General features: G+C 44.4%; 2 protein-coding genes, 1 non-coding gene and 1 pseudogene across 3 annotated transcripts; 2 read left to right on the top strand and 2 right to left on the bottom strand.

Annotated features, from left to right (window-relative positions):
• Positions 1-9922: 9922 nt before the first annotated feature.
• Positions 9923-10031, bottom strand: LOC123952375. Its single transcript, XR_006820627.1, has one exon. It is a non-coding gene; the product is annotated as a U6 spliceosomal RNA (small nuclear RNA).
• A 37976-nt stretch (positions 10032-48007) lies between these two features.
• LOC123952258 lies at positions 48008-49220 on the top strand (annotated as a pseudogene).
• A 64757-nt stretch (positions 49221-113977) lies between these two features.
• On the top strand, positions 113978-139569 carry SYPL1 (synaptophysin like 1). Its single transcript, XM_046021565.1, has 5 exons — positions 113978-114165; positions 130020-130141; positions 131364-131571; positions 136318-136503; positions 138122-139569. Exons 1-5 carry the CDS (start codon positions 114097-114099, stop codon positions 138248-138250), a joined length of 714 nt encoding a protein of 237 aa, XP_045877521.1. The 5' UTR covers positions 113978-114096; the 3' UTR covers positions 138251-139569.
• A 25222-nt stretch (positions 139570-164791) lies between these two features.
• CDHR3 (cadherin related family member 3) lies at positions 164792-254821 on the bottom strand. The gene is made up of 20 exons (XM_046020262.1): positions 254776-254821; positions 246651-246853; positions 242267-242432; positions 239264-239361; positions 229328-229422; positions 228835-228939; positions 224156-224304; positions 222186-222375; positions 216708-216879; positions 215371-215473; positions 214373-214471; positions 212759-212985; positions 210622-210793; positions 208640-208890; positions 206749-206930; positions 204670-204683; positions 202965-202996; positions 201160-201208; positions 199356-199511; positions 164792-164880 (listed from the first exon to the last, which is right to left on the bottom strand). Exons 1-20 carry the CDS (start codon positions 254819-254821, stop codon positions 164792-164794), a joined length of 2598 nt encoding a protein of 865 aa, XP_045876218.1.
• Between the last annotated feature and the right edge of the window lie 33537 nt (positions 254822-288358).

Genomic DNA, 288358 nt, shown 5'->3' with positions numbered 1-288358 from the left:
TCCAAGAAGCACAGAAAATTCCCATGAAATTCAACAAAAGCCATCCATCACCAAGGGATATCATAGCCAAATTCACAAAATACACAGACAAGGAAAGAATCCTGAAAGCAGCAAGGGAAAAAAAGGTCCTTAACATATAAGGAAAGACAAGTTAGCTTTATAACAGATCTGTCCACAGAGACCTGGCAGGCCAGAAAGGACTAGGAGGAAATATTCAATGTTCAGAATGGGAAAAATATGCAATCAAGAAATCTTTATTTAACAAGGCTGTCATTCAGAATTGAAAGACAGATAAAGAGTATCCAAGAAAAGCAAAAACTAAAGGAGTTCATGATCACTGAACCAGCTCTGCAAGATATTTTAAGGGGGGCTCTTTGAGTGGGGGAAAGAAAAAAAAAGCAGCAAAGACTAGAAAAGACCAGAGAACATCAACAGAAACACCAAACTATAGGTAACACAATGACACTAATTCATATCTTTGACTGAATATAAATGAACTAAATGCACCCATCAGAAGATACACGGTACCAGAATGGATTAAAAACAAGATCCATCAATATGCTGCCTACAAGAGACTCAAAGAGACTTAAAGACACCTGTAGATTGAAAGTGAGGGATGGAGAACCATCTATCATGCCAATGGGTGTCAAAAGAAATCCACAGTAGCCATACTTCTATCAGACAAACTAGATTTTAAACCAAAGTCTGTAACAACAAATGAAGAAGGGCATTATACCATAACTAAGGGGTCCACCCATCAAGAAGACCTAACAATTATAAATATTCATGCCCCCAACTTGGGTGCACCTCACATATAAATCAATTAATAAACATAAAAAATTCATTGATAATAATACAGTAGTAGAAGATAATTTTAACACCCCACTTACAAGAATGAACAGCTCATCTAAACAGAGAATCAACAAGGAAATAATGGCTTTGAGTGACACACTGGATGGACTTAAGAGATCTATTCAGATCATGTCATCCTAACGCAGAATACACATTCTTCTCCAGTGTACATGGAACATTCTCCAGAACAAATCACAGACTTGGTTATAAATCAGCCCTCAACAAGTACAAAATGATTGAGATCATACCATGCATATTTTCAGACCACAATCCTATAAAACTGGAAGTCAAGCACAAGAAAAAATTGGGAAAGACCTCAAGTATCTGGAAGTTAAAGAACATCCTACTAAGGAATGAATGAGTTAACCAAGAATTAAAGAAGAACTTAAAAAATACATGGAAGCAAATGAAAATGAAAGCATGACATCCCAAAACCTTTGGGAGGCAACAAAAGCAGTCCTAAGAGGTAAATATATTGCTATACACGCTTACCTGAAGAAGCAAGAAAAGTCTCAAGTACACAACCTAACTTTACACCTAAAGAAGCTAGAAAAGGTAAAGCAAATAAAATCTAAAGCCAGCAGAAAGGAAATTATAAAGATTTGAGCAGAAATAAATGATACAGAAATAAACAAACAGCAACAACAACAACAACAACAAAAAACAGGGCACCTGGGTGGCTCAGTTGGTTAAGCATCTGCCTTCATCTCAGATCATGATCCGAGAGTCTCAGGACTGAGCCCCACATAGGCCCTGCTTCTTCCTCTGCCCCTGACCCTGCTCATGCTCACTCACTCTCTCTCACACACACATAAATAACTAAAATATTTTTTAAAAAGAAAAACAGAACAGATTAATGAAACTAAGAGCTAGCTTTTCAAAAAATTAACAAAATTGATAAACCCCTAGCAAGACTTATTTAAAAAAAAAACTCAAATAGATAAATCATGAATGATAGGAGAAATCACAAAACAATATCACAGAAATACAAACAATTATAAAAGAATATTATGAAAAATTATATGCCAACAAACTGCACAACCTAGAAAAAATGGACAAATTCCTACAAACTTACAAACTACCAAAATTGAAACAGGAAGAAATAGAAAACTTGAACAGACCCATAACCTGCAAAGCAATTGAATCAGTAATACAAAAATCTCCCAACAAACAAAAGACCAGGGTAAATGTCCCTGGGAATGTCCCAGGGGAATCCTACCAGACATTTAAAGAAAAGTTAATACCTATTGTTCTCAAACTGTTCCCAAAAATAGAAATGGAAAGAAAACTTCCAAACTCATTCTACAGAGCCAATATTACCTTGACTCTAAAACCAGACTAAGACCCCGCTAAAAAGGAGAAATACAGGCCAATATGCCCAATGCACTTGGATGCAACAATTCTCAATAAAATAATAACAAATCGAATTCAATAGTACATTAAAAGAATTATTCACCACAATCAAGTGGGATTTATTCCTGGGCTGCAAAGGTGGTTCAATATCCACAAATCAATCAACATGATCACCATATTAATAAAAGGAAGGATAAGAACCATATGATCCTATCAATAGAAACATAAAAAGCATTTGACAAAACACAGCATTTTTTCCTGATAAAATCCCTCAACAAAGTAGGAATAGATGGAACATTCCTCAACATCACAAAGGCCATATACAAAAGACCCACAGCTAATGTCATTCTTATTGGGGAAAAAAAGAGAGCCTTTCCCCTCCAGTGAAAAACAAGACAAGTATATCCACTTGCATCATTACTATTTAGCATAGTACTGGAAGTCTGAGCCTCAGCAATCAGGCGACAAAAAGGAATGAAAAACATCCAGATTGGCAAGAAGGAAGTCAAACTTTCACTCTTTGCAGACAACATGATACTCTAGGTAGAAAACCTGAAATAATCAACCAAAAAATTGCCAGAACTCACAAATGAATTCAGCATAGTCACAGGATATAAAACCAATGAATAGAAATCTATTGCATTTCTATATACTAATAACGAAGCAGCAGAAAAAGAAATCAAGGAATCAATCCTATTTGCAATTGTACAAATAAGACACTGGCATAAATCTAACAAAAGAAGTAAAAGGTCTATACTCTGAAAACTATACAATAGTTATGAAAGAAATTTAAGAGGACACAAAGAAAGGGAAACACATTCCATGTTCATGGGTTGGAAGAACATTGTTAAAATGTCTATAGTACCCAAAGCAATCTACACATTTAATGTAATCCCCATCAAAATACCACCAACATTTTTTGCAGAGCAAGAACAAACAATCCTAAAATTTGTATGGAATCACAAAAGACCCTGAATAGCCAAAGAAGTTTCAAAAAAGAAAAACAAAACTTTTTTTTTTCTTTTTTGAAAGAAAGGCATCACAGTTCTGGATTTTAAGCTACATTAAAATGCTCTAGTCATCAAAACAGTATGGTACTGGCACAAAAACAGATACATGGGTCAATGGAACAGAATAGAGAACCCAGAAATGGACAACTACACAGTCAATCTTCAACAAAGTAGGAAAGAATCTCCAATGGAAAAAAGACTGTCTCTTCAACAAATAGCGTTTGCAAAACTGAGCAACATGCAGAAAAATGAAACTGGACCACTTTCTTAAACATACATAAAAATAAATTCAAAATGGATGCAAGACCTTAAAGTGAGACAGGAAACCATCAAAATCCTAGAGGAGAATATAAGCAGAAACCTCTTTGACCTCAACTCTAGCAACTTCTTACTAGACACATCACCACAAGCAAGGAAAACATAAGAAATATGAACTACTGGGACTTCATCAAGATAAAAGTCTTCTGTACAGCAAAGGAAACAATCAACAAAAGTAAAAGGCAGCCTACAGAATAGAATGGGAGAATATATTTGCAAATGATATAGTTGTTAAAGTGTTAGTATCCAAATCTACAAAGAACTAATCAAACTCAACACGCACACCCCAAAAAATAACCCAGTTAAGAAGTGCACAGATACAAAAAGATACTTTACCAAAAAAGACATTTGGATATCTAACAGACATATGAAAATATCCTTAACATCACTCATCATCAGGGAAATACAAAGCAAAACCATGTACCATCTCACACCTGTCAAAATAGCTAAAATTAACAAGATAGGTGTTGGTGAGGATGCATAGAAAGGGGACACTGCTGGTTGCCCTGTTGGTGGGAGTGCAAAATGGTAGAGCTACTATGGAGAACAGTATGGCAGTTTCTTGAAAAGCTAAAAATAGAACTACCCTTTGATCCAAAAATTACACTACTAGGTATTTACCCAAAGAATACAAACATAACAGATTCTAACGGATACATGAACTCTGATGTTTATAGCAGAATTATCAATAACAGCCAAACTACAGAGAGAGCCCAAATGTCCACCAAATGACTGATGAATGGATAAAGATGATGTGGTATGTGGTATGTGTGTATATGGTACATATATATAATTGAATATTACTCAACCATCAAAAAGAATGAAATCTTGCCATTTGCAATGACATGGATGGAGCTAAAATGTATTATGCTAAGTGAAATGAGTCGTTCAGAGAAAGACAAATACCAAATGATCTCACTCATATGTGGAATATAAGAAAGAAAAAGCGAGACAGAGAGGAAAACAAGCCATAAGAGACTCTTAATGATAGAGAACAAACTTAGGACTGATGGGGGGGGGGGGGGAGATTGGCTAGATGAGTGATGGATGTTAAGGAGGGCACTTGTTATGATTAGCACTGGGTATTGTATGTAAGAGATAAATCTCTGAATTCTACGCTAGAAACCAATATTGTACTGTATGTTAACTACCTAAAATTTAAATTAAAAAATATATATATAAGGAGAGATATATATATATCTCTCCCCCCCAAAAAAAAATCCACCTGTATTCTGCCTATAAGAAACTCACTTCAGATTGAGAGTGAACGGATGAAAAACATATACTATACAAATGGATGCATACACACTCGCACACGTGCGCGCACACACACACCACACACACACGCACACAAAGCCATGGTAGCAATACTTCTATCAGACAAAGTGGACTTTAAAATAAAGACTGTAACAAGAGACAAAGAAGGGTACTTTGTAATGATAAAGGGATCAATCTAACAAAAGGATATGACAATTGTAAATACCTATGCACCACATTGGGGCATCTAATCACATAAAGCAAATATTAATAGACATAAAGGAAAAAATTGATAGTAATACATTAATAGTTGGGGACTTTAACACCCCACCTGTAACAATGAATAGATCATCCAGAAAGAAAATCAACAAGGAAAGAGTGGCTTTACAACACAACAGACCAGATGGTTTTAACATATATACAGAACATTCCATCCAAAAACAGAATACACACTCTTTTCAAGTGCAAATGCAAAACATTCTCTGAGATAGATCATATGTTAGGCCACAAAATAATTCTCAAAAACTTTCAGAGGACTAAAAACATATCAAGCACCCTCTGACTACATCAGTATGAAACTAGAAATCAGTTAAAAAAAAAAAAAGGAAAAAATACAAATACATGGAGGCTAAACAACATGCTCCTAAACAACCAATGGATCAATGAAGATATCAAAGAGAAATAAAAAAATAACTGGAGACAATTGAAAATGGAAATGCTACAGTTCAAAACCTTTGGGAGGCCCCAAAAAAACAGTTCTCGGAAGGAAGTTAATAGCAATACAGGCCTACATCAAGAAACTAAAAATATGAAATAAACAATCTTACCTTACACCTAAAGGAACTAGAAAAAGACAAAGTTCAAAGTTAAAAGAAAGGAAATAATAAGGATCCGAGCATAAATAAATACAATAAATAAATAAAAAGAGAAGGAATAATAGAAAAAGATCAATGAATCCAAGAACTGGTTCTTTGAAATAATAAACAACAATGATAAACCTTTAGCAAGGCTCATAAAGGAAAAAAAAAAACCCTCAAAACTGGAAAGTAAGACAAATTATACCTACACCACAGAAATACAAAGTATTATAAGCGATTCCTAGGAAAAAATCATAGGCCAACAAACTGGACAACCTAGAAAACAGATAAATTCCTAGAAATACACAATCTTCTAAGACTGAATCAAGAAGAAAGAGAAAATCTGAATAGACCAATCACTAGTAACAAAATTGAATCAGTAATAAATAAAACTCCCAATACACAAAATCTGGGACAAGATGGCTTCACAGGTGAAATATACCTAACATTTAAATAAGAGTCAATACCTATCCCTCCCAAACTACTCCAAAAAGTAGAAGAGAAAGGAAAGCTTCCCAATACATTCCACAAGGCCAGCATTACCCTGATACCAAAATCAGACAGACACTACAAAAATAAAAAAACTTAGATGTCAATATCCCTGATGAGTATAGATCCAAAAATCTCCAACAAAATATTAGAAAGTCAAATCCATTACCAAATACATTTAAAGGATTATTCACCATGATCAAATGTGATTTATTCCAGGGATGCAAGGATGGTTCCATTCCGAACAATCCACACATCAATTCACATGATGCACCACATTAACAAAATGAATGATAAAAATGATGATCATCTCAATAGATGCAGAAAAGGCATCTGACAAAATTCAATATCCATGGTAAAAACTCGACAAAGAGAGTGCTGAAAAAACATTTCAACATAATAAAGGCCATATATGACAAGCCCACAACTAACATTATACTTAATGGTCAAAGGCTGGAAGTTTTTTCTCTAAGATGAGGAACAAAAACAAGGATGTCCATTCTTTCCACTTTCATTCAACACAGTAAGTCCTAGACAGAACAATCAGGTAAGAAACAAAAGACATCCAAATTGATAAGTAAGAAGTAAACTGTCACTATTTGCAGATGACATGATATTTTACGTAGAAAACCCTAAAGACTCTCCAAGAAACTATTAGAATAAGTGCATTCCGTAAAGTTTCAAGAAATGAAATTAATGTACAGAAACCTATTGTGTTTCTATACACTCACAGCAAAGTTGCAGAAAGAGAAAATAAAAAAACAATTCATTAACAATGCATCAAAAATAATAATATAAGAATAAATTGAACCAAGGAGGTGATACACCAGTAGTATGAAAATTATAAGACACCAATTAAAGAAATTGAAGACAACAAAAATAAATAGAAAGACACTTTCTTTACCCCACTGTATATTCTTTTTTCCTTTATTATAGATTAATTGACCATGTCAGCTTGAGCTTTATTCAGGACTCTGTTCCATTGATCCTATATGTCTGTTTCTATATTACTGCCATACTTTTTTGATTACTATAGCTTTGTCCTATAGTTTGAAATCTGGGACTGTCATACTTCCAGCTGTTTTGTTCTTCTTCAAGGTTGCTTTGGTTCTTTGGGGTCTTTTGTGGTTACACACAGTTTTTTAGGATTATTTGTTCTAGTTCTATGAAAAATAGTATTGATATTTTGGTACGGATTACACGAAATCTATAGATCAGTGCGGGTAGCACGGACATTTTAACAATATTAATTCTTTCGGTTCATGGTCAGAAATCACTTTTACCCCCTCTCTCCCATTTGTTAGAAAGTAAACAGATGACCAGAGCAATTTAGTACTTTACTCAGGGTGACCCAGACAATAACGGGCCAAACTGGGATTCAAACCCAGGAAGTCCTGCTCCAAAGGTTACAGCCTTAACCACCATCCCATCTCGGCACTCCATTAGTTATACTGCCTCTCCAAATTGCCACTTGTATCAGGTTATTAGGCCGGCTCCAGATTTGGGAAACCACACAAAGAAAAAAGAGAACTAGAGCTATTTAGCAAAGAGCAGAGAAAGCCAAAAAGGAGACGTAATTATTGTATTCAGATACCAGTCTCCTTCCCAAATTCCTTCCCTAACTCCATTTTTAATTAGAGAACATCAAGCTATCAAAGATACTGGGAGCAACGTGAAGGATAAAAAGAGTCTGAGATTCTGGGAGACAGGGGCTGAGAGAGGTGTGTAGCATGAGCCAAGGGCAATCCACAGCAGAGGACAGCCATGAATTAGAGGCCACCTCCCAACAGCCTCAGATTTTTATTTTCTAGCTAATTCATTTACCAAACACTCACAGGGTACCTACCCTGTGCGCACTGTTTTGAGCACTAGGAAATGCCAGAGAACAAAGCGCTCTTGCCTTCCTTCCTGGTCTTATATCCTCCCTTCCTCTCCTGCTAAATCCACACTGGCCCTTCTGTATCACAGATCTTTCCCCCATCAGGACCTCTGCACCTGCAGTTCCCCATTCCTGGCGTGTTCTATCTCCTGTTCTTCAAATGGTTCAGCTTCTACATCATTTCCCCAGCAAGGGCGTCCCTAACCATCCCATCTAAATAAACATCTGGTTGCTTGTTCTTCTATCCTATAATTTTAATCTTTGCACTTTTTGGTATCAAATTTTTTTCAACTTTTGTTTACTTTCTCCCCCTATTGAATTTAGCTTAATGACATTTGTTTTGGTTTTTCATTTTAAATGGGCTCCCCACCCAACATGAGGTTTGACCTCATGACCCTGAGACAGAGTCACAGGTTCTACCAGTTGAGTCAACTTTAGCTTAATGAAACCAGGAACTTCTGTTTTGCAGTTTTCTGTATTTGTGATGTTCGGGATAGTACTTATAGAAGGAGTCTGTAAACATTTACTGAATGAATTAATAAGCAAGAAATTGTGCTTCCATTTTGGGGAAGGTGTTAGCTTTGTTATTTTGACAGCCAGTGGTTGCAAACTAGAGAAAATATAATGTGCGTTATGTGGTTGAAATGGCTAAGCGTAAGCGACATTCAAACTCCTCTTCTTAGTAATAGGACTCTGGCCGGAGTTTACTTCTCCTGGCATCCTTTACAGCAAGGATTTGGTCAATGTGGTGTGGGTGGGAAAATGTGGTGTGTCATTTCTAAGTCATGCCCTTAAAAAGGAAGGTAGATGTCACCACTGGCCCTTCCTCCCAACTCCTTCCGCTACCCAGATGATGTCAGGATCTAAAGAAACCACTTTGGATCTGGTGATGGAAATCTTGTGTGTTGAGAATGACAGTGCTGTTTTGTCAACCTTAAATAGCTAACTTCTGGAGTATTATTTAGAGAAAAATAAGCTTCCATCTTACTTCAGGCACTGTATTGGAGGGGGGCAGTTACTTAGTTACAACAGCTAGGTCAGTACTCTAATAACACTGTTTTAAGTCTTCTTCAGCAGTTGAAAGGGTCCTTTCAATTTCAATTTCCTGCCTCTTTCAGGAACTATTGCCCAAATACTATCTCCATATATTTTCATTTTTTAAAAATTTTATCCTTACCATCTTTCAAGTTAGGTTGTGTGTCCCGCAACACATTGCGTTTGCAACCTTCCACGTGCTTAAAGGGAAAGGAAACACAGTGTGAATGGCTCCTCGTACGAGCCATTTACTATGTTAAATGTCTCGCCCGTAATACCTTAATTCTCCCAATATGTCTGTGAGTCCAATGTCATTTCACTATTTTAAGCAAGAAACAAGGTCAAGGACATTAGGTGTTTTGTCCAAGGTCACATGTCTAATAAGTGCCAGAGTGAGACTTTCAATCAGGTAATAGCCAAGTTGGCTCTTTCCACTACTCTATGCTGATACCATGGTAGCAGAATGGCTGAGGGCCTGCATTTGTGTTTTTAGATTTCTTTTGGCTCTAATTTCTTTTGTTAATTGCATGACTTCTACTTGTTGATTGTTTCTTATGACATCTTTATCCACCCCTTAGGGCCATATTTGTTTTTTTGTAAATTGTGGTGAAATACAAGATAAAATTTAATATTCAGCTATTTTTTTAACTTCCCTTTTTTAGTTTTTTTAATTTAAATTCAACTAGCCAGCTTATAGTACATCATTAGTTTTTGATGTAGTGTTCAATGATTCCTTAGTTGTGTATAACACCCAGTGCTCATCACATTCAGCTATCTTTAAGTGTATAGATAGCTTAGTAACATTAAGTGCATTCGTGTTGTTGTACAACCATCCAACACCATCTACCTCCAGAACGTTTCCATCATCCCGGAAAAAATACGGGATCTTCATGAGTTTGTGTGTCACCCTTGCACAGGGGACATGCTGATCTTCTCTGCATTGTTCCAATCTTAGTACCCATGTGGGCCAAGGGAGCACAGGGAGCTTAAGTCACTGGTTTTCTAATTCTTGGCTCCCTTCCTCCTTTTCTTTCTTTCTTCCCCTTGGTGACCTGCCGCCTGCAGCTTCGTAATGAACTGGAGTGTCCTAGTGATAGATGTGCCTGTTTAAAGTCATGAGTAAGAGGAAAGAGAAATAAACATAAAAGGGCCTGGCTTGGGTCCTATTTTCATCGTCTGCCCCAACCAATCCCCAGGGGTCTGAGCAAGGAAACAGGAGATTCACAAACTGCCTAATTTAAAACGGAATCATTTTGAAGTTGCTCAGCCCTTCAACCAGTAAGTTAGCAACTCTGACCCGCTCCACCCCACATGACTCACTGTCCAGTTTCAAGCACTGCCTGTCTCTCAGAGTTTCAGCCTCATCTCGAGCTCCCAGGCCCTATCCTCCCTTCTTCTTTCCTTCTGCCTACTCTCTCTCCTCTGGAGGTCTTCTTTGTCTGCAGGAAAGCATGGCAGGGAGAAGGGTCCATGGTTTCAGGGGAGGAAACAAACTTTCTGCAATTTTCTGTGTTCCATGAAAGGCTTTTTCCATGAGAACACCAGCATTTGAGCATTTCCTGTGTTCACTGTCCCCTCACTCCCTCGTGTCCATTCCCTACATCTCTACAAACACGGTAGTGCCCACTTCTTCAAAAATGTTTTGTCCCCACAAATCCTGTTCATGGGAAGAGGCTCTGAGTTTAGTCTGTTCCTACCATTTGATTATTTGTTTATTGCTCTGATTCAACACGTAAGCAAGCATTTGGGCTTCTAAGTTATACCCTGTGCAATTGTGAAGTGGAGAACTGGAAGCTTTCGCCTCGTGGATTCCATTACCATGCTTGCATGAGCCTGCACCGACCGCCTTCCCTTCTCCTCCACCCCATAAGGGCCTCTGGGAAAGAACTTGGGGTGCTGGTCTAGTAGCTCTGCCTCTACCCAGGATGCCTTCCAGGACCCAGTGGGAGCACGCTGAGGCTGTGCTGAGACCATCAGGAGATGGTGTGGATACCCAGGCCTAGTCTTTGAGAAACCAAAAATCTTAACAGGCAGGAGCAGTCAGTATGCAAAGCTATACCTGCTCTCAGTAAAAAGGTGAGCTCTCTTCAACACTGAGTTTGCAGAGTGATAGTAATGATTAGTGGAAAGTGAGCCATCAAGAAGGTCTTCCTTACTAGAAAAAGTCTGCTAAGGTAGTTCCAGTAGAAATAATAATTCTTATAAAATTGTATGGGGTAAAATGAACTATTGGGACGTCATCAAGATCAAAAGCTTTTGCACAGCAAAGGAAACAGTTAACAAAACCAAAAGACCACTGACAGAATAGGAGAAGATATTTGCAAAGGACATATCTTATCAGATAAAGGACTAGTATCCAAAATCTATAAAGAGCTTAGCAAACTCAACACCCAAAGAACAAATAATCCAATCAAGAAATGGGCAGAGGACATGAACAGACATTTCTGCAAAGAAAACATCCAGATGGCCAAAGGACACATGAAAAAGTGCTCCACATCAGTCGGCATCAGGAAAACACAAATCAAAACCACAATGAGATACCACCTCACAGCAGTCAGAAAAGACAGATGTTGGAGAGGATGCAGAGAAAGGGGAACCCTCCTACACTGTTGGTGGGAATGCAAGCTGGTGCAGCCACTCTGGAAAACAGTAGAGAGGTTCCTCAAAAAGTTGAAAATAGAGCTACCCTGCGACCCAGCAATTGCACTACAGGGTATTTACCCTAAAGATACAAACTTAGAGATCTGAAGGGGCTCGTGCACCTGAATGTTTATAGCAGCAATGTCCACAATAGCCAAATTATGGAAAGAACCTAGATGTCCATCAACAGATGAATGGATAAAGAAGATATGGTATATATATATACAGTGGAATACTGTGCAGCCATCAAAAGAAATGAAAATGCCATTTGCGACGACGTGGATGGAACTAGAGAATATTATGCTTAGCAAAATAAGTCAATTGGAGAAAGACAACTATCATATGATCTCCCTGATATGAGGAAGTGGAGGTGCAATGTGGGGGGTTTAGGGGGTAGGAAAAGAATAAATAAAACAAGATGGGATCCGGAGGGAGAAAAACCATAAGAGACTCTTAATCTCACAAAACAAACTGAGGGTTGCTGGGGGGAGGTGGGGTCGGGAGAGGATGGTGGGGTTATGGACATTGGGGAGGGTATGTGCTATGGTGAATGCTGTGAAGTGTGTAAACCTGGCGATTCACAGACCTGTACCCCTGGGGCTAATAATACATTATATGTTTATAAAAAAAATAATAAATTATTAAAAAATTGTATGGGGTGTTCTCATATTAACAGCAATACATATTCTTGGTAGGAAAGTCAGGAAAATTGTATATATATTCAAATCTTTCCAATCCCACAATACAGAGATAACTGTGTAAATATTTCTTAACCATGAGAGACTGTGGACTCTGAAAAACAATCTGAGGGTTTTGGAAGGGCGGCGGGGAGGGGTGGTGGGAGGTTGGGTGAGCCTGGTGGTGGATATTAGGGAGGGCATGTATTGCATGGAGCACTGGGTGTGGTGCAAAAACAATGAATTCTGGAACACTGAAAAGAAATTTAAAAAAATAAAAATTAAAAAATTATCCCATTTAATTTTACTTGGATTTTAGCAGGAAAAAAAGGGGAGTGAAACTAAAGGAGCTGAATTTTATGTACATTTCTTCAAAACTAGCTATTAGTTACTAAAAACTCTTCAAATAAATGACTAGAACTCAAGGCTGTGACAGTAACGTTAATGCATATTATTTAAAGCTTACGCTTCCTACTGGCCGCAACTTTGTTTCCAAATATTCAGGTTTAGATGACTAACTGGTCAAAATCCAAGGTCACCTTTGCTATGCTAACAACAACAAAATTATATTTTTTTTTTTCCTGACCGAAAGAGAAAATGGGAACAAATTTATATCTAAGTGTACTCCCTGGGTGATTCTTCAAAAGAATTACTGGGAAAAATCTGACCTGTACAGACTTCTGTGCTATAAAAATAGCGATCCAGTTTCAAGAGTAGAAGAACGACACTCGACACGGGACTGTTTATACCCTTTACCCATTACAAATTCAAATGCATTTAATTCTGAGAGTCCATCGCTTTGTTTTACACCAACTGCTCAAAATCCGACTTGATTCATATTTAGACCATGCCTTTCCTGTAGAGTGTTTCATTCTATTTCCCAGATGATCTAGTGGCCATTCTTTCTCTTGTTGAAAAAAGACAGACTGACACCAGTGTGTCATTGAAAGCAAGCTATAGTGACACTTCTAGATCCTAATCACAAGATCTGTGTAGTGTTCCCCACTGTCCTTCTTAAGACTCATTCCACGGAGCCTTCTGATCTCCGGTTCTAATTTGGACTAACTACTGTCTAAGCATGTGAAGCAACGGTCATCGTCCTAGGACATCCTCCTAGATTGCAGTCTTGGATCCTGCATTTTCCTCTTTCTGGGGCTCTGTTTCTGCGTGGCTCTAGTATAGCTGTAAGTAACTCTCCTAGAAAAAAGGATTTAAAAGACAATCTTTCTGAGTCCTTCCCAGCATCTCAAAATATTTTTACGCTTTGTCTAGCTGGGATATATTTTGAGGTTCAAATCATTTCCCTCCAAATGTGGAACTCTTCAGCCCATCGTCTTTCAAAATCCAGCATTGTTGATGCCTGGGGGGCTCAGTCGTTAAGCCTCTGCCTTCGGCCCAGGTCATGATTGCAGAGTCCTGGGATCAAGCCCCACATGGGGCTCCCTGCTCAGCAGGAAGCTTGCTTCTCCCTCTCCCATTCCCCCTGTTTGTGCTCCCTCGTTGTGTCTCTATCTAATAAATAAATGACTAAAGAAAGAAAGAAATAGATAAATAAATAAATAAATAAATAAATAAATAGAACCTTAAAAAAAAAAAAAATCCAGCATTGCTGATGGGAGTCTGAGCCAGTCTGAGTGGAATCCCTTCACAGGCAAGCTTGTGCTTGCTCTGCAGGACAGAAATTTCACCACTGTGCATCTAGATGGACCCTTCCCTTCTCAAGACCCAAATCATTTCTCTATTTTGAAAAAAGTTACGTCCTCCATCTGTGTTCTTTTCGTCCTGAGACTCCTGCTGGAGCACACAGAGGGGAAACTGCGTGGCTCTCTTCTCAGCCTCCTCCTCTTTCTCATCTCCTTTTACATCACATACCTACGTTTTGGAATATTTTTTTTTCAATTTATCAATTAATTTTTTTTCCACTTATCTTCCAGATTACTAATTCAGTCCTTGGCTGCTTCTATTTTTTAGGCTTCCGTGAAATTTCAAAGTCGATTTTGGTAATCATACTTTCAAGATTTCACTTGGAGGAATTCTGGTTTTCTGATTATTCCTTTCAATGACAACATGTTTTCAATTTCTCCACAGCTTTGGTTTTTTTGTTTTTTAAGATTTTAAGTAATCTCCACACCCAAAACTGACAACCCTCAGATCAAGAATCCCATACTCTACTGCCTGAGCCAGCCGGGTGGCCCTCTCAGTGGGTTCTAATGAGACGGTAAAAGTTCCCCTCCTTCCCGCCTTATCTCCATTTACCCAAGGGGTCAGCTGTTCTATTTATTTGACTCCTTTATGCTGATGGGTTTTCTTTAACTCTCTAGTTATCTTTGTCCTTAGATCAGGACCAGTTTGCCCTGGGCTTCCCTGAGACTGCATTTTGAACAGTATTTTGAGAGGTGAGGATTAGAGATGAGCAAAGTCTGAGCAAGGCATTCCAGGTTGACTGTTTTGTGCTTATTGAGGGGGTCAGAAGTAAGTAAATCACCATCAAGGCCAAGAATTTTATCAGACTAGGAAAAAAGTATTGTGCTGGGGGTAAAAAAGAGAGAGATAAAATTTGAAGGCTTAGGGTAAGTTTAAGATGGTGACTAACAAAGGATTTTTACTGGGGGAGGGGGTGGCTATGCCAGTATGATAGGAAATGGGAACACTTCCAATTTACTGGTCACCAAAGACCCTGCCGCTATCCACACCTGCTGCTGTCGTCCCAGAGAGACATGTACGCTGATTTCTATTTTTTTGTTGTTGCCTCCCCAAGAAACAGAAATATCTGCTCCTGCCTCTCCATGGGATCCTACAGAACTGAGAAGTCACAAAGAGTTCTGAAAGAGGAGAGGCCCTGTTGTTCAGGGTCCCAGGGTACAGCACAGTCCTGGCAGGCCACTCAGGTTCTGGCTCAGCTCCCACTCCGGGCGGCCTGCCTTATTGCTCAACACCACCATGACAAGGCCATGTCCCTTCCTAGTTGGCCTTGCAGGTGGATTTAACACATAACATCTCTGCTACTTTGCCAGCTCTGATTAGTACAGTAATTTTTTTTCCCCATTTTATTTATTTTTTCAGCGTAACAGTATTCATTGTTTTTGCACCACACCCAGTGCTCCATGTAATACGTGCCCTCCCTATTACCCACCACCTGTTCCCCCATCCTCCCACCCCTGACCCTTCAAAACCCTCAGGTTGTTTTTCAGAGTCCATAGTCTCTTATGGTTCACCTCCCCTTCCAAATTTTTTTTTTTAATAAACATATAATGTATTTTTATCCCCAGGGGTACAGGTCTGTGAATCGCCAGGTTTACGACGACGTGGATGGAACTAGAGCGTATCATGCTTAGTGAAATAAGTCAATCGGAGAAAGACAACTATCATATGATCTCCCTGATAGTACAGCAATTTTGATGTGCTTTGCATGCTATCAGAACTTTTTCTTTTAAAGCTACTACTTACAAAAATTTTCAAACACATTTAGAAGTAAAGAGAACAGTATAATGAGCCCACATGTGCCTGTCACCCAGCGTCTTAGTCCATCTGGGTTGCTATAACAGAATACCACAGACTGGGCGGCCTATCAACAACCAAAATTTGTTTCTCACAACTCTGGAGGCCAAGATCAGGGGTGTAACCATGGCCAGATTCTTGCAAAAGCCCTCTTGCTGGTGCACGGACAACCATCTTCTCCCTGTGTCCTCACACAGGAGAAGGGGTGAAGGAACCCTCTTGGGTATCTTTTATGGGAGTACTAATTCCACTCAGGAAGAATCCATCCTCACAACAGAATCACGTCCCCAAGGCCCAGTCTCCTAAAAACCATCACACTGGGGGGGGGGGGGGGGGTGTTAGGATTTCAACATATCAGTTTGAGGTAGACATAAACATTCCAGCTTCAACAACTACATCAGTGTTTTGGCAATTTAAAAACCTACTTTTAAGCAGCACTCATTTTTCAAAACGAGATTTTCCTTTTCAATGGACATGTGGCTAAGCCCCACCTCCAGAAATTCTGTGATCTAAACCCCTAAAAACATAGTTTTAAAAAGTTTCACAAGGAATTCTGATGCCCACAGAAAACTGAGAGCCCCTGCTGCAACAAAATGAAAACAGAAACATGACTCTAGCACATACATAACATTCGAAAGGGTTTAAGAGCAGAATACCCAGAAGACATAAAGAAAAACTGGTTATATTGGTCTATATGAAAAATGGAAATGGCAGTAGACCAAAAGACCACAAAAGAAAACGAATACAAATAATACAATTTATATAATATCCTCAATTCATGGCAAATTTTTATAAATTAGCTATATTTACTCAAAATAGCAATATTTGTAGAACCCCAACAGACAAAAGCTATGAACAGACATAGCCTGTTCAGACTCTAATAAAAACCTGAAAATGACCAAAAAGCTATATACAGATGCTAATTCTCTTTAGAGGTCAGTAAATTATAAGTTAAAATGATAAAGAAACCATATCTAGCCATCATATTAGCCAAAACTGAAATTATTTCTAATCTCTCTTGCTGGTAAGATTTGGGAAGAAGGCCACTCCCATTCAGTCACAGTAGGACCGTAAACTTTTCAGATACTAATTAGGCACCATGTATAAAATTTTTTTTTAAGATTTTATTTCTTTATTTGACCGAGAGAGAGAGATCACAAGCAGGCAGAGAGGCAGACAGAGAGAAAGGGGAAAGCAGGCCTCCCGCTGAGAAGAGACCCCCCCAATGCAGGGCTCGACCGGGACCCCGAGACCTCGACCTGAGCCGAAGGCAGAGGCCCAACCCTCTGAGCCACCCAGGTGCCCCATCCATGTATAAAAAATTTAACCCACACACTCTGGGACCCAAAATCTTACTTCATCTAGTCAGGAGAAAGAAAAGTCTAGATTTATTAAGATATGTAATAGTAATTATATATATTTCATACTAATATCATAATATCATGTTTCATAAAATCAGCAATGAACATTTACTGAATGCTTACTATGTGCCAAGAGCTGTGCTGAATGTGCTACAAAGGGCGTCTGAATTAATCCTTGCGACAACTTTAGGAGGTAGTTACCAACAATTTGTTTTGAAATGTGCTAGTCAATGTTGGAGTTGGAACTTGAAACTGTCAATATGACTGTGGAGTTCATGCTGCTGGTCATTGCAATGTGCTGCCAAACTAAAGACAAATAACGAAAAAGAAAACTAACCCAAATGCCCTTGATAAAGGAATACCTTTACAATGAAATCAACTACGAGAAACACAAAACACCCAGCCCCCCCTTGGTGTCACAATTAAAATCCACCTTGCGGAAAGGGAAGTTGGAATACCTATGACTTCCATAGAAACAGAAAGAGGAAGTCATGATGGGGAGAGACAAGTATGAAAATCTTTGCTGGATGGATAGTTTGGGAAGAGATTTCTCTTCTAAACAACCTCAAGATTTTTCTGCAAATTCCTGGTGAGAAGAGTTCTTACCAAGCCACGGACAAGATAAGGTTCCCCAAGCTTCCAATCAGAAGCAGCTTTCTGGCTTCACCCCAACTGACCCTTCCTAGGAAGAGCACTGATGGTATGAGCAACTTTTTTAATTGGCAGAGGAGTGGTGCTTATGAGGATTCTAAGGGCGCTGGAAACACGGCCTCAATTTTCCTGAGAAATCATCACTTACATGTTTTATCTCCTTAGAATTTGGAGAGCATGTCATGAATCCTATGTTCTCACCAAGTCTGTGGCTGACTCTGCTCTGAAGTCTTATTAACTCCTGGTGGAAAGCAGAGAAGTTCCCTATCAATGACACGATCACTTGCCCCCATGTTCTCGGCTTCAGGGTAGACTCTCCAAAGCCATCTCACTCTAGGTTTTATGCGTGAAGTGTGAGAAAAGATTCCACAGATAAACCACATGCCAGAGCTGGAGCTCTGGGAGCACATACCAGAATAGCTTCTCAATTTGCTTTAAAATAGATTTAAATCTATAGTCAGTATAAACAAGTCACAAGGACCAGTGTAGACATTGTGTAATAAAGACTATTAATCTAACTGTGTGTGCCGGAAATTAATACAAAATAAACAAGGAGCAAGTATTATCCCAATAATACTTATCCCAATAATCTATTTAGGAAACCGTGACAGTCACAGTCTCAAAATTATTTTTTCTTATCATCAACTGTTACTAATAGCTACTTAACCTAACCTCGTTCTCTTTTCAGACTCATGGGAGTAAACACACTTCTAACTTGTGCAAACCTCTGCCTTACAGTAAAATCTTTGAAGCATATTTACTGCTAAAGCACAAAAATGTGGTATTTCCAGATGATTCTTCATGCCAAGTCCTTATCGAAAGCTCCTATTAAACTGTTTTCTTTTAGGAAAAGTTTGCTTATTACCAGCTAATCCCAGAAGACAAAGTTGCTCCCTTGACATGCCCAAGAACCCTGAGCAATCACACATCTTCCCAGCTTTGACCACAACAGAATGAGAAAAGACGGAGTTGAAGCATCATATAGATGAGAAGCGCTTGGGTTCTGGGCAGATTATTATTTGGATTCAGATCCAAACTGTCATTTATGAACAAAATACTTCACCTCTCTGTAAACTGTCTTCCCTGTAAACTGTCTGTAAAGTGGGAACAATAACTGTTCTTCCTTCACAGGTTTAAGAAGCAAATGAGATACCACATATAAAACATAGCACTGGGTCTACACAGAGGAAACACTCAGTAAACATGATCTGTGTTTTGTGTGTCATGGAAAAAACATCTTGAGGGATCCTCCTTGACAGTTGAAAGAGTGGTTAAGTCCTTAGCTCTGGCATCTAAAACACTGGGTTTCAAATACAGTTCTGATATTCCCTGGCGACGTTACCTTTGATTTTTTCTTAACCTTTATGAGCCCTCTCTTTAACTTACAAAAATAGAACTACAGTAACCCACTTCTTAGGGTTGTTGGGAGGATTAAATGAGATAATGCATGGCCTCTCCAGTGCCTAGCACATTAGTAAGTGTTCAATAAATGTTAGTGGCTTTTTTTTTTTAACTTTCATTTTATACTTATTATTTCAATTTCTGGTTAAATCAAATACAGTTGACCCTTGAACAACACAGGGTTCAACTATGCAGGCCTACTTACAGATTTTTTCAATAAATACAGTATAGTACTTTTTAAAGATTTTTATTTATTTATTTGACAGAGAGAGATACAGTGAGAGAGGGAACACAAGCAGGGGAAGGGGGAGAGGGAGAAGAAGGCATCCTGCCCAGCAGGGAGCCCGATGCAGCGCTCAATCCCAGGACCCTGAGATCATGACCTGAGATGAAGGCAGACGCTTAACAACTGAGCCGCCCACGCACTGTAGTACTCTTAATGTATTTTCTCTTCGTTATGACTGAGAGGGAAAGAGAAAGAGGTGGGGGGAGCAGCAAAGGGAAAGAAAGAATCTTAAACAGGCTGCATGCCCAGCACAGAGCCAGAACAGGGCTGGATCTCACAACGCTGAGATCATGACCTGAGCTGAAATCAAGAATCAGACTCTTAAAAAAAAAAAAAAAGTCAGATGCTTAAAGGACTGAACCACCCTGGTTCCCCCTTATGAGAATACAATATGTAATACATAAATCATATAAAATATGTGCTAATTGACTATCTTATCAGTAAGTCTTTCAGTCAAGAGTAGGCTATTGGTATTAAGTTTTGGGGAAATCCCGGGCACCTGGGTGGCTCAATGGTTTAAAGCCTCTGCCTTCAGCTCAGATCCTGATCTCAGGGTCCTGGGATCGGGCCCCACATTGGGCTCTCTGCTCAGCAGGGAGCCTGCATCCCCCTCTCTCTCTTTTTCTGCCTGTCTCTCTGCCTACTTGTGATCTCTGCCAAATAAATAAATAAATAAAATCTTTAAAGAAAAAAAAGTTTTAGGGGAATGCATAGTTAAACAGGAATTTTCAACTACATGGAAGTCAGCTCCCCTAACCCCTCTACTACCCAAGGGTCAACTATACTTAGTAATTAGAACACAATTGAGTCCCCCGTTTAAAAAATGCAGTAAGCCCGCAAATCTTGTCAGTCCATTTTTGGGAGGAAATCCTGGCTTACAAGTCAGAATATAAAGACTCTGTCAAGTGCTAGCCAAGTGATCTCAGAAATATCAGAATATCAGAAGCTTGTGTTTCTTAAACTATAAAATCAAATAAAAATGTCTTCTCTTATACAGTAGTAAGATTTTCATACGGAGTATTGGATGAAACATGCTTTATTTGTTATTTAAATAGATGCAGAAAAAGCATTTGGTGAAGTACAACAATTTATGATAAAAAAAAAAACACACACAGCAAAGGAAGTCTAGAGGGAACACACCTCAATGTAATAAAGGCCTTGTGTGGAAAACCAACAGCAAATATCATCCTCAATGTGGAAAAACTGAGAGCTTGTTCCCTAAAGTCAGGAACAAGACAAGGATGTCCATTCTTACCACTCTTATTTAACATAGTACTAGAAGTCCATGCCACAGCAATCAGACAAGGAAAAGGAATAAAAGGCATCCAAATTCATAAGGAAGAAGTGAAGCTTCCCCTATTTGCAGATGACATGATGCTATATACAGAAAACACTAAAGACTCCACCAAAAAAACTAACAGAACTGATAAATGAATTCAGTAAGATCACCAGATATAAAATCAACATACAGGAATCTGTTGCATTTCTATATACTAATAGTGAAGCATCAAAAAGAGAAATTAAATTCCATTTACAACTGCACCAAAAAATAATAATAATAATAAAGTATGTAGGAATAAATTTAACCAAAGAGGTAAAAGACCTGTACTCTGAGAACTATAAAACACTGATAAAAGAAACTGAAGAGGACACAAAGAAATAGAAAGACATTCCATGTTCATGGATTGGAAGACCAAATATTGTTAAAATGTCTATACTATCCAAAGCAACTCACACACCTAAGGCAATCTCTATCAAAATACCAACAGCATTTTTCACAGAAGCAGAACAATCAATGTTAAAATTTGTACGGAACCACAAAAGACCCCAAATAGCCAAAGCAATCTTGAAAAAGAAAAGTAAAGCTGAAGGCATCATGACAGCAGACCTCAAGTTATATTACAAAGTTGTAGTAATCAAAACAGTATAGTACTGATACAAAAAACAGATACATAAATCAATAGAACAAAACATAAAATCTAGAAATAAACATACAATTATATGATCAATTAATCTTCAACAAAGCAGGAAGGAATATCCAATGGGAAAAAGATAGGCTCTTCAACATATGGTACTGCAGAAACTGAACCACAGATGAATGAACCTAGACCGCAGTCTTTAACCAAACAAAAAAATAAATTCAAAGTGGATTAAAGACTTAATCTGAGACTTGAAACTATGAAATTCCCACAAGAGAGCACAGACAGTAATTTCTCAAACATTGGCCATAACAACATTTTTCTCGACATGTCTCCTGAGACAAGAAAAATAAAAGCAAAAATAAACTATTAGCATGACATCAAAATAAAAAGCTTCTGCGCAGTGACAGAAACAATCAACAAAACTAAAAGACAGCCTACTGAATGGGAGAAGATATTTGCAAATGACATATTCTATAAAGGGATAGTATCCAAAATACATAAAGAACTTATACAACACCCAAAGACAAATAATCTAATTAAGAGTGAGCAGAAGACAGGAGGAAGCACTTCTCAAAGAAGACATACAAATGGTCAACAGATGTAAAGATGCCAACATCACTCATCATCAGGGAAATGCAAATCAAAACCACAATGAGGTATCAACTCACACCTGTGAGAGTGGCTGCAATTAAAAAAAAAAATTAAGTGTTGGCAAGGATTTGGAGAAAAAGGAACACTTGTGCACTATTGGTGGGAATGCAAACTGGTGTAGCTACTTTGGAAGACAGTATGAAAGTTCCTCAAAAAATTAAAAACTGAACTACCCAGTGTGTAATCACACGGCTGGGTATTTACCCCAAGAATACAAGAACACTAAATCAAAGGGATACACATGCCCCCTATGTTTACTGCAGCATTATTTACAAAAGTCGATCTATGCAAGTGGCCCAAGTGCACAGCGATGGATGAATGGAGAAAGAAGCTGTGGTGTATATATACGACAGGCCACAGAAAAGAATGAAGCCTGGCCATTCACAATACCATCGATGGAGCTAAAGAGTATAATGCTAAGCCAAATAAGTCAGGCAAACACATGGTTTCACTCATACATGGAGATTAAGACACAAAACAAACAAGGAAAGGAAAAAGAGAGAGAAAACTAAGAAACACTCTCAACTATAGAGAACACACTGACGGTTGCCAGAGGAAAGTGGGGTAGGGAAGGAACAGGTGAAACAGGGGAGGAGATGAAGGAGTGCTCTTGCCAGGATGAGCACTGAGTGATGCACAGAATACCCTATATTGTAAACTAATATAACATGGCACGTTAACTATATTGGAATTAAGACAAAAACTTAAGAAAAGGGGCACCTGGGTGGCTCAGTGAGTTAAGCCTCTGCTTTCAGCTCAGGTCATGATCTCAGGGTCCTGGGATCAAGCCCCGCATCAGGCTCTCTGCTCAAGCGGGGAGCCTGCTTTCCCCTCTCTCTGTGCCTGTCTCTCTGCTTACTTGTGATCTCTCTCTGTCAAATAAATAAATAAAATCTTTTTTAAAAAAAAAGAAATAAAAGAAAAGTTTAAAAATAAGAATATGCTTTTTTCTACTGAATTTGTGAATTGTTTTATGGCTGAGAAAACGGAAAGAGATCCAGGATGCCAGCAAATGCATCTGCTTTCCCTTTTCCCGCGCTGCAGGCTGGAGCACTGGCATCCCTAATACCTGGCCATATGGATCTCTGTGTTAATCTATTCCTAAAATGGGTTGTCATGAGGACCATGCATGTGTTCTGACCAGGAAGATGCTTGGAGCAGTCAAAATTTTGATAAAACTTGTGAAAGAGGAAGAAGAGGAAAGGCTTTCATCTTACAGTGAGTAAATCAATGTGCAAAGAACCCAAAGCATGCCATCCACAACTACTTGCAACCGGCAGTAAGTGCGAGATCAGAGTACTTCCTCCCAGTATCAGAACCTATTCCTCATTCCCTACTTAAAAGAAAATATCCAAGAAAAAAAGAGAGAGAAATAACTTGGCGTGTACACACGTGGGTGTATGTATCAACTCTTATCAGCGTATGTACAGAGCATCTAAGCTTAGCCCAGCCTGGCAGACAAAGCTAAGTGAGAGATGGCCAGGTGCGGGCAGACGTCTCCTTCTAGGAAAGCAGATCGGACCGGACCAGACGGTAGGCTAGGATTCCCTCCCACCCACCACCACATCGCTGCTGACCATCATCCGAAGTGGGTCATGCATCTCCTCCTTAAAACCTTTCCCTAAGTGTTACCAAGTCCTCCTCATTTCATCCCAGCTCTTCAGACTGGGGTTTCATCCTGCATTTCCATCCTTGCCCGGGCACTCCCTGCTCACCTCCAGTGTGTGGCGCTCCCCCAAATGTCCTAAACAAGGTGTGACTTCACCCTGCCCATGGATTGAGCTCTCCCTGCAGCAAGAACAGCTTTTCCCTTCCCCGCCCCTAACACAGCACGGGCCCAGCCCACCCTGGACTTCACCTCCTGGAGAGTCTTCGCCCCTTCCCCCTCGTGCAGACCAACTCATCCCACCCTCCTTGCAGCCCACTTTGGTTTTGTGGCCCGGCTGGTCAGCCCCGCCGGGAGAAGCAATCTCCATGGGTGTTAGGTCCGCTCAGCATTCTGATGCAGCCATGGCTCTCTGGCTCCACAACAAGCCCGAAAGGCAAAGACCAAGTCTTTAGCTCTTTTACTTCTATGCCCTTAAGCAGAGCAGAGATATTTAAGAAATCTGCTGGCTTGACTTTTTTTTTTTTAAATATTTTATTTATTTATTTGACAGGGAGAGAGATCACAAGCAGGCAGAGAGGCAGGCAGAGAGGCAGGCAGAGAGAGAGGGAGAAACAGGCTCCCCACTGAGCAGAGAGCCCGATGCGGGGCTCGATCCCAGGACCCTGAGATCATGACCTGAGCCGAAGGCAGAGGCTTAAACCGCTGAGCCACCCAGGCGCCCCCCCTCTGCTGGCTTGACTTAAATAGAATACCATAAGGGAGCATATGCAACCCATCTTCAGAGCAACGCCATGCTAAGTGTCTTCAGACGGCCCCCTAAGTGTTTGTAAAGTCCAGTGGTGGAGGAAAGGGTCTTTGAAGTCACAATTCCTTCAACAGCTTTTACAAAGTTGCAAAGCCAACTAATCAGAGTCTAAAATCTCAGAAACATACAGGCCTAAGAGCACCACAGGCTCCTGCAAGTGCCAAGGGAAACTAAAAGTTAAAAGAACATGGATGGGGGGGGACATTTTTGAGCTCTAGGGATTCTGTTGAGGTGACTCATGGACCAAGTTCTGGAAAATGTTAGGGTGTCTTCTTTCCTTCCAATATCCCAGCCACCTGAACAACATTTACTTGATTTTTCAAACCATCCAGGAAACTACACCCTCCTTCAAAATACTCAGGACGTAGGGCAAAGTGGCACTGCACAAATCATGGTGGTGACACTCGTTGCAAGCACATGTGACTTGCTTTTCCACGGTGGAGAATCTGATCGCTGGTTTTGCTCCATTTCTAGCAGTGGCAAGATGTTAGCACAGTAGGGAAGTGGACCCGGCATGGTCCCAAGTCCTTGCACATTCGTGACCTTTTCCTTAAATGTGATTCACCCAAATGCCGCATGCCTTCATGTTGTTCCAGACCCCTTCGATCACAGAATAAAATAATTTGGAAAACTTGTTCACAGTAAAGCGCTCGTGGCGCAAATGTTACTTTTCCCAAAGTTAACCTGGGAGAGACGACAACGATTAAACAAAGGGATTACTCTCTTATGGTGGTTTCAGACAATGTAGCAGACAGGAGGAAGGAACTCTTGGTATCTCAGGGTGAGTGACCCACAGTTTACCCCGTACAAGACTTGTTGTGACTCCCTGTGCTGACCATGCATGAAAGTAACTGGCTACCCCCAGAGCATGCCTCCCCGATCTATGACTGCAGGGAGCGTAACTACCTGTGTGGAAGTAAACCCCCCACCCCCCGCATGTGCACTGGACACAAGGGAAGGCCCATTCACGTGACACCCAGAACCTGTTCAATGGAAGGCTTGAGGCATCCACATCAGCCTTTCTTAGAACTGCACCACAATCTGAGATTCTTTCTACCCAAATTTCCACGTTCCTTTCCCCTCCCCAGGTCAGACTTAACTCTCTGACAGTTCTCCCAGCCTCTTCCAGCGCTCTCTCCATTTTCCTCAAGCCACGTTCCCCAAATTTCTTGCACTTCTAATCCTGTCTGAACATTTGCTTCTTGGCGGAGCTGAGCTAACACACCTGCCTGAGGGCCATCTCCTGTAAGCCAGTGTCTACATCACATCCCTTAGCCTACCCGTGTGAGCACACACTCACCAGGTCCTGACATCATCCTGCATCCGGCAAGTGAAGGTTTCCACTGTATCTCAGACCCTTCCCCACCACCACAGGGTCCCGTGATCCAGAGGCAAGCACAGATCTGACATGTAGGGGATGCTTACCTCCCAGCTGAGAACGCTCAGTCACTGGGGGGTGGGAGCTAGTGCATAAATGTCTCGGCCTCCTTTCCTTCTGTGCCGTCTGAGCAGACCCCAGAGGAATGAAGTCCATACTGGTCATAGCAGCCCCCCCACAATGCACCCTTACACAGGCTTTCCCTTCTTCCCTGCGCCACTGTTTCCACTTCCCTCTCCCGCTTCCTGGGATCACCTTCCAAACGAACTCTCTCTACCCAAGTCCTTGTCTCATGTTCTGCTTTCAGGAGAACCCAGACCAAAATGCCTGTTATGTGAGTTATAGCAATGCAATCATGGAAACAAAATTCTCCTTTGAGAAAACAATGCTGAGTATCTCTATGGACTACACAGTTTAAAAATATTCTATCTTTAAGTATGCAGACCCAATGCTTCCTTGAAGGGAATAGTATCCAGCCTCCAAGATGGCCCCACTGTGGGTCACCTCCTGGTGCTTATGCCCTTACGTAGCCCCTCCCACAATGAATATGAACGGGACAAAGGAGAAGTGATGGTGAGGGACTTCCAAAGCCAGGTTAGAAAAGCCATCACAGTTCCATCTTTGTCTCTTAGATGGCTCTTTCTAGGGGAAGCCCACAGCCATGCCATGAGGCCACTCAAGCAGTCCTGCGGAGAGGCCCACGTGGAAGTGAGGGAGAGCTCCCGCCACTTGTGTACAAGTGGGTCCTCCAGCCGGAATCAGACCCTCCGATGACCACAGCCCCAACAGATATCTGACTACAACTTCACAAGAAACTGCAGGCCCGAAGCACCCAGCTACGCTGTCCCAGAATTCTAGACCCTCAGAAACTGGGAAAGCAAGTTAATGGTTCTTGTTTTAAGCTAAGTGTTGGGATTTGCTATGCAACAATACATAAATAATAAGAAGGAAGATTCGGAGCAGTCTCACAGCTTCGCATATAGAAACTCATTAACACTCATACCAATCCTGTGAGTAAGCACGATTTAGTAGCTCTGCGTATTTTTCTTTCCTATTCCCGCAGGGAAAATCTTCGCTCCAACGCCCCGGCATGATGTAGTAAGATAAGTACAGTCTGTCAACAGCCTTGAGAATGTTTAGAGAGCAAACCTTCCTGAGCTTCCATTCATTTATCTGTAACACTTGAGCTGGGTGACAAGCAGGGCTCCCTCCCATGTTCACATTCTATTATTGTGCATCTATCTATTTAACTAAGTAGGATCTGCCTCCACTTTAAAAAGCAAAACAAAGAAATAAAAAATGAAGACTGAGCCAAACTTTGGAAGTTAGGGTGTTTAATGTTAGGACAGGAAGAGCAGGCTGCTGGTTAAACGTTAGCTCGAGGGACGTAAGAGAACAGACGTGGATACTGACAGGCCAAAACAAATATTTAGTAAGTGGCTATCAGGCATCTCTCTTTAAAAGCAAAATATCATCTCTTATACTTGAAGAATAATTCAGGATATAAAAGGAGTCAGGTGAGGGGTGACTTGGATAAATGGATTCTAAGCCACATCTTAACTGCTTTTCCTATGTTCTGGTCTTTGGGCTCACAGAGAAGGGTGCAGAGTGTGCCTCACCCAATATAAACTCAGGTTCCAGAGACAGAGGCAACCTCTGGCCCTGCTTTAAGTCATTCCTAGTACACCAGCTTTTCAGTTTGGAAATTGCCAGGGTGGTTTTATGCTTTCTGCACAATAGAATCTCCCGTGCTCCTCTCCTGGGGGTCCCCCATGGTAATGCTGCCCTTTCTGCTCCATCCTCTGGTGGCCTGGCATTTTGTATTGTCTTTGGATCAATGAATCAGTCATCTGTGTCCCTGGAAGCATTTACCTCACTTACTGATTTGGTTCCCAGGTTACCCCAAGAGGAAACTGAGCTCCCTTGTCCAACATTTAAATGCATTTCAGTTGATTTATTAATCTGGGTATTACTTATGAAATAATTTGCCACCAAAAGCACCTCAATTACACCATTTTTCTAAAGCAACTGGACCCACACTAGCACAACCATTGGTAAAAAAAAATAATAATAATACATACACCTATCATATACCTCTGTAATTTCCATGTTCCTGATTTCTTACTCTTAGGGTCTATTTAAAGATTCTAAACATGACCCAGGATTTTCTGAAAAAAATGTACAAAGATAGATTCTAGACTGTCCTGTCATCTGGATTTTTTCTTTTTCTTTAATTCTGATCAACATTCAGAGACAATCTAGGTGGCCACTAAATGCACATATAATCAGTATGACTAGTGTAAATGACCACAAGCTGGCCCGCCCTCCCTCCCTTTAGAGCCTTGGGAATATTTCCCAGCTCTTGTGCAGTTGACTCACAGTGGATTCCAGTTACTCATTAGAACTTGAACTCAAGGAACTTCATTCTACCAGCTACAGTTTTGCTCATCCTTGCTTTCTACTGTTGTGCGTGCATTAAAGCATGAACACATTTATTGAGCACCTGCCATCCCTGGTACATAGGTACCACTGAATTTCACCATCACCGCAACTGGGAATTAGTAATTAGTTGGGAATTAGCAGCAGCATTCATCAGGTAAGAAACCAAGACTCAGAAGTTGTATCACTTGTCTGGGGCCACACAGCAGGTGAGAGGTGAAGTTGAGTTCAAACACAAGTTTTGTTTTGTTTTTTTACTCCTAAAGTTAGTGTTTGCCTAACTTCCCTCTTCCCATCTGGTAAAAATATCAAATTCATTAACTGTACTCTTCTATTCAGAGTACAGTTGATGAACAGGAATTTGATGTAGAGCTTCACATTTGATTATTTCCCCATCCTAACATGTTTTTTTAATTGAGGTATCATAACATTGACATCTGATGTTACATTAGTTTCACGTGTACAACACAGTGATTACACAATCCTATATATTATGTTACACTTGCCATGAACATAGTTGCCATCTGTCACCACACAACACTATCACAGGACAACTGACTATACTCCCTATGATGTACCTTTCATCCCTGTGATTTACTCATTCCATAACTGAAAGCTTGTACCTCTCACTCCCTTTACACATTTTGCCTGACCCCTCAACCCCTGCCCCTCCGGCAACCATCAGTTTGCTTTCAGTCTTTATGGGTCAACTTGTGTTTTTCTTTGTTCATTTGTTTTGTGTTTTAGATTCTACATATAAGTAAAATCATGTGGCATTTGTCTTTCTCTGACTTATTTCACTTAACAGGATACCCTCTAGGTCCGTCCATGCTGTCATAAATAGCAAGAGCTTATCCTTTTTTATGGCTTAATAATATTCCTCTGCCGGGGCTACTGATGGATACTTAGGTTGCTTCCAAATCGTGGTTATTATAAATAAGACTGCAATAAACACAGGTATGTAGATATCTTTTCAAATTAGTGCTATTGTTTTCTTTGGAGAAATGCCCAATAGTGAAATTGTTGGATCATGTGGTATTTCTATTTTTAACTTTTTGAGGAACCTCCATACTGTTTCCACAGTGCTGTACCAGTTTGCATTCCCACCAACAGAGCATGAAGTTTCCTTTTTCTCCACATCTTCACCAACACTAGTTATTTTTTTTCATCTTTTTAATTCTAGCCATTCTGACAGGTGTCATGTGATATCTCCTTGTGGTTTTGATTTACATTTCCCTGATGGTGAGTGATGCCAAGCATCTTTTTAAGTGTCTGTTGACCATCAATATGCCTTCTTTGGAAAAATGTTTATTCAGGTCCTCCGCTCATTTTTTATTTGGATTATTTGGTTTTCTGCTATTGAGTTGTATAAGTTCTTTACATATTTTAGATACTAACCCCTCATCAGATATATCATTTGCAAATATCTTTTCCCATGCAGTAGGCTGCCTTTTTGTTTTGTTGATGGTTTCCATTGCTGTGTAGAGCTTTTTATTTTGGTATAGCCCCAAAAGTTTACTTTGCTTTTGTTTTCCTTGCTTGAGGAGACATATCTGGAAAAATGTTACAAAGGCCAATGTCAAAGGGATTACTGCCAGGGATTTCTTTAGTAGCCCCGTGTTTAAAACAAAAGAAAACAAGGCAATGAGAAGTAAAGTACTTAGCCAGGGCCACTCACTCAGTAAGTACAAGAGCAAGGATGGAAGCAAGGCAACCTGGCTTCAGTGTCTGTGCTCTCAGCCACCACACTGCCCTGCCCTGCTTGTGGGAGTTGCCTTCAGAAGAAAGTATTTATATTTTTCAACTTACTCAGAATAATACTTTGGTACCCTAAAAAATTTCCTCTCCTCTTTGGCACTTAAGCATAGGTCTTTTTTAGAAGTTGACTCTGGTTCAGGACATGATTTCTGACATGGAGTAAACATGACTTTCTTCCAGGAAACACACTTCTAACATTATAAAATATCATTGGGAAAAAGTTTTCAGTGATCACAATTTCACTGCCAAGCTCTTCGGAGGCCCACAGACTCTTCAAAACAAGGCACTTCTTTCAGCCCATCGGCAATGTTTATTTGTCCTCCGGGGATGCATATGCAAACAGCTGGTGGTCAATCTTCCTGGAACTCCCACCACTGTAGTTAATCTGCATAATTTGGCATTTGTTGATACTATCTTGCATTTTTGACCTTTTCTGTTAACCATCACCCTAGTTCAATGATCAGCTCTTTGAGCAAAAGACTAATGGCTTACATCTCCTCTACCCTCCGCAGTGCCTTGCACATAAGAAGCCTCCTCAATGTTTGCTTATTTAAGACATTTCAGACCTTCCAAAATAAAAATTGTTCTATTTGTTCTCTGAACTGCTCCAAATTCCACAAGCTTCTCTTGCCTCTGGCACCCATCATTTCTGTGCTGAGAGCTGATTAGCCCACCCTGTCAGGCTGGAAATAGACAGAACGATAGTGTTCCAAGGGCTCTAACTGTGCCCAGTGGAACCAAGCCAAAAACCACTGTAGGACTACTATACTCAGTGCTCAACCCCACGCTTCAGGAGGGACTTTAGCAAACGGGAGCTGCTCAGAGAAGGGCGACCAGGGAGAGAAAGGTCTGAAAACCTAACCATGCACAAGTGGGAGGACACAGTTTGGAGAAGACTACACTTGGAGCACATGCTTAGGATCTGAAAAGCCATCCTGGAGAGGAGGACAGTGCTCATTCTAACTGAGGGACACCAGAGCCTTACTCACCGCCCCCCCCCCAAGCCATTTCCAATGGGATATTAATATGTGGCTATCAAGAAAAGAGTTGGGTGGGTGAATACATTTGGAAAATGCTACAAGGCAGTCCCCCTCTGAGATGCACAAGGCATGTTAGCATACAAAAGATTCTGAGGTAATCCTTTCAGAGAGAAATCTTTGTCAGAGTTTATTTACCTCCTTGCTGTGTACTACGATGCTCTTTCATTTCTCCACATAAGGCCTACTAGCATCTCATACACAGAACACTGGGAAAACCTGCCCTAAGAAACCACACGAGGGCTGGTTTTCAGAAATTACCAGGAGGTAGGCTTGGATACAATACATAATATCTCCCAGCATTCAGGCCAGCCAAAGACAAGGAGCTGTCTTGTGAGGTCAGGATTGCTGTGCCACCGAAGTTGTTCAAAACAGGCCAGATGCTGTGAAAAGTCATATATCAGGCCTAAAATTCTGGATTCTGTGATAATTGGCAGGAAAAAGAAGGAATTCCCACATTGAAGTTTCCATGCTCAGTTGGTCCTCCATCTGGAATCGGGGATCTCCACTTCGTCACTATGCTTATGTTCCAATTACAGCATTATAGTTATTTATAAACATGTCTGTCCTAGACAATGACTCAGTCTGGAGAACACAGTCCACCTGCTCCTCAGCTACGCAATGGGAATTATCAGAGTACTTACACCATAAAGTTACTGTCAATATTATAATAGTCAATTTACGTAGTCACTGTGGACTGTGTCTGGCACAGCTCAATAGATCCAGCAATACTTACATATGTTGGGACAAGAGCAACTCTGAGAACTCCAACACTAGACATTAGATTCTTTGAGATCACCATCCATTTCTTATTTTTGTCCTTACCACTTACTACTATCTTAGATATGCAGGAGGCACTTAACAAAGTCTTATACAGCACGTGGATGGGTTGAGGAAGGGATAGAGGGATGGTCTTGTCTCCATTTCAGTAGCTCTCGGTGTCTCCATGGGTCTAGTCCATCAATATCTCTCTGCAAGTCCACTGCACGACTCCAGTTCTTCCAGAAGGGGCACCTCTCCCCTTCCCTTCTCTTGGGGGCTCTATAATTTCAGACCAAGGCCTTCTCAATTTTTTCCACTGAAGAACCCCTTTCCATGCAGGAGAATGGTCAGAACTTCCCTTACCGTCCAGAGTCTAAGGGCATGGCCTAAGATAACCCAAGCTCAGTATTTTTTCTAAGTCTGATTTTTATCTTAAAATTGAAGAAAATTTGAAGTTTAAAATATGTCTGTGCACTTTTAAACAATGTTTTACATTTTCGCCAACAGGTAATATTGATGTTCTATAATACTTTGTGTTCATCCTGTAGCTCCCAGCCCCTCTGACACTCTGATGTGTACTTTAAAGAGATCCACGGCCCTCCAGTTCCAGAAATCTGAAACTTCTCTTCACCCAAATCCACTAACTCTATTTTGTTTGTTCTGTGTGTAGACTTATACCCGGGAATTTGATGTTTCAGATCCATTTCTGTTTCTGCCAATAATACATCTCTAGCAACATTCTGGAAGGCAGGGAGTTTGTCACATTTATTGGTATATTTGCTTTGAGGCATAAAAGGAGAAGACGCAGACATGGAGTCTAAGGATATTCTGTCAGACAAAGAAAAACGACCATTCATACAACTTTTAAAGTAGCAGTTCTCAATTTAAATACCACTACCCCTGAAGACCAATTAGCATAAAAAGTATTCAGAGGCTTTTAAAGAATATTACATAGAAGAGAAATGTTGGAAATCTAATTGGCTCAAAGAATTTTTTTTAACTCACAAAAATGTTATGATTTCAAAATATTATGATTTCAAAATACAGGCCAAGACTTCACCCTGCTAAATGGTTTCTGTTTCCAAGCTTATCTGAAAAGTTGCTAATTAGCTGTACTGTTTCGCTTACCAACCCCTCAGGCAATCCTCTAATCTACCCAGAGTTCCCTCTGCCTCGGACTTCCTAATTGAGAAGCAGCATTTCACTTGCAAGTAAGCCAGGGCCTAAAGACATGATAGACTTAATAAGAGAAAAAAGAAAGTAAGTTTTTAGGGGCACCTGGCTGGCCCAGTCTGTTAAGCATCCAACTCTTGATTTCAGCTCAGGTCATGATCTCAGGGTTGTGGGACTGAGTCCCACATCAGGCTCTGCATTCAGCGTGGAGTCTGCCTGAGATCTGTCTCTCCCTCTTCCTCTGGCCATCTCCCCACTCATGTGTACTCTTTCAGTGGATTAAGCCGCTGCCTTCGGCTCAGGTCATGATCTCGGGGTCCTGGGATCGAGTCCCGCATCGGGCTCTCTGCTCGGCAGGGAGCCTGCTTCCCTCTCACTCTCTCTGCCTGCCTCTCTGCCTACTTGTGATCTCTCTCTGTCAAATAAATAAATAAATCTTAAAAAAAAAAAAAAGTAATTTTTTAAAGAAAAAAATTGTACCTAGACTCTCAGACCCTCTCTCACCTGGAACATAAATAAATCGCACCCTTCTTACCCCACAGGAAGGGCTGGCTCTCCAACACCTCACCCCAAGCCCAGTCCCAAGACCCCAGCAGAGTCAAAGCCCCAGACCCTCCCAATCAGCAAGAAGGGAAGATGGTAGGACGACCCTCCATCTGAAGTTGAATACAAGGAGTCATTTTCCCCAGTATTTCGTCAAGGCCTTGACTTTAATGACAGAATTTGGGAACTTCTGCTTCTCACCAAGATGCAGTGACAGGGGATGTATTTATTCTTACTCTAGAAACTACTTTAAATATATATACACACACACACACACACACACACACACACACACACACACACACAAATATATACGAAACTCTGGTTTACAAGACACTGGACACCGGGCAGCAAAGAAAGTGACCCTTTAAAGAAAGGAGACGAACAAGAAATAAATCCAGGTAAGACTGACAGATTCTGAGTTAAAGAAACACAGCTGAAAAGCCAAGCAGACCATGGCTGCTTGGGAGGCCCACGATCTGGGCACAGGGCAGAACACCATTAAGGAGAGAACTGCACAGAGACAGAAAAACAGAGCAAGCGCATGCTCCAGAGATGGCAGAGGACGTCCCCCGAGTGCTCGGCAGAGTACTAATCAGAGGATGCACGTGAGAACTGCTTGCGGGGTCAGAGGGAACAGCACCTGACACATGCACACACCCAGGACTAGTGCCTGCTCCTGCCAACCAGACCAGAAAACATGTTAATTCACAGGCTGCATGGCGGACACTCAAAAGTACTGAGCATCAGTACTGAGGAATAATTAACCCTAAAGACAGTTCTAGCTCTGCCTAACAATCTTAAAGGCAAGCCCTGAAAGGACCCAACTGTTCCAAGTAAATTAACTGCATCCCAGAACAAAGCCCGGGAGTATTTATCAAAAATATATAAATATCCAGTGACCAACAAGGTAAAAGTTATAATGACCCATCAAAAGTCACTGCACATGCAAAGAAGCAGAAAACTACAATCCATAAGGAGAAAAAAACAATCAGTTGAAGCAAACCCAGAATGGATACACTTGCTAGAACTGTAGAAAAGTAGTTTATGTGGGCGCCTGGGTGGCTCAGCGGGTTAAGCCTCTGCCTTCAGCTCAGGTCATGATCTCAGGGTCCTGGGATCGAGCCCCGCATCGGGCTCTCTGCTCAGCGGGGAGCCTGCTTCTCCCTCTCTTACTTGTGATCTCTCTCTCAAATAAATAAATAAAATCTTTTAAAAAAGGAAAGAAAGAAAGAAAAGTCGTTTACAACAGTTCCCATACCTATACTGCAATGTTCAGAAAGCTGGAGGACATGCTGGACGTGCTAATGGAGAGACATGAAGATTTTTTTTAAAAACTCACCTTCCAGAGATTAAAATTACATCTGTGACAAATAAAAATACATCAGATGTGATTTAAAGCATATTAAACATTACAGAAAACTAAAGATTTGTAAATTTTAAAACATTTCAGAAGAAGCTATTCAAAATAAAACAGAGAATAAAGACTCAAACATAAATGAACAGAGCATCATTAAACTGTAGGAAAACGTCAAGGAGCCTAATATACATCTAATTAGAGTCTCCAAAGGAGACAAAAGAGAGAGAGAGAGAGAAAATGTGCAAATAAATCATACCTGCAACTTTTCAAATTATCCAAATTTCCTAATTTTTCAAAATTCCAGAAGTTCAACAAACTTCTACACAAACCTGAGACAGATAAATAGAACTATACCAAGGCATATTGGTACATCAAATTCCTGAAAGCCAGTGTTAAAGGCAAATCTTTTTTTTTTTTAAGATTTTATTTATTTATTTGACAGATAGAGATCACAAGTAGGGAGTGAGGCAGGCAGAGAGAGAGAGAGGAGGAAGCAGGCTCCCTGCCAAGCAGAGAGCCCGATGCGGGGCTCGATCCCAGGACCCTGGGATCATGACCTGAGCTGAAGGCAGAGGCTTTAACCCGCTGAGCCACCCAGGCGCCCCTAAAGGCAAATCTTAAAACCAGTTAGAGAAAAAAGATACCTTACATTCAGAGGAACAAAGATTAAAATGAATTTTTTTTTTGTAAGAAACAATACAGGAGGTTAACAACAAAGCAACATCTTCAAGTACTGAAAGTAGAGAACATTCTACACTCCATGAGAATCTCTTTTAAGAATGTAAGTGAAATAGACATTGAGACATAGAAAAGATAAAGGAAGTCCGTCAGGAAGGCGAGAATGAGGAAGGGAAGAAATGGAAATGAAATGATGCCACTTAGAAACGTGAATCCATACTAAAGACTGAACACCATGGGAAATGTTAAATATGTTGGTAAGATCTTTTTTTTTTTTTTTGATTACTGTTTAACTCTTTAAAAGTCAACTCCCTGTTTAAAATGGGTAATATTTCATGACCCAGAGGAGTGGAGTTTAACCCCAAGAATGCAAGGTTAATTTAACATTGAAGAATCAACCATTTTAGGGCGCCTGGGTGGCTCAGTGGGTTAAGCCGCTGCCTTCGGCTCAGGCCATGATCTCAGGGTCCTGGGATCGAGTCCAGCATCCGGCTCTCTGCTCAGCAGGGAGCCTGCTTCCCTCTCTCTCTCTCTCTCTGCCTGCCTTTCTGTCTACTTATGATCTCTCTCTGTCAAATAGATAAATAAAATCTTTAAAAAAAAAAAAAAGAATCAACCATTTTATAAATATAATTCACCATATTAGCAAATTAAAATGAAAACCACATGAACAACTCAATAAATGCAGAAGAAACACCTAACAAAATCCAACATTACTTCTGATAAAAACTCTAGGCAAAGTAGAAACAGAAGGGAACTTTCTTAGTCAACTAGAGAGCACCTGTGAAAAACTTATCATTAGAGGGGAAAGACTGAATTCATACAGAAATGCAAGGGGCACAGAAGAGACAACCTTGAAAAAGAAAAATCGAAGGATTAATATCACCTGATTTCAAGGTTTAATATAAAATTACAGATATCAAGGCAGTGTGATATTAAAGATAGACAAATAGATCAATGGAAGACCATAGAGAGTCCAGAAATCAAATCACACATTTGTGGACAGCTGATTTTTGATGAAGGTACAAAAGCAATTAGAGGAGAAAGGATGGTCTTCTCAATAAATTATGTTGAAAAAACTTTACGCACACACACACACACACACACACACACACACACACACTCTTTAATCCATATATCATACAAATTCAAAAATTAACTCAAAACTGGAATGCCTGGGAGGCTCAGTGTGTTCAGTATCCCAACTCTTGATTTCAGCTCAGGTCATGATCTCAGAATTGTGAGATGGAGCCCTGTGTCAGGCCCCCTACACAGCGGGGAGATTAAGATTTTCTTTCTCAGCCCCTCCCCCGCCACCCTCTCTCCCATTTTAAAAAAGAAAGAAAGAAAGAAAGAAAGAAAGAAACATAAAAAACAAATCAGGGTCATCTGGGTGACTCAGTCTGTCAGTCTATCAGTTAAGCAACTGTCTTCGGCTTGGCTCATGATCCCAGGGTCCTGGGACTGAGCCCTGCATCAGGCTTCCTGCTCAGTGGAGAGCCTGCTTCTCCCTTTGCCTCTGCCTGCTGCTCTGCCTGCTTGTGCTCTCTCTGTCAAATATATAAATAAAATCTTTTTTTTTAAAAAAGAATCATATCTAAATATAAACCTGAAACTGTAACACTTCTAGAAGGAAACCTAGGAGGACATTTTTGTGACATTGTGTTAGGTGGAGATTTCTTAGTTATAATACTAACGCACAATCTATAAATGGAAAAAATAAATCAGACTTCATTAAAAATAAAAACTTTTCTTTGAAAGATGCTTTTTTAAAAAGATTTCATTTACTTATTTGAGAGAGACAGAGAGAGCATGGGGTGGGGAGGGCGTAGGGAACCAAGGAGGAGGGAGAAGCCAACTCCTTCTGAGTTGGTCAGATGCTTAACCAACTGAGCCATCCAGGCACCCGTCTCTGAAAGATACTCTTAAGAATGAAAAGACAAACCCCAGGCTTAGAAAAATTATTTACAAATCAAATATGTGATAAAGGACTTATAACCAGAATATGTGATGAACTCCAAAAACTCAACAAGTAAACAACAAACCATGAAAAATTTGACAAAAGATTTGAATGGACATTTCAAAGAAGATACAAAGATGGCAAACAAACATATTTTTTAAAGAAATGCTTGACATCATTAGGCATGAAACTCAAATTCAAGTCACAATGAGACACCCTTATATACCAACTGGAATTGGTTAAATATTTAAAAAGTAAACATATGAGCTTGGAGAGGTGTAAAGGAATTAATCTCATGCACGGAATGCAAAATAGAGCAACTGCTTTACAAAATAATATTGGTCCTTTCTGGCTAACTAACAATATTAGTTAGTTTCTTAAAGTGTTAAACATTCTCGGACATATGACCCAACCATTCGCTCCTACTGTTTTGCCAAGAAATGAGAGCACACATCCAGGGCGCAGACGTGTTCACAGCAGCTCAATGTGTACAAGCCACCACTGTTCATCAGCAATAGAAAGGAACGAGCTATTGATATGCACAACACTGGTGAATCTCAAAATAAAAATGCTGACTGAAAGAAGTAAAAAAAAAAAAAAAAAAACCCACATATAAACTGTATGGTTCCATTTCTATAAAATTCTTGAAAGTGCCGATGGTTGGTGTTAGTTTCATGGGCATATATACATGTGACAAAACATCAAACTGTATGCTTTAAAATGCATAGTTTATTCTACGCCCTTTATACCTCAGTGGAGCTCGTTAAAAAAAAAAATTAACAAAGGCAAAAAGAAAATAAATGTTAACTTGATTAAACCAGTAAAAGAAAGAAAAGGGATAAAGAGGAACCAGCAAAATAAAACTAATCCTCTTACACTGTTGGTGGGTGCAGCCACTTTGGAAAACAGTATGGAGGTTCCTCAAAAAAAAGTAAAAATAAAAGATCTGAGCTGAAAAAAAAAAAATTAAAAATAGAGCTACCCTATGACCCTGTGATTGCACTACTGGGTATTTACCCCAAAGATACAGATGCATTGAAAAGAAGGGCCATAAGCACCCTAATGTTCCAAGCAATGTCCACAATTGCTAAACTGTGGAAAGAGCCAAGATGCCCGTCAATAGAAGAATAAAGAAGACACAGTCCATACATACAATGGAATATTACTCAGCCATCAAAAAGGGATGAATACCCAACTTTTGTATCAACATGGACGGGACTGGTGGAGATTATGCTGAGTGAAATAAGTCAAGCAGAGAGAATCAAGTATCATATGGTTTCACTTACTTGTGGAGCATAAGGAACAACAGGGAGGACATTAGGAGAAGGAAAGGAAAAGTGAGTTGGGGTACATTAGAGGGGAAGATGAACCATGAGAGACTGTGGACTCTGAGAAATAAACTGAGGGTTTTGGAGGGGAGAGGAGTAGGGGGATGGTGAGCCTGGTGGTGGGAATTAAGGAGGACCCGGATTGCATGGAGCACGGGGTGTGCTGCATGAAGAATGAATCTTGGAACACTGAAAAAAATATATAGATCATTGATTTAACAGAGAAAATGAATAAATAAATAATAACTGTTGCCAGTATATTAAATAAATAAACAAACATAAGTTTGCAGAAGATGAGCATGATCAATTGTCATTAAACGTACATAAACTGAATTAACTTGTTAAAAGACAGAGATTGTCAAATTGCCTTAAAAACAAATCCAAAGGGGCCTGAGTGGCTCAGTTGGTTAAACATGTGGTTTGGCTCTCATGAGACTGAGCCCCATGTCGGGCTCTGCACTCAGCAGGGAATCAGATTGAGTTTCTCTCTCCCTCTGCCTCTGCCCCTCCCTCCCACTCTCTCACTAAAATAAATATATAAATCTTAAAAAAAAAAAAAGTCACATACTATATTTAAAAAAACAGATGCGGGGCGCCTGGGTGGCTCAGCGGGTTAAAGCCTCTGCCTTCAGCTCAGGTCATGATCTCAGGGTCCTGCCTCTCTGCCTACTCGTGATCTTTCTCTGTCAAATAAATAAATAAAATCTTAAAAAAAAAACAGATGCAAAACAATAAACTGGAAAACTCATAATGTCAGTAAATCAGTGATCTGCCTTGAACAGATACAAGGTAAAACTTGGGATACTCACTGATATAATTTTACATAAATGATGATCCAAGAGAGGATTCAGTGTTGATTTTTAAATTAATAATCTAAACTAAGAGTTTTTTAAATAAGCATCTTGTCCTACTTGGAGGTTCTTGGAATGAAACTACTTGCTTGAGGTACTCGTTGAATGATACAATGTGCTAGCCTATAATCTTTTACACCCAAGGCTTCTAAATTGTTGCTTTTAAGTAACTATGTGTATTGAGACTTGAGGGGAAGGGGCAATTTGTAATTTAACCCATGAGTTAGTAGCTTTTTGTCATTTGGAAGAAGACAGGAGGACTCGGGTTTAATGTATTCGTCCTTTGCTAAACATCGGCAGCCAACAGATGTGACTCATCTTGGATAAGAAACATCTCTTGTGATTCCCCTTAAATGGGCCATGTAACAACTGGCTCTGTATTCTGTCCCTCATTAATGCTCTCGTCACCAGTCCAGAGAGTCCATCAGAGTGGAGGAGAGGCAAACAAGGCCTGGGTCCAATCGATGACATGCCTGATTGGCTCTCTACGAAGGACCAGAACTCGGTACATACTGAAGTCCTGAGTTGGTTCTGCCAAAGAGAGTCTGGAATGGTGGTTCTCAAGCTTTTGTCTGCAGCAGAATCACCCGAGGGTACTTAAAACAGATTTCTGGGTCCCAGTGGCCCCAGAGTGGCTGATTCAGGATGCCTGGGGGGGGGAGGGTGCTGAAGACGTGTGTCTCTAACAAGCTCCCAGGCCCTGCTGATATGATCGGGGTGGGGGGGGGGAAACCACACCTTGCACACCATGTCTGTTTCACCTCTTTCTGCTTCTCAGACACGGCTTCAGGCTTTAATCACTTCTCTCGCCATTTTGGGGTGAAAAACATCTGGTGGCCTGTGTGGTGGTGCCTCCCTCGGGTCCCTCTTTAAGACCCAGCACCTTTAGCCCTCATTCCCTGGCTGCAGGTATGTCGGGCACATGCGCGCGTACAAGCGCGCCACGCACGCACACACACACACAGCTTAGCCTCACAACACTGGACAATCAGAGACCACCTGTGTGGCACTTGGGCATCAAGAATGAAGCAAACAGGGGCGCCTGGGTGGCTCAGTGGGTTAAAGCCTCTGCCTTCAGATCAAGTCGTGATCCCAGGGTTCTGGGATCGAGCCCCGATTTGGGCTCTCTGCTCAGCGGCAAGCCTGCTTCCCTTCTTCTCTCTCTGCCTGCCTCTCTGCCTACTTGGGATCTCTGTCAAATAAATGAATAAAATCTTAAAAAGAAAAAAAAAAAGAATGAAGCAAACACACACAATTTTCTGAGGCTCTGGAGAGGTAAGGAAGCAAGGAAGCAGGAGGCCTTTACCAAAGCCTTCCCTGCCTCTGGCTCATCACCGCACAGGCTGCAGCCACCACCACCAGGGATTGTCAGCGGGATGCCCGGCGTGCTCGTCAGCCTGCACGCTATCTCCGGAACAATCAGTCTGTGTGTTTCCTCTGCAGCAGAAAACCAGAAGCACTCAGGTATGCCCAGCCACACAGGCAGGTGGGGGAGGAGGGAGCAGCTGGGGAGGAAACGGGGGTAGAACCTGGAGGGTTCCTAGCCAAGTAAGGGTTGCTAGGATCTCCAGCCTGCCCCCGCCCCCGCCAGAAGGCTAGAGTTTCCCACTCCGTACTTGCAAACCCCTCAGAGACATTAAGTCTATGAAATGCTGGGCAAGAAACAGTGGTTTAAATGGCACTTTGGTTCTTTCATTTATTCAACAAATATCTGTTTGAGGTTTTAGTGTGCCGGGCTCTGGGTTAGATCGATCAAAAGAGATTAAAACACAATCTCTTTCATCGAGGTGTTCACAATCAGGGGTAGGAGACAGACAAAAGACAGGCAGTCCCAGTGAAGCATGATACAAGGCAGTATACACTGGGGGTAAAAGCTCTGGGGCCAGAACACCCATCTTCAATTCCTGTGTGACTCTGGGCAAGTCACTTAACTTCTCTGGGTCTCCATGTCCTTATCTGTAAAAGGGGAACAATGGCAGTGTGTGTCTCATGGACAGGTCTGATGGAAGGTCTAAATGAGTTAATATATGCAAAGTGTTTAGAACTTGCCAGGTGCAGAGTCCTGATTGCTAGTTCTTGTTCAAACTCCCATGGCAAAGAGAAAGGTGCAGAGGACATCGGGGAGAGGTCAGGAAGCCAGAGAGAAAACCGCCTCTGAGAGCTGCAGCTCATGTTTTGTAACATGAGCAGATCAAAACAGAGGATCTCAGGGCGGTTTCTAGTAGGAGAGCGGCGGGCTAGAGGTGCCTTCTAGTGGACACCTACTATATACCCCGAGGGCCAGACGCTGAGCACACAAAGTACTCAGAATTTACCCTGCCATGGACATGTGTGAGTTAGAGAGAGAGGGAGGATACGGTTTCACTTGGATCCACAGGAGGAAGGACATCTCACGGCCAAGGGCACCAGCTGAGAACAGCCAGGGTGGTTCCCGCAATCTGGCAAGCCTCCCTTGCCCAGGCCTCAGCACAGAGAAGCCACATACTCCGTTTCTGGGCATCTCTCCTCCCCACACCCTCAAAGCCACCAGCTCCATCTCTGGGCCCATTTTCCTCTTCCAGTTGTAACTGCCATGAAAAGCCTGTGATTTTGCTCATACATCTGCTCTCTTGGCATGAGGGACTACCAACCACACAGCACACGCTGGCTGGGAACTTCCAGAGGGCCATGGGCCAAGACTTTCGGGAAAGTACCCTCCGTCCAACACCACTCAGGTCAGGAAAGGACATAGGATGACATGAAGAACACTGAAGCAAGGCTGGCGGTTCCCTGGACAGTGACTCAGGACTAGCCGGCAGGGAAAAAACCGGCCTGCAGGAAGTCCGTCATTGCGCAATGCAGGCCATCTCCTCCTCTTGGCCACCAACCAGGAGTGGCTCTGGCCACGTCCATCAGCTTCACTGGGCTCAGCTTGAAAGGGGGATGTCCAGCTCACAGCCTCCCAGCTCTCACATGTCCTAACAGCGACAGTTATGAAGAACAGAGAAATGACCAAGCAAATTCAGAGGGTCCCCAGGGTTTATCTTGTATTGTCTTACTCTCTACCACTTCTTGCCTTCTCTTTTCTTCTCAAGTCCAATTAACAAAAAAAGGAAAAAAAAAGCAGCGGTGGAGAACCAAGGCCTTGGAACAACCCGGATGCTAATTTCAATCCAAAACAGTGGGTTCGGTGAGGGCTGGCCAGCAGCCCTCAGCAACTTCCAGCCCAGCCGCCCCGTGTTCCACAGGCTGAAAATACCAGAGCCTCTGATGGAGCAGCTGCAGTTAAATTTAGCCCCAGCAAACCCAAGCAGCCTGGAAGCTAGAAGCAGCAGAGTGGACCCACAAACGCACCCATCACAGGTGTGAGAACCTCCAGCTACGGGCAACCGCCAGTGTGAAGGAGAGCAAGGGAAGGGAGATGGAGTGGGGAGAGGTTCGAGGCCCAAAGACAGCAGTTCTCTTGCGTAGCCCTCCCAAGGCCCATCAGCCCGGTGCTGCCATCAACATGTACGGGGCAGGTATCATAGGTGAGTGAGGCATAAAAATGGAAAGAAAAGAAGATGACGGGGACGGTGATGAACTGCAGCGTGACGTCCCCTCCAAATCCACTGACATTTAGCTACGCTAGCCAAATAAAACCCCGCATTAGGTCTGCAGACTTTCAGCGTGACTCCGTCATTTACTTGCGTGGAGTGCGCAACCCTATGGCCATTCATTCTTTCCTTAGTCTCCCATTAAATGCCAACAAACCATGAGCTTTAGTATCTCTTAGCTAACTAAGTTATTCTGACTGATCCCTTTGTTTCAAAAAGAAAGAAGAAATGATCAGCACATATGAATAAATTAATTGGTAAATAAGCCTTTATTAATATGTTCAGAATGAATTAAATGTTAACTGTATAAAGTAGCAATTGCTGAATGCAAAGAACATTTGGCTTAGACTCAGCCTTGAGTCTAAACCCTGGCTTTGACACCCACTAGGAAATTAATTAACTTCCTTCCCTAAGCTGCAGGTTCCTCTTTGGTAGAATGGAAATAATACGCCTACCCTGGACTGCTATGGAGATTAAATAACCCCAGACAGTGTTGAACGTGAGATCTCTCATACACAGTAAATGTTATACGAACTTTAATCATCACCAGGTTCTGTAGGACAGGGACAAAGAGTTGGAGGGAAGAAGGTGGTGGGATAGCCTTTCACCCACCAGAGCTTTCCTGGAACTGGGAACTTGCCCAGCTTTGAGTTAGAGGGCTTCTGAGCCCATGGGGCCACACTGCCCCCCAGTGTCCATTTGCCACACTGCAACCACCCATAAGCTGAATTGTCAGGGTTATCATCTCTCCTGCCATTTGAGACTGTAGAACAGGAGGCTAGCAGAACTTCTTCATTTTTTCTACTTCACGTGAGCCCCTCATGCCATCTTGTGCTGAACTGGGGGGTTGTTGAGGGTAATCTGAGACTGCAACGCCCTCGCTTGTCCCATCACCCAAGCAAGCTGCCTGCACCGGAGGGCATTTTTCTAGCCTCTCTGACTCAGCGTTTACAGATTGCTAGCCCTGAGAGTGTACTGGAGTACCCTGGAAGGGGTTTAAAATAAATGCTATTTGTACATCACACCCTACTCCAGACCTACAGAATCCGTTTCTCAGAGGACAGACTGGAAAATCCATATGGAAAAAAAAACCTCAAGGGATCCCAAATTCAGCCGATTTTGAAAACACATTGCTTTATCCTGTATTGTTCTGGTCACCCCCTGGGTCTATAGTGGCTTTCTAAACAACACAAGCAAGAAAAAGTGCTCTCTGCACTGAAAATCAGTGTTCATGCGGAGCTGAAAAAGTGAGGGGTAAACAGGGGAGAGAGACGGAGGACGAGAGAAAAAGAGAGACTAAGAAACACACAGAAAGGCAGAAAGAAGGGAAGGAAACAGAGGCATGTGATGTTCGTGCACACACAGAGAGAAAAATTGGGGAGATACAGAGAGATGGGGAAGGAAGACACATTCTCATGACTGGGCCAACTTTGCGGTACGACAAGAGATAACCTAAACCAAATCAATGGAAGAGTCCCAAGTAAACAAAAAAAACTTTTCAATCTAGACACAGGGTTATTATCTATAATATGCAAAAGCTCTCAGATACTGGCAATGATACAACCTATACAAACAACACAATAGAGAAATGAGCAAAGATATGAAGAGACAACCTAAACAGCCAACACATGAAAAGGTGGGTGAGTTCACTAGTGGTTTGGGAAATGCAGATTATTACTTTATACCCATGAGGCTGGCAAAAATCAGAAAACCATGTATGCACTTGGCAGGAGGTAGGGAAAATGATTTTTTTAAGTCTTGATGGTAAAAATGTAAATTGTCATAGAACTTTGAAAAGCTATGATAGCATCTAACAAAATTCACCCACTCCTCATTCGATCCACCTGTTCCATTCCTGGGCCTTGATGCCCTAGGGATTAAAAACAGCAGTACATGATGCTGTAGGTTCAGGAATGTGTGGTATGGCATTGTTCATGGTAACAAAAACATCGGTAACAAAGGGAAAGTCTGATACATCTAGCCCACCTAATGATTTAATGATTTTATACAGCACGTAGGAAGAATGAATAAAAGCCGTGTCACAGTTGGAATTTTAGGGATTAGGTATTGTATAAAAAACAAGGCAGGGCACCTAGGTGGTTTGGTGGGTCGGGCCTCTGCCTTTGGCTCGGGTCATGGTCTCGGGGTCCTGGGATTGGTCCCCGCGTCAGGCTCTCTGCTCGGCATGGAGCCTGCTTCCCTTCCTCTCTCTCTGCCGGCCTCTCTGCCTACTTGTGGTCTCTGTCTGTCCGTCAAATAAATAAATAAAATCTTTTTTTAAAAAAAAGGCAAAAATTGTTTTTAGTATTGCTGTTTTTGTTTAAAAAAGTAAAAAATGGTGACAGAAACTTCTGGCTCACAAGCGTGGGCAGAGCTAACATTTGGCCAGTCTACACCGACAGAGTCACGCTAAGTGTTGATCTGTACTGGGCTATACTGCTTGCTACAGATTTCGAATGGACTGCTGCATACGTGTGCTCATGTTATTGTGTAGGAGTACATAAGAAATGAAGAGAAAGACCCAGATAGGTACAAACTAGCTGTCAACGTGGATTACCTGGGAAGGAAAAGGGGGCATCTTGGGGTAGAGTTGAGGGAGAACAAGAGGGGTAACCAACCTAATAAGGGCAACAACAAAAAAAAGTGAAACACTCATAATTATGCTATGCATTTATGTAAAATTATATATGTGTTTATATGTATACAGAATTTCACAAAATAAAACAGTTAAGGGATGCCTGAGCGGCTCAGTCCATTGAGCGTCTGACTTTTGGTTTCTGCATGGGTTGTGGTCGCAGGGTCGTAAGATCGAGAGCACCACATCAGGCACTGTGCTCGGCATGGAGTCGGCTTGTCCCCCTCCCTCTGCTGTTCCCCTACTTGTGCTCTCTCTAAAATAAACGAATAAAATCTTTAAAAAATATAGAATAGTTAAGAGCTTCTTAGTCAAATATTGTTGTAATAATGCTATGTAACAAACCAAACCCAAAATCTCAATGACATACAAAAAAGGCATCTTCTTCTCACTCACGGATCTATGGATAGGCAGGTAGGACTCCTCCGGGCTGCAGCTCAGCTCCCTGTGACTCTCATTCTGGAACCAGAACTATCTGGGGCACATTGTTCTCATGGATAAGGACAGTGGCACAAGAGGTCAAACCCACCCGGGCAAGCACATTTAAATCTGTTTATGGTCAGTTGTCACCATCATGACGGCGTAAGATATCCTCTTTTTCTGGTCCCACTTCTCAACAACTCATTAGGCATCTATCCATGAAGAAAAGTGCCTCTGTGGGAACTGTGGGTGCCAGCACCTGTGGGAGCCAGCCCCTTATGTCAAGGGACCTAGAAGAAATCTCACCACCTGTGCAGCCAGACACTGGCACAGACTGCAAAACCAGCAGGAGCCAGTGAGTCTGCCCCAACCTCTCTAGGATGTGGTCTGGAAAACCTAGAAAGTGCTGACTTGGACAGAAACCCACAACAAAAGAAACTTTGTAGAAGTCCAGCTTTCCCAAGGGGATCGCAGCATGCCTTTGGGGGTAAAAATACAAGTTCTGCCACACTGAAGAACGGAAGAGGAGTTGCACCAGCAGTCCCCCTCCTCCCACGCAACACAGTGCCGGGCTGACCTAGAGAGCCCTTGCCCCCTCTCCCACCCGATAGGGGAAGAACAGTGAGTGAGGGCTCCGCATCCTCAGCCCTGCTGGAACCCTTTGTAGCAGCACCCAGAGTGCTGAGGTGTGGGGGGGGGGGGTCCAGAAAAGAGGCAGGTAAAAATCCCAAAGGACATGAATTAAAGGGATGTGATTCCTGCTGACAGTGCTCAGGGCTTGAGCAGGAAGTCTGCCCACGGCCTCTGGGAGAACCTGACCTGAGGACCTGCCCAGCAGCCCAGGGACACCTCCAGCACTCTGAGTGCTACACCCACACTCTCCCTAACTCTGAGGCCAACTCCTTGTGTGTGCTCTAGAGTGCATGGCAAGAATCCAGTGAATGGTGTGCTCTCAGAAAAACAGACTTGGTAAGCAAGGAAGAAACCACAAACCTGACCTACAGCACCACCTTCTGGAAAACTAAAGAGCTTTCCAGCTGCCAGTCTGGTGAATTCTAAGAATCAGGAAGATATACATGCTCAAGAATTCTGTCACAAACAAGAAGTATGAGGCAGGTGTATTGACACAAGATTGAGGAACACCCCAGAGTTAACAGAACCAATGAATAATATATCCCACCTGGAAGCAGCTAGTACAGATCTGAGAAGACACTGGACAGGTACCTCAAATGCAGAAGAAGCACCACAAAATAAGGAACATGAAGAATCATGAAAGCATGTCATCACCAAAGATAATAATCAAAAGGCACAGAATTTTCTGATCTAGTGGTTAGTGAATTAAAGATTTTTTTTTTTGAGGAAACTCAAGCTACAAAGAAACAGATAATTCAGGAAACAGACAACATCAGGAAACAATACATGAATAAAACAAGAAATTTAACAAAGAGATAGAAATCATAAAAAAAGAACCAAACAGAGATACGTTCGTTAGATTACTCCTTTCTGCCCGTGGACGCTGCCGAGTAAGCATCGTTAAAGTCTCCCCTCCCGCCGCCGTCATGTCTAAGTCAGAGTCTCCCAAAGAGCCTGAACAGCTGCGGAAGAGCTTCGTCGGAGGTCTGAGCTTTGAAACAACCGATGAGAGTCTGAGGAGCCGTTTTGAGCAGTGGGGAACACTTACGGACTGTGTGGTCAGGAGAGATCCAAACACCAAGCGCTCCAGAGGCTTTGGGTTTGTCCCATATGCCGTTGTGGAGGAGGCGGATGCAGCCATGGATGCAAGGCCACACAAGGTGGATGGAAGAGTTGTGGAACCAAAGAGGGCCGTCTCAAGAGAAGATTCTCAAAGACCTGGTGCCCACTTAACTGTGAAAAAGATTTTTGTTGGTGGCATTAAAGAAGACACTGAAGAACATCATCTAAGAGATTATTTCAAACAGTATGGGAAACTCGAAGTGATTGAGATCATGACTGACCGAGGCAGTGGCAAAAAGAGGGGTTTTGCTTTTGTAACATTTGATGACCATGATTCTGTAGACAAGACTGTCATTCAAAAATCCCATACTGTGAATGGCCACAACTGTGAAGTAAGGAAAGCGCTCTCTAAGCAAGAGATGGCTAGTGCTTCACCCAGCCAAAGAGGTCGAAGCGGTTCTGGAAACTTTGGTGGTGGTCGTGGAGGTGGTTTTGGTGACAACTTTGGTTGCAGAGGAAACTTCAGTGGTCGAGGTGGCTTTGGTGGCAGTTGAGGTGGCGGTGGATATGGTGGCAGTGGGGATGGCTAGAACGGATTTGGTAACGATGGAAGCAACTTTGGAGGTGGCGGAAGCTATAATGATTTTGGCAATTACAACAATCAAACCTCAAATTTTGGACCCATGAAAGGAGGCAATTTTGGAGGCAGAAGCTCTGGCCCTTATGGTGGTGGAGGCCAATACTTCGCCAAACCACGAAACTAAGGTGGCTGTGGTGGTTCCAGCAGCAGCAGTAGCTACGGCAGTGGCAGAAGGTTTTAATTCCTGCCAGGAAACAAAGCTTAGCAGGAGAGGAGAGCCAGAGAAGGGACAGGGAAGCTACAGGTTACAACAGATTTATGATCTCAGCCAAGCACAGTGGTGGCAGGGCCTGGCTGCTACAAAGAAGATGTGTTTTAGACAATACTCATGTGTATGGGAAAAAAAACTCGAGGACTGTATTTGTGACTAACTGTATCACAGGTTATTTTAGTTTCTGTTCTGTGGAAAGTGTAAAGCATTCCAACAAAGGGATTTAATGTAGATTTTTTTTTTGCACCCACGCTGTTGATTGCTAAATGTAATAGTCTGATCGTGATGCTGAATAAATGTGTCTTTTAAAAAAAAAAAAAAAGAACCAAACAAATTCTGGAGCTGAGGAATTCAATGACTGAAGTGAGAAGGGCAGTGCAGCAGAGGGCATCTGCAGAAGAGCAGACCGAGTGCGAGACAGAGTAAAGCAAGCTAGAGAACAGGCAGTGTTACACAGCCCGTCAGGAACACAGGTGTGGGTCACACGGTTAAGCGGCTGCCTTTGCCTCAGGTCATGATCCTGGGGTCCTGGGATTGAGGCCCACCTCGGGCTCCCTGCTCAATGGAGAGCCCATCTCTCCCTCTTCCTCTACCCCTACTCCCTGCTTGTGAGTGCAATCACGCTCTCTCTCTCTCTCACAAATAAATAAAATCTTTTTTAAAAAAATCCATCAGAGAAGACAAATGAAAGAACAAGAGAAACTACATGACATATGGGACTTCATCAAACACGGATATTAGAATAACTGGGGTTCTAGAAGGAGTGGAGAGGGGAAAGGGACAGAACATTTAAAGACATGGACATTCAAGTTCATGAAGCTAATAGATTACCCTAGTATCTCAATGCATGAAGGCCTTCTCCAAGGCACATTATAATGAGAATATCAAAAATCAAAGGTAAAGAGAATCCTTAAAGGCAGGCAGAGGGAAAAAAAGATTGTAACTTAACAAAAAAAAAAAAAAGAAGAAGAAGAAGAAGAAGAAGAAAGAAAAACCATTAGCCTGTCAGTGGATTTTTCAGCAGAAACTCCTATAGGCCAGGAGAGTGGAATGACATATTCAAAGTGCTGAAAGAAAAAACTGCCAACCAACAATAATTTATCCAGAGTTATCCATTACATATTTTGTACACAACATACAAAAATAATAAAAATGCAAATATTATATTATACACACACACATATATATATTTGTGTATTTTAAATACTTTCCCAAACAACAAAAGTTGAAGGAGTTCTTCAAACTGGAAGAGAAAGATGCTAAATAGCGATATGAAAACATGAGCTTATGCAACACATTGGCAAAGGTAAACATATAGTCAGATTTAGAAAACTATTTCTATAATAGGATAATATGTTAACCACTTAACTAGAGTATAAAGGTTAAAGAGAATATTAAAAAAATAAAGAGAATATTAAAAAATATTAAAGAGAATATTTAAAAAAAGTTACTAGAACTTGAAAATAAATACACAATATAAAAAGTACATTATGACATCAAATACATAAAAGGGGAGAGTAAAACGGTGACTTTTTGTATGCAAAGTTACTATCAGCTTAAAATGGACTATTTTATCTATAAAATGTTTCATGTAAGATACTGGATAGGTACCTCAAATGCAGAAGAAGCAACACAAAACATTAAGGAACATGAAAAATCATGTTCCTTATGTTAACTACAAATCAAAAACCCAGACTACATTCATAAAAGATAAAGAAAGGGGAAACAGAGCATACCACCACAAAAACACCACCACCAATTTACAAAGGTAGACAAACAGAAAAATGGAAGAGAACTACGAAACGACAGTAAGATGGTAGGAATAAGTTCATATATATCAGAACTTACTCTAAATATAAATGGATTGAATTCACCAATCAAAACACACTGAATGGCTAGATGGATTTAAAAACAAGCCCCAACTATAAGCTGCTTACAAGAGACTCACTTCTGATTTACAGATACACATGGGCTCAAAGTGAAATGTTGGAAAAATTTATACTACGCAAGTGGAAGGCAAAATAGAGCAGGGTAGCTTTATTTATATGAGATAAAACATACCTTAAGCCAAAAAACATAGTGACGAGAGACAAAGAAGTTCATTATATAATGATAAAGGAGTCAATTCTTCAATAAGACATAATGATCATAAATATATACGCACCTAACAGCACTTAAATATAAAAAGCAAATACCAACAGATCTGAAGGGAGAAATATAATATAATACAATAATATCAAGGGACTGTAATACCTCACTTTCATCAATGGACAGAGCATCCAGACAGAAAATCAAGGAACACTGGACTAGAACCATACATTAAACGAAATGGACCTGACCGATGTTTACAGAACACTCCACCCAACAACAGCAGAACACACATTCTTCTCAAGGGCACACTGAACATTCTCCAGGATAGATCATACAAAAGGTAATAAAACAAGTCTTAACAAATTTAAGAAGACTGAAATCATACCAAGTATCTTTTCTAACCACAATGTTATAAACTACAAATTGACAAGAGAAAAGCAAGAAATTGTATAAGAATGTAGAAACTAAACAACACACTCCCAAACCACCAAGGGGTCAAAGAAGATATAAAAAAACTTAAAATTATCTCAAAACAAATGAAAATGGAAATACAACATGCCAAAACTTCTGGAATGCTACAAAAGCAGTTCAAAGGGGAAAGCTGATACCAATAAATGGATCAGGGAAATGGAAAAATCTTTATCTAACTTTCCGCCTTAAGAAATTAGAAAGTTAGGAGAAGGAAGGAAATAAAAAAGATCAGAGCAGAAATAAATGAAACGGAGACCAGAAAAATAACAAAAAAGAACAAAACTAAGAGCTAGGGTTTTTTGATAAATAAATTTGGCTAGACTAACAAAATAAAACAAAGGAGAGAAGACTCAAAATCAGAAAGGAAAGGAGATATTACAACTACAGAAATACACAGGATCCTAAGAACTTAAGACAGTTAAATGCCAACAAATTGGACAACTAGAAGAAACGGATAAAATCTTAAAAACAATACAAACTACCAAGACTTAATGAAGAGGAAATAAAAAATACAAATTGACAAATAATGAATAACGAGACTGAATCAGTAATCAAAAAAAGTCCAAGACCAGATGGTTTCACTGGCAAATTCTACCAAGTATTTAATGAAGAATTAATGCCAGTCCTTCCCAAACTCTTCCAAAAAATATTTTTGAAAAAGAGGGAACAATCTCAATTCAGTTTGCAGCGCCAGTATTACCCTGATACCAAAGCCAGATAAGGACACTCCAAGAAGAGACACTATAGACCAATATTCCTGATGAACGTAAGATGCAAAAATTCTCAACAAAATATTTGCAAACAAAATCCAACAGCATATAAAAAGAGCATACACCATGACCAAGTGGGATTTATCCCTGGGATGCAAGGTTCAATATATACAAATCAATAAATGTGATATACCACATTAATAGAATGAAAGATAAAAATCATATGATTATCTATAGATGCAGAAAAGGCATCTGAGAAAATACAAAATCGTTTCGTTTTATTAAAGCCTCAATAGGGTGCCTGGGTGGCTCAGTTGGTTAAGGTTAAGCATCTGCCTTTGGCTCAGGTCATGATCAAGCCCTCCTCAGGCTCTCTCCTCCCTGCTCAATGCGCAGTCTGCTTATTATCCCTCTCCCTCTGCCTCTCTCCCTCCCCCCCTCACACTCCCACACCCTTCCTCCCTCAGATAAATAAATAAAATCTTTAAAAAATAAATTTAAAAAACCTTCAACAAATTGGGTATGGAAGGAATATACCTCAACATAATAAAGACCATGTACAACAAACCTACAACTAACATCACACTCAATGGTGAAAGAGTGAAAACATTTTCTCTAAGATCAGGCACAAGACAAGGATACCCACTCTCACCACTTTTACTCAACATAGTACTGGAAGTCCTAGCCAGAGCAAATAAGACAAGGGAAAAAAAGGGGGGGCATCCAAACTGGAGAAAAAGATATAAAATTGTCATTATTTGTAGTTGATGTGATCCTATATAGAAAAAAATCCTAGAGACTCAACCAAAACACTGTTGCAACTAATCAAATTCAGTAAAGTTGGATATAACAACCAGCATGCAGAAATCAAATGCATTTCTATACACTACTAATGAAACACATTTTTTTAAAACCATCCCATTCACAATTGTATCATAAACAATGAAATACTTAGGAATAAATTTAACCAGAGGTAAAAGATGTGTATAATGAAAATTATAAGACTGATGAAAGAAACTGAAGATGACACAAATAAGTGGAAAGATATGTTCACGTTTTGTAAAAATATTGTTCAAACGTCTATACTACCTAAAACCACCTATAAAGTCAATATAATCCCTATCAAAATTTCAATGGCACTTATAACAGAAATAGAAAAAAATCCTAAAATTTGTGTAGAATCACAAAAGACCCCCAACAGCCAAAGAATCCTGGCAAAGAACAAAGCCAAAAGCACCATTCTTCCTGATTCCAAACTATATTACAAAGCTAGAGTAATTAAAACAGCATGGTACTGGCATAAAAACAGACACTTGGACCAATGGAATAAAATAGAGAGCCCAGAAATACACCCACATACATGTAGTCAACTAATATTTGACAAGGGAGCCAAGAACATTCAATGGGGAAAGGATACTCTCTTCAACAAATGATGTTTGAAAAACTGGATAACATATAGAAAAATGAAACTGGGCCCCTATCTTATACCACTCGCAAAAATTAACTCAAAATGGATTAAAAATTCAAACATAAGACCTGAAACCACAAAACTAGAAGAAAACAAAGGGAAGATCTCCTTAACGTTGGTCTTAACAATGATTTTTTGATCACACCAAAAATACAAGCAACAAAAGCAAAAATAAACAACTGGGACTGCATGAAACTAAAAAGCTTCTGCATAGCAAAATCAACAAAATCAAAAAGTCAACCTACAGAATGGAAGAAAATATTTGTGATTCATGTGTCAGATAATAAGTTAATACCCAAAATATGTAATGAACTCATAGAACTTAATAACAAGAAGAAACAATCCTATTTAAAAAAAGGGGTAAGGACACCTGGGTGGCTCAGTTGGTTAAGCAACCGACGTTGATCTCAGCTTAGATTTTGATCTCAGGGTCATGAGTTCAAGCCCCACACTGGGTTCCATGCTGGGCCTGGAGCCTCCTTAAAAAATAAAAACAAAGCAAAACAAACCGGGCAGAGGAAGTGGGTAGATTAGCACAAATGCCAACAGACACATGAAAAGGTGCTCAACATCACTAACCATCAGGGAAATGAGAACCAAAACCACAATGAGATAACACCTCATGCTTGTTAGAATGCTTATCATCGAGAAGACATGAGATAGCAAGCATTGGCCAGGATGTGAAGAAAAGAAAACTTCTGTGCACTGTTGATAGGAATGTAAATTGGCACAGCCGCTGTGGAAAGCATTAGGAATGTTCCTCAAACAATTAAAAATAAAACTGCCGTATGACCCAGCAATCCCATTTCTGGATGTATACCCAGAGAAGATGAAAACAGGACATCAAACAGGTACCTGCACCCCATGTTCACTGCAGAATTATTCACAATAGCCAAAATACAGAAACAACCCCAGGTGTCCATCAATGGCCAGAGGGATAAAGAAGAGGTAATATATGTGTGTGTGTATTAGACATATACACATGTGTACGTGCATATATACATATATGGCTAATATATATACACACAGTGCAATGTTATTCAACCATGAGAAAAAAGGAAATCCTGCTATGTGTGACAACATGGATGAACTTGAAGGCATTATGCTAAGTGAGATAATTCAGAGAGAGAAAGACACATACTGCATGATCTCATGTGGAATCTGAAAAACAAACTCATAGAAATAGAAGAATGGTGGTTTAGTATAAACCCTGGGGCGCCTGGGTGGTTCAGTGGTTAGAGCCTCTGCCTTCGGCTCAGGTCATGATCTCAGGGTCCTGGGATCGAGCCCCGCATCGGGCTCTCTGCTCGGCGGGGAACCTGCTCCCCGCCCTCTCTCTGCCAGCTTCTCTGCCTACTTGTGATCTCTCTCTCTCTGCCAAATAAATAAATAAAATCTTTAAAAAAAAAAAAAAAAAACAAGTGCTTAACAAGTTTTGATGGCCAACTCCTCCGCTCAAACACACTGCCAGACTTTGGACTAGATAAAGAGACAGGCCACCTCCCCACACTGAGGCTCCTTTGTTTTAGAGTTCCTGATTGATTTTTAAAAATTATGTGGGGGCTCTTTTTTAATATTATTTATTTATTTGACAGAGAGAGATACAGCAAGAGAGGGAACACAAGCAGAGGGAGTGGGAGAGGGAGGAGCAAACTCCCATGCTGAACAGAGAGCCCGATTCGGGGCTCGATCCCAGAACCCTGGGATCATGACCTTAGCCGAAGTCAGACACTTAACAACTGAGCCACCCAGGCACCCCTATTTTTCCTCTTCTTGCACCTTAAATTCACCAATAAAAAGTGAGCCCATATAACCCTAGACCCCCACCCTCCACCTCTAATAAAACCAGAACCCTGTGCCTATGTGCTTGCACTGTGTGTGTTTGTGTGTGTGTGTGTGTGTGTGTGTGTGTGTGTGTGTAGCCCCAGGTATGCTGTGCAAAGTTCAGGTCCTGTAAGTAATAAACCTCTTTTTCCTAAGTTTCCTGATTGTTTATTGCTGAAGGGCATCTTGCAATGAGAAGAACCACAAAAGCTAATCCAGCCACCACACCAGTTAGTGACGGGCTGACAACACCACAAAATACCTGCTTCACTCAGCAGGAATGCATAACTGCCCTTCCCATTCACCACGGGCATGCCCTTTAGCTGCAGCTCGCTGCCTCAGCACCTAACTCAGGTGGTACCACCACCTGGGAAATGAGCACGACTTGTCGGGGGTCTGCGGCACTGCCTCTGTGACGTGTTGCCTGCAGAATCCACCCAAAAGGTCGTGGCTGCCATCATAGTCCAGCAATCTCCCCTGAGCCAGCATGATCAAGGGTATATAGTCCCAACAAGGTGATGAGGCCACTGATTATGGAGGCCTTAACTGGTACTGATGTGCATGAGGGCCCTTCGCTCCTCAAGGCCAAGAACAGCTAAGGAGGGTGGACTAGACTGTAAAGCTACTGTCACAGTGCCAAGGTGAGGCTCTGGGCTAAAGGCCTGAGGAAAAGATTCCCGTAGGTGAGGAGGCTGAGAGACCGCTGCCTCCCATCACTGCGTCAGTGGGTCATGCCCTGACTACATGTCCTAACCCGGAAGAGTGGAATAACCACCGGAGAAAAAATACTACAGAAGCCTAGGGTCCGTGTCACCCCTTCACTCCCTGCTGTCACTCTCCGTCCCCTGACCCAATGGGATATTATGGGTCCAATCCCTGGTGTGATATCGCTAAAAAAAGTTGATGGACAAATACAAATGTCCTGAATGTCCGACGCCAACCTCCTAAGAACCCTGAAGAGGTACTCCAGCTTCTTGATTAAGTGCAAACCCATGAAGCCCCCTGGGCATTGCTCTGTGCCATACATTCAATGCCAAGACTCTAGTTCATGCTCCTAAGAGTTTTTCCCCAAGACCCTGTGCGTAGCACACTGGCAGAGTTCCAGAGAGGTCTCTTGGGACACCCTGGAAAGGAAAGTGACCACCAACGAAGAAGGCTCCCAGTGACATCACCTCAAATTTTCCAGTAACAACACGTAAGATTAACAGGAGAAAATCAAGAAGTTGAAACAGATCAAAAACTGTCTTACCGGAAATTCAAAGCTTTCTTAAAGATTTCATGCAGCAGGAAGGACAGAGGGGGTCTAACTGGCTATTGCAGGGTTTTTTGTTTGCTTGCTTGTTTGAAATGGGCTCTGAAGTGTCCATGGCAGGCTGCAAAACCTATCAACTGGCTGGTATGTCTACAGCCCCTAAAATCCATTATTTTCATAAAGCCCCACTTGGGCAATGTGCTCATTTCCTCTGAGATACCACAGATCCTGAGCCCCCCGGCTTTCTCATGACTGGGGCAGAACGAAAAAATACGCCTCACAAGATGTCCCTGCCACCAAAGGAAAACTTGAGAGGGTAATCAAGGCCTCCAGGAGGATGAAGAGGGGGAAAGGAAGGTGAAGGCCACCAGAGTCACCACTATTTGGACCAGGACCCTCCCCCTTAACCTGAATATTTATTGTCTGGGGCTGTGCCCATCTTTCCATCATAATGATCACTACTAAGGCTCACAGTAAGTGGGAAACATTAGACGAGGCCCATCTCCTGCTGCACAAAACTGGCATGGTTCAATGGCTTGATCATTTCCATGACCATAGTGACCTAAATGACCCCCTCTTCGTCTTCAACCCCGAAGAGACCCCATTTGACCTCGAGTCCAGAGAATTATTCTTTATAAGGTTCTCCCCCAATTACTGTCAGGCACTAGCACATTTTAACTGGGACTGCCAGAATCATCCAAAAGACACCAAAACTCCTAGGAAGAAATTTTCTGTCCCTTGAAGGTATAAATCTTGCCATGTCTCTGAAATGTAAACACCCAGGCAGTAATTAAAACTGCCCACAATCCTCAGACTAAAGAACAACAATGGATGGAGAACACTTTTAAAATACAAAGTGCTATAAAAGACCTCTTGCCCAAGATCCAGTCCACCTTAATCTAGCCTCCTAAGGTTACTTGTCAAGGACAAATGGAAATCTTAAAAATCTTCTCCGCAAGTATTACTAAAAAGTCTTAGCCATTGGATTAGGTAACCTTAACTTGTTCCGTCTGCTGGACACAATTTGGATTAAAAAGTTATTTATAAATTACTGAGTTTTATGTTGTCATACCTGATTCACAATTAAAAATTTTAAATGAAAGCTACAGGGTCTGTGAGTCTGTCTGCATGTTTATGTATATGTATAAACTTGTACTGTGTATAGGCGATTTTTTTTTCCTATCTCTGGATGGTACTGCCAAATTTAATTTGTAAAACAGCTCTATCTAACTGGCTTAAAGAAAAATAAACACTTATTAAATTAAATATTCCTAAACTCTCAGAAATGTAATAGCAACTAACCCAAATGTTTTTCAACTTTATAGGACCTAGGAAAATCTTTGGTAGATAAAAGCTGAAGTTTGTTAATTTAATTAAAATAGGCATGTCTTTGGAGTTATCAGCATCAACAACAAGTGGACACACTTTTATTTCTACCTAGGTTTATAAGCCAAATAAGCTCATGTTATCTCTTTTGCAAAAAAATTTTGTCAGCAAGAAAAATAAGCTGATGGATAGTTCTTTTAATGTCTCACAAGATTTTCATGAGCAATCTAAATATAATTGTTAATAACAAGTACATTAAATAAGTGTAAGTGAAATAAAAGCTGTTAAGTAAACTTTTCAACAATTATGTGTTATGATATGTCTACTTAAATAGGTTCCCAAATCTCTTTGGTAATTTATACCCCCAGTGTTTTGCTACATTAAATGATGGAAATTCATGAAATGTCTAGATCATTTCCAAATAAGATAAAATGCTGAAACATTAATCGCTAAGCAAACTTATCTACTTTGAATCTCTTATTCAGAGGAAGTAAAAGTATTTAGGTCTATTAGTAAACAGGTTTGAGCCATACTGAAAAATTCAACCATGATTCTACCATGAGGAAATGTGCTTTCCCAGAAATTTTGAAATGTATTCATAAATTTGCCATTCTAAAAAAAATGTTGGCCTGATAGTTCACAATTGCTTGCACTTCTTAGTTTTCATTAGAAATTAAGGTATTAAGGGTTAAGAATTCTAATAATAAATGTAATTAAAGGTACTAGAAATAAGGGGGAAAAACTCTGTATGCAAGGAAAATAGGATGTAATTTTGATTAAGAAAATGTATGAGGTATGCAGATGCATGTTTGTTAAGGGAAAAGAAAGTAAATTTGTCCTAAAGTAAAACGGGTTACATCGGAATGGGATAGAGGAAAATAAAGTACAAAATGGTAGAGCAAGTTGGGGAACGACAGAAAGGGGAAAGAAGAATTTCATCTTCTGTAATCAAGCTAACTGAAATTGAATTATTATTATAAGGATTTTTTTAAATGACTTTTATTATCAACAGAATACTTATATAAACAAAAATCTAATTTTCTTTCCTATGCTACAAGAGCAATGTTTTCTTGGACCACTGGTCTACTTATAAGAATGTAAAAAGGTTTTCTTTACCTGTTAAGTAATCTGCCTAGAAAACAAAGATACTATGTTTAATCAAAATAATTCCCTATGCTTCACGCTGTCTTTATCAGGTCTTTGATGACTTAAGAAAACGAAGTCTTCAATTAAGAGCTAAAGTGGTTGGTTTGGTTTGGTTTTATAGCTATGTAACTTTCTGCATTTACCTGAGAAGTCTGTCACTTTGGTTAAAAGGATAAGCATTGTTTCAGTGACCTATGATCCTATTTAATCAAGTGTATTAAAATCATTTTGATATTTTTGACAAACTTCTCAAAAATCGAATTCTAAATGAAGTCTTTCTGAACTCGGATTAGCTTTAGGATTTTTCAGAAGGTCCCTGATATGTCTAAAAATATTTGTTCTCATAAAATTAGGTTTATTTGAGAGAAATGAAAAATTAGGTTTATTTGACATTTTAAATTACGTAGGAAGCACTATCAAATAAGAAGTGACATCATAACTGTACACGTGTCTAAAGGAGATAGAAGAACAAACAAAACCCAAAACCAAGCAGAAGGAAGGATATAATGAAGATCAGAGCAGAAATAAATCTACAAGAAACCAAAATATCTAATAGAATAGATCGAGAAAATAGGAGCTGGTTCTTGGAAAAGATTAACAAAACTGGGGCACCTGGCTGGTTCAGTTAGAGCATGCAACTCTTGATTTCGGGTTGTAAGTTTGAGCCCCAGGTTGGCTATAGATTTCTTAAAAATAAAATCTTTAAAAATATATTTTAAAAAAATTTTTATTTATTTTATTTAACTTCAATTAACTAATACATTGTGTATTATTAGTTTCAGAGGTAGAGTTCAGTGATTTAAAAAAAAAGAAATTCTTAAAAAAAAATCAACAAAATTGATAAACCTTTAGCCAGACTCACAAAAAAATAAAGAAATAAATAAAAGACGGAGGGCGGAGTGGGATCTCAAACAAAATCACAAATGAAGGAGGAGGAATAACAACTGACACCACAGACGACACTAAGGGCTTGTGGTACAAACAGCCTAGTCAGCTGACGAGCACAGACAGCATGTTCCTGATCCCAGTGGAATGGTCTTATTGAAGGAAGAATATAAACTGGGGCAACATTTTTGGAAGATTGTTCAGCAATATTCACTGAAATACAAAATGCAGGGGCACCTGGGTGGCACGGTCAGTTAAGTGTCTGACTCTTGGTTTCAGCTCAGGTCATGATCCCAGGGTCATGGGATCGGGCCCCATGTCAGGCTCCACACTCAGGAAGGAGTCTGCTTAAGTTTCTTCCTCCTTCTCCTTCTGCCCCTCCCCCTTGCACTCTCTCTCTCTCTCTCCTCGCTCTGTCAAATAAATAAATCTTTAAAAAAAAAAACAAAAACAAAAACAAAAACAAAATGCACATTCTTTGGGTTTTTGGGGGTTTTTTTGGCACATTCTTTTTGATCGATGATTTATCTCCTAGAATTGTATCTGTGAATATACTAAGCAAATCACAACAAGTAGAGCAGTATTTATGGCAGGAAACAAAAATGGGTAATAACGAGGGCACCTGGGTGGCTCAGTCTGTTAAGATTCTGACTGTTGATTTTGACTCCAGTCATGATCTCATGGTCATGGGACTGAGCCCCACATCAGACTCCATGCTCAGTGTGGAGTCTGTTTCAGATTCTTTTTCCTTCCCCCTCTGCCCTTCCCCACTCACATGCTCGTTCTCTCAAATAAAATTTTTTTTAAAATAGGTAATAACCTAAATATTAGGACATTGTTAAATAAATCATGCTCTATCCATGAAATGAGAATTTTGCAATTGTTAAAATACACTCTACACACGCACATATATAGGACGATCTCCAAGACATATTAAATTTTTTAAAAAATCAAAGTTCAGAAAAATGACAAAAAATACAAAACGGAAAAAAAAAATAGGAAAGAAACCCCAACTGCCAATATGAAAGCATGCTCAATCTCAGCAGTAATGAAGGGCTGCTAATGATAATAAGAAACCGTTTCCCCTTCAGAAAATTGACAAAAATGACTTCTGATAATATGTGTTGGCAAAAAAAAAAAAAAAAAAGGAATAGCAGGAACTCTTAGACATCAGCAGTAGTATTATTCACAAGTAAAAAAGGGACCTGCCTCTCAGGGCTTCGGCCTGACCAAGAGACTGATGATGATATAAAAGTGAAGAGACCTTTCATTTTCTTTTTTGATAAAGGTATAAAAATGTAGATCACACATAGGCTATGACATTAACAAAGTATTATAAAAAGACTTTCATGACCTCCAGGAGGAGAATCTGAAGCTATGTGGGTTGATAATTAGAACAATTGGGAGCACTCACAGCTAGCTAAACAAAAAGTTCGTATTGATTAATCAGCCAATACCAGCCAAACCCAGGAGACTGGGTTTTTTCAATGCCTTGAGTGACAGAAGACACGGCCTGTTCACCCAGGGGGTAAATCTATCACCCAACACAGTGCATATCCAACTGATCTATTGGACGAAGCAAAAGATTCAAAAAGACTGGGCAGGTAAAAGTACAACAAAACAATATTACAGGCATCAATATGAAACCAAATGTTTAAGTACAATTTTCAGTGGGATGAGTACAGAATAGGAGGGCTGTGGTTTATTAGCAGTTCATGTCAAAAAGAACTGGGAGGATATTTTTCATTAGAAGACCAACTCAAATGAACAGTATGATGTGGCGACCCCTCCACCCTTGAAAAAAGATTTATTATAGACTAAGAGATATTATTACAAGAGTTCAGAAGATGATGAGCTAATTAGGCTATCTGAAGAACCATGTTCAGGACTGGTTTCCACATTTGAAGAAGGACATTTTAACATTAGTGTTCTTATGAGGCAGGTACTAAAAGCTCCACTTTATAAGAAACTACAATTCGGAGAAAACATGGCAGCACAGCTTGTAAACAGCCAAGCAAGGACTCAAACCAAGGTCTCTAAATGTAAGGCCCTGGCCCTTGATTATGACATTCTACCACTCCCAAATGGAGGGCAGCCAAAGAAAGACCAAACTGGAGAAGAATGTTCCAACAGTGAGAAGCACTGGGAACAGAACTCCTGCAGAAAACAACACGTGGCACATTCCTATGATTTCAGAAGTTGAACTGGGCCCAGAAGGCTGATATAAACAAGTCGACAATTGGTTATGAAGATAGAAAATAAAAATGAGAACTTGAGGGTTGCAGAAGGAGAGGTGGGTGGGGAGATAGAGTAGCTGGGTGATGGGTATTAAGGAGAGCACGTCATGTGATGAGCATGAGCACTGGGTGTTAGACACAACTAATGAATCATTGAACACTACATCAAAAACTAACAACTGTATGTTGGCTAACTGAATTTAAATAAACTTTAAAAAAGAAAAGAAAAATGAGAACGATGAGTGCTTTAACAGTCATATAATGGCTATTAGTAGATATAGTCAATAAACTGACATCTTGAGGAGAAGCTTACCCACTGCCTCATCTGAGTCATCTGTGCCCTCTTCCACCACCTAGGTTATACTGGAAGTTCATCTATGGTAAAAAAAAAAAAAAAAAAAAAAAAAACAAGCGATGAAACTCTGGGTCACCTTTGGTTTAAGGTAGAACTCAAACTCAGAGAGGCTCAAAGTGAGGCAGGTAGGTAGACCAACCTTGAACTCTCCAGTTATAATTACTCAGGTGTTTCCAAACCACCAGAGGGAGCAGCATGAGGAAAAAGTAATGTTAAATGCTCCAGCAGGAAGTGATCCAAGTTCATTTCAGGTGGCTGAATCCCAAGAACTTTTCTTTATCCACTGCAAAGGAGAAAGGCACTTACTACATGAGGGAGCGAGGCTATGAGCCTGGAGCTACCGGTACCATTCTGCTACCACAGGAGGAAGGTCTAACTGGAAATAAAAAACACACAGAGGAAAGCATTGCTGGGAGCCTGAAAGAGTATCCTAGGGTGAATGCTATCTATACAGTTATTTATTGCTATGTAATGAATTACCCCAAAACAAAGCAACGTAAAGCAACCCACTGATTATCTCCCGGGAGCTGACAGGCAAGAACGCAGTGAGATCCAACTGGGTGGTTCTAGTTCAGCAGTTAAGATAATGACCAGGACTACAGTCTTCTCAAAGCTTTACTTGGGGGGAGAGTTGCACTCACATGGCCTGTCCACAGGTCACAGAGAACCCACTTCCAAGCTCACCCACATGACCTTTGACAGGTCTCAGGTTCTTGTTGGCTGGAAACATTCATTTCTTGCCACCTGGGCTTCTCCACAGGGCTACTCACAACATGGCAGCCTGACTCTCCCAGATGAAGAGCTCTAGAACAGTGGGAGCGAGCGACGGCAAGCCAGACAGAAGTCACAGTCCTTTTATAACCTGATCTTGGAAATGACATCCCACTCCCGTAGCCATATTCTACCTGTTCGGAGCAAGTCTCTAGATCCAACCTACACTCTAGGTAAAGGGATTACACAGGGCATGAATACCAGGAGGAAAGGATCATGAGGAGCCATTTTGGAGACACAATATTATTTAAGACTCTGGATGGGAGCCAAGCCATGCCTGAAGACAGATACTTCTGGTCTTTTCAGTTACGAGAGTTACTTTTCTTTGGTGCAATCAGTTTGAGTAGGGGTTCTGTCAACTCACCTGTACCCAAGGGGTCCTTCACTAATATGTTAATATACACACTGAAAACAAACACCGTCACCAATAAAACCAAAGTGGCAATGGTGAGGTCATCAAAACAAGCTTTCCCTGGAGTGGATGTGTAAGCCAACCCATATTCTTAAATGTCCTGTGTGATCTTGGAGGATATTTTTGGATTTACTCTGCCTGGGTTTATTCTGGCATTCTGATATTCTTTTCAGCTAGTTTAGCATGCCTGTGGCATTGCGAGAGCGTGCCAAAGTCAGAATTTCACTGCCAAAAAATGATGGCGAATAGAAATCCACCCTCAGGAGTGCAATTAGTTTGACCTGCTATTAACACTCCAACCATGAACACAGAAAGAAAAGCTTGAAAAAAATGGAAATTTAAAATAAAATTAAGTTTAGCTCAGTTAAAGGCAAACAATAAACTCAAATTTTTTTTTGTTTGTAGTGCCTAAGAAAATATTGACTATACACAAATGATGTGAAAATCTGACAAGCACTTGCATAATTTTAGTAGGAAGATAAGCTATCATGTACCTATGGCTGAGAAATTGTAAAACAGACAATCCTGAGACTTAGGAATCTTTCCTTCTAAACCCATCCTTAAAATGGACCGTAGTCTCCTCTCAACAACAGTGTCACTTTCTTGGTTTCAATTATGTGGTTCAAAAGCAACTGGTCCTGTGACACATGGTCAGAAAGTCAAGGGTAGTCTAACACTACATCCTAGTGCCTACATTGTTCTCACCTCAACTCACAGCACAGGCACTCAATCTCATATCATCACACGTGTGAGCACAGGACCATATTTTAAGAAAGAACACACATAACTTTTATTACAGAATAGTGCTATAATTGTTCAAGTTTATTCTTGTTTATAATTTATAATTAATAAGTTTATAATTATATGATTTATATTTATAACATATTATAATAATAATTTATATAACTTATAATTTAAACCTTTTTCTAGGTATATATGTATAGGAAAAATCATGGTACACGTAGGGTTCAGCACTTTGCATGGTTTCAGGCATGCCCTGGGGGTAAGTGAGGGGCTTGGAACATATCCCCTGTGGTTAAGGTGGGGAGGGTTTCTGTATTCTGTTCAGCAACCAGTCATGGCAGAGGATGTCACTCGACCATGAGAAAAACTGTCAGATTAATCTGTTTGCTTTAGAAAGCATAATGTGTGTAGTACTGCTTATTATTTTTAACAAAAATTTCACTAATTATCTTCTTAACAGCACATATTCACATGCACAGTGGTGTTTTACTTCCTTCTAAATCAGGTATTGTCATACTTGACCATGCTTCCAAATCATCTAGGGGCTTGTTACAATGCAGATGGTTGGGCCTCATCCCCAAAATTTCTGATAAAGTTAGTCTGGGTGATGTCTTAAAACCTGCATTTCTAGCAAATTCCCAGGCAATGCTGCTGGTGGTGACTGGGGACCACCCCAAGTCCCAGGGTCCTCTCACAGCTACTTGCAGGCACAGTGCTGATTCCCACAGCCTCTAGGGCTCCCACATTCTGGGCACTAAAACTCCGAGTTCTTATCCAATAGCCTTCTTTTTCCATTCCTGACACTTCTAGCTTCCATGAAAGGCAACCTGTGGATGCTACTAACTTCCTCAAAGAATTTTAGATTTCTCAGTCAATGAAGGATTTTTACAGTTTCACTTTAAAAAGTGGGGATGCACGAAGAAACAAAGGTATTGATCCAAAGGGGCACCTGTACCCCAATGTTTATAGCAGCAATGTCTACAATAGCCAAACTATGGAAAGAGGCTAGATGTCCATCAACAGATGAATGGATAAAGAATATGTGATACAGGGACACCTGGGTGGCTGAGTCAGTTGGGTGCCTGCTTTCTGCTCAGGTCATGATCCCCGGGTCCAGGGATCGAGTCCCACACATCGGGCTCCTTGCTCAGCAAGGAGGCTGCTTCTGCCTCTGCCTACCGCTCCCCTGCTTGTGCTCTCTTTCTGGCAAATGGATAGATAAAATCTTTAAAGAAAAAAAAAAGATGTGGTACATATACACAATGGAATATCAGCCATCAAAAGTAATGAAATCTTGCCATTTGCAACGATGTGGATGGAACTAGGGGGTATTATGCTAAGCGAAATAAGTCATTATCATATGATTCACTCATACATAGAATTTAAGAAACAAAATGGGAGCATAGAGGATGGAGGAAAATATAACAAAACATAATCAGAGAGGAAGAAACCATAAGAGACTCTTAACCATAGGAAACAAACTGAGGGTTGCTGGAGGGGAGGTGGATAGGGTACCTGGGTGATGGACATTAAGGAGGGCATGTGATGTGATGAGCTCTGGGCGTTATATACAACTGATGAATCACTGAACTCTACTTCTGACACTAATAATAGACTATATGTTAATTAAATTTAAATGTGTTTTTAAAGTGGGGTATGGGTACCATCTGACCTCTTGTTGAAGGAGCAAAATTGGAGCTGGATCTTTAATAAGCTTAAAACACTAGCAAGAGAGTAGAATTTTGATTATATAGCCTAAGAAAATTTTATTTTCTAAAATATCTAAATATTATTTAATATTATTTAATAATTTATTAATTATAAATAATATTTGATATTATTTAATAATAATATCTAAAAGATATTATTTCAATTAAGTTCCAATTTTTTTTATTGTAAGTAAACAACTGCTTGGAAAAAAGTTTAAAAAATTGAACTAGATTTTAGTGCTATTCAGGGACAAGGATTTCTTTTTCTTTTTAAGATTCTATTTATTTATTTGACAGACAGAGATCACAGGTAGGCAGAGAGGCAGGCAGGGAGAGAGGAGGAAACAGACTCCCCACTGAGCAGGGAGCCTGATTCGGGGCTCGATCCCAGGACCCTGATATCATGACCTGAGCCGAAGGCAGAGGCTTTAACCCACTGAGCCACCCAAGTACCCCAGGACAAGGATTTCTTAAGTATATTTTTTCTTTTTGCAATTTGTATTCAAACAGAGCCTAGACATATAATCAGACTTCAAGGAGAAAACATATTCAAAATAGATGAAATGATTTACTTTATTAATTGCACACATTAATGGCTAAGAAAATTTGAAGTTGTCGTCAACTGTAAACGAATAGGAAAAAAAGGGGGGTTTAAAGAGATTCTACATTTCTTTGCCTTTATTCATCAGAGTGCTAAAACAAATTTTTCAGAATCTCTCAGAATGAAAAGACCATAGAGGGTGGTTTCCATGGGTTTCCAGTGAGAACACTACGGTCTTTATTTTTATCTCCATGTGAAATAGAATAGATCTGCTGCTTGGTTCTTTTATTTTCACTTCTTCCTGTTTTAGGGCTTCCCTTCTCTGATGAAGGATTAAATGGGATGACTAAACGGCGCTGGGCGGAATGGCTATGTTTTCCGCTCTGTATACAGTACTTCAGACGTGGTTGAGCATCCCAACTTACCAAGAACCCTAAGTCTCACCAGCTAGCACTTCCTAATTCATTCATTCACACAGACACTTATTAAGTACCTGGTAGGTACGGGGGATGCAAACTTATAATATACCAGCCCTACCTCAAGTCCACAGTCTAGGGAAAGAGACAGCCACAAACGGGTGGTTACAGAGGCCCAGGCTGAGACCCAGCCTCAGGAGTCAGAAGTCAGAGCACAGGAGTGTCAGCTGCCATCATGGGAGTGGATGCCATCGTTCTGGGGCTCTGAGTAGACTGCAAGCTAGGAAAGGACGGGACCTGCGGGAACACCAACCTTCACGAGCAGAGAAACAACAGAGCGGTGGGAGAGGAGATCAGAGCAGGTGAGCAGCAAGGGTTACACCACAGAACCCAAAGGGGTTGTTTCCAGAAGGGAAAGCTCTCAACAGTGTAACACACAGTGGGGAGGGCGAGTGAAATAGCCCAGAAAGAGCTGTTATGACTCAATTTGCTGACAGCCTCACAGAAGTGGTGTCAGGGGACAGATGAGGAAGCTCAAGGCCAGAGCTGGGGAGTACCTGTAGGATTTCAAGGACAGGAAAAAGGGAATTCTTTCCAGATTAAACAGATGATGAAAAAGCATTCCTGGCTGGAAGAAATGGTCCCCGTTAAGGGCAGATAAGGGCAGAGGAGTATTTACTATGAATTAAATCTGGTCTTCAGGCCTCTAACCTGCCTGGATTCTGCCAGGCCCTGGCAGAGGCCCTAGTCATGGGTTGACGTGGGCATGTTTTCATACAATTTGCAAAAGAAAATTGGTTGAGACCACTGTCTCTTCCACTCTGGCTTCCCCTCCTAGTTCTTCTCCCAGTTATGTGTGAGTGAACACTGGCTCTGGGGATCCAACTAAAGAAAAGTTGAGGATATATCTGGTTTGAGTTTAATGGGATATATTTAGGTGGTTTGTAGTTACTTCCATATAGAGCTAAGCTTGTTAACTGTCCCCATGTAAGAATATCTTCCTGGAACATTCCTACCATCTACCCTGACTACTAAACCAGGGTCATGATCTGGGAGCCCAAAGGTCATTTGTTTGACCATATGATCTTGCCTTATGGTGCCCAGCTCTGGAAGAATGTGGATAGTTAGAGAGAAACTAAGTTTGAAATGTAGAGAACCAGAAGCTAGACTATGGACAATTCTTCCAACCATCATAACTTGTACATGAAGAAACTTGTCCAGAGGATTTCCCAGATTTTACAGGTTAATTCTGAAGTTTGAAATTATATTACCGATAATGAGTTATAAAGCTGTAAATAACTTTTTAAACTCATTTTTTAAAGGAATTTTTTTTAAAAAAAGGAATTTTGATCAAACCAGGCTAAAAGGAATGATCTATGCATGTATCTGTCTTAACCTATTCAGGCTATTGCAAAAATAATAATAATAATAATAAATTAAAAAAAACAGAAATGGTGTGGCTTAAAGAACACACATTTATTTCTCACCGTTCTGGAAGCTGAGAAGTCTAAGATTAAGATGCTAACAGAGTCAATGTCCAGTGAAAGCCTGACTCCTGGTTCATAGATGGTCATCTTTTGTGTCCTCACTGGGCAGAAGGGACAAGGGAGCCCTCTGGGGTCTCTTTCATAAGGACACTCATCCCATTCTTGACAGCTCTGCCCTCAGACCTAATCACCTCCTAACACCATCACATTGGGAATTAGTCTTCAACACCTGAACCTAAGGGGACAAAAACACTCCATCCACAGTACCATCCTTCTGTCATCTCTTAGAAACCATAAAGTCTCTTACATATGAAGCTGTGCTCAAAGAGTAAGCAGCCACAAGCATAGGAAAAAAGTACTGTAGAGGGATGTTGGCCATGTAATAAGTGTCTTTTGTTATTTGGCTAGATTTATGTGACATTTCTGTTACTGGCTAGCCTCAAAAAAGGTTTAATCTGTTATGACCTATGTCTCATTCTAAATACTTTTATATCTAACATCTATTCTATTTTGTTTTCCTCAAATTGCACCTCAGACACACACACAATTGATCTAAGTTTCTGGGTCCACAACTCTTAGCAACCATGCTCCCATGGTGTTAGCCTTCATGGGATACTTGCACCTACAACATTTGTTTTGCTGGACAAAACTGAATTTTCTCATTGTACATTTGTTGTGCAAAATTTGGTTTGTGATAAACCTTATATTGTTTATACTATTGTTCTGATCTTATTGCAATTAACCAAGCCAGCACTATAAAAAGTGGCAGGGGGGCCTGGGTGGCTCAGTCAGTTAAGTGTCTGCCTTCCACTTGGGTTATGATCTCAGGCTCCCTGCTCAGTGGGAAGTCCGCTTCTCCCTCTCCCTCTGCTCCTTGCCCCCACTTGTGCTCTCCCTCCCTCTCAAATAAATAAAATCTTAAATAAAAAAAAAAAAAGTGGCACAGAATCATTTAAGGTTAGAAGGGAAAGATGAACTTCTCCTCTTCACATAAGTCATGTAAGTTGTTTGTGGGGGCTTTGTTGTTTAAATGAGGATAATAGTGGAATTGTTTCTGAAATACAATGGAAGACATTTTCTTCCACCTGGATTCTAGTATCCAAGAAGAGTGTGAGTACTTGGTAAATGTTCAGTAAATGTTTGTTGACCGACTTGTTGACTCCTTATTAATATGGAGAGGAAAATATTTGTTAGAATACAGATCAAATGGAGGTAAAACATTAGACTTTTCCTTGGGTTCTCAACAATAATTTTCATTAATTTTCTTCAAACCTTGAATATAAAAGACTGTACATTCTCTAATCACATAAGAGCATTATGAAGGAGGCAGAATCTGGTCTAGGATGAAATGGCAGTCATTAACCACATCCTTTAAAATTGCTGGTCCCAACGACGGCTTTCAGCTTAGAAGAGAGTTAAACATGTCATAAAATAAAGCAGTAAATCAGGAAGCCACTAGGGGGCCACAAAGGGCCAGGAATTTATTGAAGAGGCAGCCAACAAAGTCTAGTGAGGAGATCGGAATGACCTAACTCCTTTTTGGGCCAAGTCTGCATGACCCAGAAGGCCGAGGTAAAAACCTTGTTCCAAAGAACTGAGAAAGAAAGAGCTGGGGACTTAAAAAATGTCAATCCAGAGCGGCAGAGAATAGATAAAGTAGGAAACACATAAAAAGCATGGATACAAGGATCAGAGAATGTGTTCCTAGGAATGTTAAATGCAAAATTGGAAACTTCAAGGACCATAAAGAATATGCAAAAACCAAAGTCATAATTCACTAGAAATTCACAATTCTGAATACAGAAAGCAAAAGGCACATAGTCCAGTAACCCTGGGCTGCTCCACTCAGCCTGAGCTAAGAACAGATCAAACCACCAGTAACGACTACACATACCTGAAATGAGTCCTCCAGTAAAGAAAACACATTTTAGGCAATCAGGACTGCTCTAGCTTTCTGCATTGCCCATCATCCCAGAAGGCAGTAGCCATTTACTGTGCAAACTGTGTGATTTCAACCTGTGCACATCTTAGTTTCCTCATCTGAAGATAAAGACAGCAGTCCAAGGCAGCTGACATCTTCTGTGGTGGATTCAATAGTGGTCTCACATTATGGAAGACTCAGTACTTGAAGGTTGATCCAGATAAGTATCAAACATTTCTGTTGCCTCAAGCTGGCACAGTTCACAATGCATTCAACCAACCAAACTTGATGTTACAGGATTCTTGACAAAAGTTGGTTGGAGCTGAGGAGAGGTGAGGTGACATTGACTTCATTTCAAAGTTTGTTTTTTTTTTTTAATATTTTATTTATTTGACAGAGAGAAATCACAACTAGGCAGAGAGGCAGGCAGAGAGAGAGGAGGAAGCAGGCTCCATGCGGAGCAGAGAGCCTAATGCAGGGCTCGATCCCAGGACGCTGGGATCATGACCTGAGCCGAAGGCAGAGGCTTTAACCCACTGAGCCACCCAGGCGCCCCTCATTTCAAAGTTTTCCACACAAACTGAGACTTTAATATTTTTGCTAAACTGTATCAAAATTCCATTAAATATTAAATAAGTATCATTTAAATTAATCAAATGAGTCTCAGGCACAAAGGACCTAGAATAGACCTTGATCCTTTATCTGTCAGCTATTGCTGTGTAACAAAACACCCAAAACTCAGATGCTTAAAACTACCACCATTTGTTCATTCTCACTCATCTGCCAGTTAAGCAGGGGAGATGGTTAATCTTGGCCAGGCTTGGCTGGACAGTTCTGTTGGTCTCAGCTGAGCTTACTCATGCATCGATAGCCAGCTAAGAACTGAATGGTCCAGCTGAATTTAGCTCTGCTTCCCCATCATTTATCCTTCTCCTGGGATTAGCAAGCCAGTCCAGCATATCCTTCTCATGGAAATAGCAGAAGTATGAGAAAGCAAGTGGAAACACACAAAACTCGAGGCCCAGGCTTAAAACTGGAGCACCATCACTTCCGCCTCATTCCATTGTCCAAACCAAATCACACACTCAAACCCAGATTCCAAGGCAGGGCAACAGATCTGCTATCTGACATATACTATGTGTCTTCTTAAACTGTCTCCCATAACTAAAACGTGAATGCTCTAAAAATAAGGATGCTGTTTGCCTTAACATTTTACTGGTGAGGAGATTAAGGTATAGAGAGGTCACACAGATATGAAATGGTAGAGCCAAGAGTTGAACTAAAAGCCTGGCTCTAAAGTCCATACTATTAATCACTACATTAGATTACCTCCACTAATAAAAGAAATGAAAGTAAATGGATGGGCTGGAAGATTCTGGGCTCTAAATTAGACCTAAATAATAATGACTTTTTTCCTGAAGGCTGAGTGTCTATAATAAGCATCAAATCACTATGTTTATTATTGGATCAGATGGAAATACAGACAAGAAGCATTAAGCAAGCTGCATTTATTATAAAAGCTAACAGCATCCATGAAATAATCCTAAAAGGTCATCTTGTCCATCCCTCTGCCTCCAAGCAGGGTGCACATCAGCCTTATTAGGAACACTACAGTCAGCTGTGATTTTTAGTCTTCAGAGATTATTTCCACAACCACCTCTGGAAAAGCATGTGAGTGTCTCATGATTCAGTCAGTGAGTTTTCTTTGTTAGACCTAAATTGTCCAATTTAATTGCACTGTGACTTGTATCAGCTCTTCTCTGTAAAATTTAGATCAAGGGTTGCGAAGTGGCAGACTATGGGCCAAAACCAGCTTACAGACATATTTTGTTTTGCCTGTACCAACAAAAATGTTTCAGTAGTTGCCAACATTTAAAAATAGGGATAGTTATATTTTAAAAATCCAGCTCTTGCTGAAATAAGTTGAAATAAGTGAAAGGGTTTACTTATAATTGGAATTATCGAGTCTTTGAAAGTTTGAAAAAAGTCACATATAAAACCTTCTGAACTTGATGTTTTCTTTAACGGATTATGTTGACAACTGATTTCAACTTATTTAAGGAACATAAAACTTTTTTCTATTTATTCTTAGGTCAATTTAAGTAAGCTGTATGTTCTATGAATGTAATAATTTAAACTAAGTCTTCAAATGTATCGACAAGAAGTTTTCTGTAGTATCCTTTTCTATCATAATGTCTACAGCATCTACAATTCTATTTCCCTTTTCATTCTTATTATTTGTTTGTATCTCCTTTTTTCCCCCCCTCATATGGGAAAATTTTGCCCAAAGTCTATTTTATTGTTGTGAACCAATTCTTGGTTTAATTTATCTTCTCTGTTGTATCTTCATTTGCTGTGTCAATAATTCTATTATTTCTAAATTGCTATATTTCTTTGGGTAGGATATGATAGTTTATTAAATTTTTCACGCTGGAATCTTAGATCATTGATGTTGATCTTTTCTTACAGACACTGAAGCTGTCAATTTCTGTCTTTTTAATTGCACCTTACAACTTTTGATATTTTATTGTTATATTGTATTTATACTTTTATAAATATATTTATATATTTATTGTTATATTTTTAATATTTTATTGTTCAACACTAAATAATTTAAAATTTACATGATTTACCCATGAGTTTGGAGGACTTGGGAAACCGGCACATCTCATTCATGCCAAACCTTTTTCTAGTTGCCTTCTAATCCAGCAAAGCCTGAAAATATAAAAGCTTCACAGGTCAGATTCCCTTATAGCTGAAAGTGAGCTAAGTTCTTCCACAGGATGCAACTACACATGATTTGAAAGGTGGAACAGAAATAAACATCATCAAATGCAGTCTTCAAGGATGGCAACACAAGAGGGTCCCGAGCTCCGCCCCCCCCCCCCCGACACAATGAATGAACAACTACATGGGGAGCAATTCCCTCTGAAAGAAATCCAGAAACTACCTGAGCAACTCCTACACATTGGGCAAATGGAAACACCACCACATCAAATGGGTAGGAAAGGCTGACACATACTCCGGCCACCAACGCCACTGCAGCACGGTGCCATGCAATCCCAGCTTCTCTCCGATGAGTAAAGTGTTGGCACTCCACAGTTACAGCCCCAACTTTAAGACTCCCATGGGAAGGAGTCTACTCCTGCTTCCACAAGCCAATAGGGTTTGCATCCATGAGACCCCTAAGACCAGTGTAAGCAAAGCAGCAGATAACAGGCATTACCGCTTGCTAATCCCTCAGGGCAGAGGCCACATGCAGAAATGGATACCTCCCAGCTTTTTCCTGAAAGGGGTCTATTTGCATACTTCAATAGCTGCAGTTGAAGTTTAGCATACATTTAGGGACTGTGATTCTCTGGTGAGAGTGGGGAGGTCTGTGGACAGTTCCCTTACTCTTTTTTTTGGGGGGGGGGGGCGCGCCTGGGTGGCTCAGTGGGTTAAGCCGCTGCCTTCGGCTCGGGTCATGATCTCAGGGTCCTGGGATCGAGTCCCGCATAGGGCTCTCTGATCGGCAGGGAACCTGCTTCCTCCTCTCTCCCTCTCTCTGCCTGCCTCTCTATCTACTTGTGATCTCTGTCAAATAAATAAATAAAATCTTTAAAAAAGAAAAAAAGTCAATGGTAAAGGTAAATACCTACTTAAATGCAGAATATGCTAATGTTGTAAAGGTGGTGGGTAAATTACTTATAACTCCAGTATAAACATCAACAAAGGATTAAAAGTAACTAATTAAATAACTTATCCATGGATACACAAAGTAAAAAGATGTAGTTTGTGACTCCCAAAACATAAAATGTAAGGGTACGTACACAGTAAAAATATAGTTTTTGTAGGACTACTAAGTTGTTAACAGATTAAAATAGACTATTGTAAATATGACATGTTTTTATGTAAACATCATGTTAAATACAAAGCAAAAACCTACAGTAGATACACAAGAAAAAGAAAAAGGAATATAAGCATACCACTACAAACATGAGCACATCACAAAGAAGAGAGGAAGAAAGAAAAGAAAGACCAAAACAGGAACTCAATTAAAAAAATGGCAATAGAAAAAAAAAAAATGGCAATAGTAAATCCATACCTAGTGATAATTAGTTGAAATGTAAATGGACTGAATTCTCTACTGAAAAGATAAGAGTAGCTGAATGGATTAAAAATAATAATAATAATAATAAGACTCAACTGTATGCTCCCTAGAAAGAACTCATTTCACAGAAAGAGGAGAAGATGAGGGAGTAGAAAGATCTTGAGCTCACCTCCTCCCACAGACACACAAAGTCTCCAAATATTTTCAGTGCAAGAATGACCTGAATCTACAGCTAAAGATTAAAAAAAAAAAAAAAAAAAAAGTCCCAGAGGCAGAGATGCAGCTGATGCAGCAGTCTACAAGCAAGAGGAATATCACAGTCATGGAAGTTCTCCCTGAGGAGTAAGGGATTTAAGCCACGCATATGACACTCCTGATCCTGGGGATCTGCACCAAGAAGAGGAGCCCCCATAATGTCCAGCTTTGGAAATCAGCAAGGCTTGACTCCAGCAGAGCCAGGGTGCTGAAGAAACCCAAGACTCTACTTTTAAAGGGCCAGCATACACTAACACTTGCTCAGGGACCCAGCACAAAGGCAGCCCTTTGAAAAGCAACTGGACTATATGTGAAAGGAGAGCTATTGAATTTATTTAATTTTCGGGCATGTGCCAGAGAGGCAGGGATCTGTAGGAATTTTTTCCCAGGAATAGAAGTATTATTGGACATCATCTTTCTTGTCTTCAGTCAAACTGGTCCAATGATGAGAAACACCAGCTGACACTCTCTGAGGCAGGCGGACTCAGCCAGCAGCAGGGCCCTTCCCTAGTGACTTGCGGTCCCACCCACCAGCATGCCTGAAATAGCCATAACCAGGCCTCAAGGTCAGCCACACTGGGGACCAATCCCACCTACCTGTATACCCACAATAGTCATACCCAAGTCACAATAGGAGGCTGCATGCTCCCCATACAGGGGAGACCCTAGAGTGCCTGGTTCTGATGAGGAGAGAGGATTTGGCCAGTGGGCCCCACAGGGTGCCTCCTCCATAAGGCCCCTACCTTCTAGAACAGAAGAAGCAGGTGACCTACCTATTATATAGAAACAGAGACAAAATAAGGAGACAGAAGAACAGGCTCCAAATAAAACAACAAAAGACAAAACCTCAGAAAAAGAACTAAGTGAAACAGATAAGCTGTCTACCAAATAAAGAGTTCAAAATAATGGTCATAAAGATGCTCACTGAACTTGGGAGAAGGATAAACTCAGTGAGAGCTTCAGCAAAAACAGAAAATACAAGAAAGAACCAATCACTGCTGAAAAATAACTGAAAACTATACTAAAAGACAATCAAGAGCACATGAGAAGATGTAGAAGAATGAATCAGTTATCTGAAAGAATAGTAGAAATCATCCAAACTGAACAGCAAAAAGGGTAAAAAAGATTTTTAAAAATGAGGGTAAGTTAAGGGACTGTGACATTAAGCATACTAACATTCATATTATGGGGATCCCAGAAGGAGAAGAGAGAGAGAGAACAAGGCAGGAAAGTTACTGGAAAAAGTAACAGTTGAAAAACTTCCCCAATCTGGGGAAGGAAACAGACATCCAGGTCTAGGAATCACAGAGAACTCTGGCAGGGTTATCATTCAGAATTGAAGAAGAAATATTATTTCCTAGACAAACAAAAGTTAAAGGAGTTCATCACTACACTAAACTAGCCTTACAAGAAATTAAGTTAAAGAGATTCTTTAAGCAAAAAAAGAAAAAACCATGACTAAAAGAAGATTAGGCAAGAAAAAGTTTCCTTATTAAAAGCAATCATACAGTAAAGGTAGTAGACCGATCACAAATAACAGTAGTATGAAGGTTAAAAGACAAGAATAGTAAATCGAATTATATCTATGTTAATTAGTTAAGGGATACACAACACTGAAAGTTTTTTTTTTTTTTTTAAAGATCTTATTTATTTATTTGACAGATAGCGATCACAAGTAGGGAGAGAGGCAGGCAGAGAGAGAGAGAGAGAGAGAGAGAGAGAGAGGAGGAAGCAGGCTCCCTGCCAAGCAGAGAGCCCGATGCGGGGCTCGATCCCAGGACCCTGGGATCATGACCTGAGCGAAAGGCAGAGGCCTTAACCCACTGAGCCACCCAGGCGCCCCCAACACTGAAAGTTTTAAATAGGACCTCAAATATATAAAATGTGGGTAGGGAGGTAAAAAATGTGGTACTTTTAAATGTGTTTGAATTTAAACAACTCTCAATTTAAAACATACTGCTATATACATAAGGTGTTACATATGAACCTCGGGCTGGCCACAAACCAAAAACCTGTAAGAATTACAAAAAATAAAAATAAAGAGAAAGAAGTCTAGGCATAACACTAAAGGAAGTCAGCAAACAGGAAAGAAAAAAAAGAAAGAAACAGAAAAAAAAAACTAGAAAAACAACCAGAAAACAATTAACAAATTGTCAATAAGTACATAACTAGCAATAATTACTTTAAATATAAATGGACTAAATACTCCAATCAAAAGATATAGTGACTGGATTTTAAAGAAATCTATATCCTGCCTATGAGAGACTCACATCAGGGGCGCCTGGGTGGCTCAGTGGGTTAAGGCCTCTGCCTTTGGCTTGGGTCATTATCCCAGGGTCCTAGGATTGAGCCCCGTGGCAGGCTCTCTGCTCAGCGAGGAGCTGCTTCCCTTCCTCTCTTACCTGCCTCTCTGCCTACTTGTGACCTCTGTCTGTCAAATAAATAAATAAACAAATCTTTAAAAAAAAAAAAAAAGGAGACTCACATCAGACCTGAAGACATACATGGACTGAAAGCAAAGCAATGGAAAGATATATTCCATGCAAATGGAAGTGAGAAAAAAAGTCAGGATAGCAATACTTATCAGGCAAAATAAACATTAAAACAGACATTAATGAAAGATAAAGAAGATAATGATAAAGGGATCAATCCAACAAAAGAATATAACAATTACAAACATCCATGCACCCAACATAGGAGCACCTAAAGGTACAAAGCAAATATTCACAAAGGAGAGATTGACAGTAATACAGTAACAGTCGGGGATTTTAACACCCCATTTCCATCAATGAATAGATCATCCAGTCAGAAAAATCAACAGGGAAACAGTGACTCTGAATGACACATTAGACCAGATGGATACATAGAGACCATTCAATCTAAAACAGCAGAAAACACATACTCTACAAGTGTACATAGGATAAATCACATAACGGGCCACACAAGTCTCAACAAACTTAAGACTGAAATCTTTTTTTTTTTTTAAGATTTTATTTATTTATCAGAGAGAGGGAGAGGGAGAGTAACAAGCAGGCAGAGTGGCAGGCAGAGGCAAGGAAAGAAGCAGGCTCCCTGCCGAGCAAGGAGCCCAATGCAGGACTCCATCCCAGGACCCTGGGATTATGACCTGAGCTGAAGGCAGTGCCGGCTTAACCGACTGATCCACCCAGGTGTCCCAAGACTGAAATCTTACCAAGCATTTTTTTCCAACCATCAGGGTATGAAACTAAAAATTACAAGGAAAAAAAAACTGGAAAGAACACAAACACATGAAAATTAAACAACGTGCTGCTAAACATCCAATTGGTCAATGAATAAATCAAGTGGAAAATTTTTAAAAATAGCTGGAGATAAATGAAAATATAAACACAACATTCCTAAATCTTTGGCATGCAGCAAAAACAGTTCTAAGAGTTTACCTCAAGAAAAAGAGAAATCTCAAACAAGCCAACCTCACATCTAATGGAACTAGAAAAAGAACAAAGCCCAAATATAGGAGGAAATAAAGATCAGAGCAGAAATAAATGAAATAAAGATTTTTAAAAAATGGAAAATATCAGTGAGCCAAGAGCTGATTCTTTGAAACAAAATTGATAAACCTTTAGCCACACTCAAGTTAACAAAAAAGAACTCAAAATCAGAGGGAAAAAGAAAAGTTAGAATGGACAACACAGAAATACAAAGGACATTCAGATACTACTACAAACAGACACGAACAAAAATCTAGAAGAAACTGATAAATTCTTAGGAGCATACAAACTTCCAAGACTGAATCAGGAATAGAAAATATGAACAGACAAATTACTACTAATGAAATTGAATCAGTAATCAAAAACTCCTAAATTTGCATTAGTCCAAAACCAAACAGCTTCACAGGGGAATTCTACAAAAAATTTAAAGAAGAATTAATACCTATCCTTCTAAAACTATTCCCCAAAACTTGAAGATAAGGAATGGTTCCAAATTGCTTCTCTGAGGCCAATATTACCCTGATATCAAATCCAAACAAAACCCTGAAAAAAGAAAAAGAAAGAAAATTACAGGCCAGTATCCCTGATGAAAAATTCTCAACAAAATATTAGCAAACTGAATTCAACAATAAAGGATCATTCACCACAATCAAACAACATTTATTCCAGGGCAGCAAGGATGGTTCAGTATCCAAGAAATCAATCAATGTGATATACCACATTAACAAAATCAAAGCTAAAAATCTTCAGGTCATCTCAGTAGATGCAGGGAAAAGTACTGGACAATATTCAACATCCATTCATGAAAAAAAAAAAAACTCTCAACAAAGTGGGCACAGAAGAAACACATCTCATGATGTCAAAGGGCTCATATGACAAGCTCACAGCTAACATCATATTTAACAATGAGGAGGTGAGAGCTTTCACTCTAAGATTAAGAACAAAACAAGGATGTCCATTCTCATCCCTGTTATTCAACATGGTCCTACAGGCCTATTCACAGCAATCAGACAAGAAATAAAAGGCATTCAAAAAAAAAAAAAAAAAAGTCATCCAAAATGGTAACAAGTATTTTAAAAGAAGTAAAACTATTATTTACACATTACATGCCATATATAGAAAACCCTAAAAACTCTACCAAAAAAAAAAAAATTAGAACAAATGAATTCAGTAAACGTGCAGGATATAAAAGTCAATATACAACATCAGTTGCATTTTATACAGTAATAACTACCAGAGAAAGAAGGACACAATCCCACTTACAACAAGAACAAAATATCTAAGAATATATTTAACCAAGGAGGTGAAAGACCTACTCCGAAAACTGTAAAAAAATGCTGAAATATACTGAAGACACAAATGAATGGAAAGATATTCCATGTTCATTGGTTGAAGAATGAATATTGTTAAAATTTCCATCCTACCCAAAGCCATTTGGAGATACAACACAATACAACCTCTTTCAAAGGGAGAGGAAGAGGAATCTCAAGCAGACTCCCCTCTGAGCAGGGAGCCCAAAGAGGGTCAATCTCATGACCCTGAGATTGTGACCTGAGCCGAAATCAAGGGTGGGATGCTTAACGAACTGAGCCACCCAGGTGTCCCTTGAGAAGAGTTCTGAGAACTATTCTGAGTATAGAATTCTAGTTTGAATTTTCTACTAACTGAAGCTATTATGCATTGTCTTTGGGCTTCCATTTTTGCTGTTAAGAATCCAGCTTCTCCTGGAGCAAATAATCCTAAAATTTGTATGGAATCAGAAGAGACCCCGAATTGCTAAGCAAATGTTGAAAAACAAAAACAAAACTGGCGGCATCACGTTACCCGATTTCAAGCTTTACTACAAAGCTGTGATCACCAAGACAGCGTGGTACTGGCATAAAAACAGACACATAGACCAGTGGAATAGAGTGGAGAGCCCAGATATGGACCCTCAACTCTATGGTGAAATAATCTTCGACAAAACAGGAAAAAATATTCAATGGAAAAAAGACAGTCTCTTCAATAAATGGTGCTGGGAAAACTGGACAGCGATATGTAGAAGAATGAAACTCGACCATTCTCTTACACCGTACACAAAGATAAACTCGAAATGGATAAAAGACCTCAACGTGAGACAGGAATCTATCAGAATCCTAGAGGAGAACATAGGTAGTAACCTCTTCGATATCAGCCACAGCAACTTCTTTCAAGATATTTCTCCAAAGGCCAAGGAAACAAAAGCGAAAATGAACTTTTGGGACTTCATCAAGATCAAAAGCTTCTGCACAGCAAAGGAAAGAGTCAACAAAACAAAAAGGCAACCCACGGAATGGGAGAAGATATTTGCAAATGACAGTACAGACAAAAGGTTGATATCCAGGATCTATAAAGAACTTCTTAAACTCAACACACACAAAACAGATAATCATATCGAAAAATGGGCAGAAGATATGAACAGACACTTCTCCAACGAAGACATACAAATGGCTATCAGACACATGAAAAAATGTTCATCATCACTAGCCATCAGGGAGATTCAAATTAAAACATTGAGATACCACCTGACACCAGTTAGAATGGCCAAAATTAGCAAGACAGGAAACAACGTGTGTTGGAGAGGATGTGGAGAAAGGGGAACCCTCTTACACTGTTGGTGGGAATGCAAGTTAGTGCAGCCGCTTTGGAGAACAGTGTGGAGACTCCTGAAGAAATTAAGAATAGAGCTTCCCTATGACCCTGCAATTGCACTGCTGGGCATTTACCCCAAAGATACAGATGTAGTGAAAAGAAGGGCCATCTGTACCCCAATGTTTATTGCAGCAATGGCTACGGTCGCCAAACTGTGGAAAGAACCAAGATGCCCTTCAACGGATGAGTGGATAAGGAAGATGTGGTCCATATACACAATGGAGTATTATGCCTCCATCAGAAAGGACGAATACCCAACTTTTGTAGCAACATGGACGGGACTGGAAGAAATTATGCTGAGTGAAATAAGTCAAGCAGAGAGAGTCAAGTATCATATGGTCTCACTTATTTGTGGAGCATAACAAATAACAGGGAGGACATGGGGAGATGGAGAGGAGAGGGAGTTGAGGGAAACTGGAAGGGGAGATGAACCATGAGAGACTATGGACTCTGAAAAACAACCAGAGGGTTTTGAAGGGACGCGGGGTGGGGGGGGGGGGGGCTTTGGAGGCTGAGGAACCAGGTGGTGGGTAATAGGGAGGGCATGTACTACGTGGAGCACTGGGTGTGATGCAAAAACAATGAACACTGTTATACTGTAAATAAAAAAATAAACGAATAAAAAAAAAAAAAAGAATCCAGCTTCTCATGGGATGCCTGGGTGGCTCAATGGGGTAAACCTCTGCCTTCAGCTCAGGTCATGATCTCAGGGTCCTGGGTTCGAGCCCCGCATAGGGCTCTCTGCTCAGCAGGGAGTCTGCTCCTCCAAGCCCTGCTCTCTGCCTGCCTCCCTGCCTCCTTGTGATCGCTCTCTCTGTGTCAAATAAATAAATAAATATTTTTTAAAAAGAACACAGCTTCTCTAATTGCTGTTCCCTTTTGATATAGCTATTTTTTTCTTTGTATAAGTGTTCTGTGGTTTGCCTTTGATGTATCTTGGTAAGTTTCTGTTTATCTGTGCTGGTGGAGATTTCTGGGCTTCCTGAATATGAGGATTGGTTGCTTCCATCAGATTTGGAAAACTCTAAGCCATTGTATGTGAACGTTACCCTCACTGACATCTCTCCCTTCTAGAATTCTGGCTAGAGGATCTGGTAGATCCTCTCTCCAAGTCTTACCTCTCACATTTCTTTTGGTGTTTTTTTTTTGTCCCTCTGATCTGCATTATAGATAACTTCTTTGACTTTATTTTCTAGTTCCCTATTTCTCTTCTTCACCTAAAATCTGATATCTAAACCATCCTTGGAATTTTTATGTTCAATTAATACTTTTTATTGCTAGAAATTCCATTTCTTCAAATTTACTTGGACGTTCCTTAACAGTCTTTTCCAATCATATTTTTAAGCTTTTCTTTGAATATTTAAATATGTCCCTTTTTATCTTTAGGTCGGACAATTCCGGTACCTAACATCTTTAGGGTCTGTTTCTGTTACCTTTTTTTCAACTCGGTCTCAGTCTTGTGTCTTATCCCCCACCCCCAACTTTAAAATGTTTTATCTGAAACTACTCACTCATTTGCAAGTAAAGAAATTCCTACAGAAAGTCTCTGAAGCCATTGCTGAGGTTGCGTTCCATCAGAAAAAGTTGATGTTTGATTCTGCCATTTCCCTGGAGGTACTATGAACTGGGAACCACTCTAAATTTAATGATCTGTTTGAGGTTTTTTTGAACCACACAGGTTACATAAATTTGAACCACAACTAAGAGAGCCAGCTTGTCACTGCAAATTCTCAGGGGAGATTTTTTATCCCTTCCAGCTGGTGTCAAGGTTGCAATAATCAAGTCTCCTTGCTGTCCTCTGCAGCACATCAGGTTTATTTCTTGCTCAAGCTTACCCGCAGATTGCAGTCTGTGGGATCCCCATCCTTATGCAGAATGGTCTCCTGATAGACTTTCACCTTGGGCATGGCCTAGTCTTATCTCCTCTCCCCCAAGCTCACTGCAGCCATCAAAGAGGAAGCTCACGGTCTCCACACTTCAGCAGAAACCGTCTGTGCAGAAGCCAGCTTTGTCATTATAAGGTTCCTGCTTTCCTTTTTCCTTTTTTGAACTCTGCGTATCTTAGAGAAGCTGAACAACACATCTTTACAACCTCTGCCTAGCGTTTTGGCGTTTTTCAACTGGAAGATCACTCAGATGATCTAATCTGCCAGATGAACAGAAATGCCATCCTACTCCACGAGGGGGTCGCCAGAAAGGGTAAGGGCCATTTGATTCTGGGTCTTACAAGTGTCCAATGCCAGAACAAGTGGGCCAATGTCTCTGGGACCAGGTTGGGCTCTGTAAAGTCCTGAGAGAGCGGACTTCTAAGGGGTCAGGCTTAGGACGGTTTGAGTATCCCAGGATTGCACAGGATATTGGCATTACCTTTCTCTAGAGAACTCTTGCCATGAAAAATCATCCCCTTACAGATGTAGTCTAACTAATAAGTGAAATGAAAAGAAAACGATAGTTTTAGAATGTCATCATTTCTCAAAGCCCAGTGAATTAGTAGCTCTAGACATTGAGAATCAATGGCTGCAAACATCATAGTCGGAGGTTATGAGATAAAAGAAGCCTCATCACCTAGCATCTTGCCAAAAGGCTCAAACGAAGTGTGATTCAGCTTTCAGTCTGCAGGAGACACAGGGGAACACAAGAGATGACATGCACATGCACGTACAATCACAAGATCCAAATCACAGGTCAAGTTGCCCACGTCAAGGTGCCCTGGGCTACCAATAAATGTTAAGTAAAAAGGATGGAGGGAGCACCTGTAGAGTGACTCGAAGGAAATGTCAATCATTTTTAAGAGGCTGGGTGAGGGGGATACTGCCAAACTACAGTGTCTAGAATTTAACACCCTCAGATGTTCACTTTTCTGTAATTTTCATATCTGGTATTATTCTACAATTAAAAAGGAAAAAGGCAGGCGAAAAAATGATTCATCTCTCAATTATTGTATCACAGTCTTTACTGATCCAGTTCCACATGGAGCATTTGATAGATCTCGGTATCACTCTCCAAGAAGCCCAAGGAAACCGCATACCACTCTTTTTACTAACATGAGTACAGATCTACACATATATATGTCTTTTATACTTGTGTGTATACACACACACACACACAGTAACAGTAAGTAACTTCCAACAGTATCACAATATAGAATAAAGGGGGGAAAAGACTAAATTCCTACCTACCTTCCCCAGCTTTCCCATGCCAAGCCTTATATGCTCTCATCTCTGCACACACTCGACCATTCCCTGATCCCAAATGCCGTCTCTCTCTTCTTCCCTCCATTCTAGACCTTGTTCCTGCTCTTCCTTTGATGGAGCAGCCTTCCTCACAGCCAGCTGCATTCTCTGCTTTTTGGAAGACTTCCCTGATGGCTAACTGAATCAGAGCTCGCTCTTATCAGAGCCCCATCACTATCTGCTACTCTCTTTGTATGGTTTACCTTAATCCATCTTATTTTATAATTACTGCCCTTCCCATCCTTGATGATAGGATTATAAACTCACTACAGAGGAAAACTGTCTAACTTAGAATGTCACCATTTCTCCTTTCTATGCGTAAAGGATGAGCACAATATTTTAGTGCACTCATCAACAAGCATCCCCCCCTCCAACCGTCGCCTTAAGTACAAGAAATGTCTTTTCTTTCTTGGTTAATAATTAAGTTGACTTGACTATCTTCATCGGTTGCTCTTTACTATTGCTATGTTGCTCATTCTGTGATAATACACCATTGATTGTAACTTAGGGTTCAGTTACAAGTCACTGAAGTCTGCAACTTGCTTGTCAGATTCTCTGAGAGTATCAAGAATTGGGTCCTGGCAGCACCATTCCATCAGAGGGCAGCAGAGAGCCAAAGGAAGGGTTGCAACCTGCAGCGGGGCTCCAAGATGCATTTCTGGTCTAAGTCAGGACAGGTGGACCTGGGAAAATCTCTCATTTCGAAGCAGGTTTTCAGAGTTAGAGACTAAGCAAAGCTAGTATGCTCCACAAGCCTCTTGGATCCCAGAGAGACCACAGCCCCGGTGAGATCTGCACTTGTCCCAAGTTTAGACTGCAGGGGTTGGAGGTAGGGAGTCAGAGGGCTCCATTTCCTTTTATGAAATATCCAGAAGCAACCTTTCTCCTGACACAGAACCAGCACCCTGGAACACCACCTTATTGCTGAATGCTGCTTCCCTCCAGGATTCCCCCCAGAGGGTGCTCGAGAGGCAATTTCCCCTTTTTTCTCTGAGAACAGGGCCAGTTCCGTGAGTTGCCCCCACCTTAACTAATTGTAGTCAGCAGGTCCTTTCTAGTGAGAAGCTGACGCACTCAAGTTTTGGAAGACCATCCTTGCTCCAGGCCCAGCTAACAAATTAGCACAAATTTTATTTCCAACTTTAAAGAGTACATGTTTGAAAAGGTAATTCCACGATATTTTTACTCAAAGCATTTGTCTTAAAAAAAAAAAAAAAAAAAAAAAAAAAGCCCATCTCTGGCCACTGGGGATCTCTGGGTCTCAATGCTCATGGACCTCCTCATCGTCAGAAGGGTACAGTGTTCTCTCTGAAAACTCCAATGCCAAGCATGTCGGTGACTTTAGTGACTACCAAAAGAACCTCAGTGAGCCCAGCCATACAGGGACAGAGAGAAATACGGGGGGTGACAAGAACCTTCTGCTCCGGGGCTCGGTCCCAGGGGTCAACTGTGATGAGACAGCTGTGCACTCCCCACAAGCTGTGGATCTGCTGTACTGAGCCCTCACAGTGAACTGGAGAAGAGCCCGGCCAACCAACTGCAGCAAGAAAACCATGGTGGTTGGTGAGCAGACCTTCCCATAGGAGTCTTTACAGCACCTTTGGTTTTCCAGTTTTTTAAAAATCTAGTGTGATCCAAAATCCTTGAAGCATGTATAGAATTATGAACTTCACAGCAAAAAAAAAAAAAAAAAAAAAAGTAGAGCTTTTAAACAGATTGCTTGTTGCCTGCCCACAATCCTTTCTTTTTTTTTAGTAGCAGAACTCTTAAGCAATGTGCCAGATTCTGTATAGATATACACATAAATGAGTAAATACATAAACATAAATATACATATAAAGAGAAGAAAAATAAACCATATTTAGAGCCTCTTGGGCAGACTGGGTGACACCAAAGAGGAGGGCGAGCCTTGGGTGAGGCTTCTTGGAAGACACATCACCACCTTTCCTCCGACTGCAGCTGAAACAAGGATGAACGGCTGAAGGTCCAGCCATGGTCTTGTGAGCTCAGTGCCAGGAGTCACCCACCAGGAGTGGCAGGGCAGAGACAGGAGGACCCTGAGTACTAACGACCTTCAGGAACCACCATACCAGCTCCGGACTCCTCCCTCCTTCTGGTGCTTGAGAGAATAAATCCCTACTTTTCTTAAGACACGGACATTGATCCCCGTAATAGTGAGAAGCCAACCCTGACCAAGGCTATGTCACTGTGAGACACAAGAATCAGAAAGAAAAATGCCCTCTTGACTCTCTCCAATCCAGACAGAGCTCTTGTGATTTTTCCCCCCATGCTGCTATGGAAAGAACCTCAGCCAGAACCTTTGAGTCGGAGGGCCAAGGGGATCTCTCGGATATGTCCCCAAACTAGAGGGAACCTCACATTTTAGCAACTGGTTAGTGACCAGCATGTGGAGGGTTACATGTTACAGGTGTATAAACACATGATACTTATTATGCGTATGATCATAAATGCTGATTCTAATGGTAATTCATTAATTCACTTCCTTCCCTCTATTTCCGGCTAGTTAGGTTAAGAGAGACAATCCCAGTGACGTTCCTTTTTTAAAATTCTAATTACAAAATACAAAAACTCCTTTAACCAGGAAAATCTGCAGAGAAACAGAGAAAATAGACATAATTTTTTAAAAACAACAATTCTACCCCAAGTACTTTGAATCCCATAGAAGTAACCACCCAGGTCCTTTGTGACAGTCATCTACACACACATGTATGTATTACCAGATGGGATCATACTATAGGTATAGTTACGCAACTGTCATTGCAACCTCTTTAGAACACATCACAGACATCTTTCCATTTCAATGTAGCAAGGGTGGCCTGCCCCTGTCCTGCTCCACGCAGGTACTAGACCTAAGACTGTCCCTCTCATATCCCCACGTTCCTGTTTCTAGAAAGGCTTTTGAGGTGGTGGTGCTGTTCAGAAGATGGCCTTGGGGCCAGGACAGCAGAAGCCACTTCTCTACACTGCTCTCCGTTGGCATGGCTTGGGGCAGTGGCAGGTTGGCTGGCTGTCCCCAGGGGTGCAGACTAGCCTGACACCAACTGTCTCCTGAGGGTCCCCCACCCCAACCCCTCAACTTTCCCACGACCACGTGGCTCAACTCTTCCCCCGACCTTTGCCCCATCCAGTGTGCTCTGGAGGTTCCTCCCTGTCTGGGTGATTCCAGGCCTACTAGAGGCATCAACTCTTGGCTCCACTACACTGGGCTTTTTCATTTTGGTTGCTGAGCTAATAAACCGTAAGTTTCTCCCTGCGATGTACCGCAGCCCTAAGAACCCAACTCTCCTTGGGGCGGTGTGCACACACCCTTCCTGGACCTGAGAGAGGTCCACAGGGTGGTAAAAAGCCCTCTACACCAGTGAATAGGCAAAGGCAGATTTTAAACTGCTGTGGAATGAATCTAGGACAGGACCTTGGGCGTGATTCTGACTCTCCCCAGTTGCAGTATCTGGGACTTCAAAAGTGTTAGGTTCAAAGAACTAAAGGAGTATGAGTGATTTTCAGCCAAGGACACAAATAAATTGTTTTCCCTTCACATTGCTGAGGGGGCAGGTGACAGTATCAGGAACACCCTGTAGAGTGTGCAAGGAGTAAAGCCTTCTGCATCTCAGAAAAGCAAAAGGAATGTTGTTTTTGTCATGCTCCTTGGTGAGTCTCAAAGCCCTTGGAGGGAAGAGGAATTCCTCTCCAGAATAATAATGGCTAACATTTACCAAGCACTTATTCGATGCCAGGCCCCTTTCACATATGATCTCATTTAAGCCCTGTCAACACCATGATGTAGATACTAATAGCCCATTTTACTGATAAGGAAATTGAGGTCAGGGAGGTTCACGTACTTGCCCAGAGACCATGGCTGGTAAGTGATATAGGCTAAAATGATACACCCTAAAACTGAACCCAAAAATCAGACTCCAGAGTTCATTCTCTCTCCAGGATGCAGGCCCCAAAGGAAGAGTTAAAACAGCCACTCCATCACCCATTTCTAAATATCAGGCGATTTCTCTTGGAAAAGTCATAAGCTATTTCAGATTCAATTGCTACATTTCAGGCTATTCCAAGAAACAAAATGTAACAAATATAGGGATTCCAAATACCAGACTTCCATGGGATCAAATCAGATTTTAAGCCACGGATGGGAAAGCCCCTGGGAAGGACCAACTGGGAAGTTGGCAAGTCACTTCCAAGAACACAGCCCCAAAAAGAATCCTAGCCCCATGTTACTCATTCCAAAAGGGAAGCTCCAGGTTTGAGTCAGTCCTTACACAAAATGTCAAAATCTTAGTCCAGTCTTTCTTGAAGTAATACAGAGGAAAACTTGCACAGCTTGATGTCAACACTGTACAAAACTACAATAAGAAAATGTGTTGGTCCAACAATAGCACAATAGACGAATGGAATGGCCATCTTCCAAACACATCCACACAGAGGGGCCCTTGGTTTATGGGTACAGGTAACACTAGACACTCAGGAAAAGACACTCTTTTTTTCCTAACAATTTTATTTATTTGTTTGTTTGTTTGTTTATTTATTTGACAGACAGAGATCACAAGTAGGCAGAGAAGCAGGCAGAGAGAGAGGGAGAAGCAGGGTCCCCGCTGAGCAGAGAGCCCCATGTGGGGCTCGATCCCAGAACCCCGGGATCATGACCTGAGCTGAAGGCAGAGGCTTTAACCCACTGAGCCACCCAGGCGCACCGACACTCTTTTTAATCAATAGTTTTGTGGGGAAGAAATCAAACCTGGCCTATGCCACACACCATACACACAAACCCTTCCAGGAGGATTTTATCCCCTTCAGTTGCCTTTCATAACTGGATCTAATCTACAAGAAAAAAATTTTTTGGACCCCAGTTCAGGAAAGTTTCCTGTAATAAGTCACAGAAACATTGGACAAATCGGATATTAAATTTAGAAACTTCTACTCAAAGCAACTTCACGGAGTAAAAAGGCAAACAACAGAGTGGGAGAACACATTTCCACACATATCTAGAATAAAAAACAAAACTACAAATCAGTAAGAAAAAGAGACAACAGTAAAAAAAAAAAAAAGGGCAAGCTACTTGAATATGCACATTAGAGAAGAAATCTAAACGGGAAATGTATGAAAAAGTGCTCAATCTCATTAGAAATCCAACAGACAGGAATTAAAACCACAAGAAGACTGAGTCCACTAGCCCTAACTTCCAGTTTATAGGAAATAACAAAGAGCAGGTGAAATATCAAGCAGACAGAGCAGACAAATGCAGAATGAGAGCCTTTGAGACGACCGGCCTAGCCTTTTTAAGAGGTCAGGATCATAAAAACAAGAGATGAAAAATACAAGCAAATGTGATGTATAAACTTTGAGTGGGTCCAGATTTCAAAACCCTAGCCATAAAAGACATTTTTGGGTCAACTTGGGAAATTTGACTATGGATTAAAAATTATATATTAACTTTATTGAATAGTGTGATTAAATAGTAAAATATCCCTCTTCTTAGTGAGTTATGTTGAAATATTTAAAAGTATCCTCACAACTGCTGTTTTCATGCAATTCACACCCACAAAACAGATGATAGATATGGATAAAAGAGCAAAAATGCCAAAGTGTTAATAATTATTGACTTAGTGGTAGGTATATGGGTGTTCTTTCATTCTTTATGTTTCAAGTTTTTTTTTACAATTTTATTTATTTGAGAGAGAAAGAGAGAGAAATCACAAGTCGGGGGAGTGGGGCAGGGAGCCTGACACAAAGTTCCCTCCCAGTTTTATTTTATATTTTAAAAAGTTTTTTAAAAGTGTACGTTACAGTTAATATATTTTTCTATATGGGTGTTAGAATTCACAAGAGTTAAAATAAATGTCAAAGACAGGGGCACCTGGGTGGCTCAGGTTAAGCCTCTGCCTTCAGTTCAGGTCATGATTTCAGGGTCCTGGGATTGAGCCCCACTTCGGGCTCTTTGCTAAGTGGGAGCCTGCTTCCCCCTCTCTCTCTGCCTGCCTCTCTACTTGTCATCTCTCTCTCTCTCTGTCAAATAAATAAAATCTTTAAAAATAAAAAATAAATGTCAAAGACAAACTGTGGGAAAAAATAAAAATCTGGCCTGAAATCCCTCATTGTTATCAGGGAGGACTCCTTTCCACCATGTTTGCCTGGGAGAAGAAGTTCTTTGAAATGAAATAGTAGGTTTAAGCCTCTGTGGATTTTCACTGGCCTTGCTGCAAAGGGATGGGGAGTTTTCACCATACCCTGAGCTCCATTGTCCATGAAATAAGCTGCAGTATTTCTTTCTTTCTGGAAATGTGCCCATCCTACCAGAGAGGTAATTCGTATTCTCCCAGCCTGTAAACTACCTGCAGGAGGGCGAAAAATCTCCTGTCCTTGCTATACCCAGGGCTTGGAGTCCGAGGTAGAACATACATACAGGAAATCACAATGAGGGATGGGGTAGGAGGGTTCAGAGCACAGCGTCCTGTCTTGACACTGAGACTTGGGGGTAGGGCAACTGACTCAGGGACACAGGAAAAAAAAACAACAAAAAACAGTTCTGGACCTCAGCCCAGGCCAGAAGCATCATTCCATGCTCCCAGAAGGAAAGTTTCTCCTGTTTCCCCTCCCTTAGAGCTTTTCCTTAATTTTCTCATTCGTCAGTAAGGAATTTCATTCGGGTGTGAGTAATGAACCCAAGAGAGCAAGGTGAGGTTTTCATTTTCTCTCATCTACCAATGAATTTCAAGATGGGTGGTTGCTGGTGTTGATTCAGTGATTGGGAGGGGGTGGGGAGGTGACAGGGAAGAGGCCTGAGACTCCGGGATTCTCTTGGCCTTTTCCTGGTGGTCCCAAACCAGAGCCAGCATTAGGATGGACATGTGGCCCTCTTGCGCAAAGTACAAAAAGACACTCTCCAGAGCAAGTGAAGTCCAACAGGACTCACTCCGCCCCTGGGCGAACAATTTACTAAAAGACATCCCCACCAACAAAATCTAGATTTTATAGTTCTGTCTACATACAAACAGGGGTCAGGACATCTCAAATGAACCTCTGGAGTTTTTCCACAAAGTACTGAAGTCTCAGTTATAGAAAACCTGGGGCCGGAATTCTGCAGTAAAAACCACCACCCCAAACCCATACTGCTGGAAATTAAATAGAGCCCCATCTAGTGGCACCACCTAGACAGTGCATCCAATGGGCTCAGTTCACTAGCAAGTTGGGTACAGGGTAGAAGGGGAGCGTACAGCTAGTGTCCTGGCAGAGGCAAGTGTTGAGCCATTCAGACACAGGTTCAATGCCATGGCAGTTTCAGTGCGGGGGGACGTAGACCCTAGGCTATCCAGGCCCCAGGCTACAGAAATGTTCGCTCTACCGTGGCATCCACTTTTAAGCTCCGGTTAGCTTGCTCTCAGAACTAGGAAAGAGAAAATTGCTTGCACATAAACACACTTCCCCAGCCCGCAGGAAAAAGTGAGAAGGGGAGTGGTTTTCATCACCAACAGGTGGAGAGGAGAGCTAAATTGGGGGAGGGACAGCACACAGCAGGTGAGCATTTGAATCCGGGTTAATAATTACAATTGACAGCGGGCCCAAGCCCTCAAAGGAAATCTGGGTAAGAACAGGTGCAGCAACTACATTTATAAAGTATGAGTCAAACCCCTGCATTTCCCGTTGCCAGATCACGGTCTACACAATTGGCAAACTTGGAGAAAGGCACACTATTTTCTCTCCGAGATCCACACCAATCCCCAAGAAAGTGTTTTTACAGAAGCCCCATTTGGGTCCATTTATGGAAACCAAATGTCCACCCTTTTTGAACTTAGATTTGACCCCACTTTCAAGCTAGTAAGTTGGCCCGGATAGGTCAGAGATGAGAGATTTTACTACTCACAGCCCAACCCCCCCCGCAGGAACATCCGCATCTGCGCGGGTCCTCCTCACCCCCAGTGTCACGCGAGCAGCCAGGCAGCATCACCCAGAAGGATACCCCGCACCCCGCGTGTATGCACCACAGCGCAGGGACACTGAGCTCGGGGGGTCCCACTGCTTTTATAGCAAGCAAGCCTGGTCTTTGTCCGGGGAAGACAGCAGCTTGTCTCCCGAGGTTACCGGCCGCATCAGCAACCCTGACGCCTGCTCGCCAGCACAGAGCCATGAGGACTCTGCCTTTTTGACACACACGCAGGGCATCTAGGAGCTCTCTCTCCCAACAGGGACCACCTCTGTGGCTAGAAAGCCAAACCCGCCTGATTTAACGGCTCCACAGAACCTTCTGGAACGGGAAAGCACTGGTTCCCACCAAAGGGGCCGCAGACATAAAAACAAAGACCGAAAAAGGAAAGCGCAGGTGGGCGACCTTGAACTCTGAGGACCCTGGCATCGGCGGGCTCGCAGTACTCACGTGCGCACGCCGCCAGCCCGCCATCTGGAAACGCAGCACCCCCGCACCGGTTCTGGCTCTGCTCACATCTTCCCGGCGAAGCTGTGGGGACGCCTTGCTGCTGCTGCGGCCAGCGTCTCGGGGTGCCCGCCACGTGCCGGGCCTTCTGAGCAGGCGGCGACCCGAAGGCTCTGGGCCTTCTTAGCGCGGCAGCCCGCTCGACGGGACCAGACCCGGCCCTCATGAGCCTGGCTCCGCAGTCTCGCCCAGAGCGGGTGGCGGCCGTTTTAATCTCCCCTCCCTGCTCCGGGCTGCTGGGTGCGGGGGGGCTTCGGCGCTGGCGCGAGGGGGCGGGACCAGGCAGGCGGGGGCGGGGCCTAACCGCCGGCTCCTCCCCGACCCCCTACTCAGCCCCCCTGCTCAGAGCCCAGCGAAGGCTCGGCTCGGGGGCACTTGATTAAGCTTCAGATTCAACCACCTCTGTATTTCAACACTCAGAATTTCAGAACATCATTACCCCCTCGTTCTGCTTGCCTTTTCTCTTCCCCTCCTTTCGCAGCTCCCACTCCTTATCTCCCTTCCCACTTCCAAAGGCCGAAGCCAAAGCAGAAGGGATAAGGGAGTGTCCTTAGAGTTGGCAATTGTTAGGATCAGCAGAAACTAAAGCCATTTCGGTTCCTGCCCCATCAGCCACCTCAAACCTGAAATTTAAAAAAAAAAAAAAAAAAAAAAAATCCCCTTAAAAAATTCAAACATCTCGGGGCGCCTGGGTGGCTCAGTGGGTTAAGCCGCTGCCTTCGGCTCAGGTCGTGATCTCAGGGTCCTGGGATCGAGTCCCGCATCAGGCTCTCTGCTCAGCAGGGAGCCTGCTTCCCTCTCTCTCTCTGCCTGCCTCTCTGCTACTTGTGATCTCTCTCTGTCAAATAAATAAATAAATAAATAAATAAATTTTAAAAAAATTCAAACATCTCGACACAGATTCCCATACCCCTTTGATGATGGGCAGCATCTTTGCCGCCCTCTAGTCAGGCCGTTGGTATTAACCATGCGCAGAAGCACGCACATCCACCTGGGGGCAAGTCCCAGAGGGGCTGATGAGGGGAGTGGACGCTGCTGACCATACTGGGTGGGACAGTTTCATCTACACCTGCTTCTCTGCGCCCTTGTGGCGGATGGATTAAATCTCTAACAAAGCTAGCGAAGATTAGATAGCCAGGAAAGAAAGCAAGGCCTAACTTGGCCTCCTTGGCACAGAGAACTATTCTCCAAACACTAGCTTAAGTGTAGAGCAGGGATGGCAAACAAGTTGTACCTTTCATTTCCAACACCAAAAAATCAATACTGGCCGCGCAGAGCCTGGGTTGGGTTTCATATTTGTGAAAGGTCAGATAAGTATTTTAGACTTTGGGGACAGAATGGTCTCTGTGGCAGTTACTCAGCTCTGCCACTGGATTATGAAAGCAGCAATGGGCAATGCATAAACAAGTGAGTTGTGGCTGTGTCCCAATGAAACTTTATTTATAAAAATGGGCAGCAGGCCTGAGCATGTGTCTAATATAATCCTTTGAGATATGGGTGGGAGCTGCATTAGAATTTCTCTTATGTTTATCTTATCTGCTTTTATTTTGGACTTGATCTTGCCTACCCCACCATGAATCCATGGAATTTGCAATGAGTCCATCCATTCATGCTAATCAGAGGTCAGGTTTACAAACCTCTGAAAAAAGTTATCACAGAGTATGTGCCCTCGAGTGGCAATATCTGTCATTGACTCTCCCTGTGGTCTGACCTGAGCTATGTACGTCTCCTAGGAACTCTTCTGGGAGGAGAACAGAAGCCCCTAATTACTTGCAGGCAGGTTTGGGGGAGCTATGGTGGACTTGCTCTAAGTCTAAGAGGAGTCTTAGACTCATAATTCTATCTTGAATCTGATCAGCGGCTCAGCTATTGGTCAAAACCCAAAGAAATGGAACACCCCCATCCCTGCACCATGTGCATGCACACACACACACACACACACACACACACACACACATACACACACACACACCATTCACAAGAACACTGAACAAACTGTGCTTTCCTGGCCTCTGGTGGTCTACCTCTCCCTTGATGATTCAGGCCTGCCGTGTAGGGGTGGTCAAGTTGTACGCTGCACAGGAGTGTCATACCTAGGGAGGCATCATTGACATTGTATGCATGTGAGAATTATTGTGACAATATTCTTGTATACAGTAGCATCACGTTCTAAAAAAATCAGTCCATTATGAGAATTTCTGAGCAATGGGTGTAAAGCATCGAGGAATGGGTGCCTTTTTAATTCCGCAAAGGTTAGCCGCAGCCACTACTACATGACACCTGTAAAGAATGAAAAAAAAGGAAAATACACACAATACAATAGATTCACACTCTTCTGGGGCAGAGTTGTCTCATGAGCACCCTTTACAGTTTGGGGATACTTTTCAGTGACCCAGCATTTGAGCACTGAAGCCTTAGAACAAAGCTTTAAGAGTGAGGGTCTGGGGCACCTGAGTGGCTCAGTAGGTTAAAGCCTCTGCCTTCAGCTCAGGTCATGATCTCAGGTCCTGGGATCGAGCCCCGAAACGGGCTCTCTGCTCGGCGGGGAGCCTGCTTCCCCCTCTCCCCCCGCCTGCCTCTCTGCCTACATGTGATCTCTGTCAAATAAATAAATAAAATCTTAAAAAAAAAAAGAGTGAGGGTCTGAAGCTGATGGCCTACCCTCAGATAGTTTAATCTACTCATGATGGAGGTAAAGGAGCAAAGGGACAGAAATTATTTCTTTCCCCATCCCACCTGCTCTCCCTTTCACACAGAGAAGAGGAGCTGAAAGATGAAGTCAAAGCAGAGAGATGTGTTTTGCTGTTAACCCACACAGAAACAAGTGGTGAAGTAAGACTCCTTAAAGAAGAGCCAGCTGTTTGTCTTGTGGCTTCCCAGTATCCATTCCCCTTTCTCCTGGTAATAGCTCCCCAGTTTCCCTTTGGGAAATAAGTTCTGCTCCATTGTGCAAAGTCTCTGGAATTACCCAACAGAACATCTTGCCTTCTACTGGCCAAAGGGATGGTCCTATAATTCAAACTAGGCCAGATGTGCTCGCTCTCACTCTCTCCCCCTCTCTCTGATGGTTAATTTAATGTGTCTACTGGGCAATGGGATGCCCAGCTATTTGCTCAAAAATTATTCTGGAATTTTCTGCAAAGGCAATTTTGGATGAGATTAACATTTTCATCATATGTGGTTGGTGCTTGCCCAATCTGTTGAAGGTCTGAATCTAGCAAAAAGACCAACCCTCCCCTGAGTAGGGGAGAATTATCCAGCAGACTGCCTTTGGGCTTCATCTGCAACAGCAGTTCTTCCTGCCTGATGGCCCTTGAAGTGAAACATCAGCTCTTCCTGGGTCTCCAACTCCAACCCTCCCTGCACGTTGCACTTGCCAGCCTCCATAATTGTGTGAGCCAATGCTTCCTCATAATTCTTTCTCTCTCTCCCTCTCCCCCACCCCTTTCTGTGTATATTCCAATGGTTCTGTTTTTCTCTGAAAAACTCCACTCTCCCTCTCTTCCTCTGGATGTTGATACATGGGTATACACATTCAAAAACATAAGAGTTGCTGGAAAGCATTCATTTCATTCTGCTCCTTTTCTGAAACTGGTTCTCAGTCTTTCCTAAAAATTCTTTGCCCACCCCCTCCCCCATATCTTCTTTCAGGCCACAACCTTCTACTGAACACCTACTAGGTTCAAGATCTGCTCTGCCAGGGAGGCAGCTGTGCACAAGGTAGCCCTGTTCTCATAGAACTTATTTTCTAAAAAAAGTCCTTTTCTTCCTAAGGAGATTCATTCTTTTTTTTTTCTAAGATTTTATTTATTTGACAGAGACACTGGGAGAGAGGAAACACAGCAAGGGGAGTGGAAGAGGGAGAAGCAGGTTTCCCACCAAGCAGGGAGCCCAATGCCAGGTTCACTCCCAGGACCCTAGGATCATGACCTGAGCAGAAGGCAGATGTTCAACGACTGAGCCACCCAGGCGCCCAAGGAGGTTCATTCTTATTAGAGGGTTGGTTTCTATTGCTTGCCACCAAGGAATCCTGACTGATACTAACATTCTCCCTGCAGAGACTGCTGGGAGTCTCTAACCTAGGCCCCGCCCCTTCTCTAGGTCATCTTGGATAAGCCAGATGCCGGTCCTACAAAGGTCAAAGGGTTTTGGAGGGGGGGTGGGGGAGTAAGCCTAGTGATGGGTATTATGGAGGGCACGTATTGCATGGAGCACTGGGTGTGGTGCATAAACAATGAATTTTGGAACACTGAAAAAAAATTAAAAAAAAAAAAAAAAAGAAGTCAGAGGCAAAACCCCAGGCTCTACATAGTTCTCAAAGACCACTTCTCTCTGATTAGCCCAAAGAAAAACAACCTGGGACTTCATCTAACCTACTCCCTTTAGGGTAATGAAAGACTGAACAGGAACCCCTCCATGACAGTGGCTTCTCCACTGGAAGCCCTCCATCTAAACCCCTGTTTCTCCTCTGCTGCTTGCAGCCAGAGGAGACCCCTTACTGTGAGCATTACATTGCTTGCACCTCATTATGATTGCTTTCAAGTTTCATCTTCCCCGGCAGGCTTGTGAAAGCCCTCCCCCACCAAGACCCGTAGGATTTATTCAGAGGTTAGGCAGGAGACAAGAAGAGAGAAGCTGATCGAAGTGGCCAGACAGGACTTTCTCCTCAGGTAGCGCCAAACAGGTCCTAAACATAACTGCAACTCTATTCTGCAGCCCGGAAGCCTGTTGTTTGCATCACCGGGGCAGGGCGGGGCGGAGGGGGGGGGTGTCTAAGTGATTACGGCTGGGAATTGTCACAGTTTAGCTGAGTGCTCCTGGCAAACCCTAGAGCCGGCTTGCATAATGCAGTGTCTAGAGAACATGATTCCAGTGGAACAGAGCACGTTGGCAGTTAAAAATAGAATTCAGTCACATAACAACTCATACATAAACCGGGAGGCTGGGGGAGGAACAAAATTCAATAACACTCCCAGGGGGTTACTGAACACCTGCCCCGGTCACTCAGAGCCCTCACTCTCTGGGAATTGCCAGCTTGGCCCTGAAACTGAATGGCAGAAATAAACAACTGAACTGACCCAGTTAAATCAAGAAACATGAGTGCACCTTTAAGCAAGCAGGAATTCGGGCAGCCTCTCCAGGCCAGGCCCCCTGGGAGACTGAGTTCCATGCTCTTAAAGAATTGACTGCTGTAGATTCAATGGCAGACATGCTGGGTTTACAGCTCCATGGAAAGCTGAGACCGGGGTAGGTCTGAATGCGTTTTCACTGCACGTGCACGTGTTCAGCTCTGTCCAGAATGCACTGAATGTTGTCCCTGGCTCCTCTTAAGCAGATGCAGACATCACATGACCCACTGCTTGGGCTTGCAAAGAGCTGAGGTTTGGAAAAGAAAGATGTGGGTTTTGCTTACCAGGAAAGACATTAAAACAGTGGTATAGTTCTCACTGGAAAGGTCATGCTGGGAAAGGAGTAGACACCTCCTGCCTGCGAACACAGAAAGCAAAGCCGACGGGACTACTGATATTGTAATATACCGCCAGAAAAAAAGGATGTGTGAGAGCAAAAAGAAAAGGAGGCTCCACTTACCCCAGCCCCGCCCTCACCAGCCCTCCATCTTGACAAATTGCTTCTCCTCTCTCTGCCTCTCTTTCCCTCTTTAAAAGTAACTTATGATGACTGTTTCCCTTCCAAACGCACCAGAAGGGTAAAAAGTTTAATTGGACACTTGTGTTGGTTCTTTTGTTTCTGATTGTGGAATTCTAGAGCAGTAATATCCTCTGGGGAGCTTATAAAAATTACAGCACCTGGGTCACACCCCCGGAGATTTTGGGGTGGTGGGTTTCAAGGTCTGGGTAGATTGAAAAAGTCCCCCAGCTGATTCTAATGTGAAGCCAGGGCTGAGAACCATGAGCTTCGGCAGAGAGAAAAATTGCTCTACTGCTTTCCCGGGGGATGGTGGAAGATGGAAGACACACGGATTCTCCGACCTCCTCCAAATCTTCGAAGGGTTTCTTTTCATGGAGTTGGACAAACTGTCTTGTTCCCAGACCTTCTCTCACCAACATTCTCTACCCTTCTGCCAGCATCGTTCAGTGAGGAAACGAGCTAAATAGCTTGAGAAGGTGGCAGGGGACTTGTGATTGTTTTTAACTGAAGCCAAAGCTTAAGTAGCACTTAAGTATATTATGGCCCTTATCTCGAAGTTTCTCTTTCAGCACTTACTCAGTCCTGGAGCATCTGTAAGCAAGCAGGCGGTCTTACAGTCCTAGATCTGGGCTGCCATGTGCAGAACCGGCTGCTGCCTTCAAACCAAGCTGGTGACACTGCCCTTGTGCCTTGCTATGGGCCATTATTAGTAAAGGATGCCTGGGGTTAAGCACCCCATTCTGCTATAAAAAAGGAATGATTCAGGCTAGAGGATCCACAGTGAGTCTCTTAGGGAGGGACTTGATGCCTCTGTGCGGGTTGGTCAGTCCCGTTTCCCCTGTACCCCCCCCCCATGAGCTCCATGCCCATCCGTCCCCCAACGCCCCGCCCGGCAAAGCATCTGTTATTACAGTTTTGCTCCACAGATCTGCTATGTCTCCCACTGGAAGTCCTGGAAGACCCATGGTCCTTTCCTTGTCCTTCTATAGCCTATAATTTGTTCTCTGCCCTCCAAAACACTCTGTGGGCTTCTGCTCTGTTGAATCAGACATTTGGAAGGAGGAGGAAACCTCAAAAGAGCAACCAAAGGAAACCCCAGCAGGGTCATAGTAACAAGCGTGGTTAAGAGCTAGGGAGTCAAACAGGTGTTGATTTGAATCCTGTCCCTATCACGTCGTAGCTATGCACCTGGGATAACATACCTAATCTCTCTGGGCCTCAGTTTACTCAAACGTAAAAGAAGTTGAGTTATAAAATCTATAGCATAGGCTGGGTATGAGGTTGAAATGAGAAGTACCTGGCATCATGTGACCATCCCAAGTGGTAGTCACTATCATCACTGTTATTATTAATAAAGTTAGGAGTGCGGAGTGTGGTGGACCACTGGCGTCTCCTCGGAATCAATGTGAACTGTGGAGCAGCAGACCCCGGAGGAGAAAACCTCAGTTTAGAACCATCCCTTTCTAAGATTTTAAAATTTTTTTTCTTTTTCTTTTTTTTTTTTTTTTACAGATTGAGAGAGAGAGAGAGAGAGAGAGATTACAAGTAGGCAGAGCAGCAGCCAGAGAGGGGAGGAAGCAGGCTCCCTGCCAAGCAGAGAGCCCGATACGGGGCTCGATCCCAGGACCCTGAGATCATGACCTGAGCTGAAGGCAGAGGCTTAACCCACTGAGCCACCCAGGCGCCCCCCTTTCTAAGATTTTAGACCAGTCAGAGAATCTCTGCAGGCTTCTGTTTCCCCAGGAGCAAAATTGTGATAATATAATAATGATGCGGAGTGGTTGGAAGGACTAAATGCAACAATGCATATAAATGTGTTTTGCAAACTGCAAACAACCATATAACATTAGTAATCACAAGTCACACCCAATTCTCAATATTTCCTGGGACTGGTCCTGAAAACTGGTAAAAGCAATAAATGGCTTCTCTAAGATTAGACATGGAACAAAATGGGACTCAACTCTCATGCCTTTAATCCAGCAGCTCAATAAAGTCTGGGCCATTGGGTGAGCCCCACAGAGAATGAGGGATCTGATTAAAAGTGGGCACCCATGCTGGGCTTAATTGCATTCTGGAATGTCCCTTCCTCTGATACAGCAACTGCCTAGTGTTTACTTACCCTATTATCTCCCACTGCCTCAGAAGACATCTCAGCAGTTAGAGTTATTGATTTTCAGAAACAATGACCTTCATAAAAGATGGCCTAATATCACAGGGCAAAAAAAAAGAGAGGACAGAAAATATCATAGCACATGTTTCTGTCTTTCCAAGAGCATTTTTTTCTTGGCTCTCACTTTTTTTTTTTCTTGGTGCCTAACTTCTAAAAAAATAAATTGGATTTTGGGTGACACTTTCCTGGTATTTTTTCTAGGGGGTTTCCAACCCCTGCTGACTTTGCTAACCTAGTCAATTTTCCATTGCTATCATAAATAGACATTTCTAATTTGAAAGTTAAAAGCAGGAGCACCTCTGTTGGCAAGAGAGAGGGAATTTAATGTCAAAATATCACTAGCCGGGGCGCCTGGGTGGCTCAGTGGATTAAGCCGCTGCCTTCGGCTCAGGTCATGATCTCAGGGTCCTGGGATCGAGTCCCGTATCGGGCTCTCTGCTCCGCAGGGAGCCTGCTTCCTCCTCTCTCTCTGCCTGCCTCTCTGCCTGCTTGTGATCTCTGTCTGTCAAATAAATAAATAAACTCTTTAAAAAAAAAAAATCACTAGCCACCTGTAAGTAGGCCCTGGATGGCTGCTATCAAAGTGGAAGCTCTCTTTGGGTCTTGAGCTACATAATTACAGCCTCTCTTCCTCCTCCGTTCTCCAGCTGTCCTCAGTGCCTCCACTGACCCAAGCTGCTCCCCATTCACATTAAAGATAGAAATGACTCAGGACACCTTAAAATGCCAGTCCTTTAATACAATGTTCTTTTAGAAACATTCAAAATGTAGCCAAAGGAAAGAAATTCTAATAGTAGAATTCCAGGATTTGCTCTTGGGGGCCCAAGAGGTACTATGGGAGCAGGCAGAAGGTTATTTCTCCAGTAATACTTGCAGTCTGTGGTATCAAGTCTTTAGATGACTTCCTACTTCCTTGCCCACTGTCCACTAGAAAGAAGTTGGGGCCAACTGATCTGTGGACACTGGTGGGGGGGGGGGGTGCCAAGAAAATTTGCAAAGAGGGCACAGGAATGCCACTCCTCCTGAACTGTTTACATATTTGTGGAGGACAAGAGGCAGTCTAGTGACAGGAATGTTCTCCGTCCTCAAAAGGGCTCCTATGGAGGAGTGTCTTAGAGTTGGGAGAGTGTATAAAATATGCACCACTGATAATAGGGCCCCTTTTGAGAGTTTTCTTCCAATCCCCATATAATTTCATTTTGCCCCCAAATTCGACAACAAATTAAGAGCAAGAAAAGAAAACTTCAAGTCCCTTGTTCAAATCTGCAAAATCGAAGGCCCTGCTTATGCAATACTACACTTCACCAGTCAAAACAGCAGTGTGCATTTATTTTAGGATGTGGCAAGGATTCAAGCACAGGAACCTACGAGGTTAAAACAGGCACTGGCACATAATTGGGTAAGGCAAGGGACCAGGAAATGGATGTTCTGAAAGGACGAAAAAGAAAGAGGATCTCGATTAAAAGGACAGCCACCAGCTACCAAGAGGCCTAGTCACCCTTTGAGGGGCTCTAGATGCGTACAAGAAGGACCAGCTGGGCAGGTTGTAAGTCACCAGCGACCCAACACATCCCTGAAATGAATGGAAATCTGCATCTGTAACCTCCCATCCCCAGGCCCAACGCCTGACACACTGGAAAAAAGGGCCCTCTGTCCTGCCAGGGCCAGCTTTGCCCCAACCAAAGCAACTATTAGACAAATATTTGAAGAATATCATTGCAAGGGGGGTGGGGAATTACTTGCCTGCTCGAAGCACCCATCTTGTTGGGGGGTGCCTCTTCACACCCCATAGCTGCACAAGCCAAGAACACAGGGGAGTGGTACAGGCCAGGACTATCAACATCAGAAAAGGGATAAACATTGTCTTCTCTCTTTCATCCTCTAACATAGGTGCCTCGTGTCCCTGGGCTGCCCAGGGTCAGGACAAGGGTGAGGTGGGACGAGGAGAAGAGAAGGATAATGAAGCCAGGGCTGCCCCCCCACTGGGCGCTGTCTCACTGATGCTTCATGGCCTGGAGTGGCACGAAGGGGAATTCCATTTTTTTGAGGCCTTCTGAGGTGCCAAAGACTACTGGTTGCATTATAGACATCATCTCTTTCAAACCCTCACCACCCACGGTGGTAGCTTTGACCATTCACACATTCCCAGTGAGGCACAAGGGAAATTAAGAAATGTATCCCAACTCACATGGCGGTTCAAAGCTGGGTCTGACCTCCCAAGCCCCCGCTCATACAGGACACATTTGAGGCTCCTCTTCATTTCTTGCGGTGTCCCCTCTGGCCTGGACCGTCAGCCCCCCGTTCTGGCTCTGTGGCCTCTACAGCCCGGGAACTTACTCCCCCTAGGGCCAGCTAGAGTCCTGCCTGGGAGAGTCAGGACCTTCCCCTTGCTGCTGTGGGGCAGCAAGGCCGATCAGCCACACACCTTGACATTGTGGCTTCTCCTACTGCTTCTAGCCTCAGCCAGAATGTCTCACACAGGCTGTGAGAGCTGATTTCCCCAGAAGTGGTGCCCAGGGGTAGTTATCTCTGTGCTGGAGAGACTCAGCCTGACAATTGTCTTCACCCTCCTCCCTTGCAAGGACTACTCCAAGGCACCATCTCTTGAAACATCCCCGCTGAAGACCTGCTATGTGGCTGAGCAGACACTCCTGCCCACCTAGCAGCCCTGTGTCTTCAGAGTTCTTTGTGCAGCAAGCTAAGGCGCCCTAGCGTTATTCCCTGGAACTTTCCCTACCTCCCTTCACTTTCCCTTCATCATCATGGCCCAAAGATTGCGCTTTCTAAATCAAGCAAGCCTGGGACCCAGGCTTTCCAGTTTTGTCTTGACTTACTAATTTTGTTGTTCTTAATCATGTGTTTGGTACCCGCAATCCCAAACAAAAGCTAGAACCTTGACATACCCTTCATCTAACCATGTGGTCCCCCAGCCCACTCCCCTCATGTACCCACCCAAGAAAACCATCCTCCAGAATTCCTTTGTTTCTTTAAATAGATAGTTTTATTGCATCTATATGTATTTCTATAAAGTATATTCTTTTTTTAAGTTATGCTTTTATTTATTTATTTAATCCACTTAATTAACAAGCAATTGTTGAACCCTATTCATCCATGTACCGTGCCAGACCAGGGGGATATAAGGATAAATAACACACAATACCAGCCTTTAGAAAGTTCACGGTCTAGTTGTACTCTTGAGAGTGTCATCTTTATATCCTCTTAGTCACTCAACATATTCCTGCCTCGGTCTACGCTTAATCACACACTGGAACAGATCACTCCATTTCTGTCAATCCAACTCTATTCATGATTCAAGTTTTAACTCTTCTATCAATGCTTCCAATGATTTCAGGCAGTGTTTGGGTGAACTAAGATTTAAGATTATAAAGTATATTCTTATATTAGTTGTTTTCAACTTTATACAAATTATGATACTGTATACTTTTAGGACAGCTACTTTCTTCACTTAGTGTTTTATTGTTTCATCTCTAGGATTTATCCACACTGTAGTGAATTAGTGTAGTTCATTTGTTTTTATCGCCACGTGATCATCAGTTATGTGACTATACTATATTTCACACATCCGCTCTCCTGTTGATGGGCATCTGGGCTGTTCTCAGGTTTTCACACTGTAATCAGTGCAATTATGAACACTCTTGCACATGTTTCCTGTTGCAAATCTGCATGAGTTTCCCTCGGGTCCATCCCTCAGAATGAATTGTTGGATCATATCCACACAAATGTTCAACTTTAGGAGACAGGCCAAACTGTTTTCCAAATTAGTTAGCCAAACTTGTGCTCTTTCTATCATACTCCGACTGTTCTCTAAAATCCAGTGTTTGTGTTTCCTCTTGTTCTGATAGCTGCCAAAAATGAGAATTGCTGGGCTCCTCTTCATTAAGGGCAGTACCTTACGTTTCCTCTGAGTATTTGGATTTTTTAAGAGGATGCTTGGAGAGGCAACACTTCCATCCAAAGCAATGACTTTCTCAGGCTGAATACTGCGGGGCCTCCATCTCTACAGCCCCTTCCAGATTCACCCAAGTTCACTGACATGCTTACTAAGTCCTGGGGCTGTGTAAGACCTTGACCATCCAGGAATGGGAGACACAGCTTTGCTTTCAAACATTCTAAAGACTGATGTCTGAGAAAGACAAGAAGACTAATTATGATGGGTTTGGATGCTATCTCAGCCCTCCTTTTTCTTCCTCATTCTTTTTCCCCTAGGTGAATGGTAACGCAGGTTGATGGAATGCAGCGGGGACGGGGATGAGGACAGGGATTGGTGGAGGGGGGAGGGCAGTGCACAGGAAGGCTTGAGAGAGCAGACAGGTATACACCAAACTTGGTTAGCCCAAGGCAAATAACTTCAAATAGTCTCACCTCATTATTTGCTATCATCAGTCCCCTTCCACGATAAATGTCCTATGAGAAATTGTCCCCTTCTAACAAGGATAGCTGGTTCTACGGTGAATCAGAGAGCAGGTTGCCCCATTCCTAGAGACTGGTAGAAACCTGTCCTTCTACTCAGCTTCACCCACACAAAGATCTTATGGAGTGGATACAGTAGAGGTTAGGACCTCTCCGCCTTCACTCCCTATCCCGTTTGCCTCTGCTTGGTTTCATTTTCAAGCTGACTCTATGCATCAGTCAGTTGGACTCTGGTTACAGCCTATGATCCTGGAGAAAGGGGTATTTTTCTGGATAGCTGGTGAATAAACACAGAGACTTCTGGGGAACTACTCTTTCAGGAACTAATCACTGTGACTAGAATGATGTCATACTCTGATTGACTGAGTCTGGACCACATACCCATCCTTGGGCCAAACCACCTGACCAGGAATACTTCAGAACGTGGGTGGGGGACGTGCTCCCCCAAAAGGATGCCGGGCAGATTTAAAAAAAAAAAAAAAAGGGTGATTGAAGGCTCAAGAAAGTAGCAGTTTTACTTGATTACTCCAGTTCATATTCCTCTTATTACCTCTTTCACTAGTGAGAAGTAAGGCATAACTATATTTCACATTCTATCTCGGCATTCTATCGACTGTAGCACAATGATCCTTGTAGTAGAGAGATAACTTAAGTCCTCTGCCTGACTTCTCCTTGCAGAGGCTTTAGTAATCACATGCATAAAAGAATGTTTAGGACTGCACAGGCAGCCTGGCGTAATATAGATTTATAGTCCCCTCTAACAGTTGAGCAAACAGGGACCTCAAATGGCTCCCCACTCTGCCTTTAAAGTTTAGGAGGACTTCTGTGCCCCACTCTGCTCTTTACCTGGGTTTCTGATCTGGAAGTGTCATGAGTTTACTCTCCTACATGGAACATTTTCCATCAGTTTTCTCAATACCTTTTTTTCTGGGGCTCTGGGTATATCCCTTAAGCCTCTCTCTTCTTATCACTAGCAGCTCCATAACTAACCACCTTTCCATTTTTTCTTGTCCTTAGGCCAGTCTATTAGAATTCTCAACCCTGGAATTTCTGAAGATGCAGCTGAAGGATGGATATTGCATTACAGTAGGGAGAGCAGACAGCAGCTAAATCCTTCCTAAAGTTGAACCTCACAGACAGCAGTTCATTTCACCTACTTCATGATTATAGCTTGCTCTGGGGAGCCCCTCAGTGCTTAGAATGTTAAGTTTAAAGAATTTCCAAGGGTTCTGAGAGTGCCATAAGATTATCCCTAGAAGTCCTCCATGGGATTTCTTACATGGGACCTAAGTCAATAGTAGTTGATGATCTAAATTATGACGATTGTAGTCATTGCCAACTTATCTCTGTTGTACCACAGATTTTGCAAGGTACTCAAATTGTAGAGTGGAAGACAAAAAAATACAATGGTGTAGGTTTTGTATTCTTCACTGCACATATCACAACTTGAAAGTACATTTTCCTTAGTTTTTTATGCTTTTGGCCCTTCCTCTTAGAATATAAATTCTCTGAAGACAAAAATATCTGGTTCTCCTCTGTATGATGAGCACTTAGCAAAGTGCCTGGTCCATATGGGTGATCGATAAATATTGGAAAGAAGTCTCTATTCAGGTCTCTCTTTCTTCCCAAATGGTTGGCAACTACTGAAATTAAATGTGTTGAGAAAACCCAGTGTTCCTTAAATTTAAGTTGTGCAGGAATCCAAGTTTACGTTAGTTCTGCTTCCCATTTTCCTTTTCTTCAATACTGAACAGCTTCTCTAGCATACTTCCCAGGCATTCAGTATCCCTTCTGCAACTTCTTGGCAGCCTGGAACTTTTTCCTTTGGTTAAGTCTGTCTTTCTAAGATGTTGCCCCAGATTCCAAGATTACCCTCTTTTTCCCCCCTACACTCCCACTAAAATTCCCAGGCTTCTCACTGCCAGGAGAAAAATAATCAGATAATTTTCCATTAGAGTGTTATCCTGTAAAGATCATTTAATGCAGTAATTCTCCAGGGTGTTGGTATTTTAAAATGTGAAGCTGTAGGGTAGGGGTGCCTGGCTGGCTCAGTCAGTGGAGGGTGAGACTCTTGATCTCGGGGTTGTGGGTTCAAGCCCCATGTTGGATGAGAGATTACTTAAAACCTTTTTAAAAAATAAAATAAAACGTGACATTGTTAACATAAGTATTAGGGTGGCATTTCAAGATCCCTGTGACAAGGCAGCAGGATGCATATGTATTTCTATAGGCAGGTGGTAGGGTGATTGGGGCTGTCCTCTTCTCAGGGTTTTGCCTTGATTTAAAAAAAAAAGTCAAAGTCAATAAATTCTTAGATTTCTTATCATATGGTCATTCTGGGAAATGAAAAAAAAAAAAATAAATCAGGGGATTTTAACCATGAACAAAACACCTTACTTTTATCTAAAAAAAAAGGCGGGCGAGAAAAGACCAAAGAAATTGTTTCAGAAAGCCAAGACCAATTTATTTAGCTTGTAAGACAATTACAAATAATCGTCGCTTTAGAAAAATGGGATGGGCAAAGAGTACAAAAAATACAAACTATGAAGAATAAAGAATGATCACAGGGAGGTTCTCCAAAAGAATCCTTTAAATGGCTAACTCTTGAAGTGCATTTAAAGTAAAATTCCACTTGCAAAAATAACATCTACGGTTAACTTTCTAGAAACCAAGCTACTGTATAAAATACTTTCTTCTGCCTCCAAGAGAAATTGTAAACAAACTTCCATTGCCAAAAGTTCGTCAGCATCAGAATTTCCCTGGCCAGCTTTTACTCAGGGATTTCTCTATTTACCCTCTTCATATCATGTTAGGAAATTGATTTTTTTGCTGATAAGATACAGACCTCCTGGGCGTGTGACTGATCAGCTTTGAAAGCTGTCCCCTGTGGTAGCCTGTTCTCTCTTAATAAATGCTCAGAAGATCATGGGGGTCCTGACCCAAAGTCCACAGAACCAGAATCAGGAGGGAAGGGCATTTCTTTGGGTTTCCTATGTTGGATACAAAAAGTTCAGGTCCTGGGGCGATCCTGTCCAGCATGTTAAAAACAAAGCACTTCATCTGCTCAGTTTACTGTCCCAGATCTATCACACCCTGTTCTCTCTCTGGCAGGAAGTCAGTTCTCTGCACTTGCAAACAGAATAAACAAACCATCCATAGAGAACTAGTGGACACTTTGTTTTGTTTCCTGGCAGGTTTCAAGAGAGACACCTGGGTGTAATACAGTATTAAGCTTGAAATCTCTGTATCCCTCTCTGGGGCCACTCTACTTTCTAGGGAGACAATAAAACGTGGAAGTCCTTTGAATCATTACTTATGATAGCAGTGGCACAAAACGGGATACTAAACTCTCCATAGCCACCCTGCTACATAGCTTAAGCTGCCTGCTGAACCCTCCAGCCTGGGTAGGATTGGTGAACCAGCCTGAGACATTTTCACATTTGTCTTCATCCCCCAGTCCTGATTTGTTGTTGGAAGTACTCCACCCATGTTAATTGACATACTTCAGTTGATGCTCTACAAATACTACACTCTCATTACACAGAGAGGTAAGCAAAAGGAAATTAAATGGCAATGCTTCAGGAAAATTTCTAAGTCTGATAAAGCCAGAGCAGGAATGAGTGGTTTCTGCACCTCAATCTCCTGCTGTAGTTGCAGGCAGTATTCTGCTGGTGCTCACCTGGCTGGCTGCTCTTGCTCATTGTCACCCGTCTGGGACCTGAGATCCCAGGACCAGCAGGTTTAGAAAATCTCAGTTCTTAGGGACGCCTGGGTGGCTCAGTCAGTTAAGCTTCTGTCTTTGGTTCAAGTCATGATCCCAGGGTTCTGGGATCAAGTCCTACATTAGGCTCCCCACTCAGTGGAGAGCCTGCTTCTCCTTCTCCCTCCCGCTCTGCCTACTGTCTATCCTTCTGTCAAAAAAAAAAAAAAAAGGAAAGAAAAAAGAAAATTCAGCTCTCTTGAACCTACCCGCTAACCATCTTTTTTTTTTAATATTTTATTTATTTATTTGACAGAGGGAGAGAGATCACAAGTAGGCAGAGAGGCAGGCAGAGAGAGAGGGAGGGGGAAGCAGGCTCCCTGCTGAGCAGAGAGCTTGATGCGGGGCTCAATCCCAGGACCCTGAGATCATGACCTGAGCCGAAGGCAGCGGCTTAACCCACTGAGCCATCCAGGCGCCCCTGACCATCTTTTGAGCTTATCCTTTATTCTACTGCCATAGTGATATTCCTAAACTGAAACCTGATCGTGTTATTGTCCTCTGTCTCAAAACAACTCACTGCCAGAGAATCAAGTCTGAACTCCGAGGCGGGCACACAAAGACCAGCCTCTACACTGCTCCCCTTGGTCAAAGCATCAGATATATTGAGGTATTTGGTCCCACAAAAGAACTTCCCTCTCCATTCTCATCATTCCCTACCTTCTGCTGCACCTCTATCTGGACGCCCCTCCCATCTTCCTGGAGAAGCCCCTTCACCTCCCTCAAGCTTTGGTGCTGTGTCACTTCTGCTGTGAGGCCCTTTCCGATATGCTTTCATCCCTCTGAGCTTCTGTCTCTACAAAATGTATATCGTAATTCCAACACCCTCCCTTAGTTCAAGAGTCACATGAAAAAGGGAGTACGAAAATTCTGTGAAAAATGCCAAACACCATGCAAATTCCAAGTTATGTTATTATAAAAGTTATTATGCAATACGCTTTTTTTCTGTAGAAACCTAATCAAAGTGCTCATGACGGTCACTATAAAATTAACCTCTACAAATTAGGGCATCTTTCCTGTTTATTCATTGCTTAAACTTGAGCTAAGCTTAAGATGGTGATGAGAACTGTGCTCACTTCAGCCACAAATATGTTAAAATTGGACCCACACAAAGAGGATTAGTGTGACCTTTGCCCTACATGATTTGCAGTAGTGAACATTTTCATTTTCTTTGCTTTCTAGAATCCTATTACCAAGTTTCATACTTCTTTCCCTTTACCAATGGAATAGTCTTCCTTATGACTCTCATCCTCTTGTGGACAATAAATAAAAGTTTGATTTCCTTGTGCTTTTGCTCTAACATTGAGTCTTGGTTATTTCTTGACCACCCAGTTGGCAGACTGAGCCACCCACGGTTTTTGGAACACAGTGATAATAACAGGTAACATTTACTAAGCGCTTACTCTGTTCCGGGCCCTCTTCCCTATGATCTCTGACAACCATAAAATGTAAACCTCACTACAACACTCATTTCCTCTCTGCAAAAATGGGAATGAGAAAAGAGAAAGCCTTTGCTGAAAGTCACAAAGTAGAGGCAGGGTTTAAACCCAGGAGTCTGACAACCCAGCCCTGTTATTGACAACCAAATTGTAACCACTGCTCTAATGGACTTGGGAGCCTCAAGAGGGCTCCCCTGCGCTCAAGAAACTCACATTTAGTGCAACGAGTGTGGGGCCCACGGCTATGAGAGCAGACACCAGGCTTTAGGTGTACAGCTGGATCAATCATACGCCACAGTGGGTCACTGCCACCTGCTGGGAAATGGACAGTGAAGGGAGACAACCAAGGGGAGGTAGGTGCTAACACCAGGTAGTTAATGAGCAGGACCAAAAGGGGTCAAAGCCATTTGCCATATACCAAATCTTCATGCATTTTGTTCAGTCTTCAACAGAAAGGAAAATGATTTTGTCTTTTTCATTTCCCTCTATTCCTGAACAGCCCTTCATAAAGATCTCAATAGTTTAAATGTGGTATCCTAGATTGGGTCCTGGAGTGGTGTTAAAAAAAAAAAAATTAGTGGACAAGTGCTGAGGTTTGAAAAATTCTGCAGCTTAGTTAATATTAATACACCAACGTTAATTTCCTTGTTTTGACACGTCTCTTGGTAATAGAAGATATTAGAAGAAGCTGGGTGAAGTGTATATAGCAACTTTTCTTGTAAATCGAAAATTATTTTTAAAATTAAAATTTAATTTTAAAAGAATTCAGTTTAATTATTTTGAAATTAATTTACCGGGCCTTTTGAGTTAATCTATTGCACAATTTAATAAGTGTAGAGTGATTTTTACATTTTTCTAAAACAGTGTCTTTAAAAGGTTTTTTATTTATTTATGTGAGAGAGAGAGAGAGAGAGCACAAGCAGGGGGGAGGAGCAGAGAGAGAGGTAGAAGCAGATTCCCCACTGAGCAGGGAACCCGATGTGGAGCTCCATCCTAAGACCCCAAGATCATGACCCGAGCCAAAAGCCAGGCGCTTAACCTGACTGAGCCATGCGAGGACCCCAATTTTTACATCTTCCTAAAATGATTGTTGACTACATCAGTGAAAAGAAAAGAACTGTGTTTATTGATGAAATTCAGGTTTTGAATTCAGCAGTAATAAACACTTTCTTTTCAGGAGAAAGACAATATTGATTGAGAATCAGTTCAAAATCTCATCTGTCCAGTAAAATGACCAGCACTTGGTATTACCATGGAGAAACACAAAGGAAGTTAGCTAACAATGTGATTTCCCTAACACAGGTTCCTTCTCACCTCTTGACATCCTTAAAGCTCAAGTATCATAACCTGGCACATGTTTTATAAGGAGCAAAGAGAAAGTAAAATAATGACAAGTTAGGGAGACAACTCGGCCGTAATTATACTACCACGGATAGGACTCAATAATACTACCCCAGACGGGACAATTTTTCATTACAAGTACTATTTTCCATAACAGCCCCATTAGAGAGTAGAACACACTGTGCCCAGGGCTACTGGCTCTTAGCTCAGATTTGAAGAACAAATCAGAAAATGACCAGTGTTGCAGTCAATGTGATAGTCATCTGAACATTCTTCCCAGATTTTGAACAGTTGTGCCTTCAGTGAAGATGCTATTGTTTAAACACTCTTGTTTTTCCAGGATCAAAAAAATTTACAACTATCTGGTTGCCTAATTAGATCTCACTTGCTCTGCCAGCCACTGCCAGCTCCTTCTCAGGAAAGTGGGCGTTCCTCTGAACTGAGATGACTGGCAAAAGTGGTGCTAAGCTCTACATAATGCAAAGTAACTGTAGTAATTCACTCCTGCTCTGTGTGGCCCAGTCAGATCCTGAGAATTAGTCCCAACAAGTGACCAGATACTGCTCTTCTGCTCACCTTGAGTGGTCTCTACCTTTTCAAAACTAGTGGCACATAGCTAAGGATGAGAATTTCTTAAAGTTCAAGGTACAAACTCTAGCACTAAAGGTTTTCTGGACAGAAACCACCATGCCTTCCACTTCTGGGTGTGAACGAGAAGCAGGAGAGAAAGCAAGGAGGAGCACAAAAGTGAAAACACAAAATCAATTTTCTCAGAAGCTGAGAAAGCCTCTGGCCAATTCTCATTTCTTAGACCTTCAAAAAATGAAAAACTAAATGCCAAAACTGGGTCACTAAATTACAGTATATTTTAGATTTTTAAAGGTAATAAATCAAATTGCAAATCGAACAGCGCTCAGATCTGACAGTGTAGAGCTCATTCGGAAATGTTAAAGTCTAATCTAACACTCAATCTTTGAGACTATGAAACCCAAAAGAGCACCACTATCCACAATCCACTCCCAGGCCTCAGCAAAACGGAAATAAAAGTTTGGAAAAATGGACTAAAGAGAATACAAAGAGTAGAGCATCCGGAGAAGCAGTAAGGAGATCACTTCGTTGGAGCTCCGGTAAGTGAGTGCCAGGAGAAAAAGTGCGGAAACGGAATAGAAAAAGAGAAACAACAAAGGAAGCAGCGGAAGACTTGGCCTACCACTTGCAGTGGTCTCAGGTGCACTCAGGAAGATGCCCAGAAACAGCTGTCAAACCCTCCTACAACGACTTCCAACGACAAGGAACCTAATTCATACGCAAGTGCTTGAAAGGTGGTACTGGAACCCTACTGTGCTAATTCCTTATTTACTAAGTGTTATTCGATGTTAACTATTTTCCCATACACGGCAACAGGCCACCACTCCAGCTCTCCAAGGACCCCAAAATATTGGGGAAGCCGCTAAGGAGGTCACAACAGGGAGTCCGATAACTGGGTGCCGAGGAGAAGCGTCATCTAAGCCAAATCTTGAAAAGGAGCAGGAATTAGGCTTCTGTAGAAAGACACCTAGAGCCGCCCAAGTTGAGGACACGCCGGATAGGGTAGGAAGTAGGCAGGTGAGTCAGGAGGAGGCGGTCCGCCCACGCGTTTCTCTATTCGATATACATCCTTCAACCCTGCCTCCAATGATAATTTTCGCAATGAACTCAATTTCGGTAAGTATGTGTAATGAATAACGCTTTCGAGTTGTTCTGTAGCAACTTCCCATTTTGGCAAAAGGCCCCTAACACCAGCGCTGAAACGTGGCTTCATCTATAACAGTATTTTGTAAGTCCGTCTACAAGTTGGGAACTGTGAACCGAAGCGGCTGGAAGAAAGCCACGGCCGGCGGCCGACCGCGCGGGACTAGCCCCGAGCGAAGGTTCTGCGCGCGGCGGCGGACCGTGCTGCGCAGGTGCGGTGTGGACGCGCACATGCGCGGGAGGAGACGGAGCGCCGGGGGGCTGGGCATCAGGGAAGGGGGCGCGGCGCACGCAGCATGGCGTCCAACATCTACTTGGTTCGCCAGCGGATCAGCCGGCTCGGCCAGGTGCTGCCCGGGGAGGCACCTCCCCTTTCCAGCCCCTGCCCAACCCTCGCCTCCCGCCACCGCCCCTCTTGCGTCCCCGCCTTAGCGCCTCAGCGAGCGGCCCAACCGCCGCCCCGCCCCGAGGCCTCCCGGGCCCACCTCCCCGGGCCGCCCCGCCCCGCCCCACGGTCTCCCGGGCCCACCTCCCAGAGCCCGCCACGCCTGGCCTTCCTCGCGGCCCTGCTGCTCGGTCTCGTCGGTCCCCCTCCTTCTCCACCCCGCAGTCCTGACTCTCTCTCCCTCCTTCCCTCAGAGGATGTCCTCCTTCCAGCTCAACATTAACCCGCTCAAGGAGCCGCTGGGCTTCATCAAGGTCCTCGAGTGGGTGAGTGCAGCCCGCACCAGCGAGGCCTGGAATCGCGCCGCCGTGACCGTGACGGCGCCCGCGCCCGCGCCCGCTCCGGCCCGGCCGGCGCCCTCTGCTGAGAGGCCGGGGGCCCTGGCGGGAGCGAGAGCAGGGACGTCCGACCCCGCGCGGGCCCTGAGACCGCCGCCGCAGCCCTCGGGAGGGTCGGGACAGCGAGGAGGGGACGGGAGGCCGCGGGCTGGGCCTGCGCGGGGCGGGGACGCCACGGTCCGCGTCGAATCACGAGTCCCTCAGCTGCCTCGGTCCCGGCTGAGGCCGCCCTCCCACACCCAGGCTCACCTCTGGGTGCTCCCGCGGGAGTGGGAGTTCAAATTTCTCTTTGGTTGCACGGCTTCCCGCAAGGGAAGAGAAAACTTCCTGTTGCGGTCTAACCGAAACCTGGGGGCCGGCGTCCGACCCGGCCCGCGCTGCCGCCGCTGGTCCTGCAGAAAGGGCCAGCCGGTGCCTTATGCCCGGTGTTGACTGCAGGCCGCGCTCCGTCGAAAGCTGGTTGTGCCTTCTCCAAGTGAGCTGCCGAGCAGTCCGTTCGTAGCTTGCTTTTGAGACGGCTCCAAGTTTAAAATGGACAAAAATAAACTGCGGGTCAGGCAAGCGGGGGACGGGGGGGGTTGTCTTTTACAAAATGCGTTTAAGTCCCGTCCACTCAAACACAGACTAGGAGTCGCCATCAAGTTCGTTTAGGTATTTCCAAACAACGTCCTGCAGTCAGCTTTCCGTCCTTTGCAGGGAACCTCTCAATCATTAACATCAAAAGAGACTTATTAATTCGACCTTGGCAGTGATCAGTCACTTGGAGGAGTTAAGCGAATACACCAGGGACCGCACATTTGCTTCAGATTTCGTGGCCTCTTACATGTTTCAGGGCTCATTATCAGGCCCGGATTAATAGGCAGCTGGCATCTGTCCACTGTGCAAGCAGGTTGTTTTTATAGCCAGCGACATTTACATCCGTAACTCTTTAACCCTATATTTTAGTGATCCAGTGGTGACGAGGAAGAACTTCAGTTGCCTGTGTTAAAAGACTGAGGCTGTTTTTTTAAAGTCACACAGAAACTGAAATTCCCACATGGGTACTCAAGAAGCTGATTTTCAGAAAGATCCCTACCTTTCCTCCAAAGTTCTGCTCGTTCTCTGAAAACTGAAATAGTGCTGATTTCACACAAATGTTTACCTTAAAGACAACATAAATATATGTTTTATATGTATATATATGTATTACACACACACACACACACACACCACTTAGGGTTCTATAAACCCATTTTCAAATAAAAAAATATTTGAGTATATAAAAATACGGAATTGCAGGAGGAAAATCATGTTTAATTGGGCTTATCAAATACAAAGGTTAAGAAAAAGTCTTTGAGGGTTTTAATTACATTTGTAATTAAAGTTTTCACTTAATAAATGAGGCCATTTATGCTGGTGCTTACATTATTTGTCAGTTTTTTGTTAAAACCTAGACATAACTTTTTTCCTTGATATTTTAAAACAGTGATAAGTTTATTAGTGATTGTAGATAGGTCTGATGTATTTTGAAAAATATCCTGTTTAAGCTTTTTGAAAAAATACTTTCAGTGTGAACAACATACCATTACATAAGAGATCCCAATAAATACTTTAAGAAAAGTATAAGTAAAATGAATTAGGTGAAAGAAAGGAGAAATCAGTTGCTTGCAGGAACTAGGGAGGATTTCATAGATGAAAGAACATTTGAAGGATGAGTACTTGTTCACTTAGGACGGATATGGGGAGTGGCTTTCCAGGGAAAAAGAAACTTAGGTTCAGCAGTATGAAAAGTTGAAGCAGCATAGCCCTGTTTGAGAACTTAAAATGGTTGGGATTGGCTTAAACTTATCCTGGAAAGGAGGGTATAGTTTGAGATGATTCTGAAAGGTTTCATAGGGCTTATAGAGAGTTAGGAGTTTATACTATGGGGTTAATCTTTGATAACTTGGGTTCTTTCTTTAGGAAAATACATAGTTGTAGGTACAGAATTTGGAGTTATCAGATAGTTTCTTCTTAAGCCCAGAATTCTACCATTTGGAGTGGGGACTCATTTAAGGGTTTTAAACAAGTAAATAATATAATTAGATTTACTTTTTAGACATTTTCATTTTGTCAGTAGTGTAGAGGATGGATTAGAAAGGTCATAATTGAAGGAAGGGAGATATGTTGCTTGAGAAATTATGAGGGGCTAAAGTTAATTGCAGTGGGAATGGAGAAGAGAGGCATAGAAATTAGAACGTACTTGGACGGTGAAGAAGTGGGAGGACTCTAAGATGACTGCTATATTTCCGACAGGTTGGTAGTGGTATCTCTGTCAAGATACATCACTAAGGAGAAAAGCAAATTTTTGGTTGAAGCTCAGTACAGTTTTGGGTGTATTGAGTTTGTGGTCTCTAGGTCACGGAAAGGAGGTGTCTTTAGGCTGTTAGGTGTATGGCTATAGAGTTTAATAAAAAGGCAAGAATGGGCTGGAAATTCAGTAGATACCTGCCAGCAAGGGAGAGAAGAAATGGTTAAGAAGATGCAAAAAAATAAATAACATCTTGGCATCACTGTTAGAATTTAAAGAAAAGAGTACTATTGAACAATATCAAGAAGTGCAAGAGAGAGGTTAATTAAGTAAAATAAGGACTAAAATGCACACCTTGGTTTTGGTAATTCAGAGGCTATTGGGGGCTCTGTAAGAGCAGCATCAGTAAATTCAGAAACCAGATGGTAATGGGCTACTGGATGTATGGTAAGAAAGTGAAGACAGTGAGAGTAAAGCACTATTTGACCCTGAAGGTGGGAGGGATTTGGGTGGTAACCCATCTGAAAGATGGGAAAAACTGAATGTGTTTGTGGGCTTGAAAGAAGAGACTTCTGAATAGAATCATTGGAGTTGAAAACAGAGGGAGAGAGGGGATGAATGATAAAACAAGGTTCTAGAGGAGAAGGGCCCATCATAGGAATTTTTAAATCTGTTTTGAATGAATTGGTCAAGTTTCATAACGCATTGAGGTGTGACAAGTTACTTCTAAAAACAGTTAATAAATGAGTTTATAAACAAATCTAAAATCTAGATAATGGCTGTTTACCATCTGTATAACTAAAAAAGTAATTCCCTCAGTCAGCTCATCTCTACCAAGTTTCTAGAATATGTTAGATTAAGATATAACCTGATGATATGTAACTTTCAAGGGATTAGATGCCCAGTAAATATTTATTGACAGACTAAAACTATAATCACCAGACCAGAAGCATTTGCACTTTGCTTCTAAACTGCAGCCACCATCTTGTGCGTGTTGTATTCCTTCTCTCTTTTTTTTTTAACTACGCCTGGCACCTAGTTACAGTGCCTGGCAGTGACATTGTCTTACTTCTCTTTGTGTTGTAAGTCCTCAGTAAAGATTGAATTTTTGTTGTACTTGTATGGGAATAACAATACTTTGTAGGGCTATTGGAATGATTGAGTTAATATTTAATTATGTGAATGATTATAATGTACTTGTATAGTTCTTAGTAGGTTCTTCAGGACTGAGATGCTGTGTTTGTAAGACTAGACCCAAACAGTGGATAGACAACTATGAGCTACATATTACTAACTACATATCTCCTGGTCCTTTAAGATTGCTCAGTTCCCTATCACATATTTTAAACTTTAGAAATGATAAGTTGTATGCTTTTCACTTGTCTGATAGGCCTTTAGAAGTCTATCAAGGTGACAGTATAAAATGTAGGTAAGAATAAATGCCCCACGTGTAGAAATAGAACATAGAAGTAAAATTCAAAGATTAATTTTATCAAAGCAGCTTTTTAATGTATTCAATATTTCTGTGGTAAATTTTAACTTGGTTCTTACTTTTAGTCAAATATCCTTAATATTTAGGTAAAAGTTTTTCATTGAAATGATTTTATCTTTTTTTTTTTTTTTTTAAGATTTTATATATTTAGGGGTGCCTGGGTGGCTCAGTGGGTTAAAGCCTCTGCCTTTCGCTCAGGTCGTGATCCCGGGGTCCTGGGATCAAGCCCCGCATCGGGCTCTCTGCTTGGCAGGGAGCCTGCTTCCTCCTCTCTCTCTCTCTCTGCCTGCCTCTCTCCCTACTTGTGATCTCTATCTGTAAAATAAATAAATAAAAAATCTTAAAAAAAAAAAGATTTTATATATTTATTTGATAGAGATCACAAGTAGGCAGAGAGACAGGCAGAGAGGGGGGGAAGCAGGCTCTGTGCTGAGCAGAGAGCCCGATGCGGAGCTCAATCCCAGGACCCCGAGATCATGACCTGAGCTGAAGGCAGAGGCTTTAACCCACTGAGTCACCCAGGTGCCCCAAAATGACTTTATCTTTTTAAAACATTAAACACTGTGTGGGGCATCTGGGTGGCTCAGTGGGTTAAAGCCTCTGCCTTTGGCTCAGGTCATAATCCCGGGGTCCTGGGATTGAGCCCCATTGGGCTCTCCACTCATGGGGGAGCCTGCTTCCCTTCCTCTCTCTCTCTCTGCCTGCCTCTCTACTTACTTGTGATCTCTGTCAAATAAATAAATAAAATCTTTAAAATATATATATATTAAGCACTGTGTTTTGGACTTTCTTGTTGCTATCTTGCATAGAGTGGATGCTGAACAAATATTTAGCCCTTAATGAATGTAAGTAATATGCTTTCCTCATTCCACACACATGGAATTGTGGAAGAGATACTGTTTGGGGAGTATAGAAGGAATTACACACTAAGTTGAATTTTAGGATTATTAACCATCTTTGAATATTTTTGTCTGTGCTAGTCAAATGTGTTAACATATTTATTGAGTAGACATGTATGTACTAGGGGTTTATTTGTGTTTTCTTGTTTAATCCTCCGACAACCTATGAGTGTTGTTATCTCCATGTTAGAGAAATGAAGTAACTTACCAGTGTTCATGATTATGATTACTACATTCAAGACTCTAACACTCTCTTCTTAGTCATTTTGATAACTACCTTTATGTTTCTAATTGTCTTTTAATAAATTAATAAAAAGAGTATCAAAAGCTTAAAAAACAAAAGCCGAAGGTTTTTGAAATGATTTTTTTTCCTTGTTTGTTAGATACCTGTTTATAATAAGATCCTAGGAATTAAAAACAAATAGGATATTCTTGATTCTTTTATTAAGTTTGAATGTTTTTTCTAATTTTATATTTACAATTTACAAACAAATTCAAAAGACACCAAGACATTCCTTTGGGGCAAATTATTGTGAAAAAGATGAAATCAGAAAACCTATAATTCTTTGAGTATTACATATATCAATTTGTTTAAACAACAGACTTTAAAATATACACAATAGTTTTTTAAAAATACTTAAAAATTCAGTCATCTCAAGTAACATAAAATTGTTGCAAATAGAGACCATGTTTTATCCTAATTTTATCATTCAAAAATAGCACAGAGGAGCACCCTAGAAAATACAGATTATTTGTATTGCACAGTGGGAGGGACAGGGCATATTTAGACTGATGTTTTGTCCATTTGCTTTATTTTTACATTTTTAGGCTATCAGTCTATAAGAGACTGCTCTTTAGGAAGCTTACCTTTCTTTCAGCCCTGCCATTTGGGTACACTTCCTCTTCCCACCCCTACTCTGCCCCCATAATGGAAAATATTTCAAATGGCATTTTATGCCTAGTAGGACTCTCTGTACTTAGAGCTTATTGATAAACTTATAGACTTAATTCTATGCCTTTCCTCTCTGGCTTTTCTACCTGATTCTCAATTATTTACCACTCTTTATTTAGCACTCTTGTAGGTAGATCAGATATAGTTTTCATAGACAACATATATATGTTGTAAGTGCTTTGAGAACACGCACACTCATACACACTCACCCCACACATACAAATAGCAATCTCTGATAAAATATAAAAGGGAAATTTAAGGGGAAATTAAGCTAACAGAGCAGTGTCTAATACAATGATTCTCAAACACTTTGGTCTCAGAACCCTTTTATGCTCTTAAATATTGAGGACCTCAAAAGAGTTTTTTGTTCGTGTGGGTTGTATCTATTGATACTTACACATCAGAAATTTAAACAGAGGCTTTTAAGGGAACATTTATTTATTGTAAAACACAGTAATGATTCACTTAAAAACTTCAGTTGCACCAGTGCAACAAATGCTACCGGTTTTCCGATATCTGCCAGATATCCATATCTGAATAACTACTTTTTGTGTATTATTCTTTCAAGTAAGAATGGTGTTTCATGAAAAAAAAAAAAAAAAAAACAAAAACCTAGTTCAGTGTATAACTCAGTTATTTTAAATGCTTTCCCTGGAGACAACCATTATGTGCGGTTAACGTGTTTGCACATCCTGTTTTGTCATACAGAATATTAAGAAGGCTCAAGGGTCAGGATTTCATAAAAATTGTAATTTTTGCTGCTTCATCAAAGACATTCTCAAGTAAAACTTGTCTTTAACTGCAACGGCAGGACAGTGAAATAACCCTGATGTTATGGTTTATTCTTTCTAAAGCCCAACCGTTTCACCCACAAATGCTTTTGCTCAGATCAGTGCAAATGTCAACATGTGTAAAAGGCAAATAATATCTTAATAATACAAAAATATTTTTGACCTCATGGACTTTCTGAAAGAGTCTTAGGTACTCCCAAGGCACCGCAGACCACACATCCCCAGAACTGAGAACCATCACTGGGGACCAGAAATGAAGCAAAATATGGGTAGAAGAAGGAGTGTTCATGATCTGGGTAATATATTCGGAAAAAAGCTTCAACCTATTGTCTGGATTTATAACTCATAGAGAAACAGTTACTTAGGCAGGTGGAAAGAGAGAGATACAGCCTTCTAACTTAAGACCTGAATCAATCTGGCCACTAGCTTGAGATCTGAATTTGTGAACACTTAAGTATTCTCACATGTTGGTAGTTTGGGGGTCCCATTGTAAGATGGGGTATTTGCCCCCATATAGAAATGACTGTAAAACTACTAGACACGGACAGAAAAAGGGGGAAAAAACTGTAAATTCGAGCCTACATTAGATATCTTAAAACACATGAAGAAAACTAGTTTTCACATAAAAGTTCAAAAGTCAGTGGCACAAATGCACTTCTGGACAGCCAGTCAGGTCAACAATCAACATACGGATTTACTCCAAAAAACGTAAAAGTAGTACAGTCTGAAATGATTTTAAAATAAATATATTTAAGTTCCTCAGAGATTTCTAGTTCCTTATTCAGTAGCTTAACAATTATTTAAAGGTGACGGTGACGTAACAGTGCCCGCAACAGGATCACCTGCCTGGCCCAGTGGGTAGAGCGTGCAACTCTTCATCTCGGGGTCGTGATTTTGAGCCCCACGTTGGGCATAGAGATTATTTAAAAATAAAATTTTAAAAAAGATATTTTCAACCCGCCTGGGTGGCTCAGTGGACTGGGCCGCTGCCTTCAGCTCGGGTCGTGGTCTCGGGGTCCTGGGATCGAGCCCCGCATCGGGCTCTCTGCTCTGCGGGGAGCCTGCTTCCTCCTCTCTCTCTGCCTGCCTCTCTGCCTACTTGTGATCTCTCTCTGTCAAATAAATAAATAAAAAATCTTAAAAAAAAAAAAAGAGTTAGCAAAAAAAACACTTCTGTTTCCTCCAGCAGGAACAGTTAATTTCTCATGATCCAAATTCTTAAGAGTTATGGAACCGTACTAGGAGGCTATTTAGAACTTTCTAGGATTGTACAAGCAGAGGGAGATCATGGAAGAATGAAGCTGAAGCAGTTTGTACTGGACTTCGGTGCTTGGTTCATAGAGGGAATAAACTGAAATAGCAGCATCGATAACAAAACATTTTTAAGAATAAATGTGTTTTGGGGCTCCTAGGTAGCTCAGTCGGTTAAGCATCTGTCATCCGCTCAGGTCACGATCCAGGTTCTGGGTTAAGGTTAGGAGCCCCTCGTCAACCTCTCTGATTAGCGAGGAACCTGCTTCTCCCACTCCCTGGTGCTCCCCCTGCTTGTGCATGAGTGCGTGCATGCTCTGTCAAATAAATCTTTTTTATAATTTTTAAAAAAATAAAAATGAATGGGGGCTCTTGGGTTAAGCTTCTGCCTTTGGCTCAGGTCATGGTCTCAGGGTCCTGAGATCGAGCCCCCACATCAGGCGCTCTGCTTGGCAGGGAGCCTGCTTCCCCCTCTCTCTAACTGCCTCTCTGCCTACTTGTGATCTCTCTCTGTCAAATAAATAAATAAAATCTTTAATAAATAAATAAAATGAATGTCTTTACTAAATGCATGAGGACTTTAACTCATAAAAATCAGTGCTTTGGTTCTAAGCATCTACTCTTACTGATTGTAAAGGCAAACATGCCGTGATAGTTCATTTTCATCACTGAGTGGTTCTTTCATTTAGTAAAACAGCATACATTTGATTTGCATATAAACACTCAAATACAATGTACTTTCAGGTCTATTTCTGAAGATGTCAATTATGTCAGTTTCTAGATTAAACCTCGGACAGAAAGAAATTTAAGTAAATGACATCAGATTAATGATGAAACCCAATAGCAGTCAGAAACTTGCAAAAGATACCCATATATAGAGGAGTGCCAGTGTTCTCTGAAGAAGCATTAGCGAGTTGAGCAGGGTCTAGAAATAGGATCGAGGACTGGAACTCTGGCAATAGGCTAAATAACTCACTGAAAATACCAGGGGTCTCCAAACTTCTTTTTATCATGAATCCCTATCTGTAAAACTTTATGCAGAGAGCCCCAATATGCATCCATAACTTAGATGGATATTTTACTATGTCTGTATCTTTTTTTTTTTTTTTTTTTTTTTAGTGAGCTAACTAAGGGCTTGAACTCATGACCCTGAGCTCAAGACCTGAGCTAAGATCAAGACCTGAGCTGAGATCAAGAGTTAGACATTTAACTGACTGAGCCACCCAGGCATCCCAGTATGTCAGTATCTTAAAGGCATATTAAATGCCCGGGGTAAATTTCATTCGTATTTTTAAATCCTTATTCAACACTCATCTGATATATAAATATGTAGGTATATATATGCCATCTTCTTGTGATCTGATTAAGTAGAATCTGTTTTTCCTTGGAATGTGGTTAATGAATATGGCACATATAGGGGGTTAATGCTTCTATTTTCTCTTTTGGGTGTGAGTTTTTGTATGCTTAGTCTATAGTTTCTTTGAAGACATTTTTAAGCCATTGGTCTGGGTTGGTTTGGTTAAAATTAGATAACTTACTCCATAAACTCATTAGGCACATTCACATTATAATACATGAACACTAGAAGGGAAAGAATAGGTGAAGGTATCACTGTCCTTGCAGGTCATGGGACTCCTTCTGCCTTCGGGATACCCAGCGTGTGGTACTGACATGTGACTTGGACCCGCAGATCCAGCATGGGTTGCAGTGATGTATTATCTTTAATAAGGCTTTAATTCCTTAAGTCTAGTGTAAATAGAAGTTCAAATATTTTCTTCTCATATACCAGTTAATTGACTACTGCCGTTTATTTTGGAGAGTAGTTAGTGTTCTAGAGAATCAAGCTGAAATGTTAACTTCAAAGTTACAAACCTCAGAATTCTAGTGTCTGTGTCTGGTATTGGTCTGGTGGGTAGAGTGTTAAGTGGCACTGTTTCTTTGGCAGCTTGAGGCTGTCATAATGAAATATGGAACCGTTTGACCTGAGTAGACACTTGTCCTCCTGTCCTTAGATTCTTACTAGTTACTCTACATATAGAATTTCATGCTAGCAGTTTTAGCCGTTCTTTATGGAATGGAGAGGAATGGAAAAATGCATTTCATAAGTGGTAAGGCAATAGAAATGAGCATGCCAGTACTCCCTTGTTTGGACGAGGAATACAAACTGAAGCGCACATAGGAACCACCCGCATAAAGTGAGTGAAACAAGCTGCTTGGAAGAAAAACAGTAGTATAAGCTCATTGATTCCTGGTAACTAACATGCATCCTGAGGATTGTTGAGACCGTAGAGTGGCAACAGTCTGGAAAAAGCACATGCCCCGTCTTACATGTTATCTGTCACTCAGTTCCACGTGGTTGTTGCTTATGGGAATATGGGTCTGATGCTGCCATATTTTTAGTTTCTCCACAGTAAGGGAAAGCAGTAAATCAAATTTTTATGTGGGGTATGCTGGTATTAAAATAGACAATAAATTTTTTTTTTTTTTTTTTTAATGAATTCTGGGAAGATCACACAAATACTTATCTGTAGGCCAGGTTTCACCCTGGGCCACCAGTATATAACTTCAGATTTAAATCACAACAGCAGTAGAGAAGAGGGAGAAGTGAGACAGGTCCTTTACCCTCAGGTTGTTTTGTAATTCATATAGTAAAAAGTATGTATCTTGTCCCTTTTTCCCAGGAGATAAAGATCAGAATTGCAAAGATGACATTTATTTATCCTTGTAGCAAAAAGATAGCTTTGAAATGACCTGAAATACGATTTTATCTGTATATTATTAGAAATTGGTTTTTTCTTTAAGCAGTTATTTAATGAGCATTTGCTATGTGCCAGACCTCCTTCTAGACAGGCACTGAAAATCTTGAGTAAGACCAAGTGCAAAGACATGACAGTCTACCAAGGAACAGGGAAAGGCATTGGGCTTAAGAGCAGTAAGTACAGTATGCCATTTATTTACTAATTTTTTTAAAGATGTTATTCATTTATTTGACAGAGAGAGATCACAAGTGGGCAGAGAGGCAGGTGGGGGGGGGGGAGCGGGGAGCAGGCAAGCAGGGAGCCTGATGCAGCGCTCGATCCCAGGACCCTGAGAACATGACCTGAGCTGAAGGCAGAGGCTTAACCCACAGAGCCACCCAGGTGCCCCTACTAATTTTTGTGTTTAGTTAGAAACTAGTTTTTATTTTTATTTTGGGTTTTGTTTTTGTTTGTTTTTTTAAATAAGGCAAGACACAAGAAAAATGCCTATAGTGGAGTTAATAAACCCAAGTCTATGGCAACCCAGGAGACAGAATAGTTCTACCATAAGAAACTGGGTAGGGCCTTTAAGGTGAGCTTGTCAGAGAACAATTGAGGAGGGTAGGGGGCACAAATCCTGGCAGAAGAAACAAATACACTGTAAATACAGGATGTGTTTGAAGGGCAGTAGTAAGTAGTAGTACAGTGCAACAGAGTTGTACAGTACCTGGCCGGGAGTATAGTGCATATAAATCTGGAAGGATAAGGTTGAAGATATCTAAGCCATGCCTGTTAGGCCAAAAGAGGAAGTTTGAGCTTTTTTTCTTTTCTTAAATTTAGTTCTCGAAAGTTACTGAGGAAATCCTTTTAAACAGGGGAGTAACGTGAGCAGGTCTTCATTTCAGATCAGTGTGACATCACTCTAAAGTACCTGTTCAATAGAAACAGAATGCAAACTACAAATGCAAGCCACGTAATGATTTTAAGTGTGCTAGCCACACTGAAAACATGAAAAGAAACAGGTAGAAATTAACTTTAATACTATATTTTATTTATAAATCCAAATACTGTTTTAACAGGTAGTCAATATAAAGAGTTATCAATGAGATATTTTACATTTTGTATACTAAATCTTTGTAATTCATTGTCTACTTGACACTTATAGGTATCTTAATTCAGGCAAGCCATTTTTATTTTATTTTTTGAAAGATTTATTTATTTTATTTTAGAGAGGGAGAAGGAGCATGGGGAGGTTTGTGGTTTGCACAGGTGGAGGGAGAATCCCAGGCAAATTCCCTGCTGAACACAGAACCCTACACAGGGCTCAGTCTCACAACCCTGAGATCATGACCTGAGCCAAAATCAAGAGTCGGATGCTTAAAGGACTGAGCAACCCAGGTGCCATAAGACAATCCATTTTTTAAAAAATTTTATTTATTTATTTATTTATTTATTTATTATTTTATTTATTTGACAGAGAGAAATCACAACTAGGCAGAGAGGCAGGCAGAGAGAGAGGAGGAAGCAGGCTCCCCGCGGAGCAGAGAGCCACCCAGGTACCCCAAGACAATCCATTTTTAAAATGCTCTACAGCCACATGAGCCCATGCTACGGAAGAGATTAGAAATGAGAGGAAGAGTCTGTTGGTTAGTCCCTGTGAAAAATAGTGAGGGAGTGGCAGGGGTGGTGTAGATAAGTAACCAAAGCTTTTTAAAGAATGGCATCATACTGTATGAAATGTAAGCAACTTTTTTTTTTCCACTCAGCATTAGGTTTCTAGGTTTCATCCACATTGATGTGGGCTGCTGTAGTTCCTGTATCTTTATTGCTTTAAAACTTCCCATTGTAAGTGTATACTATTATGTTTTATCCATTTTCCTTTTGCTCCACTTCTTCTCTATTTTGATACTATAAACCATGTCACTGTGAACATTCTTATGCATGTTCTGTAGTACACATGGGTGAGAATTGCTCTCAGATCTATATACTAGGAGATACTGATCCTTCATGACATTATGCAAATATTTTGACCTGGTTTGTAGCTTGTTTTATGTTCAAAAGCTGACTTGGTTTCTGAAGTTGTTTTTTTGTGGTTGAATTTAACCATCTTTTATGGTTAGTATGTGTTTTTATTTTTAATCATAAGAAGTTTTTCCTTTCTCTGTGGTCACAAATTTTCTTTTACATTAAAATTTTTTAAAGACTCGCATTTTGCATTTGTCTTTAGCCCATCTGGACCCCCCCCCCCCCATTGTGTTTTGTTTATTAGAGAGAGAAAGAGCAGGGGCAGAGGGAAGAGGGAGAAGCGGGCTCCCCGCAGAGCAGGGAGCTCAGCAAGGGGCTTGATCCCAGGACCTCATGACCTGAGCGGAAGATACTTAACCAACTGAGGCACCCTGGCGCCCCTGGACCATTTATTGAAGTCCTTCTTTGTATTAGTTATCTATTGCTACGTAATAAATTACCCCAACCTTGGCTCTTAAGACTGGGAATCTGGGAGCGGTTTAGCCTGAGGGGTTTCAGCCTAGAGTCTCCCTGTTTGCATTGTAGCTGTTGGCTAGGCTTGAGTCATCTCTAGCGCCCAGCTCACTCACATGGCCTTTGGCAAGCCTAGTTGCAGCAACTTTGGCAAGCAATTTGCAGGCTCACTCACATGGTTGCTGATAGTCTGTAATTCCTCATCACAGGAGTCTCACTGTAAGTTGCCTAAGTATCCTCCCAGTATGGCAGCTGGCTTCCCCCAGAGCCAGTGATTTCAAGAAGAGAAAGGAAGACAAATTGTAGTCTCTTTATCACCTAGTCTTGGAAAGGATGGATGTCTCCCATTCCTTAGACCATATTCAACTTACTAGAAGCCATCCACACTTAAAGGGAGGAAAATTAATCTTTGCCTCTTGCAGGGAGGAGTATCAGAGTTTGTGGACATATCTTTAAAACCACAGAACTGGGGCACCTGGGTGGTTCAGTGGTTAAAGCCTCTGCCTTCGGCTCAGGTCATGATCTCAGGGTCCTGGGATTGAGCCCCGCATCCGGCTCTCTGCTCAGCGGGGAGCCTGCTTCCTCCCTTCTCTCTCTCTGCCTGCCTCTCTGCCCTCTTGTGATCTGTCAAATAAATAAATAAAATCTTTAAAACCACGGAACTCCTTTCCTTGGTGATCTGCAGTGCCAGCTTTGTTAGAATTTATCTAGTTACACATAGGTCTCTTTCTGGCCTCCTTATTGTCCCATTGGTTAAATTTGTATAACCTGTTTCTTTTTTCTGATCCTAAATGGGTATATGCCCAATTTTGTTGCCTCTGTTTTCATTCCTTATACATGAGCATTTATGTGTAGAGAGTATCCATTTTCTGTCTTTACCTATGAACGTTTAACTGAGGATTCCAAACTGTGTACTGGACATTACCTCAGACTCTTCGTATCTGTAACCAGACTCCTTTTCATGTATCTCTGCTTTACAGAAAAAAAAAAAAAAATGATAGTTGTGGTCCTGGTTATGGCCTGATTCAAGGCCCTGTATTAATCCATGAGAAGCATTATATCAGTGTTTAACAGTATAGGCTTTGGAATCAGAGACCTGCACTGAATTTTATCTGTTTGCTAGATGAATGTGACCCTGAGCAAAACAAAGACCCTGCCATTGAGTTTGTGTTCTAGAGAAAAACGGACAAATACTTGAGTACTAATTGGCAGTGGTAATTACAGTGGTGGAAAAATAAAGCAGCATGAATTAAGGAAGTAAATACTGTGGGGTTAGGGCATTATTACTTAAGATAGTGTGGTTAGGAAAGGCCACTCTGATAAAGTTCTTTTGGAACAGGGAGCTGTGAAGTAGGAAGTATTCCAGACAAAAAGAGTAGCCAGTGCAAAGGCTCTGTAGGAGAAGTTTACCCCTTATCTTCAAGGAATAGCAGGGAGACCCTTTTATATAGAGAAATTTGACAAGGGGAGAAGTAGCAGTCTGATCAGAATTATTAAGGGAAGAAAGGATCTGGTAAACCATTATATGAACTTTTATTTTTATTCAGAGAAAACTCAGAAACCGTTAGAGAATTTTGAGCAGAGGATGTAAAGTTTTCTGCCTTATATTTTTAAAAGATCACCCTGGTTGATACACTGACAGTAGACTGAAGGAGGGACAAGGACAGAAGCGGGATTATTTAGAAGGCTGTTGGAATATAATTCAGGCAAAAGGTAATAATGGTGGTTTACATCAGGATGTTGCGATGATGTTGATCAGATTCCAAATATGTTTTTTAAATAGAGCTGTCAGAATTTGCTGAATGGTTGAGCTTTTGGCCATTACACTGTATATAGACTTTTTTGTTTTGTTTTGCAGAAAATGTTGAAGATACAAGTAGAAAAAGGAATTCTTTTTATTTTCTGTTGAGAGGTGACCACTGTTGAAATTTTGATATATTTTTGTAGTGTGCATCATATGCCTAGGCATAGAAACAATGCACAGTGCATGTGTAAATAAACTTTTTAAAATTAAGCTCTACCTCCATTATGGGGCTCGAATTCACAACCCTGAGATCAAGAGTTGCATGGACTACCAAATGAGCCAGCCAGGCACCCCATAAGCAAACTTTATTTGTAATGAATGTTTTTCAGTATCATTAAATATTTCCCAACTTTTTAATGACTGCATAATGTTCCATCCTATGAATGAATTACAGTTTATTTGATTTCATATCAACATTTAGGAAGCTTCCAGTTTTTTCCTGTTACGTATAGCATTTACAAGAACATTGCATTCTTTTTTTTTTTTTTAATATTTTATTTATTTGACAGAGAGAAATCACAACTAGGCAGAGAGGCAGGCAGAGAGAGAGGAGGAAGCAGGCTCCCCACGGAGCAGAGAGCCCGATGTGGGGCTCGATCCCAGGAGCCTGGGATCATGACCTGAGCCGAAGGCAGAGGCTTTAACCCACTGAGCCACCCAGGCGCCCCGAACATTGCATTCTTTTAAGTATATGCATGATCAGGAGAACAAATTTCCAAGTACTTTTGAGACCTGGAAATACTGAAATACTCAAATATGAAATCATACAAACTCATGAAATAGCATCTACTCTTTGCTTAGGAATCTCTTGGCTTAAACAGTTACCATTAAAAAATACTATCAAATCACCCCCTTTTGATTTTGATACTAATAAGACTTCATGTGAATTTCATACTAATATTTTAGTAGGTACACTGCAGTATGAACAGAAGAATTATTATATGGGCTGGTATACTAGCTTCTGTTTTTCAGCATCTGCATTTAATTTGTAATTAAGAATTTCTAGAATGTTAGTGAGCCTGTTTTTAGTACTATATTTAGGTTTTAATGACCCATGTTTTGGGTACAGTAATGCTTCTTCCCCCCTTTTTGGTCTCACTTTGTATAGATTGCTTCTATCTTTGCTTTTGCCACCTGTGGAGGTTTTAAGGGCAAAACAGAAATTCAAGTGACTTGCACTAAACCTCGTGAAAATAAAACGATTACAGCTGCTTTTGGTTATCCATTCAGGTAAGATATTTGTTTGTTTTTATAGTTGAAAATTTTTACTTTCATATTGACTTTTTGAGATTTCCAGCAGTTTGTGTGGGAGGAGAAAATTTTAAATTGCACATATGCTCATTTGTAAGTGGTGATCATTGCTCTTCAGACTGTGGCATGTGGACCAGTGTCTGTCTGCAGACTGTGTTCCAGGCCTGTGAGGAATTAAGGACGGAAAACAAAAGGGAGCATTTAGAAACTTTTATATGACCTTGCCTTGACATTTTTATTCTGTCATCCCACAGTGAATTGAAAATTTAAAAACAAACAGTGACTACTCCATCACCTTACCATGAGAAGCCATGATGTGGAAGCAGTCACAGCTTAAGAAAATTCAAATTTCTCGTGTATTTGCAATTACTAGAAAATAAGCATTCTTTATATCATTTTAAGCCATGTATTTAAAGCAAGGAGTTTGTGTTTCTTTATTTTCTTACTCAGATGAAAATGAGTATTTTGTGAATTCTTCTGTTTAAGTGTTTATAGAAAAGCTTATGGAATATATCCTGTGTTTAAGCCATGGTATAAATTTTCTTCCACATACTACTTACCTGACCTCGCTAGGACTCGAAATCTCTAGCCATTGAGTGAGACTTTTACCTTTTAAGGTTGTTTTGATGATTAAATAAACCCTTACAGTAAAAATATGTCAGATAGCAAGGGCCTGGTAATGAATCATTGCCACTCCGTTTCCCAGCCCTTCACTTAAAAAGTTCCTATATGAGGAACTGTTATGGCACATTTAGTGATAAGTATTTTTGCAGTTTATAGATAAGGAAATTTGAAAACAATCTCAAGTTAGCAGCTAATTAATCTAGGGTTAAAATGTGAATCATAATTGACTCTCCTGGTGCTAGTCACAGAGACTCTGCCTCCTAGAACAGAATATCATGTCTCAAATTGCAGACTATTTTGTTATCAGCTCCTTAACCTGCTAAGTTCTTATTGCAGAAAGATAGTTTCTGGGTGTGAAAGTGTTTAATGGAATCTATAGTCAGTCTGTCATAAACTAGTTATAAGGCATAGTTTATGTGTATTTCTTAGGAAATTTTTAATTTAAATACTTGAATTTTCTCCTTTTTCTCCCCAAAGGAAAATGTCTGTGATATGTTTTGGGAGTGTTTTTTGAAATGTCATTTCAGTATTCTAGTCCCAAGTCATTCACAAATTTATTTGAGCCTTTTCTTAATAGGTTGAATGAAGCATCATTTCAGGCACATCCAGATGTAAACGTGTGTGATGTAAATTGGAAACGCTTTGTGCTTATCGGAGATTACTCTTCCTCCGCACAATTCTATGTGACGTTTGCAGTCTTTGTCTTCCTGTACTGCATTGCCGCTCTTCTGCTCTATCTTGGTTATACGAGCATGTATCGGGATAGTCGAAAACTTCCCATGATTGTAAGTAAACACTTTCTTTGTATACTAAAGTCGTATATACGTTATATTTGGAGTTGATGTAGATTTTCTTATGCTAGAAATGAAAATTTGTGACGTAAACCAGGTAAAAGTGTTTTGATCTGTGTTTACCATGAGGTTGAGCTTTCTCTGGTTGTCACGTTGCGCCTGATGCTTTGCACCAGTTTGCAACACCTTCTCTGTACTCTAGGGCATGCAGAGGTCTGTTTGTTTCTCAGTCTCACTTTAACCTGGAAAGATCTCAAACATACAGAGTTTATTAGGTTGCAGGTAGAGAAATTAAATAGAAATTAATGCCTTTAATTTGAGAAATTGCTGACCATACTAGTAGTCTCATGATGGTGTTCCCACTTCTTACCTTTTTTCTCTTTTCTCAAAGACCTCCTTTATGTCTATGCAATGTTTTATTGAGCTTAATAGTCAACATCGGAAATCAGCAAACTGGCCCACAGCCAAATCTGATTCATTGTGGGTTTTTTGGTTTTTTTTTTTTAGTTAATGAAGTTGGTTTTTTTTGTCTTGTAACACAGCCATACCTAAACATTTCCATGCTGTCTATAACTGCTTTCATAATACAGTGGCAGAGATAAGTAGTTGTGAGAGAGACCAAATGTATTTACTGTCTGGCCCATTTTAGGAAATGTTCGCTGACTCCTGATCTATATTCCTAAATTCCTTAATTTAAAATCTGACTCAGATAATTCTATAAGAATTGGAGAATGCTCACTAGTGATGTTCATGAGCTAATTTGGAATCTTGGAGATGGAAACAAAGGATTCGGATTTGAAGTCCTCTAACATCTTTCTTGGCTTCAGGGTCTTCTGAGCTAGAAATAAAAATAATCTCCGAGATTTAAGTAGTAGAATCTCTTCTGGATTATTGGTGCAAATACACATAAGCCGTTCTTTTAAACTAGAAGTCCGTAACAAGAGAATAACTACAAAGTCAGTATCAAGTGTTACTGACTTGAAGGGAGAATAGGGGTGCTTTTGAGATACCAGTCATTTATATCTTGAGAAAACTCTGTCATCTCCTGATTATTTGTGAATTTACTTTAAAGGGAAGGCTAGTTGGGTATGAAAAATTATTAAATAAGATAACGGGTTTTATTTCTTATTTATTTTTAATTTTTGCTGCCTGGATCATAAGAATACAAATGGTAAGTAAGGAATAAAACAATCTGCTAAAATTCTTATTTATTTTGTTTCTTGTATCTGAGAAAAGATTCTTAAACCTGATGTTTTAATAAAATATTTTCTTGGACGTCTTTCAAAAAGATGGGCATCAACTATTTTAATTTGCAGTGCTTAACCAACAGAAATTACATATGGGGAATCTGTAACTTCTGTAGAATTTCCAAGACTTACTTAAAAAGGAAAGGTAGAGGGGCACCTGAGAGGCTCAGTCAGTTAAGCCTCAGCCTTCAGCTTGGGTCATGATGATCTCAGGGTCCTGAAATCGAGTCCGATCTCAGGCTCTGCACTCAGCAAGGAGTCTGCTTCTCCCTCTCCCTCTGCCCCTTTGCCCCATTTGTGCTTTCTCCCTCTCTCTCTATCAAGTAAATAAAATCTTTTTTAAAAGGGGAGGGGTGGAACTGTGGAGCACCTGGGTGGCTCAGTCAGCTAACTCTTGATCCAACTCTAATGCTGATCCAACTCAGCACCCAACTCTTGATCTCAATTCAGGTCTTGATCTCAGGGTCCTGAGTTCACGCCCTGCACTGGAAGGGTATTCAAGCCCCCTGTGGAGCTTACTTTGGGAAGGGAAAAAAAAAAAGGAATTATGATTATCATATAGATACTATCTTCTGTTAAAATTCCTTACAATTTAAATACTAAATGAAGACAGTTCTTGCCATTTTGTCATTATCTCAAGAAACTTTCACGTTAACTCTAGAGTGAGCCTTTTATTTTTCATATTTTGTTTAGTGAGCTTTTAAAATCACACTTTCTAAGGCAGCATCTGAATCTATTTTTGTAGAGGGTTTTTCTATTAAAACTATAAAACTGATTTGGTGCATCATTCAGAAAATCAAAAGAAATTTTCCATCTTGGAGTGATCAGTTAGTGGTTATAGATAATCCAGAACTAGCCTTTTAAGTGTTTTTTATTGTTGTTGATACAGTATATAAAGGATGCTTGTCTGTAAAAATTCAAGCTTCTAAATTAAATTTTGAATTCTACTTTTAATTTAACCATATAAATGTAAAACAGGTTTTCTTGAGAAACCCAAATTTAAAATATAGCCAAATAGGACATTGTTTTTTTTAAAGTACACTTTGTTAATGAGGACATGCCTTTTTCACAACGTTCTCAATTCTCTACTAAGGTATTTCTAGGAACATTTCAATTGTGACATTTTAACTTCCCTTTTTAAGTAAATGTAGCATTTTTTTGGTTTTAAATAGCAGGAACTTAAGGGTACTAGGCCATGTGGAGAATCAGAAATATCCAAAAACCTGAAACCAAACAAAGATAAAGTACCCCAAATCATAAACACCTGTCATGAATCCTATCCCACCTTGTTGGTGGGACCAGGGCAGCTACCATTGGTGCATTGCAGAACTGTGGATGGGCCGCATCCTAAAAAGAGAGTCCTGAGTAGGACAGAGATGATCTTCAGAGGCCCTCATTTCTCCCACCTCTCCCTCACCCCTAAGGTGACTGTGTGCATCATTTTCAGAAAAGTTCCCGTGCTTTTGAAGTATAAGAATGTCATGCAAGCAGCAAAGAAGGGTTTTGTTTATTTTTTTATTTTTACTTATTTATTTTAAAGATTTTGTTTATTTATTTGTCAGAGAGAGAGAGCGAGTACACAGGCAGACAGAGTGGCAGAGGGAGAAGCAGGCTCCCCAATGAGCAAGGAGCCCAATGTGGGACTCGATCCCAGGACGCTGGGATCATGACCTGAACCGAAGGCAGCTGCGTAACCAACTGAGCCACCCAGGCGTCACGCAGCAAAGGAGGTTTAAAGAGCATAATCAAAAAAACATCAGAGTGTTTTTTAATTAGGAAGCTGGAAGAAAGAAACCTGGAAATTAAAAGGACTTGACATATATGGGCCAAAGCTATGAACTTCAGCCCAGAGAGAACTTGTTTAAGATGTGATAATCCTATACTATTTATCAGTTCTCCAAAAGGCATTGTGTTTCCCGCACAGTTTCTCTTTCTGGAAAATATCTACCTGCAGTGAAAGTACAGCTGAGTGCAGAAGTGAAAAGGAGAGTACTCCCACAGTGCAAAACATGGAGGCCACATTTCTGTCCTTTTTTCTTTGATCTACATTTTTTTAAATGATCGGGAGCAATGGAAAGCTCAAATGCAAAATGCAAATACCTCCTTCTTTGTAAAATTAGTCATTGTTTTGGTTCTCTGATCACAAGCCATTTATTCATTGCCATCTTGACCTGGTGGACAAGCTATATATAGTAGAGTTTCTATATGTCATAAGTGGTTACTCATGTTTGGTCTCAATAAATGACAAAAAGCTGGTTGGAAAAAGTAATTAAAAACCAGTCATATTTATTTAGGGTGGGGGTAGAGAACCACTTTTCTGATAAGCTCCAAAACCCATTTCTGAGCTTGCAGAGATTTTTGCTGCAGATGTGTAAGAACTCGTAGCTCTGGGTGTACCTGAATGCTTAGAATACGTAACATTAAAAGATAGAAATTTTACATTATTCCCACTTTGGTGGTTAATGTAAAGGAAAACCAAACAAGGTAGGACTTAGATTTTTGTAACCAATGCTAGTCAACAAAATTTTAGTTCCCCAGCAGAATAGATTGAGTAAAGAGAATACATTTTTTTTCTTTCTTCATCTTATTCAATAAGAAACTGTCCAGAATATTTAAAACTTTAGTCCTGTTCTTAGAAATGTAATAAATAGCAAAGACTTTAGAAGGAAATTACTAGTGAGAAGATGCCTTGAGAGATTATTAATTTTTTTTCCTTAATATAATGAGTATTCTTAAAATTTTAGGGTCATGAATTTCAAAAGAAACAAGTCATCCTAGATGTGTGCTTTTCACCATTTCATTATCCAGATCATGGACAGCTAGAATTTTTTTTTTTTTTTAAGTTTTTTATTTGAATTCCTTCCAGTCATGGGGAATTGGATTTAACTGAAGTTAGAGTTTTGCCAGAAGTGTATGAGAAAGCAGGAGAAGGTGAGGGAGTTGAGTGTGTGCAGGGAGTTGTAAGAAGGACCTTAGAATAGAAATTAAAGGGGAAATGAGAGCATGAATGAGGTTGAGAGACAGTAAAGTGGTAAAATCAGATTGTAGTCTCAGCGGAATCAAAGGATTTTTGAAGTTGGGGTGCCTAAAGGAGCATGCGCTGGAAAGAGAGATGAGACTGGGAAGTGGGTGAGGTGAAACCGGGATTATGAGGAGATAGAGTTTTCTTGGTGATAACAGGGTGTGAGGTGTGATCCTGGCAGTGAGTGGCTTAGTTAAGGCTGTGGTAAGGGCTATGTGAAATTGAGTTCTAGTGTCAAAATCTTAGACTGCTGAGTAGATGACTGAGTCTTGTTCACTGCTCAGGCAGTATGCTAGTCATGCTAAACAGCTATGTGTCCAATGCTGACTATGGCCTTTTTTGTAAAGTATGTCATGTAGGCCATTTCTCAGTACCATAGAGTTCACTGTGATCTCAATTCCATCATGGATTTGAAGTATAGTATTTTTAAATTAACTCTTCATCATTAACTCATACTTACTTTTACTTTAGGACTTTGTTGTTACTCTTGTTGCCGCTTTTCTATGGTTGGTGAGCACTTCAGCCTGGGCTAAAGCTCTTACAGATATTAAAATAGCTACTGGTCATGGCATTGTCAAGGAACTTGAGCCTTGCCAACAAGAAGTGATGTGTTATTTTGGCTCTGTGACTAGCATGGGATCCTTAAATGTATCTGTGGTACGTATGCGGTTGTTTATAAGATACTTTATTTCACTTAGAAAAACCAAAAACCTTACTAGTGATAAAAGAAAGCAATAGATTTTAATCAATCTCTCGATAAATGTATTGTTTACATGTTTACTAAGATATCAGAACCCTAGCTACCAGATAGTTGTTACCTTTGTAACAGTGAAGAAAAGTTTTTCAGGAAAATTATTACTTGTTAACAGGTTTGAACAAGATCGTGATTGAGTCTTTCTTTTCATTAAAACTGACTAGGCAAGACTTTTACCCGAAAGGACTAATAGTCGTCACTAACATTTATAAAGACTGTGTGTCAGGCATTGTGCTAAGGGCATTACATTACACTCATCTCGTTTAAATTATCCAGTAACCCAAAGAGGAATGTGGGATATAGGATTATTGTCTTCATTTTCCAAGTGGGAAAAAAAGGTAGGTCATGTGTTAATTTGCTGGTAAGTTGGCAAGCCAAGGTGGGGACCAGATCCAGCTTAGAGCCTATTCTCTGGTCTGACCTGCTCTAGGTCTATGAAAGTAGTACTTTTATGGTTTCTTAAGTGATCTAAAAAAAATCGGTATATATAAATTTAAATAATATTTAGTTTGTTTTGCCAAAATACAGATAAATGTATTACTAAATATGTTCTTAATATACAGCATATATTATTTAAGGAAGTCCTCTATCTTTTCAAGAAAATGTTTTTTCATGGATGAAGTCAGCATACCTTGTAAAGCAATTTGGCCAAATTTTTGTGTTACCACTTTGTGATTTAAAAGTCTTTTTTTTTTTTTTTTGCATTTATATTGACCGTGATCTGAGATCGACAGTTTCAGAAATGTTGTTTTTGTATGTGAATATGCAAAAAATATAAAGCATTTGGCCTTCAGTGGTATGATACTACTCTCAAGCTCTTTACCCCAGTCTTACATCATATAAGTCAATGTGTTCTTATATTTGAGAAAAAAAAAATACCAAAAAAGGGTAGCTTCAGCTTACTCATCTTTGAGACTTTTATCTTCTCAGCTTTGTAAAACTGGGAAAACTGATTCCTTTTACGTTGACTAATGTAGGATGTGATGTAAAGATCTTGTGTGACTCCTTTTCTCTTCTGGCTGCAGTTGTTGGAGTAGGAGAGATAGTAAGCAGTAGGGGAGAAAGAAGGGATAAAGGAAAAGATACCCAGGGGCAGGTTATAACCATTCAAATGGAGAAAAGTGAAAGCCCCCAAAGAAGGAACCATGGATTCCTGTTCCTCTTCACCTGAAAGCACTAAAGTCTAATTACAAAGTAATAATAGGGTTTTACTTAACTTTTCTCAAATTTAACCCATCTTCTCGGTAATGTTGAACATGCAAAGATAAGCTTTCTTTTAGTTGTAATTTTATATGTTACAGATTTAGAGATGTTAGCTTTATTTCATTGGGAATAGTCATTAGACAAATTCAGCATTGAAATGGAAAGTCTTTTTTTATTCTACTTTACATGTAGTTTACATTTTAATTGAAATAATGCTATATACTGCCTGGAAATGTTAAATATTTAAAGGAAAACTAAGATGGGTATAAATTTTTAAGTAGATAATAGATTTTCATTGTTTACTTTTCTCTTCCTTAGATCTTTGGCTTTCTGAATCTGATACTTTGGGGAGGAAATGCGTGGTTTGTGTACAAAGAGACCAGTTTACACAGTCCATCAAGCACTTCCGCTTCCCACAGCCAAGGAGGTATTCCACCTCCTTCTTGAATGTAATTAAAAGGAGAAGTACACTGTATGAAATATACGTCTATACTATTACCTGTTGCCAACACCTTGAGAAGCATTATTTGTTTCTAATAAAAGTAATGGCTTTTTCAATAAATTGGTGGGTTTAAAATTTTGCTGCTTTTTTATATAAAGCCTATGCCTTTCCTAGAAATTTAAGATGTAAATGTATTCTCACATGTAAATTTGAAAATTCAGGGGCCTATTATGAGATGATACACATTTTTAAATGACTGGTTTATTTCTTTACTAAGTTGTTTGCCTTCCAAAGTGTTTACACCTTAAGCCTTAACATATATCTTCCACTCAGAAAAGAGTTACATTTTCATATCATAATAGGAAGAAAATCTCTATTTGGAATAGACACTACTGTAAGTTTGTACAGATCATATACCTAAGACCTGTCTTTGTTTAAGAAAGCCTTGATTACGTAAATCATATTTAGAAAAACATATTTAGTTCAGAATTTGTATCTGAACATTGTTTATATGGTATGAAAAATTTTTAATTGCAAAGACTGGTTGTATGTTTTATTTCTGTTTTCCTAAGCGACCTACAGTACTTAATAGGTGTACTAAAACTGTTTTCGGGAATGGGATTTGGAAATTTCTAATAGATGTATAGTTAATTTAGTGATTCTGTCGCATGAGGTGTAAGCTTCCATTATGCTGGTTGTTTAATAGACTCGCTGTATAAGTAGAAAGAACATAGTTCAGCTAGATATTTTCATACGTACGGGCATTACTCTCAGTGGTATTTGTTTGCTGTCCTTCGTTGCTCATCCTACTTAAGTACAGGCTGAGACCTGGTCTCCTTGCAAGTGGAGTAAAATAAACCACCTGTTTTTGCAGACCTTTTCATAGGGTTAAAAAAAATTAAGATTTGCCTTTTACTTTGGAAACATTTAACATTTAGATTCAATGAAGTTGCTGTTTTGAGTGTAGCATTGATATTGTGAAAATAAATGCAATTTGAATTTCATGTTTCTTAATGTTCATTGTTTCACATATAGATCATTAAGGAATTATGCATCATAAAGAGGAATTTAAGTGAGCTGTATTATGGGTGCACTGTCTTTGCACGCACATTTGGGTATATTCTGAATACAGGGATTATTCACATTTTGCTTCCTAATCTTTTTGTTGTACAGGGCCAGATTTCTTGTTCTTACCACATGATTGTTTATATGTGAAGCACATCTTGCTGTTGCCTTATTTTGTTGCTTTTGTTCATGACGAGATTTGTCAATATGAGAATGTATATCTTTTATGCAACAAACTTAATAAAGAAGTTAAAAGAAAGAGTGCACTGATTGTTATATTACAAAGAAACTTTCATCTTAAAGGCAGGAACAATGCAAAATGGAACTGATTTCCAAAGTAGGAATAATTCTTTTAAATGTTTGGCAGGAAATAAAAGAGACAAAAAAAAAATGCTTTGGAGACCCTAGTTCTATCCTTTTTCTTTCAGTCTTGCTTTAAAAATGCTTATTTATAAATTTCAGGTTAAGTTTTCTGATAAACTTTCTCATTGATTGTCCATTAAGCAGCAAAGGTTCTGGATTAAGAGTGTATTCTCTGGAATCAAACTGCCTGAATTTCAATCTTGGCTTCCCCATGTACTAGCTGTTAACTTTAGGCAAATTACTTACCTTTCATGTGCCTCGATTTTCTTATCTGAAAAAGAGGATTAAGTATTGACCTCAAAGATTGTTCTTGAGAATGAATTGAGTTAGTAAATATTAAGTCCTTAGAACAGTGTTCAGCAGTAGGTCCTTTATAAATGTTGGCTATGATTACTAACGTTTGATAGATTCTAATACAGAGATTCTTAACCTGGAGTCTCGAGAGCTGGAGAAGGGAATGTGGTGGTCTTGAGCAGAAAGTCAAGGTAAGCTTCAGGATTATATAGATCTCCCTTTCTATTCCTCAGAGTCCTGGATGTTTTTAGCATTTATTTTTCTGTTGGTGGTAGTTGTACATAAAGTTAATGACATTGAAACTTAATAGCTATTGAGATTACAGCAAATTGAGGAAGGAGTCCATTCTGTTGCTTTTTCACTTTCCAATTTTGATTCTGATTTTGCGTCAACATCACAGGGTTAAGCAGTTTGTAGGATAATTTCCAGGACAGAAGAAGTAAAACGCTTTGGGATGCCTGGCTGGCTCATTTGGTAGAGCGTGCGACTCTTGATCTCAGTGTTGTGAGTTGGAGTCCCACGTTGGGTATAGAGAGTATTTAAAATAAATCTTTTTTTTTTTTTTCTTTAAAGTAAAAGCTTTGACTTACTAGGTGATAGGTTGCGGAGAATTATTTATAAACATCATTACTAATGTTTTTGTGAATTCAGGTCATTTGGATAAGGATACTTAAAGTAATTTTTAACCTGCTATAAATGTTAAGGGCAGTGATGCTTATGTACTTTATGTGTCACACTTAATTTAAAAAATTTTAATTATATAATATTTCAGATAAGTATAAGAAATAAAGTATGACCAAGTCCCCCTACCATTAGATCAAACAAATTATAACATTTTGTTTTATTTGTGTCAGATTTGTTGGTTTTGACTTTTTAAGGAAATCAAACATTATAGATACAGCCTTTTCCTTACTGAAATATAGTTAAATTTTTTGTACTTTCACTATTACAAGATAATACTGAAATAAACATTTTTGTGAGATGTATGAAGACTTCTGTAGGACATACCACTAGGAGTAGAACTGTTGGATTGTGAAATAATTCACATTTTCACATATAACTTAGGTAGTACAACTTGGTCAGTAAAGTGCCTGTACCAGTTTAGTCTCCCTCCAACAATATGTAAGAATCCCTGTTGGCCCATATTCTTACCAATGTGGCATAACCTTGCTACTTGATGTTGTTGGACTGTTGCCAAGTGATGTGATGAGTCTGAAATAGTGTCTTTGGTGTGTTTTTAATCTGTATTTCTCTAATGACTATAGAGGTTCATGATCTTTCTGTATTTAGTGGACATTTAGTTTTCTCCTACTCTGAATTGCGTATTCATATCTTTTGCCAGTTTTTCTATTGTAGTGTTTCTTTTTCCTATAGATTTGAGGTGTTCTTTATTCTGGATACTAATTCCTTGACATTTATATAGATTGCAGCTGTCTTCTCCTTGTATATGGCTTGTATTTTCACTTTATGAATTTTTATCATAGAAAAGTTTTTTTGTTTTGGGGGGGTTATTAATGATTTTGTTTATTTGACAGAGACACAGCGAGAGAGGAAACACAAGCAGGGGGAGTGGGAGAGGGAGAAGCAGGCTTCCCGCCAAGCAGGGAGCCTGATGCGGGGCTTGATCCCGGACCCTGGGATCATGACCTGAGCTGAAGGCAGATGCCCAGCAACTGAGACACCCAGGTACCCCTGTCATACAAAATGTCATCTTAACTCTGATTTAACTTTCTTCATGATTTGTGCTTTTTGTGTCTTAAGAAATTTTCAATATGTTTTCTGAATATGTTAGATTTGTTTTTTACTTTTAGATCTTTAAGACATTGGCACAGTATTTTTGTATATAGTTTGAGGTCAGGATCTAATTTTTGTATTTTTTAATACTCATACCCAATTTTCATACTACCCTGTATTTTAAAGTTCATCTTCTAGGGGGTGCCTGGGTGACTTGGTCAGTTAAGCAGCCAGCTCTTGGTTTTGGCTTAGGTCATGATCTCAATCAGGGTCCTGGGATCGAGCCCTGCCTTGGGCTCCATTCTTAGGGGGGAATCTGCTTAGGGATATTTTCTCTCCCTCCCTCTCTCTTCTCCTCTCCCACTACCTTCCCCCCTTCACTTGTGCTCTCGCTCTCTAAAGTAAATAAATAAATCTTAAACATAATAAGTAAACAAGGGACACCTGAGTGGTGCAGTCGATTAAGTGTCTGACTCTTGGTTTCTGCTCAGGTGGTGATCTCAGGGTGCTCAGGTGGTGATCTCAGGGTCCTCAGGTGGAGCCCCCACATTGGGCTCCATGCTCAGCACAGAGTCTGCTCGAGATTCTCTCCTTCTGCCCCCAGCCCCTGTGCATGTGCATTCTTCTCTCAAATAAGTAAATCTTTAAAAAATAATAATAATAAAGTTCATCTTTTAGTCACCTCTGTTGTGTATCAAGTTTCTGTATTAATTGTAACTCTCTGTGTGCTCTAGACCAGCTCCATATCTAGCCCCGTCTTTCTTTAATAAGAATTACTGTCTGATAGGGTAAGTACCAGAGCACCATCATTGTATTTACTCAGTTGTCTCAGCTCTTGTGAGCCCTGTACTCTTTTGTATAAATTTTAGGATCAGCTGATCAAGTTCCTAAAAACCTTTGTGGGACTCAGTTGAAAAGAGTTGCACTCAATTAATAGATCAGCTTAGGGAAATGATCATATTTATAATACTGAGGCTTCGTATTTATGAACACAGTGTATCTCTCCATTTAGGTCTTCCATATCCTATCAGTTATAATTTTCTACATAAAGATTTAGATTTACATCTATGTGTCTCGTAGCCTTTGTTACTATTATACATCATAACAGTTAAGTTATATTCCATATTATCATTTTCATTGCTGTTGTACAGGGCTTCTGACTTATCCATTGATTTTCTACAAGGTAACCTTTCTAAGCCTAGTTAATTTTAATTTGTAGATTCTCCTACTTTTTATGTGGAAAATGATGCCATGTATAAATAATAATTTCTTCATTTTGTTTGGAAACTAAACCTTTTTTCTCCTATTATCTTTCTCTAATTATAGTTGCATAGTGATTATTATTGAAATCTGTGAAAAATAGGAACTATAAGTTCATTTAAAAATACAGCATTTTGGGGGCGCCTGGGTGGCTCAGTGGATTAAAGCCTCTGCCTTTGGCTCAGATCATGATCCCAGGGTCCTTGGATCGAGCCCCACATCAGGCTCTCTGCTCAGCGGGGAGCCTGCTTCCTCTCTCTCTCTCTCTGCCCGCCTCTCTGCCTACTTGTGATCTCTGTCTGTCAAATAAATAAATAAAAATCTTTAAAGAAAATACAGCATTTTGTTTCACAATAGCAAACATAACACAAATTTATATCACCTTGTATCTTGGTCATACCAGTAATATACAAAATTTGATCAATATCAACAATTCTTACGTTGTGGAGTAAACGAAAGTACCAGTTAAGGGGGGCCTGTGTGGCTCAGTCAGTTAAGTGTCTGCCTTTGGCTCAGGTCATGCTCTCAGAACTCTGGGATCGAGCCCTGCGTTGGGTCCCCTGCTCAGCAGGAAGCCTGCTTCTCCCTCTGTACCCTTTTCCCTGCCCACCCCCCAGCTCGTGCTTGCTCTCACTCTCTCTGTCAAATAAATCTTCAAAAAAAAAACCACAAAAAACAGTTAAATTGACCAAAATAAGATAATACTATTGCATGTTATATTTTGTAACATAGCCATCAGAGTGAATTTCTTATTGTTACAGTTTGGATTTTGCTTGTACAAAAGTGGAACTTTGCTTGCTAGTCAAATTTGAAAAATATAGTTAATACAGTTTCTTAAAAACAGTTTCATTCAAGTATAACTGACATATCATAATTACAAATCTAGAGCATACAATTTAACAAGTCTTTATGTATCTGTGAAACTGTCACCACATCAAGATAATAAATCTATATAAGTCAAACCCAACATGTTCTCATGACCCTTGGTAAGCCCTTTCATCCATCCATCCCACTTAATTCCCAGCAGCCGTGGGATCTTCGTCACCGTTAGTTTGCATTTTCTAGAGTTGTATATAAATGTTGGATTTATATACAGTATTATAAATGTTAGATTCATACAGTATTTATTCTTTTTGTGGGAATTCCTTCACCCAGCAGAATAAGAGATCCATGTTACGTTTATCAACAGCCCATTTCTTTTTAGTGCTGAGTGTTGTTGCATTATACATAATTGGTGTACATGTTCTGGTAGATATTAGGCCTCTTTCCAGTTTGAGGCTAATAGTAAAGTTGCTCTGAAGGTACACATAAATGGCTTTTTATGGACATATGCCACCCTCAGGGGTCAATAGTTAGGAGTGTGATAAATGAATCACATGGTAGGATTATGTTTAACCTTTTAAGAAATGCCACAGTGGTCGTAGCATTCTGAATTCCCACCAGCAATGTATGAGAGTTGAGTTCTTTCACATCTCCATCAACACTTGGTATGGTCAGTCTTTTCATTTTAGCCATTCTAATGGGCGTGGATCTCATTGTGGTTCTAGCTTGCATTTCTGTGATGGCTAATGATGTGGAGCATGTTTTCATGCGCTCATGGGCCATTTGTATATTTATCTGTTCAAAACTCTTGCCCACGGATTGTGTTTTGCTTATTGAGTTTTGAGGCTTCTTAGATAGTCCATTGTTGAACTTGTCATGTCTTTCTCAGTCTTTCAAATAGCACAGATTTTTAATCTGGTTTTTTGTTTGTTTGTTTTTTTAATGTTTTTTTAAGATCTGTTTTGTTGTTGTTAACTAATCTCTACACCCAGCACGGGGCTCAGACTCATAACACTGCAGTCAGAAGGCACATGCTCTACCGACCCAGCCAGCCAGGTACCCCACAGGTTTTTAATTTTGATGAATTCAGATGTATTGTGTTTTCCTTAAAGATTTGCTTTTGGCGTTGCATCTTATTAAAGTCTTTGTTTAACCCAAGGTCATAAATATTTTGTATCTTTTCTCTAGAAGTTTATAGTTTGGGGTTTTACATTTGGACATTTTGGACTATGGCGCATTTTATGAGTGCGTAGTATTGATCAAAGTTACTTTTTTTTGGCCAGTGGTTCTAGCACCATTTGCTGAAAAACTGTCCTTCCTCCAGTGAATTGTTTTTGCACCTTTGTTTAAAAAAAAAAAGTCCATATACGTGTGCCAATTGCACTATATTCTGTTTCACTGACCCATTTGTCTGTGTTGATTGTTGTAACTTTGTAAGTGTTGGAATCAGGTAGTGTGAGTCCTGCAACTTTTTTTTTTCTCTAAGTTGTTTTGGCTGATAGAGGTCTTGCATTTCCATGTGAATGTTAGAATCAGCTCAGTCTCTATAAAAATGCCTGTTGCAGTTTTGACTGGAATTGTGTAGCTATAGATACTGAGCCTTCGACTTGTGAACATGGTGTAACTCTCCATTTATATGTCTTTAATTTCTCTCAGCGGTGTTTTGTAGTTTTCAGTGTACAGAGTCTTACATGGTTTTTCAGATTTATTCCTCATACTTAATATTTTTATGCCATTATAATCATATTTTTAGATAGAAACGTAATTTATTTTTGCATATTAATCTTGTATGCTAAACTGACTTATACTAGTAGATGCAAACTACCTCGTGTTTCCATTCCAAGGTGCAGTCTGACTCCCTGTCACAGTCCCATTAGCCATCATCATAATCCCAGGACATCAAAGATGACAAATTCCTCATTGGTTCTGCAGAAGCTTCTTAGAGAGGAAGATTTTTCATCTGACTCATCCACTGATTAGCAGCTGTCAGGGTCACTTTGGAGCCAGAAGAAATGCAGAATCTCAGGCCACCTTCCAGAGCTGCTGAAGCTGAATCTGCACTGGAACATTCCTCTGATGTTTGCATGCATATTAAAGGTGGAGTAGCATTGCTTCCTGTCAACAGAAGGCACCGTGGCAGATCCTTTACTCCTGGGCTGATCTGAAAAACCGGCTTTGTGTGTAATTTATCGAAAGGAGTCTCAAGCCATTATCCCTTAAAAGGACTATAAAGACTTTTGGGCCCGATGCTAGGTTGTTTGAAGAATAGAGAAATTGATTTACATAAGTTTCAGTCTTTTTTACAGGATGTATTGATCAATCATCAGAGCTGAGAAGGCTGTTAGACCCAGATAGAGGTCTCAGATTAAGTGAATAGGACCTTAATCACAAGAACCAGGGTCTCCTCCATTACACTTCATTCCCTCACCTCCTTAACCCAACTGCACCTTGGAATGGAAACACGAGGTAGTTTGCATCTACTAGTATAAGTCAGTTTAGCATACAAGATTAATATGCAAAAATAAATTAGGTTTCTATCTAAAAATATGATTATAATGGCATAAAAATATTGGCAGAAGCCAATATTCTTGACTTCCTCGCCCAGCAGATTCCCAACCGCATATCACTCTGTCAGCTTTCTCTAGTCCTACCTTCAGACTGCTGAGTTCTGCTGGAAAAATCACCCAGCTGTGCAGACTGATACAACTTTGTCTAGAATTCCTGCTGGGTCTCCTTAGCAGTCCTTCCCAGGCAGCTCTCTCCCACTCTCCATTTGTATGCATTTCCTGAGGCTGCTGGAAGAAATCAACGGCAAACCTGATGACTTGACACAACAGAAATTTGTTCTCTCTGTTCTGGAGGCCAGAAGGCCAAAGTCTGTTTTCCTCTGTGAAATCGCGGTGTCCGCAGAGCTGCACTCCCTCCAGAGGCTCTTGGGGAGAATCCACTCATGGTGGTAATTGCTTCCCTGGGTGGGGTTCCATCTCTCTTAAGTTGTTGCTTTCGGAGTCACATTGCCTTTTCTTACTTGTCTGTGGACTCGGATGATTATGACAGCATTTGGGGCACACTGGATAATCCAAAGTGACCACATCTCAAGATTCTTAATCACAGCCACAAAGACCCTGTTACCAAGGTAATGTTTAACAAACTCCAAGGATTAGGATTTGATATTTTGGGGGGCCATTATTCAATCTACTATACCATTCAGAGATAATTCTGTTATGAAATACAGCCCATATAAAAGTATATGAAAATGCATAGCTGTCCAACCAAGAAACAATGTTACCGATGCCTCTCAAACTCCTTTCACTTCCCCTCCCTGATTGGATCTTCAATTCCAAATGTTATAGTAATTCTTCCCTTCCCCACCCCCCCACCCCCGCCTTTGGTAGCTTTTACATCCTAAATAATACGTGGTTTTGATTGCTGCTTTTGAAGTTTATAAAAAACAAAATGGTTTGGAGTTTTGATTTTGGTTTGTTTGGTTTTGGGGTTTTTGTTGTTTTTTTTTTTTTTTCTTTCTTGGACTTTTTTTTTTTTTTTTGAAATTTATCCCTGTCGATGAATTTAGCTGTAGTTTATTAATCCTCACTGGTATAGTTTCATTATATAAATATACCAAATGGATAGACATTTGGATTGTTTGGAGCTTTTGGTGTTATGAGTGATATAGTGAATTGCTGAGTTGTAGGGTAGATGCCTGTTCAACTTAGGTAATGTAAACCATTTCTCAAAATGGTTATACTAATTTACACTTCCTCCAGTGGTGGATAAGGGAGCCCATTGTTTCATAGTCTTACCAGACACTTGGGGTTGTTTCAATGTTCAATTTTTAACAATTCAGTGAGTATGAAATATTTCACACTGGATTTAATACCCCTGATTATGAATGAGATTGAGCATCCCTTCTTAACATTGATCTTCTTCTTTTTGTGAAATTACTGTATTTTTATTTCTGCCTTTTTTCTTCCTGATTTGTTACAGTTCCTTAACATTCTAGATACTACTCCTTTCGGTTAATAAGTGTCACCAATACTTTTCCCCAGAGACCTGAAATATGTCAAGAAGTGTTTCCTTTATTCTTTATTCTGAAATAATTTGTATAAGATTGGGATTATTCATTCCTTGAATAGTTCATAGAGCTCACCCATAGTAATATCATTGGGGCCTAGAATTCTCTATGTGGGAAGATAATTTTTAGATCACTGTCTCTGTCTTATTTGTGATTATAGGACTGGTCAGGTTTTTAAGTCTTTCTTGATAATATTTTGACGATTTTTCCATTACATCTCAGTTTTCAAATTTATTAGCATGAAATTAGATCCATATTTTTAAAGGATCAATTTTATTGATCCTTGACTTTATTGATCCTTATTAGTTTTCTTTCTTTAATTTCTGTTCTTATCCTCATTAGCCCTTTCCTTCTACTTTCTTTGGATTTACTTTGCTCTGGATTTTTTCCCCCTTTTTTTGAATGGTTACTTAGCTCATTAATTTTTCAAGCTTTTCCCCTAGCACACATGTTTGTGATTTTATGTTTTCCACTATGTAACTGTTTTAGCTTTATCACACAAGTTTTCCATGTCTGGTATTTTTATCATTTTGGTTCTAAATGTATTCACATTTTACATTACAATTCTTCTTTGATCTATTGGTAATTTGGTAATGTATTTCCCAAAATGGCGTTTTCTAACTCTTTTTTTATTGGCTTCTAAGGTGACTGCATTGAGGTCTCTGCAGTGATCAGTCCTCTTTGAAATTTGCTTTGACTTGCTTTTTGACCTAGTTTATGATCAAAAATGTTATTTCATGTGCTTGAAAGGACGTATATTCTATTGAATGTGGTGTTCTATGGTTTGCCTTATATATTAGGTTATTAATTTTACTGTTTAAATCTATATGTTAACTGAAGCACATGTAAATAGGATACATTAAAAATAAAACAATGATTTAAAAAAAGGAGATCAGGAAAAATAAGTTTTATCTGTTTGGGATTTGCTCAGCTTCTTAAATCTATAGATTTATATCCTTTGCCAGATTTGGCAGTTTTCAGCCATTATTTCTTCCAGCCCTTTTTCAGCTCTGCCCCTTTTCTCCTCTTCTAGGACAATAATGACATAAATGTTCGATTTTTTTTGTCGTTGTAGTTCTGTAGGTCTCAGAGATCTCCTCTTGTTTTGCTTTTTATAGTCTATTTTCTCTCCAGAAGTTGTGTAACATCTGTCTTCTAACTCATTGATTCTTTCTTCTGTGTCTTTGATTCTGTGGTTGAGTCCATCCATTGTTCAAGTATTGTATTTTTCAGTTCTAAAGTTTCCATTGAGGAGGGGCTCCTTGTGACTCAGAAGGGTATGTCATTCTTGATCTTTTTTTTTTTTTTCCAGATTTTTTATTTATTTATTTGACAGACAAAGATCACAAGTAAGCAGAGAGGCAGGCAGAGATGGGGGGAAGCAGGCTCCCCGCTGAGCAGAGAGCCCGACACAAGCCTTGATCCCAGGACCCTGAGATCATGACCTGAGCTGAAGGCAGAGGCTTAAGCCACTGAGCCACCCAGGCGCCCATGATTCTTGATCTTGGGGTTGTGAGTTTGAGCCCCACATTGGGTATAAAGATTACTTAAACTTTAAAAGAATAAAATTTCCATTCAGGTCTTTATTTACTGAGACTTACTACTTCTTTGCTGTTTTTTTCATTTGCTTCAAGAATGTTTATAATTGGGGCACCTGGGTGGCTCAGTCATTAAGCATCTGCTTTTGGCTCAGGTCATGATCCCAGGGTCCTGGGATCTAGCCCTGCATCAGGCTCCCTGCTCAGCGGGAAGCCTGCTTCTCCCACTCCCCCTACTTGTGTTCCCTCTCTCACTACGTCTCTGTCAACTAAATAAAATCTTAAAAAAAAAAAAAAAAAAAAGACTGCCTATAAATGCTTGTTGAAGCCTTTGTATTAGAACTGCTTCAAAATTGTAATTCTAACCTATCTTCTGTGTTCTCATTGTCTTTTCTCATTCAGCTGGTTCTTGGTGTGATGAGTGATTTTTACTTGAAACCTGGACATTTTGGGCATCACGTTATGAGACTCTGGTGCTTACATCAGCTTTCTGTTTTAGCAGGCCTCTTTTGACTGTGTTCCAGCAGAAAGAGGTCGGGCCACCTCTAAATCACCTCACATGGATACAACTATAGGCCCCTCATCGTACTTTGTGGGTATTGGCAGGGCCACAGTTTTTTCCTGTGCTGTTTGGCTGGAGTAGAGTGGGTTTATTGTCTGAACATTTTCTTACTAGACTGCCCTTTCTCTTATCCTTTGACTGGAGAGAGTCGGCTTTTGCCAGGACTTTTTTTTTTTTTTTCTGTCTGCACCTATTGGTGTTTCCAGATCACCAGCTTCTTCAGCTCCAAGTCTGATACGTATGAGGTAAATAGAAAATCCAGGGAATCACCACTGCATTGTGTGTTCCTTGGGTCCCAAGGTCCCTGGCTACTGTTTCATCATCTCTCCATCTTTCAGAAACGTATGATTGGTTTATATATGATGTTCCAGGTTTTTAGTTGTTCTTCACTAGAGAAATAGGGAAAAGTACATCTCTATTCCATCTTAAGGGAAGCAGAAATTCTCCTTATTTTCTTATTTGCTGAACTACATATTTAGTGAGATGAGGGAAGATAAGTAGAAAAAATGACTGTTCTAAGTAATTGTTTTCTTCCTGCTTAGCACAATGACCAGACGTGCTGGAACAATCATCAAGGTATGGAAATCGTTTTGACATAGTTTTCCTTTTTCCAGAAACTCAAACGAAATAGTCAGTGTATAATTTCGTTTTAAATCAGAGGTTGTATGTATGCTCCTGATTCTACCCATGATCTGAGAAGAGATCATTTTAAAAACCATTGCTTTAGAAATACAACTTAGTCACTTTATAAGTGGGACGTGAGGTGTAGCGGGCTTGAAGATGGAAATAACATGCACTCTAGTCCCAAAGAGAAAGTAAATCTGGACTCTGAATTCAGTTTTTTCCTCCCACTGTACTATTTGCTTCTAATAAGCTTCTAATAACTGTTTGCTTCTAGGGTTTCTTTTATTGGAATTTTTAAGAAAACTGTATAAATCAGCAAGGAATACATCTGGTTGCAGATAACAGGAACCATCCTTTAGTGATTTAAATAGAGGTGTATCTGTATCATACAGCCAAATGCTTTACCTCTTTGAAAAAATAAATTGTAAGTGACTAAATACACAAACACCATGTATTTACACCTACGTGTATGTGCACGCGCACACATGCACACACACACCCAAGATCAGCTGTCAAATGCTGAGAGATTAAGATGAGGACTGAGAATCAACCTTTGCATTTGACAATGTGGAGTGTATTGTCTTTGACTAAGGCCATTTCAGTGGAGTTCTGGGAATAGCCTGAGTAGTCCAACAGAATGATTTGTGGTGAGAGTGGAAGCTAGCAAGTATAGATGACTCTTTTGGCGTTTTGCGATAGAGTTGGGCAGAGAACTGGAAAAGCCGAAGGTGGATGTGGGGCATTTTTAAGATTGATTTATTTCAGAAAGACAGAGCACGCCAGGGGGAGGGACAGAGGGAGAGGAGAAAGAATCTCAAGCAGACTCCCTGCCAAGTGCAGAGTGGGGACATAAGGCTCGATCCCACAACCCTAACATCATGTTCTGAGCCAAAATCAAGAGTTGGTCCTTCAAATGACTGAGCCACCCAGGCACCTCTACAGCATGTTTTTAAGCTGAGAAGATTGATTCATTTTAGGTCTAAAAAAAATTGATGATGCAAGGAGAGGAGGGATGATTGCAGAACTGAGTCCCTGAGAATGTACGAGAAGGTATCTGATACCCAATGGGAAGGCTGATATTGGTGAGAGCAAACATAGTTCATCCATTATATTAGGGAAGAAAAACAAAATTTTAAAGTTGTGTTTGTAGATTCTGGTGATTAGGCTGAAGAATTTCTTCTTTGCACCTGTTTCTTTTCTTTTCTTTTCTTTTTTTTAAGTTGGCTCCACACCCAACCTGAAGCCCAATGTGGGGCTTAAGCTCATGACTGTGAGATTAAGTCCTGAGCTGAAATCAAGAGTCGGAGGCTTAGCTGACTGAGCCACCCAGGCGCCCCTGCACCTGTTTCTGAACATGAATTAAAAGTAAGGTCACCAACTGAGAATGAGGAGAGAGGAGGTATAGAGGTTTGAATGGAGAGGAGAACATATGACATAGAGTACATAAAAATGAGTTGATATTGTACTGGGGATCCTAGCCAATGCAATAAGACAAGGAAAAAAGTACATATAAGACACCAAGAAATTTTTTTAAAAAGAAGAAAGCAAGAAACTAAGCTGTTATTAATACATAACATGTATCCACATAGAAAATCCAAAATGATCTACCAACTAAGTACTAGAATTAATGAGTTTAGGAAAATAATTGAATATAAGATCATTATACAAAAACTGCATTTCTATGTAGAGTGTCAATTATAAACCATAATTTATGAAAATATATCATCTAAAGTAAAGTTTTAGGAAGTGAGAGATAAAGCTAATATGCAAGATTATCAGTAAGAAAACTATAAAACTTTTCTGTTTAGTAAACAAACATTGTTCCATTATAATAAACATTCCAAAGTTTGTGGAAAATCTTGACAAATGGATTCCTATGGAAGAGCAAAAGCCCTCAGATCATCAAGACACCCCTAGAGAAAATTAAGTAGTAACACTTAGTATGAACCTATTAAAATTGATACAGTAATGATGTGAAGGAAAGACAAAACTCACCAATAGAAGAAATATTTAAGAAACTATGCAAATACGTAAATTTGATACATGATGTAGAAGATATTACAGATTCAGTGTTTACAAAATGCCTAGCACATAATGGTAATCAGTATATATTTATTGAATTAATGTTTAGATAAAGGAGTAGAAAAAGAATGAGCTCTTTAATATCTGATGCTGGGACAATTGGTTATCCATATTTTAAAAAATTGATTCCTCTTTCAGACCGTAATTAAAATAAATTTCAGATCAGTTAAAAACTAGAATGAGAGAGTACCTGGCTGATTCAGTTGGAAAAGCTTGTGACTCTTGATCTCGGGGTTATGAGTTGGAGCCCCACATGGGGTGTAGAGGTGACTTAAATATATAAAACTTAAAAACAAAACAAAACAAAACCCTAAATGTGAAAGGTAAAACTTTAAAAATTTTATAACAGCCTGTGGAACAATATCTTTTAGACTTTAGGGTAGGAATGGATTTCTCACACAGATACAAAAAGTGTTCACTATAAATGAGGTAACTAGCAAATTTAACTGTATTAAAGTTTGGGACTTCACTTCTGTGAAAATGAATAAATTACGTCTGTATACAACAACATGTAGATGTTAGAAACAATGGGAAGTAAAAATAGCAAATCATAGAAGACTATTTGTGATACTATTTTTATATTAAGCTCAGAATATAACAATGCAAACTATTGTGTAGGTATACAGTGATACATGGTTAAACATTTTCTTTCTAAAAAAGCAAGAGAATGATAAACATAAGATTCAAAACACGATTACCTTGGAGGGAGAAAAGAGGGTTGAGATCCAGGAGGAGCACATGGAGGTTTCAAAAGCACTGACAATGTTCTGGTATAAATTGGGTGGTGGGTTCATATGTGTTTGTTGTATTATTATACTTCATAATGAAGAGTGTTGATACAACTTCAGATGTATCAAATACTACATAATAAAAACATTTAAGGGAGAAAAAACAAAAATACTGGTAATGTGCCTAATAAGACTTGTGACGATGGCTGTGAATGGAGGCACCTATGGCTCTTCTCAGTTTGACTCACTGTTTACTGTCTAATCATCAGCATCCCACTCTGCTCCCTCTCTATGTCCACCATCTTGTTCAAGGCGGGGGATCAGCTGTCCTCCTACAGACTTCCTGCCTCTGTCCCACCTTCATCTCAACCTCATTGCTATCAAAACCACTCTGGTTGCTGGCAGTAGGGTTGAGTTACAGTGTTTTTCTCTAGCTGCACTAGTGACCGTGGGAACTTAGTTCTGCCTTCTCTTCCTTCTCATACACATGTAGTAAGTCCTTCTCTGTGGGGGGATTCTTCCCTAAGGGGCAAAGCTTCACGATCACTCCTGTGCCCACCACTCCCCCAGCAAAAAAACAAAAACAAAAAGCCATATGTAATTTACTTTGGAGAAAAAAGGAAGATTAAAAATAAATAAGGGGCGCCTGAGTGGCTCAGTGGGTTAAGCCACTGCCTTCGGCTCAGGTCATGATCTCAGGGTCCTGGAATCGAGTCCCGCATCAGGCTCTCTGCTCAGCAGGGAGTCTGCTTCCCTCTCTCTCTCTCTCTCTCTCTCTGCCTGCCTCTCTATCTACTTGTGATCTCTCTCTGTCAAATAAATAAATAAAATCTTTAAAAATAAATAAATAAATAAATAAATAAATAAAGGAAGATTACTTATACATATGTGTGAGGTTTTAGTCGCAGTTAATTATGCTACCTGGCGGCAAAATCAGATGATTTACCGACATAGAGGAGAAAGTCCTGTATTGGTTTTTTGAACCGTTATTGCCTTTTTTTTCCTTAATTATTTATTTATTATTTTTTTAAATTTTTTATTTATTTATTTATTTTATAAACATATAATGTATTTTTATCCCCAGGGGTGCAGGTCTGTGAATCGCCAGGTTTACACACTTCACAGCACTCACCATACCCTCCCCAATGTCCATAACCCCCTCCCCCTCTCCCAACCCCCCTCCCCCCAGCAACCCTCAGTTTGTTTTGTGAGATTAAGAGTCACTTATGGTTTGTCTCCCTCCCGATCCCATCTTGTTTCCTTTATTCTTCTCCTACCCCCCAAACCCCCCGTGTTACATCTCCACGTCCTCATATCAGGGAGATCATAGGATAGTTGTCTTTCTCCGATTGACTTATTTCACTAAGCATGATACCCTCTAGTTCCATCCACGTCGTCGCAAATGCGTTATTGCCTTCTTTAAGGTGTCATGGCATCTTTTTAAAGTAAAAGACATGTTTTTATGTCCCCCATAATTACTTAAAAATACAAACAATGCTGTAACAATTCATATATTTAACAAATGTTTATTAAGTATTACTTTGTGCCAGGGATGGGTCAGTGAGGCAAACAAAGTGCCTCATGGTGCTTACATTTTAGAGGGAAGGACAAACAATAAAGGATACACATGAGCTCGGTAAATTAAAAAGAGATGTGTTACCAACCAATTAGGTAAAATGTGGTGACAGAAACAAAAGAGCAAAGAGAAAGCTGATTCAAAACTTTGAGGGAGATTTGGAGACTAGAGACTAAAGTATTTTCTCTGCAAATGTGGAGGAAATGCTTGAAGGAAGCGAGGGTGTTGATCCTGAGATTTTCAGGGAACAGGTCGGGCAAAGGACTGAGGTGGAAACACGTCTCGTGTGCAAACATACCGGAGTTCAAAGGGATTTGTTCAAAGGGTTGGGCCTCGCGCAATCCAGGGAGCTGGTGACAAGGCCTGGGGAAGAAGGTGGCTTCTGCATCTGGTGGTATGAGGAAGTCATGGTAGACCAGGAGGACCAGCAGTCGGGAAGGAAAGCTGAGTGGGAAGGAGAGGAGAATAGGAAACAGAAGAACAACCAGAGGGGACACCTGGGTGGCTCAGTGGTTTAAGCCTCTGCCTTCAGCTCAGGTCATGATCTCAGGGTCCTGGGATCGAGCCCCGCATCAGGCTCTCTGCTCAGTGGGGAGCCTGTTTCTCCCTCTCTCGCTGCCTACCTCTCTGCCTGCTTGTGACCTCTCTCTCTGTCAAATAAATAAATAAAATATTAAAAAAAAAAAAAAAAAAAGAACAACCAGAATCCGTGAAACCAGACCCACCTCAACTGCAGAGGTGAGCTTCAGAGCTGCACACACCTGGCTCAGAACCGGGAGAAGACGAAGATCTGGCAGCAGTTGGCAGATCTGCCCCTCATGAACAAAGGAGCCAGCAGATCCGAGACAGCACGCATGCACTGGGCCCCCTGGCACTGGGCCGCCTGTTCCCACCTTCGCAGCACAGTGGCTGCTGCTCCACCGCTGCCTTCCAGGCCTCACACCAGGTTCTCCTGAGGCCATTGCAAACAGGAAAGAGAAGTGCATCCTGAGACATCGATTTCCTGCTTAGCAAAGATGACAAACTTTAAAATTCCGAGGAACCGCAAGGAGGCCAAGGTCGCCAGACTGGGCTGAGCACGGACAGGGCAAACTAGTAAGGGATGAGGACAGAGATGTATACTGGAGTCCAGGTCATTGGGGGTCTTATAGGCCATTGTAAGGACGTGGGCTTTTACTCTCAGTGAAATGAGGACCCTTTGCTGGGTTTTGAGCTGAGGAGTAATCATTCCTTTTAAAAGAAATAACTAAGCGGTTTATTAATAATGTAGCTGTGCAATAGTTAACCCTGAAATATACCATCTTATAAATAATGATTTATACTAAAAGGAAATGTCAAAAACCAATGGAAGATAGAAACATCATTCAATAACTGACATTGAGAAAGTTAAACATATAGGGGAAAAGCAAGTTAGATTCTGTTATTCCCCCAGATAGATTTCAGATTGATTAAATAAGTAGATGCATACCATTTATATAAATGGCTAATAACCTTTCTGGAAAATGATTTCATCCAACAGATATTGATTAAAGTATCCAGTAAGTGCTAGGCAGCTCTTATTAGGTACAGGGGAGAAAATATAATGAATCTATCATTCCGGCAGTTGAGGAGCCCATATTCTGCTGGGCTATTTTGCAATACATGCCTGGAGTCTTGAAATTGCAAAAGGTAAAATATTTTCTCACTACACAGGTATTTAAAAATGTAACCTGTTTATTTTTTATAGCTTATATCCATTTTGAGGCTTTATTAATATAATCTTAGATAATTTCTGGTAAACTCATTAAACTCGGTTAATTTGACTTTTAAATTCCCCCCTCCTCCCCTCCAAGATGGCATTTTGATTCTGGGGAGCTTGCATATTATGATTGCCCTAAAAGGCACCATCTGCCTCTCATGCCCTTGTCCCCCATCTGCTCTAGGGTGAAGCCACGCCCACCCCCATAACAAATATACTGAGATGCTCCAGGAGCCAGCAGCTGGTCCTGGGAGCTGGGTCTTCCTCAGCCTCACCCCTATGGCCCCTTCAGATCTGCCTGCTTGCTCTCGGTCACTTTCTCACCACTTCCCTCTGGGTGTTCCTATACTGCTCGGAAGCCTGAGAGTCTAAAAATGATCCCAAGCTCCCTCAGCCCACACACACTTTGCCATTATTTCCAACCCACTGCCCCACCCAGGAAGCAGACATGGGTGCTCTCTGATCTCAGATCCTCAAAACTGTCTGGCGTTCTGTCATCTCTTACCCAATATGTCCATACCCGGGGCTATGGTCATCAACTGTAGCTCCAGCCTCCTGGACACTCCCAGGTGCATCTGACTTTCTTTCCTCCTCTCCCTCAGCCCTAGAAATCTTACTCTGATTTATTGTCCTATATCTTTTTTTTTTCAAATATCATGACCTTGACCCAATATGCTCAAAGACCCAAGCTCTTTAAGCCTTTACTCTACCGAAGACTGCAAAAAAATATTTTTTGAATATACAGTACCTGTGCATTAACTCATTTGATTCCCACTACATTTCTTCGGGAACAACCTACCAAGTGTAGTGTCTTAGCTCCCTGGGCTGGTGAAGTACCTTTCAGAGTTTAAGGAAGCCAGGGTAGTAGGGTGAGAAGTGGCCCTGGGAATGAAAACTGGTTAAGACTTCAAATTTTCATTCTACCATGAAGATTTTCCTTTGGCCCCAGTAATTCCACTTTGAACATTTTACTTTTATTTTTTTATTTTTATTTTTTTTAAAGTAAGCTCTATGCCCAACATGGGGCTTGAACTCATGACCCTGAGATCAAGAATCATACGTTCCACCGACTGAGCCAGCTAGGCACTCCCACTTTGAGCATTTTAAAATAAATGAACAATAAAAACAAGTAAGTAAATAATAAAAAATAAATAAATGAACAGTGATAGGCTTTCTATTCTTCCCTTTCTGACAAGAGATGAATCTTGGGTTTGCCCCAGATTGGAGCTCTGAAATCAGGAAGTAGATTAGGTTGACCCATGGGTTAAAGAAATAGCTTGCAGCTTTTTTGTAGTGTTGTTATTTGTTTTTATTATTTCATGGAAAGACATTTCTAGAAGACTTTTTTTTTAAGAAGACATTTTTTTTTTGTCTTGCAAGATATCCATGTGATACTAGCCTAACTGCCCACCTTGGTTTCTGGACAACATCCCCAAGATGTGGTAAAGACCAAATATCCATTCCTTCCTTTCTATGTTAAATTAACAGAACTCCATTTGCTCCATGCCACCCAACTAAAAGACTATATCCCAGGCTCTCTTGCAGCCATGTGTAGTTTGATGGCTAAATTCTGGCCAATGGAATGAAAACAGAATGTTCTATGAGACTTCAAGAGTTTCATTAAAGTCTGATCTTTGGGGCACCTGGTGGCTCAGTCAGTTAAGCTTCCTACTCTTGGTTTCAGCTCAGGTCATGATCTCATGGGTTGTGAGATGGAGCCCTACACTGGGCTCCATGCTCAGTGGGGAGTCTGGTTGGAGATTCTCTCCCTCTGACCCTCCCTATACTCTCCCTCTCTCTCTAAAATAAGGAAATCTTTAAAAACAAAACAAAAAAAAAAAAAACTTTTAAAACATCCAATCTTAAACAAAACCTTAAACAAAACAAAACAAAACAAAACCTTAAACAAAACAAATCTACAACAAAAAATCATGTTAAATAGGAAAACATTGGAAATTTTCCTTTGAAAGTCAGGAATGAACTAAAGGTGCCTGCTTTTATCTCTTTAGTTCATCTGTAGAGATCCTGTGCAACACAAAAGGTCACAAAAAAGAAATTAAACGCATAAGGATTGAGGAGGAAATAAAACTGTTATTATTTGCAAATGGTATGATTGTCTAGATAAAAATCCCCTAAAGAATTTAAAAATAAATTATTAGACATAATAGAAAACTTTGATATGATAACAAATTCAATTTCGTTTCCATATACCAGACAGTTTAAAAATGTATTTTAAAAGATCAATATTATTGATTTATAATACTATAAAACTATAAAAATTCTAGGGGAAAAATTAACAAAAGATGTGCAAGATCCATACATAGAAAATTAGAAAATTTTGGCAAAAGAACATGAAAGGATACCTAAATGGAGAAATATCCCATCTCTATGGATAGGAAGATTTTTATCATAAATATGCCAGTTCTCTCCAAATTGATCTCCACATGTACTGCAAATCACAGTCAAAAATCTCAACAAGGTTTTTCATAGAACATGAGAAGTTGATTCTAATATATGTAAAGGAACAAAAGGCCAAGGATAGATTTTTTTTAAATATAACATTTTATTTTTTTTATTAACATATAATGTATTACTAGCCCCAGGGATACAGGTCTGTGAATCACCAGGCTTACACACTTCACAGCACTCACCATAGCACATTAGACAAGATACTTTTTTTTTTAAGATTTTTATTTATTTATTTGATAGAGATCACAAGTAGATAGAGAGGCAGGCAGAGAGAGAGAGAGCGAAGCAGGCTCTCTGCTGAGCAGAGAGCCCGATGCGGGACTCGATCCCAGGACCCTGAGATCATGACCTGAGCCGAAGGCAGCGGCTTAACCCACTGAGCCACCCAGGCGCCCTAGACAAGATACTTTTGAAGGAGAAAAATAATGGAGAGAATTATCCTGCCGATATAATGATTTATTGTAAAGTTATAATAATGAAGGCAGTGTGTTAATGAGGGAGGAACAAACAAACTCACCAATGGGTAGAAGAGAGAGCCCGCAATCAGAGCCATGCATATTTGAATTTTTAAGACATGTTGGAAGTAGAAAGTGGGAAAAAGAAACACTGAATCACAAATGGGGCCAAAAAAATGAAATCTGAGCTTATTTCACATCTTATACAAAAATCAAACCTAGAAGCATAAAAAGCTTAAATGTCAAAAGGGAACTTGAGCCCTTAGAAGAAAATGTAGGTGAAAATCTTTCCGAGCTTAAGATAGGGAAGAGTTTCTAAACAAATGACAAAAGCACGCTAATATGAAAGGTGTTATTAACAAATCCAGACACATTAAAATGAATCATCCAAACATGCCATCAGCACACTGTAAAGAAACCAAAATTTACAAGTAGAAGAATTAGCATGCAAAATATATAAAGATTCCTACCAGCAACTAAGAAAAAGAAGAGTAACCTGATAGAAAACTATGCTATAGATTCAAACAGGCCTTCCTTTCACTGAAGAGGAAACAGACATAGGGGATAAGCGTGAAACACTCTTGACCTCCTTCCTGGGGAAATGTAAGTCAAAACCACGTAGAGGTGTCATTGTACAAGTGCAGATAAGAATGACAAAGTCTGGCAACACCACGTTTGAAGGGAGTGTGAACCAATGTGATCACACTGCTGGTAGAAATGTAAATTTAATATAACACTTGGAAAATTAGTTTGTCATCTGGTAGAGTTGTTCATGCTTTAAGACCCGGTAATACCACGTCTGGGTATTTGCCCCCACACAAAATGAGCACCTGTGCGATGTAACATAGAAAGGAGAAGGTTCATAGACAGAAAGTTTGTATTAGGAAAAGAAATTTAGGGGCGCCTGGGTGGCTCAGCAGGTTAAAGCCTCTGACTTCGACTCAGGTCATGATCTCAGGGTCCTGGGATCGAGCCCGGAATCGGGCTCTCTGCTCAGCAGCGGGGAGCCTGCTTCCTCCTCTCTCTCTCTGCCTGCCTCTCTGCCTAGTTGTGATCTCTGTCTGTCAAATAAATAAATAAAATCTTTTTTAAAAAAAATAGAAAAAGAAATATAAACAACCCAATTCTCTATTGGCAGAAGAAAACATGAATACAATTTGGTAGAGTCACACAATGAATGATAATACGGAGGTGAAAATAAATGAACTGCAGTTTGACTAACCACATGGACGTCTCAGAAACACCATTAAGTAAAAATAGGCTAGAGAAGAGTAAATAGAGTGCGATACTAATTTTATTAACCAAGCAAGCCTAATTATGTCTTTATTTCAGATATACGAGCATATTTGGTAAAATTCCTTTTCAAAAGGCAAAGGAACGGCACACCGAATTTAGGAGAGGAATAACCTGGGTAAGAAGCAGAGAGCGGGGACAGGGGGTCGCCATTTCTTGGGTCAAAGGGAAATGCTGGTGATAGGCTAGTTCTTGGTTGGCATTAGTTCCAGCAGGTGTAGATTAGCAGAGAAAAATAACATGAAGCAAAATAGGGTCATGCTTGAGCCCATGATGAGAGCGTGCCATGAATCAAGAATTTTAATTGCATTCTGCACATTGGAAACCCATGTCTTAAATCATTTTTTTTATGAAGGCCATGAAAACTGTACAAGAAATTTTCCTTAATCCCACTACCCAAATGCTGCAAGCAACTCCTCTTAAAAGTCTCAATTAATGACCTGGAACATGCTTTTATGGCTTTCCAATGAAGTGTGAAGTGTTGCTGTTCTTGTCAACCAACTGTCAAACTGCATTTCCAGCAGCTCAAAGGTCAGGGGACTGATTTTGAAAACCTTGGCTGGGAATTTCAGGAAAGAAACAAAAAAAGGTGTCAGCGAAGGCTCCCTAGGGACAGTTTACAGTTTATTTTAAAAATCTGGTTCCAAAAGCCTCATTTAAATTCTAGAAAAAACAAATAGGAGTATTGCAAAGTAAATGTTTATTTTAAATGTCACTTTCAGATCACATTTATAGTGTAACATGCCTTGCACTTTCCTTCTGTGTGAGTCATTATTAAAAGTATCTTTATAACTTTGTATAGTCCTCGGTTTCCTCATAAAAACATAGAAAGGCGTTTTGATTTAAAAGCAGCAACTAGAGGCACCTGGCTAGCTCCATTTGCACAACATGGGACTTGATCTCAGGGTCATGAGTTTGAGCCCCACACCGGGCATAAAGCTTACTTAAAAAAAAAAAAAAAAAAATTGGAGGTAGCAACAAAATGGAGTTTGGGGCACTAGAACAGGGTGCATTTAAAGCAGCACCCCACTCCCCAAGAGGGCAAAGAAGCAAATACACACTGTCCACCATCTCCCGGGAACTCTATGCTATGGTTCAAAATGACTACACTTAGGAAAAGAAAGGAACCCCTTCTGGTCTGTAAGTCTCTGCTGTGGTTCCAACCAGCTGCTCGTTTAGAATCCCACTTCCCCATCTGTTGAACTCAAGAACCAACACCTGCCTTCCATACCTCACGGTCAGTGTGACGATGTCCTACACGGTTCTACACGGTTCTATGCGCTGACAGTCAGTTGTCAAGGAGGAATAACGGGAGACCCCCGGGACGCATATAGTCCCTTTACACCCACTTTATCGTGCGTGGAGCATGATGGTACTAGGTATGATGACCACGGAGTTCAAAGTTAATTTACTTTTGCATCTCTAACAGAACTCATCAAATCATATCTGATGTGTTTGATGTCTAACCTGGGTCCCGTGGTAAAAGGTAGAATCCACTCTGCAGAAACCTGTTTCGTGATGATCCCATTTACGTGGTGGCTTCTAGAAAAGTGTTTTGGGGACCACCAAGGGTTGCTGGTCACCTAAATATTAATTATACAGTCAATGTAGACCAATACGTGCGGGCTTCCCTTGACACTGTGGAGGGTAGATGGGTGCCTTTGATACAAACGCTTGTCCCCATTACTTTACATTATCATTTCAAAAGCACTTTATCTTTCTTTCTGCTTGATCGCTCTTTGAGAGCCACACTCCCAAAATGTCAGTTCCAAATTTCTCTGCCCTTCAGCTTCCCCGACAAGTAAGTTAACGATCTGTAAATAAATCCTTAAATATCCTCATGGATCCGCGGGTGAAGGAATCCTATCAGAAACCCAAGAAACCTCCCGAAATGCAAATATCTTCCTTGTTCCTGAGCTGGCCTGGAGTTTTATACAAGGGACTCTCGGGGGGCTTTGGGAGGCAGCAAACCCCTCACAGGCCTCCCCCCCCCCTCTTTCTTTTAGTTGATCTCATTGTCTTTCGGGGAAGACAAGGGAAGAAGCATCCTAGAAAATCTTTATCTCTTATTTTTTTCAAGAGGAGTAGGAGGAAGATCGAAAATAGTTAGGTCTGGCAGCTTAATCTGGGTTGGCTGTTTTTTGCCAGCAATCTGTAAAATGTGTTTTTCAAGGATAAGAAGTTTGGGCCCCAGGCCAAAGCTCATGTCTGTCAGCGGCAGGAAGAGAAAAGATCCCTTTAACCCACTGCTCTGTTCTGTTTACCTTTGTGCTTGACCGTGAGCACCAGGCCTGCAATCGGCCTGGAGCTACTCAGGGGTGACCCTCTCCTCCCTCCAAACAGAGCCTTCGTGCCCTCCAGTCCGGTGAGCAGGGCCCACCTTTGGTTGGGGAGACCAAACCAGCACCTGTTCCTGGATTGGTCTTTAGATTTTCATGCTCCTTAAGAGGCTCCGAAAGGGGGGCGCCTGGGTGGCTCAGTGGGTTAAAGCCTCTGCCTTCAGCTCAGGTCATGATCCCAGAGTCCTGGGATCGAGCCCCACATCGGGCTGTCTGCTCTGCAGGGAGCCTGCTTCCTCCTCTCTCTCTGCCTGCCTCTCTGCCTAGTTGTGATTTCTCTCTGTCAAATAAATAAAAAATATTAAAAAAAAAAAAAAACCATTAAAGAGGCTCCGAAAGGGGGTGCGGGGGCCGGCGCCTGGGTGGCTCAGTCCTTGAGCCTCTGCCTTCGAATCAGGTCATGATCCCCGGAGTCGTGGGATGGGGTCCCGGGATTCGAGCCCCACATCGGGCTCTCTGCTCAGAGGGGTGCCTGCTTCTCACTCTCCCACTCCCCCTGCTTGTGTTCCCTCTCTCGCTGTGTTCTGTCAAATAAATATAAAATCTCTTGAAAAATTAAAAAAAAAAAAAGAGGCTCAAAAAGGGAACTTGAAGTACTCTTGCTTTTTTAATGCTCCCAAAGGGCATTTCCTAAGAAGTCAGAAGAGTGTACACGTGCCCTCAGGGTACCAGTGGCTGCCAACCACCGAGAGTCTCTGGGGCAAGAACTCTCTGGCGGAACCCGGTGTTCATTCATTATGCAAAACTTCATTCTAGCCGGTAGCTAACAGGCACACACTCCCGGGGGCTTGAGGGGACGGCTGCTAAACCGGGTTTCCTGTTTCCTGCAGAACCCACCACAGCAGTGCGGAAGGTGTCTCCGAGCCAGGCAGGCTAAGGCTCCAAAAAGAGAGAAAAGACTGGCAGCACCGCAGGGGCTCAACCCCTCCCTCCTCGACCTCCCTCCTTTCCCGGGAAAGCTGCCTCCTCAGGGATGGAAAGGGGGGTGCGGGTCCCAGCTCCCTGGGGAGCTGCTCAAGGCCATGTTTCCCAGGAGACCAGACATGGGTGGATTTCCCTCCCTCCTGTTCCCCACCTGGCCCTGGAGCTTCTTACGCCCCTTTTCCTTTCCCTGGAAGGCCAAGTGGACCAGCCCCACTGAGAACGGACAGAGAGAGAAAGGGAGAGGCTCTGACCAACAGGCAGTGAACAAATGGTGGCGTGAGCAGGTCCCATGCTCAGCCCGGCTTCCCCACACCTGCTCCTCCAGCTGGGGTACTGGGTGGTGAGGAGGACAGACTGTGGGGCTGGAGGACGAGGTGCGGTGGGAAGGATGAAGTAGCATAATCTTGTTTTTTTTCCCCTGAAGTTGGGTCCAGCGGAAGTCCCCAACGTCTGCGTTGAAGAAGCAATGGCCCAGTGACCCTGCTGGCCTTCCTGGGCCGCCTTGCAGCGTCCAGCCTTCTCCAGGCCCTTTCTTCAGGCACTCACGGAGCTCCTCCTTGCACTGGGAAAGAAAGCTGGGGTCCTCTGCTCGGGGAGCCCGCAGGCTAGCTAGGAGGAGCCAAGTTCTCAGCGTCCTTCCGTGGGAAAGGCTGGGGCTCCGGCTGGCCGGGGTCTGCAGGGACCTCCGGAAGAGCTGGAAAGAGGGAGCAGAGCGCGACACTGGGCAGGGGAGAGCTTGCTCACTAAGCAGTTAGACTACCCCGGTCAGGAGCCCTGCCCTCCCTGGGCCTCCATTCCTTCACTGCCAGGTGAAGGACTTACAGGCTCCGGGGATCTCAGGGCTCCAAGCCTTTGCTGGCTTGCCATGTGGCCCTTTCCCCCACCCCTGCACAGGGCTGTTTGCTCTCAGAAGACAGAGCCCAGCCCCGGGGCAGTTCAGGTGGTGTGTTGTAGAGGATGAGCCTGGCCTTCCTGACTCTCTAGGAACCCCTGCGGCCCCCGCTGGCCTCAGACCACCCGAGATTGCCTTGCAGGGAGGGGGTTGGGCAGCGGTAGTCTGTAGGCAGTGCTGATGCTGAAATCCTGCCAACTGGGGTGGTGAGCAGGCCTGGTGGAATTCGGGGCATGTTCTCACCAGAAAAACCCGAGTCGATTCTGTCTGTGCCAAAGGTGCTAAAGATGTGTCCCGGGGTGGTGAGCACGACAGCCAAAGCCAGCCTAGAGAGCAGGCCCCCCGCTGCCCCCAGCCCCGCCACCCTCTCTTCCCATTCCTTGCTAGGCAGTCCCGGAACAGACTGTCACCTCATCTGGGCAGCTAGAGGTGGACACATGACACCCTGCCCTCCCCCAACACATGCACTGTTTTGCATAGATGTGAAACGTAAGGAACTCGGGCTTCAGAAACGCACCTCTCCTCCTCCCACAGGCAATGCCATTTTCAAGGCCAGTATTCAAGTCCTGAGGAGTTCCTGCCCATCTGCTCAAGATTTAGCCGCAGTGGCTTCCTCCTATCCAACCTGTGGGCTTCCAGAATCCTCTGTGCGGATCTCCACTGAGCTTGAGAGCTCAGCCTGGCCCTTCTCCCCACCACATCCCCGAGCAGGTTCTCAATCAAGGGCAGGAACGGTTCAGTGCAGGGCATCCATCTCCTGACACTGAGGCCTCTACCAATACCCAAGTACTGGGAATGTTGTAATCAATTCCAAGTATTCCATTCTCAACTATTCTCATATTACTTTGTATGATCTCAATTCCTCCCACAGCCGTGGACTGACTTATGTAGACCTCATCTATCTTATTAAATGGTGATGTTGGGTCATCTGGGGTGAGAAAGCTGGGTGGGGGGGAAATGCTGAGACTCTGGCTACTACTATTTATTTCTAGGAGTAACAAACTGTCTTTCTGTGGCCCAGGAGTCTCATGTCTTCCACCAACATCGATGACATTGTGGCACCCTGATCTTTAGCCTATACAGAGGACAAAATCCCAGGCACTTCGCAGTTCTTGACAGCATGGGGCATTGCAGGTAGAAGAAGCAGTATATGCAAAGGCCCTGAGGCCGAGGGAGCACAGCCTATTCTAGGAATTGCCAGATCAGAATGACTATGGCATACATTTGGGATGTGGGGTGGCAAGTGATTTCTTCCTTCAAGCTTTTGCTCGATTATCACCTCAGTAGAGTGATCTTCCTTGACTATCCTATCTATGACCATCCTATCCATCTGGGAGCCAAGATCCTTTAAAGCATTTTGTGTTTGCATTTTAGAGTAATGAGGTCGCAGTAAAGGTAGCAATGTGAGGAGTTCATTGAAAGAGAGCAAGACCCCTGGAGGCTGAAAGACCAGATAGGAGGTTGGTGCATATTCTAGAAGGATGATGCTGATCTGGATTGAGGACATTAGGAGTGGAGAGAAATGGACGAGTGTGAAAGCTATGAGGGATGTAGAATTGACAGGACTTGGTGATTCACTGGGTGTGGAGAGCAGGTGAGTGAAGGTCACCGGTGGCCACTGTGGTAATGAAGCGATTGGTTCAGGGTGTTCAGGGGAAATGGGGCATACCTCAGCGGAGAGTTTCAAAGTGCAAAATTTTGGCTTAATATTATCTGCAAAACTCTGGGGAAAGCCTGGAAACATTGTTTGAGGTAAATCCAATGACTAATGGTTTGTTGCTGGCTCCAGGGTCAGAATGTGACTCCACCAGGGAAACCCCAAGGAGAAGTGGGTTACAGGGCTTTCTGGAGACTGAGGCCAGCACCAAGTCAGACAGTCCCCATTCAACTTGACCTTCTCACACCTTCTCCAATTACTCTTTTTCTTCTCAATACTTTTATTGATGGGGAGCCTGGGTGGCTCAGTCAGTTAAGCAACTGCCTTCAGCTCAGGTTATGATCACAGAGTCCTGGGATCGAGCCCTGCATCAGGCTCCCTGCTCAGCGGGGAGCCTGCTTCCCCCTCTTCGTCTACTGCTCCACCTGCTTGTGCTCTCTGGCTCTTCTATCTCTTCGTCAGATAAATAAATAAAATCTTTAAAAAAATATTTTCCTTGACTTAAAAGATGTTTGAAATTTTATTTACATGCACTAAAATGCCCAGTTCTTGAGTACATGTCTCCATGAATTATTAGCTATGCATACGCTCATGTAACCACGCCTCAGACCAAGATACAGAATGTCCCATCTCCCCAGAAAGTTTTCTGTGCCTCTTCTAAATCCAAGGTCACAATCCACCCCAAGGTCAGCATGTTTCAGAAATTTGCTCTTTTTTATAGCTGTGGGATATTCCATTATGTAAGTATACCACAATTTGTTTTCCATTCTCCTGTTGGGGGGCATTTGGGTTATTTGGAATAAAGCTGTAAGCACTTTCTTGTTCAAGTCTTTTTGTGCCCATTCTCACGTGACCATTTCAGGGAAACCCGTGTTTCCTATGTATGCGTGGGTGTTAACAAAGGAAACCCTTCTTGACAAGGCCTTGAACTTGCTGTGGATCTCTGCCTAGGGTAGCCTTAGGGATCAGCAGGTCCAAGAAACACTGGACAAGAACTCTATTCTCCATGACAGAGGGTAATGTCATTTTACCTCAACTGTTTGTTTCATCAAAGATCAAGAGGTTTGGGGGGAAATATACCAGTGGTCTTGAGCAACGATTTTCATGTGCTTAGGAAACTTTTACATACTTCACAAGGACTAGAGCTGGGGAAGGAGATGGAATCAGGATACAGGATGGGCCGTATGGACCTGGAGAGTAGCACTGAGCTACCTACAGCCTGTGGCCCTAAGTCAAGGAGATGGTTTTCCTATGTCATCAATGAAAAATGCTTTCACTTCTGTATAATCACACTCATCGTGTAAGCAGCCATCACGAGGATGGCTTCCCATACAGAAGAGGTAACCTCATTTCTGCTAAAGGACTTCTCACACCCCTGATTCCTGGTGGCAACATGACATACTCATAGGCCCCATTTCCCTTCTAAGGCCCTTCCCAAACACTTCTGATTTCCTGGCCGGCTCCCCCAGTAAATGCTGAGACTTCTAATGCTAGACTCCTTCTCAGGCATCCCAGGTTTTAGAAGAGAAAGGGATTTCTCCATGACCCAGCCTGGCTGTGTGCCAGGTGCTATAGGGGGGGGAGTTGCAATCCCTTTTCTTATTCAATCTTCACAGCAACACAGGGAGATGGGGGTTATGGCTCCCCTTTGACAGATGAGGAAACAGAAGTACAGAGAAGCTAATTAACTTGCCCAAAGTCACACACCAGAGCCAGGACTGATCTCAGACACGTTTGCCTCTTTCTTGTCCAACACATGGCCCCTTAGGGACTGTGTGTGTCTGATCAGACCTCCTAACCTGGCTCACACTGTTTCTGGGTCTAAAAAAAATGCCGTTCTTTCAAATGACTCTGTGGAATTCCACTGTCCTTTTATAACTTTATTACATGGAAAATAATCATAGGTCTTGAGGTTAAAGGAAGGCCAACCCAGAATCACATGTGGCCCGATGTTCAAAAGCTTAAGGTGACACCCGTGCGTGAGGGGGACTTCCACAGATCTGCAGGCCAAAGGGGGTTCCCTTTGGGGGAATTCTGTTCAAAGCATAGAAATGCCCAGAGCTGGCTTCTCTGGCCTTCCTCTCACACTTCTTAACCCTCAGAGGGGTCTAGGGCACGAGTTAGTGCCTGTTTACAGCAAGGGAAACCTGCGTTCTGGAGGTGGGCCGGGGTGGGGGGAGATTCAAGGGGTCTGCCCAGCAGCCAGGAATGTGTGGAAGGGCCCCATCCAGCTAGAGCCTGACCCCACAGACTGCTGACAGCCCCACAGGGCTGTGATTAGTGCCTCTCACACACCCCAGGAGCCCTGCAGTAGCAGAGCCTGCATAATTTCATGCTTCCTAATTTCTGAGGTTAGTGAATCCATCTCCCTGTTTGCCTAGAACAAGAGCTTATGTAGATAAAAGCCTCCTGGGAAAGTCAGAGAAAATCACTCAAGAAAATAAAAGACTTGTAAACGAACATTTGAACGTTCTGTGTAGTCCGCATGAGACACCCTAGGGTTGTGAGAAGCCTTCCAGAGGCGTGAACAAATAGTCCCCAAAGGAACCCCAGGGCACTGACTTCAAAGAGCAGCAGTGAGCCCTGGAGACAGAGGAGGAGGGTGCTTCAGACTCGGCTCTCAGACATACTTCAGAATGTGTCAGGTCAAGTCACCCACGTCACCATGGTCAGCAGGCCCTGTCCGGGAACAGTCTACCAGGAGGCCCCCGTCCACTCGAGGTATCAGCCTGCTTTAAGGAACAAAGGACACGGGGGTTAGGACTGGGAAGAGAGAGCTCCATGAGTAGAGGCAGCCCCGGATAGTGGATTCCAGCTGCCATCGGAGGGGAAGCCCCCACATGGCCAGACCCAGAGAGGAAGGGGCTTCCAAGAGGCCTCGGCCCTCCAGTCCAGCCAAGAGGTGGGCACCGCACCCCGAGCAAGCTGCTGCCTCTGGCAACCCTCAGCAGTTTTCCCTTCTACAGAAAGGAAAAGGAGGGGAAATGCTGTGAATGCTGGCCTGGCTCCCAGAAGCCGGGCTGCCGCGGAAGTGGAAAAAGCCGCTCACCCAGGCTAGTGGGCTTGGCAAAGCTCAGGTCAGTGCAGGGGCAAGAGCCAGAGGCCGAGCCCCCCGCCCTGGTCCCCTCCGGGCCTGTCCCTCAGTGGCCACAAGCACGCCCACTCCACCCCTCAAAGGCCCAGCAAGAGCACGGGGTGGGGAGTGGAAGTCCCAGCTGAAGGCACCAGCTTCCTCCCGCGAGGCCCCCGGAGGGGTCCGGCTGGACTGCAGGCTTGCCCCCTCCCCGGGACGCCCGGCCAGGCCTCCTGCGCAGCTCATGCCCTCAGCATTCCGGGACCATCAGGTCCTTGGAGGTATTCACCGCCTGGTTAATAAGGAGCCGCGTCGGAGCCCACGATGCGAGCTGCAGCGCATTGGGGTTCCCGTGGCGCCGAGAAGCGGGGATGAACGCCTCCGCCAGTCCCAGGCTCAGCTTCCTCACCCCGAATGCAGCTCGTACTTCACATGATGATGGGTGGGTTCAACTAACTAACATATGGGAAGCAGGAGAGGGAGCCCAGTAAATAAACGAGAGCTCTCTTTTTCCAAGCAGCTGGAATCCGTGACCACTTCCTTCCCTCTAGAGAGGGGGTGAGAAGCCGGTGAGCCTGGTCGGAGCAAGGGCCTCGCTGGTTTCAGGGTGACATCTGTCACTCTGGAGAGCAGATGATACGCGTCTGCCGCGCCCCCAGTTAGCGTGGGAAGAGGCTTCCTGCTGAGGCCGGGGCCCCACAGGGGAGACATGTGCAGCAGGGCCCTGTTTAAACACAGCGGGTTGTGGGCACAGCCCCCACCCCCCACCTTGGCCCGTGGAAGGGCCTCCTGCAACCCAATCCCCGAGACAGACATCTGCCTTCTCTGAAGCTCACTGATTCCTCCTGCCTCCCCAGCCTCACACCTGCTGGCGCAGTGCAGAAGGAGAGGGACAGGTCTTCCCTAATGCTTCGGAACAGCTTTCAGGGTTTCCAAACCTGGTGTTAACCCGGATGGTCCTACCCCTAAACAAGCCTCCTGGTCCTTCCTGCTGCTGCTGGCACTCCCTGTGTCCGTGGCTTCCAGGCTGATGGCTGTGCCTATCACTTTCCCAGTGTGATGACAAAGCACGCTCAGTCCCCGATCTCCTGTGCTCCTCACTATGGGCAGGAAAAGAGTCAAGGCATCCCATCCCAGAGAGGTCACAGGGCTTATCAACAGGAGGACTGGAAAACGCGTTCCCCTGTGCAGACCTGGCCCGTAACGGCAGGGAGGAGGGAGCCCTGCTGTTCAGCCTCATGCACTGAGCTCTGGCAAGAGGTTGGCAAGCACACACGCGGCTCACGCACACACACGTGCTCGGTTTCTTCCCAGGTTCCGCTTCCTGTCGCCAAGGGCAGGGAAGGGACCTGGAGACGACCCTCCCCGGTACCGTACCCTCTGCTTGGGAGAAACAGAACGCAGGGGCTGGGGCGGTGGTGGCTTCTCTAGATTCGGAGACCGCCGTTAGTCTGGCCCCAGGCACAATCGGGCTGTCGCCTCCGAGCCAGGGTCTCCCTTGGGCCCTGCTTGGTGAGCTGCTGGCCGATGGGGCCACAGGAGACCCCTGTGACTGGTGGTCTGTCTCCCGTCGGTGCAAGCTGGGGCCCAAGCCACGCATCTGGCGGGGACCCCCGGGCACCTGGCGGGGACCCCGAGCAGCCACTGCCGAGACCAGGAGAGGCCTCTTCTTTGCGGAAGGCGGAGAGCGGTCATTTCAGACCCGCCCAACTCTCATTGCCCACAGCCCCCTCCTCACTGCGCTAGGCCCAGGGGCCGCAGGGTATGGAGGAGAGTCAGGGCAGAGTGGAGAGGCATAAACACAGAGACATCGGAGTCCCGTGGTTTTAGATTCAAATCCTGACCCCCTTTCTTCGCAGTGTGGTGATCTTGGGAAGTCACTGATTCTCCCTCTTTGCCAGTTTCCTTATTTGGAAAATGGGGATAATAACAGCATCAACCAGGGGAGCCTGGGTGGCTCAATCAGTCAAGCATCTGCTTTTGGCTCAGGTCACAATTTCAGGGTGCTGGGATCGAGCCCCACATCAGGATCCCTGCCCAGCTGGGAATCTGCTTCTCCCCCTCTCTGATCCTTTCCCTGCTCGTGCTCTCTCTCTCTCAAATAAAAAAAAAATCTTCAAAAAAAAAAAAAAATAATGATAGCACCTAACCACATGAGCTGTTAAGCCATTTAAATGAGATAATGCCCCTGAGTCACTGGACAGGGTGCAGCTATGACAATTGCTGAGGCCCGGTTCCCTGTCACTCAAAGGTCAGCAAAGTTAACTCTCTTCACAGCCGTTGTGTGGTGCAAACAGAAGCTGTTCTCAGAGCTGCTCCTCACGTAATGTGTCCTAGGCTTCACCTTTTACTTTATGTCTGGTCTCTCCCGCTGGAGTAGCATTTCCATGAGGGCAGGGACTCGTGGCTGTTCACCGATGATCCTCGGTGCCTACAAGACCATCTGGTGCAAAATGAAAGCTCGATTTGTTGGCTGAGAGAAAGAAAAAAAAGAGAGAGAGGGAGAGAGACTGAAAGGAAGAAGTAAAATCTCTTTAGGAATGCAGCGATCAAGGACGGTCCAGGGGAACCACTGCAGATCCAAGACATACCCTGCCTGTTGGTTTTGTTTTCTGGTTTGGGGACTTTGTTATTTGGCTTGAAAAAAAAAAAATCATCATTATTAGACAGAAGAACTAATGATGTATTTAGAAACATTTGCAGTTGGAATAAAAATCGGATGATTTGCCGCCTGTTTGCTCTGTTGCGATCCCGCTGGTAAAAATACTTGCATCAAATGAAGCTGTCAAGTTATAGATTTTTTTGTTCTTTCTGCTTGAGGTTGAAGGCCATCTCACTTCCTCTTCACTCGGGGATGCTGACTCTGTCACCGTCCGTGTACATCTTCTTCAGGTGGCGTTATGTCTTGTTGCCCTGTAAGGGGCTTGAATTTGCAATCCTGGCCAAGCCAAAGCGGTCGGTCACTGGGGCTGTACTCCTGATGTTGAACTAGAGCTGACCTTCTCTGAGCTGCCTCCTGAGTCACCAGTGTAGTATAAAGGGATAAAACTCAGGAATCCCTAGAGGGAAGGGATGGGCCGGCCTAGCTATGGGGCAAGGGTCCGGAGCTCTGGTGCCCCTCCAAGGTTACCATTCCCCCCAAATCTCTATGCATTCACCACCCCCCACCAAAAGCTCCCGTTTTACAGAGGCCGTGGCAGCTAGGGTGGCCTGAGCTGGCTTGACACCCCCATGGGGTGGGGCTGAGGGAGGCAAAGGAACCATGACCCGGATTTCTGAGAGCAGAGCAGCAAGGAAAGCAGAAGGTGACCAGAGCCATCCCTCAGTCACACTGGACCAAAGGGTCTCACCGGGCGAGGCTGGAAGCGGTGCCCAAACCCCATTACTTAGTGTTTATTTGTTGGGCACGAAATTATGCAGAAATTCCCGACAGGCTCAGCGGCAGCTAGGTCTCATTCCGAGCGTGGACTCAGTCGTTTCAGGATATTCTTTCAGAGGCCTGTTTGGTTCTTCAAGGCTTCTGAACCAGGTAAGCCCCAAAGGAAAAGGGTCAGCAGGATTTTGCGTGGGCAGAGCTGGGGAGCCGCCCGTCGGGGTGGGACTCCTCCAGGCAGGCCCCAGGCTGCACGTGCTCCTTGTCCCGCGCACGAGGCACCCACTGCAGCCAGCGGCATGACCCAGCTGCCCACGGGGAGGAAGGGGGATTTGGGGCCAGTTGGGGAAGGCCCTCCTTCCCCTGGACTTGGTCCAGAAGGTACTCATTGTCAGCAGATTTACCTTGTCATAAACAGTCACCGTGAGTTCCCCATGGGCTCGTGAGGTGACATGGACTGGTTTCTGGTTTCCGAAGATCTCCCTGCAGTCCCGCTGGCCAGACTGAAGCCTGAGAGAAGAGCCAAGGGACGGCCCTGAGAGTGGGGGTGGGGCAGGGATCCCCCCTCCCCCGCCGCGGCGAGAGGAAGGGAAAGCTCAGGGAACCCAGCAGGCTCTGGATGGAAGGGTGCTTAGGGCAAGAACTTAACAAAGGCTCTGCCGAACCCAGCAGGCCAGGCTACAGGGGAAGGCTCAGGGTCACTGAAAACCATCCCAGAAGAACTCCCCAGACACGGTGGGTCCAGAATGTGCACCTGCGCTGGGAGAAACACAGCTCATCGTGGTCTGGGATGGCATTTTCCGGGATACGCCGAGGTTAGCATTTCCATATATGTACTTAGCCCTCTGTGTTTCTTCTGTGAAATGCCTGTGTATCATTTTTGCCCATTTTTGCCCATTTTTCTATCGAACTGCTGATCTCTTTCCCCACTGCCTGCATCCCCCCTGGAGTCCCCAGACCCTTGATCTTTTCTTGATTCTCTCCTTTGTCACTTCTGTGTTACACGTCTCTTCTCCCAGTTTGTGGCTTATCTTTTGAAATTCCTGAAAGCCCCTGTGATAAATTGAGATTCTTAAACCTAATGTACTCGAAAGTGTGAATCTTTTATGGCTTGCGATTGCCTGTGTGCGTCTTGTTCTGGTAGGATGTCCCTCCCCCCGACCTGGGAAGCTGCTGCCACTTGGGGACCCGTGCCCAGGCCCCACGGTGGGGGCTCTCAGCATGCCTTGATGTCAGGAAGGGCCCCGCACAACAACCTTAATGGTGCTGCCGCTGTCTACTTGCACAACGATGGGCTCTGGGCACAGACTACTCCTCTGTGCATTTGGAATCCATAGGCACCCACGGGGAGGTAGAGGCAACACATCGTGGACAGTTTGGATGCCGCATCCAACGGCGGGTGCTGGAAATACCGTGACCGGCACCGAGCTGTCTGCTCACCACATGCCAGGATCTGCCAGGGACCATCTCACAGCTAATGACAAACCTTCCTGTCAAGGCCACAAAGCAAGGCTTTGTGATGCCGTGGTAGCCTGCATCCTCCCAGGGCAAGGCTCCAGGCCAGGCTGGTCAGTTCAGGCCACGGTGGACAATGGAGCCATAGTCGGGTCTGCGCAGGCAATGGAGGTCAGCGCGGAGAGCGGCCACAAGACGCCAGCTGGCCGGCAGCGGCCAGGTCCACACATGCCTCCCGAGCAGGGTGGCAGGCCGAGCGTGATTCCCTCAGAGATAACTGGACAACATGAACCTTGCAAGTCTGCCCAGCACCCAAGCAGGCTCCACAGACACGGACCTGCGCCTGGCCTGCCTGCTCTCAGTCCTCAGCCTTTCCCTTTTGCTCAGGCTTTGGTTTCAGAGCCTCCCCGGGGAACTACCCACCTGCAGGTCTGACCACCTGAGGTCCATAGGTCGGGGCTGGGGTTCTCTGAGCCCCACTCTCAGGGGAGGAGGCCAAGTCGGGCTTCCAGCAGGGACTTTGGTTCACGTGGTATTTAATTGGTATTTTAAAACACCAGTAACAAATAGAGAAGAATCAGGGTTTGGGGAGACTTTTTTTGCTTTTTTAAAAAAACCAAGATGCTGAATTAAAAATTTGCATCTTTCCTATCAGACGAGCGAGGAGGGAGCCTCAGCTCTGTCTGTGGCCCCATCTGGGCAGTTCCCAGGGCCGGATCTCACTTCTGTCTTCACGCTCTGCTGCTGCCCACTGCGGCCGCCCGCCGGGGGGCCATCCCCTGCCCACCCCATGCTTATCACAGTCCTCCGCCCCTCCTCTCCCTGGCCACACACCGTGGTTCCGACCCCTTTGAATAGTTTCCCAGTTAGCTGAAAATATTCGACCTACACCCCCCACCCCATTACAATGGACTTAAATGGAATCTAATATATGTTAGTTAGACTGATCATAGATGAGGCTTAAACAGAGCATCCAGTGGGTAAGAAACTACATACTGATGAAAGTGGCTGTGAATTCAGTAACCCCACTAAGTGCAATGATGTTTTCTTTATCAAAGGAGCATCCAGGCACCTTGGAAAAGCAACAGCCCAGTAGGTTTGCTGTCTGTTCCATCTAAGGACAGTGGGGAGTCTGCCTGTGAGTTTGCAGCTGCTTACAAAAGCTCGGGTTTCTGGGAGGGAACCCCAGTGTCCCCCCACCTCAAGGTTCAGGGCACTCTCTGGGTTCCTCCACCGGAGAGGACAGGCATACAGATCTGGGTCTCCAGGTCGACCAGTACAACGTAGATTCGGCCCAGGCTGCCTGCCAAGTCTGTTACAGTCTGGTCTTGGGTGGAGAACTGGTTAGATCAGAAGTTCTTTGCCTCCCACCCCCTTTTCCTTTTCTTGGATCCTAGAACTCCTGGCTGAAGCTTTGGAGATTTCCTCTGAAAAGTGCATCCTACAATTTTACAATTCAAGGGATTCCCAGAATCCTGGAGTCCCTCCACAGGCATCATGGACCCCACATGGCAATCAACTAGATCAAGAGATCTCAAAAGTTCTTGTTCTAAGAGTCTGTGGTTGATGATTTGCTTAGCGCCTGCTGGACTTTGATTCCCTGGCAGAAGGCGTTGAGCTGGGACAGTGGTCTTTGCCTCCTCCTCTCCTTTCAGCTTGTATGGGGACCCGTGACTATGAGGAGTAATATAAAGTCACCGTCTTGTGTTCTGACTTCATTTCTTACAACTCTCCCACTTGCCTGCTTTGATCCAACCATACCGGGCTCCTTACATTACTGCCTCAGGGCCTTTGCATTACCCGTTCCTACTGCCTGGAGGTCTGATTTTTTTTTTTTTAATATTTTATTTATTTGACAGAGAGAAATCACAACTAGGCAGAGAGGCAGGCAGAGAGAGAGGAGGAAGCAGGCTCCCTGCGGAGCAGAGAGCCCGATGCGGGGCTCGATCCCAGGACCCTGAGATCATGACCTGAGCCGAAGGCAGAGGCTTTAACCCACTGAGCCACCCAGGCGCCCCTGGAGGTCTGATTTTTAAAACCATTTATGCAAATGCAGTTTGCACTGTCAAATTGTGAGTCCGAAGATTGCAAATTTTTATGAAGAGGCTTTCGTTCTCATTTGGCCTTAGACTGAGAAAATATCACATGAGCACATTAAGGAATGTTTTGTAATTCAAGGCAGCTTTAATGCAAATAATAGAGAGCGTACTAGTCAGTTTTCATTACATTTGGTGGCAGTAACAAACAACCTCAGAGTCTCAGTGGCTAACAGCAACAGAAGTATTTACCCCCAAGTTATTTATTCCCTGGAAATCAGCGATGGCTCTGCCCCTGGCTTTTTCGTGGCAGGATGAGGACCTGAAGAGCTGCTGCCTAGTTTTCTCCCTCACCCCCTTCAAGGAGAGGATGACGCTGAACAAAGGAGCCAGGAGACCAGCCCCCCAACTTCCTTCACATTAACGACCTTCATGAGGAAAGAAGTCTGCAGGGTCATGGAGTAGAAACTTCCTCCGGCTGTAAGGATACTAAGGCGCTGTCTCCCCCACCCCACAGTGGTGGGACTGAAACCGTCACTGCCCCAAAGCAGACATGAGCTGTGGCTGTCGGGAGGGACGGGAGTCCTGGGCACTGGGGGGTCCCAGCCAACATCCACCTAGACCCCAAAGTGCCTAAGATAGCACAACTGTCCAAAAGGGAGTAAGGGGGCTTTTGGGTGCCATTAGAAAGTTTCGGGCAAAGGCAAAGAGAAGGGGGACGGGAAGAATCATCAGGGAAGCGGAGGCCAGGAAGAGAGAGGGAAAGAGGGGCATGGCACACGGGTGCTCCAAGACCCCACACTCCTGCAGCTCAGAACCATCCGGACCTGCACTGCCAGCCCCGGGGTGGGTGTGGGGGTTGGGAGAGACTCTCTTCCTAAAAGAAGTGCCAGGAGCCTGCAGTTAACCCCAAACCTCTGGCTGGCGCTCACACGGGAAAGGAATGGACAAGGAGCAGCCCACCTAGAAAAGCTCTGGGAGATTCGTTTCCTTCTCTTGAAAGATCTCTTTTCCCAGCCCCAGGAAAACAAGTTTCAAAGTGGATTGGGGAAGGGGGGGTTGGGATACAGATATGGAAAGAATGAGGAGGGAACAGATGGTGCCTGCTAAGGCGACCAGATTTTTTCCCCCAGTTAATCTGGGAATGACCTAATTTACATAGCATTTGCATAAATTTCCATTTCAAATTAAAGCTGTCCTAACTTCAAGTATACAGGAGAAAATAAATGAGATCAGGCGATCTACTGTAATTGAACTCAAGCAGACTTCTGTGAAATGCAGGTCAAGCTTTTGCCTACTGTCCGTTAGAGGGAGCAGGGCAGAGAAGGCTCTCTGACTCTCAAATTACAAAAAGCTATCACAGGTGGGGCCAGAGAAGTGGTGAGATGAGGAAATTCAACGTCTTCTTTGGGAAGAACCAACAGTAAGAATAGAGCAGAAAAGCAGGGACCCCAGCACCCCCAGACCCAGCAGACGACACTTGTATGGAGAACGGGTATCCTTTCTACTCCTCCCTGGCACGTTCCGGGCTACTTGTCTCTCCATCCATTCATTCTCATCCTCCCCCAAGTCCCGTATCCCACCACAGACCCTCATGGACACACAAACCCATGTGAGTGCACAGGTACCCTCACACACACACACACAAACACACACACACACACACATCCAGTCCCAAATCTGGCAATAGGAACTGTGAAGCCATGGGACATGAAGTCCCCGTGATACACCAAGAATTTTCCCAGTGGGATAAGGCTCTCAGGTTGACTCTGGCCCACTAAATATCCAGGGCCCACTAAATGTCCAGGCCCCCTTCTCTGTATCGGGGACTAAATCTGATCTGGAAGGTGAGTTCCTAGGGCAGGTGAGATGGACACAGAGCCACAGTGGAGGCTGGGAAGGTGTTTGCACTGTAGGGATGAGCCGGGGGCTGAAGTCATTCCCACCCAGGTGAGCGAAGGCCAGCCAGTGGCCCTGAGCGGTGCTTGTTTCTGTGAAGGCTTAAGGTCAAGGCGGCCTTCTGCTGACAAACCCAGATGCTTTCCTCAGGGGCCATGTCTCCCCGATGTCTCAGCACACAGCATCCCAGTCTACTTCGCACCAGAGAACAGAGGTGGGGGAGCCTTGCTGGCTCCCTTCCTTTCTTTTTTTTTTTTTTTTTTAAGATTTTATTTATTTATTTGACACAGAGAGATCACAAGTAGGCAGAGAGGCAGGCAGAGAGAGAGAGGAGGAAGCAGGGTCCCTGCGGAGCAGAGAGCCCGATGCGGGGCTGGCTCCCTTCCTTTCCCCTGAAGCAGATTTTGCTGAGAGTTTTCAATGCCTCCCCATCCTTGAAGTTAAAGTCCCTGTCCCCCCGCCCCCAACTCTCTTGAGACAAGAACAGAGAACAGCCTGGCTCCTGGGGGTGGCAGGGAGCTTGAGGAGAGGAGGGTTTATTAAAAACAAAAAATGAACAAGGGGAATCAGGCAACTATGAATATTTTAAACAATTGACTTTGCCCCATACTTTGTTAGGAAGCAGTGACCTAGAAGTCAGAGAAGCTCAAAGTAAGATAGAGCCAGAGTAGAAGGAAGTGTTGCTAGGAAGGCAAAGAGGGAAGAGAAAGGTCAAGTGGAGAAGTCAGGGTCCGGCGCTGGCTAATTTTTCAAAGGCCGCTCTCTCTGAGCCCCAGTGCAGCCCCAGCTCCAGGCCCGGCCGCTCGGTGCCTGAGAGTCAGGAGTCTCTGAGCGGCTGCCAGATGGTTGCTGCCCAGGCCGTCATGTGGTTCAAGTTCACCCGCCACGCCAGCCTGGTGCTCCCGCTGGCCAGCAAGCGGGCTCAGCCAGGGGCACCCCAGCAAAGCCAGATGTTCTCAGCCAGATGGCCTTTTAAGGGCCCCAAAGCAACAGAACTATTCCTCTTGCGGTCACCCTCTCGCTAGCATAAGAAACGCCACGCTTTAAGCCCAGGATGGCTAAACCTGGTAAAGGGCCCCGGAGCAAATGTTTCGGGCTTTGCTGGCCATGCCCAGGTCTGCTGCTGCGGCGTGGAAGCTGCCATAGACGACAGGCAAACGAGCGAGGGCGGCTGTGAGCCAATAATTAGAGACACTGAGATTTGAATTTCATATCCTTCTCACATGTCGTGAAAGTATTCTTATTTTGATCCCCCCCCCCCACCACCACCCCTTTAAAATCATTCTTAGCTCACAGACCTACGAAAACAGGCAGAGGGCTGGATTTGACTGGCAGGCCATACTTTGCTTCAAGCAAAGCCCAAAGCAGAAGGTTGGGGCTTCATAAATGCAAATTAAGAGGAGGTTGATTTGATTTATAGAAGAATCTAAGTGGAGGATGTCTTGAGTGTATTTCAAATAAGACTCAATTGCACACCTTCTTCCTGCCACACTCACGACTACCTTCCCTCCCTTCCCTCCTTTGGTGTTTCTCATACTGCCATTTGTCATCCATCAGTGGGATGCAAAATTCATGAATGGCATTTTGGAAAACACGGGATAGGATAGGACAGAATAGAAAATAGAGCAGAGTCCATTGCATGTAACAAAGGTTATATCTTCTAAAATGTTACCAGAAGTACATATATTCATTTATCTACACATATATGCCTATGTGCGTACTGGATTGTAATGTGACACGTATTCCTGACAGTGGGTCATGGTTAAAAAGACCACGCTCTGATGAATACTGGGAAAGAGAGAGCTTGAATTTCCAGCCCTCTGAGTCTGACATTTCTCTCTCCACCCCTGTGTCCCTGTGGGTTCCTTTGCTGTCCGACCCTGAGAACCACTGGTCAGATGTCCTCACATGATGCTCTGGTACACGGGGTACCCGTGATGAAGAAGGCACAGGCCAGCCCACCACGACACTGCATTGCTCACTCAGCACATTGGAGATGGAGTGCCTGATGCCTAGGAGAAGCTCCACAAGTGTGTGCGAGCTTGCGGCCAGCCCCCTCCCCCGGCTGGGGGCGCAAGGGAGCCTGGTCCACAGTCAGCTCCCATCCAAGCAATGCAGAGAGAGCTCCAGGCATTCCTTCCGATGCTCCCGCCCTTTGCTCTGCACCCCCAGGGGAAACCACATGCTCCTCAGCGTTTGGGTCTGCCCCGCCCAGCCTTCTGAATAGCCCGCCAACTCCTTGAGGCCTTCCATGTGCAAGGACCTTCTGAGTCTTTCAAGATTTCAGAGGATCTGTTGTGCGTGTGCTGATGGCTTGAGCCCTGACCACGTCCTACAAAGAGCTGGGACCCGTGACTGTCTACAGCCCACTGCTGGGCAGATCAGCAGTGGCCCCCCAGGGTGGACTTGCAGTGGACCCCAAGGAGACCCAAAGTTACCCTTCCTGCTGTCAGAGTCACAGTGTTTGGTTGCAGTGTTGTGTTCTGTCTTGTTTTATTATTTTATTTTCTTCGGGTGAAACAAACATCTGGTACACAGATCGTCATACATCTTAAAGGTCTCTCCAACCTCCTTTGGGTGTTGAAAGCCCGCCCCTCTCCGATCCCTGCCTGTTCATTTGAATGTGAACTTAACGGACACTAAGTAAGTCAGCAAAGATGCTGTTTTCATGCAGCGGGTCAGATGTGTATCTGAAGAGACGGGCTCATATACAGGCAACACAGCCCAAAAGGCACCTCCAGTCAGTTCCCTGCCACCCGGCGGGGCCCCAAGACAGGGGTTGGCTTAGCCAACCTGGGAACGTGCACCCTGGAGGAAGCTCTTGGGGGAACTGAATGTGCAAATGCCACCTGTCTCTGTCCCCTGCTCGTGGCACCAAGGACAGCCCCTGAGCTCGAGTGGCACATACCAGTCCAGTGCTGGGAAAATAGCCCATGCTTAACAATCCTGATGGGTTCAAACCGGGGCTAAATCTTTCAAGTTCAGCCAAATGAAAGTTCCAGCACTTTCGGGGATTCTGGGGAAAGCAGGATAGGCCAAGGAAGGCTCTCTTGAAGCCCGGGCTGACTCATCCTCAGGGTTGAAGAACGCTTGCCTGACGCAGCGCCAGTTCAGGATTTGCCTAGAATCCAGCAGAAGGCTGGAGCAGGACAGCTTTGGCCCCGATCCCCACCGTCCCAGTGAAGGACAGGGGTGTTGGGCTAAGGTACAAAGCAGTCCAAATGTTCTCATGTGTTTTCAGGGTAGTTGTCTCTTCCAGCAAAGCACCAGCCTCCCTGGCTCAGGTACCACGTGATGTGGCAGAAGGACAGAAGTCCCAGTGCTGGGTCTAGTAACTGGCTCAGTCACTGGCTCTCTCTGTGCTTCCCTCTCTTTATTTGCATAGCAAAGGGGTCGCTGCAGATGACCTCAAACCTTTTTGTAGATTTAAAGCTCCGTGGACAGGGTGCCTGGGTGGCTCAATGGGTTAAGCATCTGCCTTTGACTCAGATCATGATCTCAGGGTCCTGGGATCGAGCCCCACATTGGACTCTCTGCTCAGCAGTGAGTCTGCTTCTCCCTCTGCCTCTGTGATCTCCCCCACTTTCACTGCCTCTCAAATAAATTCATAAATCTTTAAAACTAAAAAATAAACTAAAATAAAAAACACAACATGGACAGTTGCATCTTCTCTAAACTCTAGTGCAGGGGCTTGTTCCAAGATCAGTACTGCGTGTGTGAACGCCTCCTGCAAATAGAAAGGCACCTGGCACATCAGTCCTTTTAAACGACCTCTGAGCCCTGGATCTGCCTGGGCCATCACCTCACAGATACCCTTCTTAATGGATTTGTCAGCTCCTTAGATCAGAGATTGAACAAAAGCCTGGCTGAGCCCAGATTAGGTTTCTCAGAGACTGGACTTGGGGTCTGTTGTGTTGAAACACTTTGTCAGGGTCAGGTGACAGCCACAGACCAGGGTGGATGGCAGCGGTGGGGGCTCCTCCCCCGTGTCCATCCTGTAAGGAAAGTCCTGTGCCCAGTGACGTCAAGCAGCAAGCACTATGCACTAAAAGAAAACCCCCAACTGAAGAGTGGTGGGTCATTCAGGGCTTAGCACACTTTTTGCTCAGTGAACGGCCCAAGTCCACACTTGCATGTTCCAAGTCAGCCATTGTCTTGATCATCTTCTCTGGGACCAGTGACTTTGGCCTGAGGTCCTTAGACAGGCAGGAGGAACTGAGCCAGGAGGAAGACGGAGGACCCCACAGCACCCAGCTATGATGTTTCTGTCACCTGCACCTGAAAGGGCCCCAAAGGGTACAAGCCCCAGCAGGGACTCTAGGGAAAAAGAGCTGATGCTGCCCAGGGAAACCCCACCCAGCTAGAAAAAAAGGAATGTTTACTGCTTATTATGTACATGATCTCCTTTAACATACACACACCACTAGGGGGCAGACTCATGCCACTATGGTCCTCACCATCACCATCCTCGAAATGGAGGCACAAAGATGTTAAATAACTTTATTCAAGGTCACGAAGCACCAATACTTGACCCCCAGTAAGTCTACTATGAGAGTCAACACTCTTCACCACTAAGCTGTGTCTTCGCCAGAGTAGGGACAGGTCAGCTTGGTGAGGCCACCATGTAGACTAGAGATCATGTTTTGTCTTGAGCCACTATTCGGCAGTAAAGTCCAAAGAGTCACCAGAATTTGGTGGGTTCAATAAATAAAACTCAAGCAAAGACCTGGCATCTTTGGAGACATGAGCTACTGAGGTTTGAGAAGTCATGTCTCTAGGATCCTAGGAGGCTTCAAGGAGGAATTAGACCTTAGGGACAGCATTTGAAGCCAGGGCGGAAGTCAGTCGGGGCAGAGAGGTGGCTTTCTTTCCCAGGTTAATGCTCTGGCTGAACCAAGGACTGTGCCAGACCAAGGGAAACTCCAAGTTGAAAGAGGGACCTCCTTACCAGATTGTCTCCCACTCTCAACCGTGGTGGTTATGGTTATTTTATCAAAAGTGGAAGCATTCTGGTGCCTTTCAATTCATTGAAAAAATCATGGCGGGATAATGGCAGAGCTTCCAATGAGCCATATGAGTGGCTGGTCTGAAACAGGCCTCCTAGGTATGAACCTCCTGTTTTATGTTTTTCTCTGTGTCTTTTTGTGGTGTTATTTTTAAAAAAGATTTTATTTTTGAGTAATCTCTACACCCAATGTGGGGCTTGAACTGACAGCCCTGAGATCAATAAACATATGCTCCACCAGTCCACTGACTGAGCCAGCCAGGTGCCCCTTTCCTGCTTCTTTTGAAAACATTTTGGCTTGTAGTTGGAGGCTCTGGAGTTGGCCTTTAGAGGGGGATACAACACTACATAAACCAGGTGGCAGCTGGGTGCCCTGTGTCAGGGAAAAGGAGTATTAAAATGATGCTCAGCAAATCCTTAGAAAAAAATAAATTAAAAAAAAAAAAAAATCATGCTCAGCAATCTCTCTCTCCCCAGAGTCCCTCAAAGGGCACGAGCCCAGGCAGCCTTTGGCTTATAGGAAAATAAAAATGGGTAATAGTCACAGAAATAGCCAGGAGGTGAGATGCAGGAAGAACAGAGGTGTTGAAGGTGCAGACAACCCTTGACAATTATGAACATCCCCACTCCAATCACCATCGCAATTTTAGGAAAGGAGAAGGTACTAGACAAAATGATCATGGAATCTATCACACCCATGATGCCTGGCTAAGAAAAACTGCCCCAGTCGTAACCCCCAAGGAGAGAGGTGCCCCCAGCTGTTCTTCATCCAACGTTTGAGTGTTTTTACCATATGCCTCTCTCTTGGCCAAGTGTGATTGGCCAGGAGGGGATGCCTTGCACAGGATCCTCCACGCATGGGGCACTGCCTGCTATTGTCTGATGAAGCCCAAGTCAATGGATCCTGCCCAAATGAGAATTAGAATTAACAAGTAGATGGATCAAATTCCATCTTTCTCTCTTACGGAATTGATTTTGGAAATAAAGAGAAAACGAGCCAAATGGCAGCAGGACAAGAATCATGCAGGTACACTTAGAAGAGGGGAGTTAGGGGTGCAGTCACCAAGTCATTGACGCCGGGGAGCACCAGGACCAGCGGTTCTGAGCACAAGTGTCTCCGAGCACGGGCTGGCGACGTGCCCTCACAGGGGGCCATCACGTTGTGCACAAGGTGGAGGACGTAGCTTTTGTTGCACCTGAAGGTGTGTGTGTTGTTAAACGGCGCTTGTCAGACAGAATGCTGAGAGCAGAGCTTCCTGCAGAACGGAGAACGTAAGCGGGCACCTCGGCGGGGAGAGCTAGAGCGTAAGGAGGAAGGGTGCGACGGAGCTGTGCTTTGCACGGGTGTGCAGTTTGGTCCTGTGCTATAGAAGGCAGCTGCGGCCGTACTACTCATCCTCAAATAGAAGATACTTGAGAGCTCGGAGGAACCAAGTGAATGGGGTGGCAGGCAGGGATGGGATTTAATTCCTTTAAAGGCTTGACAAAAGTTCTAGTATTTGGAGTGCACCACTGTATTCGCGCCCTTTTGGTTTCAAGTGACTGACACTTTCCAAGGAACTAGATGGCTGGCATAATTGAAAAACGTAAAGATAGAACTGACTTAGGCATGGCTGGATCCACGTTTGCAAAATGAGGAGCTGACCCTTCTCTCTTACTCTGCTTTCCCTGCACTGGTTTTCTGCTTTGGTGGTTAGGCTCTTCCCATTCCTGACAAAGTGGTCAACACAGGCCTCACGGGCACGCTTCCCTCCCTCCAGCCCAGCAGCCTCGGTAGGCCACTAGCGATGCCAAGAAGTAGTGCTCAAGTCCCGTGGACAGCTCTCATTGGTCCACGTTAGGACACAGATTGCTTTCTGAACCAATCACTGGGACCAGGGAGAAGCAGCAATCTGATTGGCCTGGGTAGGATCACGTGTCCAGCTCTGACTCTAGAGCATGATGTCATCACCACTGGAATGTTAGGGCCAATTTAATGTTAAAACCTGTTTAACTATTAGGGCCTGCTTAGCCAGAGCAATTCCATATTGCCTAGGTAGCCATATTGTTGTTTATATCCATGGACTTCATTCCGGGAATAAACGCCCCAGTAATTCCTGGTATGGTTCCATGTATCGATTCCGGGAATAAATGGCTTAACAATAGAAGTCATGTACCTTGGGCCTGCGGTTATGCCCTATAAAACCAGCCTGTGAGATCCGGAGGAGGTCGCTCTCTTCGGAGGCGGCCCTGGCCGGTCAGTCTGACTTCTAATGCTTGGCATAGAATAAAGCTTCACATAACTTTCACTTTGTCTCAGTCTCGTTCCCCTGGCTGGTCAGTCTAACTTCTTTTTTTTTTTTTTTTTTTTTTTTAAGGTCTTATTTATTTATTTGACAGATAGAGATCACAAGTAGGGAGAGAGGCAGGCAGAGAGAGAGAGAGAGGAGGAAGCAGGCTCCTCTCTCGGCTGAGCAGAGAGCCCGATGCGGGGCTCGATCCCAGGATCCTGGGATCATGACCTGAGCGAAAGGCAGAGGCTTTAACCCACTGAGCCACCCAGGCGCCCCCGGTCAGTCTAACTTCTAACGCTTGGCATAGAATAAGGCTTTGCATAACTTTCACTTTGTCTCAGTCTCGTTCCTTTGATAACGGACCCCAACATGGAACACTGAGCCTGGGGCAGAAAATGGTTGTTACTGGAGGGATGGATGTTGAAGAGGCAATAAACAGATAATCCACCTTAGCCCCAAACAAAATGGCTGAGCGCAATCTCTCCAGAGTAATGATCCTTGAACTCTGGATGTTAACCTCTTATAGCTAATGCTCAATGACTTTCTGTTCCCAGCTCCATGGGGGAGCTATATTTTGGGTTTATTAATCAGGTTTCTGACCTACCAACAAAATCCACTCTGATTTGTTTACACAGATAAACCAAATGTCTTAAGGGGTATTAGTGGTTCCCACAATCTCTGACAGAATCAGAAAATGGGGGTTGAGTCTCTGCAACCATGAACAATACCCAACTCCCCACTCGTCCAGGCCCAGGCTCAAACCCACCACCCTTGTCTCAGTCTCCTGGGAATCTCTCTGCTCCTCCTGCCTCCAGGGGCTCCACATCCCCTGCCACCATCTGTTCCCATCACCAAGAGACAAGCCCATGCAGCAGCTGCTTCCTTGCTGTCCATTCTTCCTGAAGTCTCCTGTTGCTACATCCCATTGGCAGAGCCCAGGACACGTGCCTGCGTCCTAGCTGCGGCCTGAGTCTGGGAAATTGAGTACGGATCTCCACCCTGGTGAAGTAATGCGAGTAACATGGCCTACTTTCCTAACTTAGAAAGGCCATTCAAATGATGCTGGGCTGGCACAAACATGACCCACAGCCACAGGCCACACTTCAAACAGTTTGGGTCTTCTCTGTCTTCTGGGTTCCAGAGAGCTCAAGTCATGGGGCCAAGACTCTTTGTTTCCACATGGGTCCTTCCAATGAATCTGTGAGTCTCTGTTCTTTGCAACCAATGGAAGGCAGTTAACACAAGTAATTTGGCCAAGGCAATTTGGAGAACATTTAGCCTGGGGGAGTGTTTCCTTCCCAGCCAGACCGCATCACAAAAGCTTGAGATTTCTTCTTCAAAAGGAAAGTCTTCAGTGGAGCTTTCGAAGGTGCCCGGAAAGCTCGGCCACACGGAGCCCTCCCAGGGGTACCAACCCACAGACATTTAACAGGCCTTCTTATAGAGCTCTATGAACGCCACAACGGGCCGCTGTTTAACCACAGACCATCCCCAGCCATTGGTAAGAAGCCACGTTGCCAGGGGAGGGGGGGTGCTCCCTGGCAAGGCCTTCCCCTTGTGATAAGTTTCCTTCAAAGTTTGGAGTCGTACTTTCCAGGAGACTGGATTCTCTGCCCTCCCTCCTGTGGCTCCCCACTGCTCTGAGGAACTCAAGTGATTCAATTAAGAAAGATTTTGAGGGGTGCCTGACTGGCTCAGTGGGTGGAGCGTGTGACTCTCGATCTCAGGGGTGTGAGTTCGAGCCCCACATTGTGTGTGGAGATTACTTAATTAAACTTAAAAAAAAATAGATTTTGAGTATCAACTATGTCCCAGGCATTCATTGTATGATTGTACACTGAACGTATACTGAACGTACTGATTGTACACTGGACGTCCTCGGACAAGTATTTCAGCCAAAGCTTACCTGAGCGAGAATGAAGATGTTCAAGCACCTTTATCCAGAAAGAGATGTATGGTTTTCATTTTTACAGACTTATTGATCAGGGTCATTTCAGAAGCTGAGGTCTTTGACTTAATAATATAGGAGCATAGGGGTGCCTGGGTAGCTCACTCAGTTGAGCATCTGACTCTTGATTTTGCTCTGGTCATGATCTCAGGCTTGTGAGATCGAGCCCTGTGTGGAAGTCTGCACTGGACACGGAGTCTGCTTAAGATTCTCTTTCTCTCCTCTCCCTTTGCCCCTCCCCTCTCTCTAAAAATAATAATAATACAGGAATATCATCATTATACTTTCCAAACATGGAGTCTAACAAAGAAATTTCTCTGATCGGATCCTTCATTTGTGTAAAAGTCTTTCAAAGATCTCACCATTAAATCTAATTACATGTGATAAATGAAAAGTATAAACTTGGAGCGAACAATGAGCACCTCAGAAAATCCAGTCAGTGCAGTCAGTTGGATATACATAACTGGCTGCCCACCCTGGGGATGTGTGGAAACCACCCCCCTCAGAGTATTGAAATGTTCCACAAAGCAGCAAGCGAAATATTTGCTCTGGACCCCAAATACTCTCTTCCCACCACAGACCTGGACGTTCCCACGGAGGCGGCAGGTGCCCACGACGACCGCTAGGTGTCGCTGTGAGCCCGCGAGAGCCGCGCCTCACGCGGCGGGCGCTCTTGAGCCCAGTCTGTTTTCAATCAACACGTTGTCAGTTTTCCTCCCCGAGGCCCCAGGGGTGTGCTAGGAATTTTTATTTCTTGAGAAATCCTGTGATTCAGCTGCCCTTTGTTGGCCCTGCTTGAGAAAATGAAGACTGTGCTTGCTCTCCCAGCCCCCCAGGCAGGGGCTCCCTGGCAAGGGTCTTTGGACCACCAGCTACAGGGCCACTCCTTCCCCTTTCCTCCTGAGAACAGCCCTCGCTCTCCCCCTCCCTTTTTGCCTCTACTCCTCTTTTTATCTTCTCTCCTGGCGCCCGGTGACACTAATGAGCCCTCAGGGGTTCTCTGCCATGCTAGAAGCCTTGGCCCGGTGAATTTCAAGGCAACCCAACAAGCTCCCACACCAACCAGCTTGCAGATTCCGTCCTCACCTTCCACCTTCCCCTTCTGATTCTGCCCCTGGCCTTGTCCCCTTTCTCCAGCGCAGCCACAAAACTAAGGCCATGTTGGGGTGGGAACAGCACGAGGCTGAGCCATCTTACCCTAGTCCTGGCACAAAGGGGTTAGGAGCCGCAGAGGCTTTCAGACCCCCACCTCCCTCTACCACTCACTAAACCGTGAGACCTCTGGCCTTACTTAGCTGTGAAAGCTTTCCGAGTTTCGATTCTTCAGAGGTAAATTAAATAGTACCTCCAGATGCATCCATTAAGTAAAATTATTAAGCACAAAGGACCCCATGGGATCTTACACATTGCACGCATTCTATAAATGCAAAGTGATTTTAATTGTTATTACATGGACATTTAGGCAGGCACGTTAGCACACACTCAGCCAAAGGTACAGACCTTAGGCCCTCGTTTCTCCTGAAGCCCGTGGTAAGGCAGTGTGTTAAGGAAAGAGCGTCTGGGGGCACTCGGTCAGACAAGCCAAGCAGCACCGCTGATGCGAACCCTCTCTACTCATGTCTGCAGTGATGAAGCCGTTCTGAGCCCAGCTGGGCGCTGTCTTGGTCAATAGCAGTAGCTTGCTTGGCAAACCGCCCTGCGAGTTGTCCTTGGGCCTTCTGGGAAAAGGCCACTGTGGGCGGAGCCGACCCGCACTCCCTCCTCCCAAAGGTTCAGCACACCGCTCCCTGGTTTCCAGCTACCACAAGGCTCCTGTGGGTTTTTGTGGGTGACCACGCGGCTGAATCCTGACTGTGGGTGCCCTGCGGATGCCCTGCAGGCCCCGAGGCCTCACACCTTGGAGAGCTTGGGGAAAGGTGGGAAGAAGGCAGAGTCCTCTGTCTTTTACCGAGGCGGTTCTGGACTACTAGGTAGAAGAAGCTAAATGGTAACTAGAGCCCCTGCTAGTCGGGACTAGTAACTGCAGCCGCGTCCATCTGCCTTTAGAAGAGGGGGCTGATTGGGCGCCTGGGTGGCTCAGTGGTTTAAGCCGCTGCCTTCGGCTCAGGTCATGATCTCGGGGTCCTGGGATTGAGTCCCACATCGGGCTCTCTGCTCGGCAGGGAGCCTGCTTCCCTCTCACTCTCTCTGCCTGCCTCTTTGCCTACTTATGATCTCTCTCTGTCAAATAAATACATAAAATCTTTAAAAAAAAAAAAAAAAAGAAGAGGGGGCTGATTCCCGGTGACCCAGATCTTAATCTACCATCTTTGGAAGGCACTTGGATACTCTGGATACTCATGGCCAAGACGAGCCTGCTTTTTTTGAGCAGCAGACAGGTAGGGGGTGGGTACAGAACGGGGGAAAGAATAGACTGCTTTTTATGCCACCCAAAGCCCAGGGCTCTGGGAGGTCAGTAGCCATTTCAGATCCCAATTCAAGCCTGACGGGAAAGGGCAGACACTCTTGGGGCGTATCTGCTGGTCCAGAAGCTGGTATTGACGCTGTACCTGTGAAAGCTTGATTACTGCAGCCGACAGAAACCTTGGACTTTCAGGGAAGAGAGTGATTCTGTCAGAGGCCACTTGAGTGTTCGGTGGTCCCACACCTGTCCCCACTAGAATGCAGATCAAGGGCCATTGCAGAACCCTTGCTGCTGAGGCTCAGAGCAGGCACCCTCAGGTTCCTGTCCTGGCCCTGTGACCTTTGGGCAGGTCCCCTCGTCTCTCCAGCCGTCAGCTTTCTCAACCGCGAAATGCAGGTGACGGGACCATCCGCAAAGGAATGCTGAGAGGATGAGGTCACGCAAAGCAGCGTGCCCAGCACATCTCAGACACACAAGTCACCATCCTGAGGTTGGTAGAGACCTAGCCACGGACCACCCCGGGGCAGAGGAAGCTGCCATGGAGAAACTCGGGGAGGTCCACCTGCACTCCAGACCACCCCTAGACTCCTCCTGCCACAGTGGCCAGGATCTGGGAAGGGCTGAACTCCCCACACCACAACCCAGACTGGGGGTGCCTCCCTTTCTTTTAACAATTTGGGAAACCCTCATGCCTCGCTGGTGAGAAGGCAAAATGGTACAGCCACTTTGGGAAAATCTGGCAGTTTCTCAGAATGATCTAGAATTATTACATGACCCAGCAATTCCACTCTTAGAGACGGTCAAAGAGGAATTAGAACATAGGCCTGCAAAAGAACGTGTACGTGAGTGTTCATTGCAACATCATTCCTAATAGCCAAGAGGTGCAAACAACCCAAATATCCAGCAACTGATGAATGGCTAAACACAATACGGTGTGCTCGTCCAGGAGACCATCGCTCAGCCAGAGAAGGGAAGGAAGTACTAGTATCTGCTGTACCAGAAATAGATCTTGATAACATTATGCTAAATGAAATAAGCCAAGTCACAAAAGGACAAATACTCTATGGTTCTATTTCTGTGAAATGTCCAGAATAGGCAAATCCATAGAGACAGATGGTGCCAGGGCCTGGGGATGGGGAATGACCATTTATGGGATCCGGGTTTATTTGGAGGGAGATGAAAATATTTTAGAATTAGGTAATGGTGGTGACCATACCACTCTGCACATATCCTAAAAACCCACTGAATTTTATGGTATGTGAATTAAATCACATTACGAATAATAAAATTGTTACCAAAAAAAAAAAAAAAAGGCGGTTTCACATGCCAGCTGGAGAATGCTCTTACTGGGGATGGAGAAAGGAGATGGGCAGTGTGGGGAGGGGCGGGGAGCCTTGTCTATAAATCAGATTAACTAGCTTCCCTCCCTCCACGGTTCCTGGCTCGGAAGAGGCTGGGGCTTCCTCCCCATTTTCTCAAAGCCAAAGCCGCAGAAATCAAAGTGCTGCGGGGATGCTGAGGCTCAGCGTGTGGGCGACAGGGATGCGGGCCTGCAGGCACTGGGCCAGCCCCACCCAGCGGGAAACACAGAGGAAGAAAGCAGGGCTCCTGAGTGTGCTTCGCCTTGGTCTTAAGATTTACAAGGACCGTGTTTTCCAAACCCCAAATCAGGACTGATAATTACGGTTTGTGCTCATGGGGACAGTGGGACATACCACTATCTCCCCAAATCTGATCATAAGGGTTCAGTTTTCCTGGACACATCCCTCTAAGAGCTAAGACTTTTGGGAGAGTCCCAGGGAACAATTTTTTTCCTACAACTCAGGCCTCCTGGTGAAAGGTATTTAATCAGAGCTGGACAGTGGTCAACCCTGATCTGTGATTTCGCTTTCAGAGATTTTCATTAAGTGCGGTCGACTGACCATGTTCTAGAAGCAGTGATCCTCCTTCTGGCATGGGGTCAGAAGGTTGATGGTACCTCAGTGTCACCAAGCTCACGCCGTTCATCTCCTCATCTCACATCATCACAAGGAGAAGAGTGAGTACAGGACAATACGAAATTTTAAGAGATAGAGACCACATTCCCATAATTTTTAGTGAGGTGTATATTGATAAAATTGTCCCATTTTCTTATTAGTTATTGTTAGTAATCTCTGACAATGCCTATTTTATAAATGAAGATTTATCATAAACTTTAGGTACATATAGGAAAAAATAATAGTACTTATAACGTTCGGTACTATCTGCCATTTCAGGTATCCAAGTATTTCAGGTTTCGGGGGTCTTAGAATGTACTCCCCCCATGGATGAGGGGGAACTACTGTACATTTCAGACTGAGAGCAAATCTAATGCAGTTCTTGGGTCGAATGAAGTGCCTATAACCTTTTCTGTGTCTGGGCACAGACTCCAGACCTAGACAATCGATGCGTGTTTCCTCTGTTTCCTCAAAGCCTGTTTGGGACATTGACAGGAAGTTCAATGCAGCAGAAACGCCGAGGGGTTATCTTTACTTCCCCAACACATGCGTGACCACCAGCCCCTGAGAGCAACAGATGTCACAGACCAGGCAGGGGGGCAGTTGCATTTGGGAGGAACTGTCGGGTGTTCTCTAAAACAGCCGGTAGCTTCCACTGACCGAGTGCCCAACCCTGCTGGGGCGTCTTTTTCTTTCTATCTCTCTCTTTTTTTTAAAGATTTTATTTATTTATTTGACAGAGATCACAACTAGGCAGAGAGGCAGACAGAGAGAGAGGGGGAAGCAGGTTCCAAACTGAGCAGAGAGCCCCATGTGGGGCTCGATTCCAGGACCCTGAGATCATGACCTGAGCCGAAGGCAGAGGCTTTAACCCACTGAGCCACCCAGGCGCCCCAGGGGGCACCTTTTGCTAATATGGAATAGGGCCCAAGAGAATTCCGGACTTCCTTCCTCTCTGAGACACTCACTCAAAAAAGTCTCCTTATACCCACCATCCCCCACCTCTGCCACCTTGGACCAAACCACCGACATTCATATCTGGATTCATCCAGGAGCTGCTTAACTGGACTCTACTTCCAGCCCTGTTCCCTGCCCCCCAGTCTATTCTCCAGTCAGCAGAGAGATGCTTTTTTTTTCCCCTAAGATTTTATTTATTTATTTAAGCAGGGTGGAGGGGAGTGGGACAAGCAGATCCTACCCAGATCCACTGCGGAGTTTGGTCCCATGACCCAGAGATCACCACCTGAGCCGAAACCAAGAGTCGGCCGCTTAACCAACTATGCCCCCCAGGCGCCCCCAGAGAGATGTTTATTAAAATATAAGTGATATCACCCCTCAAACACTGTCATGGCTCCCATCATACTTGGAGTAAAAGCCAAAGTCCTTACTAGGATCCCCAAAGCCCTACATGATGATCACATTATCTCCCGACTCCTCACCCTACACGCCCCACAGACGCACATGCGCAGCCTGTCCCCACAGAGACAGGCCCCCTCCCCCACAAGCCCCTCTGCGGTCACCTCCAGTCCTCCCGCTCCTCACCCTGTTCTTCCCACTGAGCCTCGGCTTGTCCCTGCCTTTGTATTCCCAGCCCGGAGGCTCTTCCCACTTGCAGCAATTGCTTCTCAGCTCACCATGGGGCCATTCCTGGAGCCACCCTCATTGACGTGGCCATCCCCACCCTCCACCAGCCTGACCCCATTCACTTTTCTCAGTGGCATTTACCACCCTTAACCCGTCATGCATCTGTAGGTGGATTATATATATACAGAGACATATGTAATATGTCTGATCCATTTGTCTGTCCTTCCTGTGGAGATAAGCCAAGACCAACCATATGAGAAAAGCAAAGGCTACTACTTAGATGGCGAGAGAGGGCACATAATAAGCATGGGCAGGGGAAGAGGGAGATGCAGGCTCCCTATTGATCAGCGAGCCCGATGCAGGACTTGATCCCAGGACCCTGGGATCATGACCTGAGTCGAAGGCAGACGCTTAATGATTGAGCCCACTCCCCCCACCCCCCACCCCCCACCACACCACTTGAATTCTTGCAGACCCTCAAAGGGAAGCTGAGGAGCAGGAGTGAAGGAAGGGCTTCAGGCATGGTCTGCCTAGGGGCTGTGGGCTTGGGGAGGCTGGAGGTGGGCTCACTGGAGCGGGGCACAGCTTCTGTGACTGGTGAAGAGTGGATGTTTGGCTCTCTGTGGTTGGTGCCCAGCTGGAAGTGGACATAAAGTTAGCTGTCAGTAACTCGTCAAGCCCTGGACCTTCTGGGAGGATTGTTAGAGAGTTTACTGCTTGCCTTCCTGGAGTGTCTCTGGAGGTAGCAATCTGGCTCCCTGCGAGCCTGACTTACAGAAGGCTGGCGTCCCGTGCCGCTCGCTCGGTGTAGATCGGGGCGTGGTTTCCCCGGGGTTGTGGGTCAGAGTGCTGTTTTTATCTATGGTCCGACCACCATTGTTCCTCTGTCTTCTCAGTCTCTCATCCTTCCCTAGGATATAAATGGTAAGAATGTTGTTTTATTTAGTGCTCGGACCCCAGAGCCTAAAATAGCGTCTGGAGCCTCGTAGGCACACGGTGACTGTTTGCCACCGATTATCATAATGTTTGTCCAGATCTAGTGAGACGCGCCATGGTTCTGCCGCTGGACCCGGGCAGCAAACCCACCGCAAGCTCGCAGGATGCAGTCCGAGTCTACCGATGTTTGTTGAGCGCTCGCTGCGTACCCAGGAGGCTCTGTTTGGGGCTGTGTTACTCAGTCAGGTGACGCAGGAAGCATCGGCTGAAAATGGATTGAAGACTGGGATTCTGTGTGTTTTCATCTTTGCTCAAAATTTCTCTTCTCTCGCAGTTTGAACTCATCTCCACCTTTAAGGGCTCACAGGTTCTGGGTCCCGCGTTAGACTCAGAGACTGCTGGGGCCTACACCTGCTTTCTCCAGCACCCACTAGCCATGAAGCTCGTTTATCCCCCACAAAAGGCCTGTGTGGGAGTTGGTCGTCTTTTTAATGAGCTGGTTATCTTCTCAGTTGGATTATTCCCTTTTAGAGCAGGAGCCGCCTCTTACCCCCAAAACAGGTGGTCTGAGCTTCTCTCCATTCCCCCTCCCCTGCTATGTTTGTATGTTTGACCTTTTCCCTGATCACACGTCTCCCGATCACATGTCTCACGGGCCCCGGGATCCTGCCATTTTCTGCACACGGAAGTCCCACCTGGCTCAGCACTACCGTTGGGAGACGGATGCCCGCCTGACAGCCTAAGCCCGGGACCCCCTCCTCAGGCATCTTAATTATTTTCTGAGACGGGCTCCCCATTAAGTCTTCTACAAAAATATTTGAATAGTTCTGAGTTATCTGTTCTTCCAGAAAGATTTGGGTTAATTTATCTTTCAGATAGAACATTCCAGGGAGGGGGCGCCTGGGTGGCTCAGTAGGTTAAGCGTCCTGACTCTTGGCTTCAGCTCAGGTCATGATCTTAGGGTTGTGAGATCGAGCCCTGAGTCAGGGTCAGCACTCAGTGGGGAGTCTGCTTTGGGATTCTCTCTCCCCCTCTGCCCTTCCTTCCGCTCTCACTCTCTCTCTCAAATAAATAAATGAGTCTTAAACACACACACGCGCGCACACACACACACGCACTCGCTCTCTCAAGGAACCAACAAATGAACAGGCCAGGACGGTACGAGGAGTTGAATCTTCGGGGAGGGCTTATCAGCAGGCTAAGGTCAACCGTAGCAGACGGAACAGAAGCTCCTCAAGGGCAGGGATTTGGGGCAGCTGTGTTTACTCAGGAATCGACACCTGGCGCACAGTAGATGCTCCAGAAATATTTACTGAATGAATGGGAGTTATAAACACACACATTAATTTGAAACAAGAAACAGCAAGTTTGAGGAGCTATCGTTTTCAGTAGTCACTCGTTTTGTTGCCTTGACTGCCTCAGCCACCACAAAGCACATTACATTTAAAAAAAAGAAAGGCAAAGATAGGAGCATAGATGCAGAAGAGGGCTCCGAGGAGTGAAAGCGTCCGTGCCCGGTTTCCGTTCCAGAGCCACACACGCTCGAAATGCCCTGCGTCCCACGGAGCGCGACGGAAAGCTTGAACTCCGGGATTCAGCACGTGCTTTCAGATCCCTCAGCGAGGACAGGTCCCCCTGTGGTCTATTCCCTGAACACCTCTGCCCCAGTTTTATGACGCAGAAGCAGGCAACTGATCGTCAGTTACAGAAGTCCATATGTGTTGGGACGCCTGGGTGGCTCAGTTGGTTGGGCGGCTGCCTTCGGCTCAGGTCACGATCCCAGCGTCCTGGAATCGAGTCCCACATCGGGCTCCTTGCTCGGCAGGGAGCCTGTTTCTCCCTCTGCCTCTGCCTGCCACTCTGTCTGCCTGTGCTTGCTCGCTCTCTTTCCCTCTCTCTCTCTCTGACAAATAAAGAAATAAAATCTTAAAATAAAATAAAATAAAGAAGAAGTCCATATGTGTTTAAGGCCTTGAAAGGGAAACGTGAGAAATGTTTTCACAAGATCCATAGCACTCCCTGGCTTTATTTTATTCAGATAATGCCCCCACCCCCGCAAGCCCCAAACCTGGTGAATGTTAGAAAACAAATGACCTCTGCCTTGGACCTCAGACTTCCGATTTCCCCTCACCCAGGAGCCAAATGTGCAAAGGAAAAAGCAGATTTTCTCTTGGCCAAAGAAAGCCTGTCCTGGTGCCGCTCTTAACGTGCCTTGGCTTCCTCCAGGCTCTCCTCTTGGGGCTTGGAGGGCAAGCGGCTCTTCCTGCCCGACACCAGGGAAGACACCCAGCTCCTCCAGCAGACCGCAACCTTCAGGAAGTCCCTCCCTGTGCCTAGCTTAAATCTCTCCTGGCGGAGAAGCCCAGCTCCCGCTTGCCCTGTCATCTCCGGAGAAGGGGGGCACAGCTGCTCACTGCTCTCCTTTTAATCATCCTTAATGGGCTCATAAACAGTTACGAGGTCCCCCTTCAGCCTTCTCTGAGCCTCATTTTACTTGCATTGAGGCTGAGAGCTTCTGAGGAAGGCATTCTACTCAGAGCTCCCCAGACTTGTGGAGTCTTAAATGGGTAATCAGCCTCTTCACCCACTTTAACCTCCGCAAATGAACAGCTCTGCCTCCCTTTGCGAAATTTAAATCTATTCAGGGGAGTTCCCTGGCAACCAACCCTTATTAATAAATCACGCCTGCTCTAGGCCAGGACAGGGCATTTTTTTAAATGTTTCTTTCTCTTGAGAAGTCACACTGATGTGCAGGCACACAGTAAACACACAGCTGCTCCCTCAAGGCTCTGCGTTTGCGGGATTGTGAGCCTGGGGAGTTCGCATCTGGCTCCCCAGGTGAGAAGGCGGTGTATTGCTCTAATAGACTCTCGCCTGGGCCTTTCTTGTGGTTATTGGACTAGGAGCATAGCAGCTGGGTGGGGGGCAGCAGGACATAGAGTTATGGCAAGACCTGCTCAGCCTCCACTAGGCACATACTGGAAAGTTCCATTTTCTGCTCCATCCTGCTGTGGTTCATGCCCACTGGGGAAAGTCCCAGTTGTATGGTTGGTTCGAGCTTCCCATTGTGTCTCCACTCTGGGTCCTGTGGTTCCCTCCTGTGGCAGGAGGTAGGGGAGGAACAGGGCAGGGAGGTGGGGACAGTGGGCATTGTTTCAGCTTTGAAAAAGAGTGATTTCATTTCAAGAGAAGTTTTAACCGGGATGGCTAAGACGAAAATGACCGACAACACCAAGTGTGGGCAAGGAAGTACAGCCATTGGAACTCTCAGTCATTGCTGATGGAAGTGTACATCGGAGCCACCAACTTTGGGATTCTGGGCCAATTCCAGCAACAGCTCTGACAATTCCACTTGTCAAGAGTATGCTCAGAAGGAACAGGGATTTATGAGCTGTGAAAAGCATGCACAAGAAATTTCATTAAAATGGGATATATAATAGTAAAATAGCAGAAGCAGCCACCCAAGTGCAGAATGGATAAACAAACTGAGGCGTGGTCCTGCCATGAAAGAGGACACACAGCGGAGAGAACTGAGTTACTAATCTACAGTGTCACGTGGGTGATTCTCACAGATGTGATGCCCAGCAAAAGCAGCAGACATAGGAGGACCTGGGCGGCTCAGTCGGGTAAGCATCGACTCTTGGTTTCTGCCCAGTCATGATCTCAGGGTTGTGGGATCGAACCCCAAGTCCGGCTCTGAGCTCAGTGGGGCATCTGCTTGAGATTCTCTGTCTCCCTCTGCTCCTCACCCCCCCCAAATAAATAAATAAATCTTAAAAAAAAAAGCCACACAAAAGAGCATATTCTGTGTGATTGCATTTATATGAAATTCAGAAAAGGCAAAAACTAATCTATGATGATAAAGATCGGAATAGCGGCTGCCTCAGAGGGGAGCCTATTATGAGTGGAATGGCTTAGACTGTGCACTTGACTGACTATAAGTTATACCTCCATAAAAAAAGAATACAAGAAGGCGTCCATTGTGTTTTCTTCTTCCCAGATGAATATCTCATTATTTATGCATCCATTTTTTTTTCACTGCTCTGTTTCTTTTGAAACAGGTTTGAGGTGACTTAGGAAGGTGTGTGGCTTTGGGTGTGTTCATCAGGGAAGCCATCGGAGGGGTGTTACACTAAGGGCAGGGGATCGTGATGAAACCCACTGGGAGGGGAGCCCTCCGTGTTCTCATCAGGAGTCCCGAGTGGAGCGCTTCCTACAGAGCTTCCCAGCAGGCAACATGAAGAAGAAACACGATTCCACATCCAAAAGTTAACAGTTTATCTGATCAGAAGACAGAGACCCAAAAGCAATTTCTCCCGTGCTCTCTCAGAAAAGGGCAACTACATGTGTTTTAAACATCCCACTTGGGGCCCTGGCTCTCCGAGTCTTTCAGCCCATGTTTTCATCCCCGGTGCTCCCACCCCTGCCCACATGGGAATTAGGGTGAGGCAGTCTCCTTGGAACACTCAAGTCCCCTCCCCCATGCTGTGATGTGGGGCCTGCACCCGGATATCCCTTACTTTCCCAGGTGCAGGTTGGGGGAAGACCAGATCGTGAGGGTTGGGTTTCTGCTCTTTCAGGTGCTGGGCTTGCCATCCTGATTTCTGGAACTGGGTTGTCCTCAGCCGGGGCTTTGCTGCTCAGCCCATGTCGCTCACCGGTGCTCCTCGGTGGCCTGGCCCCTTCCCCAGTGACAGCTCTATTGGGAACAGCTCCCTGGGGGCCAGGCTCTTTCCATCTTGGCATTTGGGTTGAGGGATCTTTCCACTTTCTGGCTCCCGTGTTTGAGTTGAATTCATATACTGCCCCAGTAACTAGGAGAAAAAAATATATAACCACCACATAAATGAGGGAATTCAAATGCTGTCCTCTCCCATGTCCACCCCACTCCCTTCTAACCCCGGGGAAAGAGGAAAGGCACGAGGAGGGGTGAGTCATGGAGAGAGGAAGCAGGCCCATGAATGGCACAATCTTCACCAGCCTGCCCCTTCTATGAGCTTTAGGACTCTGACCACATGGGTAGCAAATATCATGCCTCCCTGGATACATGGGCTTAGGACAGGCTCTTGGTTGCAGGGTTAGAAAGCCACATAAATCTTGAATTCCATGTTCACATTGGATAAATTCAGTTCAGTTTCTAATGGGGTTCCCCATTATGTTCTGATTTTTTAAAAAAGATTTTATTTATTTATTTTTTTTGGAGAGAGAGAGAGAGAGAGAGCAAGAGAGCCTGAGCTGGGGGGAGGGGGGCACAGAGGGAGAAGCAGGCTCCCCGGTGAGCAGGAAGCCAGAAGTGGGGCTCCATCCCAGGACCCCAGGATCATGACCTGAGCCGAGGGCAGATGCTTCACCGTAGGAGCCACCCAGGCGTCCCTGATGGGTTTGTTTTAAAAGCTCCATGAATCCCAGGTATAGGAAGGAAGTCCCGGGGTAAGGAGAATGGGACTCTGATTTTGATGTCTGTTGGGTTAGCGGGGATCTGGAGGCACAGACACGGAGCTGGTGCAGAGAAGCCATCTTGGCGGAGTCAGAGCGGCAGACACTAACTGGTGTGCCTGTTCACATAGTGCACTTGGCGCCTCTTTTCCTTGTCCCCTTCTCTCAAGCTCACACATGTAGATAACAGCCGTGGGCTCCCGGGCTTCCGCCCCAGGAGACGGAGTCTCAGGCCACCCCCGGCTCTTGTCATTTCCGTGCGGCATGAGTGGCCTCTCGGGCAGAGGATCCCACCAGCACTTATGCTAATGTGGGCACATTATGGTAACAAGTACCTAATAATAGAGGGAAATTTAATTCCAGCAGCAGCAGCAGCCTCTCCTGGAGAGGAGCCATCCTTCCGAGAAGGACCGAGCGGTTTGTGTGTGAGGATGGCAACGTGCCAACACCCTTGCCTCCCGAGTTTGGTTTCCTTCCCTTTATTCACATCTATAATTGAGCCTTTGTGAGTGGAGGGATGTGTGTAAAGGAGCTAAATTTGGAGCTGATTTCCTGGGGGTGAGGGGAGCACTAGGGGCCGGCTTTACCTTATGTTCATCTTGCCGACCGAGAAGAAATTCTTGGCCCTGATCTAGGGGGAGAGGGAGCCAAGCGTGCCATTGCTCTATCTCTCGCCGCCCACGGGACGGGGCTAGGAGCATTCAGAAAGGACTGGGGAGGAGGTTGCGCCAAAGGGCAGGCAGAAGGCACCAGTCTCCTGAGCTGGTTTGCCATTTAGGAAGGGAGGACAGCCGGGGCGGGGAGCTTTCCATGGAAATCCACAGAAGACATCACCCATAGTCGGGCATCTGCCAGCTCCAAGGCCATCTCCCCCCGGGGTGATGGCCAGAAGGGTCAGGCAACATCATCAAAAGGAGGGACAAACTGAGTCAAGGGCAGGACCTTGGATAGGGTCCCTCTACGACTCTACCCACCGGTATTATGGAAAACACCTTTTGGATGGATGGCATTACCACTTTACATTACCTGGGTCGATGGCTTCTCCATCAAAGACAGAGTTCATCTGGATTGTTTCCTAAGGAGGAGAAAGAAAGAGACAGCTTGAAGCCCAACTCTACACACACCCCGCCAGGCCAGGCTGCTCATCATCACAGCTGGCTGCTTTCTGTACCCAGGGCCTTCTTGACCCTTGTCTACTTGCTATGCTCCGTGCTCGATGCTGGGGACCCAGCAGTGAACATGACAGGTGTGGGGGCTGTGTGCACAAAGCTTGCAATCAGGGGAGCCCCTGCCAACAGGTGCACAGCATAGGGTGATAAAGTGGACCGTGGGACTCTGATGTGCTGGGGAGGGGGGCACAGGAGGACATCGAATCCAACTTGGGAGGCAGGAAAGCATCCCAAGTAAATATTATCTAAGCTGCACAGAAAGAAGAGCAGAAATGCCACACAACCTTGGCTGAGACCCCCTTTGCCTCAGTGGGATCTGTCAGACAATCAGGCAAGGCAGGCAGAATGGAAAACTCACGTGATCCCGCCTATGGGTTCTGACTGTGTCCCCTTGCCTAGGCCAACACAGTGTTGCATCTGGGCCTGGCCTGCCTTCCCTATGCCCTGGGCTCCAGCTCCCTGCCTTCCCCCCTTCTCTGTGCCACCCTCCCAGGACTCGACCTCTGTCCCATGGAAACACCCCCTTCCCTCACAATGTGCCCTCTGGAGATGCCCCTCTCTAGCATGCTAATGAGGATGGTGTTTGGCATCTAGGGGGCCTTTCCACACCAGTTCTCATCCTTCCAGCCATCATCTACGTACTGGCCCACAGCTCCCCAACTCCAACGACAGAGGAAATGGAGACCATCTGGGTGTTATTCATGCAAAGAGTTCAACACTTTTATGGTCATGGAGATTTACTTATTTAATTGATTAATTTAATAGCACATATTTCTAAGGTGCTCTCTGAGTGACATCACCAAGGGGACTTAAGAGATCCCCCTCTTCCTCCCGAGTGTAGACAGGCTCATCTGGATAAGCACTTAGGTGCCGGACCTGAAGCAGAAATCCTGGAGCACAGAATAGCATTCATCATTGTGCATCTCATTCCCCCCATTTATGGGTCTCGGATCATAACAGAATCTTATTATCAGGGGGTGAGGGAGACTGGCGGGGGGTCACCTTCAAGTTCTGTCACTTCCCAGTGGGCAGATCAGGTTCAGTAAAGGAAAGCAAGGAGGTTAGCGTGGGGGGCGGCGGGAGACTCTCCAGCTATCTTGTAAACCTTGGCATTTGTGTGAGTCCCAGCAGCTCACAAGGTAGTTCCTCACCTGCGACCCCAGGGTGGGTGTTCTCACTCCCCCATTACAGATGAGGAGTCCAAGGTTTAAACAGGCGGAGGGAGACCGCAAGGTCATACAGCCAAGCCGGTCGAGAGGACCTGTGGCCCAAGCACTGCCCCATCTCCCTCGCTCTTCCACGAGGTTGTGGAACAGCAAAGAAAAAAAATCAATCCCACTGAAGGCTGAGGCTCCCGTTCTGGTCTTAAGCTCTTCTCCCCCCAACTCACTCTCCTGGGGAGCTGGTGTAGGTAATAAACACCACGATTCAATATTTATGAAATCCACTTCTTCTGCAAATATATCAGCAGACATGTTCAGTGGAGGGAACAAATTCTATCAGGGGCCCGCCACACAGCCATCTGTTCCAGTGGCCAAATGCAGGCATCTCCCTGAATGATAAACACGCCCGGGAGGCTGGGGCTGGGTCTGCCCGAGAGGGGGCGGGAACGGCCCACCTCGTGTCACCCAAGCCAGGGGCCCCGCGGCCACCCACACTTACCACCAAAACCTCTGGCTTCGTATCCTTCATTTCTGCAGGGAGGAGAACAGGTAGAAGTGAAGCTCCTTGGACACTAAATTGACCTTAAAATTCTACCTCCACAATGGGATTTCTCTTCAACAGGCTTTGAACCTAGTATTGCAGACCCGGCAAGGAATTCTCTGTAGAAATGTTTCTGTTTGTTTGTTTTTTTTTTTTTAAGATTTTATTTATTTATTTGACAGAGAGAGAGAGAAATCACAAGCAGGCAGAGCAGCGGGCAGAGAAAGAGGGGAAAGCAGGCTCCCTGCTAAGCAGAGAGCCCGATGTGGGGTCGATCCCAGGCCTCTGAGATCATGACCCGAGCCGAAGGCAGAGGCTTAACCCACTGAGCCACCCAGGCGCCCTGTCTGTAGAAATGTTTGACAGTTTTCTACTTTCTCAGAAAAATACACACACACACACACACACACACACACACATGCACACTCACATAGTAATGTACAGAATTTTTTTTTTGGAATGTTACTCTTTTCCCAATTTCCTCCTATTACTGGACCTGGGTAATAAGCTTTTCACAGAAAGATAAGAAAGAAAGATCCAGTTCATACATTTGTTCATAATGTGAGGATTCTTTGCATCTGTTTCCCATGCCCTTTTTAGAAAGTAACTAGGGTGGGTGACAGTCTGTGAAGACCTCATTAAAATCTTTTCATTTGATGTGATCAATAACCATTATAGTCAAATTTCTAACCCCACTTAGTGCCTTGTGCATATCAACCAGGCATGCCTATGAATTGAGTGATTAAAGCAATCTTCTTGGGGATGCCTGGGTGGCTCAGTCGCTTAAGCAACTGCCTTTAGCTCAGGTCGTGATCCTGTAGTCCCGGATCGGGTCCCACACCAGGCTTCCTGCTCAGTGGGGAGTCTGCTTTGTCCTCTGACCCTACCCCTCTTGTGCATGCTCTCTCACTCTCTCTCAAGTAAGTAAATACAATCTTTAAAAAAAAAGCTTTTTTTTTTTTTTTTTTTTTTTTTTTTAAGAAATCACTTCCCAGTTCTCTGTCCTGTCTCTCCCCATAGTCTGGGTTCCCCTCAAGGCAGCAACTTTCGGGGCTGGGTCTGTCATCCCTCTAGGCTTGGTGTCCTTATTCAGGTGGGAACTTGCTCAACTCACCAGCATCCCAGCTCTCCCCCCCAATCTAGCTGTACGCCGCCCCCCTTTCCCACTCGCCTGACCCAAATAACTTGTGAAAATGATCAAATCTGTTACAATCTGGGAATAAAGTGTTATTTGTTCTTGCAAAAGAGGCATCTGTCCAATACGGAGCATTCGCTGTCCTCCGGCGCCGTCCCACCCCTCCATGTGCAGCAGCCAGTAGATACTGTCTGTGTCTCACTCATGCAGAATTCTTCACTCCTGGCCCGCTTGGCAGGGAACAGACCTCTATGTGCCTCCGTTCTGCTGGAAAGAGGCAATCCTGGGTAGGGACCAGGCAGGACTCAGAGGAGAGATCTGAGTGCGCAAATGGCACCGGGCGCCCTGCCCTGCCCTTTCTCTGGCTACATCTGACCTCTGCGTAGAAGATGTGACGGAAAATGCACTGAGACAGAACTACACCCCGATTCTCTGCTGAGTTGGAATCCTTCTGTTTAGTTCAAGAGAACAGGCAAAAACCCAATAACAACGGCAGCCATAGTCAAAGGGAATTGGCATGGTACTTACCTCCTTTCTTCACCCTATGGGGAAAAACGAGAGATGGACAAGAATGAGCCCGAGAGTATTCTGCTCTGGTTCACATGGAATAACTTGGGGCCTTTGGGCAACTGTGTTCTTTGGGATTCAGGGACTGATTAAAAGAGGGGCCAGGCTTGGGGACTAAAGTGAAGGCTGGGCTCCCACCCCTGCTCCAAACAGAGCATTTCCATTACTGCTGGTGTGGGAACTAAAGAGGTTCTGGGAGTTGGCTAAGTTTGAAAACTATTGCCTTATCGAACTCAAGGGAATGTATTTCCTCCGACAGCACAGGTGAGGAGGGCATGACCAGCGCGCCCGGTAATTCTTCCTGCCTCCTTTATCTCCCCAGGAGCCAGCTTGAGCAGAAGGCTTGACTCACAGCAGAAGCTTCCAGGCTGGCATAAACCCTGTTTTCCTATAACAGGAAGACCTGGACTAAGATGCTAAGCGTCTTCTTGGGATAACCTTGGGTTCCATAATTTTGCAACTCTCTTTTCTTCTTTGCTGTTGGACAAATTTGGCTACCACATAGTTCACCTAATTTCCGGAGAGGCCAGGCCCGAGTCTGTATTACTAGCTAGTTTTTCTTCTTTAAGTCAACCCTGTCGGAAACAATTAATATTTAGGATGTAAAGTAAGGCAACCAGGTTCAAGGTACACGTAACCACAAATGACGTGAGAGTTGTGGTGTCTAGTGGATGACTTCCGTTAAGGACTTCTGTCCAAAACCCCGTTATGGAGCACCAGCCATCCTTACAGGCTTAAGTATCACTCGTTTGGAGCCAATTTTTTCTTCCAAATCAATTTGTGAGTAGAGCCCAAACAAAAATGTCTCTTTTAATTTCAGCAGATGCTCACGGATTTCTTACCTTAAAGTCAAGGTTGCCAATAGCAACGAAATTCCCCAATAAATATGGCAAAATGCAATGCACATCTTTATGCTAATGCCTTATACTTTTGAACAGGCTTTTCGTCCATAGATTTTAAATTATTCGACAGTACCTGGTAATCGGCAAAATAACTTTAAAAGGTATAGGAAGTCTCACCTCTCCCTTGTTGTGCCAAAACTCGGGTTCCAACTGCCCGAGATACCTGAGCATAGAGCTAAACTTGGAATCTAGAATCCTGAGCTCACTGGGATTCAGCCACAAAAAATAATGCAACAAGACCCAACAAACACTATATTAAGCATTTACTCCACATCAGGAACAGTGCTAAGTGCTTCCTTTGACTTTGCTCATTTGATTGTCTACTTTTCAAATAAGGAACTGAAATTCACAGAGGTCGCCACAGATCTGAGGCCATATAGAAAATGGTGAGCTCAGATCCAAGCTGGTCCTTGTCCCTCTCCAAAGCCCAGGCTCAGAACCATCATGCTGTCATGGTGGGAGCTTCTGAGACTCAAGAAACTGGGTCTTGGGGAAGCCTGGAACAACGACGCGCTCTCTCTCCATTTCACTCTGGTGGCTCACTTCAGCCAGGAAAAGACACTCCACGGGGCACCAGGTAAGAGGCACGTGAGTGAGCAGGAGAGAACAAGAGGGAGGGGAAAGGGCCGCTGCTTCCAGCCCTGGAGAGTGAGAGATTGGGGTCACATGCAAACGAACGATGATGGTTTAGTCACGCAAAAGCCCAATGAGTCACTGGAGCCAAAAGCTTAAATCCCTTATCAGTTTTCTGTGCTTCCTCTAATTCCCTCCCATCCTTTAGATATTCTGCAAATACCAGCATAGCATATCCTATCACTACTCACAACCAGGCTTTTTTTCCCTGACGCTTTTACCCAGGGCAAGGCCACTGCATGATGAAGCCCGGTTTCACTGGGAATGTATCAGGGACAGAGCAGGGAAAACCAAAGGAGCCATTTTCTGGCCCCGCAGGTGATGAAGAGGGAATCAGGACTGAGGGGATCTGGGGTTCCTTCCCCCCACCCACTTCTTCCTTCACTCCAGGCTCCCTCCCTACCCTGGAGAGAAATCCCAATTCCTTCCATTCCCTCTCCTGGCATCGCTGGAAACAGTGCCCTAAAGGAAGTGGTGGAAAGGGCCCAGCCAGCTGACAACTTACGCAAGTTTCCTGTGCTTCCCAGTCTGGTGGAGACAGTGTCTGTGGATGACTTTGGCCAACAGGACGAACAGGGACCCCAGGAGTCCCAAAAGCAATATGGAGCCCAAAGTGATGACAAAAGGCACGTACCACGCTGATGGAGAATAGACGTTTTTTCTCAGGACCTGGTAGATGACCCTGGGCTTGAATGACAGAGGAGGGGCGTGAGCAGAGGGTGGGTTTTAGAGCCATCTCTGACATCAGCCCTCTCTCACGTCAAGTGTCTGGGGCATCCAAGTGCTCCCAGATCTTGCTGCTTCAACCCGTCCCCTTTTTTATAGTCTTTCCAAGCACCCAGGAGATCAAAACCCAGAAAATTTAGGGAACTGAAAAGCAACACCAGGCCTATTTTTACTCTCTTTCTTCCCCTTCCCAAATGCTAAAAATCCCATTGGCTTTTTTTCCCTGCCAAATCATGGCATAACCCTGGGACGAATATAGCCATTGTCTCTCACTGGGAAGGCATGCGCCACAAAAGTTGTTCTCTTTAACACTTTGTAGACTTTGCCGTGTTCCCTTGCTGCAAGCTGCACTGCCAGATAACACAGGGCTAATGGCACAGGGAGGCCTCAAGCTTGGCATCTGCTTTCTAGAGAGGGAGACAGGACCCAAACAAGGTATGGAGATCCGGGGGCTGGAGATGTCACCATCGGGTCATGCAAGCCCCAGAAGGGTGGCAGCTCCTTACTCATGGGAGATGAACATGGACCAGCTCATGGTAGGACTCTGACAAGCAGAAATTGACCACTGGTCATGGGTAGCTAGGTTCTGATGACTTTTCCTCTAGCACATTGCAAGTGTGGAGCTGCCTGCTAAGGGCACATCTTTCCTAGGAACAGGAGTTAGAGTCCCTCCCGGGAGAGGGAGGAGAGAATCCTATTGTCAGACTCCAAGCCTCTCCCTTCCTTCATCACACTGGTTTTGCTACGGCACCTGCTTTCTTGCTTCCTACTATCTACTATGATCCACAGTGAGTGAATGAATTTGGATACCCGTCATCTGTCTCCCTCTCTAGATCGGCAGCTCTCAAACTTTAGAGCACGTTGGAATCCCCTTGGAGCCTTATTAAAATCCCAGACTGCTGGGCCCCCACTCCCGGAGCTTCTGATCCAGTGGTTCTGGGGACGTGGCTGAGGACTCCAGGTTCCAGTATCTTTCCCTAGAGGTCACGGTGATCATCGCAAGGACAACATTCTGGGGGTGGGCCTAAGAATTTGCATTCCTAACAGGTTTCCAAGTGATGCTGTTGCTGATGGTCTAGGGGCCACTGATCTGTTGGAAGCTCATGACAGCCGAGATCATTTTTGGCTTGTTCACCAAAGAGCGTGGCATATTATAGGTGTTGAATTGATATTTGTAGATTGAACCAGTGAATTTTTTTGGAGTGGGGGTGGGCAGTAGGGTACAGGTTGGTGCATAGGGACCAACCTATGGAGAAGAGCTCTATGGAGAAGAGCATACAAGCAGCTGTGTTTATGGACGTTGACTCACAGTGGCTCTTAAGAGCAAGCCCAGAAGTGATTGAGACAGTAGCTGCTGGCCACATGTCCGTGAAAATTGATTCCTGTGCCAACCATACACAGTCAATACCTGATCTGTCACAAGTCGGTGTGGACGTGCACATTCTTCTTTAACAACACAGGGAATGCTAATGGTTCTACGAATCTGAGGTCCCACTCTGAACTTTGTCTACCACACAGTGATGACTCCAGTTCAGCCCATAGTTGGCGCTCCTTGCAACATCCTAGCACCTCAAGTCTTTTCAGCCCATCCTATCTTTCTCCTGGGTCAAGGGGCTCCATCCATGTGCATCACAAGATGCTCCAAGGATGCTCCATCCCAGAGCCCTTACCCTGGGGGTGGTGGTGACAATCGTGGTGGGGTGAGGAATGACGCTAATACTCAGCGTGACCGTCCCTGTTTCAACGCGAGCCTGAGCTTTCTTCCTGCCAGACAGCAAGTTGTCATCAGTTACATAGACAAGTAGTTTGTAGTCCCAGATCTTGTCAAGCCCACTGGCATAGTCGAAGCGTGTCGCAAGGAGCAGGCTTGTAACGTTGGACCCAGCGTTGGGAGAGAAGGTGAAATGACTGTTGATGTTGCCTAAAGGCGGTGTGATACAAGGATTTGGGGAAAAGAAAGAAAAGAGAGTGAGAAAAGGGTTTAGATGAAAACCGCATTCCATCGTTTCCTCAAACATCCACGCCTCAGGTGTCGGCTGAGTTTCTGACACAACAGAGGCAGGTCAGTGATGTGACGGGGGCCATAATGACTCCAGAGATCTCATGGGAACAGAAGAGCTCTTGTAGGGTGTCTGGGTGGCTCAGCTGGTTAAGTATCTGTCTTCAGCTCAGGTCATAATCCTGGGGTCCTGGGATGGAGGCCCTCGTCGGACTCTCTGCTTCTCCCTCCCCCTCTGCCTCTCTCCCTGCTCATGCTTGCTTCTCTCTCTCTCTCACATGCTCTCTCTCAAATAAATAAAATCTTAAAACAAAACCAAACCAAACTAAACCAAAACCAAAAACTCTTGCTCACAGTGAGGCTGCAGCAAGAATGAGGTAGAAAAGAATAGCAGCATGCCTGTCCCAGGAGAATGGCTGTCATCTTTCTGGGCGTCAAGTGGAGATGTAATAGTCCTGGGGCAGCCTCTCTAGCCAACCCTCAATGCCAGCATTTGTTTGGTAAGAGTGTGTAACTCACACTCAGACCCGCGGGGTTGGGGCAGCAGGGAGAAGATAGAGGAGGCTGCGTCTCCAGCCTTAGGTCAAATTCACTCCATTGTCTTGAGTGGAACCACAGCGGTGGTACCTCCTGGCTCGCAGGGGGTCATGGTCCCAGGTCCTCCTGTGTCCACCCCGGACCCGCCTCCCCCACAGCGCGGCTGGGGCTCAAGCCTCCCAGCTCAGAGCGCCTGGGGCAGAAAGGCTCCCACCCAAGCAGTCCCTGCTCAGTCCTCTGGTGGCTCCAGACTCATTACCGACGGCAAACCCATAAATGAAGCAGGAGGTGATGCAATTTTTACTCCCTTAGCAGCGAGGAGCTTCATAAAGGCCTGAGGGTTCTCAGCATGGGTTATTTCCATCTTCGGTGACTGCCGTCAGAGGCAGTCTCTGCCCCTGGGTTTTATGTCACAGCCTGCTCACGAGGCTCCCTACCCTCGGAGGTCCTGCTCTGCTGGGGCTAGGCGGCAGCCGGGATGGATTTGTACTCTTCTCCACGGAATTGCTCTGCTTATTGGGTTTCAATCTCTGGCCCCAGCCCTTCATTAGATGAGCTATTTTGTTCCCATTTCCATCGAGGGGTGCTTTTTTTTTTTTTCCTCCCCACGGTGGTATATTTTTAAAGAGAGAAAGTGAATGGAGCAAAAGAGAATTCCTGAGGACATGTTTCAGAACGCATTTAATCTATTTAATCTATTATTATGCAGAAAGAGGACTGGGATTCCCTGCCCCCACGGCAGGCTGGCAGGAAAGGAGGTGGTAGAGGAGGGGGACCCCCCAAATTTAAACTATACTAATATGGTTCATGCACCGTGGTGGGTGGGAATCGTGAAGGGTGGGGGGTGCCATTCGTGGGGCTCACTCTTCCTGGGTCCTTTGCGCAACCACGAATGGGAGTCTGGGGAGACTTAGGTGAGATGGGGAAGCCAGAGGACTTGGAGGTCCGGGACCATTATGCTCCTCAACCTTGCTTCCCTCATTCAAAATACCCACCCCCAACACACATACACACACACACACACACTGTGCTCCATTCAGTGTGCGAGCACAAAGCCCCTTCTCCCTAAACAGCTGCTGAGGCCTCTAACATCGAGAGCCCCTGGAAACTGTGTACCTGGGCCCATGGAGTAACGAAACGACCTGGGGCTAGAGTCCAGGTCAGTACACGTCAGCTTGAAATTCTGAATGTTCGTGCCAACTTTCAGATCCACTGGGATGGCCAAGAAATAAGAGTCTGGCATACAAACTGGCTTTTCATCATTTTCTTCAAGGATGTTCACAGTTACCTAGAACAGCAAGAAAGCGGACATGATTACCAGCCAACGCTCACGGAGAATTTAGGGTACTGTGGTGCCCTGCCCTGGCTCTCATGGAGCCTCCCCTGAGCTGGACGATGTGATTATTCCCATTCTCCGGATGTGGAAGCTGAGGCTTAGGGAGATTAGGTGGTGGACCTCAGGGCGTCCCATTTGGTGGGTTCAAGCAATTTGATCTCGGGTCAGTCCTATTCCAAGTCCTGGGCTATTAACCTCTGTTCTGCGAGTGTCTGTGCTCTCAAGTACCTAATAAATATGCACGCTCACTTACCACCCCACCCACAGGTATCTAAGAAACATGGGCTCATCCCCCCCAGGATGCAGAATTGTATTTCCAGTAATGATGATGAATTCACGGTGACCGCCTGTCGTCCCTTGTCCCTTTCGAATTGGAAGTTCTGTCTTTAACTTAGGCATATAGAACACCGGTTCCCTGCTTTTGTAGGCTCACTCCAGACCAGGTGAATTGGACTCCCAGGAGGGTAGGGCCCAGGCACGTTGGTAAATGTTCTCCAGCTGATCCTAATATGCAGCTAGGGTCGAGAAGCACTGGGATGGAAGGAGTCGACCTGGCTAAGCCGGGATCTCATCTGTGACCTGGGCTATGAGCACCGCACGATGCCGGTGGCCTAGCCTGCCACGAGCAGGAGCCAGCCTCTTCTGTTTCCTCATCGTCTTTTGTGCCTGGTGAATCGCAATATGGACTAGGATACCTGCCAGCACGGAATCCTAGAACATCAGCCCTGAAAGGGACTTATGTGATCATCACCCTTTTTAAAGGCTTATGAATTTTGAGTCGTATTCATTCTACCTTTGAAATTTGGGGATTTCAGCTATTTCTGAGCCCGGGAATAAATTGAAATGTTCACTCCAGTTAGCTCCCAAAGTGGACTCCATTCATTTTTTCCAAAAAACCCAGCCGAACAAATACGACAATTATCTGCGACTTAGCACGTCCTTTGCTCAGGAACACCGAGCCTTGCACATCGTTAAAAACATGTCCCGTTAACTCAAAGCCAGTCATCAGAGGACCTGGACTGCTCAGGTGATGGGTTATCAGGTGACTCTCCATTTAAGAGAGAGAGAAACTGGGACACAAAGATAAGCCTTGCTCAGACCCCCTTGGAAAATCGGGATCAAAGTTGAGAAATGAACTCCGTCTCCCGACTGAACAGTCATTCTCTGGATCATACGGAGCTGCCTGCCGCCAGCCAAGAGTTCATTTTGCCTCATGTTCCTTCACCTTACTAATGGGAAAGACCAAGAAACAGTTTCGTCCTTGCGGCCATCATATTACCTCCAGATAATTTTAACCACGGACAGCACAGACTATTAAACCCTTGTTACTCAAAGAGTGGCCCTGGACCAGCTGCATCAGTGGAAGTGTGGAAATGTGTTAAAAATGCAGATTCCGAGGCCCACTGAGACCCACTGACTCAGCGTCTACATTTAAGCAGATACGCAACACCACCGTTGAGAAGCAGCTCAGCTCTGGGTCAAGCCACATCCTGTGAAGGTCTATTCCATCTGATGTGATGGGGGGGGTGGTAGGAACACGGCAGAACTATTAGCAATAGAACCACATCACCCTTCTGGAAGCATGCATCTCACCACCAGCCCACTGCCAGAGCCAAGAGAGATCTAAGGGGTAATGGGAGGAAGCCGGCCACGCAGTGGTCGGTCATTGATCTTGACATGCCTCCCAGCCACCCACAAACTTGGACCTATGGATGGCCCATGGATGCACTCTTTATTTCCTAGTCCTGCTAGTTGTGTCCAAGTGTGGCATCTTGGACACCACGAGTCACTTCCCCTCACATCTGCAGGATGCTTCCTGCTAAGATTCCTTATCACTACAGCTGCACCTGGAAGGTGCCAGAAGGATCCTAAGTCAACGGGTCGGGCAGGTGCGAACACACCCAAGGCCCCACTCACAGTGACCGAGCTGCTGTCCTCGCCGTTGGTGGCCTGGATTCTGAGAATATAGATGGGGGTCGTTTCGTAGTCTGCTCTCGTCACCAGCTGGAGTTCTCCTGTCTGGGGGTCGATCCAAAATATGTTTGGGTACTGGAGGCCGGCTCCTCCCGTGGAGATGGAATACACGACCCTGCTCTGGGGGAAGTCTTGATCGGTGGCACGCACCAGTCCAACCTGGGTTCGAGCTGGAAGAATAAAGAACCTGAGATTAGTCCCGCTTGGGCCAGGGGGAGGGGAAACAACAGGAACCCACACTCCTACCGCCACGGGCAGACAGAATTTTGGAGGTCTCTCTCCTGTTCAAATTCTGTATATGTCTTCAATTCTATTAAAATCAAATTACGCTAATGAATACACACCAGGTAACTGGCTCTATGAGCCAAGCCTTTATACAGACTCCAAGCAAGCCAGTTATCACGTGATCATAAGCAACACCGCAGAGAACATCCTCACACCTGCTCGGGTCGCAGCAGCGTTCGTCTAATGCCATGCTGTCTCTTTCAAATGTTCTGTAATGAGTGTGAATTACTCTTACGAACAAGATGACAAAGAAAGTTTTTAAAAGGGTTTAGCAGCGATGACTATAGACTTTTAGAGGCTATTCCATTTTGCTTATTTGACAATGTATGTTGGTGGGGCTGCTGGAGTTCGGGCCGGCCCCTTCTGTAGATCTTTCTTGTACATTGCACTCCTCAAGGGCAGAAACCTCTTATTTAACTGTGTAGCCCCAGCGCTCGACCCCAAGTAGGTGATCGATAATCGTGGTATGATCTGTGAAGCACGAGAAGTCAATGACTTCTGCATCTCGTAGCCACTGGGTAAGGCATAAGGAACAAAAAGCATTCTCTTCAGAGACTTTTTGCACTTTGTTTAAAACTTGACTCCAGGAATTGGAGACCATCCTCAAGACAGATAATAATATGGAGAAGAGATCACTGTGGAGGGAGTGTTTGGGTTGGTTGGCTGAACAGAGAAGAAGAGGAAGTATCCATGAGTAAAGGATCAACAAGCAGGGCTGAAGTGGGATTATACCGGAGGTAACGTTCCGCCTTTGAAGTCAGGGGAGATGGGGACTCACGGAAGCTGGAAGAGAGGAAGGACCTTCAGAAACCGAGATGTCGACAGAAGGCACAAAAGAGTCCCCCAGGGTTTCCCGTTATGGGCGAGAATCTTTATGTTGTTTTAAATGAAGGAAATCTACAAATGGGAAATCTGTTCTCTATTTTTACAATTCAATTCTCTGCTCGAGCAGGATAAAAATCACAGTAGAGACCGAGGGAGAACTTAGACTGCAAAAAGGGAAGATGAGAGGAATCAGGCACGCAGACAAGGAAGCAATCAGGGATTCGGAGAAACACGGCTTAAACAATAGTTTTCAAAATCTAGGTTTCATCTGAAGAGCTCCTCAGCAGTGAAGACAATTTAAAAAGAAACAAGAGATGCAATAAACACGAATGAGCTGTGAGTTGCCGTGCGCAAGCCCACTCAGGGCCCCTGAGCTGAAGGCAGTTTCCACTCCATGGAAGGTGTGTGTGGATGACAGTCCGTGGAGAGCACTGGTCGCCTCCTTACCTGGCCTTAATTCTGACACCTCAAATACGTAGGACGGCCTGTCAAAGGCAAGAGGAAACTCGTCTTCGGGCTTTGTGAAGATATAAATGTAGATGTTGTCTGAAAGCAGACACAGGAAAAAAATTGAATTGCAACATCTCCCTCTCACACATTTATTTATTCACCATTTTAAAAGAACCTTCTGTGTCCCAGGCTCTGTGCAAAACGGAGGGGATACAAGGTGAAGAAGACCCATGGGTCCTGCCTTCACGATGCTTAGAGTAGTTAGCACCTTTGGCTGAACATGGGTGCAGGTCACCGCGGACACCGGAGGAAGGGCAAGAAGCTGGCTCATAGGGATGTTTAGGGTTACACACGTGGGTCAGGGTGGCGCGAGGTAGGTCTGGGCATGTGCAAGGATTCTGAGGTCCAGAACTGCGGGATTGTCTCAGGGAAATTGCGGTTCGGGAAAAGGGGAGCTTAGAGATGGGCAACCAGAGCTGAAGCCAGAGAGTTAGGCAGGGGCCAGACAGGAGAGCCCTTGTGTGCCAAGCCAGAGTTTGGACTTGAACTTGACAGCTGCGGGGAGACACTCGGAGGGCTTCCAGAGAAGAAGTAATATAATGTTATTTGCATTTCCCGAAAATCACTATCAGCACGTGGAGGGTGCCCTGGAAAGGGACAAGACAAAAGCCAGACGGAAAGATCCTTAAAAGGCTCTTAGTGTTGTAATTGAGCCAAGAAAGGGAGGTTCTGCGTTTGAGCACTACTAGGGGAGGGGGGTGGGGCAGGAGGGCAGCAGATCCTTGCAATTTTAGGTGACACCGAAGAAAGGACTCAGAGACAGATCAAAAGTGTCTGGCAAAGGACAGGAGAAGGTGGGACTGATTCCTAAGTGTTCGGGTTTTTGAAGTCTGCTTTTGAACACAAATGCCTAGCCCAATACCGAGTGCTGCCTGGCACAGTTTAGCTGTTGCTACTCAAAGAGGCTTCATGAAATAAATCAAAACGATACTTGCTTTTATAGTAAGGAAGGGCAACGTCCTGCACCTGGATTATCACGGTGTACTTATTGCCAGCTGCTAGATTACTTGGATTTTCATAATCTAGGTCACCAATCAACTAGATTAAAACAGAGATATCATATTACCCAGAATAAACAATCCTTTTAATTAACTGACAGAGACACTTACTTGGACTGTTCGTGGATGTGTAAATTGCAAAACCTTTCCTATGATGCATTTTGCCCGTAAGAGGAGTTTAAACAAGTTACATCCATACCTTTCCCCACTGTTAGAGAATTTATTCAAAAGAATTCACCAGGAGAGAGAATCTATGTTTAAAGATGTTCATCAGGCACTATTACCTAACAGCATAGGCTCCAGACTTCAGGTTAAGTGAAGAGAAGCATGATATAGAATCCTATAGGCAGGATATTTCCGTCCTTTAAAATATTTATGCATATGTGTATGGAATATGCATAAAAATCTATGCATCGGGAAGAAGACAAGAGGTAACGTATCAAAATGTTAATAACGGTTAACATTGAGTGGTAACGCTGTTCTGTGTTTTCTACATTCTGCAGTGAAGATGTATTAATTTCCTAAACAGAAAAAATAGAAATTATTTTTTAGTTGACCCGTGTGCATAAAATTGTTAAGACTTTCTTGGGGGCGGAAGAAGGGCTTGAGATGGGAGGTGTGGAGAGAATGCCTAGTGGGTTGCTTGTTATCCCTGCGGCTCTCTATCCCTGATGCGAAGACCTCCCCCCACCTCCCATACCGCTCTGCCCTTCCTCTTCCCTCTCCTCCTTCCCCAACGGCCTCCAGCAGGAGCCCTGTAGGTAAGGGTCTTGCACAGCTCACTGTGACCTACCTTTCATGCCCCTCAGTCTTCCAATTCTGCTCTTGTGCCCCTGTGGAGATGCTGCGGAGGGGGGCATCTACACACCCCAACTCCCTCAGGTCCCACAGTCAAGGCGCTGGGCGTTCTCTCCCCTCACACCCCTCTGGGCCAGAGACGAGCACTCAAGTAAACCAAAGGGCTAGAGCCCAGAGTGCTAACGTGACCGTGACCGCAAAGGGCACACGGAACAGGCACGCCAGCTGCAAGCTTTGCAGGAAAACATCCACGCCTTAGCACCCCAGGCACAACTATGCATAACAAATGATTCCGGGAACGTGGGTAAAATAAAGAGCGAATGGGGAAAACCGAAGTCACTATTAAGTTTGTCAATTACAGTCGCTTTGAGAGGGAGTTACCTTGGAAATTTCCCTCTATGGGGCAGCAAAAGCGTTATGCATGTTACACCAGCTTCCCTGATGCCCTTTCAATGACGCAATGACCATTCACTGACCACGATTTTCCCAGAGCCAGCTGGATCCTGTGAAAATCTGCCACTGCTCCCCACTCCAGATGGCGTGGTGAAGTTGAATTGGTTGTTTGGTGCTTTGCTGTCATCATCAAAGCAGAACTTGTTCAGGTCCAGAAGCAACGTCCCCTTGGCTGCTCTTTCAGGCACCATAATGCTGGCAAAAAGACACGATTCAATATTTCCCCCAACAAATGGTGATTGAGTGTTCCTCCTGACATAGGCCCTAGGCTAGACACCTCTCCTTTTAATTTCAGTTCAGAGCTAGTCCATGGGGACGGCAGTCATCACCTAATGGGTTCCCTGCTTTGTCCTTGCCTCTTTTCAGACTCTTCTTAACACAGCAGAGGGATCCCGTTAAAACGTTGTCGGGTCACACCACTCCTCTGCTCCTAAATCCCAAATGGCTGCTACTTCACTCCAAGTCCTCGCTTTGATCTAGAGGCTCTTCAGGATGCCCGCCCTGCCTCGCCTCCCCTGTCTGTACTCCTCGTTCGCTATTGGCTCCCACCACCGGGCTTGCGGGTGCTTCTAGAATTCTTCCCCGGTGCTCCTGGAAGTCTGGGCTCAAGCCATCCCACTAGCTGTGCAAGGTTCTCCCCGCAAACGCCCACCCGGCTTGCTCATCCACTGTCTTGAGTCTCAATCAATGTTGCCTTCTCAGGCAGCCAGGCTGGGGTCCCTCTCTCAAATGTCAGCCGCTCCTGCCCCTTGCTCCTTCTCGGGTTCCCCCCGGTTTATTTTAAATTCCTAGAACGTATCCTTTTCCCATCTACTACATAGTTACTCATTTATCCTGTTTGTTTCCTGCTTCCCCCCCGGAATGTAAGTTCCATGAGGACAGAAATCTGTCTGCTCTCTTCTTGGCACGCTCGCTACTGTCCACCCATTGAGTGAATGGTGACTTAGGAGACTAGGACAGCCATGAAGAAGGATAAAAGAGAAACGGAAAACCTGCCCTGCCTGCCAGGGGTTTAGGACCTGGTTAGGGAAAATCGCTGGGTGCCTACCCACCTCACCTCCCATGCTTTGCAACTCGGGATTTCTGCCCCTTGTGTTTTAATGCCTTTGACATCATAAAAGGGCCCCCTAACATGTTAGTGTCATTCACCCAAGAGAGTTTCATTAAGGGTGGAATTCGGGGGTCCCAACCTCAGCTGACTCCAGTAGCACAAATGAGGAAAGTTGCCCACACCCCGGAGCCATCTGGTCCAGCCACGCGTGCGGGGGTGGGGACGGGGTGGGGGACGGTAAGGGTGGGAGTGGGGCGAGGAAGTGTGATTAATCCCTTCACGTTTCTGTTCATTCAGGGACTTGACTGGGCCTCCAAGTTTCAGGTTTCCCATCTATAATCTAGACATAAATCATGTCACCTTTGCTTCGTAACAAACCGGCCTAAAATGTAGTGGCTTAAAACGGGGCACTTGTTATTTCTTGCAGTACTAAGGGCTATCCATGAGTTCTTTGGGTTCTAGTCTCACTTGGTTCTAGTCTCTGTTTTCTGGCCGTTCGGCTGGGGCTGGCTGGTCTAGGATGGCTTTGGTCACATGTCTGGTGGCGGGTCGGCAGTAGGCGTCTGCTTCCTGCTGCCGATAACCCTCCATGAGATGGGTCCAGGCTCTTTGCATGGACATCTCAGGTTCCCAAAAGTAGCAAAAGAAGGCAAGTCCCATGTACACACACCATTCGAGCCTGGGCTGCATCCAATCTGTGAATGTTCCAGCGGCCAAAGCAACTGACGCGGTCAGGTCCAGATCCAAGGAGTAGAAAGAGAAACCCATCTCTTGATGGGAGGAACAGTGTGGCTGAGGAATTTGTGGCTGCTGTGGTTTGGTTTTTGCTGTCTACCGCAATGAAAATGTGTTGTGGCTGCCATGAGAATGTGTCAGAAGACCCTCAAACAAGGAACGTAGCTGACCACAGACCCTAGGCTGCTGTGCTCTGAAATCCGTTGCTTCATAGGCAGTGAGCCCACGTGCCTGCGACCAGGCGTCACAGATGCTAAGGCAGGCTCATTCCCCTCCAAGGACAGCTGGCTCTGGCACTAGGACTCCTTGATGCCTAGCCGAACCTTCCACAGCCTACACAGCAGGCTAGAACATTTCTGCCCACCCTCCTTCCTACTTCCCTTCGCTGAGCCCAGACTTGTGTTGTGGTCTCATGACTCTCCCAGCCTTGTCTAGCTCTCCCCCATTTTCTCCCCAAGAAGTGCCCCCTGAATAAAACACAGTATTATTTATTATATCAGATGGTTTGGGGGATCCAGACCCTGGCTCTGACTCTGGAAGCCAGAGTGCTCCATCCTCCCAAGAATCCCACATCCTGCAGCCTGATGTTCCAGGCACTGCGTCTCTCCAGGCTGCCTAGCACGTTCTTCTCATTCTTTCCTCCCTGACGCTTGGTATTTTCCCCCCAAATGCATGACTTGGAAAACCACTCCCCCTCATTCATCAAGGCCTGCCTCAAAGGCCGGCCGCCCTCGCTCCCAGCCATCTGACCACGTTCCCTCCCTGCGCACAGGTGACTGGCCCAGCCGCAGTCTGAGCCCACTGACCTTCTCCGCCTCTGGCTCACAAACAGCTTGCCAAGCGCTTTCAGCCAAGCGCAGGGCAATTTACAACCAGAGCAGGGGCTGTCTCGGCGCCTTTGATGCCTCCATCAGGCCCTGGGCTCATTCATCACCAGCCTGGGAAAGCTGCAGGGTCCTCTGTGCTGGGGGCTGTCTCCGTCTCCAGGCTGGCCTGAGTGCCTGCAGGACCCGCGTGACCCACGGGGGCAGGTGGGGGCCGGCACGCAGCCACCTGCCTCCAACCCACTGGGTACAGGCGCCCTCCCCCTCTCTTCCACCTGCTCTCCAAACTCCCCAGCAGGGACCATGCCGAAAGCCCTGGAGAAGGAATAAATATGCAGGGATGTGTCGTCAGAGCTGCTGTCAGTCCTCTTCTGTTTGGTTTGGACCCACCTGTGGGCTCCAGCATGGTGGGAATGGGGAAGGTGGTAAGGATCGAGGGGTGGGTGATGCTGGGTCAGGTTTTCCAGCCAGTGGAGTTTGCAAACAAGGCTGGGTTTCTGGAATAAAGATTTCCACCTCCAGAGACTGCAGAGGAAGGAGCCCCTGCAGAGGATCCGCCCCTGCTCAGATCCTGGTTTTCACAGGATGCCTGCAAGTTGGAAACGCCCAGAAGCAGGTCTTGAACACTGTTCAACACCTTCACTGATCAGTGCAATTAGTTTCTGCCTGGCATTGACCTTCAGGGCTAATTTGGAGAGATTATCAAGAGCGGGACTCTGCAAGGGGTAGCCTGGACAGCTCAGATCATCAGACGGTAGTTTTCCAACCAACATGGAATGCAGTCTGCAGGCCACACGTCAGGGGAGCAGGGACCATGCCGGAAGTGCACCGGGCGGGGAGGAAACGGACAAGGAAGCTTGGAGACAGCACGGTCCTCACCAGTCACTTCTTCCCAGAGTTCTTACCCCTCAACCCACGCCCTCCACCTCTTAGGGCAGGAGGACAAGGAAGAGCAGGAGGGCCTAGAAGGGCAGAGCACCAGGACAGGAAATGCCCCCAGGCCCTAGAACCACCCAAGAATGCTAGGTTTAGATTTTCAAAGAAAGTAGCAGTGGGACTCTGCACAGCGTCTCGACTCCATCCCCAGGGCCCAGGCTCCTTCGGTTAACGGAGGTGGGTTGCACTGATGGGGGAATAGTGTAGAAGTCACAGCCTGAACGACCCCATGGCAACGAGCCCCACTCACCAAACAGACTCTGAGGTTAGGGTTGGGATAGAAACCTATCGCATGGTCAAGACTCTTCCTGACTTGATCGGGGCCGCAGCAGGAAGCAGATGACAATTTCGGATGAGTCTAGGAAGGCTTTGGTAAAGGGCTGTTACAAAGGTGGACACAGGGTATTTATGGAAATCCCCAGGGATGGTGCAGTGTCTCAGAGCTCCGCAGGGCCGAGTTCCCTTACCTCCTCCTGGCCCAGAGGAGCCCCAGGAGGGAGCAGTTCCTGAAGCCAGAACAGAGACTGCTGTGTGCAATCTGGAACTTTAGGAGCTGGAGGGACTTCTCCAGCTGACGGGCAGGGAGCCAGGGGAGTAAATACCCTGACTTATGCTCCCCTTCGCTCTAGGGCTTCCCAATGACCAAGCAGAAGCTTCAGGGCAAGGGAGCCAATTCATATCCGTGTAGGTCGTTTCGTATGGAAACGAAACGAAACGTGGGGAAGTCTGGAAGCTGGATCTGAAGGGGGCAAATAGGGTCTGTCGAAACCTGGGTTTAAACTGTTTCGCTGCCAGACTCCAGGCCACACTGACTTTTAGCATCGTGCTGGGCTCGCCAATTGAGACAATCATAAGCGTAATAAAGGAATTCATAGTTCTATTGCCAACCCTCAACAATCTTTGTTCTTTGTCCTACGGTCCTTTGCATGGCCACACTGTGGATTAGATCTGTGTCCAAAGTCTCCTGGAGCTTAAAAAGTGACCTTGCAGGACCTACCAAAGGTCACCTCAGAGGAAGACTCTCCATGAGGACGTCTTAAAGGGGGACATGCTCTGGTCTTGAGCCTTGTTTCAGACGCAGGGAACACTCCAGCCAGCATCACTGTGGGGTGCCTTCCCACCCCCACGAGGAGCCACCTTCATGGTCCCGAGAAGCTGGAGACTAGCAAGTAGGAAGCCTCAGAGATGAAGCCAACCCTGGGAGCGACTTGGGTGGCATTTAGACAAAAGAGCTAGTAGAGAGAAAGTGCTGTTCGCCAAAAGGCATATTAACACAGAATCACGAGGGACTTTATTTTTAAATAACACCCAAGCGGTGTGACACGAAGAATAGGTCAACATGTACAAAAGAACTTGTTTCTGTATTTTTCCCCCTTTCCGTTGCCTTTGGTTTACCAGCATTTACGTTGTGTAAGGTGAATTCGAGGCTTTGTTTTAAGTAAATACATGGTATGATTTATTCCTATTACTGGCAATGTGTTGCTTGGGAAGCTCCTAGCTACTAATCCTAAGTCTCAGGTCTCTATTATAACCGCTAACTAACAGCACTGTCTGGCCACCAGCGGCAATAAAAAAAGAAAAGGCAGCCCAGGGAGTCTCTGTGGTACATTTCGCCAACAAAGATGAACATGCTGTAGGAGGGAGCAAAAAAAAAAAAAAAAAAAAATATATATATATATATATATATATATACACACACACACACATATATATATTGCCAAAGTACGAAGGTGCAGAAGGGAAACAAGGAAAAAGAAAGAAAATGAAGAGAGGGAAGAGAAAAGGATCAAGACAGGAAAACCTGTCTCCGAAATCGGACACCTCAGGTGGGCTTCTGTTATTGAGACATGTCCCAAGTGCCCCTGATTCTTCAGTTCCTGCCAGAGAAGCCGAGGAGTTGGGGCCCCACGGAGCACCAGGGCAGGGGAGGGGCGGCACCCAGCGCGTGAGTATACCTGAAGGAGGTCTTGGAGCACGTGGCCGGGTTGTCATTAATGTCCTCCACGATGAAGGTTATCTGCATGCGATTCTCTTGACCCCCCACGGGTCTGTCCTTCACCAGAACTTCCAGAGAAATGGAGGGATTTTGTCTTAATTCACCTGCGTCTCGGTCTAGCCTGTGGGCCACGTGGATCGTACCCGTCACTGAGAAGGCAAAGGTGAGAACACGACTCTTGGGAGACTTGGAGACAATTGGAAAGATCATTCTGGTGTGAGGACTGGCTTGCAGGGAAAATACCCTCTCTACGAACACATTTTTAAAAACTCAGGTAACTTCCTGTATTAGACTTCAATTGGGATGCCCGGCCTGACCCTTCTAGAACCTATTGCCTCAAACTTCAGGGTTGGGCCCTGGCAGAGCACCTTGCCCGCTATAGGACTGGCAGACAGCTGACTGCAGCTCGACCCACTGCACTCTCTCACTGGAGAACAGGTCACCAAGACCCACCAGGCAGGTTACCAGTGGAGCTACAGATCGGGGGCCAGACTCTTTCCACCGTGGTGGACAGGGCAGCGCCAGCCCCCACCCTTCCAGTGACCCACGCATTTGTTCTCACGGGATCGCCAGGATCCTCTTGGTAGGTCTCCCCTATCTGTTTTTTCTCCTCTCATGTCTGGTTTGGCTTGCCTTCATTTTTGTTACTTGCAACCAGAGGCTTAAGAAAGATGCCCCCCCAAACCACCGCATTTCTTAAAAGTTGCATTTTCCGTACTAGTGTGAACAGAATTCTAAACCATGGTTGTCCACGCTTACACCATTAGCTGAGTGAGGTCTTTGATGACAGGACTAGACAGTGCTCAGAGATAGAGCACGATTATTGCCTAAGCCTGCCTCTCCTGGGACCAGGCATCCTTCACCGTAAAGCGGATGGGGCAAATAATACATCGTCTTTCTGGGACTGTCCAGTGTTTGCCTCCACAAAGTCATCATGTAAAGCGAAGTCCTTTGGAAGAATGTGATAGGAACTTACGAGGTGGTATTGCGTAGGAGTGGTCCCTTGGGTCACAATCTTTGGTCTGAATCCGCTTCGTACCCTGAAGACAAGTCACTGTCTTGGACAAGTCATTTATCCTGTCCAACTCTCTCTCTTAGCCTTAGTTCCCTCATCTATAAAGTGTGGGTTATGATATTTCATTGGGTTGCTGTGCTGAGTTGAATACTTACCATGGAATATATGCGGGTTGCTTAAGATAGTACCTAGTCTATGGGAAGACCCCAATAGAAGATGGCTGTCCTCGGAGGGAGAGCTCTCCTCTGCACTGACATACTTAGTTGGGAAGATAACTCCCCACAGCCCGGCGGATGGCTCTAGAATGACGCAGTCCAATCTGGTAACCACTAGCCCCACGTTTCAGCGCTTGAGATGTAGCTAGTCCAAACGGAGATGTGTGCTCACTATAACATACACAGCGAACTTACAGACTTGGTACAGTAAGTGATAATGTCAAATATGTCATTAATAACTTTAAGATATTTGTTACACTTCATGACAATATTTTGGATATGTGGGGGTAACTCAGCTGCCTTATTGAAGATAATTTCACCTGTTTCTTGTTACTTTTGAAAAATGCGGCTTCTGGACTTTAAACTTACACACATGGCTTCTGTCCTGTTTATTTGTGGACAGTGTTGGTCAGGATCTTCTTTTCAGGAGACTCCCAGCTTAGTGAACTCACCCATTCTTACACCTGCTTCAAAGGTGAAGGAGGGACATAGCTGGTCACCTTAGGACCTGTTCAGTTTCCCTGATCCCTATCCCAGCTGCTTTTAATGCTTCCGTTCCCCTGATGTGTTACGATACTCTCCACAGAAGGGCATGCCCCAGAACAGAAGACAGATGAAATATTTGTGAAAAAATCCAAATGGCTGAATGAAAGGGTGCACAGGAGGGTGAGTGTGTGTGTGTGTGTGTGTGTGACTTACACTGGTTGATCACGAAATAGCGGTTAGCAGTCGTGATGCTGTAGAGCAGGAAGCCGGTGAAACCCTTATCGTCGGGGTCCTCCGCGGTGACATTGGCCACGATGGTGCCTGAAGCCAGCTCCTCCGCGATCGTGTACACTCGCGCCAGGCTGAGCAGAAATACAGCAGACGCAGCTCGTTTTCAGGGGCACGGGAGGGTGGAGTCTGCGGGGTGGGTATTTTGGTTTGCACTAAATATAGCCCCGAGCTTCTGAAGCTACATCCGCAGGCTCTGAGAAAGCAGTCACCGCTGAAAGGAGGGGGGACAGGCTTTTGCGTTTCCAAAGATCACATCCCCGCGGCTGCCACCATGGACAGTGGCCTCGACCTCTGACGCCGCACATGCCTGACGCCGATTCACAACGGCCTGGGCGTTAAGGTCTTTTATAATCGGGATGCTTGGCCGATCCGGCCACCTTCTTTCCCTCTCTGATTCTTGTGCAAAAGCTCCCTGAGTGATTTTAAAAATCCATCTGGACACAGGTTCCTGGCTCATCCCCTGACTGCTACCAGAAGCGATGGTCAATAAACGATAAGTACTTTTATTTCTTCTTTATCTTCTTCGTTTTTTTTTCTGTCTTGCCTGCAGAAGCAGAATTGACGCACAGAACCTGCACACCTCCCTGAGTTGCATTTCTGGTAAGGTCAGTTCTCTGAACAGAGACGCCAAGGTCACTGCCCTCCAACCGTGACTTCTTACGAGATAACCCCAAATTGCCAACTTACCCATCTTCCTCAGGTCTCCACTGCTTTGGGGACAGGATGATAGTGAGGCAGATAGGTTCCAAGTTTTAACTACACGACTTGGGTAAATTGAGTGATTTTGAAGGCACCAAGGGAGGCTTATTGTTTAGAATAATCCTGCAGGAAATCCTTCTGCTGAGGGAAAGTCATTTCAGTGGGACAAATGATCACCCCCCAATTTACCAGTTTCCTAAGTTTGGATTTTCCCTTCCTTAAGAGGGAAACGTTATATCTCAGGTCTAAATGATCGCATTCATTTGGTGAGATCGGGATTTTTCTGCAGTTCTGTCTCATCCTCCTCGTAGGGTAGATGGGACCAAAGGGAAGAGAAAGGAGAGGGAGAGGGAATGCCCAGGTAATGTCAGACCGAGGCAGGCCGAGAGAGGCTGCGACCAGGCCTTCCCTCACCGGGGTTCCTGCCTGGGTTCTGGGTCTTGAGGTGGCCCATTCTTGAGGTGACCTCCCGTCGGTGCACTCCAGTGTGGGGGACAGTAATCTTGTTCAGGCCAAGATGCCACCCAGCACCCCCCTGACGCGCCCATTGATCCACTTACTTGCCTGACACCTTTCTGGGTGAATCTGGGCTGCAGCCCATTATGGGGCAGGAGCAGACAAAGGGGAGTGGGACCAACGAGGCGGGGGTGGCAGGAGCCAAACGCAGAGTGGGAGGAGAGAGGGAAGTAGCCCCAGCTCCCCGAGCTGTACTAAGCCCTTGTGTTCCTGATGTGAGAGCCTCTGTTTCTAATGCGTCCTATGTTCTCTTTGGTTACTCTGAGTGGCTTCCGTTGACTTTGAACACAGAGACCGCTACGGCTACTGGGCCACCTTCACCCCTTGGCCCCGCTACTCCCAGTGTGGTCCCCGCACGTCTCACAGGTCCCCCTGGAGATTCCGGATCTGAACGCAGAACTCAGGCCCGCTCCGGACTGCAGAATCAAGGGCCGTGTTTTCCCAAGACAACCGAGGGACCTGTCTGCACTTCAAAGTTTGAGAAGGGCTCTTACAAGAAATCACCAGCGGTCACAACCCCAGACACCCAGGCTGTCCTAGGACAAAGGACACCTTGGAAGGAGACTCTCCTTATTCCAAGACAGTGGTTCTCAGTTGGGAGTGACTGTGCTGTTTGTCACAAGCGGAGGCAGGGGCTGCTACTGGCCTCCAGGGAGGGGGGGCCCAGGGGTGCAGCTGCGCCCCATACAGTGTGTGGGTCAGCACCCACCGCCCACCGCAGGGAATGTCCTCAGAGCCGCTGCTTAAGGCACGCCGTTCTGCAGGCTCCTCTGCCCCCAACCTGGCACTCCGGGAAATCAGGTCCTGTGAAGGGGACTGGTCAGGCTATCTCTTAGGTACACCATTCTCTCCTTGCCTCACCTGATAGTGAGCCTGGCAGAAGGAAAAAATCTTTGGTTTGTTTGGTCTGGGGACCCAAGACCCAAGTGTGTATAAAATTACATTTAACATAAAGGGAGGACTCTCAGCCCACAGTTAAGACCTATATAGCCAGGGCCCCTGCGGTCAGCCAACAGCATCAAGCTCTGATACCATTACATCCCCATCCCCCCACCTTCTTCCTACTGCTCATCCCCCCATAACACCGGGCTACCAGGGCCCAGGGGAGGGGGAGACAAGGGCCAGTGGCCACACGCACGCGGAAGGGCATGAATCCCAGAGGATGGCTTCAGTGTTACAAATGCGTATGCAGTAGGTGCATAAAAGTGCGTGTGCACTGCGAGGCACCAGGTTGAAAACAATGGTGGGGAGATACGGAAGAAACAGGCAGTGGGAGAGAGACGGCTGGAGTCTAAGTTAAAGTGCTCTGCCAAAGCGGCAAGCACGGTGCTTGCTCCGTAGAGGGCAAATAGAAGTCAAGTACTTTTACAAAAAGGTGCTCGACTGTAATAACAGCAGGATCCGCCAGTACACAGCGGGAGGCCACAGAACATTCAGGGGTTTGCCCCCACCCAGGGGTAAGATGGTGAGCTCTCTGTCACAGAAAGGGCATTCCCTTTGGCTGTATTCAGTGCGGGGCTTTACCAGCTAGTAAAGATGGGAGGGTTGTTTCCACGTTCCGCAGCTGAATCAGTCTGAGGGTTTAATTGTGTTAATTCTGAATTAAAGAACTCATGGCTCGTCCTGGCACTGGTTTGGAAGGGAAAGAAGGATCACGGCTCCAGGGAACCAGGAAAGCCCTCCATGTCAGTACCTACTTTGAAACCAAGCAGACTCTTGCAAACCGTGGATGGCTGAGGGACAAGGTCGACTCTGATGAGCCCGTGGGTGAAGTCAGGGCAGCCCCTCCGCCCCAGTCCTTCCAGGGACAGGCTCTTGCAGGCCTATCCCTGCCAACACCCGCAGTTAACTGTTTGACCTAAAGCCCAATGACTTGTTACAAAATGGTTAAATGGTCACACAGACCTTTTGTCTGGCATGGAGCCTAACAGGATCATTTCTCAAACCAAAAAGGAGAGCCAGAGTTCCAGACCCATCTCTGGGGTCCCAGCCACCAGCCAAGGCCACGTTCTCCATCTTTTGGAAGACGTCGTCCAAACCAGACATCTGCCCCTTGGGAGAACTTACTTCTCCCTTTGCAGCCCTGTTAGCCTGCTTCCCCATGTCACAGATTGGAGCGGGGGTGGGGTGGGGGTGGGGCGACTGGGCAGACCGCCTGCCCCTGGGGGTTACTGATGAGTCGGTATTGCTGTGCCGGCGAGTGCTGGAGTCTGCATCCAGGTGGGGATGTCACAGCTCGTTATGAGCTGCCTGTGCTGGGCTCCCGGAGGAACCCGTCGGCAGAAACGGATCACGTCATCCTGAGCTTCACGGGGCCATGGGCGTCGCTGGGAAGCCTGACGCCGGTGTGTCTGCCGCTCTTCCCTCCACATGGACCCCTGGCCCCTAGGCTGCAGACTGCTCACATCCAGCCTGTTCACATCCAGAAGGCTCACAACTGTGCTGTGTTTTGCCAAACGGGACCGGCTTAGCTGGTGCGTAGGGCGGCCTTATACCTGCCGGTCACAGAAGACTTTTGCAAGCGTTCTATGTAGTTCTGGGGCCCGGGGCCTTTCTGTCGGTGGAGTCTCCCCAACTTTCCATATTTTACTCACAGCCACGAGAGCGGTTACTCTCACTTACCAGGCTGGTGATTTCACCGTTCCCTCGGGCTGGTTCCTGAGCCCAGCTCAGCAACGGGGATGGGGCGAGTCTGGCAAGCAGTAAGCCGGGTGCTTTGCAAGTTGTTTTCCAGCTCAGAATCCCAGCTTCCCTCTGACATCCCAATCTATAACAGGCTTGACTGTCCCCCTTGGGCCTGGGCAGGTGCCAGGCCCGTACCCCCAGGCTGCCGGCCCCAGACTCGCTTCCTTACCTCACCTCTACCGCCGGACACCACCAGATCTCTTTTCTGGACCCACCACGGCAGGAAGAAATCTAGAACACCCCACCGCGGGCAGGCCTCTTAGGCACCATCGCCAGAGACCTCTCCGCAGTCAGAGAGGACACCTTTCTGAGAGTGGGCTTTATAGAGCCTTGACTGATGGCGCGTGCCCTTGAACTTGACTATTATTCATGCTGGACACTCTATTAAATGGGACCTGCCTTGTCGTTACCTCCTACACAGGTCCAGCGGCCAGCCCCGCACCAGGGACTTCGTGTCCAGCCCCTCTCCCCACTCCCCACCATACCCACAACCCTATGGTGCAGAGGAAAGGCAAGCAAAGCTGGCAGGGGCATGTCCGGAGGTCAGAGAAAAGACACTGAAGATCTCAGGCCTCTTGTCTCTCCTCCGGGCCAGGGCAAATGGCATCCCTCTGGCATATATTAAATGCGTCTGAGAAAGCCGGCCACCCAGAAGGGATAGCGGCTGTGGCCCATGGAGCCCTACACGCCCTCAGGCCTACCTGGTAAAGCGAGGGACTTCATCGTTGACATTCACAATGTTCACCTGGAGCGTTGTGGAGGCTTCCAGTCCTTGGCTATCTCTCACTCCCGCAACCAGAAGGAAACTGTCAGGGAAACCCCCGGAGTGAGGGACTCAGGCTTTGCTGACACTACCTCAAAGTGGAGTGGGGAGCAGATGGGGTGGGATGAGGGGAAGGGTCTGCCCCATTCTGCCCACCGTCCTCCAGATGCACATAGAGTCAGAACTGCGAGGTCAACCCTTCCTTCCTTGTCTCTACAAACCCACCCTAAACCTCTTATTATGTGGAGATGAAGATTTGCGATGGGGAAGGAGGCCTTCCATATAATTGCCTTAGTCCCTCTTCCTTTTGGGGGTCTCCCTACCTTCTGAACTCAGCAGGAAGGCAGCAAAATCTGCTCGGGGCCTCCCTCGCTTCCCCACGCCTAGTCCTCGACCCTCAGACTTCAACCCAGGTCATTGGCAATGGCTACCTTTTGTGTCCTGCTTCAAAGTCAAATTCTGTTGTGGAGAAAAGGGTCCCATTAGCAGACATCCTGAAGTTCACTGAGGAGACGATCAAGAAATACTAAAAAACAAGGATAAGAAAGAATGTAACCAAATTGTACCTCTTTTTCTTTCTCTGGGGGGACTATTTTGTCCCATTCCTGTTTTATATTCTTGGCCCATGGAACATCCTTGATGCTTCAGGATGAGGCCTGATGCACCGTTCTCAGACTCAGTGATCCCTGAAGTAAGAAAGTTCTGCATCTGCTGGCCTGAGCCTCTGACCTGAGAAGCCACACTCTGAGGAGATGGTCCCTGGGTCCTGCTTCAGTGACAGAGCAAGTGTGAAGGCTCCCGGTCTAGGCACTCTGCTTCCGAGTCCAGTCTCCTGTTCCCTGTCACCATCTCTCACTTGTGCTTCTCAGGATAATGTCTGGGGTTGAATCCAGGTCTTGGCTTTGACCCGCACTATTTAAACATGGCTACCATGTGCTAAGCGATAAGTCGATACTAACGTAAGTAAGACCTGGTCTCTACCCTTGGAAGAACTTGATACAGGAGGGCGCAAAAATGTTCACAAGCATCATTCCCTGGCATGATGGCAGGGAAAAATAAAGGGACAGGAGTGAGAGAGGAGAAAACTTAGCAGGACCTCAAGTCCAAGTTGGAAGCTGGTTTGTCGCTACGAGGGCTGTTTCAGAGTCTGATCTCAGGTTTATGGCCACTGGTGAATTCTCTCCGCCTCTTAGGGTTCTTGAGAGTATAGTCCTTTGTGGCTCCCAGTGCCCAGCCCAGCTCCCTTGATGACCCCTGACTAGCCACACTTGCTCTGACAAAAATACAAGCTTATTTGCACAGCCCCCTAAGGGCAGCCCATGGGAAGACCACCCCCGTGCTATCCATGCGTGTTCACCAAGATTGCTTCCTTGTTGCGGTGATGATGTCAACGAGGCAGGTGAAGGACCTGGATCGGAAGAGCTGAGTCCAAGTTCTGGTCCTCACCACAGGATCTGGGAGAGGCCCCTTCCTTGCCTGTCCTACAGGGACAATACCACCAACCGCTCCTCTATGTTATCATGTGGGTTCCATCAGACGCCACACTGGAAAATGCAAAGCACCGCTTCCGTGTTTATGGCCATTTATCCCAAAGGGCTTTAAGGTTTGAAGGTTTGATTATTTCCTATCAGGATGAGAGAGGATCTATCCTCCAGGCCTTAGATCTCTGGATCAGATAATAAGTGGAGTTTTTGCAATCAGAGCCACAGACCCTGAAGTCTAGAATCAAAGGAAACGCCAGCCAAGGCTTCCAACCCAGCGATTTGCTCTGTTGTGCGTTCGCGCTAAGCTCCCCACAGAAGAGCAAACACACAGAAAAGAGATTAACGATCCCGTTTGGGACCATTAGGAGGCTTTTAACCATTTTCCTAATTGTAATAAAACATGCTTTCTACACACAAAATAGGAAAGACAGAAAAATATAAAAAAGAAACTCAAGAGTAGTCACCTTTAAAATCTTACGATTTTCACGAATAGCCCTCCATTCTTTTCTATGCAAACGTACACCCTCCAAAAAAATTTTGAGATGATGCCCTAGTCAAAATCACATTCTCTCGCTCTTTCCCTTTGCAGCTTGAGCCCTTCCCCATATTCTTAACTCTTCCTTTACGGCCCAGTTGGTTAATGATGGCACACATTCTACTGTAGGGCTTACTTTACTAAATCTTTCTTGCTGGTCCTTTAAGTGGTTCTTACCCATTTTTAAGGGGGAATGGGCAACACCAAGGAACACCCTTCTTCCAGCCCCCCAAGTTGTATAAACAGCTTGGCAGCGCTCAAAGGTACGATGTTTAAATCCCAAGCCTCCCCCCCACCCTGCCCCACCATCTCTCCAGCTCACAGCCTGGGCAGCAGCTGCCTGTACACAGAGCCGTTCTGTGCCTTTGAGCTGAGCCTTCCCTGCAGAGAATCTTCACATATCCATAGATCAGAGGCGCAAGCTGGATGTGATGGCAAGGTTTATAGACCCAGGAGAGCATTCACTCTATGCACCTGGATCGGGATGCCTTTCCAGAGTGTCTAATGCTCTAGGAGATAGGTCCCCTATCTCTCTATCCCCTATGTACCCCTAAGAGATAGTTCTGCTCAGTCTCAAACAGGAGAAAACTCGGGATACAAAGGTGACAGACAGACCCTGCTCTCCAAAAACTGATGGGCAGCCGATGGAACATTCATGGAAAATGTGGGAGAGGTGCTCAGAGGGAGACCAACATAGGATATGATGGGAACAGAGAAGAGGAACTTAGCCCCATCTAGAATTCACGTCTAGAAGAGTCACAAATGGGGGTGGTTGAGTCAGGGGCAGGGTCTCTGGAACCAGACTGCTCAGTCTGAATCCCGGTTCTACTACTTTGCAGCTGTGAGAGCTTGTGCAACAAAGACCAATAATAACAGAGCATGTCGAAGGGGTTATCACGTGAAGTTCTAGAACAGTGCCTGGCACGTGGTAATCCCTCAATCAAGGTTAACTACCACTGTCAGTTAGAGTGTAAGATCCATGAGGGAAAGGGCTTCATTTTATTCGTTACTACATCTCTAATGCCTAACACATAACAGATGCTCAATAAATATTTTCCTCAATCAATACCTATTTGTGAAATGTTCAATACTGGGCTTTTCTTCTTGCCTATGTCCCACCGGAGACCAGCATTCCCACCCTAAAGAATCTTAAAAAAAAAAACAACAAAAAAAACAAAAAGGCAACAACAACGAAAATCTTGCTGAATTAAAAAAAAATCTGTTTTACTTCGGTACAGCTAGGCTTGATTATTAAATCTCCCCCCAGTTCTGCCGAGGTCTGAGCAAACAAGAAAAACCGAACAGCAGCAGGCAGAAAGGGCGGGCGACTGTAGAATCAGGAACGTGGGAGATTTCTTTTTCTTTTTGATTAAGAGGCTGATTTCCTGGAATCCTGATTTTTTTTTTCTTTTAACACCAGGCTAATTTCCTTATCCCTGAACCTACGAGCCTGAGTTAATGGGAATAGCAGTTTTGTACTTAGAAAGGAGATAATATCCATAGACTAAAAATATTGTGTCCTGTGGCCATTTGCCAGAAACTTGGTAAAGCTTTCTGTAAAACCTGGCATTCACTCCCCTTTTTAAAGGCTTGTTGAATCAAAGCTGCTCCCTTGGTATTCATTCTTGGAAAACAGAAATTAAATAGAATGAGAAGCCACTGCAGCCCTCTCTGCTGCACCACCAGCTAAGAAAAGTCCTGAGTAATCAGATCAATTCAGTTCACAGATGCTTATCAGACACGCGCCGGAGTGTCCCCACTGGGAATATTCCTTTACCAGGTCTCTCTCTTTGCAGCCCCTTGCCCGCTACAGTTTGCTCCGGGACACAATGTCTTCAGTGTGGAAGACAACAGAGCCCGAGCTTCCTGCCCCATTCCCCCTTCATCGTGTTGCTAGTGTTGGGAGAAAGGAGGGTGAGAGGCAGCTGGCCCAGTTTCCTGAAATGTCATGCTCCTGGGGGCTGGGGGAGGGGGGGCAGAGCGCGCCACCTGGGCGGGGTTCACTCACTGCAGCCGGGGCCACGGGCAAATTGTGATCCAACCTCTGCTCATGGGCAGCCATCCGTAGCTTTCAGGCCTGCTGTGGAACCGAGCGACAAGAATTCAGCCTCCGGTCTCCCGAGAACAGAGCCGTCCGCTTCCAGGGGCCAAGTTTCCAGGGGGGAGGAAGGACCCTTCTGCCTCCTGAGGCCAGGAATGCCAATGGGTCAGCAAGCCCCCAAGCCTCCCCTCCCGCTGAGGACCCACAACACACGGCATCGTCTTCCAATGGGGCTGTAGGGGGCTGTAAATATGAGGCCACATTCCCACTGCATTTTTTCAGTGTAAGGTGAACATTTTATAAAAGCCTTGACTCCTCTTTCTTCCCTTGTTCCACCCCTATCCCAGCTCAGAGATAGGAAGTGGGGGACAGAAGTAGGAGGGAAGGGTGCCTGGGAGGAAAAAAAAAAGCACCATAAAAAATCCTACAGGGAACCTTTAACTTGGCTTGGGCAGTATTACTATGAGGGTGAGTAAGCAGGTGAGAGGCAAGCATTCGAATGTTTTTAAGAGCCACGTTTACAAATGAAAAATGCTATAGGTACGGAATCCTTTACTGGTAAGGCTGCCAAGGATTCGATTCTCTCGAATTCTTCCATTCCTTTTCCAAAATCTGCCTCGGTCCTATTTTCTGATTCAGGCTTCACTGATCTTAAGGACAACAGACCCCATCTATTTGAAGAAGTGTCTCTCCCAACATATGAACAGTCATCAGAGGTGCTGTATGTGGAGAGGGAATTGTCCAAAACTGCTTTTTCCTTTCTTGAGCATTTTAGCAAGAAGAACCTGGAGTAGAATGTGTTTTGCAGACTCCTTTGTTAGCAGGCAGATGCCACGGGGCAACGAACAAGTGGTGTGCGTATGGAGGGGGGGCGGGCAGAGACATGTGGGGAGCGGGAAGGGTGCTGTCACTCGGGAAATCAAGGGGACACCGAGAACAGAATTTGCTGGAACAAGCTAGAAGGGATGGAGCAGGGGCTGGGCCGGGAGAACTCGATTCTCACTAGAGTTCCGGGGCCCAGGCAAAGGACTCAGCTCCTTCTCTCATCTGGAAATAAAACGCTGCTCAGTGCACCTAAAAAGTCCCAGCCAGCACCCACAGCGGAAAGGACAACCTCATTCCCAGGAAGAGGGAAAGAACAGCTCACTGCCACATCTCCGAGCCTGGTGCAAGCCGGAGCGGGGAGAGGATGACTTCCCCTGTTGCCCTCCTGGTAGCTCAGCTAGTAGCAAGGTCATTGCTCTTTTAATTTCATCCTTTGTCTGCCCCAGTGAAGACAAAGCACATTTCACTTTATGCAAAAGTCCTTCCCTAATGGAAAGGCCGAGAGAAAGCTCCTTAATGGAGGAATCGCTGCACTAGATCACTTTGCCTCCAGCTGCGAAACTGATTAACGTCCTGAGAGTCTCCGAGGAGACTTCCCTGCCATCACGGTGGCCCTCGCCAAGCAGAGGGGGAGGTGGAGTGGGGGAGCTGGGTGGGAGGGGGTTGGATCTCTCTGAACCTCCTTCAAGAGCTAGGGAAAGCGCTGGGGGAGGGGGCCCAGAGAAGGAATGCCGGTTGGTATGATTATTCACAGACAAACCATTCCGAGCCCAATAAGAGCACATGCCTCTGAGGACGTCCTTCTGGAACTTGTAGGGACACAGAAGGTGCCCAGGTAGGGGGAGCTACTTCCAGATCCAAACCTGCTCCCTATAGCAGGAACCACCAGCCACCGGCACCTGGGATGACCGAGCGTTTACAACGGGGCTGGTCTGAGAGGAGACGAGCTATAAATCAGCATAACGGAAACGATGAGCCCGGAGACTTACTATTAAGAAAAAGGAGGTAAAACAGCTCATGAATCGTTTTGATGTTGGTCACGTGTTGAAAGGATAGTAGTTTGGATAAGAGTATTTAAACATTGAAGAAGTGTATTAAAATTAATTTCACCCGCTCCATCTTATTTTTTAATGTGGCTCCTGGAGCGTTTAAAATGGCATACACAGGCGTCATTTCCTGCTCACATGCCCGCTCCGTGGGCAGTGCTGGTCCAAACAACGTACAACTCCCGGCTTTTACAACTGCTTTGGAAAGGAGGGAGCAAATACCAGTGATTTCTGCATCAGCGCCGCTTTCATGTTATCTGAAACAGAGTTTCAATTTATTAAGGTGGGTAGGGATTGTAGGATTTGTCATTTAAGAAGTTTCTGGAGACCTCCTAGAGCTATTTAATTCATTCTTCCTCCTTAGCGGTTCCCACTAGCAAGGCAGCTCCTTGGAACCCACCAGGAAAGCTGATAGGCACAAACCAAGCTAAGGTGTCTTCACACCCATGCTTTGCTGGTTTGTTCTTGTTCTGGTTTTGTTCTGTTCTTCCTTGTGGGAAGTCGCGTAGTTTGTTCATCAGTTTCGGGCCATCTGAAATGGGCACCTTCTCCCTCCACCTCCACCGTGATCCCAAGATCATGTAAGAACCGGTGGTAAGTCTGAACGGAGATCCCATAATTATCTTGCGGGTCACACCTTTGCCAGGTAGAGGGTTGGCTGCGGTCACAGCGGCAGGGGAGCCAGGAGGCCCCACCATCCCATTTCAGACTCCTCCCTCAGGACCACCCTCGCAGCCAGTGCCCAGCTTGCTGCAAAGTGCCATGACCAGACCCGCCGCCAGATACTTTGACTAACAACCCCAGATCCTTCAGACCATGGCAGTACCCACCCAGCATACTTAACGCAGGCTCCCCTCGGATCATGGGGCACAATGCCATTTCTTCAAACACCACTCTTCTGAAGACCTGTGTCTTGGAGGAGTCCCACATGGGGAGGAGTCCCACATGGAGAGGACTCCCCAGCAGCAAGGTTGTCATGGGCACCGTTCCCATCTTTATAGTATGGCTCAATATCCTCCTTTAGGCTCGCTTTCACCCCAGGGTTCTCCCCACGAATTCTGGACCATGCCATCCTCAGTGCCATGGCTGATAAACCAGCTGGCCACAGAAATGACATGGTTGAGGTCACGGTACTCCCGGTAGACGCCCCCTGTGTTGACCCTATCTGCTGTGGGGCGGGTGGTGCTGTGGGCCCAGCAGGAGCTGCCGTCCTGGGGATGGGCTAGTTCCTGGGGGACAAATTGACCCCATTCACCTTGCACCAGTTGCAGCTCATGAACAGAGGCCGGGAGTGTGTCCTGAGCCCCAGCTTCAACAGCTGGTCCCCCTGCAGGGCCAGTGGTGGCTTAGGCCCTGCAGGAAGAGCCCCAGTGGGAACAGCGGGATCTGTGCCGTGGCTCCTGGCCCTGCTCTGGTGTTTCATTAAAGCCTCTATTTGTTTCTTCAGTTTGGTGGTTCTCAAAGGGTATCGAGCATCAGAATCACCTGGGAAGTTTGTGTTCCAGGAATCTGTGCTTTTTTCACTTATTTTAATTAATTAATCAATTAATTTTTAAAGTAGGCTTCTGCATCTAGCAAGAAGCCCAGTGTGGGACCTGAACTCACAAACCTGAGATCAGGACCTGAGTTGAGATCAAGAGTTGGCTGCCTTAACTGTCAGAATCTGATTTTGTTTTTGTTTTTTTTAAAGTGGCTACATATATTCTCAAGCAGGGGCCTTAACACCTTCTGAGAAAGCCCTCCCAGCCATGCTGACTGAAAGACTTGTCCTGGGGGATTTGGCAAATACACAGACTCCCAGGACCCTCCCAGACCCACAAGAACAGAAAGTCCAAGAGAGAGACTTGGGAAATTTGGGAAGCCATGTCTTAAAGCAGTGGTTCTCAGTCCTCGCTGTGCAAGAGATTTAGCTGTGCAAGAGATTTAGCTGGGGGCCCCAAAAAGCCTGAGGCCTGGGACACACCCAGGACAATCACGTCAGATGCCTGGGGGGCAGGACCCAGATGCCTGTCATTTTTTGAAGTTCGTCTGCTGGTTTCAACGGACAGCCACGGGCTTCAGTGACAAGGACGGGTTTGGTCATAGTAAATCAACCCAGTTCCTTTCTCCTTATATAGGACAAAGTCTACCCTTTCATGCCTTCCAAGCGCCCAGAACAAAATGTCTAAGCACAAAGGCCACACGGTGTCACTTCCTAAACCGTTAGTACATTTTTCTCGTCTGAGAAATGTTCTTTCTGGATTGTGCTCACTGCCCCTCCAGACTGACTGTCAAAGGTCTGGGCAGCTGTTTGTGCTATTGCAGGTGTGATTAACACTTTCTGCTGCGTGGGGAGACCCCTCCCCAGAGAACTCCTACACCCACGGCAGAACCCACAGGTGCGGGCCGCCTAGTTCCAGGTCCCAAGCCTCTGCAGCTGCTCTCAGACCTCTTTGGGCCACACTGTTTTCTCCTAAGGGAAAAACGCTGCTGTTGCATTTGCTCCCCACGTGGGGCTGCTTCCCGTCATCAGAAAGGGTAACAACCTGATCTACAAGGCATTTTTAAAGGGGTGCCATGACCTTATTCTTTCTAGATAATTTAAAGATGGAGATTTAAAAATAAACATTTTTTGACACTTGAGATTCCTTCTACTTGGCCCCCACCGTGTCTTGTATGAACTTTAGAGTAGTTACCTTACTGAATTCTAATAATCTGGTGTATGTGTGAACGTCTCGCACCCAGACCGTGAACTTTTGGAGGTACAAAGATGGGTCTTTCTCGTCTTTGTGCCCCAAGTATCCAATAGAAAGCCTGGCACACCGTGGATTCTTGGTAAGTGTTGAAAAGAACTAAATTCCAGAACTATATTCTGGGTTATTGACCCATCCAAAATTCCTTTTCGTTTGGTCACCATCAAAAACAGTGGCCAACAGTTCTGGCTGGTGAGAAGTAGGGCCTCCAGGAGGATCTTTGAGATACAGACTGGGTTGGCCTGCTCCCTTCACCTTGTACCCCTTCCTGCCTTTTTTTTTTTTTTTTTTTCCTTCTTCTTCCTGCCTGGAACTTAAAGCCTGGAGGTGCAGCAGCCATATTGTGATCATGAGGTGAACAAAAAGAGGATAAAACCAGCCCTGGACTGCTTGCCCTCCTCTGCATTTCTTCTAATGGGAGGGGGAAAAAAATCCCACCTCCGCCACTGTGGTTTTCTGTTATTTTCAGACAAACATACTTATAACTGATGTAACAAGGATGTTATTAGTAAGTTCACATTTAAAGCACCTCGTATTGTTCTTAGCATACAGTAGGGACCCATTGAGTGTTTGCCTATTCCACTTACTCATGCAGATAGAACCTTGAATAAACGATTTTGGGGACAGAAGAGTCATCTTCTGATAAGAACAGACTATTCCCTAACTCAAAATGTGTCCGCTAATTTGAAAACAGCTCTGTTTCAGACCCTGTAGACCGTATTATACGGGTCCTGGAGGTTATTTCCAAGGCTCACGTCCTCCTGTTAGAAAAAGTAGCCCCTCTGAAGCTGCAAATCAAGCCTCCAACAGCAGAAACAGCCTCCCGACGTTACCAATTCCCTGAGTGCCGTATTTCAAATATGTCCCTCTCTGTAAGGCGGGCTTTGCAGGAGTGATGCCTGCTCCAAGGTTAGTTGGCTGGCTGGTGTGAGATTTGTTTTTGTTTTTGTTTTTCCTTTTCTCCAGCCTGGGCTCCCCAGCTGCAGGGTGCGTGGACCGCTTGAGGGGACAGAGCTAGGAGCCATAGCGTCCTGGCCCAGGGACAAGCTGACAGGCTCCTTCGCCTGAGGGTTGGTGTTCACAAGCGCTCCACTGATAACTGCACGAAGGAAATGGATTTAGGAAGAAGAGTGATCAGCTGTCCCGGAATGAAACGCGAGGGAAAGTTCCGGGACCCAGTTTCCAATTTCCCGTGTGGGATTTCCTCCCTCTTATTTGGAATTTATTTGGGCTTCTCTTTTAACTTTTTTATTTTTTACTTTCTAACTCAGCTCCAAGCAGCTTGACATCACCTCTCGAAAAGGAAGTGTTAATGCCGGTCTTTGGGCTACGCATTTTTTGCTGACTTTTAAAGGAATACAGCTGGATTTTTAGCACCTTAGAATTAAAAATACGGAGCAATTTCAATATGCCAGACCCTGTGCTAAGTGGCTTTACATGCATTATCTAATACTTAAAATCCCCGGTGTGTAAGTGCTTTTATGCTTCCATTTCATAGATGAAGAAATGGGAAGTTCACGAGTCTGATCTGGCGTGTCTGCGGCCAGAGCTCCCTTACCCATTCCAACGTCCCCCGTGCTCTGCGCCGTGGCGGTGGACAGCCTATTCCTCCCCTCACCACTGCCCAAGCCCCCGGCAGGGGCTCCAGGCTCCCTTGTCAAAGGCAGCACAGAGAAGCCCGACTTATTTATCAAGGAGACTTACACTGAGGGGTATGTTTCGACTTATGTCTTCCGGATCAAAGGCTTCAACCTGGTAAATGAATCCCGGGTTTTTTCCTTCCAGTATGTAGAGGTCTAGACCTAGATCAGTGCCCGAAGTGTAAGAAGAAGCATTTTATTAGATAAAGCCGATGAGGAATTACAGAACCAGGACAGCCGTACCCAGCCAAGGAGAACCAAGTGCACCTGGTGTGGTGGGAAGGAGGGATAAAGGCTGGGAGTCAGCCCCCCGCCGACTGGAGTGAGCAGACCGCTCATGGGAATTTATGAAGTACGGGGGTGGGGGGGGGATCACGTTTCCTCTGCTGAGAGGTGATCTAGGGAAGGAACCTCCTGGTAAGGCTCCTCTGTGTTCCTGATCTATGTTCATGGGCAAATTCCTCCAAAACCATGCCAGGGTCACCTGTTGAAGGGCACTTAGCATGCCAGCTGAAAGGACTTGCAGCAGGAATAAGGGAGAGGGCTGCAGAGGCCCAGGAACGGGACCAGAAATTGCTTCATCTCCTTCAGAGTTCTGGGCAGCCAGGGGGAACCCGGCACTGGGCCCCAGCAGCCTGGCCCAAGGGGTCCCCGCACCCGTCCGTCCGCGAGAGGGCTGAGAACGTGCACGCCAGCTCACTCTTTGGGGCCACTGTGCCGAGGGCTTATGTTTTCTCCTTTGTCGTCATAACCCCCTGTACGTAGGTATTGCAATTCTCTCTGTTTACAGACAAGGCAACAGGCTCGCAGGGACTAGGAGGCTGTCTTAGCGAGGAAGGAGGTGAGAGCAAACAAATTCAAGCCTCGCCTGGCTTCTATCTGAGCTCCAGCTCTCATTCGCCTTCATCACTGCCCCCGCTTGGATTCAAAACGGCGTTCACAGAGTCCTCGCTCCGTACAGGACAGGGATCTGTCCAGGCGCTGGGGACATAGCGGTCCTCCCAACGCGAAACCACACTCTCATGGAGCTTGCATGACAGCGGGACGATACAGACGATAAAATCAATGAGCAAAATACGTGAACGCTCCTGAGCCGGGTGCTGGAGAAATCGGGGAATGGAGTGTTGTGTGAAATAGTGGTTGGGGACAGTTCACGACACTAGAGTCTAGATTCTTAAAGACATGAGGATCGCAGACGTACAGAGAAGGGCAAAGAGCCACTGAGACGATGCGGGCGAGGGCGGTGTGGGGGCCACAGTGGAGCCGGGGGTAAGAAATGTGCAGAAGAGGTCATGGTGGGGGTGGAGGGGGGCAGATTGGATGATGCCCTGAGATTCTGCTCCCTAGAGAGAAGGGACGTTCTTGCGGGGCTTAAAGCAGAGGTGTGCCTTGATTTGATTGACATTCAACAGGATTCTCCTGGCTGTTCTGCGGAAAATAGACAGACGGGGGCAAGGGCAGGGCAGGCAGGCCGGTTAGCTCGCCATTGCCGTCGCCATGGCAGTAAGGCGGGTGACCCATGACTAGTGACTTGCCCGTGTTAGTGGCAATGGAGATGCCGGGGGCGGGGGCAGTCAGACAGCATAAACTTGGAAGTGGCAAGATTTCCTCATGGACTTGATGCTGGGTGTGAAAGAGGGAGGAATCAAGGCTGCCTTTGAAGTTTTGCCCAGCCACTGGAAGGTTAGCGGTGCCATTAGCTAAAATGGGAAAGACAGGAGAAGCAGGGGTTTTTTGGGGGGAGTCAAGAGTTTGATTTGGGGGCATGTTAAATTTGCAACGTCGTGTTCTGACACCAGTTCTAATGTGTGGGGGATACTCGTAGAGCATCAGACAATCCTCTGACACCAACTGGGGGTTCTACAATTCAACTCCATTCTGATACTATCTACCCAGAGCTAGCCTTCAGACTCTACAGACCAAGGACTCACCCCCATGAGGCACCCCCACCCCCACTTCAGACCCCAATTCCAAGTTCAGGTTGTTGCCCGTGCTCCTGACCCACGGGCTATAAATCTGAGTTTTCTCCACCATCGAACCTCTTTGGGTTCGATGAATTTGCTGGAGGGGCCCCCAAAACTCAGGGAAATATTTTACTTGCTTACTAGATTACTGGTTTTATTTTAACCAGGTCTAACTCAGGAACAGACAGAAGTAAGAGATGCATAGATCATGACATGGGGAAAGGAGCACAGAGCCTTCATGCTCTCTGGGCACACCACTCTCCTGGAAGGGTGAGGTGGTTCACCAATCTGGAAGTTCTCCAAACCCCACTCTTCGATGCTTTTATGGAGACTTGATTACACAGGCATGGCTGTTGACATCACTAGCTGTGGGCAGGTGAGTTCCCTCTCTGCCCTCCTCCCCTTCCCATAGGCGGGGGTGAGGCGGAGTGCAGGACTGAACATATTTGATTTGCTCCTTCTAATCACATGGTTGGCTCCACTAGCAACCAGTTCTCACACTTAGGTGACCTGGGGACATTCCAAAAGTCCCCTCACAACATCCCAGATGCCGATTAGACAGGGCAGACAGAGCTGTGGTATAAGACGGCCAGATATTGGAGTCAGGAGTTCAGAGGAGAAGCTGGACGAAAATGACAGAGCTGGAGGTTGTGAGTATGGATGGCGGTCAAAGTCATGAGCCTGGGAGAGCTCACGCAGGAAGTCACCCTGTGCTCCACTCCAGTATGTTGGCCCCAGTCCATGGGGAGGATAAACAGGTCAGTCAATGACCACAGCACACAGGGATGAGCCTCTGATGGGCTGGGCCTCGCTTCCTCCAGAATTACCCGCTCGAGGGCCCTGAGCCTCAGTACCCCACCCCCCACAAGGACTGAAAGAGGCGCAAGAGAAACCACAGAGGTGAGGGGCTTTGTACGTTGTTGGGCATCATTTTGGGGAGTCCTGTCCTGGAGGACATTTCATTCATTCCCTGCTTGTTAAGCAGCTGCCTGTTCCAGGCAAACAGCTGCTTGTTTACTTACTTTTCTGCTTTGCTCCGTCCCCCAGGGTCCCCCCCGTGATGCCACCGTCTGGGCTGCACGGCACAGCCCAGTGAATCTTACCTTGTGCCAAGTTGCCTTGAAACTGAGGCGGCTCATTCACATCTGTTACCTGGACAGTCAGGATCTGAAGGTCAGTGACACCAACATCATCCTTAACATAAATCTGCAAATCAAATATGTTTGGTCCTGTTTCAAAGTCTAGTTGTTCCTTCCCTGTGGTGACAACCTAAAAGCAAAGGCAGAATTCTTAGTAACCAGGGGAAAGGAGATCTGGCTCGTATGCATGCATTTTGCCAAGGGACAGTTACTAGGAGGGAAACAACCAGCATTCTGGAAAACATCTCTCCCCCACCACCAGAGGAACCCGTTGTTTAGCCTTCGTCCTTCCAACCTAAGCCCCTGAGATTTCCACCAAAGGGAGTCCTGCACATGAAGCTGCTTTTCAGAGGAAAGAAAAATATTTAGGCGGCATCCTGGTTCCATTGACTCGCGATGGAAAGCCAGGAGTTAAAACCCAGTCTCTACTTGGGGTAAGCATCTAGACGAGTCCCTTAGCCACCCTGAAGATGGTTGGACTTTCTGGTCTTTAAGAATAAGCCACTGCACTTTCCTGGGATTGTTGTGAACTCACATCTTGACTCGGCACCCCATGCTAATTTTCCCAGGGCCACGTCCGTGAATAAACAAGGGAAGGAGACATCTGCTGAAATAAGGAACAATATACACTTACATCAACAGCCGGTTCAGGGTTTTTGTGCGTTTCCACACATTCTCCACTGGTGGAAGCTTGTTCCCTGCACTCTAAGTGTTTTTGGAGCTGTGGGAGGGACACCAAGAACCAGGGCCAGGAAATATCACCGGAATCATCAGCAGGAACCCAGGTGGCCCACGATGTGAGGGTCCTCCTGAGGCCAGCTGGAGGCCAACTTGTGACCTCTCATACCTACATACATGCTCCTGCCATCAGCTCAGACCATGGAGCGCCCCTGGCCTTTTGGGACCTCAAGGACTAAATTTCATAAATGTCTTAATTATGCTTATGGAGATTTTTGTTTACTAAAATGCCTGGGGCCAGGCAGGTGTTCATTCTCCTGTCTTTAGGAGAGCACTTAGCTCCCATCTCACTGTCATGACTGACAGTGTGACCTGATGGGTGTGACCTTGAGAAAGTCCTTTACCTTTCCCTGATTTTGTTTCCATGTGATTATAATTAGGCAAATACTCCTTGCCCCAGTAAAACAGCTGAAGTATAACACCGGGGATTATAACAAAACGCTAGATCAGGATACTGTGGCGAATCAGGGGCAAAGTTCATTGTGAGCTCTGTGTAGTCAGGGAAGGCTTCATGGAAGAGGCTGTGCAAGATCTCGATTGGTTGAGAGAAGACAACCACAGATGGGAATGAGTGCATGTGGTGGAGGGAGAAAGTGTAGAGGAGGGTTGAGAGAGGAAATGACGTAGTCTCATCTCTACCTGTGAGCAGGGTCAGCCTGGGACCCAGAGACATAGAGATGACCTATCTCCATGCTTGACGTGTGACAGGCGAGACCTCCCCGTGCCTCAGTTCCCCACCTCTAACGTGTACACCGTGTTGTGGGGCTGTTATGGGGATTAAATAAATGAATTCCCAAAATGTTTAGGGGGATTCCTGGCATATGGTCAAAGCACAATAAAGAAGAGTTGTTATCATTAGCCTCATTGTTATTAACCCCCCTTACCTTCCCTGCACCCCCAGATGTCCTGGCAGCTGTGTTTAAAAGCAGAGAGGCCTGGCCCCTGGCATGAGTCAGAGGTCACCCTCAGAAAGCCTAGTACTACAGAGTCCCAAGGCCAACACTGACCAGACCTCTGGGCCAGAGACCCAAAAACCTTGTCGCTAGCCTTCTCCTGCAAAGTGTCAAGCTGGCCCAAGGGAGAGTCAAGTTCCGCCACGGGGATGGCACTGACCCATTCTGTATGCCGAAGAAGCAACTCTTGTGAGCATTTTGGGTTGGATAATAGGATCTTTCTGGGGGGGGATAGTTGATGCTTTTGGGTGGTTTCTGGGGAGAAGCAGTCAATGCTTCGGGACCCATGAACGTGTGGCCCTTCCTAGTTACTGACATAGCACCCAGGAGGGCTCCAGGCCTAGGACAATACACTGGACACTAGAGCCAACATCAGTTGCGGTGCTAAGAAAGTCACCATTTCTAGAGGTCAGACTCAGGATGGAATTCTTCCTTGACTGTCAGCCCTTTTGGAATCATATCAAACTTGGAAAGGATGGGACCTTTCACCTGACCGGGGGGCTCACCAACCAGCAACAGAAGCGCAGGGCAACATGGAAGAAAGAGCCTAGGATTGGCCATCAGAAGACCTGAGTTAAGTATTTCATCTGTTATGGTTACATGATCTTGGACACACCAGCCAACCCTAACTTCTCTGTGTGATCTTAGTTTGAAAATAGAAATAAATCTTTTGCAATGGTGGTAACTCAGTGTCAGTAGTGACAATCCAGAGATCACTTCTGGATTATGTTTCCATACGATTATAATCAGGCAAATACTCCTTGTCCTAGTTAAACATAACTGGGGTCATAAACAGAGGTCACATAATCAAGAGAATGCGCGGTAGGACCGCTGCACAGTTGCCATTGTCACCATCAAAGGCAGTAGACGCTAGAGGCTAAGGGTGAGAGTTCTCAAGGGAGAACCACCCCAGTGTTGGTCAGCTGGTGAGCAGATAATCAAACCGTGGTCTATGCTTATGGAGGAATATGACTCAGCCGTGAAAAGGAAGGAAGAGCTAACCCAGGCTAAAAGGAAACTAGCCAGTCACTAAAGACCACATACAATATGAATCCACTCATAGACGACACCCAAGATAGGCAAATCCATAAGGCAGAAAGGAGATCGTGGGATGCCAGGGACTGGGGGAAACAGGATAAGCCTTCTAAAACTAGCTGGTGATGATGGTCTGTGAATGCAGTAAAAACCACTGAATTGTACATTTCCAATGGGCGAGTTGCATGCTGTACGGATTATATCATTTCCAAAAACAGGCAGAGGTCTGAAGTCAGACTGCCCGGGTTCCAGGTTCAGCTCAGCCCCCAAAGTGCTGTGCCACCCGGGGCAGTTATTTAACGAATTTTGCTTCAGTTTCCTCCACATGAAAAGGGGATAGCAACATCGATAAAATTATCAGATTGTTTGGATATTACAAGAGGAAACACACGTGAAGCGTGGGCCATGGTGTCCAGCATATATGCCATGCCACGCGTGTGCAAGCCGTGGGCGGGGCTTCTAGGCCCAGGTGCGCAGCAGCTGTGGAAGATGAGCCAGATGTCCAGGGCCAGGGAGAGAGGGGAGAGGAGTCACAGAATCAACCTCTGGGGCCGGGAACTCTACACCGGATGCTGAATGTGCGCTCCGTATGCACCAAAGGACCTGCCCCCCCGGGGTGCTGATAGCACTGTCTTCCTGAGCTCTGTTTGCACGTTACGGGTTCTCCAGGTCTGCTCTGGGGTCCAGACATGCATGCTTTTTAATAGCTCCCCTCGGGACTCTCATGATCAGCTGTGTTTAGGAACACCTAGTATGTACCTCAAGGAGGCAACAAGACTCGACCAAGCAGGCTGAGCCCACAGGGTCCCACCAGTTCCCCAGGGTGATGGCAGGCAGGACTCACGTCAGGGCTAATGATAACCGCCAGAGGTCTCTATGCCGATGGAGAGAAGGGCAGGGGTTGGGGGTGGGGGGTTCAGACATCTGGATCCTAAAGGCATCCCTGGAAGGGCCTCTGAAGGTGCCAATAGAAAACACGCAGATAGGTTTGTCCTACCTAAGGAGGAGCGCCGACTTTGGAAAAGCCTTAAATGACAAACTAGGGAAGAGAACAGAGTGTAACAGCTCCTGAATGTGAATGATGGGGTCTGAATTATCCAAGAGGAAACGTTCACACAACACAGCTGGGCTTTCAGGCTTGTATTTTTAGGAAGGGTGTGTTCTTCCATATTAAATGAGTCTCCTCATAGATCTCCTCCTGGACAAATCACAGAATTCGAGAAGAGCAGAATCAACAGACACAAGTTCATCAGGGCCTGGCTTTGGAGGAGATGAATCCCCACGCTATGCCCCCCAAAGGATTTAGATAGTCTGTGCACGCCTAACAGCTGACGTCCCCGGAGGGCAGGTGGCCATGAGAAACAGGACTTTTATTTGTAACAATTTGTAATAATGTGAGCATGTTGCCCATCGCATGGGATTAAGTGCAGAAAGAAGATCCAAAGTATTTAGGGGCCTCTCTCAAAGAGAGCTCTTGGATGCCCCAGACCGGCTTTCTGAGTCCTAGCAGAGGAGGGAGTGAGCCTGGGAAAGAGAAGGAATGGGTCCACCATCTAGAATCCATTCACCCTCATCTTTAGGACCCGTCTCTGTGGACAACTCCCCAAGGGCCAGGCACTTGCCTCAAAGTCGGTGCCTGACCGCCAGTTCACCTTGAAGGCCTCAGTGAGGGGGCTCGTGTTGATAATCAGGGGCCACCCTGGGATCACAGGTGACAGCGAGGCCGATAAGTTCACAGAAAACTTGTGCACTGGCGTCTCAGGTGGAGAATTTTCAGCCACGGTACTTGTAGCCGGCAAGTGGACAAGGTGTAGCGCTTCTCTCCCTGTGGGTTTAAAAAGGATGCAAAATGGCATGAATGCAAAGCCTTGTGCTGGGAACAAGGACTGAACAGCTTGGTCTGTGGCTTCAACCCGTAGCCCGGGGCACTGATGGAACCTGGTCACTCCCCAAGAACAAATACTCTTGCCAAGGACTGGAAATGGAAATACGAGATCTTCCAGGAGCCAAGAAAATGACCACCACCAAACAACCATGAAATCTGCTTCTGTCATTCTGTAAAGAAAGCTGCTGCTTTCCTCGTCTGCCTGCACCCCTTCTCTTTTCTTGCAGCCTTTGTGAAGAGCTCGGGAAAGAGGAACATGATGCCTCAGGGGGCCGACCTCCCCCTGGGCGACAAAGGCCGGCCATGACACGCCTTACAAGGGCTGGGGAGTTTACAGGAGTTTCTTTTCCTTGTCTGTGTCAGTGTCTGATTCAGAGGTTATCAAAACTGAGTGTGCGTGACCACCAAGCTCCAAAATCATGGTAGACCTCCCTGCATCCATAACTAATCTCAAGGACAATAGTTTGTCATTCTAGGATGGGGGAATTGTCATGATGCTGCAGACCCATCAGTATATCTTCATTGACAGATTAACTCCCATTTCACAGGGAAGGAAATGAGAGAGACGAGGGGGAAGGCATGCGGGTTGCCTGGGGCTGCATCTCAGCCAGAGTTTTACAATCTAAGAGAAAGGATGTTTATTCCAGGAAAGCCTTGGGATGTTCTTCAGTCTCCTTGATCCTCTGCAAGATTTTGCAGGTACAGAGGAGAGCGACAGGTCCCATTTTTTCATGTTTCCATAGTGATGGTTACTCTCGTGGGGGGGGGGCGAGTGTCCCCCCTCCAAAAATAAAATCCATGTTCACTCAGAATCTCAGAATGTAACCTTATTGGGAAATAGAGTCTTTGCAGACGAATTGGTTAAGAGGCAGCCATTCTGGATCAGGGTGGGCCCTAATCCACCAAATGGCATCCTTCTAAGAGGAGGACAGAGCACCAAGACACACACGGGAGGCAGAAAGCCATGTTATGACAGAGACAGAAGATGGACTGATGCAGCTAGATAACAAGGACCAGCAAGCAACCACCAAAAGCTAGGAAGTCCATGGAGAACAGAGCTCCCTCAGAGTTTTTAGAAGGAACCAATCCTGCCAGCACCTTGACGTCAGACCTCGGATCTCCTGAACTATGAACTATGAACTATGAACACATTCCTGTTGCTCACAGCCATCCAGTGTGTGGTTTATTATGGCCACTCTAGGAATTCAAAGTCAAAAGTCAAAGTCAAAAAAACCATTTATCCATTGTTCCAAGTAAGCACACAATGTAAAATCCTTTCTCTCACTTACTCCCCAAAACAATCCTCTCAGAGATGAGTATTAGTGGCACCATTTTACAAATCAGAAAACGGAGCTGAATAATAATAAGTAAAAAAACAAAATTTACACTGAGGCCCTGCTTCGTAGCCAGCTTCCTGATCTTGGCCCCCATTAGCCCTTGGGGACAAGCCACTTGGAATAGAAGGGAGGCTCCGGGGACAGGAAAAGTGTAGAACTTCTGGGAACAAATGAGCCATGGGGAGGTGCTGGCTTTTGTCAGAGAATGTTTTTATTCAGACTCCGGGGAAGGGATGCAGAGAAGTAGTTGGCCATGTAGGAAACGTTGAAATACAAACACATTGGTACAAGCTTTCATAAATCTAAAATCATTTTAGTTTAGAGACTAAAGTTCATTATGCATAAGTTATTTTTGCTCCCTGAATGTTCCAGTTTTGTGGACAGAGACAGAGCAAGGGCTCAGAAATAAGAAAGCAGCTGAGGTTTAGGGTGACATGGCTGGGAATAGATTTTTTTTAATCTATTAAAATTGACTTTAATATGATAGCATTCTCGTGATTAAAAACTGGAAGCCAAATAATAAGCTATTTCAAGGCAAAAAAAAAAAAAGAAAGAAAGAAAGAAGTTCCCCCAAATAGTTTTCTTTTTTTTTTTTAAAGATTTTATTTTTATTCATTTGATAGAGATCACAAGTAGGTAGAGAGACAGGCAGGGAGAGGGGGGAAGCAGGCTCTCCGCCAAGCAGAGAGCCTGAGGAGGGGCTGGGTCCCAGGACTCTGGGATCATGACCTGAGTCCAAGGCAGAGACTTTAACCCACTGAGCCACCCAGGTGCCCCACCCCCAAATAGTTTTCTTAAATGAGAAAATTAATCAGTTGCTTTGGTGCTTGGGATTTTTTTTTTAGATATCATTCCCTCAACGCCCTCTCATCCCACGGCTGGAAGTCACCAGGTCCCCTGAGCTATTCACCAGACTGTTTCCTCTCTGTTCAGCAAGACAGGGATGGTCATAGGCAACGTAGAAGGTTGGTAATTTCAAGGAAACCCCCACCTTCTCTTGTCTCCTCCCACTCACCCCAGTGACTCGGACCCCTCCCGTCAAGGAGGAAGGAAGACTCTGCTCCTATTTAAGCAAAGATAGAGCTCACTGGGTTTTTCTCAAGAATCGCCTGCGGTTAGGTACGTGCCCAGCCCAGATGAACTGACCCAAACAAGTAACCACTTGCCTTTACTGAGCACCTACTCGCCAGGCTTTGTGCGGCTCTGCTGCCTGATCTCAGCCGTTCTCACCACAAGCTCGTGGTGCAAGTGTCACTTGTCACCCTTCCACGTGCCTGAGGTGGCACCCTCAGCGAGGGGCCGTGGGAGGCCTGGCTCACAGCATCCGGGGCTTCCCGCTAACAGGTGGCACATACCTACTACAGACAGTCTGGCGTACGCCTGTCAGGTGACCACACGCACATAACGCTTCATGGTTATTCTGCGACCTGGTGACATGGTAGCCAGATGGTGCCGGGGTCTGGTACGACATGGGCCCCTCCACCCAGATGTTAGGTCCTGCTGATGCAATCTGGGGGAGGCTGTCTGGGGGAACAAGATAAGGGATCGTGCTGTAGTATCAGTTTGACATGGGCTCGGTGTGGGGTGGGGGCTTGGTGCGAGGCTTTCCACAGCCTTGCTCTGAGCCATGACCACCAACCTGGCTGTGTCTCCTTCAATGAACCGAGAAGGCTAGATACACTGTGCTCTTCAAATATCCCCTGCCAATTGCTCCTAGTTTGGTCTGCTGAGAGTGTGTCCATCGATCTTGCTGTGTTCATTTTAACTTCGATAAGCCCTGGTTTCTGGAAACTAATTCCGTGAAAGAAGCAGCCTTCCCATCCAAGGCATCTGACTCCAAGGATGGGCTCTTTGCATGGCTCCATACATTATGGACCTTTCCATAGTTTTCCTTGAATGGCCATTTTTTGCATGGCAGTGAGAGAGATATGTTGAAGGCAGGAGTGGGTCTATTTGTGTCCTTCAAGCAATTTGTATTGGGGACTGCCTGTTTCATGTATAGCTAAAGCCAGGCTGTGTCCTTGGATATGTCCTTTCTGCTGGCATTCTTTCCCTCTTGCTCTTTTTTTCTGTTTTGTTTTTTAAGTAGGCTTGGGGGCTTGAACTTATAACCCTGAGATCAAGGCCTGAGCTGAGATCAAGAATTGGACGCTTAGCCGACTGAGCCACCCGAGGAGCCCTCTGCTGCCATTCTTGCTGGAGATGTTCTGTGCTTCAGCCTGTGGCGTCCGTTCCCAGGGCAAGGTCACATGTGCCAGGGGCGTGCCACCGAATCCTGAAGACTTCATGGCAGATCCTCCAAAGACACTGGTAAGAAAGGTGGTCAAGCTGGGATCTCCTGACTCTTAGGTCAACAGCAATCTCCTCCAGCCCTTTTGTTATTACAAAAAGTAGTAGGAGCAGCATTAATAGCCATAGCAATAATAACAACTGGTGCCTAGGGTCCATGCCCCCAAAATAGAGCATTTAATAAGACACAAAACTCCCCAAATGTTCAAACCATTCATTATATAATCAGTTTAAGGAATGTGCCCAAAGGTACTCAGCTGATCAGGGGCAGATGGAAGGTTAGAAGCCAGGGAACGGCTCTAAGACACTACACACACTTGCCTTCCAAAGCTGGTCTTCCGAACTTTCTCCGGTGGTCTGAGTGCTGGAGACTAAGAAAGAGGCTTTAATGGAATTTGACTTATACATGCATCTTAATTAAGGATCAAATTAGAATTGCTTGAAGCGTACACTTTGAAAAAGAAAGAGCACGCAGAAGATTTATTATCAGTCACTGAGCCCTCTGAAATGTCTTCCTTGCTGTAGAGATCTGGGGACATGATGTGTTCACTTGTTTCCAAATGAGCACAATCATCACCTTGCGAGAAATGGACCCACAAGGCCTCCGCAGCCTCAGTTGTGGGGGCAGAAGCCGGCCAGCCGGGGCCTCTGACACCAAAGTGGTGATGGGGTTCAGGAAACGTGGGCGCTGTTGCCCTCTCCTATCCTGAACACGCATAGACTCGACAAACCATAAAACATTATAGAATGTGGTTTCATTACTTGCAGTGCCTTCCTCTACCTTTAATTTATGTGATATCTACTTCCCCGGATGGAACACTCACCCATGTTCTTTGGGAGGGCTGATCCATGCCAGGCAAGACTAATGGTGGGGAGCCCCTAGGAGGATGCAGAAGGAAAGACGGTGACTTTACTTGCAATTCTGTACATTACCCTGAGTCACAAGTAGCAGGAGAAAGATGTGTTTGTCTTGGAGCAGCAGTCTGTCTTGGAGTGGGAGAGGGGAAGACAGCCAGATTGCCACGGAAAGGGGGTGGGAAGAAAGCCGAGAAGAGGGACACCTTTTGTCCTTCTGACATCAACTCTGAACAGGAAAAGTGACATCAGAGGAAAAGTAGAATCCTTTTGCAATGTTCACTGGACCCCCCCCTCCCCCAATACAGTATTAATCAGCCAACAAGAAGATTTTCTGGAGATGGACTCCATCTTCCTGGCTTTTCAAATGAGGGGAGCCTGGGTAAGGAAGCGTTGCTCCTGGCTCCTCAAGGAGCCTGAGACGTTGAGTCTTGGGCCTCTTTTTCATTTCCTGACATTGCCTCGCAGGGGGCCAGGTGCGATGGTAGGCTTGGGAGAGGAGTTCTTCCTACAGAGACATGAGTTAGCCTCCTACCCGGTGGTCGGCCAGGAAAACTCAAACCAATGACATTTGTACCTTTCTCAGGTTCACATGGATGTTCTAGCTACTGGGGAAACCTTCTGTCATTAAACACCCTGGCATTTTTTTATTTCCAAGAGAGTGATACAAAAGTTAGTTCCCTGGAGGAACTTTCTCAAAAGTGTAGACAACTTCAGGATGTGGTGGATTTAAACATAGCGAGGGGTCCTCGCTAAGTCTCCAGCTTCGTGAATGATGCTCGATCCTTCAGAACCGAGGGAACCAGAAGACTGTTTTAACCCAACTCTCTGACCACTGGGCTTGGGGGGGTTGTCTAGTTTATGTTCTCCTGGGGCCTTCCCGTGTAAGCCATGGGGGGAATGGGACACTGCGGCATCTGCAAAGCCCTGAAGAGAAATGGTTTCATTTCTCTCATCTTCGTAGGAGGTGGGAAGGACAGAAGCTAATTTAAATGCTGACATGAGATGTGAATTTATGCATTTGGAGGGGTCTCAAAAAATATGAAAAAAAAGCCCCCAAAAGGGATGATGATCAATGAAACCAACAAATATTTATTGGGTCCCATATATATGTGTGGCATGCAGGGACCACACAGCAATACAAGAAGCAAAACCTGTGACTGTGGGGCCCACATTCACCGCGAGGGAATGTGACAGATGAATTCTATAACTCATGCTGCCTGTTCTTGAGCACTTATTCTGTGTTGGGCACTGTAACCAAACCTTGGCATACATCCCGCATATAGGCAAGAGGAGCTCCAAGGGTGCGGCGGGAAGAGTACCCACCGGGAGTTGGGGCAATCCGGGAAGGCTCCATGGGGGAGGCGGGGCTTGACTTGGTTGTTGAGGGGTGTAGAGGACTTAGAGCAAATGAGAGGAAAGAGGACACTGGACCATGTTAGTTTGTTTGAGATTATTATGGTGATGCCTCCTTCTAACAGCCTTAAGGCAGCTCCCAGTGTGGCTGCCCTCCCCTCCCCTTCGTGCCATGGGACTCTGGTGTTGGAGAGCCAGGATGAGAATCACGTTCCCAGACTCACAAAAGAAGGTGAGAAGGAAACAGCCTGCATCACAGCAGACCTTCAACAAACCAGGATTTGCCCCCATGGAAGCAAAAGCAGGGTACAGTGCGTGGTCTTTTGGAGACGGAGGGACGTGAGTGTGGTTTTGACAAGGAATTTCAAATATGCTTGCAAACCTTTGTGATCTGTCCCTTACACACACGCGTCTGATGATTAAGTTCCAAATGACGATGTTCAGCGTGAGACACTGGGTTCTGCCTGACCTACTCTTCCCCCGGTGGCGACAAATGTCACCTCTTCACTCAAATGATCGTGGTCCAAAAAGCCTATAATTCTGGGAAAATCTCAAATGTTTGCTTCAAGGGAGAGCCTGAGCTGCTCGAGACGCGGCCTCACATCCCAGCTTCTCTTGCCCTCTGCCAGGAAGAGAAGCCCAAGATTAAAGAGGGTTTAGTATTAGGAAACCCAGTCATTTACTTATGTTATTAACAGATCAAAAGGGAAAATTAAGTGGTCATTTCCATAAATCTGGAAAAAACATTTGATTTAACAATCCACTGTGATTCAGAAATAAATACCAAAAAATAAAAAAATAAAAAACCAAAGTATCTCCTTAACATATAAACCATTTCTGTTTCACACCAAAGGTTGATATCATGCTTAATGGAAAATAAGACAAGAGCATACATTCTTATCATTATTCAACAACAGCCTGAAAGTACAGGCCTGGTAATTAGATAAGAGAAAGAAATACAAGACAGAAAAATAGGCAAGGAGAAGTATAAATGTTGATTATTTTCAAACGTGGGAAATGCATGAGAGTCACCTGGAGAACCATGACAAATAATAAGAAAAGGCATTAAGAGACATTCATCCATTGTATGATAATCAATGAAAACAGACAAGGGAAGAAAAGATGTTATTCACAAATATGGAAAAAGAAAAAAATCGAAGAAAGAACTAGAAATAAATGTAATCACCATGTGCAAGATCCCTGTGAAGGAAATCTTAAACTACTCCAGAGGAAAACAAAGACTTGAACAAGTATCTGTCGAACAGGAAGGCTCAACATCCTCCGTAATAATCACTAACATTTACTAAGCATTTACCATGTACCTCTTCCAAGTGTGTTACTATATAACTCATCAAATATGTAAATTACCCCAAACTAATCTGCAAATACAGCATGCTTGAATTCCATACATTATGCATATCCTACCTATTCAAAAATAAGATTGAATTTAAAAAGCTCAATTTCCATAATCCAACCTGACGACATTAAAAGGATCACCCGAGATTCCCCAAACTCTTGAATAAGGAAGCGGGAGTACAAGACGCTCCAGAGTGAATCCGGTTCTTCAATCAGAAGATGTTTTCTTTGCTCAAGACTGAGACAAGAGCCCCTTGAGACCTCGGTTTTCCCATAGGATGACTTGCCAACTTCCGGTTGCCTCCAGAAGGCTCCAGAGAAAAGCCAGAGTCTCCACAAAGACTGACTTGACATACACACAAAGCTCTGCTGTGAAACTCTTTTTCCCAACCTTACATCTTGGAGGACGTCTGGCACAGGCCAGTAGGCAAGAAGAGAAAGGGAAGTCGGCGAGACCAGAGACTAGACTGTGGCTTCGTTCGACACCCCTCTTCTCCAGGGCAGCCCCACCCCAGGCTCTGAGAGCTCTCTGTTGCCGCATCATCTCATTCACCAGTACCGATGAGCCCACAGTTGAAGAAGACCTCCCAGAGGCCATTTCCTCTTTGGGGGCGATATCACTCAGTGATAGTAACTAGACCGAGGGAGGCGGCAACACAGCGTCCCTACCTGACATGGCCCCCAGGAGACCCAGGAGAAAAGCTGCTCCCTGCATCTTGGAGAGTTAGCGTCCGAAGGCACTTCCAGCATATCATCCAGCAGCGAAGTCCCGCCCAACACCCAGACTTTCTTCCGGATGCCACTCATCTTCAGCTCCTGGCTTTGTTGCCATGTGAGAAATCAAACAGAGGCTTTGCTGGTAACTCAGGGAGACTCCAAACACCCCAGGACTGTTTGTTCTTTGATTACCTGCTTCTGTGACCTCATGGTACCCAAAAGGCCAACCAGCCAGCCCTGGTGAGCTCACAGACCCATTCTGAAATGTCTGCAAGAGCAGAGAAAGCAGAGGCCCGGAGATGGTGGTAAAAGATGAACGTAAGCATCGACGTCCGCGATGGTCCCCACTGCCCTGGAGCCAGGCATCTCGTCATTCCCGGAGGCCGGGGCTGTGTGGGAATTTTTCTGCTGCCCTGAATTAAGGAGCAGGGCTCAGAGTTGGGACCAGACCCCTCCTCAAGGCTGGCTGTGATAGACCCCTGCCCATCACCACCAGTCTTCTAGCCTTCAGTAAAATCTGTGGCTTTAAGATGACTGGGGTAGTGAGGCTTCCGCCCACTGGGGAGTGATGTGGCCCCAGGCGGGGCCCCTAGGCCTGGTGAGTGAGACTCAGGTGGGCTGGGGTCCAGCCTCTGCTCAGAGCAGGAGCAATGGCGACACAGAGGGAGGGGGTGTGGATAGTAGCTGACATAGCGGAAGGAAGCCAGACTTGGACCCTCCCTCCTGCTCCTCACACGCGAGAACTGCCTGCTGCCTGAGGGGTGCCCAGGAGCCCAAGGCTGGTGGCAGGAGTGGGGGCACCCCACCAGTGAACCAGTACTTGGCCACTCAGAAGTCACCACTGGCCAGTTAGTCGGTCTGAGCCAGAGGAAGGCCCATCAAGAGAGACAGCCATGAGCGCCCCCTAGGTGGACACACCAGTCGCTTCCCCTCTGCCTCCTCCCTGTCCTTCTGCTCCCTCACAGAGGCGGGAGGCCTGACCACACCCCACGTCCAGGCCCCAGGCTCTCCAAGTCCCAGCTCCCGCTGCACGAGCCTTGAAATGAGATTTTGGTCCAGTATGAGATGGAAGCAGAAGTAAAATTGGCCTCCTCCTCGCCACAGCATCCAAACCTTTGTCAAGCCCCTTCCAGCCCCCACTGTACCACCCGAGGCCCCCTTTCTCCATTTTGCCATATGGCCTTAGGCAAATTACCTAACCTTCCAGAATCTCAGTTCTGCTTCTATAAATCCAGGAGGATAACGCCAGTCATGCCGTATTCTTGCAAGCAGCAATAAGATAACGAAGGGAAAGAAACTGGCCCTTGGATATGCTCTGGTGATACTGTTTTTTCCTAATAGGACATCTCTAGGGCCACGGCAAAGGCGAAAAGCTAGGAGGTCCTCCCTAAACACGGGCTGGAAACATAAGAATAAATAGTTGCCAAGTTACCAATTCTCACCTCTCAGTTTTTCCTGTCATATTAGTTACTGTAAATAATCCATTTCATTATGCCTAATTAAAGTTGAAGTGATGGCTCAGATTAAGTTATGGAAAACGTCAGAATAATTGAGCCTTCGAATTAAAGAAACTCACATCTGTTTAATTTTCAGCCTGACTGCACAGCGTTCCTCATGCTGCCATTTTCACCAGGATACGGAGAACCCCCGCTTAACTTCCCCCTTTCCGGCCTGGGGGTTGTAAGGGTCACGTTTTGGAATGTGTTGTGGGTTTGTTCTCCTGTAATTACAGCTTCTGTTCTTAGCACTAAGGTAGTTTCTGCCATTATGATGTTCTGTGGTCCCTGCATCAGCTCCCCTCTTCTTCTCGAAGCACGTGGTCCTGGCACGAGGGACCCAGCTGAACCAGAGTCACGTGGAGGCGGGACCTGAGGTCCCCTGGCTCTCCTGTTCCTGACTGTGGGCATGCTGAGTCCTCCCGGTCCCACCGGGGTCGCGGCCACGTGAGATGAAAAAGAGTGACTTGAAGGGAGCTGGGACCCTTGGGACAGGCACCCCTCCAGCTACCCATGAAAGACCTAGGAGCCTTCTCCCACATCATGTCAGGTCCTTCGAGTATTTAAAGCAACTTTTCTGGGACCAGCTACTGCAAGTGTCTAATTTGCCAGCAAAGATGTTGTGCTCCAAAGATTTGTTGACTTAGAATTTGGAACACGCTTTCCTACAGATGAGTTGTTCACAGCCCAGAAACCCTTGCGTAAGCTAGGATGCGCTGGAAATGTTACAGACTTGAGATGCAGCAGAGATTTTTAAACGTTGAGCTCCCTCAGCAGTTCTACCGACACTGGGGGGCCGGCCAGGGACATCCGTCACCTTTATATCACTAGGCGAGTTCTGCCCACGATTCTCATTCATCCAGTCCTGCAACTACGGGCTTCCAGAATCCAAGCTCGGATACATGGCACCCAGGCTCCACCGTCCCAGCACCTCTGCATGGTGGGTCCCCCTTAGGAAGAGAGTCCTCGAGGCCAGTACCACACTCCCAGCGATGGTGGCCGTGCTGATGGCCTGCAGCTCCTTGTAGGAGTGGACACCCGCCTTCCCGTGCCTTCCGCGCAGTTCAGCGTACCAGCGTGCCAGCAGAAACACCCTCTTTCAAACCACACTCTCTCAGTTCTCTCATTGTCGGTGTCCAGCCAGTCTCGACAAGATTTTCCAAGCCAGAGAAGCTCTTCTCTTTCATTGCTTCCCAGTTGCATTGCATGTCACCTTGTGCCAGATGCATAACCAGAGAAGTTGTGAAATTCCTGAAATTGCTTTATACTCCCTTGCCCTGTGCCATCCTCTCCCCCGCCCCAAACACCCATCCTGGGAGAGCCCCTCGGCTTTTTGGAAAGGAAAGAAAGTGCCACAGCCCTCCTCATTTCCAGAACACCAGCAGCACTCACTCCTGGCCCTGAAGGGCATGGGCCGGATTCCTCTGAGGCGGAAGCCCTGTGGAAGGGGAAGAATTTCCCTCTACCCTTCTAAGCTCTTGGCTGAGACCCCGGTGATAAAGGACAGAGTGACAAGAGAAAAACAAACAGAACTTTATTAATGTATATATTTCATGGATACACGGGAGATAACTGGGGAAAAATGAATAACTCCCCATGGGGGCTCAGAATTCAGGATTAAATATCTTAATAAGAAAGGGGAAGGGAGATGTTCATGATCTTAGGGGAAGGAAATTGATTTTTCAGCAAGATGAATGGGCCCTTAAAAGAACAGATGAGAGGTATGATAGTTTGTGACCTACTTTGTCTGGTGTGGGGTTGACTTCTAAACTCCTCTCCTGTGATAAGAGCCAATCTTATGTGGTTGGTGGCACTCCCAGTGAGAAGATTTATGACAACTGAGTTTCTTTGGAGGATCTGTCTTCAGGTCGACGAGGAGAATTTGAAGAAAGCCTCTCCCTGTATTTGCTGTTTTTCAAGCTCAACTCAACATGATCAGTCTGCCAAGCCTGCATTTCCTGGGGCAGCATGTCCTGACCTCTTACCGTCCCATTTTGGGGTACCATCGCCTGCCACCCGGCAGCATGCAGGACCCACTGGCAGGGCCCCTGCCCTAGCTCTAGGGGTGGAGGAGTGACTGAGCTTGACTTCCCTTAGCTTAGCCCTACCTGACTGTAAGGAACAGAACACTGGTCAACACGGACTAGGCTCAGGTCTCGCCTCCAAGAAACTCCAGATCATTTTTATTTTCTATAACAGCATGACTGACATGTGCAAATCACGGTTTTTTTAAGTATATTCACAGAGTCGTGCGACTATTGCCATAATGAATTTAAGGACACTTCCATCCCCCCTCTCGCCCCTTAGCACTCAACGCTCCATGTTTCCCCAGCTCCCTTCCTCCACTGCCCCAGCAATCACTGATCCATGTTCTGCCTCTATAGGCTTTCCTGTTCCAGACATTTCATATCAATGGAATCATACCCTATGTGGCCTTTCTGACAGACTTCTTTCACTTCGCAAAATGTTTTCAAGATTCGTGTTGTAGCGTGAATCTTCACTTCATTCCTTACCATTGCTGAATCGTATTCCATGGTATGGATATCCCACATTTAATTTGTTCATTCCTCAGCAATGGACATTTTGGGTTTTTTCCCCTAAATTTTGGCTATTGTGAATAGTGTTATGAACATTCCTGTATAAACTTTTGCAGGGACATATGTTCTCCTTGCTCTTTGATATATACCCAGGAGTGTAACTGGTGGGTCATATGGTAACTCTACCACATCATTCTCTCCTTCCCCCCCCAACCCCCGTGGTTGGTTTTTACATGTTTATGGGGGCCTCTGACAGGGAAGGGCGGCCTCATAGTTTCTTCAGCCATTCCATGCTTGGACCTGGGGATCCTAGGGTGATTGGCATGTGGAGCACATTCCCATCATCTCAGAAGGGCCCTGGGTGGCTCAGTTGATCATGATGTTGATCATGATGTGGGGGCTGAGTGGGGACAGAATTACAGCAAGGCCCCGGATGGTGAAGGACATCGCCGGCACAGGCCCTTGGCTCTGGCATTCTTAAGGAAGGTGGCACGTCTAGCGGCCATCTTGGTTTTGTCAGCTGCCAGATCATTCTGTGAATACACTAAGAGTCTGAATTATACACTTTAAATGGACAAATGGTATGGTATGTGGATTCTATCTTAATAAAGCTGTTAAAACAACAACAACAACAAACCACTACACAATGCAACCATTCCATTTCTAAGTATTTACCCAAAGGAAATGAGAACGTATGTCTGTCCACACAAAGAATTGCCCATAAATGTACAAAGCAGCTTTATTCATAGCAACCACAAGCTAGAAACAGCCCAAATGTTCATTAGCTGGCAAATGCATAAACAACTGTGGTATATCACAATTCCACAAGCAGAATACAGCTCGGGGGCAGGGGATGGCAGGGAGGAATGAATGACTGATACAGTCAACATGGATAAATCTCAAAATCATGCTCAGCGAAAGAAGTGAGACACAGAGAGAGAGAGTACATACTGTTTGATTTAATTTATATAAGATTCTAGAAAATGCAAACCAATCTAAGTGTCAAACGACAGATCAATGATCACACAGGGCCGAAGGTGAAGGGAGGGGTAAACTGCAAAGGGGCAGGAACACTCACCTGGAGGTAGTAAAAATGTTCTGTGTCTTGATCGTGGTGGTGTTTTCACAGGCATACACAGTTGTCAAAACTCATCAAGTTGTACACTTTCAATGCACACAGTCCATTTTACATAATAGACTACATAAATGTATTTACATGTACTACATAAATATATTTACAAAAATATGCAAATACAAAAATAAACAAACATTTTAAGAGCGCACTGTAAACTATAAAGCATAGGATGTTTATTTACCAGGGGCAGTATGACTCCCCTGGGACCTTTGGGAAAGTCAACTACTTCCCACCTCATAATCACTTTACATGTAAAATTTAGAGTATTTCAAATACTCTCCCAAACGTTTCTATCTGACCTTCTGTGAACATTTATTGAAAACCTACTATGTGTAAGGCCCTGTGCTAACTAGGGGAAGTGCATGAATGAAAAAGCACTTAGGCTAACAAACTAGCCCCAAGGCTGATATTTTGCCATTTGAGGAAGGAAACAAAATATGCTTTCATGAGTATTTTTCTAGTATGTCTTTTTTCCCTTTTCTTTAAAAAAAGATTTTATTTATTTCTTTGACAGAGAGCATAAGCAAGGGGAGCAGCAGACAGAGAGAGTGGAGCGGGGAACCCAGTGAGAGTTCCCCAGGATCCCAGGATCATGACCTGAGCTACAGGCAGACACTTAACCAAGTGAGCAACCCAGGCGCCCTGATATGTCTTTTTCTATCTGTGTAAATTTTATACATGATTCTTTTTTTTTCTAAGATTTTATTTTTTAAGTACCTACACAAAATGTAGGGCTCAAACCCACAATCCTGAGTTCAAGTCACATATTCCATTGACTGAGCCAGTCAGTTGCCCCTCAACATAATTCTTGATTAATAAGTTATATCTTGTTTTTAAAAATTCTATTCAAAATCCCTTTCTTCCAACAAATACTTTCATTTATGTATATTGGGATTAATTAGGACTATTTTCATTCCTACTCTTCTTTTTATTGTTAATCAAATTTTTCTGGTTTTTTTTTCACCTTTTTAAAAATTTTAATAAAAATGAGCAAGATTTGGGGCACCTGGATGACTGAGTCGATTAAGCATCTGATTCTTGATTTTGGCTCAGGTCATGATCTTATGGTCATGGGATTGAGCCCTGTTCAGTGTATTACAAAATATAATTTTTAAATTAACATGTAATGTATTATTTGCCCCAGGGGTACAGGTCTGTGAATCATCAGGCTTACATATTTCACAGCACTCACCATAGCACATACCCTCCCCAATGTCCATAACCCAGCCACCCTATCCCTACCCCCCCGACCCCCAGGAACCCTCAGTTTGTTTCATGAGATTAAGAGTCTCTTATGGTTTGTCTCCCTCCCAGTCCCATCTTGTTTCATTTTTTTCCTCCCTAGCTCCTATGACCCCTGCCCTGCCTCTCAAATTCCTCATATCGGAGACATCATATGATAATTGTCTTTCTCTGATTGACTTATTTCACTTAGCATCATACCCTCTAGTTCCATCCACCACCTTCCAAATGGCAAGATTTTGGTTTTCTTGATGGCTGCATAGTAGTCCATTGTGTGTGTGTGTATATATATATGTATATATATTACCTCTTCTTTATCCATTCATCTATTGATAGACATCTAGGTTCTTTCCATAGCTTGGCTATTGTGGACATACTGCTATAAACATTTGGGTGCACATGCCCTTTTGGATCACTACATTTGTATCTTTAGGGTAAATACCCAGGAGTGTGATTGTTGGGTCATAGGGTAGCTCTATTTTCAACTTTTTAAGGAACCTCTATGCTGTTGTTCAGAGTGGTTGCACCAGCTTGCATTCTCACTAACAGTGTAGGAGGATTCACTTTTCTCTGCAACCTCATCAACACCTATCGTTTTCTGACTGTTTAATTTTAGCCATTCTGACTGGTGTGAGGTGGTATCTCACTGTGGTTTTTATTTGTATTGCCCTGATGCTGAGTAATGTTGAGCACTTTTTCACATGTCTGTTAGCCATTAGGATGTTTTCTTTGCCAAAATGTCTGTTCCTGTCTTCTGCCCATTTCTTGATTGGATTATTTGTTTTTTGGGTGTTGAGTTTGATAAGTTCTTTATAGATTTTGGATACTAGCCTTTTATCTGATATGTCATCTGTGAATATCTTCTCCCATTCTGTCAGTTGTCTTTCAGTTTTGTTGACTGTTTACTTTGCTGTGCATAAGCTTTTGATTTTGATGAAGGCCCAATAGTTCATTTTTGCCTTTGCTTCCCTTGCCTTTAGTGATGTTTCTAGGAGGAAGTTGCTGTGACTGAGGTCGAAAAGGTTGCTGCCTGTGTTCTCCTCAAGAATTTTGATGGATTCCTGTCTTACATTGATGTCTTTCATCCATTTTGAGTATATTTTAATGTGTGGTGAAGGAAATGGTCCAGTTTCATTCTTCTGCATGTGGCTGTCCAATTTTCTCACCATTTGTTGAAGAGACTGTCTTTTTTTCCATTGGACATTCTTTCCTATTTGTCAAAGATTATTTAACCATAGAGTTGAGGGTCTATTTCTGGGCTCTCTATTCAGTTCCATTGATCTATGTGTCTGTTTCTGTTCTAGTACCATACTGTCTTGATGATGACAGCTTTGTAATATAGCTTGAAGTCTGGAGTTGTGATGCCACCAACTTTGGTTTTCTTTTTCAACATTCCTCTGGCTGTTCAGGATCTTTTCTAGTTCCATATAAATTTTAGGATTATTTGTTCCATTTCTTTGAAAAAAATTGATGGCATTTTGATAGAGATTGTGTTAAATGTGTAGACTGCTTGAGGTAGCATAGACATTTTCACAATATTTGTTCTTCCAATCCATGAGCACGGAACATTTTTCTATTTCTTTGTGTCTTCTTCAGTTTCTTTCATGAGTACTTTATAGTTTTCTGAGCACAGATTCTTTGCCTCTTTGGTTAGGCTTATTCCTAGGTATCTTATGGTTATGTGTGCAGTTGTAAATGGAATCAACTCCTTAATATCTCTTTCTTCTGTCTTGCCGTTGGTGTATAGAAATGTAACTGATTTCTGTGCATTTTATATCTTGACACTTTACTGAATTCCTGTATGAGTTCTAGCAGTTTTGGAGTGGAGTCTTTTGGGTTTTCCACATAAAGTATCATATCATCTGCAAAGAGTGAGTTTGACTTCTTTGCTGATTTGGATGCCTTTTATTTCCTTTTGTTGTCTGATTGCTGAGGCCAGGACTTCTAGTACTATGTTGAATAGCAGTGGTGATAGTGGACATCCCTGCCATGTTCCTGACATTAGGAGAAAAGCTCTCAGTTTTTCCCCATTAAGAATGATATTCGGGGTGCCTGGGTGGCTCAGTGGATTGAGCTGCTGCCTTCGGCTCAGGTCATGATCTCAGGGTCCTGGGATCGAGCCCCGCATCAGGCTCTCTGCTCCGCAGGGAGCCTGCTTCCTCCTCTCTCTCTGCCTGCCTCTCTGTCCACTTGTGATCTCTCTCTCTGTCAAATAAATAAATAAAATCTTAAAAAAAAAAAAGAATGATATTCACTGTGGGTTTTTCATAGATGGCTTTGATGATATTGAGGTATGTACTCTCTATCCCTACACTTTGAAGAGTTTTTAATCAAGAAAGGTTGCTGTACTTTGTCAAATGCTTTTTCAGCATCTATTGAGAGTATCTTATGATTCTTGTTCTTTCTTTTATGAATGTATTGTATCACATTGATTGATTTGCAGATATTGAACCAACCTTGCAGCCCAGAAATAAATCTCACTTGGTTGTGGTGAATAATCCTTTTAATGTACTGTTGGATCCTATTGGCTAGTATTTTGGTGAGAATTTTTGCATCCATGTTCATCAAGGATATTGTTCTGTAATTCTTCTTTATCATGGGGTCTTTGTTTGGTTTTGGGATCAAGGTAATGCTGGCCTCATAGAATGAATTTGGAAGTTTTCCTTCCGTTTTTGTATTTTGTAACAGTTTCAGGAGAATAGGTGTTAATTCTTCTTTAAGTGTTTGGTAGAGTTTCCCTGGGAAGTCATCTGGCCCTAAGCTCTTGTTTTCTGGGAGATTTTTGATGACTACTTCAATCTCCTTACTGGTTATGCGTCGGATCAGGTTTTCTCTTTCTTCCTGGTTTAGTTTTGGTAGTTTATATATCTCTAGGAATGCATTCATTTCTTCGAGATTGTCAAATTTGCTGGCGTATAGTTGCTCATAATATGTTCATATAATTGTTTGTATTTCTTTGGTGTTGGTTGTGATCTCCCCTCTTTCATTTATAATTTTATTAATTGGGGCCCTTTCTCTTTTCTTTTTGATAAGTCTGACCAGGGGTTTATCAATCTTATTAAGTCTTTCAAAGAGCAAGCTCCTAGTTTTGTTGACCTGTTCTAGTATTCTCCTGGCTTCTATTTCATTGATTTTTGCTCTGATCTTTATTATTTCTCTTCTCCTGTTGGGTTTAGGTTTTCTTTGCTGTTCTTTTTCCAGCTCCTTTAGGTGTAGGGTTAGGTTGTGTACTTGAGACCTTTCTTGTTTCTTGAAAAAGGCTTGTATGGCTATATACTTTCCTCTCAGGACTGCCTTTGCTGTGTCCCACAGATTTTGAACAGTTGTGTTTTCATTATCATTTGTTTCCATGAAGTTTTTCAGTTCTTCTTTAATTTCCTGATTTACCCACTCATTCTTTAGTAAGATGCTCTTTAGCCTCCATGTATTGGAGTTCTTTCCAACTTTCCTCTTGTGATTGAGTTCTAGTTTCAGAGCATTGTGGTCTGAAAACATGCAGGGAATGATCCCAACCTTTGGTACCAGTTGAGACCTCATTTGTGACCCAGGATGTGATCTATTCTGGAGAATGTTCCATGTGCACTGGAGAAGAATGTGTATTCTGTTGCTTTGGCATAGAATGTTCTGAATATATCTGTGATGTCCATCTGGTCCAGTGTGTCATTTAAAGCCTTTATTTCCTTGTTGATCTTTTGCTTAGATAATTTGTCCATTTCAGTGAAGGGGGTGTTAAATTTCCCTACTATTATTGTATTACTGTCAATGTGTTCCTTTGATTTTGTTATTAATTGGCTTATATAATTAACTGCTCCCATGTTAGGGGCATAGTTATTTAAAATTGTTACATCTTCCTGTTGGACAGACCCTTGAAGTATGATATAGTGCCCTTCCTCATCTCTTATTATAGTCTTTGGCTTAAAATCTAATTAATATGATATAAGGATTGCCACCCTAGCTTTCTTTTGATGTCTGTTAGCATGGTAAATTTTTTTCCATCCCCTCACTTTAAATCTGGAGGGGTCTTTGGGTCTAAAATGAGTTTCTTGTAGACAGCATATCAATGGGTCTTGTTTTTGTTTTTTATCCATTCTGATACCCTATGTCTTTTGATTGGGGCATTTAGCCTATTTACATTCAGGATAACTATTGAAAGATATGAATTTATTGCCATTGTATTGCCTGTAAGATGACTGTTACTGTATATTGTCTCTGTTCCTTTCTGGTCAGTTACTTTTAGGCTCTCTCTTTGCTTAGAGGACCGTTTTCAATATTTCTAGTAGGGCTGGAAATTCTTTTAGTTTGCAAATTCTTTTAGTTTGGGGGTTTGTTTGTTTGTTTGGTTGGTTGGTTTTTTTTTTTTTTTTTTTTTTTTGCTTTTTGTGTTTTTGTTTTGTTTTGTTTTGTTTTTTATTTCCTTGTTTTTTCTTTTTTCTTTTTTTTGGCGGGGGTGGGGGGTCCTGGAAGCTTTTTATTTCTCCTTTTATTTTCAATGACAGCCTAGCTGCATGAAGTATTCTTGGCTGCATATTTTTCTTGTTTAGTGCTTTGAATATATCATGCCAGTCCTTTCTGGCCGGCCAGATCTCTGTGAATAGATCTTCTGCCAATCTAATATTTCTACCATTTTATGTTGCAGACCTCTTCTCCTGAGCTGCTTTCAGGATTTTCTTTTTGTCCCTGACACTTGTAAGTTTTACTATGGATGACAGGGTGTGGACCTATATTTATTGATTTGGAGGGTGGTTCTCTGTGCCTCCTGGATTTTGATGCTTGTTCCCTTTGCCATATTAGGGAAATTCTCTACTATAATTTACTCCAATATATCTTCTGCCTCTCTCTCTTCTTCTTCTGGGATCCCAATTATTCTAATTTTTTTTTTGTCTTATGGTATCACTTATCTCTCGAATTCTCCACTTATGGTCCAGTTTCTTTCCTCAGCTTCTTTATTTTCCAACATTCAGTCTTCTACATCACTAATTCTCTCTTCTGCCTCATTTATCCTAACAGTAAGAGTCTCCATTTATGATTTCACTTCACTAATAGCTTTTTTTATTTCAACTTGTTAGATTTTAACTCTTTTATTTCTGCAGAAAAGGATATTATTTCTCCAGAAAGGGATTCTCTAATCTCTTCCATGCTTTTTTCAAGGCCAGATAACACCTTGATTATCATCATTCTGAACTCTAGTTCTGACATATTACTAATGTCCATATTGATTAGGTCCCTAGTCATTGGTACTGCCTTTTGTTCTTTTAGGGGGGAGCTGAGTATTTCTGCCTTGTCATTTTATCCAGATAAGAATAGATGAATGAGAGAACAAAATACTAAAAGGGTGGAAAGATATAAAATATATCTAGAATAATATATTCTAACCAAATCAGAAGAGACCCAAAATGGGGGGAGAAGAATGGGGGAAGAAATAAAATTATATATATATATATATATATATATATATATATTAGACTGGTGAATAGAACAGAGCCACCACTTGATTTTGAGTATATTCTGGTCTCTTAGAAGAAACTACCTCCCAAAATTTTAAAGAAAGAACAACTTACATATGTATATAGAAAAATAAGGGTAAACATGATGAAAGGATGGAATATGACTGTAAAGATGAAAATCTTAAAAATTCTAAAAAAGGAATTGGTAAGATAAGTTGGTTAGAAAAAGGGGAAAAAAAGAGGAGAGAATGTAATCAGGCTGGAACCTAGAACAAAGCCATGTGTTAGATTTAGGGTATATTTTGATCTATTAGATGAAGTTGTATCCCAAAATTTTAAAGAAAAAAAACTCTATATGTATGCAAAAAAATAAGGCTAAATACCATGAAGGGATAAAATATGACTATAACAATGAAAATTTAAAAGATTTTTAAAAGGTATCGATAAGATAAAATAGTTTTAAAAAACATTAAAATAGGAAGGAGGAAAATTTTTAAAAAATAGAATAAGAAAAAAAAATTTTTAATTTAACTTTGAAAGACTAAAGGATCATGGGAAAAAGGCCATAAATTCTATGTGTTGCTTTCCCCTAACTCTGGAGTTCCTCTGTTCTCATTGGACGATGAACTTGGTCTTGGCTGGATGCTCTTGCTTATCTTCTGGGGGAGGGGCCTGTTGCAGTGATTCTCAAATGTTTTTGCCTGAGGCAGAATTGCACCACCCTTGGCAGGGGCCAGGCTAAGTAATCTGCTCGGGTTCACTCTCAGGAGCTTTTGTTTTCTGAACGCTTTCTGTACAGCTTTGGAGGACAGGAATGAAAATGGCGGCCTCCCAGTCTCTGGCTGGAGGAGCTGAGAACTCAGGCCCCATTCTTCAGTGCGCCCTCAGAGGAAAGCAGTCAATCCCTCCCATCTCCCTGGTCTCTGGCCACACTCCGTGCTCACCAGGCCTGTGACCAAACATTTCTATCTCTGGGGCACAGTCCTGTTTGGAGTCTCCAAACCCAGCAGATTCCTGCAGAGTGCTTCTGCACCACTCCTTCTGGGAGAAAAAGGTGAGTCTCCCGGGTCTGCCACTTGTGGGGTCCTTGCTCAAAGAATCATGGTTTCACTGTGCCTTGGAGCATGGTTTAGGTAGCCCTGAGCTGGGAGCCCCCTCCTCGGCTCCACACAGCTGGCTTCCCCATTCCAATACCTGGGAGCTCTGCTGTACTCAGGCACCCCCTGTGTCTTTCTGTGACCCTACAGGTCCTGAGACCACACTGTCCCCATGAGGGCTTCACCCCTCTGGAGTGATGTCCCTCAGTGGAGCAGACTTCTAAAGTTCTGATTTTGTGCTCCGCTGCTCTACCACTTGCTGGGAGCCAGCCCCTCCCCCTGCCGTCTCTATTCCCATATATCCCCTTGGATTCACTTCTCTGTACATCCTACCTTCTGGAAAATGGTCGCTTTTCTCTTCCTAGAATTGCTGCTCTTCTTCTCTTCTATCTCCTGTTGAGTTTGTAGGTGTTCAGTATGGTTTGATAACTATCTAGCTGAAGTCCTGGGACCTGAGGATATTCAGATCTCCTACTTCTCTGCCATCTTGCTCCTCTGTATTTTTTTTTTCACTTTTTCTGACAGATCTCATTTTGTTTCCTCCACCCCATTAATTTAGAAGACATACATCTATTTCTATTTCTTGTGTGATTTGCCTTACTTTAATAGAACACATAATTTTATGTTTTTTCCCCAAAATGCTAAAGGTCATTGTTAGTTTTATCTTTGTCCTCTCAGAACAAAGACCTTAGCTGCTTTCTACTTTTCCTCTAAAAGTTCCTCTCCCATCTTGTCTATTTTCTATGTTATTTAATGTTAAGTTTCTCCTTGTTTCTAAAAGCTTTTAACCATCAATATTGTCCATATTTACATTTATCAATATAATTTGCAGGTTCCTTTGCACATTTTTGCTTCTTGAATCTCAATACTTTTTTCCTAGATTCATTTTTCTTCATACTTAATTCTTTAGCTGTTTTTTTCTGCCTGACTCAGTAAGCAATAAGTGCTCTGTATGTCTAGAAATATTGTTTTTTTCATCCTCACTTGTGAAAAAATACTTTAGGTGGGTATAGAATTCTAGCTTAACATTTTACCCTTTCTCCTTTCATTGAGGATATTTCTCCCCTGTCTTTTGCCATCAGCTCCTACCTGTAGTGGTTTTTTGTTAATCTGATGGTTTGCTGGGTTTTGTTTTGAGGAATATGTCTTTTTTTTCCAGTGACTTTTAAGGTTTCAAGTTAGCCTTAATGTCCTGCAATTACAAAATTCTAATTTTGTTGTGAGACTACAAGCTTAGTAGTTCTTGAGGACACATTATAACTTCCTGGCCTCAAAAACCTAACAGATTAATAACTGTTTTGAAAGCTTGAATGGTTTACTGTCAAGTGAAGAACATATTCATTGAGTCAAATAGTATTACTATCAAAGAGTTTCTCATTATGTTGTCTTTTCAAAACCACTTAAATAGATTTGATAGACGTGGCCATAAATCAGGACTTCTGCTTAATGTCAGGTACTCTCACTTATTATATATATGAAACCCAGCTTTAAAATAACACAGTTTGCAAATAGGATATGAAAATCATTTCATGGTCATTATGTATAGGTATGTTTCATTACAAAACTGATCTTGGAAAGAAAAAAATATCTGAATTTTCATACCAGATAAATAATATTAAGTGTTCTTATAAGACAAACTGAGAGTTGTATTGCTCTGGTCTGGTTTGATTTTGCTTAATTTTGAGGACTTATTAGGATTCTCTACCTTTTCAAAATGTTAGTGTGTTCTCTTTGTGCAGTCCAAATATTTCAATTTACAAAAATCTAGCTTAATATGCATCTTTTCAGAAACACATTATCCTTTCATATGTGATTCTTTTGTTTGTGTATGTTTGTCGTGCATGTGAGTGATTGTGTTTGTGTGGTGGGTAAACCCACATTCAAAAATAAGTTCTAATTTAACTAGTTGGGCTATAAACAGCCCTCTGTGCATCTGTGGGGCTCCATAACCTACATTTAAAACCTCGACTATATTTAGAACAAGAAAACTGTTTGCCTCTGAACTCTTAACAGATCTGTCCCTTGTTAAAAGTTTTCTGGACACTTAGCTGATTATATGCATGGAGTTTCCTCAAATGACTAGAAAATGTGAAAACTGTGTTAGCACTATCGAATGTTAGAGGCTGAAAGGGCCACAGAGATCTTCTTTTTTTTTTTTTTAAGATTTTATTTATTTATTTGACAGAGAGAGATCACAAGTAGATAGAGAGACAGCAGAGAGAGAGAGAGGGAAGCAGGCTCCCTGCTGAGCAGAGAGCCCGATGCGGGACTCGATCCCAGAACCCTGAGATCATGACCTGAGCCAAAGGCAGCGGCTTAACCCACTGAGCCACCCAGGCGCCCCCAGAGATCTTCTAGTTGAGTACTATATAAGCTTTGCATTTTCTAGGTAAGAGAACAGTTTAAATGCCTTACCCTAGCCCACAGAGCAGTTAGTAGTGGTCCTGGAGTGGATGTATGTCCAGCCTTTGTGTTCTCCTCCCTGCTGCCTTTCTCTCACTCTAAAAGTGTTGATTAATAGTAGGAAGAGCACACCAGCAGCAGTAAATCACTGATGCATGGGTGCTACTTCATAGAAAGCACTTTTATGGGCAGATAATGCCTTCTTCTAGCACTGCTTCATTGACCAATGCTTAGAACTTAGGTGTTTCAAGCTAATGCCTCTCTCCCTCAACAGACAATGTGAAAATATAGCTATCCTGCTACAGAAATTGCCAGAACAGTGGTTGTTTAGCAGGCAAAGAACCACGGTTGGACAGGATTCTGGGGAAGGGCCTGAGGAATGAGAATGGGAAGTCAGTCACTAGTTCATTGGGCATGATCATCACTAGCATTACACAACTCCCCAGGGCCCAGCATATGGTTGGCTTACCTGAGGTTCCCAGATTTGGAGAGCTCTGACCCAGAAGATGATGGTCAAGAAGGAAGAGAAGGCTTCTGCCCACAGGTATTTAAAAGGACCCTTCAAATGTGTCTATGCATGAACCTGCCCGTGAAGGTATTGCCATGAAATGAGACTTTTCATCTTGAATTCCCATTTTGAACGGATACAGAAAACCTTACCTAGCTATTTTCAGGTAAATCTACCCAACTTCAGTGACTTCCTAGCCATTCCAGTTTCATAACCAAGTCATATCATGATTTTCTTCTCCCTCTTTCTCCTTATCCCTGAAGCAGACCCTAATATCCAACTCCTTTCACATTTGCCAACATGGTTGTGAGGGGTTGGGAGAGGAGTGGTGGCTGGGCACCTAATTCTTGGTCCTTTACTGCCTTGTTGCTTCAAATGTACCCCATACCACCTGGTCTCCAAGAAGTCTTCCCAGATTTCCTACAGTCCTGTCCAATGCTAAAGCTCAAGGTCCCAGGGTCTTCCTACCTCCTAGATAGCTTTTGTGTGTCATTGAAGAGCCTTGGGCATATTCACATGGCCACTCACACACTTTCAGAGACACAGGAAGCTCAGGCTACCTTCCGGCCCTGTATGTCACGCTGCCATTTCCACCTTACTGTTGATACACAACCATGGAGCCAGTTACCGTCTCCCTGGACAGGGTACAGGTTCCCCTCCATTCTCAGATGTCCAAACTCAACAGGAGCTCCTTGTGTGCCTTTAGCAGACACACCCACATCTGCGAGGTGGCTAGCATGGGGGTGGGGAGATGGGGCACAACTTCCACACTGCACCCAGCTATCTTATTTCCTCTTCAGCTCTCCTCTCTCCACTCAGAGTAAGGATTTCACCTGTTGGCTCAGAAGTGGGGAGGTTGCGGGTGGAGAGAAGGCAGGGAAAAATGGGTGCTCTCTGCTCATATCCTCTTTCATATCCTCCCTCTGTCTACGCCTAGAGAAGGTCTTCTGAGGCTTTGTTCTTGATTTCTGCAGTTTGGATTATGGCAAATGAAGGGGGATGTAATCACATAACACAGGCTGGGTGGCATTTTATTATCCTACAGTTCTGGAGGCTGAAGTCTGAGATCAGGATGTCAGCTGCGTTGGTTCTTCTTGAAGGCTGTGAGGAAATATTTGCTCTGTGCTCCGCTCCTAGCTTCGGGGGGGTTGCTGGCATCACCCCAATCACCCTGAAGCATCACCCCGAAGCATCCTTTCATCCTCACATGGTGTTCTCCCTGTGTGCATGCCTGTCTTTGTGTCCAAATTTCCCCTTTCTTAAGGAAACTGATCGCATTAGATTAGGGCCTTTTTAGCTTAATTACATCTGCAAATAAGGTCACTGTGACACTTCATTTTATGTGTCAACTCAATTAGACCATGGAACCCCGATCGTCAGTCAAACGTTAGTCTAGATGTTTCTCAGAATGTTTTGTTTGCTTGGTTTTTGTTTTTTACTGGAGATTCATGTTTACATCCGTAGGCTTTGAGGAAAGCAGATTACTCTCCATAATGCATGTGGGGGAGGTGCACCTCCTCATCTGAAGGCCTTCGTGGAAGACACTGACCTTCCCCAGGCAAGAAGAAATTATGGCAGCAGCCTGCCTTTGGACTCAACCCATGACTCCTCCTTGGGTCCCCAGCCTGCCGGCCTCCTTTGCAGATTTGGGACTTGCCAAGGCTTCATGATTACATGAGGCAAGTCCTTAAATCAACCAATTTCAGGCCACCTGGGTGGCTCAGCCCTTAAGTGTCTGCCTTCGGCTCAGGTCATGATCCTGGGGTCCTGGTATCAAACCCCATATTGGGCTCCCTGCTCGAGAAAGAGAGAGAGGTACAGAGGGAAAGACAGAAAACCTATTGGTTCCGTTTCTCTGAAGAACCTGACTAGTATTAATATAATTACGGGAATGGTGGGGAGTTAGAACTTCAGCATATCTTTTTTGGGGTGGGGGGAGAGTTCCGTCCATAACAAAGCATCCGGACCACAAGAGAGTGGTGTGTGTGATGATGGCAGGGGTGGGGGCGGCGTGGACAGGCATCTCCACTAAGGCTATGTACGTCCCATACTCCAGGACTGCTGTCACCGGCAATACATGAGGGTTCCAGCTTCTCCACGTCCTTGACACATCTTCTTAACTCTCTTGTCTATAGGCTCCCCCCTACCTTTTTCTACCTTTTTCCCCCTTGTAAATGATTTGTTACTTGTCAAACTTTAGGTCATTTTCCCTGTGGTTATGCCCTCAGTCTCTATTTTAATGATTATAGTCACACGTATTGTTTAAAGTGTCTCTATTTTCCCTGTATTTCCTCTTAACTACCCCATCTCAAGCAGCTCACCCGCTCTTCCATTCCCGCCAGCCACGCTGGCTTTATATCAGGTCAAGAATACCAAAGTCTTGGGGCGCCTGGGTGGCTCCATGGGTTAAGCCGCTGCCTTCGGCTCAGGTCATGATCTCAGGGTTGTGGGATCGAGTCCCACATCGGGCTCTCTGCTCAGCGGGGAGCCTGCTTCCCTCTCACTCTCTCTGCCTGCCTCTCTGCCTACTTGTGATCTCTCTCTGTCAAATAAATAAATAAAATCTTAAAAAAAAAAAAAAAAGAATACCAAAGTCTTCCTGGCCCAGGGCCTTGTACATGCTGCTTCCTCTGTTTGGAACTTTCCCCTCCACTTTCAACTTGTAGATCTCTGATTAAATGTCTCTCTTCACGAAGAGTTTCCTTAATCGCTTTCCCTCCAAGCACCCTGGGTCCTCTCATTCAGGGCTCTTATCGTACTTCACTGTGTACTCCTTTCTTTTCTTAGAGAAAAACAGAGTGTGCATGCATGCGCACGAGCGGGGCCAGGGTGTGGGACGGGACAGGGGAAAAGGGAGGGGGAGAGAGAGAATCTTAAGTAGGCTCCACAGTCCAGTGCACAGCCGGACAACAGGGCTCTATCTCACGACCCTGAGATCATGACCTGAGCCAAAACCAAAAGTCTGACATTTAACCAACTGAGCCACCCAGGCACCCATTCACTGTATTTCTTCATGAGGTCACTTGCAGACAGCCCATCAGACCGCGAGTGCCATGAAGCAGGGCCCAGATCTGCTTCATTCATGACTGCAGCCGCGTGAGTCACAGAAGCATTTACTTGCTAACCAAATCAGTCAGTCCTCAGAGGAGCAGTGTTGGACCTGAGCTCAGGCCCAGGGCAAGACTATGGGGCCACCCAGGTCCTAGAATGCAGAGGGAGGCTCTCACAGAGAAGACAGTAATAAATGAGCCACAAACTGTCAGCACCGGCATCAATTAAAGCCCCGTTTACATTTCTTTGTCAAACATAATCACTTAGTGTTTGAATTAAAGTCAGGCTCACTACTGACAGCCTCTACTGTGCGTCAAATATTGATATGATTTCTACGCTGTAAGACTGTTGTACGAATGCTCACACACACACCCTCCCCACCCCCTTTTGCTGGATGGGGAAAGCAAGCCACCTGGAAGTTCAGTAACCAGCCCAAGGTTACAAATCCAGGAAGTGCTGGAGCCAGGCATCAAAGCCAAGCAGTTTGGCCCTAGCGTCTGGGTTTCAGATCACTCTGTTGATAACCTCTGCGTCCTGATTATTGAACTCCATAGAACAACCACGTACGTAAATAGCACACGGGTCCTCTAAAATGGAAGGGTGCCTCCCTCTCCTACCACCTCCCCCTCAATCCTCCTCCCGCATTCATTGGAAAGAAAAGTAACTGCAAATGGTGTCTGGGGGTGGGTGGGGAGGGGGGAAGGCCGAGAGCCTAAAGAACCAAGATTAAATCTGGTTTAGTTTGGTTTTGTTCTTTCTTTGTTATTTGCTGCTCTAACAAGAAGCCCCCTCACCCCCCCCACCACCACCAATCACTGAGCAGGTGGGGTGGGGAGGGTTTCGGTCATCAGGGAGGAAAGGAAGGGGTTTCTGGGGTCTGGGTGCTCCTTGTGTTCAGAGTGAGGGGACTGGCTCATAGGTGTTTAAGCTCCAGGGCCTACTGAATGGGCCACTTGGCACTTACTGGTGAAGCACCCAGCTTGACCCTGGGGAAAAATGGGCAAGATGAATGAATGCCTTTCGGGGGCTTTGTCTGGGGAGATAAGAAGCACCCAAACCCTGGAAGTCCCCGAGACCAAAGACGGGGGCTGTGAAAGCAGGTATGGAGTCAGTCAGCGAGGTCAGTGCCTCTGCAGGGAGGGGACCCTCTGGGGTATTGTCTGATCTGAGAGCCGAAGGACCCCTTTACAAGCAGGCGGCACTATGGCCAAGTGGGCCGTGGATCAGCCATACACCTGGACGGACGGCTGGGGACAAGGAGGAACAGCAGCCGGTGAGCCCCACGGCCCTACCCCGTCCCACGTGGAGGGCTCCTGGCCATGTGACAAGGGACAATGCGCCAGCCTAACCACACAGGTCGGGACCCCACAGCCCTTGACAGTACTCATCAGAGCAGCTGGATGGAGGCACAGCTGAAAAGAAGAAAGTTTTTATTCAGTGCCCTCAGTTTGGGACCCTTCTCCAACGGGCTTTCAGGAGTGATTATTCTAACACTGACCTAATTATTCATGGAGGTCAGTAAGTTCTCCAGGCATCTGAACTTGAGGGAAGCAGGGGAGGGGAGGGGCAGGTAAATATAGGTTTTGACTCAGATCTCTCCTATTCCTACTCTAACAAGGGTGGTCTGGGAAGGAACAGTGAGTCATTTCTCTTCAAGTGTTTCTGAGGTCTTTGATTTGGCAAGGTCCTTTCTGCCTGAGATGTCTCCAGTTTCTCTGCATTTCCTATGCTCCTGTTAAAGAGGTATCAAGCAAGGGGGAAAGGGCATGAGGAATGAGAGAACCTGCCTAGGCAGAAGTGAGCAGCTGCAGGAAGCCGGACACAGGGCTCTTTTGGCTTCCACCGTGTCTGCTTAAGGGCGCCTGGCTGATACATTGGTTGACGTACCAGTGTCCCTGGGAAACTCCAAGCAGTCAATGCAAGGAGGCATGAAAGAAAACAGAGAACAATCTGGGGTTTCTATGTACCCAGGCTGCGGGACAGCTCTGCTTTCGCGGATCAAATCCGTGGGTTGCGAGCCTATGCTGAGGTCTAATTGTTAGAGCCGGGATGGAGGCCAGCGTTTCCTTGGAGAGTCCACCGTAGAACCAGGTTCTGTGACTCACAGCCTTGACAGTGTGTGGTCTGGGAGGGACAGACGGCACCCTGCTAGCCATGGCAGCACCCAGAGGTGGTGGCGGTGGCTATCCTTCATGAGAACTCAATTCTGACCTTCTTGGGTTGCAGCTGAGAAGGTGCCATTTGTGGTGGTTTTTTTTTTTTTTTTTAAAGATCTTATTTATCTGACAGACTAGAGATCACAAGTAGGCAGAGAGGCAGGCAGAGAGAGTGAGAGGGAAGCAGGCTCCCTGCTGAGCAGAGAGCCCGATGCGGGGGCTTGATCCCAGGACCCTGGGATCATGACCTGAGCCGAAGGCAGGGGCTTTAACCCACTGAGCCACCCAGGCGCCCCTGTGATGGTGTTTTTAAGCAACCTTCCCAGCCAGTGCAGAGCCGGACGCGGGGCCCGAACTCACACCCCTGAGCTCAAGACCCCAGCTGAGACCAAGAGTCAGATGTTTAACCAACTGAGCCCCCCAGACACTCTGAGAAAGGGGTATTTGTAGCAGGTGAGGTTTCAGAAAATGGTAACAAGAAGACATTTCTTCATGAACCAAATCAAGAAGACACATTATGTGGACATTTGAATATCTTAATTTGAATACATGGCCTTTGGCAGTAACTCCTGGATGGGCTTCATCAACGACACAGGGTATGAATGCATGTGCGTGTGTGTACACATTTGTATGCATTCGCGCACACACACATGCACACACACAGTGCACATACAAGGGAATTTTTTGGCAAGATACTCTGCTACTGGTTAGTAGGATTGGGGTGGGCATGGCAGAGATGCTGGTCAGAGCCTTTCCAGCATCATCATCTTCTTGGGGAATTTGGCCTCTCATGATCCCTAGAAGGAGAAGCTTCATTTACCCCGCTCATATCACCCCTAGCCACAAATGACTGGAACACAGTATGCCGCCAACTCCAAGGACCCCAGGCCATAGACAGGGCTGTGTCATCCATATTTGCTCTTTCCTTTTTTTTCTCTCAAGACCTTGACCTAAGAGACATGAAAATGGTCAAATGATGGTGGTTATGTAAAATCAAGAGAGGGGAAATGAGAGGTACCTTGCTGGCTCAGCTGGTAGAGCATGCAATTCTTGATCTCGGGGTTGTAAGTTCGAGCCCCATGTTGGGTGTAGAGATTTACTTAAAAACAAAATCTTTTTTTAAAGGAATTTATGTATGTATGTATTTAAGAGAGAGAGAGAGTACACATGCAATGTATGAGTGAGCACAAGCAAGGGGAGGGACAGAGCGGGGAGGGAGAGGGAGAGAGAATCCCAAGCAGACTTCCCACTGAGCACGGATCCCCACACGGGGCTCAGTCCCATGACCCTGAGACCACAACCGCAGCTGAAACCAGGAATCTGACGCTCAAGCAACTGAGCCACCCAGGCACCCCTTAAAAATAAAACCTTAAGAAAAGATTGGGGGAGTGCTGGTAAGTAAATAGAAAGGGAAAGAGAAGCAGGAGACAGAAGCAGATGCTCAGATGAAAGCAGAGAGGAGAAGAGTCTGTGGACCCGTGAGAGAGGCAGGGGAAGCTTGAGATCCCATACCCAGGTCCGCTCTGAGTGATCCAAATAACCTTCATCCCTGATCTCAGGGTGAAGCATTTAACCCTGATGAAACTCAAAACAGTTTAAGTAGTGTTCTGTTTCTTGCAACAAAATGATCCCTAAAGCTGCACGACTGGACCAAAGGAGAGGATAGGTGTCCAAGACCCCAAAGACAAGCATCTCTATATGAGGATTGTTAGGATGTCTGTGATTTCGGCAAGGTAGAGTCAGTCCTATGACGTGTGTGCCGGTTCATTTAAGCTTTGAGCTTTTCCTCTAAGGGCTGTCAGTTGCTCTAATGGAAAATTCCACTCCAGGGCAGTCAGCTCGTATTCTATCAGAAAAGCCACACTCCAAAAGCAGCCACTCCAAGCACTTCTGTGATGGAAGTCTCACGGAGTACCTGAGGCTTGGTTAATTAGCACAGTGAGCGTCAGAAATGGAGTTTTATTGTTTAAATTAGTGCAGTGTTTGTAGGTACAATGAATATTAGAAATGGACTCTATGGTGAAATTAAAGGTATTCAAGATAGGTGGATTGGCTGAAACAGTTTAGTCATGTACCATCCTTCACTGTTCCACGAGCAGCACAGTGGATGTGGAGATGTGTGGCCCGGGGTCCCCCTCCCAGAAAGGACTTGCAGCAAGGAGTGGGGTCAGCAAGCATCTCAGGCCACCCGCCCCTCCAGGGTCCACTTCAGCTGTAGGAGCCTCCTTGCTCAAGGTCACCTTCCTGGGGAGGCCCTTGTCCAGTGACTGGGCCCGGTAGGGATGAAGTCCCAGCCATTTTGACACAGTGCTAGACAACCCTGCAGGGCAGCCTTCAGTCCAGAGCTCAGCTCGGGGTTGCTTGATACCTCCTCCAATGTACATTATCATTCATATTTTCCTTCTGCTCAATCTCTATTTCTTCGCCCTCCTTTCTAAACAAAATGTACTTTAAATTGTATTGAATTGAAATCCTTCTAATGGAAGTAGATTCCTATAAAGCTGTTATTATTAACTAGTAAAGAAGAACTATTATTTCATCAGCATTCATAATATATTGTTATCGGCATTAATAGGCCCCTTCAATTTGTGGATTATAAATCTCTATCAATATGAAAATAGATTATATCATACTCTTTATAAACTATGACGGGAAAACACATGCAATAAGTGTAAATGAAGTTTAAAGACCATCCATACTCTGTGATATTCAATTTGGGGCTTTTTTTTAAGAAGCGGAATGAGCCAGCCCTATATGTTAACCCATTTCATGTCAGTTGCATTCTGTTTCTGATGATGGTTCCTTCCCCCTTTCCTTTACTGGATTTGGTCCCTAACAGACATTTTCCACCCGAAGCTCTGTCTCAGCACCTGCTTGCAGAGAGCCTGACTGGTGACAAATGGCATAGGGTGCCACTGCCGAGACAAAGCACCAGAGACCGGGTGGCTTCAACCACAGATAGTTACTGTCACACAGCTCATCCCAAATGAAGATGTTGGCAGGGTTGTTTCCTTCCGAGGACTGTAGGGAAAGCGTCTGTCCCAGGCCTCTCTCCGTGGCTTGTTGATGGCTGTCTCCTCCCTGTGTCTCGATGACATCTTTCCTCTATGCCTGTCTGAGTCTTTGTCCAAAATTCTGTCTGAGATCTCACCAGAAGCACCATTAACATTCCTATTTCGAGAAGCATTCTGTTCAGGATGGTACGTGTGTGCTCTAAGACAATAGAGACTTGCTCTCCAGCTCTTTCCTTCCTGAGCTCTCGCCCGAACCACTTTCACACCCGTTATTTCTACCAATGATGTCTTCAAGGCAATCTAGGCTTTTTCGGTCCTGTGTTTTAAATTTGTCCATTCCCCTACCCTTTCCTCATTCCAAAACCACTTTCACATTTTTAAGGCATTTGTTACACCTGCAGCCCACTTCCTAGTATTAGTCAGTGTTCCCCAAAGAAGTAGAACCAATAGGAGACAAAGATCTAGATATAGACAGATTGAAATTTATTTTAGGAAATTGGCTCACATGGTTGTGGGGGTAGCAAATCTAAAATTCAAAGGGCAGGCTGGGGGCTGGTAACTCAAGTAAGAGTTATTGTTGCAATTCTTGAGTCAACTGATGAGTCTGAAGGCTGGAAACTCAGGCCAAATCTCTATCTGTAGTCTGGGGTTAGAATTTCTTCCTCTTTGTGGCATCTGTCTTTGCTCTTAAATCCTTCGACTGATTGGATGAGGCCCACCAACATTATGGAGGATAATCTACTTTACTCAAAGTTTACTAATCTAAGTGTTCATCACACCAAAAAAATTTTTTTAAAAAGCCTTAAAAAATGCCTTCACAGTAACATCTAGACTGGTGTTTGACCAAGCAGCTGGGCACCACAGCTTAACCAAGTTGACACATAAAATTAAACATCACAAATATGCATCCTGGGATGGCCCCTGAGGCATGGTCCAGTATAGTTCAGTGTCTGTGCATTGGTTCAGGGGAGCTCTGGCCACCTGTTGCTGAGTCCCAGTGTAACAGAATCCTGCCTCTGGGGTATTATTGTCCCCACTTCAAATGACCCTCTCATGCAAGGCGGTGCTAAGAGCTCCCGAAAGAACTGAGTGCTGAGTCTCCATTGAGTTTACTAGACAGGTTGTGTAAACTATTTGAACCAGTTAGTTAAAAAGCATTTGATAAATTTGTGTATGCATGACCAAATTCCGTAGAAAATCTGGTCTCTTTACAAACTGGGAGCAAAGTTATAGGGGAGCAATACACCTTTATTTACCTCGATCTCCTTCAATAGCTGTCATCACTACCAAGAACCTAAAAGCATCACGACCAAGTTGACATAGGTCAGTTCGTAGTGACAGTGATATGTAGCCTCATTTTAGCTCAGGGACCCTCCCATGACTCACCACTTCATTTCATTCAGGTCTTATTGTTCAAATGTCATCCCTTCTGGGCAGTGAATCTAACTACATGAGCCAGTGGACACGTGCACACACATACGCCATTATCTGTCGCTATGTCCAAATCCTGCTTCATTTTTCTCATGGGCACTTATCAAACCTGAATGATATTTGGCAATTTTTTTATTTGGTTTGTTTTTCTCCTCTGCCAGTACGGGAGTATCCGCAAGGTACATGCCTTGCTCATGGCTCTATCCCCAGAGCATGGAGCCATACTGCACCTATGTGGGAAGTTAATCACTATGTGTTGATTGAATATAGGAATGGATCTATGCAGAAGATCTACCTCCGCCAGGTGGTGATTATGGGGCCCTGGGGCTTTAAGGCACAAAAGAGTTACTTTAAAACAAGTGGTCAGGTGTTAACTTTTGGTCCTGTAACTCTGCTTTGCCACTCTCTCCCCTTGCTGTTCTCACCCTCTGGAGTATCTTGATCCCTGGTCTTCCTACATAAGGAAGGCTCAATTTCTGGTCCCCAGGAAAGAGTTCATCTAACCCGTCCAATTGCACGAGAACTTCAGTAGATGTTGTTTTATGTCAAGTGGTATGTTTTGACTCTTCATGGATCACCCGGTGTTTCTGAACAGGAACGCTGAAATACAGTGACAGGTGGCTAATTAAAAGGATAAGGCCTGGCAAGTGGGGTGCTGGCTAAGCAGAAAGAGGGCACTAAATAAATTGATAAAGCAAACAAAACTCCAGAGGATATTTTAAGTCCACATACGTTTGCTAATATACTTGTGGCATAGATATGCAAAAAAAAAAAAAAAAGAAAGAAAGAAAGAAAAAAAAGAAAAGAAATGTATCTCTGATTAAATCTCTCTTCCCAGAGTTGGTTCACCTGAAGTTTTTCTTCTTCTTTTTTTTTTTTTTTTTTTTTTTTTTTCTTATTTATTCGTCAGAGAGAAAGAGGGAGAGAGAGCGCGAGTGAGCACAGGCAGACAGAGAGGCAGGCAGAGGCAGAGGGAGAAGCAGGCTCCCCGCCAAGCAAGGAGCCCGATGTGGGACTCGATTCCAGGACGCTGGGATCGTGACCTGAGCGGAAGGCAGCCGCTTAACCAACGGAGCCACCCAGGCATCCCTGAAGCTTTTCTTCTTGACACCTACAGAGGCAATAGCAGCCTGTGTGATCCAGTAGCGGTGACGGCGGCGGAGGCGGCGGAGGAGGAGGAGGTAGAGGCAGGAGGGGCGGCCACAGTAGCCGAGGCAGAGGAGGTGGTGGACGGGGAGGAGACGGTGGGGGAGGTAGCAGAGGCGTGGGTGGTGTAAGGTGGGGGTGGTGAGGGGTCGTTCGAGGTCAGGGTGTGGAGGCCAAGGATGGGGAGCCGGTGCCCGCGGAGGCGGGGATGTTGCTGGAGGTGGTGGTGACTGGAGACGGGGTAGTAGACAGAACCGTGCACACCTCCGAACCTCTCTCTGGACCACCCGCAAGAGACGTGCCCTGGAGGCTTCCCCCTCCACCTGATCTGGCTTCAGTGGTCTCATCTCCAGAAGTTCAGGTTTCATAGAATGTGTTGAGATGGGCAGCTGTGCGGGGTTGACCTTGTGTCAACAGGGCCTCACCTTGCTGAGTTTTGGAGAAATGTTGCCATCTAGTGCCCCACAGGAGTCTTCACTCTCTAAGGCAAGAAACCAGCCCCCCCCCACCCCCAGCTTCATTGCCCCCCTCCCCCACCAGAGGTCACACACACCACAGGCCAGGACTGGTGAGCGCACTCTCCTTACCTACGGGAGGAATCATGGAAATGTCTCCAGGTATTTTTCTAATCCCTTTTTCTCTTTACAAAATGTCCAAGAGTAAGTTAGATACAGCAAGAACAGCAACAGGATGACGATTTAGGCAGGAGTACATTAGACTCAGTGAGGACTTCAGGAGAGTTCTAGACGCAACAGTGAACCACATGAAGGGAGTCGTGGCATGGCCTGAACCTTGCACTCTGGGTCATCTCCTTTCGGAACCTCTCATCCCCCTCCAGGCCCACCAAGATATAAACCCTCCCACCCTCGCCCACCTAAAGCCCCCAGGCTGTCCTCTCCAGCTCATCCTCTCGGCTTTCTGCAGTAACAGCTAGTGACATCCATCGCCGACACTGTCGTCTGTGTTCCTTGACCTCCCCTGTCAGGTAGAAGAGGCCTATTTTTAACGGAAACCCTCAATGACTTGACAATGATTAGTGACTCTGTAGAGGGACAAGTGGCAAGCCAGGCCCGTGGGGAAGCTGCTTTGATTAGGAAGCTTTCTGTAGTTTCTTTCAAGCCCCAGGCATGCTTCAACTTCAACCCTGACCTTATCTTTCATGGCGGATATATCTTGATTTAGATGTACGTACTCATTTGTTTCCTTGATGCCAACCTCCCCAACCCGTCTGTGGGCTCCGTGGGTGTGGGGACCCGGGCTGTGTTGTTCACTGCTAAACGCTCAGTGCCTGGCACCGTGCCTGGCTCACGGGAGCCCTCGGACAAACGCTGGAGAGAAAACTGTGCCCATCTATAGGGATATTTGGTACAGGGAGTGGAGGCTGAGCACAGAGTACAACACTCTAGTCAGAAGGGACACGGTCTGGTGTCACGATTCTCCAGCTGTTTTCCCCAAAGCCCTTGGTTCACTTGCTATTAAGCTGAAGCCTACCACCCCCTCCCCCACCGCCACCATCGTGAAGAGAACCCCTTTCTCTATCTCCTCAGCCCATCCTCTGGGCCCTGGCAAGCCTTTAAAACGTTCAAGGCAGCACAGTGTGAAAACAGCTCATCGGGTCCCTTCATTTTACAGACAAAGCAATCCATGGAAAGCAGAGAAATGTGGAAAGGTGACAAAGGTAAGAGACCGAAGACCAAAAAAAGTGTATGTCAGAGAAGGAAAGGGCTTTGTCACAGTTTCCCCTTTCAGCCCTTCGCTGTGATTCCAGAACACTCTTCAAGAGCTGGCCTCTCTCCTTTGGGAATGCACAGTGAGATGGATCCAGGCTGGCCTGGAAACAAAGCATCCTGGAGAGAAGTCAGGGGCTCAGTAGGCTGGAGGGATCCGCAGCCTCCCAGGTGGCTTGGAGGACCCTGACGGGTAAGGGGGGTGTGGGCATCCCAGAGGATCTGTCTGGGAAATCGCAGCCGCGTTGAGATGTTGAGGACAAAGGCTTTTCTGTCCTTTGCCACCCGTGAGGCGGTGCTTTTCTGAGCAGCTCTGATTATAAATCCCTGTCCTGCTAAGATGGGTAAACTTGGCAGCATTCAAGATCTGCCTTGTGTCTTAACTGTTTCTCAGTTGGTTTGGGTCTGGCAAAACCCCAAACGCATTCTGCCAAGTACTCTTTCCCTTAATTTCAAATCCCCTGAGTGGCTTAAGGGAAATTTCATCCATATGTTTCTGAGTCATTTACTGTGAACTCATCTTTTGGTAAAAGAAATATGTTCTCAAGCCAGCACAGTCCAGAGAATAGCAAAGTTTGAGGCTGAAATAGGTCATGCTTTCTTTGGGGAGAATTTCCTGAATTTTCTGAGTACAAGGAGGAGGGAAGACAGCAATATTTCCTTTTCTCATATTGCTTCCTCTTTCAGCATGTCCTTTCTTAAGGTTTACTTGAAAGCGTCTATAATTTATGAAGCTGGTAAATGCCATATTTGCATTTGGATCTAAACAAAGTCTATAGAATTGTAGTTTTCAACACAAATTCTCATCTTTAACCCACACCGGAAAAGAAACAAACAATTATTGAACACATACTACACAGTGAGTACATATCAGCAGCCTGGTGAGAAAGACATTATCCTCATATGTAAAGAATCTGAGGTTAAGAAAATTAAGAAATTAGAAAAGGTGTCTACTCAATGAAAGGCAAAGCCAGAATTCAAATCTATGGCTGACTCCCAAGTTCATATTCTGTCCACCTGTGCATGTTCACTGAAATGCACAGAAGAGAGGCCCAACGCATTCAAGTTGATAGTCATCCTAGAGCTAATGATGGATTCTGGCTAGATGTGTTTTATTAAGGCAATGGGGACCAGACTTGACCTTACTGCAAAATAGTTATCCTCTTTTCTGTTGCCTCAGGAAGGTTTAGAACCTGCCTTACTACGGTGAGGTGGCATACAGTGACATGTTGTGGAAATTGTCAGTCTTGGAAGGGAAGTTTCCAATATCATTGATAGTGATGACAAGCCTCCAGTTACCGCCAACAGCTTACAAGAATTACAGGTAATAGAAGAACATGATAAACAATACCATGGGGATGCAGTCCCAAAATCCAGAATGTTGAAAATTCCACAAGGCAAATAGCCCAGCTTCTTCAATAAATAAATACCAAAGTCGGGACACCTGGGTGGCTCATTCACTTAAATGGCCGATTCCTGATTTTGGCTCAGGTCATGATCTCAGGGTCATGATCTCAGGGTTGTGAGGTCGAGTCCTGCCTCAGGTTCCACATTCAAGGCAGAATCTGTTTAGTCTTTTTCTCCCTCTGCCTCTCCCCCTGTCCTCTCTCTAAAATAAAATCAATCAATCAATCAATCAATAACAAAGGGGGAAAAATGAAGGCAAGAAAGCCTATAGATTCCAAAAGACAAGACATTTCAACTGAATACAATGTGTGGATCTTACTTGATCCTGATTTGAGCAAACTAAGAATAAAAAGAAATCACGAGATAATCAGGGAAATTTGAGTACTTCCTGCATATCTTATATTAACAAATCAATGTTGTTCTTTGGATGTGGTAATGGTATTGTGATCATGTTTTTAAAAAAGGAAGGACAGATCTCATCTCTTAGAGATACTACTGACTTATTTACAGATGAAACAATAAGATGCCTTAAACTTGTTTTACTGTAATGTGGAGTGGAGGGACAGATAAAAGGAGCCCAGTCACATGTGAACATCCACTGAGGCTGGGTGATGGTAAAAGGGGTTCCTTCTATTAGACAGACAGACATTTATATGTTGGAAAGTGTCCATAATAAAAAATTTTAAAGTTGTTATAATTATGATATCATTTTAAAAATAAAAATAATTATAATATTTTGCTTCTTAGATAAAGCTACGAAGGAAACTATTTTAAGTGATCTTTTGCTAATGATAAAGTGAATATCTGCTCCCTGTCTAGCATCACATGAAAATGAGAACAAGGTGTATGCCATCACATATATTCTTCTGCAAATTTTTGGATGGCCCTTTCCTAATGCGCCCTGAAAGCGCACGTGATCTGACGTGCTCCCATGACATCCAGCACCGACTGTGTCCATAGCCGTCTTATTTCATCTATGCCTTTCCTTCCCCCACTCCCGATGGATTATTTAAAAACAAATTCCAGGGCGCCTGGGTGGCTCAGTGGGTTAAAGCCTCTGCCTTCGGCTCAGGTCATGATCCCAGCGTCCTGGGATCGAGCCCCACATCAGGCTCTCTGCTCCGCGGGGAGCCTGCTTCCTCCTCTCTCTCTCTGCCTGCCTCTCTGCCTACTTGTGATTTCTCTCTGTCAAATAAATAAAATAAAATAAAATAAAATAATAAAAAAAAATTCCAACACTTAACCACGATGGGCACCGAGTAATGTATCGAATTGTGGAATCACTACATTGTACCCCGGAAACTAATATGCCACTGTACGTTAACGATCCTGGAGTTAAAATTTAAAACTTAATAAAAAATAATTCCACGGATCATTGTTTCATCTGTAGAACTTCTGCGTGCATCGTTTATTCTTCTCGCAGATTCATGGGATTAACAGACGAGCTTCAGATGGATTTGTAGAGTGAAGAGTCCACCCAGAGATGATAACAAGAGATAAACGCGCACGGATTTGGAGGTGCGGGAGACAGCGGAGGGCGGTTGGGGGAGGAAGAAAGGCAGCAGGTGCGGAGTAACGGTTGAGAAGGGCAGGTTAGAGACTCAGAGCCACACCTGGGGGCTGCAGTTGCAGGGAGGGGACTCCCGTAGCTGACAGCCAGAGCAGGGGAGGGGCTGGCTGGGGACGACAGCAGGGTCAGCCTCTCTGGCCTCTGTGCTCACCTCCTGCGCTGTGTGACGTCATCACATCCGAGCTGCCGCGGAGAGGGCCGCGCGGGGACCCGCAAGGGTTTAGGATCCTGAATTTTGTTCAGTGGAACTGTCAAAGCGTTTCTTTCCACCTCAATTTGATAGAAACACTCCTCTGCCTTCTTCAGGAGAGAAAGGCAGGGAACATTTAGCCTTTTCCTGATGACTTAAAGCTGGTCAAGGACAATTTGGGGACTTATTTTACATGTGGGCTCCTAAGCCAAAGGGTCACTATATTGTTCTGTCTTTTTTAACAGGATAAGGTGAAAGTGGAAGGCAATCTTCTCACCCTCAGCTGGACCTTGTTACAGATATCAAAATACCTGTGTTCCACTTCTGACCTGGCCATTCTAACCCGACTGTGAGGATTGTGACTAGGGCCACCTGGATGGCTCAGTGAGTTAAAGCCTCTGCCTTCTGGTCAGGGCATGATCCCAGGGTCCTGGAATCCAGCCCCACATCAGGCTCTCTGCTGAGCAGGGAGCCTGCTTCCCCCCTCTCTCTGCCTGCCTCTCTGCCTACTTGTGATCTCTGTCTGTCAAATACATAAATAAAATCTTAAAAAAAAAAAAAAGAGTCCATTGGCTATAAGGATCCAGGAGGCTCACCTGAGGGAAGTGTATGGAATTTGTGCCACCTGTTTGTGTCTGCAGAGCCTTGTTGTGCTTCACTTTTTAGTTTTTAGCAGAATCCTGGACAGTTAAGGCTGCTGAGTAGGTGATGTATCACTTCTGTGCTGCTTGCTGCTGTTTGATACAAGATCAAAAAAGATCCTAAATCAGATCTCAGCATTTTCCAGAGATCGGAAAATACGGCAAGACCTAGGAGCTGGGCATCAAGTAGCCTGAAAATATAGCACACCATGGTAGAAACACCCTCCTAGGTACCCTGGGATCTTGGTGGGAAAGTTTCAAATGGAAATAGTCATTTTTAAAAGCAGGTTTTATTCTAAAGGAGCATACCTTATCAAAAAAAAAAAAAAAAAAAGAGAAAGAGATGCAGAACTTTAGATAAGAACATGTTCAATTCTATCAAAATCAGTAAGTCTAGGGGCACCTGGGTGGCTCAGTGGGTTAAAGCCTCTGCCTTTGGCTCAGGTTATGATCCCAGAGTCCTGGGATTGGACCCCGCATTGGGCTCTCTGCTAGGCGGGGATCCTGCTTCCTCCTCTCTCTCTCTGCCTGCCTCTCTGCCTACTTGTGATCTGTCTGTCAAATAAATAAAATCTTTAAAAAAAAATCAATAAGCCTAGGAGGGAAAAGACACTCATCTGATGAAGTGAATGAAAGATGTTTTCCCAAAACAGAATACGAACCTTTGCGTAAAGACAGAGAGCAAGGCTGGAGGGACTCAACCCCAGACATTGGTTACAGGTCTCGGTCCCCCACAAGAACAAGTGGTCACCTTTCCTGCTATCTGACTGACAGTTTCCTCTCTGAGCAAGGAGACCCTGTGTTCAATTCCACCTTGGCCAACAACAAAGTGTAGTTGATGTGTTGGAAATGAGAGGGATCTCCAGTCCGATTCTCATGGTGGTCCAGCGTTCCCCAGCACGAGAGACTGGAATGCAGCGTGCTGGCAAGCAAGGGGTCTGGATGTTAGAAAGAAGGTTTTCACACTGTAGGGACAAGACAGAACACATTTCATTCTAGCGGTGACTCTCAACCCTTCCTGAGCCGGAACACCACGTGGGGAATATGTGGTTCCCCGGACTTCTCCGGTTGAGCTGTAATTTAGATAAACCCAATGGACAACATCTAAGACCCCCACCCTTCGTATGAGTTTAGATAAATGCATATGCTTTGTCACCCACCCTGCCATCAAGATAGAGGATATATCTGTCACCCCAGAAAGATTCCTCACACACTTCCTGGTCACGGGTTGGCTATGCCGTCCCACAGGCAATGCCTGTTCTGTTCCTTTCTCCGTATCTTGGTTTTGACTGTCCTTGAGCTTAATATAAAGAGAATCACAGAGTAGGTAGTCTTTTGCG

This window comes from Meles meles, chromosome 10 (assembly GCF_922984935.1).
Source record: "Meles meles chromosome 10, mMelMel3.1 paternal haplotype, whole genome shotgun sequence".
NCBI classification, from domain to species: domain Eukaryota; kingdom Metazoa; phylum Chordata; class Mammalia; order Carnivora; family Mustelidae; genus Meles; species Meles meles.
The sequence above is the reverse complement of the archived record's forward strand: the minus strand, read 5'-3'. Positions and strand labels throughout refer to the sequence as shown.

Coding starts and splice junctions, on each gene's coding strand:
- SYPL1 (XM_046021565.1), top strand. CDS start 114,097: ATGTCCTCCTTCCAGCTCAACATTAACCCGCTCAAGGAGCCGCTGGGC. Junction 130,142..131,363: donor GCTTTTGGTTATCCATTCAG/GTAAGATATTTG, acceptor TTTTCTTAATAG/GTTGAATGAAGCATCATTTC. Junction 131,572..136,317: donor GTCGAAAACTTCCCATGATT/GTAAGTAAACAC, acceptor CTTTTACTTTAG/GACTTTGTTGTTACTCTTGT.
- CDHR3 (XM_046020262.1), bottom strand. CDS start 254,821: ATGCAGGGAGCAGCTTTTCTCCTGGGTCTCCTGGGGGCCATGTCAG. Junction 242,433..246,650: donor GGTCAGGCACCGACTTTGAG/GCAAGTGCCTGG, acceptor CTTTGCTTTTAG/GTTGTCACCACAGGGAAGGA. Junction 206,931..208,639: donor TTGTCACCACCACCCCCAGG/GTAAGGGCTCTG, acceptor CTGTCATTCAAG/CCCAGGGTCATCTACCAGGT.